This window comes from Carassius auratus, chromosome 38 (genome assembly GCF_003368295.1).
Source record: "Carassius auratus strain Wakin chromosome 38, ASM336829v1, whole genome shotgun sequence".
Classification (NCBI taxonomy): Eukaryota; Metazoa; Chordata; class Actinopteri; order Cypriniformes; family Cyprinidae; genus Carassius; species Carassius auratus.
The window spans coordinates 23,562,807-23,851,164 of NC_039280.1; the positions used below are offsets into that span (position 1 = coordinate 23,562,807).

The 288,358-nt window shown below is 38.1% G+C and overlaps 6 protein-coding genes and 2 long non-coding RNA genes across 21 annotated transcripts; 5 read left to right on the plus strand and 3 right to left on the minus strand.

The window, feature by feature from the left end:
- The first annotated feature begins 673 nt into the window (after positions 1-673).
- On the plus strand, positions 674-21,252 carry LOC113057422 (canalicular multispecific organic anion transporter 1-like). 4 transcript variants are annotated; one of them, XM_026224827.1, is made up of 35 exons: positions 674-761; positions 869-985; positions 1,077-1,139; positions 1,238-1,323; positions 2,320-2,490; positions 2,761-2,904; positions 2,983-3,123; positions 3,912-4,034; positions 4,129-4,184; positions 4,368-4,590; positions 5,470-5,645; positions 5,783-5,960; positions 6,036-6,290; positions 6,402-6,467; positions 8,103-8,240; positions 8,453-8,599; positions 8,739-8,823; positions 9,083-9,149; positions 9,281-9,407; positions 9,523-9,699; positions 10,796-10,963; positions 11,241-11,424; positions 14,176-14,317; positions 14,531-14,630; positions 14,719-14,938; positions 15,244-15,398; positions 17,028-17,183; positions 17,338-17,537; positions 17,616-17,742; positions 17,833-17,934; positions 18,269-18,412; positions 18,501-18,659; positions 19,942-20,108; positions 20,334-20,528; positions 20,939-21,252. In XM_026224827.1, the coding sequence occupies exons 4-35, from the start codon at positions 1,282-1,284 to the stop codon at positions 21,090-21,092; spliced, it is 4,689 nt and encodes a 1,562-aa protein (XP_026080612.1). In that variant the 5' UTR covers positions 674-761; positions 869-985; positions 1,077-1,139; positions 1,238-1,281; the 3' UTR covers positions 21,093-21,252. The 4 variants fall into 4 exon arrangements, with proteins under 4 accessions (XP_026080612.1, XP_026080611.1, XP_026080613.1 ...); XM_026224826.1 differs by having other exon boundaries at positions 1,077-1,323; XM_026224828.1 differs by lacking the exons at positions 674-761; positions 869-985 and having other exon boundaries at positions 1,032-1,139.
- A 3,284-nt stretch (positions 21,253-24,536) lies between these two features.
- Positions 24,537-32,718, plus strand: cox15 (cytochrome c oxidase assembly homolog 15 (yeast)). The gene is made up of 9 exons (XM_026224870.1): positions 24,537-24,756; positions 25,895-26,058; positions 27,523-27,645; positions 27,765-27,951; positions 29,308-29,475; positions 29,568-29,649; positions 29,828-29,982; positions 30,061-30,174; positions 32,156-32,718. The coding sequence occupies exons 1-9, from the start codon at positions 24,691-24,693 to the stop codon at positions 32,285-32,287; spliced, it is 1,191 nt and encodes a 396-aa protein (XP_026080655.1). The 5' UTR covers positions 24,537-24,690; the 3' UTR covers positions 32,288-32,718.
- A 35,598-nt stretch (positions 32,719-68,316) lies between these two features.
- Positions 68,317-198,289, plus strand: LOC113057425 (neurexin-1a-like). 9 transcript variants are annotated; one of them, XM_026224832.1, is made up of 21 exons: positions 68,317-68,493; positions 69,894-70,963; positions 91,293-91,322; positions 102,742-103,043; positions 104,580-104,603; positions 105,788-105,949; positions 106,249-106,690; positions 122,999-123,382; positions 124,011-124,214; positions 126,772-126,798; positions 142,477-142,599; positions 144,766-145,147; positions 145,423-145,613; positions 145,937-146,110; positions 153,691-153,810; positions 170,028-170,209; positions 178,568-178,739; positions 184,672-184,761; positions 187,478-187,800; positions 188,786-188,873; positions 196,760-198,289. In XM_026224832.1, exons 2-21 carry the CDS (start codon positions 70,255-70,257, stop codon positions 197,062-197,064), a joined length of 4,434 nt encoding a protein of 1,477 aa, XP_026080617.1. In that variant the 5' UTR covers positions 68,317-68,493; positions 69,894-70,254; the 3' UTR covers positions 197,065-198,289. The 9 variants fall into 9 exon arrangements, with proteins under 9 accessions (XP_026080617.1, XP_026080621.1, XP_026080620.1 ...); XM_026224834.1 differs by having other exon boundaries at positions 68,318-68,493; positions 188,786-188,864; XM_026224836.1 differs by lacking the exon at positions 126,772-126,798.
- On the minus strand, positions 165,390-167,641 carry LOC113057452 (uncharacterized). The gene is made up of 3 exons (XR_003277820.1): positions 165,902-167,641; positions 165,668-165,815; positions 165,390-165,514 (listed from the first exon to the last, which is right to left on the minus strand). It is a non-coding gene; the product is annotated as an uncharacterized LOC113057452 (long non-coding RNA).
- A 24,406-nt stretch (positions 198,290-222,695) lies between the features above and the next one.
- Positions 222,696-234,249, plus strand: LOC113057433 (gastrula zinc finger protein XlCGF57.1-like). The gene is made up of 3 exons (XM_026224859.1): positions 222,696-222,731; positions 223,187-223,321; positions 232,197-234,249. Exons 2-3 carry the CDS (start codon positions 223,237-223,239, stop codon positions 233,540-233,542), a joined length of 1,431 nt encoding a protein of 476 aa, XP_026080644.1. The 5' UTR covers positions 222,696-222,731; positions 223,187-223,236; the 3' UTR covers positions 233,543-234,249.
- On the minus strand, positions 225,287-227,688 carry LOC113057448 (zinc finger BED domain-containing protein 1-like). The gene is made up of 2 exons (XM_026224878.1): positions 225,915-227,688; positions 225,287-225,727 (listed from the first exon to the last, which is right to left on the minus strand). Exons 1-2 carry the CDS (start codon positions 226,350-226,352, stop codon positions 225,581-225,583), a joined length of 585 nt encoding a protein of 194 aa, XP_026080663.1. The 5' UTR covers positions 226,353-227,688; the 3' UTR covers positions 225,287-225,580.
- A 6,173-nt stretch (positions 234,250-240,422) lies between the features above and the next one.
- LOC113057453 (gastrula zinc finger protein XlCGF26.1-like) lies at positions 240,423-254,748 on the minus strand. Of its 2 annotated transcripts, XM_026224882.1 has the most exons (4): positions 254,692-254,748; positions 253,119-253,216; positions 251,173-251,303; positions 240,423-243,370 (listed from the first exon to the last, which is right to left on the minus strand). In XM_026224882.1, the coding sequence occupies exons 3-4, from the start codon at positions 251,255-251,257 to the stop codon at positions 242,034-242,036; spliced, it is 1,422 nt and encodes a 473-aa protein (XP_026080667.1). In that variant the 5' UTR covers positions 251,258-251,303; positions 253,119-253,216; positions 254,692-254,748; the 3' UTR covers positions 240,423-242,033. The 2 variants fall into 2 exon arrangements, with proteins under 2 accessions (XP_026080667.1, XP_026080668.1); XM_026224883.1 differs by lacking the exon at positions 253,119-253,216.
- An 11,784-nt stretch (positions 254,749-266,532) lies between these two features.
- Positions 266,533-270,188, plus strand: LOC113057454 (uncharacterized). Of its 2 annotated transcripts, XR_003277822.1 has the most exons (4): positions 266,533-266,592; positions 266,955-267,065; positions 268,912-269,320; positions 269,481-270,188. It is a non-coding gene; the product is annotated as an uncharacterized LOC113057454 (long non-coding RNA). The 2 variants fall into 2 exon arrangements; XR_003277821.1 differs by lacking the exon at positions 269,481-270,188 and having other exon boundaries at positions 268,912-269,457.
- The last annotated feature ends 18,170 nt before the right edge of the window (positions 270,189-288,358 follow it).

The following is a 288,358-nucleotide window of genomic DNA, read 5'->3' on the forward strand; positions in this document are numbered from 1 at the left end:
ACACACACACACACACACACACACAGGGTGTGTTTCTGTGAAGGGGGTGGGGTAGGGAGGTTTTCTCTATTACTATGATAATTACAACATAGTTCAATTATTGGCAATGCATAATAACATGGTGGATGAATTAGATCACCATTCAAATTCTTTAGTGTTTACTCAGCAGAAAAATAGCCCTAATATTACCAATATAGCTAATTTGACAGATTGTTTAAAATTAGGTGGAAAAAACATTATCTTGCTAATTCTGTGAGGTCATTTTCATTAGAGAGAACTTCATAAGCAAATATTCTGTGTAATTGTCATTTGTCTGTCATGCTGATGTGTCCTTAAAACTTAAGTGAGTCAATGCACTGTATCTTATCATCTGACGTCTAATGTAATGACTTACTGTACACATTATCAGTGGCCAGAAGATCATAATGTGAAAAATACCTCTCTCATCTTGAGGCATTTGGAAGTAGTTTTTATATTTTTGTTATATTCTTACCCTTGGTTGGTATTAATCTCTTCTCATAAGAACATAGAATGTTTCAAATAAATGTTATATTTGTATAATATAATTGATATTAATCTAATCTAATCTATAAAGCAAGAATTTATGGACAGTTATTCCTCTCGCCCTCTCTCTCTCTCTGTGTGTGTGTGTGTGTGCTTGCTTTACCAATTACTAGGACTCATGTTGTTAACTTGTTGCGATGGTTGTTGAATCCTGAACAGTTATATATGGATATACTGTAGATATGAAATACCTTGAGGTAAGACAGATATAGTCAGTTCTTAAAGAATGACGAGCACAATACACATTTCACCCAAACATAACGCTAACCGCAGGCAGCTCTCCTTTGTTTATCTTTCTTTAAAGCTGTAATGTGAAAGACAGGAAATGGAGGAAACCCTCGCCCCTAACCCCACAGAAGCTCTCTCCCGCTGTGTCCCTCCTCACATGTACAAGCCCATGGTGAATCTGGACTTTAGACGGGTGAGTAAGGAAAACTGAACCGCAATCTCTGGGCTCTTTCTTTTTTGAAGAAGTGGGGAAAGGTTCAACTCATTTTTCTGCATGTATTCAGACAGGACGCTCTGAGAGAACATCGCCACTTACAGGATTATGTAACAGAAGACCAAAGTTAAGGGTAATTAGAAACATATGGATCAAGGTTTATGTGACTTATAACTTTACAGCTTGGAGGATCAGTATAAGTTTATAGCTGGTGTCCGTGTCCTGTGAAAGATCATCTTCTGTGTGTGCTGCTGGTCAGTGGTGATGGAAGAAACATGTCTGCTGCATTAGAGGATTACTGCGGCTCCGTCTTCTGGGTAAGTTCTGTCATTAATCAGACATTCTCTGTGTTTTATGGAGTTTCTAATTTTAATATTTCTAAGTTCTGAATGATAATACAGTGTGATTTCACTATTTACCACAGTACAACATACTAAAGGGATTCATATTCACAAAAAATAAATAAATGATGTTCCTGGGACAAGTAAAGATATGGCCATGCTTCATATTCAAAAGGGTTTAGAGGTTACATTTTTTCAGTTCAGAATCATTTTGTAAGAGAAATTGCTAATGCCCATTACAATCGGTTTTCAAAATAGGGATGTGTTGTAAAATATTTTAAGAAATTGTATGTAAATAGATTACGGCTTATGTGAAATAATTTTAGATGAATAGTGTTTTAATGAATGTGGTTTTATTAAACAATATATTTATATTTAAGAAGTGAATTTGATTACTGGAAGTGGATTAAGCTTAGAAATATAGCTGTAAAAAAAAAAAAAACAACAAAAAAAAACTAACGTAAACCATGATTTAAATAATACATCTCCTAAAAGATATTCTGTGTGAGTCCAACAAATGTCTAGGATTAGTTTTTTTTAAAGAAAGAAAGAAAGAAAGAAAGAAAGAAAGGGTTTTATAACAGTATTACAGATGCAGTTTAGCAAGTTTCTTTAATATTATACTTTATGATGAACAGACAAAGGTCAGATGTGAGTGACACCCAAACATGGGAAGATATCACAAATGACAAAAACACAAAGATGTAAACATCATTAAAACGAGATGCCCACTGGAATGAAAGGTCCTGCACCTAAACTTAAAATAAAACTTCTGAAGAAAAAATCAAGTCTAAGTTGACGGCATTGTATTTTGGTGCAGTAGTAATGAAATGGATCATTGTTTAGCAGGTGTAACGACTGTAATCTGTGTAATCATTGACAGAGTCAGCAAAATCACGCTGACACGCTGAGTCACAGTGAGACTGCAGATGAACTCACTCGTGTGTGTGTGTGTGTGTGTGTGTGTGTCAGAATGCCTCGTACCTGCAGCGTCCGGACCCGGATCTGCCGATCTGTGTGGAGCGAACCGTGCTGGTGTGGCTTCCTCTAGCTTTCCTGTGGCTCTGTGCTCCGTGGCACTTCACCACTCTCTGTAAGAAACCAGCCGAAGCAGCGCTCTCTAAACTCTACATCTGCAAACAGGTGAAGCTAACCATTCAACAACAGCCATTTTAAAAGATTTCATTGGAGATAGTCAACTGAATAACAAGTTCTGAAGCCATGCATGAAACACGTAACACAGCATTTCATAAAATGTTTGAATCAGAAACAGTCCAATCTCATCACTTGTAGTGTGGGCTCTCTCATGGTTTCTGTGCACTTCAGGAGACTGCTCTCAGTTCTGTGTGTTGCAGTAAGCTGTTTCACTCAGATATTTGCCACATTTGATTGTATCTCTGGTGTCTTGTAAAGGTTGTGTCTGGCCTGCTGCTCCTGACAGCGATCGCGGAGCTAGCTCTCACTCTCGGAGAGGATCATGGGCCGTCGACTGATTCCTCCGCTCAGAAACATCCAGCGGTGCTCTACACCAATCCGGCTCTGTTCGCCGTCTCATGGGTAACACTCATTAACACTCATTTAATAAAGCGTGTAATGTGCATGGGGTTAAGATCAGGTGCTGATGTGTGTGTGTAGATGGTGGTGATGCTGTGTCAGGAGTGTGTGCGCCGCAGACCCAGATCTGTGGACTCGGGGAGTCTGTTCGTGTTCTGGCTGCTTCAGGTGTTGTGTGCCGTCTTCCAGCTCCAGACCTTACTGAGAGACGCTCTGAACCAGGTACTCACCGCTGCACATTACTGCTTGCACATGATCCATCTGATTATACTTAGTGAACTTGCTGCACACAATCTACTCCAAGCCTTCTTCATCTGATTGATATAGTTTAGAGTTTTTTTTTTTATCAAATCCGATCCAATCACTTTTAGTGTAATTGTTCAAGTGTCTTCCTTGAGCTCATGCATCACATCACTGGAGATATTGAGCACAGACTCATATTCAGATGGTTTTATGTCAGTATCTGCTCTATTGTATAAAGATCTCATTGATTTATATTACAAGCAGCAAATTTCATCATTTAACTATCAGCACTTCACTGATATATGTGCTCCGCTTGAGTCATTGAATAAAATTGGACTGTATTTTTTATCCATATTCTCACTAGATCAGATTATACGATCCATTAAAGCCTGATGCATCATATAAATGATATGCAACAGAAAACACTTATGAAAGCTTTTAAGAAAAGAAAAAGAAATCACCACAAGACAGCTGACAACAACCTCCTTTTTCTGCATACATAAAGTAAATGAACAATCTGGTTCACTGTTCATATCTTTGTTAAATGTAGATTACAATATTTTTGTTCTGTGTGGACTATAAGCTTTAAAGTAGTGTAAACATTAACATTATGAACTTCTAATGTAGTATAAACAGACAATGAACAAATGTATATTTATAAATTAATATTGTCAAATGATTGTTGATGTGCTTATAATGCATGAAGTGATGTCAGTGTATTGAGTGTTATTGCTGAAACAGTCATATATATGACATGATCTTGTTAGGAAGAGGTCTCTGATCTCCCGCGGTTCTGTCTGTTCTGCATCAGCTACGCACTGCAGCTGATCGCTCTGGTGTTATCAGCCATCGCTGATGTTTCACCTGAAGTTAAAAGAATCTCAAAGACGGTACGGAAAGCGCATGAGAAATCTTACATGTAATATCACTTAAGCATTCAGTGAATGTATATTTCTCAAATTTACTGTCTCTAATTCGTTGCAGAATCCTGAAGCCAAAGCAACGTTTCTCAGCAGAATCACCTTCAACTGGTTCAACAGGTGGATGTGACTTCACTTTAGTGCCTCATTTCTGTCGCCTGTCTTTTCTTCTTTTCTGTTTACTGATTAGACCATGTGCTGATGACCTTCTGCATGTCACCTCTGTGTTGTGTTGTGTATGTCCAGTACTATAAAGTCCTGGTCTCTCATAATCATTATACTCCTGTGAATGGTGTTCCTCAGCATGGTAATCAAAGGCTTTAAGAGGCCTCTGGTTCAGGAGGACATGTGGGATCTGAACGAGAAGGACTGCACTCAGACCATCTGTCAGGAGTTTGAGGACGTTATGGCGAAAGAGCTGAAGAAAGCCCACAGCAGCCTGCAGAAGAAACGAAATAAACCGAAGACTAAAACTGATGACCAGAGCGGCTTGGCCAAGGGAGTCAGTCAGGATGTTCTAGTTATGGTAAAACAATCATCTTCCATAGTTTCTATAGTAGATAGGAAGAGTATAGTGTAGAAGCACCTGTCTGACAGTATGGTGAACTTTTACTACATGCTGAAAATAACTAAACATTTTCTGGATTAACTGGAAAAATACTATTTTTCTAAACACGCCTATTTTTTTTTTACAGTTAAATGTATTTTGGCCTTTTTTTCACATTATGGTTATGATTCGGTTCAAATCTAACATTTCATTTCATACTATTCAAAATGATTTATTTTCACAAAGACAAAACATGCTTACAGAGTAAGATTATTTATTATAAACATATACTGAAAAAGTGTGTTAGATTCGCATGGCTTAATCCTGTACATTAAACATTTAAATAACACAAACATACTTTTTCACATGAATTCAACATCATCGAATTTGGAAATAAAACCGTCTTTCTCCAAGTGATTAATATGATTCCCTGACAGGGTTTAATTCATTCGATTTTCTGTAGACATAAGGCAAAATATTATTAAGTGCATGTCAGTTTAATATTTTGCCCTTTTACAAATTGTTTTGACCTTAAAAAAATGATTAGCTATAATAATAACATTTTCACTTCAAACATTTTGTTAGTCAATGTTTAATTTAATTGAACTTCAAATGCATAATATTTGTTGCACAGTAAATTTAAATCTTTGTGTTATTTGATATCTTAGAAACTTAACGCTTAAGTAGTGTTCATTTCTTTAAGACAAACTAAACAAAACCAATTTAAAACCGTATAATCTTCAACATAAAATTTCCCTTTGAATTTCCCTTTTTGTGTAATATGCAAATGTAATCGTTTTTGTAATCTAAGGACCAAACGCTGTCTGATGCGCTCACAATATTTTAATATCTCATTAGGAAGAGATGGGAAAGAAGAAAGAAAAGAAGCAGAAGAAAAAGGATTCTGAATCCAACTATCCTAATTCCTGGCTGGTTCCCACCATCGCTAAAACCTTCAAGCGTGTGCTTTTAGAGTCGGCCCTCTACAAACTCATACAAGATCTTCTGTCATTCGCAAGCCCACAGCTTCTCAAGTAAGGGCCCTTCTGCGCTCATTCCATTTCCAAATTTCTTCTTCAGGTGTATGGTCTGACAGAAGAGCTCAGTGATTACTCTGTTAGCTGTAGAAACTGCTGGACTGCTTACCAATGTGAGATGTGGTTTGTCCCAGGTTAATGATCTCCTTCACTCAGGACACATCGAGTTACGCATGGACCGGTTACTTGTATGCCGTGCTGCTTTTGGTGGTGGCTTTTTTACAGTCGGTTTTTCTACAACAGTATTTCCAGCGATGTTTTATCTTGGGAATGAAAGTACGCACAGCTCTCATGGCTGCCGTTTATAAGAAGGTACATCCGCTGTAATGTTAACATTTATTAGTATATAAGCCATAGCCAGTGGATGACGATCACCGTTCCTCTCAGGCATTAGTGGTGTCTAACGACTCTAGGAAAGAGTCGACCGCTGGAGAGATAGTCAACCTGATGTCAGCGGACGCCCAGAGATTTAACGACGTCACCAACTTCATCCATCTGCTGTGGTCGTGTCCGCTGCAGATCGTCCTGGCCATCGCCTTCCTGTGGATCGAGCTGGGTCCGTCGGTGCTGGCCGGTCTGCTGGTCATGGTGCTGATGGTGCCCATCAACGGCTGGCTGGCCACCAAATCCAGGGGCTTCCAGGTGATGGGGTTTGCTTCGTAAAGCATTTCTCTTCTAAAAGTGTTATCTGGTTACAAAAGAAATATGTAACACTGCATCAGTATCCACTAAGGGCAACGTGTTTCTTTTCAGGTGGAAAACATGAAATATAAAGACACGCGCATGAAAATTGTGAATGACATATTGAATGGAATAAAAGTAAGTGGTTTCTTGCACATTTTTATACACATTTGTACCTAATTTTACCCTCAAGGGTGCATTTAAATACCTTCATGGGCATTTGTTAGCAGAGCTGGGTAGTACATGTGATCAAAAAAAAGTACTTGTAAATAGATAAAAAAAAAATTAAATACTCACAATCTTTAATACTCTTGCCTTTCAAACACATTAAAATGCACAAATGGTCACATGACATGCAGGTAAACAAATAAAAGATTAAATTTTTGATAGTAAGTGTTTTATTTTGATTGATTTCAAAAGTATTTATTTTAATATAAAATTGGGTAACACTTTAGAATAAGGTTCCATTAGTTAATGTTAGTTAATGTATTAATTAACATGAACAAACAATGAATAATACATTTATTACTGTATTTATTCATATTCGTTAATGTTAGTTAATGAAAATACCGTTATTCATTGTTAGTTCATGGTAATTCACAGTGCATTAACTAATGTTAACAAGCACAACTTTTGATTTAAATAATGCATTAGTAAATGTTGAAATTAACATGAACTAAGACTTTTAAATGCTGTAGAAGGATTGTTCTTGCTTAGTTCATGTTAACGAAAGTAGTTAACTAACATTAACTAATGGAACCTTATTCTAAAGTGTTACCTAAAATTGTTATGATTTAATGAATTAATAGATTTTCGTTAAACTCACAAACCCCTTGCAGTTCCTTTACAAACCCAGTTTGGGAAACCTTGATGTAATGTTATGTTAACGCACTTCATCATGTTGAAAACAACAACTTGAATATATTTTCTAAATATTTGCATTTTTATATCAGTATGGTACAAGATTATCCTATTTAAATCATTGTGAGAAATGAGTTAGGTCAAAAGTAATCTAAAAGTAATCAAAATATAGTCCAGTTATATAACCTAAAAATGTGTAATGTAATGGATTGCGTTACTGATTACAATTTTCGTCATGTATTTTGGAATCAGTAACAGATTACAATTTTGTTAGTAATCTACCCAGCTCTGCATATTAGTAGGGTTCAATGAGGTTAAAGGCGCCTTTGAAATTATTTTCATCTAAACCACTAGATTGCACAAAAATCTGGCATAGCACTTTCCAAAACATACGCTTTTCAAGATGCATGTGTATATCTGTCTGATCCTTGACGCGATCACAGCCAGCAGCGCAGAATTGATTCTGTGCTTAATTCATCAAATTTTTTCAATGTTTTTTTTTTTTTAAATGTTGCAGCTTTAAGTAGCAAATTTGAATCACTAACATTAATGCATATATTTTGAGACAAACGTCTTTATGATTTTCAGTTTTGTCTAAGATAATTAAAGCAACAGTTTTTAAATAACTAAAGTTTATGTAAAAGTATGGCATTTGGGGTAAAAAGCGTCCCTGCTGTTGGGGCTAAAGGCACAGTAATTAGCATAATTATTAATACATGTTTGATTTTCTTTTGCATTTGTTGACATGACATGGTTAGGTTCAGATAGTAAATATAATTTATTACGTACAGCTTTTGTTTTCTGGACAATGTATCATATTTAATTTTTTTCTCAGTCCAGTCAAATGGGAGTAGGAAATCTTGGTTTGTTGGTCTCTGCACATTTTTCTCTCTTCCATCTCTCGTGTGGCAGGTTCTGAAGTATTACGCCTGGGAGTCATCTTTTGAGACTCAGGTTCAGGAAATTCGAGAGAAGGAGCTGAAGGTGATGAGGAAGTTTGCCTACCTCTCCTCGGTCTCCACCTTCATATTTTCATGCGCTCCAGCTATTGTGAGTATAACAATGTTTTTATGTATGAAAGTCTAAAACCCATTTCATGCATCTCATTTCATATTCTTCACTAAAACTAAAGTGTGTTGAATGCTTGGAAAATATTTATCTCCAATGCACATTTCAATAACATGTTTATTCTGGAGTCATTTTATTGACTACTACACTGTCGATCTGGCCACAGATCTCATCTCATGTCTTATTGTCTTCAGGTGTCTCTGGCCACCTTCGCTGTGTTTGTGTCTGTGAGTCCTGATAACATCCTGGACGCAGGGAAAGCTTTCACCTCCATCTCACTCTTTAACATACTGCGCTTCCCCCTCGCCATGCTTCCACAGCTGATTTCCATCATGGTTCAGGTATGATGGAATAGAAATACTTTGTTTCATATTTATATAGTTGTTTATATGGAAGCTTTTCATTGCTACCTTTCAATCAGTCATATTAAAAACTATTACTGAAGTTGTTAGAAATGAGTACTCTCTGTATTTTATTTAGACCACCGTGTCTAAGAAAAGACTTGAGAAATTTCTGAGTGGCGATGATCTGGACACGATGGCGGTAACGCGTGATGACAGACACAGTAAGAACTCATTATGTAATTTCCTAAGAGACTTCAGATAAACTTGAGAACAAGCTTCTATGAGATTTGTGGACGAGACGATTTCAAATAGTTTTAGAAAAGCGAAATTCTTCTGGTCTATTACTGCTTGATGAACTCATCAATGTTTGTCGTTTTTGAAAAGTTCCTAGTCATTTAACATAAAGTAAAGAACGTGCTTCCAGTCCACTTCTGAAATCTGAGAGAGTGGTCAGTGTGTTCTCATTATCTGCTGAATCAGGTGTCGCTGTGAGCATGACCGATGGCACATACTCCTGGGAAAAAGACGCAGAACCAGTTCTGAAAAAGTGAGATTTGTTTCACTACAGCATTACACTTTCATATTTTTACACAAGAGATGCAACTAAAACTATCATTCCATATCACTGCTGTCGTTATCTGTGTGTTTGCATGAGTGTGTGTGCTCTATATTGTTCAGCGTCTCTCTGGACATTAAACCGGGTCGTCTGGTGGCAGTGGTCGGGGCTGTAGGGTCCGGAAAGACGTCGCTGATATCCGCTCTCCTGGGAGAACTGCACAGCCTCAAGGGTCGCATTAACATCAAAGTAATCAAACAGATCTCTTTATTAAAAGAGTGTTTGCCTAGTTTCAGATTCAGTCTTCTATGAGCAGATAATGTCACTTTAGACGGTTAGTCACATGTCTGTTGCTCTCTCTCAGGGGTCTGTGGCGTATGTGCCGCAGCAGGCCTGGATTCAGAACGCTACTCTGAAGGACAACATCTTGTTCGGCTCTGGTCTGGATGAGAAGCGTTACCTGTCTGTGGTGGATGCGTGTGCGCTCGGGCCAGACCTGGATCTTCTGCCCGGAAGAGATCAAACTGAGATCGGAGAGAAGGTGAAGTGTGTGCTAGGGGCGATATACCATTGCTGTGCTAGGTGATCACGAAATCGCATCTTTTGCATGTGTTTTGAAGCATTGCAGTTTAAAAGCAAGTGATTTTAACCCGCTGAAATGCAACCAGCAGCAAAAGGGAACTCATTTGGCTATATGTGCAAGAAAACATGTGTAACAGTATACTGGATCTGGGCAGCTCTTAAAGTGACAGCAGTCTCCTTCTTAAAGTGACAGTATATATCTACTGTCAGTCATGTTAATCAAACAACAAAAGTGAGAAATTCTGTCACTGCCCTCGACCAAACCACTTTTGTAACTTTAATAAGAAATATTTAATTTACACAGGGAACAATATGCAATTTTTATACATGTAATTCTTTGTATGTAGCATGTATTTATTTGTTCTACTGTAGTTTTTCCCCCTCTATTGCTTGTAGTTGCTTTACTTTCCTTACATAATCGCTGACTTTTTACTTGTATTCAGTGAGTCTTTATTCTTCTTATTATTTAAGCTAGTAAAATGTATTGTGATATTGACATGGAGGTGATCACCCTTTTTAAGATGATTTGTCTCTATAGATTATAGGTTTACAGAGTTTGTAACAGTTTGTCCTTGAATCCTTGAATACATGTAAGAAAACCGGAGAACATAAGGTCACAGTTTACATATTAAGTGGCAGATCCAGATATGGGAGATATGGGAGCATATCTTAAAAGGAGCATAGGAATAAAAAACAGAAAAGAAAAAGTAGAGGACTAAATCACATTATAGGTTAAGAACCACTGCACAATTAGGTTCAGAATCTCATATCCTTCTAAACATTAAGCACTTTTAAAATCCTCTTTTAAAATTTTCTAAAGTTTTATGATTTTGATTATATTCATAAAATATACTAAAACATCACGTATTTATTTACCATTAAAGAAACAAATTGTCATCGACGAGCATGTGTCTTATCTAACTCACCATGTTTCAGATCAGAGTTTGGGTTCAATTATTAGATTAGAAATTGTTCAGGAGTATGTAGTGCCTGCAAGAGCAGGGTTGGGAAACACTGCTCATTGATTCTTTCATTTTTCACATGCTGTACCACAGGGCATCAATCTGAGCGGGGGACAGAAACAGCGGGTGAGTCTGGCCAGGGCGGTCTACAGCTCCGCAGACGTGTACCTTCTGGATGACCCACTGTCTGCTGTAGACTCACATGTGGGGAAACATCTGTTTGAGAGGGTGATCGGACCCAAAGGACTGCTCAAAGACAAGGTAGGAGAATAAAGGCATCACTCTTTCTACACTAAAACGCTTAAAATTGTTACCAATGTTAGGCTCAACTCACTTTTCCACATTTTATTTTCGATGGTACCAGAATTTCTTCAGGCTTGCTTCTCAGGTTGATCTCAAATGGAAAATAATCTCTAAAGAAAATCCAATGCTCTGTTGCTAAGCAAAGAGTATTTTCTGCTTCTGCTTTCTATTCTTTAATCGTTTAACACCGACTCCAATGCATAGCTCTGTTTTGTCCCCTTCTCTTTCTCTGTAGACTCGTGTCCTGGTGACTCATGGGATCAGCTTCCTGCCGTATGTAGATGAGATCGTTGTACTGGTAAATGGGGTGGTGTCCGAGGTAGGATCATACGACGGTCTTCGAGCCAGTAAAGGAGCTTTCTCTGAATTCCTGGAAACGTACGGAAAAGAAGAAAGCAACAACGCTGATGCCAGAAAAGGTTTTTCTCCCATCCAACACTTGCACTTTCTTCTGAGTTTCAAAACATTATTGTAAATTTAAACACATTCTGAAAGCTTTATTAAGATGCTTACGATGTGTACAGGCTTCAGCTGTTAAAGTGTTGGCTTCTTCCTTTTTCTCGTGGCTGCTTTATTTCTTGGTGCATGTCGCTTTTTTCACACTGTTCTGGTTGTGAATGCCCAAAACCGTCAACAGACAACCAGAACACAACAGAAAATGCACACTCTCAAAAGTTCCTTCATGGCTTGACTTTTGTTCTGATATGCGGTGTGTGTCTTTCCAAATCTTGTCCAGCCAATTTAACTTAAAGGCTGCAATTCAGTCCGCTACTAAATAGTAGGGATGTAGCGATTAATCGTGGATGTAGCGATTAATCGGTTTAGATGCTAAACAAATCACGGTTGAATTTAGGGGTAGGAGTTTACATGCATGTATGTGTTTTTGTTGTTTTTGTTTGAGGCGAACTTTAGTATAAACATTTATAACTAAATGTTTGAGGGGAACTAACTGTCTTTAGAAAAGTTTAGATGGTATTTTTCCATTTAATCTAGCCTCTGTCTAATTAAAGTTCATAAGTGCAGCGCTGCTTTGTTTACAGCGGTAACCAAGGAAACGCTTTAAGCTCCACCTGCTGGCAGAGAGTGGATCTGCGTCTCGTTCAGATCCACTGCTGTTTCTGTTTCATGCTGATATTTTTATGATTAGTTTCATAAAACTGAAGTCAAACTATTCTGTTTTTGCTTCAAAATGTAGAAATTATACAATCTAATTTAGATTAAAAACTGCCCAAGTTGCATGTATGCAGCATCTTTGTTTGGATCATGATTAAAATGCAGTGGTTGCCTCTAATTTTAAATGGATAGAGCACAGACAAAGACTTATTTTCTTTATATGAAGAGATTTCTTTTATTTGTGCTACTTTTTTATTTAGAGCTAACATTTCAATTTTACCTTTTTTTATTTACATTTACATTATATTTCAATTTTGTTGTTTATCAAACACATTTATCTAAAGTGACTTACAAAATGAGGACGATAGAAGCAATCAAAACCCACAAAATAGCAATAATATGTGCTATATTACTATATTATTATAGTGTTATATTTAACAAAGAAACATGCAGCATTTTGTCCAAACAATAATAAAAATTACACATTTAATTCAGAATTTATCATAAATCTAATTTTGTAAAAAGAAAAAAGAAAAAGTGAATCTAATCGAATCGTGAGTTGAGTGAAAATAGAGAAAATAATTGTTCAATAATATTATAAAAAATAAATAATAGTGGACCCACTTTATATTAAGTGGCCTTAACTACTTTGTACTTACATGTTAATTAATAATTTAGTACAATGTACTTATTGTGTACATACGTTTTTACATGTTTTTTACATGTACTTTTTACATGTTTTACATGTACTTATATTAAAAAAACTACATGTGATTACATCTGTATTTAATTTCTGTAATTACATTTATAATTACACTGTTGACCCATACTTTACACCTTAACCCACCCACAATATGAACACAATAAATTCATTGTACTTTTGTTTTTATGTAAGTACATAGTAGTTAAGGCCACCTAATATAAAGTGGGACCATAATAGTTTATGTTTAAAGAAACAGCTCTTAAATTCACACAAATGCATTCACAGTAAGCTTTTGTGAATATGAAGGTCAACATTTTATCGTAGTTCATCTGTTCTTTTTAGTATTGATCAAAAAAGCATTCAGCACTATGAAAATTCACTGCAACAGTAGACCATTCAGGCACCTTTGGCATACTCTTTTCAATATACCATGACCCATGATCTCTAAAACATTACATAGTAATAACAGTGTTGGGGAAAGTTAATGCATTACAATATTGTGTTACGCCCTAAAAACGTAACTAGTTACATTACAAAGTTACTTTTTTATGGAAAGTAATGAATTATGTTACTTTAACGTTACTTTCACATTACTTTTTAAATATGAGCAGGGCTTAATTGTTTTTAATATAAGAAGTTATATTTATAGCAAATGTAAAAGCCCTTTTACATCAAAAATACACGTCTGTACAGTAAAACACAGAGAAGGAGATTCAACACTTTTCAGTAAAAAAAAAAAAATATGAAGCACAATTGTTAGTTTATCTAAAGTCATTTTTGCTTATTAGTATGGTTGAACTGTATCATCAAAGGTCAGCAGCAAAGACATTATATAAGAAAATGGAATTAGATTCGTTTGTGTTATTTAACATAATTATTGCAGGTTTGCATCAAATTCTGAGTTTGCATTTCACTGTTTTAATTAATTTTGATGAATACTAAGTATGTTTTTTTGCGAGTGGGATGAAATAAATGCACATTCACATTTAGTCTAGAACTACATCATGTTCACACAGTGCACACAACGCCTCTGTACTTCTGATACGGGGACAGGAGACTTGTCAGTCAATAAATGGAAAAACAAAGTAACTGGCATTACTTTTTTGAAAAAGTAACTCAGATATTTTCTTGTAAATTAAAAAGTAATGTGTTACTTTACTAGTTACTTAAAAATGTAATCTGATTACATAACTCACGTTACTTGTAATGCATGACCCCAAACCCTGCTAATAAATAGGCCTATATTTGAAATGTACTGTTTTGAAGTATTGTATTTTTGCATTTCTGCTAATATCAAAATGTGAACTCTACGTTCATGAATTAACTTAACATGTTGTTCTCACTGTCCAACAAGCATCAGCTCAGGAGTCAGACTACGAGCAGATTGACACACTGCCGGAGGGTTTGGAGCCAAAGGCTGATGACTCTCCTCAGGACATTGTCTCAAGTACACTAAAGAGAGAAAACAGCCTGCGCCACAGCAAACGAAATGGAAGGTAAAAACGACACAACAGAGACTCATTTTCAACATATCAGAAGAACATTTCTCTGATAAAACTGAATATTGCCCTAACAGAGCAAGTATTCTCATGATCTTCTCATACCGAAATGCACGTTCTGAATGAAAATCACTTTAAGTGACCTGATTGCGGCCAGGAGTGCATTTTTGTAATCACCAAGACTGTTTCATTTCTACTTCTTGTCCTTAGTGTGAGAGTGAGGAAAAACAGCTCTGTTCAATCCAAAAAAGACTCTGGTGATAGGAAGGGACAGCGACTGATTGAGAAAGAGGCGATGGAGACAGGAAGGGTATGTAGTAGTAACTAAATACAGCTCTGATATTCTTTGTTTTGTGATCACTAATTTTGTGCAAATGATTTTTTGCTCCATAAACCAGGTGAAATTCTCAGTGTATCTTCAGTATCTGAGGTCTATGGGCTGGTGTTTCGTCACCTGGAGTTTCGTGTTCTACTTCATCCAGAATGTGGCCATCATTGGTCAAAACCTGTGGCTCAGTGACTGGACTGAGGATTCTGTCAAATATTTCAACACAACCTACCCAACTCACATTAGAGACATGAGAATAGGTGTCTTCGGAGCCCTGGGATTGGCACAAGGTATGAGCAGAGAGAGGTTTAAGAAAAACTTTCACAAAAAGAATGAAATCAAGGACAACGGCTATTTACAGAACACAATATTTACAGAAGCAGTCAATAAGTTTTATATGAATTTCTTATGATCCTGAACAAGATGAGTAATTTGTTACGAGTTTTATAAAATGTTTTAAGTTATAATTTGCTTACGATAAGCTGAATAAAAAAATAAATAAAGCCTGCAGCCTTCTGTTTCACAGGGAATTTCCGCAGACACAGCACGTGGATGATCCTTTGTCACTAAGTAATTGTACATCTTTCCCCGTCAGGTTTTCTGGTGTTTTTTGGCACTATACTCCTAGCTGATGGATCCATTTCTGCATCCAGGACTCTACACACAAATCTGCTGTCTAATATTCTGAAAGTACCCATGGTGTTCTTTGATACCACACCTTCAGGACGAATAGTCAATCGATTTGCCAAGGTGAGCCTAATTTAACTTGATTTTAAGCAAGACAGTTGCTCTAAAGCCAAAACAGATCTACTAATTGTAGTTGTAAATTTGTAGCCTCTGATTAGTAAAGGTGCATCTTAATAAATTAAAATGTCATTGAAAAGTTAATTTATTTCAGTAATTCAACTCAAATTGTGAAACTAAATTCAATGTACAAAGACTGAAGTAGTTTAAGTCTTTGGTTCCTTTAATTGTGATGATTTGGCTCACATTTAACGAAAACCAACCAATTCCCAACACGATTCTCCAAATCTCAACAAATTAGAACATGGTGACATGCTAATCAGCTAATCACCTCAAAACAACTGCAAAGGTTTCCTGATCCTTCAAAATGGTCTCAGTTTGGTTCACTAGGCTACACAATCACGGGGAAGACTGCTGATTTGACAGTTGTCCAGAAGACAATCATTGACACCCTTCACAAGGAGAGTAAGACACAAACATTCATTGCCAAAGAAGCTGGCTGTTCACAGAGTGCTGTATCAAAGCATTTTAACAGAAAGTTGGGTGGAAGGAAAAAGTGTGGAAGAAAAAGATGCACAACCAACCGAGAGAACCGCAGCCTTATGAGGATTGTCAAACAAAATCAGTTCAAGAATTTGAGTGAACTTCACAAGGAATGGACGGAGGCTGGGGTCAAGGCATCAAGAGCACCACACACAGACGTGTCAAGAGATTTACTGAACCACAAACAACGTCAGAGGTGTCTTACCTGGGCTAAGAAGAAGAAAAACTGGACTGTTGCTCAGTGGTCCAAAGTCCTATTTTCAGATGAGAGCAAGTTTTGTATTTCATTTGGAAACCAAGGTCCTAGAGTCTGGAGGAAGGGTGGAGGTGGAGAAGCTCATAGCTAAGTTGATTGAAGTCCAGTGTTAAGTTTCCACAGTATGTGATGATTTGGGGTTCAATGTCATCTGCTGGTGTTGGTCCATTGTGTTTTTTGAAAACCAAAGTCACTGCACCCGTTTACCAAGGAATTTTGGAGCACTTTATGCTTCCTTCTGCTGACCAGCTTTTTGAAAATGCTGATTTAATTTTCCAGTAGGATTTGGATGAGCTGAAGACCACTGTCAAAGAAACCTGGGCTTCCAGACCACCTCAGCAGTGCCACAAACTGATCACCTCCCTGCTATGCCGAACTGAGGCAGTAATTAAAGCAAAATGAGCCCCTACCAAGTATTGAGTACATGTACAGTAAATTAACTTACTTTCCAGAAGGCCAACAATTCACAAAAAATGTGTTTTTTTTTGTGTGGTTTTTTTGGTCTTATGAAGTATTGTAATTTATTTTCAATAGTGAATTGGTGGATTTTTGTCAAATGTGAGCCAAAATCATCACAATTAAAAAACCAAATACTTAAACTACTTAAGTCTGTGTCCACTGAATTTATTTAATAAACAAGTTTCACAATTTGATTTGAATTACTGAAATAAATGAACTTTTCCACGACCTTCTAATTTATTGAAATGCACTTGTATGTTGTGCAGTATGAATTACGGACCACAATTAAATAAAATTAGATTTTATTTGGACGATTGTTTATATTTGGTTGTTCTTAAACTTACATTTTTTTTCTCCCCAATTTGGCTAATATTTAGGATATATTCACAGTGGATGAGATGATCCCGATGTCCTTCAGATCCTGGATTCTCTGTCTTCTGGGAGTTCTGGGGACCTTGTTCGTAATCTGTCTGGCGACTCCAATCTTCACAGCAGTTGTTGTACCAATGGCTGTTGTCTACTACTTTGTCCAGGTTAAACAGCTACCAATTATGCACTCTGTATAGACAATAGGTTTCTAAATCATATTTCTCTTACAGAATGAGAATCAGCCATTTAAGCAACATAATTTAAATCTATCCTGCTGCTGTCCAGTCATTTTGTATAAACCTTCTTCCTGTGTTTTAGAGGTTTTATGTTGCTACATCCAGGCAACTCAGGCGACTGGACTCTGTATCTCGATCACCCATATACTCACACTTTGGAGAAACCGTATCAGGCCTCTCTGTGATAAGGGCATATGGACACCAGCAACGTTTCCTAAAGCAAAACGAGGACACCATTGATGAGAATCTCAAAAGTGTCTATCCTTGGATTGTTTCTAATAGGTCAGCGTTGGTGCTCTACATTCATCAATACATCTGTTTTTCCATCATAATCACTAAATGTTGCTTGTTGGGTTTCAGGTGGTTGGCCATGCGTTTGGAGTCCCTAGGGAATCTGGTGGTGTTTTTCGCAGCTCTGTTTGCTGTGATCTCTCGTGACTCTTTAAATAGTGGATTGGTTGGACTGTCCATATCATATGCCTTAAACGTACGTTTTTGATTTTGAGGTACTTGTGATAGTCAAATAACCTTAAGTGTGTTCAGTAACACTGTGTGCCACGACTCATGTTCTTATTAGGTGACACAAACTCTGAACTGGCTTGTGAGAATGACATCAGAATTGGAGACCAACATTGTTGCTGTGGAAAGAGTGAGGGAGTATGCAGAGATAAAAAATGAGGTGTGATTTCTGGATTAATCTACTTAAAAACATTTTCTTAATTTGACTTTATTAAAATATTTACTATGAACTCGCCTTAAACTGCAGCAGGCTTGATAGAAACACATTATTAAAGGTTTATCAATCCTGCTGAGTACATATTGCAAACACCTTTTATATGAAAATTTTCCTGTAACTAATTATTGATGGCTTAAATTTTAATACCTCAAGAGTAGCATGAGTAACTTTACAAGAATGATTGTTTGAAATCCAGTGATTTCCCAATGACAAATAGAATTGGAAAAACATTAGTTTATTTAATTCTGTAATTTAAATAGAACATTTATGTCACCAGGCTCCATGGGTCACCAGTAATCGTCCTCCAGATGACTGGCCCACTGCTGGGAATATTAGTTTTGATAACTACAAAGTTCGATACCGGCCTGAACTGGAGCTCATTCTCCATGGAATCACATGTGACATTGCAAGCACTGAGAAGGTGAGGAGACATACCCGATTCTTCATATATATTTTAGAAATATCTAAAAAGCCATTTGAACATTTTTTTTTTTCCTGATTTTACCCAGATTGGCATTGTTGGTCGAACTGGTGCAGGCAAATCCAGTCTGACCAACTGTTTGTTTCGCATTATCGAAGCTAGTGAAGGTCGAATCCTCATCGATGGTATTGACATCTCCACCCTGGGGCTTCATGATCTCAGGAGCAGACTAACCATCATTCCACAGGTGTGTGAAGAACACGACATATGTTCACATTCTGCAAAAGTTGTCAAGTAGCACAGTTTGTTAGCAAGGGTTTGCTGAGAGGTGCATCACTTATACAATTTACCTTTCCTTACTTTACACAGATGAAAGCCTCTGGCAATTATTTGCTTTTTTTTTTTTTAGCCCTAAATGATTTATTGTATTTAAATAACTCTGGGAGAGTTTGAGAATGAGCCTATTTCCCAAAATAGTGGAATGTTTCTTTAAAGGCCTGAGTTGCCCACTATTGCCCTTAGTACATATGAGGTACAAAGATGTCCCTTCAGAGGTACTGTCTGAGTGGCTGTTGTATGCCAAAAGTTTGTTGTTTGTTCCGAGGAGGCAATCTGCTTGAGTGATCGTACTGTGTGGTAGGATAAAGTTGGCAAACACACAATTTAACAATTTGCCCCAGAGAGGTCAGTTTATTGGACACTGCTGGGATTTAGTTTAGTTAAGTTAGTGTGTAAATGTCTCATAAAAAGATCTGCAGTGTTACAAAGCTCAAAGTCGACTCCAGAGGGAGATATTCTCTTCAACAGAAAACACTTTTCAGGAACTGACAAATGGCTTATTCGGACTAGATGAATATTGTGGTATCACAAAGCCACTAATTTAAATAATCTTACTCAACATGATATGGAAAAAAAGAGGGCAAGGCCTGGCTGAGCTGAGCTATAGAAAATGAAGAAGAGTTGCTAAAGTAGCATAGTTTCACCATGTCTCAGTTATGGTTTCTAGAACAAGATCTAAGCAGTTTGCCGAACACAACACTCGTTAACCATCAGAGCAAACAACAATTTCAGAAGGAGGGGCCATCGAAACAGGAACTAAAATTTGTTGAAAATAAACACCTTCTCGATATAATATATGATGAGAAAGGGAGAAGAACGAGTTTGGCAAAAGGTGGATTCGAACTTGGATCGATTGCATCGAGAAGGAATTGTTACACACTTTATAACCAACACTACTAGCGCTTCTGTTAAACTGGTGTCTTTTTTGGGAACAATCATGCATGAAGCCTAATAGTGTACATCCCAAAACCCATATAAAGACTTCAGAAAGGGCATAATAGGACCCCTTTAATGGACTGTATATCTGAGAGGCAGCACCTGATTTTACCAAGTGAGACATGTTCCTGGGACAACATCGTTGTTGACCCTGGAACAACATTGTGATTAACCAGTCAGGACCCCTTTAATGGACTGTATATATGAGAGTGCTCTGCAATGCTGAAAAGGAATAAACAGATGTTTTCTAACAGGACCCAGTCCTCTTCTCTGGAACTCTGCGGATGAACCTGGACCCTTTCGAGACGTCTAGTGACGAGGAGATCTGGAGCGTTCTGGAGCTGGCTCATCTCAAAGATTACGTCAGGGGTTTGCCAGCAGGACTTCAACACGAGGTCTCCGAGGGGGGAGAGAATCTGAGGTTTGTGAGATGTAGAAACCTGAACAAATGCGCTGTGCATCTTGCAGTGCATCAACATTTCACTGATTAACTGTAATATTAATAATTCGCTTTCAGATTGTTCAGATTTTAGAATAATGAGAGTCATCTACAGCTAATGCTTTAATAGTGGATCTAGAATTTAGTGCTAATGTGTTTTTTCCAGATGTGTGTTTGGTATCTGATTTGTTTCTGGTTCTCTGACAGTGTTGGTCAGAGACAGCTGCTGTGTCTCGCCCGGGCCTTGCTCAGGAGATCCCGTATCCTGATCCTGGATGAAGCCACCGCAGCCGTGGATCTGGAGACAGACGATCTCATCCAGAACACCATCCGCAGACAGTTTTCCCACTGCACCGTGCTCACCATCGCACACAGGCTCAACACCATTTTAGACAGTTCACGGTGAGCAGACGTCCTTACAAACAAAGCAGCTTGACAGAGATATGTTGCAGTAATCTTGTATTAAATTTAATACGTTAAATCCACAGTACGCCAGCCAAAAGCAGAGTTGCAAGAAATGAACCCCTCGCCTAGTTAGCATAGACTACTATCATATATTCAGAACTATTCCCAGTGAAAGACACTTCTTCAGCGTTGGCCTACCATTAACATTTTTAGGGAGTTGTATTTAGATCCCTTCAATCTAAAGGACCTAGAAAAGCTTTTTTTATACATATGCATATGTAATAATTAAATTGAATCAGGACTATGCTTATAAAAACTAAACAGAGGACATATTTTCAAACCAGTCACAACAAATTGAAGCCGAGAGCTGGAAGCTGTACTGACGTCTTCTCCTTTTGTTGCTGTAGGGTGATGGTCCTGGACTCTGGCAAGATCGTGGAGTTTGATTCGCCCCGTGTATTGCTTAACAACAAACAGGGACATTTCTATTCAATGGCTAAGGATGCTGGAATCAGAGGAGGGGGAACGAGCACACCTAAAAATATATCTTCTGACTTATGATGTTTTCTCTGTATAATATTTGCTGGAGGACTTTTTATCTTGAAAAATGGAAGTGTTAAGCAGTTATATTATTATTTCTCTATAATCCTGTTCTTTTTCTGTTGATGTGTTGACATGGATTTATATGTTGTGGCAATAAAGTTTATTAAATTTTGCAAAATGTGGATACCATTTTAAATTTCTGATGCACTGAATATTTATGTTGGTGTGAACAGGTGTATATGTTCATCTACACAAAAACAGCACAAAACGGTTCAACAGATTTGTCAGGTGACTATGGTAAAACTCTGGTAAAGCATGAACTAACACACCTTACCATACTTCCCCAGCTCACTGATTACATTTAAACAAGCAGCTGAGAAGAGATCTACTAAATTGTATAATTTGCACACATTTTCAGAATCAAAATTCATGTTCTTGACATGTTGGAATTAAAGCTATTATAAAATGTAACTTAACATTTTGGATTTTTTCTTTTCATCACTCCAAAAATCTGAAAATGCCAGAAATAACTTAAGTTACTTAAAAAGTGTATTTTTGAATTATTTCTTTACACTGGTTTCAAATAACTTTTTATTTAAATAATTTCCTTTTTTTTTTTTTTTTATGCAAAGCCAAATGTCCAAAATCACAAAACTGACTGATAGGCCTACACTGAGAAGAAGAAGAAGAAGAAAACCTTTCTTGTCATCAGTAGTTGTTTGTATTGTGTCAGGAAGGTGTTCTGCAGCTGGTACACTTTGCTTTAGACAAACACAGTGGAAATAAAGTCACCGATGGACATACTGCAACATACATAGAATTATGATTATGATACATATCCTTTCCATGGCATCTTCATTTATTTTTATTTTATAGATGCCTTTTCTGGTCTGGTTGAAGGTTTTAAAGGTCCCGTTCTTTATGATCCCATGTTTTAAACTTTAGTTAGTGTGTAATGTTGTTGTTAGAGTATAAATAATATCTGTATAATGCTAAAGCTCAAAGTTCAATGCCAAGCGAGATATTTTATTTAACAGAATTCGCCTACAAAAAAACGACCCGTTTGGGCTACATTCCTCTAGTTCATGCAATAATGACGTCACTAAAACAGTTTTTTGACTAACCTCCGCCCACATGAATACACAAGAAAGGGGGCGTGGCCTTTTTGCGATCTGACAGAGAAGAGGAAGAGCTGTGTTTGTGTTTGTTGCCAAGTCGTCGAAACGCTGTTATTTTCATCTCGGAGTCCAATCATCTTTGTTTGGGTTTCCCAGGAACGCTGTACTTGGAGATTAATGGTTACAATTTATGTTTAACTCGGTTCCCGAAAATTATAATCCACATGTAAAACTATGAGCAGCACATTTTGCTGAGGACAGCGATCTTCCTCAATCTCAATCAGTTTAATGCCGGATTCGCACAAAGATTATTCTTAAAAGATGGAGCAGTTCCCTCTTTGTCTGGAGAAGGCGTTGTTTATGGACCACAGTAAGTGTATTTTATTATTTAAGTTGGTGCATTTAACAGTTTCTGTAACTTATTACACAAAGGGCAATGCTGTTTAGCTTTGTTAACTAGATGTTAGGGCTGTGCAAAAAAATGTAATGCAATTTTCATGAGCATCTCGTCAGTAAAAACGCTCCTGTGATTATAAGTACATCTCCAGCACATGCTCCTGCTCACTTGCTTCTCAAAACTAGTCCAATCGCACGTTTCCAGGAGGGCAGCCTGCGCTCAGCTGCTGTCGAATCACAACACAGGAACCGCTGGCCCAATCAGAACTAGTTACTTATTTCTGAAGGAGGGGCTTTATAGAACAAGGAAGTCATCAGCCCGTTTTTATGACAGTGAAAACAGCGGTATACAGATAAGTGAATTGCGTGAATACTGTTTTTTTTTTACACGCGAAACATGAACATGTTCTATTGCACACTGTAAACACAATCAAAGCTTCAAAAAAGCACGAAGAACGGGACCTTTAAGGATGAAGGATAGTTTAAAGGGTACATAACATAGACCATTTCACCTAATCTCATGTGAATCTTGAGTACCTATAGAGTAGTACTGCATCCTTCATATCTCCAAAAAGTATTTAGTTTTATCATATTTATAAAAGAAAAATACAGCTATCCGATTCTCTCCGAAAAAAGCCGAGCTCCTGGAGGCGTGCCGTCACAGAAATGATGAGCACACACAAACGCACTTGCTACACTCCGTTGCTGCCCTGGAAAAACAAACTGCATCCACTGTTCATGTAACACTGGGTTCTTGGGGAAGCTGAACACGGTCAACTTTCCCTCACATCCAAAAAGACACTTATTTGGAGACATTCTCAAACAAATCCTATGCATCGCTGCCGACGATTTCCCGAAGCGTTTATGGGCGAGGTCTTTCTCTCCTCCTTTTCCGAAAGAAATGCTCATATAAGGAGTTCACAATCATCTACGCCATTAGATCCACGATCGAAAAAAAAAAAACTGCCAAAACTTGTACCAACCGGAAGTAAGATTTTCAGCACAGAAATTCGTCCAAATTATTCTTTTTTTTTACTTTGGCCATGTTTAGCATGAGAATCCATCTCTTTAACACTGTGAACATCGATGTGTTCACTGATGACGTTGGGAAAGAGCGTAGGCTCATGGGAGTTGTTGTTCATTGGAACAAGCGCTCTGTCGCTCCCTATCATTCCTCACTCATTCTAACTTAGTATTTTGACAATCACGTCTTTTCGAACGGAGAGATATATGAATTATGAGACCCCTATCAAATCAATATTCCATCTGTCTAGTAGTAATATATGTTTAAAAAACACGGTCGCCTTTCGTTAATAATTATAATTACGTTATACTATGATATCGAACAAGTTAGAGAACTGCATTTGAAGCTACTTTATTCAGCTAGATATAGAACAAATGTAGATTTACATGAGAGCTAGTCTGTCCCAAAACCATCTCGGGTCATTTATTTCACCTGTACGTTTGCGCTTCACAGAACATGCAGGCAAAGCATAATCATGATCCATAACTAAGTTATTGATTGAGGTTTAAATACGAATATAAACAATATAAATATAAAATATAATAGTCTCGATCAAGGCTACTACTTTTTCTTCTTCGTCTCGTCTTTGCTTCTGTTCATCTTTGTATTTGGCGGTTCTGCAGGAAGTTAGATAAACTAGAGGGGTCAAAGTTTATATGACGCCATAGACGGGCGACAAAACGGAAATAAAGAAACGTGCCGTGTCTTCTAATTAAACTATAATTTTCTCCGGATTTGAAAGTTCGTGGAAACTGCCGGGAAGATGTAAGTACACAACTAAAAAATATATGTAACATAGATATAGTGATTTCTGCTATTTTTAAAGCAGAAAAATTACATATTGCGCCTTTAAGGAAAGCCTTAGATGACACGTCCAGTACAGCAGGATCATCTCATGTGCTACAGCAGGGGGCGCTGATTCTTAGGAGGAGGAAGCGGCCAACAAAACCAGAAGAAGAAGAAGCAGCAGCAGCAGCCGAAGAAGAGCATGGGTAGTTATGTATGTTGGTTACGTGACTAGTAATTTCATAATAATTTCATAATAAAGAAAGAGAGGGTTATCCGCGAGATTGAGATCATGGTGCTGCCAGTACTCAGACTTGCCTTGTCGTGTAGCTGTCAAACTGCGGGGAGAAATATACAGGTAAGACACGAATATTATTACAGCAGCGGTCAGTGTGTGGATATAATGTCATCTTCCGCTAACACACATGTGCTCTATCAGTGTGCAGCACTCAGTGTAAAGAGCCTATAGCTGCATGGTTTGTACTGCAGAGACCTTCCTGAATCAAATCATGTTACTCAGACTCTCCAGCGGTTATTAACTCTATATTAACATCCGGGAAGATTTTAACGCGTTCATCCACACACACAGTACAGTACAGTACAGTACAGTACAGTATAGACACCCGTTAACATCCCCAGCACCTGCACATCCACTCAGAGGTCGAGCCAGGGTCACAGCGAGATGAACACTTCCCACTACCTCCCATTATATGAATACAGTAACATACGTAATGAATTATTAAAAAACAACAGCTCTACAATTCACTTAAATGTTGTTTTCCAGTTCCACTAGGCTCACAGTTACCACAAAGATTTACCACAGGTGACAATTTGCCAGTGCCTCCCTTTGTATTATTATTATTATTATTATTATTATTATCATTATTATAAAACTAGAATATTTACATTTACACAACAATGGATACAAAAGGCATGATATATTTACTTGTTTTCCGTACAAAAAAAATACATTACAATTTACACCGGTCATATCTTGTTCAGAAGTTCAAACATATTATATATTTTTTTGCATAAATGAAGATTTGTAACCACTATTTAAAATATGAACGCATATACAGTATATTTATGATAAAAACAGTTTTACATGACAGATCTACAGCTGAAGAGTGATACGAGACTCTTCAGCTATGTGTTCAATCACACTGTTGCTGTTTTAGGAAGATACTTACAGAAATATGCTATTTACAACTACTTCACAATGTACAAATCAGAGCTCACATGGTTTTTAAAAAGTTATGATGTATGATACGTTTTTATCCTGTGATCAGGAATATATAATAAGTGCATCTGGTCATTCCTAATAAAATCATTAATATTTAATGATCTGAATGCAGCACTGCAACACTTGAGTGATGAGGTCAGCGGAGCGTTTACTAATAGAGGTCACGTTACTGACCTGTGACCTCTGGCGATCTGATGCCTCTGTGTGTGTCAGCTGATCACTGCAGTCTGTGTTGGTTGTGGATGTGTTCCAGCGAACCCCTCTGAGACAGTGGCTGCTGAGGAGAGGACAGACCACGGTGACGTCAGTCCGGACGGGGGCGATCCCAAACGCCGCGAGCGATCGAGTGCTGGGCCGCTGGCTGCTGGGCTGCAGTGGGCTGGTGCTGGGCGCCGTGGTCCTGGGGGGGGTCACCAGGTGAACACACACGCTCATCATGCCTCAGAAAGTCACCTGTAATGAGTCAGCATGACTAGACAATCTCACAGTGATTGTGTGTAGTCTTTTCTTATATAGTGGTTAAAAAACGGGCAAAAAGCAACCCCTCAGTAAAACCACCATCCACTTTGGATTAATAATGTGTGTTATGCAAAACTTGCATGCAACATGCAAAAACATGCAAACCAAATGTTAAAAATATCAACTTAAGATAATTCACAAATAATGGTGATTGGCCAATCAGAACTCGCTTCTGTAACACGCTGCGCACAAGTGGAGTCAAGTTTTGGTCATTTTTTGTGCAGAATGGTTAAAGCTTTTGGTTAAAATGGTTAAAAACTTTAGAATTTCTTTAAAAAGAAGGCAACAGAAAAGGCACGATTCTTCCTTCATTAGAATGTAAAAACATGTTACTGTGCTGTATGTGTGACTGAGGGATCGAGAGATGATGGGAGAGCTGACATAAGCCCTATTCGGATGGGACTAGTTTTACAGGGGGTCGTTAGAGAAATCTGCGTTTCACAGAAGTACTTGGTGATTTTAATCCCGTCCGAATCTGCCACGTCTGTGTTTTTCTCACACAACCTCTGTGATAATTCCAGAGCAAATTACCTACCGTTTTTCAGCAAACTCAGTGATCCTCTGAGAAAACTAATCCCGTCCGAATGCGAATGTCTGTGATTGCCGGTGATATTTTATTTCACAACGCGGTTCCTTGTGTGTTTTGGCCAACGTGAATTACCGTAGATGCTCTTACCGCGCGGATGTTTGATATATTTGCTTAGCGGCAAATAAATAATAATAAAAAAATAATACAAATAATAAAATCAAGAGCAAGATCGCTTAAACTGTTAATACCGGCTACTGTAATATCAGCATCAGGTAAGATTACTCACGTTCATTTATGTACTCAGTTACATAATGTTTTAATTACATTTAAAAAAAAAAAGAAGGAAAACACGTTAAACTAAAGGAACCACACATTAACATGGTTTTGTTATACTAGCCATTTAGTATTTATTGTGTAATAATACTAAGGCAATCATTCTGAATGAATGCAATGCACGCATACAGAGCGCGTGATCTCTGTGACGCCCAGATGCACAAATCAGACCCTCCCACCTCTGTAATAAACACAGAGATGTTAGTCCCGTCCGAATTGGTACATGAAAATCACAGACGTCAGGTGATATGAATCGAAACTCAAACGTAGTTTAGAAAACTAGTCCCGTCCGAATAGTGCTATAGAGTCACTCATTGACAGAAACCAAAGAAAACCATCTCGAGAGTCCAAAAGCAGGATAAAGCCTATTAGAATATTTATTTCAAACACTGGACTGACGTTATGAGCTCTGTTGCCCCCTGAGTATCTGTCCTGCCAGACCAATGCTTGAAACATGCTCCTGGTCTCCCTGCGGTCTGACTGACGGCTGTGTGTCTTAGACTGACGGAGTCCGGTCTGTCTATGGTTGACTGGCATTTAGTGAAGGAGATGAAGCCGCCGCGGACTCAAGCCGAGTGGGAAAACGAGTTCTCCAAGTACAAACAGTTCCCAGAGTTCAAAATGTGAGTATATTTCTCATCTTCTCATGTGAGCGGAAGTACAGGTATGATGCTACTATACGTCTGGTGTGATTGGTTACGTGGAAATTGCATTCTCAAAGTGACGGTCATTTTATCCGCAGTATGAATCATGACATGACTCTGACAGAGTTTAAGTTCATCTTCTACATGGAGTGGGGTCACCGCATGTGGGGCCGGCTGGTTGGATTAGCTTACATTCTTCCTACAGTGTATTTCTGGAAGCGAGGATACTTCAGCCGCTCCATGAAGCCTCGTGTTTTGGGTCTGTGTGGCTTTGTTGTCTTCCAGGTAATCAGTCATCATGCAGTACCATGAAATCTCATCTCCACACGTCCAACAAAAAACATGTTTAGTGTAGTATTAGCTCTGTAGGGTAAATGATTGTTGCAAGGTGATTTGGAAAGTCTCGAATAATTGAAATTTTAAAAACGTTTAATATTTTATCCTCGCCAAGGCTGAGCCAGTTGAAACAATAATACTCTGAGATAGTATTACCAAATTTTTAATTTTCACAGCTCAAGACTTTATCATTTTTTTATTTCGTGGGAAATATACCAAACATACCAAAAGCGTTTTCGTAAAGCTTGTTAACGAATTTGACGAAATTTATGCAAAAATGTACGAGGCTGTATCTTTGCAACACTTTAGCAAATTTATACCAAACTTGCTACGTTTTATACCAAGAATGACTTAAGGGCACATGAGTAGCCTCGGCACAGCACCACCCACTGGTTAGAAAATATACAAAATGTGACTTAAATATTTTCTAAACAATTTTACCAAAAATCATTAAAATAATCTCATTCGATTCCAATTTTTTTCTATCAGCCATTTTGAATGTGGACCGTTTCGGTTCACAGCAGGTAAAATAAGAATTGAACGCCTCACTATTTTTCTCAGTAAACATATTTCTAAAGCTGCCGTTGACTTGAATTCTTCACCAGATGTCTGTAACAACCCAAGACATCCAAAACAAACAAGTTCAGAAAGTAAGTTCTGTGTTATAACGTGGAGTGACACAGGGAAAAAGTATTGAACGCATGAAGAAAGGAAGATGCAGAAAGGCATGGACAGCCCAGACACCAGCTGAAATCAACAGCACCTTCAGAAATATATTTACTGGGAAAAATGGTGGTGTGTTCAATACTTATTTTACCCACTGTATGTAGTAAAATACAGTATTTTGCAAACGCTTTAACTTTTTTAACTTGCCTAAAGCTTTTTGATATACCAAACCAATTTCATAAAGTTTGTGCAAAAAAGGACATGAAGCTATATCTCCACAATGCTTTAGCAGATTCTGACCAACCTTGGGAAGCGTTACAACAACGATGACCTGAGGGCACAGAAGGAGTTTTGGCACAGCAAAAGATATAAAACATTGCCATTTCTGCTTAAAACTTCTGACCAGTTTGGCCAAAATAGACTGGTTTCGTTAGATTCGGAACAGCATGCTGAATCGAACCGAATCCTATGTCTGCCTTTTTTTTGGTTTTGACCATTTTGAGTTTAGTAGTAAAGATCTGAATGACCAGATGTCTTTAACAGGGCTCTCCGTGTCTGCTCCTGCAGCGCTACCACACTGCAGAGTTAGTTCAGATTGTGCTGTGTAATTAAGATCTGTTAATGGATGCACGTGCTCAGGGGCTCCTGGGATGGTACATGGTGAAGAGTGGTCTGGAGGAGAAACCCGAGTCGTACGACATTCCCCGTGTGAGTCAGTACAGGCTGGCGGCTCATCTGGGCTCCGCTCTGCTGCTGTACTGCTCCAGTCTCTGGATGGGACTCACTCTCATGCTGCCTGCCAACAGGGTACGCTGTGATTTCTGCTCTGCTCGGCCTGCTGCTGTTTCAGGAGCTTTGGATGTGTTACAGGTCAATCTTCTGTCTCTGCTCCACTCTAGATACCTGACAGCAGGAGTTTTCTGCAGTTAAGGAGGTTTGCTAAGGTTACGGGCGGCCTGGTCTTCCTCACGGCTCTCTCTGGTGAGAGCAAACGCATGACATGACTTGTGTGTTCTTGTGTTTATTATAAAGGATTCTTTTAATAACTTAAATTGAACTTGGATCTTTAGTCTGTAACTCAATGTGTCAGGATCAGAGGATGATATTTAAGGCTGTTTGGTCTAGTTTGACAGTCTGTGTAATTCATGGTCTCTTTCAGGCGCCTTTGTTGCTGGACTGGATGCGGGTTTGGTTTATAACTCTTTCCCAAAGATGGGCGAGCGCTGGATCCCTGATGATCTTCTGGCTTTTTCCCCAGCCGTCAAGAACATGTTTGAAAATCCCACCACGGTTCAGTTTGACCATCGCATTCTGGTAAGCACTGCTCCTGTCAGCTGAAACGTGTGTGCTCTAGCAGAAGTGGTTTATCTGAGGTGTTTCCTGTGTGTGCAGGGCATCGGCTCACTGACCGCCATCACAGGACTCTACCTGTTCTCCAGACGGGTCCATCTGCCCAGACGGGCCAAGATCGCGATCGGCTGTCTCACAGCCATGGCCTATACACAAGTAAAAACCCCAAAACTGCACCATAAACAGCACTACACACTCATTAGGAGTCCAGTCCTATTGTATTTGCACCCATTTTCTTCCTCTTCCTCTTCTAAAATTATTATTGACCAAAACGTGCTTTAATGTGCTATTGTGTTTGATCAGATTTTTTGTCTTTATTATTATTATTATGCCTTAATGAAAGCAGTGTCTAAATGCAATCGGACACATTGGAAATGCTTTGAGGAAACAACGAGTGAGAAATCATCATAGCTCTGCTTGCATAAGATCGAATACATTGACAACTGACATGCATCTTCTTTGGTGCAAACGCTAACATATCTTCCAAATATCACAAATAAACAAAAATGGACACCTGTAGCCGATGAGATTTCAGCAGCTAGTTATGTTGTTGACATTGACATAAGTATTCAGACCTTTTGCTATGATACTTAAAAAATTTAGCTTAGGTGCATCCCATTTCTCTGGATCATCTTTGAGATGGTCCTACACTCTGAATGGAGTCCAACCGTGGCAGTTTTTTGAGGTGACTAAACCTGTCAATATAATAAACCAACCAAACAGGGATGAAAGATGTTTGGAACAAGCAGGACTCTTCATAGAGCTGGTCACCCAGCCAAACTGAGCCGTAAGGATGGAGCGAGAGGCGAGGTAAGAACCTGATGATCATGTGTGGAGATAGGAGACTTCACTGATCTGAGGTCTATGTCAGATTGGCCAGACTGAAGCCTGTCCTCAGTACATGCAAGCGTTTCAGAAAAACATCTGTGATGAACTGCATCCAATCATCACGTCTGCTAGGAAACCAGGCACAGCTCATGCACAGTGTGATTCAGATGTTTCATAGTGTCAGGGACTGGAAGGTTAAAAGGAAAGTGGAACAAATCAGAATAAAGAGATATCAGACTGGACCAAAGGGTTTAACTTCCAACAGGACAATCAGCACAACACAAGTGACTTAACAACGATTCCAACCAAACATCTCTGGAGGGATCTAAGAGTGGCTGTTCACCAGCAGTCCCCTGAGGAAAATCCCAAAATCCAGAAGTACAAAGCTTGTGGCATCATCCCCAAAAAGGCTGCAGTCACTGCCAGTGGTGCTTCAGCTGACTGAGTTAAGGGCCTGAATACTTGTGTTGTCTTCAGTACTCTCTGAAATACTCTCTGAACACACTACAGTCAAAGCGAGGCTGTGTACTAACCTTGGTGAGGGCTGACCACAGTGGCGTTGATATTTTTACTAAATACACCGCAGTTGCACAGGCTTTTCTCAAAAATTTTGTCTAAAGCTTCTCGTAATGAATTATATGAATTCACATTTTTTTTATATGAATAATGTCATAATTATTAATGTCGTAATTTTCTCAGTGTAATTAAATCTTAAATTCTTAATAGAATAAATCTATTAAATTATGAACTTTACACAAACATTGTCATATTGTGATAAAACAATAGCATCCTTAAAAAAAAGAATAAATTGGTACACAATATACTATTTTAATTTAAACTACATTCAAAATGCACCAGATTTGGGTATTCTTGCAATAATAATAATTATTATTGTGCATTTTTTATAGTAAATTTTAAAGTACTATTTCAGTAAATGGTGTAGAGAACTATTCCAGCAGACTGTTTCATCTAGATGGTGATTTAACTTAATATTGCAAGTTATTTGTTTATTTATTAATTTTTTACATGGGCTATGCTGTACACAAGTGTTGTAGTGACAGTATCAGTATTTTTTACCTTGCTGTTAAAAAAAAAATAGCTACTCTGCCAGTTTACTTTAACAAACACGATCAGTGCTACAACACATGGATTAATGTGTGTTTACTTTGAAAAATAAAAAGAACTTGGACTGGTATCCTCCCAGTATTAAGTAGAACTATCTGGATTAAAGCGATTACATGTTTATAAGCTGTGCCTTGAAGCTTCAGAAACTGGTGCTAATCAAGTGTTTTTCTGATGTGATTCTCAGGTGGTTTTGGGCATCAGTACGCTGCTGCTCTATGTGCCCACCTCGCTGGCCGCCACACATCAGTCCGGATCAGTGGCGCTGCTCACCTTCGCCATCTGGGTCTTGGCTGAGCTGAGAAAGGTGGTCAAGTAAAGTGTGTTCAGAGTTCATGCTATAATAATGCATCATTTAATAAATCATGCTTTAGGCACGTGAGCGACATCTTTTTTTTTTTATAAGTGTGGGTTTATATGAAGTCCTTATAGACTCAGGTGTATTTGTGAATTATATATTGAAATGTTTAATTTCTTTTTTTTAAACCTGTTTGATTTATGCAAAATTGTGTTTTTACTGGATGACTGCTTATTTAAAATCAATAAAATTAGAATCTGTGTTTTCTGTTGACATTCATCTAGAGCAAGTGCATTTCATATATAATGTATATTATACATGTATATTATGACTTGCTGAAAATAAGCAGCTTGAAACACAAGAATTGCACTTTTGATTTGTTGCCACGAGCAACATTACATTTATAGTGATTTAAATGAATAATTAAATAAAGGGATTTCCCTGAAAAACAATCTCTCTCCCCTAAGTGTTGGATCATGCAGTGTATTTTTGTTGTGACAGCAGTGTTATTGTTGCACGACAGCTAACACACAGTGCAAGCCTGGTTTTGTGAGCTGAGGTTCACACTTGTTTGCAGTGTGTGATTTAGTCCATGTGTGGTACAGAAGCAGCACAGACTGCTCCTGATCGGTGGCTGTTTACTACAAACACAAACATTGATGCTGAAAGTGCCCAGTTCTGGTCCAGATAAAAAAAAATGGATCCGTGCCGGTATTGGACCGTTGTGCCAGATCTGGACCAGAACTTCTGGTGTTCATATTTGCCGTAAACAATGTGGTCAATCTCTAGGAGAGCGTGCGAGTACTGAATGGGTTAAACACTGGCGAGAATAATGCAGTTTAGAGACTTAAGTCATGATGCAACACTGCCTCGATTGTGTCGACTGTTCAGCGTGCAGCTATTCCTGTGCAGAACCAATGTGATCACCCACGCCGAGACGTTGCCGCTGCATGTCATGCCAAATCATCGGCCGATAACAATAAACAGTCATTAGTGTCATCAGTCTCTCAATCCAGCAAAACATTACTGAAGAAGTTCAGGAAGCTGGGATGTATTCAGTACAAATGTATACAACACAAGATTTGACATCTGAGTGTCAATGTAAGATATGTGACAGATGCAATTAATGAGATCATAGCTAATAGCAGTGATTGAGTGTGAGTACTAGGGAAATCTTGTTTAGCTGAAGAGAGTTTTGGAAAGGGTTGGGGATTGAACAGATCGGGCTGCAAACATGCAAGAGTTGTACAAGCAATATTCTGCACTTTTTGCAGAGTCAAGTGAACCACTTTTCTCTCTGTTAAATGACATCACCACATTCATGCGTGGGTCCTACAAATACATGAAGGTGTGGGAAAGGACAGGAGACAGAATTACTGTTCCAACAGGAGAAATACTGTGGTGGTTCATAGACAAACACTATTCAGCCTTAAGTTATTTTGGAAATCCTGATGGGGCATGTTTTCATTGACCTTGTGACCGCTATGATAACGATGGAAAAACACAATGCAGTGTAGCCCACTGTGAGAGTGAAAGCCAGAGGATACACAGAGACATTACTTCATACTAAGCTGATTTTTCTTTGAAAGTTTGCTCAGACAACACCACTGTCAAATCACTTTCAGATAAGTTACTTGGACTTGATTACTGCTCATTGCATCCTTATGGGCAAAGAAGAATACTTAATTATTTTGAAGGTGTTACAAATAAACATTTGCACAGCATTCTACAGGAGCGTGATGATCATAATTTTAAGGTCCAGATTACCCTCCCAAAATTGGCATGAAGAAAAGGGTGATGCCAGGTGAGATGGCAGTGGATGAGCCATCTTCAGGTTGTCTGTTAGAATACAGTCACAACATCATCACATTGACAAGATAACGCTTGAACACTTTTCACGATGATATCTACCAACGGTACACAGCAAGTGCAGCTCTATGTTCAGATCTTGCCTGCATGGATCCAAACTATTTTGCTGAAATACAACATTTATGTGCTCCCAAAATCAGCTCTGGTGAAACTCAGTAAATTATTGATCTTTTATGATGAATGCCACACATGTGCTGTGTGACAGCCATTACAGGCAGAACTGACAAACTTGGCAGCACACTGGAAAAGGCTGAAGAGGTCAATTTTAAGAGCTATATTTTTATGTAGTTTACTGCTATTTACAGTATTGTTCAAAATAATAGCAGTACAATGTGACTAACCAGAATAATCAAGGTTTTTAGTATATTTTTTATTGCTACGTGGCAAACAAGTTACCAGTAGGTTCAGTAGATTGTCAGAAAACAAACAAGACCCAGCATTCATGATATGCACGCTCTTAAGGCTGTGCAATTGGGCAATTAGTTGAAAGGGGTGTGTTCAAAAAAATAGCAGTGTCTACCTTTGACTGTACAAACTCAAAACTATTTTGTACAAACATTTTTTTTTTCTGGGATTTAGCAATCCTGTGAATCACTAAACTAATATTTAGTTGTATGACCACAGTTTTTTAAAACTGCTTGACATCTGTGTGGCATGGAGTCAACCAACTTGTGGCACCTCTCAGCTGTTATTCCACTCCATGATTCTTTAACAACATTCCACAATTCATTCACATTTCTTGGTTTTGCTTCAGAAACAGCATTTTTGATATCACACCACAAGTTCTCAATTGGATTAAGGTCTGGAGATTGGGCTGGCCACTCCATAACATTAATTTTGTTGGTTTGGAACCAAGACTTTGCCCGTTTACTAGGGTGTTTTGGGTCATTGTCTTGTTGAAACAACCATTTCAAGGGCATGTCCTCTTCAGCATAGGGCAACATGACCTCTTCAAGTATTTTAACATATGCAAACTGATCCATGATCCCTGGTATGCGATAAATAGGCCCAACACCATAGTAGGAGAAACATGCCCATATCATGATGCTTGCACCTCCATGCTTCACTGTCTTCACTGTGTACTGTGGCTTGAATTCAGAGTTTGGGGGTCGTCTCACAAACTGCCTGTGGCCCTTGGACCCAAAAAGAACAATTTTACTCTCATCAGTCCACAAAATGTTCCTCCATTTCTCTTTAGGCCAGTTGATGTGTTCTTTGGCAAATTGTAACCTCTTCTGCACATGCCTTTTTTTTAACAGAGGGACTTTGCGGGGGATTCTTGAAAATAGATTAGCTTCACACAGACGTCTTCTAACTGTCACAGTACTTACAGGTAACTCCAGACTGTCTTTGATCATCCTGGAGGTGATCATTGGCTGAGCCTTTGCCATTCTGGTTATTCTTCTATCCATTTTGATGGTTGTCTTCCGTTTTCTTCCACGTCTCTCTGGTTTTGCTCTCCATTTTAAGGCATTGGAGATCATTTTAGCTGAACAGCCTATCATTTTTTGCACCTCTTTATAGGTTTTCCCCTCTCTAATCAACTTTTTAATCAAAGTACGCTGTTCTTCTGAACAATGTCTTGAACGACCCATTTTCCTCAGCTTTCAAATGCATGTTCAACAAGTGTTGGCTTCATCCTTAAATAGGGGCCACCTGATTCACACCTGTTTCTTCACAAAATTGATGACCTCAGTGATTGAATGCCACACTGCTATTTTTTTGAACACACCCCTTTCAACTAATTCAACTAATTGCCCAATTGCACAGCCTTAAGAGCGTGCATATCATGAATGCTGGGTCTCATTTGTTTTCTGAGAATCTACTGAACCTACTGGTAACTTGTTTGCCACGTAGCAATAAAAAAATATACGAAAAACCTTGATTATTCTGGTTAGTCACATTGTACTGCTATTATTTTGAACAATACTGTATGTAGAATTACAGAGGCACTTTTTGATTCGCTACACAATTTGCATACATGTGTATTCAGTAAAGTACAAGAAAGTGAAAATGGGCAGCTTGATCTGTTCCTGTGATTTCTGCTGGGCGTCTCACTGGAGTCCAATCAGAGACTCTTACGGATCTACTGACACACACAGAGAACAGCAAGAAAACTTCACTGTGTATTAAAAACACTATTAAGAACAACAAACATCTGTCCACTGAAAGATCCATCAATCTGTTCCTCTGTCTGCTGGAAGTGAAAGATCAGACTCAGGTTCACTGCTCAACCATCTCCTACATGCTTCAGATGTCAGAGGAGCCGCCGGATGGGCTGGACCTCAAGAAAAACAAAAAAATTCCCAGTACTGCCTATGGCCAGTTTACCCCTGGCTCCTAAAGTTGATATCTGATTGAGTTCATCTCTGAATCGCAATGTGCCTATTTATACTAAACCCTTAAAGTATGTACTCTTTGAGTGTGCAAGCTTTGGGACAGTCTGTCACATCACACAATTGCGTCTTTAAAGGAGCGCTCTGTCGCACCTGTTACACGCACCCTGTCACTGTAAACTGACCTGTCAATCATCGTCACAGTTAACATCCTCCACATTTCATTTCATTTAACTTCCTACCATACTGGAGAGAAAAGATGAAGCTTGTTGATCCGCCAGTCGCGTATCTTTCATGCTGAGACCTCTGCTTATATTTTCTGCATGATGCATTTAAAAGTCAATGACCAAACTTTTTTGTAAACCTCTCAGAAGAAGCACCAAAGCCGATGGATTGTGGGCAGGTTTAGCCATTACAGTGTGCATGGATCCACATTAAATAATTCATTTCAAATGTATTTTGATTATGTTAACTTTCCCTTTATATGATATTCTGTACATGTTAATTCTTTAAACTGTAAGCTACAATCAAATACTTATAGGAAATGTACTTATAACTATAACATTACTTAGATATTTAAAATAAAATCAACTTAATTTAATCACAGAATATCTATATAAAAGTGTGGTAATTTTTAAACCAATCAAAGAACACTTTGATCAACAGAACTGACATTAACCAATGGACCATTATTCTAAAGTGTTACTGAAATTGTTAACATAATAGAAAATGGTGTTAGTCATAGTGTAAAGGTGCCATGTTCAAATTCTAATGGTATGTATTATTATTATTATTATTATTATTATTTTAAATAATTAATTTGAATGCCAGTGATCACACTGATTTTTTTCTTTTATTTTGTACAGCAGAACTGAATTTTTAGGCAATGTTTTATTATTAGGGGTGACATGCTTATATAGGCGGAGCTTGATTCTGTACCAGTCTCACGGTTGTATATTTGCAAAAGTGTTATGATCACGCCATTTTCACTATATGGGGGTGCTCAATGTCTGATTTCACATAAAACTACTGGTTCTGTCCAAATAAGTTAATATACAACCTATTATGATAGTTCTGTAAATAAGAATCTGAAAAGAAAGAAGCTTTTAACAAATATTTTAACAAGCGTGAATAAATCCATCCACCCCATGACAGATTTAAGCTTCACTTTTCATGATCCGTGACCAACAGAGGATCAGCAGGGATTCAAATCTTTAACAAGACACAAATTGACAGTGAAAGACTGATTTATTTATTTATTTCGATCAGGTTGGAAACAAGTGATTTCAAAACATTTCAGCTGGTTCAAATTTGATTTTGCATGCTGTGAACATATGGTTGAGCACCCATGTAAAAACTCAAGATATTATCTATTCAATATCAAACTCTGCATGTATTAACATAGGACACTGTCTAAGACTTGATGGTTGCTCTGTCAATTCTTCGTCATCAGTTAGGAACCTAGGTGTGCTATTTGATCGCAATCTTTCCTTCGAAAGCCACGTTTCTAGCATTTGTAAAACTGCATTTTTCCATCTTAAAAATATATCTAAATTATGGCCTATGCTCTTAATGTCAAATGCAGAAATGTTAATCCATGCATTTATGACTTCAAGGTTAGATTATTGTAATGCTTTATTGGGTGGTTGTTCTGCACGCTTAGTAAACAAACTACAGCTAGTCCAAAATGCAGCAACAAGAGTTCTTACTAGAACCAGGAAGTATAACCATATTAGCCCGGTCCCGGTTTTGATACAAAATGAGCGGGTGCCTGCGGTCACCCGCGGTTGCCCGCGGTTACGAGTTACGAGAAAATATTTTTAATGATGTTCTGGTCGCGGTCGGTCGAGTTGTTTGAAATATAGATGCCAATTAAACCTTTGTAATTAATATAGTACTAGACACAATTTTGAAATACATATGCCTACACTTTATTGGCTGAATAACTGGCGCGAAGATGATGCATGAGCTCAGTCTGCACGTAGAGATGAAATTTTTATCATTTTTTTTATCAATCAATTGCCCGTATTTTATAAATTAGAAGCAAATATATAACAGACAATGTAATGAGGCACCGGCACGATCACTTGCATGTGACCTGGAGGGCGCCGAAACTCAGCGTGTGCCTCACAGATTTGAGAAATATAAGACTATCTATTACTGAAAGCTTGAAATGTCTACTTTTAAACGAAAATATTAAAACCAAAATAAATAGGCTACTCTCTGATTATGTAATCCATAATGTGCATTTCTCTCTGGCGTTCATGGCAAGTCAGCATCGTCAACTTAATCTTTGCAGCGACACAGAAAACACCAGACGCAATGTATTCTGTTTAAAGCGCTATATAAATAAAGGTGACCTAACTTGTCTTGACTTGTTGAGCAGTTTTCATAGCAGCTCATATTTAGGTGATCGCATTAAGTTTTATTTGGCAGTAGGCTATGCTTAAAGTCTGAAAAAATGTGCAGTATATCTGCTAATTTCCTCCATGAATCTCTCAATACAGTTAGAGTAAACATGCACACAGGCTTCATTAAATACTCCCTGCATCTGCTGATTTAATTAATTCTCTGCACTGACTTGTTCGCTAAACTGAACATCCAGTCAGAGCTCTCACTATCACCAATATCCCCGATGCCGTTTCAACATGCTGAATCAGGAAAACTGACGCCGATCTCAGCCTGACGAGAGCCAACTATTGGAACACACCAAACAAACTAGCCCGACCATCGCTCATCATCAGCCAGAAGATGGCAAACAGCCGATCGTCGGCTTGGTGTGTCCCGGGATTAATGGCTAAAGTCTGATAACTGTCAGCACTGTGTATCTGTTTTGTTGTGTTTTGAGAGGAGAACTGGCCCCTGGCTGAACCTGGTTTCTCACAAGGTTTTTTCTCCATTATGTCACCGATGGAGTTTTGGTTCCTTGCTGTCGCCTCTGTCTTGCTTAGTTGGGGACACTTAATATCCAGCGATATTGTCGATTTGATTGCACAGAAACTATTTAAACTGAACTGAACTGGATGACGACATCACTAAATTCAATGATGGACTGCAAACTGAAAATGTAGTGTTTACTGTAATTTTACATTAATGACACACTATTTTCCTTTTTAATACTCTAAAGTGCTTTAACAACCTGTATTGTTAAAAGCACTATATAAATAAGGGTGACGTGACTTGTTTTGCTCCCCATGTGCATTTCTCCCTCACATTGATAGTGTTCATTTATTTCAGATTTGTCTCACTGAGTTCCTCGTTTAGTAGATTATTTAAATTGTTTTTGCCCTATTTTCCCTTGTACAGTGTCATCAAGTCAGGTCAAGTATGCTTTGTCAATTCTTCCACATGTACAGTACATACATACAGAGAATCGAAATTGCGTTACTCTCAGACCCCCGGTGCATACTGATAACATTAGCAGTAGAGCCTAAAATCTAGATCAAATATAAAATGTAGATACAACTATACAATAAGGGAATGTTAAAAAAAGAAATATAATAAAATTACAAATAAAGTTAAATGAAGCAGCGCAAGGCACATGGCAGATAGAGTGCAAATCATTGGAAGTGAACAAACAGTGCAGATAAAAGATTTTTTGTGCAAAAAGAAGCTTATTCAGTCTGTTCAAAGTGACTGTCCGGGGTCAGTGTCATCACCTGGTCGCCGGGAGGAGGTGGTGTCTTCAGTGCATTGAGTGGTGCTGTTTTGTTGCTCAAAACATGCTTTATATGTATATGTGTTGCATGTGTGTTCATGCCTGCCCGGTGTCCCCCCTTATTTGGACCATTAAATACTGTTGTTTGTGTATCTCCTGCGTCTCTGAATGCTTCGCTCCTGCACAACAGACATCTGTGACAATAACACTGTGATTAGCACAGACTGTGCTACTATAATATTTGAGTAGTGTGATTGTATGTTAGTGTTTTTGAGAAAACAATGTTTATTTTACAAAAGCACACTGTTCTGTTGTTATTATGACTTTTAAAAAAGTAGTCCCTTTGCAGTCTAAAACAATACCTTATTCTTATCTGAATGATAAAAAATTGAGTATTTTTAGTTCTTTCCATGGTCATCAAGAAAATATGAGACAGACCGCACTGATGCAGGTTCGACCCCAGTTAAAATCTTATGAGGGAAGACCCACAGGCTCAGTCATAGATCCAAGAGAAATAGTAGTAAAGATAAAATACTAACAAAAAGAGTAGGAGCTTGATCTTTGATTATTGGAACCGTTTAGTTTTCCTTCTAAAATTGTATTTCATTCTCTTTCAGTCTTGCTGACTCTAATCTCACCGGTCAGTGCTGTGAAATTGTAACTTCAGCTCTGCAATCATCAAATTCCCTGTTGAGAGAACCTAAGTAACAATGGCCTGCAGGATTCAGGTGTGAAGCTGATCTCTCATGCACTGAAGACTACAAACTGTCACCTGGAGATACAGAGGTGCTTAGAAAACAATGTTTGAAAACAATTATTCATGCGGACTCAAAAAGCATACTCAAGGCTGAACACCAGTGCCAAGTCTTAAGCAAGTTACAACATCAGGTTTCTGGCAATAAGAGCTCATAACCAGACCATAGGGAACATACTGTTACACAATCCAAAATCCAGTTACTCTCTGTTTGTAGATTATCTGGCTGTATGGTGACAGAGGTTGACTGTTGTTATCTGGCTTCAGCACTGAGATCAGCTACATCACACATGAAAGAGCTAGATCTGAGCTACAATCTCCCAGAGGATTCAAGAGTCAAGCTGCTCTCTGAGAGACTCGATGATCCAAAGTGCACACTGAAAAAAACTTAAGTATGTCAAGCATGATTTGATTTAATTTAAATGTACAGTTTCAGGACTTGGGTGATCATATTAGCCAAATTAATGTTGTAAAACCATACATGTTTGGTTATGATGCATTTTCAATTAATTATTTTTATAGAGTAACTTAAATTGCGCATTAAATTTACTTCAGTCTGCTCTGGCTTTTTCCATACAGTTTTACAAAGTAACAATATCTCTCTGAAGTATTTTTGCATGTGCATTCCACAACAGAAAATCATCATGTTCATGCTATCAGCTGAGGCACTGTATGCGGTAGGGGTTATTTTATATCAGTGGCGTATAAAGGAATCAGCAGAAAAGGAGAGAGTGATGACTGTCTGTTTGGATGCAATGAGAAGTATTGGTGTCTGGACTACTCCTTTAATAGATTCAGTGCCTGGTACAACAGTAAGATTTGCCACAGTGATTGGCCTCATCAGTGACAATGATGAGACTGCCTACAGGGAGGAGGTACAGCATCTGGCCGCATGGTGCACTGACAATAACCTGCTCTTTAAAGAGATAGTTCACCCAAAAATCAAAATTATGTCATTAATAACTCACCCTCATGTCGTTCCATACCCGTGAGACCTCCTTTTATCTTCGGAACATAGTTTAAGATATTTTAGATTTAGTCCGAGAGCTCTCAGTCCCTCCATTGAAAGGGTAAGAAAAACCATGTCCAGAAAGGTAAGAAAAACATCATCAAAGTATTCCATGTGACATTAGAGGGTCAGTTAGAATTTTTTGAAGCATCAAAAATACATTTTGGTCCAAAAATAGCAAAAACTATGACTTTATTCAGCATTGTCTTCACTTTCGTGTCTGTTGTGAGAGAGTTCAAAACAAAGCAGTTTGTGATATCCGGTTTGCAAACGAATCATTCGATGTAACCGGATCTTTTTGAACCAGTTCACCAAATCGAACTGAATCGTTTAAACGGTTTGCGTCTCCAATACGCTTTAATCCACAAATGACCTAAGCTGTTAACTTTTTTAATGTGGCTGACACTCCCTCTGAGGTAAAACAAACCAATATCCCAGAGTAATTCATTTTCTCAAACAGTACATTGAATGAACTGATGTAAAGAGAGAACTGAAGATGAACACCGAGCCAATGGTGCACTTGAACGACATGAGAGTCGGTTATTAATGACATAATTTTGATTTTTGGGAGAACTATCCCTTTAACACCAGCAAGACAAAGGAGCTCATTGTGGACTTCAGGAAGAAGAAAGGAAGCATGCACGACCACATCCACATTAACGGGATGGTTGTTGAATGTGTCTCCAGCTTCAAATTCCTGGGGACCACCATCTCGGAGGACCTGTCCTGGACCACAAATATCTCCAGCCTGGTCAAGAAGGCTCACCAGCGTTTCTTCTTCCTTTGGACACTGAAGAAGAACCAGCTGTCTTCAGCCATCCTTGTGAACTTCTACCGGTGTGCAGTCGAGAGCATCCTGACCAGTTGTATTACAGTCTGATATGGGAACTGCTCAGTGGCTGACTGCAAAGCTCTGCAGAGGGTGGCGAAAACTGCCCAATGCATCACAGGGACAACACTTCCTGCTATTCAGGACATCCAGAGGAAACGCTGTCTACAGCGAGCTCGCAGCATTCTCAAGGACTCCTCTCACCCGAACCACAGACTCTTTACCACACACACAGACTCCTCACCCCTCCTCATCACTACATCTGATTCATTTATTTACAAAAGCAAAAAACTGTAAACTTGTTATTACTTGCACTACTGTCTATTCATCCAGAATACCTAGTAATCCATTTGCACACTGAAATATTTTCTATGCACTTTACTGTCAATTGCACTAGTGTAATTGATGTTCACTTTTACATAATCCATCTGTATAGTATGTTTATAGTACACTTATCTGTATATCATGCTGATTGTATTTAAAATCTGTAAATTATGTCCATAATACTGCCTTATCTGTATATTTATTGTACATATTGTAGACCTTGTATATTCTGTACTTACTGCTTATTGCACTTCTGGTTAGATGCTAACTGCATTTCGTTGCCTTGTACCTTACATGTAAAATAACCATAAAGTTGAATCTAATCTTGAATCTAATCTAATAAGGTCACCCTTACCAAAAAGTGGTATAATTCAAGTTTATTTTATTAATTATACTTAAGTAAAGTTCAAGTATATTTTTAAGTATACTTTATGTAGCAAGTATACAAATATCAGTGTTCTAGTAGTATACTTGTAAGTGTACTGTTTCAATACTTCTTGGGACAAAATTGGCCCACTTTCTAGTATATAAAAGTACTTTAAGTATAACAGTAGCAAATTTTGAGTACACAACTAGTTTACTTCTATGTCTGTAACTTGTACTGCAATTGTACTAAAAGTGAACTTATAGGTATACTGATGGTTTACTAATTAAATACTTTGTACACTTTGAAAGTATAGTCTAAGTAATCTACTAGTTTAGTAGTTTAAAACCTGCAAGCATACTCATAAGTTTTCTTTAAGTGAACTTTACATAATACTTTAAGTATACTACTATGTCCCTACTTAGGTTTTAATTTGTATATATTTTGTTATATGAATATCTGAACATACAACACATCCAATGAAAGAACAGGGTATCTGCTTGTAAACAAAAACACTTTATTTTAGCTTTGTGCATGCTTTTTTAAAACACTTTAATAATGGGTAAGTTTCATAAAAATTAAGAACTAACATTTTGAACAAAAAGCTGAAAAAAGACTATGAATTGGATTCAGAAGGATAATCAAAACGTAGTTGGAGTCGATCAACACGCCAAAGCTTGACTAATTAACTTTTTTGTTGCATATATGAGTGCTGAAATTATAAATCAAAATAGTGGACCAGTATCAGAACATTCTAGTTTGGCTCAAGGAGGAAAAGGTGAAGTTTAATGATACAAAGTCAAGGCTGCAGAGCAATTGTGAATTGTATTACATATAGGACAGCAAGTATTTACAATATTTACACGTAAACATAGGAAGTATTCCGTTCAAAATTATTAATGAACATACATGAACAAATTAAGAATTCTTTAAATCATAAAAAGTTGCATAAAGCCACAGCGGTTCACAATACACAGCCCTTCAAACAGGCAGAGTCCAAGGAGTCCACAATGGAACAGTTCATAAGCTGAGTACTATTGTTACTGAACTGCAATAACCCAAATCAATAACTCCAATGCACATTAAACTTTCCAATTCCTCCTGGCTGGCTCGCCAAAGTTCTGTATAAATGTGTAAAGAATCCCCAAAAGGTGTGTGCAAATGTTTTTGAGGGTGTGTGTAAAGGTGTATCGATTAGCAGCTGCAGTGCCTCCTACCACTCCGGTAGATGCATGCAATACGAAGCATCAGTTTTTGGGCCTAGTGGTTCACCATCCATGCACACAACCTGGCCTGTACAAAATGGGACCAATTAATACATCACTCTGGTTCCAAGCATCTCAACTATTAATCACTGTAACCATAATACAATAAAGTCATCATATTATCATAATCATAATCTCAGTTCATTCTTTTCATCAGGTACATTTTTCAAATTAAATACTGCATATAGGAATATAAATAATTTAACAATCAGCAAGAGTACTCTTATAAATAGACAACATCAATAAATAGCATGAAAATGCATTTCAGAATCAAAGAGTAATTGACAACTTCATAATTCAACAACAATATTAAGCTTAATGTATAACTCATTTAAATAGGCACAAAATATATATATATATAGTCAGACTCAGTATAATTAAAGTACTGCCAGTGCCAGCACCGGCTATTCAATCCATATACACATACAATATACTATTAGCACCGTATAACAAACAATGACAATTTACCAGTTCCCGTATCATTAAGTCACTCAACAAATTGAAAAGGAGTACTTTAATTAATTAATTAAAACCAGGAGTTTAATTAATAAAATATTTTACCGACTAAACGCCCACCTGCAGCAGCTCAACACACCAGCTCCCGCACACACACACCAAACAACAGCGCACGGCCATATTTAAAGGAAAACGACGCAACACTCTGTCTCAAGTCTCGCGAGACTTTGTGAACACAGGGGGGAACCACAAATAAGGAGAATACACCGGGCAAGACACCTGGGTTACATTTTCATCAATCGACATTTTATTCCATAATGTTACAGTTTTGATGGTGTTTCATGTCAGATAATCGTGTCATATGTAACGGAAACAGGTCAATTTAGCTCAAAGGGAATCATTTAAAATTTTAAAGGGAATTTGAACAGAATCACTGTTTCACGGCTGGTCACTGAGACGCCCTGCGATTCAGTGAACGAGCCGTTTAACATCAAATCTGCGCTGGATACTAATATCCAAACTATAGTGAAACACTATCAATTAGCACAGTAACAAGAGCGGCAGTTTAAGACATTAACTTGTAAGCACAAAACACCAGATACTTCTCTTTTCAATATGAATAAGGCTTTATTTGTTAAATCTAAGACATATAAACTAATCTAACACATAAACGCACCCACACACACATTCACACAAGTTGCAGGAAGATCGAAAGTTAGGGAAAGATGAGTTTAGGAGAATGGAAATATGGAATCCCAAGTTTACAGCAAAACGTTAAATTGCATAGACATGAACAACCATCAATCACTTAATTAACGCTCGCATTGAGTTCCTCAATGGGGTTAAAATTATAATAGATACACCAGCACAAATGTCTGAGGATACATTGCCTTGGTTTCCTGTGAAAGGGAGTCTCGGTGAAAGGGCTATCCTGAGGTCGTTGATTGGCTGGAAGTTCAACGGAAAAGAAAAGAAATAAAGTTTGATGAGACTAGGTTGTGTTCCTTCTCATCGTGGCTAAGTAGCAGCAGGCTTGCAGGCTGAAGCACGCTGGAACCGTGCTCAAAGAACAGTGATCACTAAACAGCATGGCTAGAAGCTAAAAGCTAAAGCTAGGTAGCAAAGCTACAAGCTAAAAGCTAGTGTTTCAAACATCGCTTTGATAGACTCTTTAATTTGTCTGGTTCGAGTCATTTCTGTTACACATATAACATGTGTTATGCTGCGTTCCAGCCAAGTTTTTGAGCCCGTAAATCATGACTTCAAACCACGACTTACGACTTTGTAGCGTCCAGGCAAGTCACACCAAACTGTGTTTTAAATCATTGGGAAGATGCATGTGTGTTTTTGTGCTATCCTGGGCAGAGGGCACAGTCGTGGAGGCCTGCTTTAACGGCATTTTTTCGGGGGAGTTTAGGCGCTGCTGATATTGTCTTTGGGGTATGCATGAAAATCGCTGTTTTTTTTTTTTACAGTGCAGTTCCGTTTGTCTCGTATTGATGCACAGTGTTGTAGCCACACTTTTTTTGTATCTAGATTGAATGCTGTAGAACTCGTTCCATTTGTATGGCTAGTTTGGAGGATTTGTTTCATAGCTCTATCTGTGGAGGCTTTGAATAGTTTGACAAAGGATCAGTTGTGTCAAGTTTGTGAACATTATAATTTTAATTGCGAAATTGGCCCAGATAAAAGTTTCAGTTCAGGTGGATTGGTTGTCAGAAATATTCTTTCATCATCTGCATCTCTAATTGTGGAGGAGTTAGAGCTGGGAGAAGCAACGTCGAAACCTCTTTTGACAGAGTTTTCCAAAATATCACTTACGTTTGAGCAACAGGAAGTGTTAATAGAAATGCAACAGAAAGAAAGGGAAGCGCAGCGGGAAGCTGAACGTTGAGAGAGAAGCTCAACGGGAGGCAGAGCAGAAAGAAAGGGAAGCTGTGCGTCAATTAGAAATGGATAGAATAAAAAGTGAATGCGATGTGGCTTTAGAATGGCTGAGACTGGTTACTGAAGATAGGATTTCATTTGATGTTGGTGAGGGAACTGCTCCTAGGGGGTTTGTGCATCCAGAGATCCAGATATTTTATTTTGTTTATTTGAGAGTGTGGCTGATGACCATGGCTTGTCTGACTCTGAGAGATTGTTGTTACTCCAAAGTGTTCTTGTAGGTAGAGCACAAGAAGTGTTTATTGCATTGCCTATGCCAGACAGAAAAAACTTAAAAGTAAAAGAGACAGTGCTTAAAATTTATGAATTATTTCCTGAAGCTTATCATTTGAGGTTCCGCAGCTGGAGAAACTGAGATAAACAGATGTATACCAGAGGTAGTGAGAGAGCTGAATAGCCACTTTAATCGTTGGTGCTCTGCAGTGGGGTTAGCTACTATTGAAGAGTTGTCTAAAATGATTTTTTTAAAACAGTTTAGAAACATCGTTCCTGACCATATCGCTACACATATATCTGAGCATAAGATTAAAACGGCAGCGGAAGCCGGAGTCTTCGTTCATTTGGGTAACCTACTCAGAGTAGAATAGATGCACATGCTAATCAGTCAAACAAGGGCGCTGTGAGTTTTTGCAGATATTATAGGTTTTCTGCTTTTACACCTGCCAGTCAGGTTTAGAAGGATGCTGATGTATGTTGAGACTGCTTGGACAAGGGGCACTGGAAGAAAGACTGTCCTGTTTTAAAAGGGGAAAAGTCAGAGAAACGATACTGATGTTGTTAGGGGGGTAACATTTGCTGTATCTGAGTCAGGTATATCTTATAACATTTTTGTGGCTGGGACTGAGGCTAAACCTGAAGGGGTTGTAACTTCATCTCAGCTATCAGGCATGAGCTTTGCTGGGGCTAGGGAGAGCAACGGTAGGGCTCATTCAGTTGAAACGGGTGGAAGTGGTTACTTTCCTTTTGTTACAGATGGCTTGGTTTCACTGGTGGGAAGTTCAACCCAGGTGCCAGTTAAAATACTTAGGGATACTGGGGCCTCTGAGTATTTTATCTTGGAGTCTGTTTTGCCTTTTTCTACTGACTCAAGCACTGGAACAATGTTTTAGTTCGGGGGGATTGGATTACAGGTTGTCTCTGTTCCATTGCACAGGATTAATCTGCAGTCTGATTTGGTACAGTGGGAAGTAACCAAAGCAGTCAGCCCTTCCTTACCTGTAGAGGGCATCCATCTCCTCTTGGGCAACAACCTGCCTGGAGAGCATGTGTCTGGCGTGATATACAACCCCCTGTAATTAAGAATATTCCTTCTATTCCAGCTGACACTGATGTTAGTCATCAGAACAGTCTCGACAGCTTGTGCAGTGACACGACGTATGAGCCATGCCTTGAATGATGTTTCCCAGACTAGGGAGTTAAAGTCTGTAGTTTTGCCTAAGCTACCTCTTTTTCTCTCCCATAGTGATTTTGTTGCAGCTCAAGAGGAGGATGTGACATTGAAAGATCTGATTGTTGGGGTGTTGCCACCTGAGGAGTTGAGCAATGCAGCAAGGAGATATTTTGTTCAGGAGGGCTTGTTGATCTGGAAGTGGTCTTCTCACACTGATGAAGGGGTTGAGGACCCAGTGTTTCCAATGGTAGTGCCATTTAAGTTTAGAGAATTGGTCCTACAGACAGTTCATGGGGATGTAGCTGGGCACTCGGGGGTAAGAAATATGACCAGCTCATGAAGTACTTGTATTGGCCTCGCCTAAAGAAGGAGGTTGCATGCTTCATTAAAACGTGTTATGTATGCCAGTTAATGGGGAAGCCTAATCAGGTGTTAAAGCCAGCTCCACTTTACCCTATTACAGTTATAGGGAAACCATTTGAACAATTGTTAATTGATTGTGTAGGACCATTGCCTTCATCTAAGTCAGGGTGTGTTTACATGCTGACGGTAATGTTTCAGTCTACCGTTGCCCTGCTGCCTATGCTTTGTGTACAATCTCTAATAGATCTGTGGTAAAAGCCCTTTCAAAGTTTATTTCCATCTTTGGTATCCCTCACACTATACAGAGTGATAGAGGCTCTAATTTTACGACACGTATGTTCAGAGAGGTGCTTGAGCAATTGCCGGTGAAACATCAGCGTAGTAGCGCTTATCACGCCAGGAGCCAAGGTGCATTGGAGCGTTTTCATCAGACATTAAAATCGCTTCTCAGGGGTTATTGTGTTGAGCTTAACAGAGACTGGGAGGAAGGGCTCCCATGACCAATGTTGGCAGCACGAGAGGTAACCCAGGAGAGCACGATATTCTCACCTAATGATTTGGTATTTGGCCATAGAGTTTGTGGGCCTCTAGCAATTGTGCAGGGGGAGCTGAAGTGTCCTGAGTCTCCTGATAACATGTAGGTTTCGTCGTAGGTTGTTTTTAGCCGCTGAGATGGCGACTGACAACCTGACAACTGAAAATGAAGAGTTGGTACCACCGTCGGGCTGAGCCAAGGGTGTTCAGTCCTGGTGATCAGGTTTTGGCATTATTGCCGATAGCAAATTCCCTTTTCCTGGCAAAATACACAGATCCCTATAGGGCTGTTCGGCAGGTGTCAGACCTGAATTAATTACTTTCTACACCAAATCTTAGGTGTTCCACACAGCTCTGTCACATTAATTTTTTGAAGTCCTATTACAGCAGGTCTTCAGATCTTCAGGTCTGATGACCTGGTTATGCCTGTTTCTTTAGCCGCAGCTGTTGAGACTCCTAGGGCCTCTCCCTACATAGTGGCAGCAAGTAGTGGTGAGGATGTGGTAGGTACTGATAACTGTGTGTTGCAAACTCGTTTGAGGAACTCTGAGAAACTGACTGAGTTGAATACTTTGTTTGGGCATTTGCAGATGAACGGGCATCAGAAATGACGTCTTTCTTGTCTACTTTTCCCTCCTTGTTATCAGATATGCCATCATGTACTCATTTAAATGTCGGTGATGTGGAACCAAATAAGACAGTGGTTCTATCGGGTGTCACCAGACAAACAGCAACATCTAGAGGCAGAGGTAAAGTACCTGTTAGATAATAGGTTGGCAAAGCCCACCTATTCAAGTTGGGCTTCACGCTGTATATTGGTCAGTAAACCTGATGGGACATATAGATTCTGTACCGATTACCGTAATCTGAATAAAATCAGATTATTTTCTACTCGCAAGGGTTGAAGATTGTGTTGATTGGGTAGGATTCTCAAGGTTTGTGAGTTAATTTGACTTGCTCAAAGGTTATAACCAAGTCCCTTTGTCATCTCGGGCTCAGGAGATTTCAGCCTTCATTACAACATCTGATTTGTATTTCTACTCTGTTATGAGTTTTGGTTTATGAAATGCACCAGCCACATTTCAACAACTTATTAACCGTGTCATTTCTGGTTTCCAGGGGTGTGCGGTGTACTTCGATGATATGGTTGTGTATAGCGATGAGAGGTCTGAACAACTGGACCATATTCAGGCTCTCTTTACTAGGCTCTTTACTTAGGTTAAAACAATATAAGGGAATCTTTGGAATGTCACAGACACCTCTTCCATATAAACAGATTTGTAAACAGCATAAAGTTTCTCAGTCCATGTGTCATCAGAACAGTTTCCAGGTACCTTGGCATTAATACCACAAGTCTCTGGAACTCTACTGGAGGAATAAAAACTCCATTCTAGCATTTGGCGATTGATGATGGTGGTGGATTGCACTGCCTAACATGCTGCTAATGCATTTGAACCAATTTAATCTTATTTGTGTAGGGAAACATTAGCTCATTTATTTTGAGAAGAATCAAATCTAAAGATTCAAATTGCTTTATTTGAACTGATTCCCAATTTAATTAGTTTATACTTCATCAACGGTTCGTCCAGCGAACGTTAAAATCAGTATATCTTTACAATTCTATTACTCAATGGATAATTAGAATACACAGGATGATAATTTATACGTTACGAGCTAGTTAGCTCAGATCTGGGCAAAGTTTAATCTTAAAATACACCACACAAGACAATACTTCTTTATAAATGAAACAATAATTTATTGAGCTACTCTATTACATGGATCTTAAATCTAATGGACACACACACACACACACACACACATACATACATACACACACAGTTACTGAATGATAACATATTTGAATGTAGTCCCAGAAGTAAGTTATTTGTTAGATCGCACTAAGAAAATCACAAAAGCAGAGATGTGTCTTATCTTTACTGCTTAAGATCAATTTGCACCTATTTCAGCAAGAAATGAAGTTTGTTTGTTTACTTGCATTTGTGCTGAAAAGCGGAGTTGGAGATTCAGTTTTTGCCTCGTCCGAGGGAATCCCCGCGCCTCAGATTGGATGCAGATCAGACGTCTGGATGACGTCTTTTGTACAACCCTCCTGGTGATTGGTTGGTTGCCTGGTTATGTAGAACTCCGGAGAGTTTCGGATGGTTTTGCGGTAACAAAGTTTCAACGTAGTGGTTTTAAGTTCTGAATGTCAAGAATGCTAGCAGCGTTGGAGTTGGTAGTTCAAGCCATGGCGAAGAAGGAAGCGCAGCGCAGCATGCCGCATTTACGCGATATGACGCATCACCACCCGTCAAGACGTGCTGAATTAGTTAAAGCATTGGGGAAGTTATGGCCTAATGGTTAGAGAGTCGGACTCCCAATCGAAAGGTTGTGAGTTCGAGTCCCGGGCCATCAGGAATTGTGGGTGGGGTGAGTACATGTACAGTTCTCTCTCCACCTTCAATACCACAACTTAGGTGCCCTTGAGCAAGGCATCGAACCCCAAACTGCTCCCCGGGTGCCGCAGCATAAATGGCTGCCCACTGCTCCTTGTGTGTGTTCACTGCTCTGTGTGTGCACACTACGGATGGTTTAAATGCAGAGCACAAATTCTGAGAATTTGTCACTTTTATCGAAGCAGATTTGGTCCATCCCACGATTGGTATTAAATTACACACATTTAATGGCACTATCTGTTATAGGTTATAAAAACCATACCTAAAACATTGGTTAAAGTTGCACTGATTACCTTGAGCACAACAAACATATATAAGACATAAACATTATGTGTGAATATAGTTAAACCTTCAGATTTCTTAATGGTTGTCCATTTGAGATAGTTTGTTGAAAAGTTCAGTTCGTAGAAAGATTTTCAAGCAAGCAGATAGCTTTCAAATAAGCGATTCCTGTGGCGTTTCCAATACTTTGTGATCATGTGATTCTTCTGGATACACAGGGTCCTTGTATCTTGAGAAAAGAATTAATGTCATCAACTTGTTTAATTGTAAATCAACATGGCTGACAGGAAACCAAACCAGATATTGATGTCACATGTTTAGCTCAAGATTAGTTTTCTCGATTTCAGTGGTGGACAGTAACGGAGTAGCTTTACTTCGTTACTGTACTTAAGTACATTTTTCAAGTATCTGTACTTTAGTGGAGTAGTTTTATTTTGAGTGACTTTTACTTTTACTTCACTACATTCCAAACCATAAAATCGTACTTTTTACTTCACTACATTTCATAAAACACATCGTTACTCCCTATAATATATCACGTGCTCCGACACTCAGAAGCGGTGTCTGATTCATCATGAACGAACTGAGTCTTTTCAAAATAAACTTTAATTGGAATCGTGAATCGCACCACATGATTCGTTTAGGAATTAGAATGATCCGATTGCAGCAGCTGTTCTGGAGTCGACCACTCACTGATTCAAATGAACCGTTTAGTGCGAGTCTCCAGAAGTAAGAACCGGGAGATCTTGTGAGCGCGCGTGCGTCTGATGTTGCTAAAAGTAAGTTATTAATGTCGAAATTTAGGATTAATTATTGTAACTGAAAATAATATTTAGGTCAAAATTGTCAGTTGTTTGGGAACTAAATCCGTTGTAAAGAGTGATCATTTTAAGCCCACTGAAATGCTCGAGTGCAGACGCATGAATTTTAGGTAAAAAAAAAAAAAAAAAAAACTTCAAATAACACAGATTAAATACAATAACTCATGCACGTTCAAATTCCCCTCTGCCCTAATGTTAAACAGTTTTATTAAAATGTCCTATGTGATGTCTGTTTTTATACTGTTTATCAACAGTAACGTTATACATATGTATATTGTTTGGATTAACTAGAAGAGTAGACAGACATAAATGTTTATTCATAACCGTACTGAAAATAAGTAAATATTGTTAGCTGATGCTAACTGTCTAGCTAAGATTTTTAATTTTTTATAATGTCCAAATATTTTTATTCAACCACCTATATATATATATATATATATATATATATATATATATATATATATATATATATATATATATATATATATATATGTAGATTACACCTGGGTAGAAAAGAAAGGATGTGATGTTCAGAACATGGTAACTACAGTAATTATCAAAGTGGGAAGAGATGCACCCCGTTTGGCCAGGGGTGTTTTTAAACCACAGACAAGGTTTGAGAAAGAAAAAATCATTATGAAAATATAATTATATTTTCCTTAATGTTCTTCCTAACTTCAGGCCTTATTATCATGTCATATATAGAGTTACATAAAGACCAAAAGTTTGGACACACCTTCTCATTCAAAGAGTTTTCTTTATTTTCATGACTATGAAAATTGTAGATTCACACTGAAGGCATCAAAACTATGAATTAACACATGTGGAATTATATACATAACAAAAAATTGTGAAACATCTGAAATTATGTCATATTGTAGGTTCTTCAAAGTATTCACCTTTTGCTTTGATTACTGCTTTGCACACTCTTGGCGTTCTCTTGATGAGCTTCAAGAGGTAGTCACCTGAAATGGTCTTCCAACAGTCTTGAAGGAGTTCCCCGAGAGATGCTTAGCACTTGTTGGTCCTTTTGCATTCTGTCTGTGGTCCAGCTCACCCCTAAACCATCTCGATTGGGTTCAGGTCCGGTGACTGTGGAGGCCAGGTCATCTGGCGCAGCACCCCATCACTCTCCTTCTTGCTCAAATAGCCTTTGATGCCTTCAGTGTGACGCTACAATCTTCATAGTCATGAAAATAAAGAAACCTCTTTGAATGAGAAGGTGTGTCCAAACTTTTGGTCTGTACTGTAACTTTGATGTTCTGTAAAACAACAAACTTTAAAATACTTTGTTCTTACTGGTGAAAATCAGATGGTCATCTCTGTTTTCTCTCAGGTACATCACAGTGTAAGCTTCACAGTTAACATCACTCTCATCAGCGTAGTCCATATCAACAACAAAAATATATCTTGACTCCATATAGTGGTTATTTTGGAAAAACCCCCGGGTATTTTGAGCAGTAGGATTATAAAAAAATATGTGCTAATATAAAATTAAATTAAGTAGCCTATATAAAATTGCAAACATCTATCTTTCAGTACTTTTTTACTTAAGTACATAAAAAATCGAGTACTTTTGTACTTTCACTTGAGTAAGATTGAAATAGGAGTACTTTTACTCTTACTGGAGTAATATTTTATTATATGTATCTGTACTTTTACTCAAGTACTTGACTTGTGTACTTCGTCCACCACTGCTCGATTTTGCACAACAGACTTGTCCTCTGTTTTATGGTCACATTATCACTTCACTTGATGTCGACCTAGATTTTTTTTTAGCAGTTCTCCTTGACAGGAAACGGGTCCAGACAATCTAAGTTATGTTCCTCTTCAGCTAATAATTAACTTAGTTCAGATCGCAGATGGGATGAAGTAGGCTCTTATAATTCTTTTGACGAAGTAGCCAATAATGCATTTATTGGCTTGGCTGTTCTACTCTGCATATATATTGTGATGCATGTCCCGAGCCCTCATTAGCATCGCCCTGGAAACCAAGCCCCAGCTTGTGAGCACATCATGGACACCCAGCACTCAAAAGCACGGAGTACAGACGGCGGAGCACTGAGCACCAGCGCACCTCACCTGGACACACTGACACAAGTGTTACCTGTTACCTTCAATAAATTTACCCTCCGGGGCCTTTATTGAATTCCCCTTTTTGTGTGATTTTTCACCCCGTTACACTGGTGGAGAATGCGGGCATAATTTGGGAAGAATCCCCGACAAGCACACCTCCCCAGCACTGAGTTTGCCCTGGTCTACGACCGTCCCTTACCATTGTTGATTTTTTTTGTTTCTTGCATGCTCCTCCCCAGCCACAAAGAAATTGTTAAAACATCTCACCGAGGTGAGTATCTGCCAACAACAGATCATTGAACATATGGCCGCCGCCAGGGAGAATCACCTCGCTTCGTTCTACTGCTGCCTAACGAGTTCCACTACCAGATCCCGCATTCTGGCTATGCAGCTGCTGCTGAAGATAACCGTACACAATGATGCAGAAAGTTACTTGGAAATGTTCGAGGCCATCACAACCCGGGAAGGCTGGCCGCGGAGGATTGGGTACGCGTGCTAGCACCACTCTTGACAGGGGAAGCGCAACGTGCCTTTTTTTCAATGTCACCGGTTTTGAGTGATTCCTATGATGAGCTGCGGAAAGAGATCCTGGAGATCCTGGCTTTCACCCATTTGCACGGTTCATTTGTTCCATGACTGGGAATATAAGCCCTGGCTGCCAGCCTGTGCCCAGCTGTGCTCTGTAGTCGGGTTGGCATCCCCACTGAGATATTGACCAACCAGGGCACCCCGTTCATGTTCTGTCTAATGGCTGACCTCTGTCATCTCCTGAAGGTAAAACAGCTTATGACCACGGTTTACCACCCCCAGACCGATGAGCTGGTCGAGTGATTCCATCAGACACTGAAACAGATGCTCCGTTCGTGTGGATGCAAATGACAAACGGGACTGGGACCAGATGTTACCTTATGTCCTCTTTGGCATCAGAGAAGTTCCCCAAGCGCCTATTGAGTTCACCCCGTTTGAGCTCTTCAGCCCGGAAGGAGGGGAGAGGACCAGCTATATCATGTCAACCTCCTAAAGCGATGGGTCGGGACTAGGGCCCAACTGTCTGCTCTTGCCACCACCGCACCCGTGGTGGTAGACGTCAATCCCCTCCTGTCGGCTGCCCAGAAAAATGTGGTGTGTCACATTTCAAAATTAATTATTTTTAATATTACTGCACATGGCTGATTTATTTTAGAAACAATTAATTATTTAAATGTACAGTAATATTGAACATAATTTATACTGAAATGTGACCCACCGTGATATTGAGGTGATAATGATAATCGTAATTGAATTGAATTGTGAAACCAGTGAAGATTCACACTCCAGTTTTAAGATGGCAGTACTGACATACAGAGATTCCAACTATAAACAAAAAGCAAATAACTGCAGTTTTGTTTAAAAGGTTAGTTCACCCAATAATCAAAATTATGTAATTAATAACTCACCAGAGTAATTCCGGAGTAATGCATGCACTCAAACAGTACACTGACTGAACTGCTGTGAAGAGAGAACTGAAGATGAACATCGAGCCAAGCCAGATAACGAAAAAAAGACTGACTCGTTCTCGAGTCAAGAACCGTTTCTGTCAGACGCGTCCGATTCGAGAACTGAGGAGCTGATGATACTGCGCATGTGTGATTTAGTGTGAAGCAGACTGACACAAAGAGTGTCTGAACTGAAATGATTCTTTTGGTGATTGATTCTGTACTGAATCTGTGCTAATTGTATGTGCCCAGGTAAACCGAAAGCTTGAATAAAGGGCTATCATCGCCAATGACACCATTATGTTGAGTGCAAAAGAACCGGTGAACCGTTTTCTTCAACCAGTTTATTGAATCGAACTGTCAGAAAGAACTACTGGTGATCCAAAAACCGATGCAACCGGTTCTTGACTCGTGAACGAGTCAGTCTTTTGTTTGTTATCTGGCTCGGCTCGGTGTTCATCCTTAGTTCTCTCTTCACAGCAGTTCAGTCAGATACTGTTTGAGTGCATGCATTACTCCGGGATATTGGTTTGTTTGAACTCAGAGGGAGTGTCAGCCACATTAAAAAACAGTTTCAATGGAGAGACTGAGAGCTCTCTGACTAAATCTAAAATATCTTAATCAGAATCAGAATCAGAATGAGCTTTATTGCCAGGTATGTTTACACATACGAGGAATTTGTTTTCGTGACAGAAGCTCCGCAGTACAACAGAATGACAGCGACAGAACATAAAACACATAATAAAAGAATAAAAAATACAAATACGTAGACAGTGAATGACAATATACAAATGACAATTGTAGGCAGGTATATTACAAAGTGAAGTTATGTATGTACATATATATTGTGTGCAAAATTTAAGTGTATACTAAGTATGTGTGTTCGATAAATAAAGTGTGTGTGTATATAAATATAAAGTGTAGTGTGTTCGCCATTATTGTCAGCTGTTCATAAGATGAATTGCCTGAGGGAAGAAACTGGTCCTGTGTCTGGTCGTTCTAGTGCTCAGTGCTCTGTAACGTCGGCCAGATGGCAACAGTTCAAAGAGGGAGTGTGCTGGATGTGAGGGGTACAGAGTGATTTTGACAGCCCTTTTTCTCACTCTGGATGAGTACAGTTCTTGAATAGAAGGGAGGGTTGTACCGATGATTCGCTCAGCAGTCCGGACTACCCTCTGTAGTCTTCTGAGGTCAGATTTAGAAGCTGAGCTGAACCAGACAGTTACTGAAGTGCAGAGGATGGATTCAATGATGGTGGAGTAGAACTGTTTCAGCAGCTCCTGTGGCAGGTTAAACTTCCTCAGCTGGCGGAGAAAGTTCAACCTCTGCTGGGCCTTTTTTACGATGGAGTCAATGTGAATGTCCCACTTCAGGTCTTGAGAGATAGTGGTGCCCAGGAACCTGAATGACTCCACTGCAGTCACAGTGCTGTTCATGATGGTGAGTGTTGGAAGTGCAGGGTGGTTTCTCCTGAAGTCCACGATCATCTCCACTGTTTTGAGGGTGTTAAGCTCCAGGTTGTTGAGACTGCACCAGACAGCCAGCTCTTTTACCTCCTGTCTGTAAGCAGACTCGACACCGTCCTGAATGAGGCCGATGAGTGTGGTGTCCTCTGCAAACTTCAGGAGCTTGACAGAGGGGTCCTTAGACGTGCAATCATTAGTGTACAGGGAGAAGAGCAGTGGGGAGAGAACGCAGCCCTGGGGAGCTCCGGTGCTGATTGTACGGGTGCTGGATGTGTATTTACCCAGCCTCACTAGCTGCTGCCTGTCTGTCAGGAAGCTGTTGATCCACTGACAGACGGAGGTGGGCACAGAGAGCTGATTTAGTTTGGGCAGGAGGAGGTTTGGGATGATCGTGTTGAAGGCCGAGCTGAAGTCCACAAACAGGATCCTCACATAAGTCCCCGGTCTGTCTAGGTGTTGCAGAACATAATGCAGTCCAATGTTTACTGCATCGTCCACAGACCTGTTTGCTCTGTAGGCAAACTGAAGAGGATCCAGCAAGGGCCCAGTGATGTCCTTCAGGTGGGCCAGCACCAGTTTTTCAAATGACTTCATGACTACAGACGTTAGAGCCACAGGCCTGTAGTCATTTAGTCCTGTAATTTTGGGTTTCTTAGGGATGGGGATGATGGTGGAGCGTTTGAAGCATGAAGGGACTTCGCACAGCTCCAGCGATCTGTTGAAGATCTGTGTGAAGATGGGGGCCAGCTGGTCAGCACAGGATTTCAGACAGGCTGGTGTAACACAATCTGGGCCTGGTGCTTTTTTCCTTTTCTGCTTCCGGAAGACCTGGCGCACCGCATCCTCGCTGATCTGAATTGCAGGTGTGGGGGAGAGGGGGGATGCAGGAGGTGAGAATGGTGAGAGTGCTTGATTGGAGAGGTGTTCAGGATGGGTTGCAGGAGCTGTTAATGGTGTGAACGGTAGTTTGGAGAGGCATTCAGGGCTGGTTGCAGGAGTTGTGAAGGGTGTGAATGGTTTTGTGGGGAGGCGTTCAGGGCAGGTGATGGGTGTTCTTTCAAACCTGCAGATCGTCTGCCAGTCGTTGATTCTCTACGGTGCTGGGGGGTGGTGTCTTGTAATTGATGATCTTCTTTAGACTTTTCCACACTGATGCGGAATCGTTGGAAGTGAACTGAGTCCTTATTTTTTCAGAATAATTCCTCTTTGCCACTTTGATCTCCTTTTCCAATGTGTATTTAGCCTGTTTATACAAGACATTGTCCCCCTTCACGTAAGCATCTTCTTTGGCCTGACGGAGCTGTCTGAGTTTTGCAGTGAACCACGGTTTGTCATCATTGTAAATTAGTTGAGTCTTTGTAGGAATACACATATCCTCACAGAAACTGATATATGATGTTACGGTCTCTGTGAGTTCATCCAGATCGGTGGCAGCAGCTTCAAAAACACTCCAATCAGTGAGGTCAAAACAAGATTGTAAATCCTGCTCTGCTTCATTAGTCCATCTTTTTACAGTCCTTGATACAGGTTTAGCTGATTTTAGTTTCTGCCTGTAGGACGGTATAAGATGAACCAGAAGGTGATCAGAACGTCCCAAAGCTGCTCGTGGAACAGAGTGAAATGCATCCTTTATTGTGGTGTAACAGTGATCCAATATATTACTGTCTCTTGTGGGACATGTAACATGCTGTCTGTATTTTGGCAGTTCACGGGACAGATTGGCTTTATTAAAGTCCCCGAGAATGATTAAAACAGAGTCCGGGTGTTGTTGTTCTGTCTCTGTGATCTGATCAGCGAGTTTCTGTAAAGCTGAGCTCACATGCGCTTGAGGATGGATGTAAACACTGACCAGAATGAACGATTGAAACTCCCGCGGCGAATAGAACGGCTTGCAGTTAATGAAGATTGTTTCGAGATTCTTCTTTAACACAGTTACATCTGTACACCACCGTTCATTGATGTAAAAGCATGTCCCCCCACCACGCGATTTCCCCGTTGATTCTGCGTCACGATCCGCTCTAAACAGCTGAAAGCCCGGCAGATGGAGCGCGCTGTCCGGTATGGTGTCATTCAGCCAGGTTTCCGTGAAACACAGAGCAGCAGAGTGTGTGAAATCCTTATTAGTCCGAGAAAGCAGAAGGAGTTCGTCCGTTTTGTTGGGTAGAGAGCGGAGATTTGCCAGATGGATGCTAGGCAACGGCGTTCGAAATCCGCGCTTCCTGAGTCTGACGAGCGCTCCCGCTCCCGCTCCCGCTCCCGCTCCCTAAACTGTGTTCCGAAGATAAACGGAGGTCTCACTGGTTTGGAACGACATGAGGGTGATTTATTAATAACATAATTTTGATTATTGGGTGAATTAACCCTTTAAGATGTAAAGTTGTAAATATGTATTTGCACAGCAGAATAATTAATTGGGGAAAATTTTTTGAATCATTTTGGAATTGGATCGTCACTCCCAGAATCAGAATTGAATCAGATCATGAAGTGCCTGAAGATTCCCACCCCTAATAGATGTACAGGATGTATGACAACATTGTTATGCATTGTTAATCATTATCGAATCATGGGCCTCTGAATCATAACTGAATCGAATCGTGAGATACCCATAGATTCCCACTCCTAATGATTACATACAGATTTCAATAAACAGATATATAAACAAGAAGTTAATTAAGTGACTTGCATTTTAGACACCATATTACCTGTTTTTGTTCTATTGCGACAACAAAAATAACTCAAAACTCAGACACCATAGCAAAGTTCTGCCTCTCTCCACAATGACAGTGTTTTGTTCCTGAATGAATCACCAGTTTAAATGATTCGGTTTAATTGCAATGACTAATTTATTAATAGTGACTTTCTGACACCTACTGGCTATTTTAATTTCACATTTAAAGTATCTTCTCATTTTATTACTATTTTTATATTTTATTTTAAATGAGTATTTAACATTTTATGTTTTATATATCAAAACATTATTTCTGCATGTGTAACTGAAGGTTAAATGCATTAATGTCCTGCATTAAACAGTGGGTAAATAGATCAAAATCCCACTTCCAATTAAGCTTCTGTGTTTCCTCTGCATTGAAAATTAGAATTTTGTTGATATTGATTTTTTCTTTTTAATTCTAAATAACTGATTCCTTTAAAAACAACTGTTTTGAGATTAGCAGGCCTATCCCAGGGGTGTCAAATTCAGTTCTTGGAGAGCCGCAGCCCTGCAGATTTTAGTTCCAACTCTGCTCCAACACACATAACATGTATTTTTCAAATAACCTGAATGATAAGATAAGCTGGATCAGATATGTTTAATTATCGCTCTTGGCCTATCCCATTTTTGCCTACCTCTCACTGTTTGTAATGGGTTGACAGAGATGTGAGGCAAGCGGATCCATGCTGTGACAGGACAGTCAGAAAATGTACAGGTGGATACTACTGACACCTCTGGATGTTCTGCAGCGGTTGCCACCACCTCTGGAGGTTCTACGGTATTATCATCAGGAAACAGGGAGAGTTCATTACTGGATGCCACCACCATGCAGGAACCTGACGTAAGCGCTGCCGCCTCATAATGTTCTGCAGCATGTGAATGACGAGACTCTGGACGATCAGTGATGACGTGATGTGACTCTGGTTGATCAGCAGTGACTTGGCATGACTCTGGACGATCAGCGGTTACTTGACCTGACTGGATGATCAGCGATGATGTGACGAGACTCTGGAAAGACAGTGGTAGCAAGACACGGCTTTGTTGTTGATGACATTTTGTGAGCAAGCTCTGGTTCTCCCGCCATTACAGGGACAGACACGGTGTTGTGTTCCTCCTCAGTGAAACGCACCGTGAACACAGAGCCAGCAGTCAGCAAAGCATAGTCTATAAAGTCCTTTAAACTACAAATGTAATTAAATTTACCCTCTGGAAACCATGATTTTATGGATTAATTTAGTCCGTAATGAAAAATTTATTTTAATGAGACTTCATCACCCTAAAAGATAACTCACAGAACTGAGTGATGTACTCCTTAATAGGTGAACTCCCCTGTCATAAATCAAGTAGCCAGTTGACAGGGTCCATACTTGGCCAAGGTCCTTTAGGAAAGGTGCTGGATCCTCGTGTGGCCAAGTATTCTGTAAGGGGTTGACATAGACGTGAGGCGAGCGGAACCATGTGCAAGGCTTTATTGAATGACATGGTCAAAACAGGTAAGAATCAGACAATGGAAAACAGAGATTTAGAAGGCAAGACTGAAGAGTAATCCATAACAGACGTGGGTCAAATGACAGCAAACATAATCCAGAGGGCGACGCACACACGTAATCCAACAACAGGTGATTATCCTGGCAACGGTCCAAACGGCAAGATGAGAGTCAAGTCAAGACAAGTCACCTTTATTTATATAGTGCTTTAAACAAAATACATTGCGTCAAAGCAACTGAACAACATTCATTAGGAAAACAGTGTCAATAATGCAAAGTGATAGTTAAAGGCAGTTCATCATTGAATTCAGTGATGTCATCTCTGTTCAGTTTAAATAGTGTCTGTGCATTTATTTGCAATCAAGTCAATGATATCGCTGTAGATGAAGTGACCCCAACTAAGCAAGCCAGAGGCGACAGCGGCAAGGAACCGAATCTCCATCGGTGACAGAATGGAGAAAAAAACCTTGGGAGAAACCAGGCTCAGTTGGGGGCCAGTTCTCCTCTGAATAGACGAAACCAGTAATTCAATTCCAGACTGCAGCAAAGTCAGATTGTGCAGAAGAATCATCTGTTTCCTGTGGTCTTGTCCTGGTGGTCGTCTGAGACAAGGTCTTTACAGGGGATCTGTATCTGGGGCTCTAGTTGTCCTGGTCTCCGATGTCTTTCAGGGCTGTAGAGGTCCTTTCTAGGTGCTGATCCACCATCTGGTCTGGATACGTACTGGATCTGGGTGACTGCAGTGACCCTCTGATCTGGACACAGACTGGATCTGGTGGCAACGGTGACCACCGAACAAGAGAGAAACAGACTAATATTAGCGTAGATGCCATTCTTCTAATGATGTAGCAAGTACATCAGGTGTTATGGGAAGTGTTTCCGGTTCTGGTTTACCTAATTAATGCAGCCTAAAAATCCTTTAACGGATTTGAATATTACATTAGCATTACATTACATTTACATTGATTCATTTAGAAGACGGTTTTATCCAAAGCGACTAACAAATGAGGACAGTGGAAGCAATCAAAAACAACAAAAAGAGCAATAATATATAAGTGATATAACAAGTCTTAGTTAGGTTAAAACAGTACACGTTGCATGGATTTTTAAATAACATAATAAATAAAATGGAAACAGACAGAATAAAAAAGAGTAGAGAAAGCTAGATTACAATAAAATAAAAAATATTAAAAAATATATAAAATAAAATATTTTATAATATTTATAAAAGCATATTAGTATGTTATGTGTAAGCCAGGTTAAAGAGATGGGTCTTTAATCTAGATTTAAACTGCAAGAGTGTGTCTGCCTCCTGAACAATGTTAGGTAGGTTATTCCAGAGTTTAGGCGCCAAATAGGAAAAGGATCTGCTGCCCGCAGTTGATTTTGATATTCTAGGTATTATCAAATTGCCTGAGTTTTGAGAACGTAACGGACGTAGAGGATTATAATGTAAAAGAAGCTCACTCAAATACTGAGGTGCTAAACCATTCAGGGCTTTATAAGTAATAAGCAATATTTTAAAATCAATACAATGTTTGATAGGGAGCCAGTGCAGCGATGACAGGACCGAGTTTTTAAAATTGGTGTGTTTCACCGGGCCGCGAAGAAATGAGTATCATCAGCATAACAATGAAAGCTATTACCATGTTTCCTGATGATATCTCCCAAGGGTAACACATAAAGCATGAAGAGTAGCAGCCCTAGTACTGAGCCTTGAGGTACTCCATACTGCACTTGTGATTGATATGCTACATCTTCATTCACTGCTATGAACTTATGGCGGTCATATAAGTATGATTTAAACCATGCTAATGCACTTCCACTGATGCCAACAAAGTGTTCAAGTCTATGCAAAAGAATGTTTTGGTCAATTGTGTCAAACGCAGCACAAAGATCCAATAAAACTAATAGAGAGATACACCCACGATCAGATGATAAGAGCAGATCATTTGTAACTCTAAGGAGAGGATATCCAGATACACATGCAATGATCAAAACACAAGTAAACAGGCAAGGCAAGATAAGAGAAGACAAGACAAGACAAGACAAGACAAGACAAGAAAGACAAGAAAGACAAGACAAGACAAGAAAAACTAGACAGGCTCCGTAGTGTAGCCATCACTAGGATAGAGATAACTGCTAGACATTACTCAGCGACTCAAGCAGGATTAGAGTGAGAGTTATATAGTGTGTGTTATTGGATGCAGGTGAATGCACAATCAGTGCATTGGAGCATGTGAGATGTAGTCCAGAGTGATGTGTGACAGTCTGTGTGGTGTAAGTTTCAATAGGGTGAGAGAGTGACCTCTTGTGTTCATCGGATGAAAGTCCATGGACCAGATTCGTGACACTGTTAACATTTAACTGAGTACAATTTAAATTAGATACTTTTTACTTTTACTCGAGTAGATTTTTAGACTGGCACTTTTACTTGTACTTAAGTAAAATTAAATTAATGTAATGGTACTTTTACTTGAGTAGAATATTTTTGTACTCTTTCCACCTCTGACCACTAGCCAAAGTGGCTTGTAAGCAAAACATATAATGTCAAGCCCGGGTCCTGACAGAAGAATAATTAATTGTTTATTTGGGGCATTTAGAATTTTTTCTTTCTTCTTCTTCAGCAAATATTGATATGTAATTATTTGTGGATAATTAGATTAAATAATGACCAAATTATGTCATTATTGAGAATAAAAATAATTCATTGACAGTTCTATTTTTTTACTTTTGCTAACTTTGCTACGTTGATATGCTTCCTTAGATTTGATGACAACATTTTTGAATACAGGCATTTCCCTGATGAAAGTTATAATTGAAGCTTGATCCATGAAAACATGCATAATTGGTTCAACAAAAAGCATGCATGTTTGAGCTTCTGTTTACAATATTTTATAAAAATGCAAAAATGGAGTAAGGAGTAAAAAAGTACTTTTTAAAAAAAATAAAAATATATAATTAAAGGTACAGGTTGTAGGACCAGCCACGAGAGGGCGCACTACCAAAACAATAGCAATCGCTTGTTTTACAATCTCTAAGAGGAAGCGTGGAATGATGAGATTTGTTGTCTCTACCCAACCGATGAAGTCCATAAATCAGACAGAAAGATAAATCATGGATTTAACGTGAGGTCAAGAATTTGCTCGAGTAGATTACATACAGTATTGTTCAAAATAATAGCAGTACAATGTGACTAACCAGAATAATCAAGGTTTTTAGTATATTTTTTATTGCTACGTGGCAAACAAGTAACTAGTAGGTTCAGTAGATTGTCAGAAAACAAACAAGACCCAGCATTCATGATATGCATGCTCTTAAGGCTGTGCAATTGGGCAATTAGTTGAAAGGGGTGTGTTCAAAAAAATAGCAGTGTCTACCTTTGACTGTACAAACTCAAAACTATTTTGTACAAACATTTTTTTTTTCTGGGATTTAGCAATCCTGTGAATCACTAAACTAATATTTAGTTGTATGACCACAGTTTTTTAAAACTGCTTGACATCTGTGTGGCATGGAGTCAACCAACTTGTGGCACCTCTCAGCTGTTATTCCACTCCATGATTCTTTAACAACATTCCACAATTCATTCACATTTCTTGGTTTTGCTTCAGAAACAGCATTTTTGATATCACACCACAAGTTCTCAATTGGATTAAGGTCTGGAGATTGGGCTGGCCACTCCATAACATTAATTTTGTTGGTTTGGAACCAAGACTTTGCCCGTTTACTAGTGTGTTTTGGGTCATTGTCTTGTTGAAACAACCATTTCAAGGGCATGTCCTCTTCAGCATAGGGCAACATGACCTCTTCAAGTATTTTAACATATGCAAACTGATCCATGATCCCTGGTATGCGATAAATAGGCCCAACACCATAGTAGGAGAAACATGCCCATATCATGATGCTTGCACCTCCATGCTTCACTGTCTTCACTGTGTACTGTGACTTGAATTCAGAGTTTGGGGGTCGTCTCACAAACTGCCTGTGGCCCTTGGACCCAAAAAGAACAATTTTACTCTCATCAGTCCACAAAATGTTCCTCCATTTCTCTTTAGGCCAGTTGATGTGTTCTTTGGCAAATTGTAACCTCTTCTGCACATGCCTTTTTTTTAACAGAGGGACTTTGCGGGGGATTCTTGAAAATAGATTAGCTTCACACAGACGTCTTCTAACTGTCACAGTACTTACAGGTAACTCCAGACTGTCTTTGATCATCCTGGAGGTGATCATTGGCTGAGCCTTTGCCATTCTGGTTATTCTTCTATCCATTTTGATGGTTGTCTTCCGTTTTCTTCCACGTCTCTCTGGTTTTGCTCTCCATTTTAAGGCATTGGAGATCATTTTAGCTGAACAGCCTATCATTTTTTGCACCTCTTTATAGGTTTTCCCCTCTCTAATCAACTTTTTAATCAAAGTACGCTGTTCTTCTGAACAATGTCTTGAACGACCCATTTTCCTCAGCTTTCAAATGCATGTTCAACAAGTGTTGGCTTCATCCTTAAATAGGGGCCACCTGATTCACACCTGTTTCTTCACAAAATCGATGACCTCAGTGATTGAATGCCAGACTGCTATTTTTTTGAACACACCCCTTTCAACTAATTCAACTAATTGCCCAATTGCACAGCCTTAAGAGCGTGCATATCATGAATGCTGGGTCTCATTTGTTTTCTGAGAATCTACTGAACCTACTGGTAACTTGTTTGCCACGTAGCAATAAAAAAATATACGAATAACCTTGATTATTCTGGTTAGTCACATTGTACTGCTATTATTTTGAACAATACTGTACAAAGTCAATGCACGATCAGACTATGGATTAGACGTGGGTCTAGAGATGCGATGCCCGAGATTGGAGTGTATGGCCCATAATACTAATCTTGTTGGTTGTTATAATAGCATACGTTTTCTGTAAAGATACGAATCAAAACAACTCACCTGTTGAGTAAAACACAAGCGAGATTGGCATCTCTTTCTAGTTGAAGTTTGTCGTGAAGCTACTTCTGCAATTGTCCACGACACTGTTGTCATGTGGTTTCTACTTCAGTAAAGGCGGTAACAAAGGGTAACTAACATCATTGACATGCGACTGCACTGCCCCGTGTCAATGTTTAGAATGGTAATTTTCTAATGATTTACAAGTAGTTGAAAACATTATAGATATTGTTAGTAATCAGCTGGACAAAATATATAACACTAGCCTAGTGGTTTTTGGATATTTTACTTCAAATGTCTACAAATTATACCTTTAAGTAAAAGTACAAACAATCATTTTAACTTTTACTTGAATGAAGTAAAAATTCCCCCAAATAATAGTTAAGTATGAAAGACTGCTAATACAAAGAGCAGAAGTACCACAACTGTGGTAAAATTAAGCCTTATTTTCAGAGTTTGTATAATTAAAAGTACAGACATCACTGAATGCAAAATGGGAAAGTCAGTAAGTGCATCAGGTGAATGCGAAATATGTGAAAAACAACTAATGACCAGTTGGCTGATGAAAGGTGGAAAAATAGGTGTGGGAAATGTTCTGTGTTGTTTTGCGGAGTGAATTCAGGAGAGAGCATCAGCAAGACTGGATTGTCTGGAGGGACAAGGATATCTTTGGTCATGCTAGTAAACACATGGTAGAGCTGAGCTCAACTGCAGGATGTTTAAAAAAATAGATTGTAGTCAGGTGAGTATAACTGGGTGTTGAAGAGGGAGCACAGCACACAACAGCAGATCACAGCAGTAGGATGAATAGCAGAGAGCAAAGATGACAACAGTAGGTCTACAGAGGATGGAGCAAACATCCACAGAGGATGAAAACACTGTGTGAGAGAAGCAGGATCACATAAACTTGTGAATGCAAGACACCAGAATGACAGAGATTGTAACATTCTAAAACATACTTAGGTTATTCTGTAATATTATTGGTGTTTATTTATTAGATTCGTTATAATTCCAGTTATTATTCTTTTTTTTAAAAATATTAATACTAATAAGAAGTACTATTATTATAATATTAATTTTAATTAATAATTATATAGGCTATTTGTTTTTATAATAATAATAATAATTGACAGTTTCCGTTGGGTTCGTTATAATGATGCCAGCATGGCGCTTTTAGGTCAGTGCTGAACATTAGCGATTTAAACGCGATAGCAGGCCTAGTTGACATCATCGCGGGCTTTGCATTGACTGAAGTGCTGAAGATGCTGCAGAGCGCAGCGCCTCCCGACCGGAGCCGCGTCACGTGACCCGGTGTGTGTCAGCGCTACAGCCCTGCCGCACATTTACTCGCATCTCAGCTTTACCTCAATAACTCAAACTACATTTTTCATCAGTGGACGAGAGCCTCGGCGTGCTGGGTAAACAGATTTCTTATCATTTCAAATGGCTCTGTGTATGTGTTGTGTGTAATAGTCTATTCTGCAGAAATGCCATAAAGATGCACATCGAGACATTTATTCACAGAATCAGCGTTCATTAACACTCCAGATGCGCTCGTGCAGTGATAATGAATATAGTTTCGGTTTTGTCCGAATGGATCTGCTCTTTACTCAGGGGAGCTGGATCACTGCTGTTTGATGACATACGTGCTTTAAAAGATGTTTAACATGCAACACGAAGGGTTTTAAAGTCTATGCTCCTCTGTAGAAGATGAGCTCATGTGGAGTTCTCGAGCTGCGTATGGGGCGTCACCTCTGATCACAGCGATTACATCTGGAGCTCCATTCATGACAAACACACAGATATTGTACATCTCTGTTCTATTCTTTGCGTTTTACTGTCGAACACGTCTGAAAATGAGAGGTTGAGCTTGTGGACTTGTGCTTTAATAACTATGTAAGACACGCAAACGCCCTTAACGTGTCATCCAGAACACTGGATTGCTATTGCTGTAAGAAAAAGTCTTTTTAACGGCAGCGATGCTGATGCTCTAGTCGGTGATGTACAGAGGTTATTAAATATATAAAAGAGATGGGGATAGTTGCCACATGTCTTATACTCTAGTAATTGTCAGGTTAGGTAAGCCCCCCCCCTTCCATTAAAGTCTTGTTTACATTACCACCGTTTTCCCCACAAGAGAAAAAAAAGAAAAAGGATTAAGTTAATTAAACACATTGCACCTGTAGTGGGGCATATTGTCACACTTTTGGGGGTACAACAGAAGTATGTTGTAGCCTACTTCTACAACATACCTGTATTTAAAATATACTATGGTATTTAATTATATATATATATATAGAGAGAGAGAGAGAGAGAGAGAGAGAGAGAGAGAGAGAGAGAGAGAGAGAGAGCCAAAAGACATTGTAATTCATGAAATGCCAAAGTAAATATAATAAATGGGAGCTTGCCTTTACCTGTGTATTTTTATGCAAATCCTGGCAAATACTTCAGTTCAGTCACTTAGTTTCAGTAAAAAAAAAAAAAAAAAAAAAAAAAAAAACACCTTGTACTGCAGTGAAGGCCACACATAGTCAGGTATAATAAGTAATAGTAAAGCAGTCATGTTTTATAGTAGGATTTGTGTAAATAAGTGTTTCCTAACCAGGTTTCTGGAGGCATGCCATCACTACACATTTTCAAACTCTTTTTAATTACTAACACTTGATTCAACTCCAAAAGCTGAAAGAGATGAGTCAGATAATGGAGATATCCAAAATGTTTACCACTGGTCCCCCTCCAGGAAAAGGGATGGGAAACACTTCTGTAATGATGTCAGAACCATTGTCAGATGAACTGCTATTATGTTTTTTTTTTCCAGTGTCAATGGCCGTATGCTGATGGATCAGAGATGACGTCTGCTGCCTGCTTCTGCTGAAAGAGGATTTAACCCTTTAAAGCACTTATGGTCAAAACCACAGTTTCAGACTAATAGTAACATGATGGATGACTCTGAACAGTGCGGAAATGGCAAAGTGTGGATGATAACTGAAAAAAAATAAAATGCAGAACACAATTAAGGTGACATGAGGATAAAAGTTGTGAAATGGTCTCTGTAGATGTTTTAAACATCCCGAGAGAGACTGTGAGGTGGTTTATGTGATTTGGAAATTGTGGTCACTATTATATTTTATCCATTCAAAATCTTACTAAAATTATTATAAACTCAGCCTGACTACATTATGATTCTTCAAATGCGACATGGTACCCATCTCCTCTGGATTGGACTGGTTGTATGTGCTGTGGAAGCTGGAGCTAGTCTCTGGTTTACTGGCGCAGAGGGACAGTGGGCCTCGTTCCCCATGTGGAACGCTTGCTGTGAGAGCGAGATGAGCTTCAGCATGAAAACCAAGAATTTAAAAGGACTTCTGGTGTACTTTGATGATGAAGGCTTCTGCGATTTCCTCGAGCTGCACATACAAGAGGGGAAACTCAGACTACGCTTTTCTATTTTCTGTGCTGAACCTGCTTCCATACTTTCAGATGTTGTCATCAGTGACAACCAGTGGCATGAAGTCACAATCAAGAGGAGCTTCAGAAACACTACACTCATCGTTGACAAAGAAATAAAGTGGCAGGAAGTTAAGTCCAAAAGGCGGGATATGACTGTGTTCAGTCACTTGTTCTTTGGAGGGATTCCACCAGAACTAATATTGATGTCTTTACAGCTGACATCGGACACTGTGAAGGATCACACTGCCTTTATGGGCTGGATATCAGACTTGAAAGTCAACAACTCAGAGCCTTTCATCATTAACAGTGAAGGGGTAAGCACTGACCTCTGTGACTCACACAACATGTGCTTAAACGGAGGTGTATGCAGTGTTGTCAATAATGAGCCTACATGTGACTGCTCTGAAACCGGCTATCAGGGAAAGGACTGCGGCGAAGGTAAGATATCTTGATTCTGCAACATTGCACGTGATTGATAAAACGGCAAGTGGTTTGCAAATCAGTTAACAAGCTTAGACTATTTCTGTCTTAAAAGGAAGAGTTCCCTCAAAACTTTAATTTAGCTGAAAATGTGCTCACCTCAGGTCATTCAAGATGAAGAGGAGTTAGTTTTTTCAAGGGAACCAATTTGGAGAAATGTAGAATTCCATCACTTGCTAATAAATTAATCCTCTGCAATGAATTAAAATTACAAAAATTAAAAATTTAAAAATACAAATATGGGTTACCAATGAATTGTTACTCATTTTGGTGGCCGAGGAGCTTTAATTATGCTCTTGATTTAATAAATCGTGATATTCTTAATGAGCGCTTAGAGCCTGTTGTGAGTCTGAGAGGGACTGTTTTAAAACGTTTTTCTTCTTATTTAAGGGAAAAATCATTTTCAGTAAAAGCAGGCATACATGGTGCAATTTGTTCTGTCGTACGAGCTCTCAGGTGATTTTTTTCTCTCGGGAGAAAATTGCAGATGCTTGCATGGGCGCAGCTCTTAACATGTAAGAACAATTAAGAGGCCGATCCGAGAACGTCACAAGCATCTCACGACCTCCTGATAATTTTCAAATATGTCAAAAAAAATCGGATACTGTCAGTTTAAATTTGTGGCATATTTGTGCAGGTGTATGAGACGATTTGGCAATCCATCTAAAGTTGACCAATCAGGAGATGATAAAACCCACATATTATGTATATAAATAGTCTATATAGTAATCTACTTATACAGCTCTGTTTTTTTGTTATTCCGAATTGTGATAAACGACTAGAAATTCAGATAGAAATTAAAATAGCCTTCATACCTCGAGTAGTTTATGAAGAACAGAAAGTCCATGTTTTTCTCTGCTTTTCAGCCATTTTCTTTGCCATGTCTTCGTTTTATTTTTTGGACTTCACAAGCCAAAGCTGCCACTATTTAGTCTTCAGAATCCTTATTTTCATGAATGGCACAAATCGTAATGCTTACGTCAGAGTTTGTAAAATCATAAAAAAATCATGTCGTGTGTGACTGCCTCCGTATGATTTTCGTATAAACTCAGTCGTGACATGTGACGAGGGCTCACAAAGTTCCGACCTTCAAATACACACCATGTACAGTTGCCTTAACAGTTGGGGGAATTCCCATCCTCTGCTGTTTCTATTAAATGTGGAGTTCCTCAAGGCTCCATTTTGGGACTTATTTTGTTTTCTTTATGCTCTTTGCCCTTAGCTCTTGTTTTTTTTTATTTATTTTTTTTAAGCAAGTTGTATCATCTTCATGCTGAAGTAGTAATTAGATTTATTTGCCTATTAAACCTGGAGGACTAATTTCTCATTCATCTTTGTTATTACGTCTTGTGGAGGTGAAGTGATGGTTAGAGCAAAGATCGTCTCCAGCTAAATGCACCTAAATCTAAACTTATGTCATGACAACCCTTGGAGGCATTGGCATGGTAATGTAGATGATAATGTTAATGTGTTTATGGTTGCTAATCTTGAAATCAATTCAGCATACCACACAATATGGACAGTGAAAAAGCATTTACTTAGGTGTTAATTTCAGATGTTTCTGAAGCACGCTCTAACTGCTACAGCAAGCACTAGCCAAGTATTCAAATGTTGAGCAGCAAGGCCACTGGCTGCTGATAAAAAAATAACCAATTAGCTGCTCCGTGTGTAATGGTGTCATTAAGTCAGATCGAGTTTGTTAACCTATCAGACTGTGCCATCTTGAGTTTCGTGCAAGTATAGGTCTCTGCAGGAAAGTAATGGGAGTTACCAGATTAGGGTGTTTTTACACCATGATACCTGATTGGTTGATGTCATAGTGACGTTAGGTCTAGGGGTGGGGTTGGGTAAGGGGGGTCATTTAGATTGCATGATTTAGAAACACCCAGCAGTTTGAAAACACTCACATGGTGATAAACGCCCACTTTTGCTCTGCAGAGACCTGGGGAAGTCGTGGCCTAATGGTTAGAGGGTTGGACTCCCAATCGAAGGGTTGTGAGTTCGAGTCTCGGACTGGCAGGAATTGTGGGTGGGAGTGCATGTACAGTTCTCTCTCCACCTTCAATACCACGACTTAGGTGCACTTGAGCAAGGCATCGAACCCCCAACTGCTCCCCGGGCGCCGCAGCATAAATGATGAACACTGCTCCGGGTGTGTGCTCACAGTGTGTGTGTGTGTGTGTGTTCACTGCTCTGTGTGTGTGCACTTTGGATGGGTTAAATGCAGAGCACAAATTCTGAGTATGGGTCACCATACTTGGCTGAATGTCACTGAATGTCACTTCACTTTAAGTCTCGTTTCATGCCAGAATTTTGGATTTATCAGCAGGTTGACAGCAGGCCCTTTGCGACAAGGCAGGCAAACAAAGCAATTGCTTGGGGCTCCGAGCTGGCCTGGGGCCCAAGACAATGACTGGTTAAGAATAAAATGCAACGACACTGTGTGAGCGCCCCTTTGATCGTCAATGCAGTATCGTGTAATGACACTGTTATCGGGATCCCCTCTCAGTAGTCGCTGACAGCAGCCAGCCAACCACGTGATCTCACGTGATGGACTAATATCTGTAAATATTAAGCCGGAACAGTCTTTTTAAATATGAATCCTGCATGTTCTGCGTGTCTCTGTTAATGAATGGAGCAGAAGCGTGACTTCCTTTATTAACACACACTGAAGCGCACGTGACGCTTGCGGTAATTTCAGCATCTGCTGTCTCGCTAAATAAGATGAGAACACATCTCCAGAACTGCTCTGACTGTCACTTCATGAGCATTTGACCGTTTGATTTGAATAAAACTAGCATCACATCACATTACACAGAACTGTAAAGGTACGTCAACCCGTCAAAATAAAAGTCCTGTTTTGGACAAGTATTTGCCAGAGATGTATTATTAGTATTTTTAAGGTTTAATCACACAAAATTTCTTCCATGTTTTATTTTTAATAGTAAATCCCCATTGTTTACCAAAAAGCTAAGTTTGCTTAATTTTCAATAATTAAAATATAAATTAAATTAATGTTTTGTGTTTAATGTTTTAATGTGCATCTCAGAAAATGCTTTATTTAAAACCCCAACTGAATGGCACTTAAATGCACTTAATTCATCTGTCAACTTTATTGTCATTGTTCACAGTACAAGTACAGACAGAGAAACAATGGATAATAATTAAATGTTTTTTTGGGATGTATGCATTGCATTCTATGCATTTAGAAATAAAAAAAAAAAAAACATTTCTAAAAAAGGAAACTTAGTTGTTCATTTTAAGAGACCCAGGAGTCTTATTTTCTCTTGCATAGTTAATATTAATAAGCAAAAACACATTTTAACTGATTACTCGATTAATCGATGGAATTTTTGGTAGAATACTCAATTACTAACAAATTTGATAGCTACAGCCCTAGATGAAAGTGGCATAGCAAATAGCATGCTATACTGTTCCACCGTGATAATCTATTTACCAAATGGGGGTTAGGAAAACCACACAATAAATTCTGTGCATCAAACATTAGCTTGGGATGTTTTTAAGCATAGGTAGTGAAAGCAGCTGCCTGCATCCCTTCCCTTCTAATATCAAAATATGGAAATGTTAACATATCTTAAATTTTTCAGTAAACTTTATAATAAGTAAAAATACTGTTTGCTAAGAGGTAAATAACAAAGATTAAAGATTAATTAACTATCAATTTACCATCTATTAATGATTGTTATTACAAAGTGTCTACCATCTAACTTATCAACTATGGTTTTGGGAAACGCACCCCTGAGCTGTTAATAGTGACGTCTGTCAATATGCTAACAGTGAAATGGTAACTTCACAGGTAATTTCAGATTTTTTTTTCAATTATTTTCCCAGCTACACCATCAACTTCATCCTCAACATCAACAGATGCATCACTTCTCAGTGCTGATGTTTCCTCTATATAGCCAAGGTACCACAAGCTCTATAATTATAGCTGATATTCTGCACAGCCCAGAGTTTAAACTGATAAGTGTGTGCTGTCATATTATTAGAAAACAAAAACAGTGCAAATCACTATTGAATTCCCACCAAACTATTTTTTCAAGCAGTACTTGCACTGTAAACCTTTTTTATTTATTTAAAGTGTGGGTGAACTTAAACTGTATGGCTATGCTGTGGTTCCTGTAGGCTTTGTGTGCGTGTGGGGGTCGGGGGGGCTTTATGTCCATTTTGCTTGGGGCCCCCAAATTCCTTCAAACGGCCCTGGTTGACAGTAACATAAAAGATGTTTTAGGTCAATGGTCAATAAATGGGCAACCCCAGATATGGAATTTGGATGTAATATTTGACTCTACCCTAAGATTTGATGATCAGATCAAATGTGTGTTGAAAAGTAGCTTTCTTCAATTGAAGACTAATGCAAAAATTAAGCCTTTTTTTGTCTGTTGCTGATCTTGAAATAGTAATTCACGCATTTGTCTCCTCCCGCTCAAATTATTGTAATGCACTTTGTTTGGGAGTAAGCCAGTCTCTTATTTCAAAATTGCAACCGGTCCAGGATGCAGCTGTACGGCTCTTCACTAATTCTCAATGAATGCAGGGAACTCATTTATTGCATGTGCTGTGAGTTTAACGCAAGGGAACACAATGCCCACCAGTTAGGCTTTATTTTCACAGCAAATGATTAAAGCATTTTACTAAATTTGTAGTGAGACATTTTTGTATGCATGTTTTCACTGAAGCTGGAGTTCTCCTTCAAAATAAAAGCTCTACTCCTGTTTCTGTCAAAATATCAGCTTAAAAGTGCGGTAAGAATTGCTGACAGCTAGTGGTTTAAATGCAGTCCAAATTCTAAATAAGAAAACAATCAAGGAAATAAGTATTGTAATTTTCCTACTGTTGTTTAAAGCAAAAATATAATTAAGAAATATAAATTTCGAGGTGGCACTGCTGGACTAATGTCGGCAATGGCACGTACTCTTTCAGCCAGAGCTGGGCCATGTGTGGCAATGACAGCATGGTGGGGATCTGGCAAACAACATGAGGGCCGATTGTTGGTGGGAGGAGTGTGGCCCAGATAAGTCCAGTGATATGTGGCCCCATATCAGGCTAAGATCTGGCAGCATATTATGTGACCCATGATAAACAAGATAAATACAACACTGCATGATAATGGTTAAATGATCACATACATTGCAATGAAGTGTAGTATTGTTAAAATATAGTCTTTGAATTGGCAATTCAAAACAGAATGAAACATTATCATTAAAAAATTAAGCAAATCAGTCAAGTGCATTAAATTGCACTTAATTATAATTTTATTAAATTTTATTTCATTATTCTTAGTACAAATAATCTTTGAATCCTTAAATGAAAAGAAAGAGAAAGATAGAGAGAGTATTTAACCGTTATCATGTAATATTTATTTGGTTTACTATGGGACACACACTGATCTTTAATAGAGAGAACATCATTTTTATTACTATGCTGTCAAGAACAAGCATTAAATAAAATGATCATGAAAGTATTTTAATTTTATTTAAATCCTGTATCCATGTGGTACTGGTGTGAGGAACAGATCCAAATTCAAACTGCATTCATTGGCGATATGTACTGTATCACCTTACTCTGTAGCTATAGTGATTATTTAAAAATGTGCCATTACGAAGTTTACATCAAGTTTTACGGCAGCGATATCAAACGCTCATTGGCTCTCGTAGGTTTCGTCAGAGATTGTGACGTGCCGTGTTTCTGGTGATGTGTGTTTTGAATGAGAAACGCGCATCTTGACAGAATGGATATGAATAGTATTTTGCTCCTCACACTACTATTATATTCAGCCAGAGAGGACTGCAACTGAAATGCATACTGTGGTACTACTCTGTCACATCTGTAATAAATTCTTATGATTAAGTTACATGAGTCTATCTGTTACGTTTCTCTTATAGACTGTATACTTTATACACTCACTCTTTATTGGTTGATTTGTTCTTCATAAAAATAAATAGAAAAACCAATGCAATAAGTTTTTTTATTGCACAGTTACATGATGTCTGGGTTTTAAGTCTGATTTTATATTCAGTTTATTGTACTTTATTGGCATAGTTTGTGTCTACATTAAAGCATGTCACAAAATGAATAATTGTGATCATAGTAATATACAAGGTAATAATATGAAATATTAAAATTCCCAGACAGCAATATAGTGTTGGCCCAGATCTGTGTGAAATTCACTCGGGCCGGTTCTGGGCCAACACTGCTTGCTGCCTGGGTTGGGTCTGGGCTATATAAGGCTCAGGTGTGGCTCAGATTTGGGGATTCTGGTTTACTTAAGGCTCAGAATTGGTACCAATAATAAAACCTGTTTTGGCCCAGATCAGGGCCAGCTAAGGCTGATTAACTGGCTGAGATTCGGGCCAGTTATGGCCCATGTGTTGCCCGAGTCCTTAATCCAGTCCTGCGCCACTTCCGGGCCGTCATTCTTTGTGGTACTTGGGCCGAGGGAAAAGTCATTGTGTGGCCCGGATCTGGGCCAGAAGACATTTGCTTTGTGGGTAGCCTATGTAAATAACATTTATAGGTAGTTTAGCCGACACGATTTTTTCAAGATCTGTTGGCTATTCAGAAAAATGTCTGACCCTGTCAGGAAAAAAATAAATATATTTCTTAAAGCTATTGTGTGTCTGTAAAATTAATAAATCATAATTGGGGGTTTAAATAGCAGGGTTGCCAACTTTTAAGTTCAGCTTGGAGTGAGATTTTTTTCAATATCAATTCATATGTGTTTACTGTACATAAAAGGGGTTAAAAATCTTTTGTTGAATACAGTTGAATGCCTTTTTAGCACCATTTTAAACTTGGGATTAAATTTAGTATTTGCTTGTATTCATTATGTATATTTATATGTACGTATAATTATAATAATAATAAAAATAGCTTTTTACATTTCACATTGCAAAATCTAGTGTTTAATCATGTCTAAATATTTCTTTAAATGAAAAACTTGAAAATAAGTACACAGGTATGACCTGCAATATTCTAGATACAATTTAGTTGAAAAACTATGCAGGTACCTATAGTGGGTCAACCATGGCATTAACAAATTATTATTATTATTATTAATTTCTGACCAAAAAATGACTCTAATTTGCCTCTTTGCATTGAAATTGACATCCCTCTAATGTGCTGTAGTCATGTGTTTATCTATTTATACAGTTGTTGTTTTTTTGTATTTAGGTTGGTCCAGAGGTGGGTAGAGTACCCCAAAACATTACTCAAGTAAAAGTAAAAGTACTTATAGAAATATTTACTAAAGTAAAAGTAAAAGTTCTAGTCTGAATAGTTACTTGAGTAAGAGTAAAAGAGTATCAGATAAAAAATCTACTCAAGTAGTTAGTTACTAGTTACTTTGGGTCATATATACTGAGTCTATTTTTATTTAGATATATAGATAAAATGTATGTAATGTATGTATGTGTGTATAAATGTATATATTTCATCACCCTTTGCTCCAATTTATGTAATTTATTATAAAACCCTGTCTGTTTAATTAAGTCACAGATATAGGTGTCATGCCGTAACATATTTTTAATACGACTGACTTCATATTAAATGTGAATTTAACATTGAAAGTTAATGTGATATAAAAATTGCTACTAATCTTTCATTGTTCAGAAAGAGAGCAAATAACATTTACATTATTAAAGATCATTTTCACTGACAGTCTAGATTTCAATCACTCTCAGAAACTGCCATTAAAATCACTGAAACTGTTAACACTGTGAAATCAATATCTTAATTATAGATTCATTGCACTTTGTTGTTTCTGATGAGAGAATTCGGCAGAAAGAGGTATTCAGTCAGTAAGCGAGTGAAGGAAGCACCGACATTTCAGCGATGACTAATCTGAACACCTCTGATTGGCCAGTGCTTTAATAAACTCAACAGAACCGTGTGTGATTGGTTATAATGCGCAAGGCCCCCCTAAACCTCACTCCCATCCGGGTCACGGCACCAGTCTAACGCCTCTCGTCCTGCAGCACATAAATCACAGGCGGACACGGAGAACTGTGTTTCATGCGTTGTTTACTGTAACAACATGGAGACAAGGAGAAACATATATCCTCTGGCGACAGTGGGCATTTACAATAATGCATCTAAAATAACAAAAATGAGAGATTCAACTGTTTTTGATTCAATAAAGATGCTGTCGGCCATGCAACGCACATGGTGAGCAAATTGCATTTAAACTCTATAAAGCTCATCAAATACAGGCACTGTCACTTAATATCATGTTTCACAATATCGCTGAGCTTCGATTGTAACATTATTTGTGAAATTAACATATATTAAGTTACACAGACATCTCATTTCACAGGGGCACATTTTACCTACCACCTCTCAGCATCGGACACATTTCTTTGCTGGGGGTGGGGCGTGGTTTCACGATTAAGTCAAATGACCAACTAATTACTTAATGTCGCCACAAGGGGTCTCCAAACAATTAATAAATGAACAAATACACAGTAATTTTGGTGAAAGTCATAACATTCACAGTTACATTTTAAACTCTGTTACATAAGGATCTCCATCGCAAGCAAATAATAGCCTTTGCATATTTGTTTTCTATTCAGTACAGTTCCATAGCCACGTTTTCAACGCTGCTGATATTCTTAAACGTTACAACTCTGAGTGAACCGCTTCAGACGCTCAGCGCGTGCGGCAGGGAACTGAACGAATCATTCAAACTGATTCATGAAACAATTGCCAATTGGTTTGATCAAGCCTTTGAACAGAATGTACTGAAAAGAATGAATCATTCGCGAATGAGCATCGCTCATTGCCCAGAGAAAAGTAGACGGCGTGTTTGGAATAAACTGAAGCATTCATAACATTTAGTGCATTAAGATAAAGTAACGAGAGGAGCATCGCCCACAGTAACGAAGTAAAAGTACAGATTTTTCCCAAAAAATTTACTCAAGTAAGAGTAAAAGTACCCATCTTTAAATATACTCTAAAAAGTATTAGTTACCCCAAAAAATTACTCAAGTAAATGTAACGAAGTAAATGTAACTCGTTACTGCCCACCTCTGGGTCGGTCTATTGTATTGTCTATCATGATTGTGATACATGAAACACCTCACATGATTTGTTATTTTTCATGTTAATCTGGTCAATTTTGATTAAGAACAATACACTGTGGCTTTAATTCAGCATAAGCGGCGCAGCAAAAATAGTCTCGGCTCCGAAACGATTGCCACATTGCTGCTTCTGCTCTGCTCCTGCTACGCCGCCTGTGTCTGCGGTGTGAATGATCTAACCTATTAACATTGGCGCTGAAAAAAATATGCTCTGCTTATGCGTGCGGTGTGAAACAGGTGTGAGACAGTATGTCACAAATAAAAAGTGAGTTGAGTTTACAAGTAAATTCACTCACTTTTCTAGTTTTCTTTGGAACATGGGCTGGAGCTCTTAATTTTGAACTCTCCAAGTGCATTAGATAGAATATTTTAACTTTAAAATATACAAATTATAATGATTCTTTTTTTCATTATTAATTTTTTAAATATTTTTTATCTTTTTTTAAATATTGCAAATCATATCATGAGATTCTGATATCGTTACATCCCAGTTATACCATCAATTTATATTTTTAGATCTCTTGTTTGAAAATATACTTTATTTTAATTGTTGAAATCTTATTAATCTTATTAATAATTGTTATTCTTCGTATTATTATTATTATTTTACTGTATAGTCCTTTGGTCTAATTTGTACAGTTTAAAACAGATCTAAACAGATACGCTTAAATTTAAGCCAGAAGCAATTTTTTTTAAATTAAAAACATCTCAAAGGTTTCGTTTCTTTTGGCTTCTCAACATGGTAATTGATGGACTGGAATGGTATGGGACACTTGTGGATTATTGTGATGTTCAAATATATTCTTTCAAACATTTGCAGTCACATTTCTTGTTATGCATAGCTATAGTGCTAAATAATTCAGAGACCTTTTCATTTTTATATTGCACTTTGTCTAAATGTTTATTTTCGTATGAACAAATAAGATGCAAACCAAGCCGAGTTCAATGTGAACATTCATTTTCAACTTTAATAATAGATTATGTGATTCTATACATTCAGTGTCTGTAAGTGAATGTGGAAGATGTTATTCACAGCATTTCACTTTTAAAGCTCAATGAAAAGTTAATATGTAGTACAGTATCTGTATATCAAATACTGTCTCAGTGGTCAGCATATAACTAAGTGTAGATTATTTATATGTTGGCTCAGTTATCAACAGTTATAACTCGACAATAATGTTGGATGCTCATTTCATTACAGCATTAATATTGTCTGCAGCTGGACTCTCTCGTTTTGAGTTCACTGACTAGTATATTTCATTGAATGTGTAATATGTGAACACTAGTGTCATTAAACACTGAGCAGATCATAATGCAGTGGGATAAAAGGTTAGAGGGATCCATTTTTTGTAAGCTGAAAGATCTGTGGTTCTTCTGTAGACATTTATCTCTGCTTATGATGGACACACGTCTGCTCTGCTTTGTTGCATATTGCATACACTGTTTTAATTATGCAGCACTTTACAAATCTATTTTAAAATCAACTATACTTAGATTAAGCAGAATAATAATTTAAAAAAAATCATTTAAAAATCATCACCACATGAAAACATCTCAGGTTAAGCATTTAACTATGGTTTCCTAAAGGGAATAAGACACTGCATTGGAATGCTATGGGAACACCTCATTTCATGAATGCTTTCTGAAGCAGATGTGTAATCAGTCCAATGGAGGAGCAAAACATCATGGGGCAGGGTGATGTAAGCCTCCAGGAAGCATTAGAGCATATCCGAAGCAGCGCTGGTAAGCTCCTGATAACTGAAGTAGTGCTGAAATGGATGTAGGAAGTATGGCAGAGAGACGCAGCATGGTTACATGCTTAACCTGATGAGTTCCCCCACAGATAACTTTGGCCTGCATCAAAACACTATGGGAACGAAAATGGCCATTGCGCCAGAATGACAAATCCCTGTCTAGTGTGTGTGAGGTGAACACTATTCATGTGGATTTGAGAACCTGGGGAGGAAGCCAGGTTTTGAATTGTAAAAGCTGACAATTTTGTGTGGAGAGGACCAGCTTGCCGGATCACAGATGCCTGTCAGGGAAACTCCTAGAGAGAAGTCCTTGGAGGCAGCCATACTTTTTGTCAAGTGTGCTCTGACACCTAGAGTGTTCCTGTGGCTCAGTGGTAGAGCATTACGTTAGCAGGTTCTGGGTTCGATTCTCAGGGAACACTTGTACTGGTAAAAAAAATATATATATATATATATATATATATATATATATATATATATATATATATATATATGCTAAATGTAAATTACCCAGAGAGTGAGAGTAAGGGGCCTCATAGGCAAGTGAGATGGTCTGGACCACCCACCTGCTTGGAGGCCGGGGAACCATTTTTGGGCCCACTAAAGCAGACAAACAGCTAATCTGACTTACGCCACAGGGCAGCTCTGTGGACCTAACATCTAGTCCTTTTAATGAGTGCAGTAAGTTCAGCCTTTCCTGGTCAGGGTGGAGGACAGAAGGCTTGCAGCACTATGGGCCTTGGTATGTTAGTGGGCACTTTAGAGACATACCCAAGTCTAGGATGGAGGAAGGCTCTGACCATGCAAGGGGCAAATTCCAGACATGAAGGTGGGACTGTGAGCGCTTGAAGGAATCCTATTCTCTTAAGCGATTAAATAGAAAGCAGAAAAACTGTTTCTGAGGCCAGGAACTTGACTGGCTGAAATCAATATGTTCATAGGGGGCATTGCACCGGCCCTCCAGAACCACCGGCAGGTAGAGGTCTTCACGGGTCCAAAAATTCTTGCCCGAACCCGACAGAGACCCGTAATGTACTACACCGAACAGATCCGGACCCGTCTATTATTTCAAAAGCTGGACCCGGACCCGTGTAGATCCGAGAAATGCCTACCCGGACCCGACCCGGACCCGTATATTACTTGAAATCTGGACCCGAACCCGCCGGGAAGACACAGACCAGACTGGACCAGACGTTGACATATTCCACCTTAAATTGCTATTACAAGTCAATAAAACTGTTGCGAAGAATACAGCTTTTTGTCTTACCTAATTTAAAGAGCCGTGATCTCTCTTCCTTGTACCTGACTGCCTGTGATGCATTACAATCCTCCGACAAGAAAGTTATTCATGTTATTCCTCTCGTTATTCCAAGTCCAAGCTGAATCCACTCATTATTTCAGCTTCAAAAGTCCACTTGATGTCACGGTGACGGATGACAAATGCTACTGTGCACATGTACATTCTGACTCGAGTTAATTCGCATAATAACTTACACTGTTTGCCTTTTGAACTATAATAACGATCGCTCGTGCAATGCCATGGCCGCGGACGTTATTTATTTACTATAATCTGATCTCTGTCTGTGCTCTCTGCTCAGCATCGAGTCTGAATCTGAACCACTAAAACTTTAAGATTAAACGGTTCATTTATAATATTATAAAAATGGGAGAAAATGTAAAACGCGGTTTGGCGGTCGAAGTGTCCCTCACTGCTTGCCATAGAAACATGACTGCACATGCGTGCTAGCTTTATCAACCTAAAATGCCTTAACGCAATTTGAGCGTAATAGAAAGCATTCATGTGACCGTTCACCTCAGATTGTGTTGCTGATTTGAAATATATTAAATATGAGTGTGTCAAGTCTGCAAGCATTACCGTGTGTGCACTTGTATATTAACTCGAGTCTGTGAGCGAGAGAGAGAGAGAGAGAGATCACTTTTTTTTGGCTCACTCTTTTCTTTTCCTAATTTTACAAGTTGCAAGTTACAAAAAACACAAGCAGTCTTTGATAACGGCCGGATGTTCTACGAGTCCGATGACTCCGATCGCACGGGTATTACACACAATGTTAAACAGACCCGGGACCCGAGGTAATAGATTCGGATCCGACCCGGACCCGGCTGATGATTTAAAATATAGACCCGAACCCGTACGGGTCCCGGGTCGGGTCCGGGGTCGACGGGTCTCGGGTGCACTGTGAAGACCTCTAACGGCAGGTCCCAGATTGGTATTTTATAGTGCTGTGCAAACCACAGCCTCTGGGTACCACAGAGAAAATGAGTTATGAGTGGGTCTCTTCCCAGTGACTGACCACCCAGAGGGGCATAATAAGCAGCTTTGGGCACCACGTGCACCTTCAGCATGGAGGTGGATAACCCTGCGGGGAAACACTCCTGCAGAAACTCCAGAACTGTACCAACTGGGCAGTTGACTGGGTCTTTCGGTCACTGTCTGCCCCAAGAAGTGAAACGTTTCCAATTCAGGAAAAGTTTTGCACTGTTTTCTTGTGTTGGCTAAAAGGTATTGGGCACAGCTGGCATCAGACCTAACAGTCTCTGAAACTGTTTGACAGTGAGTGATTGGCCTTCTTTCACTTTTTATGGCTCTGAGAACCGATTCGATATGAGCAGGAGACAGACATGCCTGCATGATTATTGAATCCCACACCATGCCAAGATAAGTGGTCCTTTGAGCTGGAAAAAGCAAGCAAAAACCTGATTTGAGACACAATCTCTATGATAGTGAGGATCTTGAACCGAATTTGTTAGATAGCAGATCTATTATCAGATACAATCCCTTCTTCAGAATGATTAAGTATTGGCTGTATAACCCAGACTTTCTCTTGAGCAGAGGAACACGTTCTATGGCCTTCTTCTTCAAGAAAGTGTTTATTTCTTGTTCCATTACCAGAGTCTGCTCTGCTCAACCCTGTTGAAATGAGGCAGGTGAGAACCAAACTGGATTCTGTAGCCTTTTTCTACAGTCTGCAGGAACCAGTGTGAGACATTTTCCATGCTACCACTAAGTCTACTAGCCTCTGGTGTGGCTAAGATTATACTTGTTTGGGAGCGGATGCCTCCACTAAATACTCTTGCAGACCACCGGAGGTCCCCAAAAGAGAGAGTGCGTCAACTCTCAATCTTTCTGCAGGGGAGGACGCGAAGAGACACTCTGCTTCTGGGCTAGGTTGTATGAGAAGCTGGATGACAGCTGAGGCTGCTCCCACCTAGCAGCTGGGGGGACCTGGAAACCATGAGGGATGAAGTGTGGGAACGCTGCCATCTGCTTACTCGCCTCCTAAAACCTCATGACGACAGTGTTTTTTGCATTGCTGAAGATGCCAGAAGGTAAAAGCAGAGTGTCCAGGAGGAAGAATCTGTCCTTATCTTGCAACTCTGACAGATTCAATCATATATGTTATATATGGAATATGTCTCCTAGCCCTCATCCAGGTCCTTAAGCACGTCAGATTGGTATGCCTGGGATACAGCTATAGTGTGCAGACATGTTCCAGCCTGACCTGCTACCATATAAGCTTTACCCTCTAGAGCTGATGTAACTTTAAGCAGCTTAGTGGAAAACCTCAGGGCCTTCAGGGATGTTGCATAGTCTAGGGTAGGGATGCACAATATATTGTTTCAGCATCGATATCACGATTTGTGCATCTGCGATTGTCACATCACAGGATGAGCGATGTTTAGTATACTGATTGTTATATTTATACTTATCTATATATTATACTGAGTTTTCATGACAGTTGTCGTGTCACACCACCTAGAGGCTGTTTACACTGGACACGACAAAGTGGCTGTTGTAGATCATTTTAACTTTGTGTCAGTAAAAATGATTATGGATTTACTCTCAGGGATTTGTCGTGCTGCACCACATTCAGTGTGGACCACATCACTGATTATAATGGGTTCTATTGTATTTTGTGGCATAGCGCAGCACCACTCACATTCGGAGTAGACATGGTAAGAGCCTCACAGAAGCATGTGAACACTTAATTCCATTCATCTCCGAGACTATTTGTGCCTGAAATGACATATATGTGTGAAACTGTCCAAATGCCTGTCTCTGCAAGTATCTTTGTAAACACAGTTGCTTATGGCTTAGGTAAAGGTAAACAATTGAGAAAAAAATGGACAGTATATTGGTTCACAGCAGCAGCATTTCACAACAGAATTGTTCCTGAGACTTTGTGTCATGAATGTTAATAAAAAAAAAATAGATTAATAAAAAAAAAAGATCCTACATGCAGCTTTCATCTTATTTGCTTTTCTGAAGAACATTCTGCTTCTTGGCTAGTCATCTTCAGCTTTGCTATAGCACAGGTAACAACCTCCACCGGGGTGAGAGGAAAGCCAGGCAGAAATGGAGCACACACAGCAGGAGCTGCTCACACTGGACACAGCTACCTGCCTTAAGAGCTAGCCGTGCGTGCCCCGCTCTCAAACAAGTGATGCACAGAGTATGTCCCTGTGTGTAATGAAGCGTGGGCATGGAGGAACACACAACCTGAAGTGCCGCTTGCTCACCAAATTTTTATTTTAAACTTAGACATTTGAATATCTCACTAACTACTGTACCTTTAAGGTGAGGTGTTCCCAGAGAATTTTGATGCAGCTTGAATTCCGTGTTGGGGAACTTCTCTGAACATTTTCTCTTTTTTAAATAAATGTAGAATTTCTATATCTCAGTGTGGTGACCCATCATCACTGTTTTGTGTGTTATATATATATATATATATATATATATATATATATATATATATATATATATATATATATATATATATATATAATTTTATACAAAATGAAAAAAAAATATATATATATAAACAATCTTTGGCAAAAAATTTAGGTCACACTTTATTTTAGAGTCTAATTCACACTATTAACTAACCATTAACTATAACTTTTGCCTCAATTAACTTCTTATTTGATGCTTACTTATAGTTTATAGGGTTTATGGATATCATGCATTATATGTACTTTATAAGCACGAATAAACAGCCAATATGTTAATAATAGACATCAGTGTGAATTGGACCCTATACTAAAGTGTTACCAAATGTTATTATAAACTAGGTTAGTGGCTAATTCTGCAGCAGAAGTTATTCTAGACAAATCATGAGTGCACAATAATTTTATAAAATCAAAACATTTGGTGAAATAACATTATTTAGTGGGGAACAAATAAAAGTGAATAAGTTTAAGACTAAATTCGGTCAAATTTTGCACATACCTTTTTGTATTGTCGTAAAATACATTAGTCAAAACCAGTGAATATATTATATATAAATATATGCTATACAATTAAAAGACTTTACTTTTTAATGTATAGGACAGGAATGGAGGCAGCAACATATGATAGACAAGACAGAAAAAGAAAGGCTATTAATAATCTTTCAGTGTGGAAAAGCTTTATAATATGAAAAGGCTCCAATACAAAGCAGCACAAAGCGCTTTTGAGAATCTCGAGAGTAGAATGATGCCCTTGAAGCAGCACAGAGTCTGCATAGAAAAGTTCAAAACATACAGGGAAGAGGTACTGATGCATAGTATGTTAAATCTGTCAGATAGTTATTTGAGACTTTTCTTTTAATATGCCAGTTTTAAATGCCAGTTACTGTGCTCTTGGAGAGCTTCATCGTCTTGACTGTCATAACTGAACGAGACACACAGTTTGTATTCTGAATGGAGGATGACAGACAGCGCAGCATAGAAAAGAGTTTACATGAACTTGAATTTGACAACTTAAATATTCATCTTTACGTCACATTAAACTGTGGAATGGCTTCAGAACACTTGAAATATAGTGCATGAGAACTTTATGGTGTTCATACGTTCATACATTCATGCACATGGCCAATGTGATTATTATATATCCAAATGGAAAGATGCTGGTTTTGGAATGCCCAAGGTCAAGATACCACTTCAGTATTGTTATACACTTTTATTAGCACAGCAATTCTAGGGACAATAGAAGCGTAAATTATGAAAAGAGAATAGGGTCAATAAGAGAATAGGGTCAAGCTGTTTTCTCGTCGTTAAACTAGCAAAAGTGGATTCAGACATGCCGTACACTTTAAACCATGTGCTTAGATCGTTAAAATAGGGCGTCATGTAATTACTGGATACCTAAAAGTAAACTGACTAGTCATCATTTTGAAAACTAGTTAATTATGCTTATAGTTTAGTTAATATTGGTGATTAAGAAGTAAATGCATTATTGTTTTGTTCTGCATTAATCCTAACATATATATCTATGAACATCTGGATTATAGAGGGTTACCAAAGTATTTTACAGTATAGCTGATAATGAGGCAATATCTTTTTTTAAATATATACCTTTCCAGTGAAGGAATTATTAAAATAGTGTTTGACTATGGAGAGCTGACAGATCCATTGGCAGGATTGAGGGGAGAAAATGATTTAAACTGGAAGCTTTAAATGGATGGACCAGTGCTGGACTGCCCCTGGTTAACACAGAACTGATTGTCCATTTCTTGTGAAAACTACATTTATAGAAGGGTTTAGTATACTGTTGTAAGCAATTCATAAAATAATAATAATAATACTGGGATTGTGTGTCCTTTTATCTGTTGTAAAGATCTGAGGTTTTATTTTACTTTTCAAGAAGTACATTGCATTCTGTAATTTGGATCAGTAATTACATAAATAAGATGACAACTTGAACTGCTTGTCGGTTTATCTAGTATGTTTTCAAAAAAATGTAGAATGCTGCTTATTATTTGAAATTTGAACTCTCCAGTAAATAATTTAAAAGCTTTTACATTACTTTGATCAGATATAAGGATTAAAGGATTTGGGAGTCTGTCTCTATCTCACACAAACAAATCTCTGCTAAAATAATTACTTTGATGCTCTGCTCTGTGTTGTAATTCTAGATATCAAAAATCATATAATGTACAACTTTTACTCCACATCTCTCTTTCAGATGATTTTTATGCACACACACACACACACACACACACGCACACGTTTACTTAGCTATGTATCTAAATGGGGACATTCCATAGGCGTTATGGTTTTTATACTGTACAAACTGTATATTCTATCGACCTACATCAACCCTGTCCTAAACCCTACCCCTTACAGGAAACTCTGTGCATTAAAAAAAACTTTGTTTACTTCGTTTTTATACCAGCTTTACCAATGAGGACGTCTCTAAAGGGAGGTTTTTGGGGATTTTGTCAGGTTTAGCTCACTTTTGGGTACAAATTTGTCCCTAAAATATGGTTAAGTAGGAACACACACACACACGTTTGTTTTTGTGTAAAGTGTGTTCATCCCATAGGTGTAATGGTTTTTATTCTGTAGAAACTGTATATTCTATCGCCCTTCACCAACCCTACACCTAACCCTAACCCTCACAGGAAACTTTGTGCATTTTTACTTTCTCAAAAAAACTCATTCTGTATGATTTATAAGTGTTTTGAAAAATGGGGACATGGGTTATGTCCTCATAAGTCTCCTTCTCCTTGTAATACCTGTGTCATACCCATGTCATTATATAGAGTTGTGTCCTGATATGATACAAAAACATGCCCACACCTTATTATCTTAATCATATCTTAATCTTACTTTAGTATCTTAATCTTAAAAGGATCCTACAGGACCCCTGAAGAAGTCTTAAATAAGCAAGTTTGGCCTGACCCTTGCAGCCACAGATTACCAGATTTTGGATTCAAAGACACACCATCAAGATGAGACTTGCCTTCTCCTTTGGGGAGTAAACAATTTATCTAAATAAAGAATGAAATCATTTTTCACAGCAATTTACATGCAGATCCACGCAAAACCTTAAAGGAGCTGACAGATACTGTAAGTCGAAATACATGATTTTCTTCTTTCTAATAAGAGAAAGAAAATGTGAGGGTTCATCCAGAACAGTTTGTGACTGGATAATATAGTTATTCAGTTTCAAGTTCAAGGCCGCTGCTGATAAATACACCAGTGCTGCAGATTCTATGTACATTTTGCATGTTGCTTGGCAACTATAAACAGGTTATAGTTTACAAAAAAAAAAGAGCAATGGTGTCTTTTTGCAATTTCTTCGCATCCACATTTAAAAAGCATCCAGCCAATCAAGGTCATTCCGAGGATAAGGGAGTCCTGCATCGCACCGGGGAGAAGCTCCACATACACAGGCGGTCTGAGAGAATGAGTTCACACATAAACATGACTATTCATAGATCAATTGTCATTTGAGATGTTCCTTAAGGCTTAATAAATTATTGGGAATAAGTACTTAAAATTATTTATTCGACAAACAATGGTAATTTTCTGTATATCTACATTTACGGAAGCTTCCGCTCTATTGCTATGACTCTTCAGGACTGTTGTGTGTTCTCAGTGTTTTGCTGGCATGCAGGTACGCAGTCTGCGAATCTTTAGTGGAGAAATGCACTGTTGCTGCCAGATCTCGATTGCTGAAAAGTACATTGTTTGATGCGAAAATAACTTGACTAAATCAAAAAAAAAGAGAGAAAAAAAGTATCTTTATATTTTCATGCTTTCTAAGGCAAAGCAAATTTGAAAAGTCCACTGAAAACATATCTTACATTTTTCGTCATAGAATATTATGGATATAGACATTATTGTCAACATGCCTAAGTGGTAAAATAAATAAAATTATACAAATGTATATACAGTTTTAAATAACAAATATCAGTAAAAGAAGAGGAAACAAAACCTCATAAAATTTTGAACATTCTGAAGATTTTAATTTTATCTATGTTTTCTGTATGCTTGTCTCATTGCGTCTGGTTTTATTGTTGTTTGTCACATTACTTGGCAATATTTCAAATCTTTTATTTTTGTATTAGTCTCATCTGGGTGGGAGTTTTAACTCCTATTCACTGGGATTTATGGAGCCCCGCACATGGCAAGCAGGAAAAAAAAATAGTAGGCTAAATCGTGTGCACGGTTTACTATGTCATTCCCTCGGTTTATAAATTGTGCGCGTTATTTACTCATTTGTTTCCTCGAATTTGATTTGGAAATCCCCCTTCTCCTCACACTCTGAATGTTACGTATCTTAACGTAATTACGTGTAAATGTTAATTGGTGGTTTTTACTTGGCAAAGCAGCTATGTTTTAATAGCATTCATAACTTTAGCTAAACCTGAAACGATAGTCTAGAAGAAGGATTGGAGATAATTTTCACCGCTAACCATTGACACCTGCTACTTAGGGGACAACACTATAATGCTCAGTCTTGAGTGGATTTTATACAATTTAAGTTTTGTATCTCTGTCAAATTGTGACTACAGTCAGTATATTTAAGACAAAAGGAAACAAATGTTTTTCTTTGTCTATTCGCATTCTCCAGCATTGTTCATTACATGATCCCAGTTTACTCAGGCCCATATTCTTTGCTGACTTGTGCTCTTGTTTTCCTTCAAGGTCTGGCACACCTGATGATGGGCGACCAAGGTATGGCCTCTGTTTCTTTCCCACTCTTTTGTTTTCTTGTGAATTGGTCATTAAGACTGTATATCTGCACCAGTAGCACAGCATGTCCCCTTTTTGATCTAGAGTTGCAGATCTGCTGAATGTGCTATTATAAGATGTAATTCTACTCCAGCAAGTTCCAGGATCTGTGCAATGGTGACCCATTCAGACCCACCCCACCACACTACATCTATCACTTATATATGGGTTTCATTTAAGATGCACAATAATACAACAGCAAATCATTTGCTGAAGAACACAAAAATACTTGTACCTGTAATTCACATAATCACACATTACAAAATTTCCCCTCTGAATGGGCGTTTCTTTTCCATAAAGGGTAAATACTTTAATTTATTGATTGAAAGGGTAACCCACTGAGAAACACAAACATTATATAAGCATACAAATAAAATAATCTTACATAACATAACATAACATACACTGCAAATACACAAACACAAAGAGATGGTTTGTCCTCTCCCTAAAAATAAATTATTTCCCAGAAATACTATATTGTTTGTAATATAAGACAGGTTTTTGTTTTATTTTTTTATTTTTTTTTAGGATATTGAGGGTCCAGACATTACTTTTCAATTATACACCTGAAACAATATGTGGCGCCAAATAGCGACCCACTGCTGTTTATTGCGTTACTGCAATCTAGCCCAGTATTTCTCAACTGATGCAGTCAAAGAAGCAACAACTATGTTTTTATGATGTGGGACTGTGTGAAAGTTGAGAGAAAAGCCAGAGATACATGCACTGTCCTGGTTCTCTCGGGAACACAACTGGACACAGATGCAGGTTACAGTGCGGGACCAATTTATTCAAAAAATTAAAAAAGAAAAACTTCCTCCTATGAACAGAAACAGGCCGGGAAATTAGGAAAAATGTCCAACAGAAAAATAAGAGACTTCAATGTCCTTGCATATACTGTGCTTGTACTAATGCAGCAGTGCACACTGTATATCATTGCGTTATCAAAAAAGCTCAAAAGAAAGTATGAGTGTTCCATGTTTTAATAGCAAACGATGTTCAAATCCAGTGTGACCTGGGCCTTGTTTATAAAACATTCGTCACTGAAATGAAATGAAGAGAACACACAAACGCACTTGATACACTCCGTTGCTGCCCCGGAAAAACAAACTGCATCCACTGTTCATGTAACGCTGGGTTCTTGGGGAAGCTGAACACGGTAAACCTTCCCTTATATTCAAAAATGCACTTATTTGGAGGCATTCTCTAACAAATCCTATGCAGCTGTTGACGATTTTGAACCGCGTTGATGTGCGCGGTCTCGCTCTCTTCTGGTCAATGTGTGTGCGCGGATGCACTTTTCCGGGAGAAATGCTCATATAAGGACTTCCATTCTCGTCTACGTCATTAGATCCATGATCAAAAAAAAAAAACAGGCGAAAATTATACCAAACCGGAAGTAAGATTTTTGGCTCAGAAATGAATTCTCAGTCATTCTTCTAAATAATTTTTTACAACTTTGGCCACGTTGTGTTTCCTTTTATCCATTTGGAGCTCCTCTGTGGGACTCAAGACAGGTGAGTGGCGCAGGTGTCCCTCATTATCGATAACTCCTCCAGCCTTGCTCCATTCCCAAGACTCTCTGCCCCGCCCCATGTGTCACATACCCCCAACACCCCTCGCAGGCCAGGGGTTAGACTGCAAGAGAAAAAGAGACGGAAGGATGAAGAGAGACAGAGGCAAGAGAGGAGAGAGAGGAAAAGAAAATTCTCTGTCCGGTCCCCAGACACCATGCCGCTTGCTCCTCAACCAGCTGAGAGGCTCTCACTCGTGGTGCTATGACGTGGTACTGGACATCTTTTGGTGGACAGCCAACACTCCTCCTTCTCCTGGTGGACAGCGATGGCTTCTCCGGACGAGGGCAGCCAGCAGTGAGTGCCCCGTTTCCTGCTCCTCTCTTAACATGGTGGACGGCAGCAGGCATTATACATTACACCTATGTAAGTATTACAGTATATTCTACATTACATATACAAACCCGATTCCAAAAAAGTTGGGACAGTGTACAAATTGTGAATAAAAACAAAATGCAATGATGTGGAAGTTTCAAATTTCAATATTTTATTGAGAATACAACATAGATTACATATCATATGTTTAAACTGAGTAATTTGTATAATTTTAAGCGAAAAATAAGTTGATTTTAAATTGCATGGCATCAACACATCTAAAAAAGTTAGAAACAAGGCCACGTTTACCACTGTGTGGCATCCCCTCTTCTTTTATAACATTCTGCAAACGTCTGGGGACTGAGGAGACAAGTGTCTCAAGTTTAGGAATAGGAATGTTGTTCCATTCTTGTCTAATACAGGCTTCAAGTTGCTCAGCTGTCTAAGGTCTTCTTTGTCGCATCTTCCTCTTTAAAGATCTGGACTGCAGGCTGGCCATTTCAGTACCTGGATCCTTCTTCTATGAAGCCATGATGTTGTAATTGATGACACAAGTCTAACACAACTGTGGTAATGGGTGGTTTAAATGGAATGCTTGCTGAAATGCCCACTGACTATAGGTGTGGGTGATCAGTCTGGGATGGACTGATGGAGGAAGGAGAGAGGGTTTGAGCCCTAATGTTGGATCTGGGCAGAGCCTGGTGAGAAAACAAATTGAGGTGGCATCAGGAGAGTTTGAGACGAGATGAACACCTCCACATAGTCTTACAGAGGAGAGTAGGCGAATATCAGGGTGACATAGGAAAACCCTGCTGGCTTCATGTTGGGTCAGTTCTTCTGTGATGAACTCATATAATGAACTCAGAAGCTGGGTTTATTGAATGGTAATGGTAAACTGGAATGCAGGTGAGTGAATAGATGACCACAGTGAAACAAAGATTCACTTGACTGAGAGTAACAGTCGCTTCAGATGGAGAAACAACAATACAGACGATCACAGGAAGCAACAAAATGGAGAAACCACAATGAGGATAATCACAGGTAAGAATCCACAGGTAGATAATAGGGTGAGTCTGTATAGCATGTGTGTGAAAACCAGTGATACAGATTATTGTGTTGATGGCAGGGTGTAAAGTGAGTGAAGTGCGATTAGCAACAGGTACGGGTGATCAGGCTGAGGAGTGTGAGCAGACTGAAGACTGTGGCCACATCCACATGAAGCCTGAGGTAGGGTTAACTGTGATACGTCTTCTTTTCCTGGACACATCCTGGCCAGGATTTCTATATTGCCTCAAACAGATTTTTTTCATTTTTAAAATGTATTTATTAATGTAGAGTTGTGAATGAGTAAAGACGGCTATTGTAGTTTACTGACTTGAAACTACTGGTCTTGAGACCACCATGAGCACATGCCATCGGACCATCGGACTTGGGACAACTGGATTTGTGACTAGATGGATGGACCTGACCCTTGATGTTGGATTTAGGATAGATGTGTTCTTGTTTGTTGCAAGCACAAGGGGGAGCTTGTGGTCTGTGGGAGGCATGGCGGTCATGATGCAAGGTTCTGTCATGGGTTCTGGAGTTGATTCTGAAAGTCTCGAGTGGAACTGATCAGAATCTAAGGCCTTGGAAAGACATAAGTAAACTGTGGAGGCCTTGCAGAAACTAGATCGATTTGACCAAGGTCCCACTCCACTTCTCCCATGATAAAGTAAGATCAATTCAGTTTAACAGCTAGTTATAGAAACTGGCAGAGTGTCCCTCGATGACCATTGGCAGGCAGCACTGAGGCATCTTGAAGGGCTTGTTAATGCCAGCATTGAATAGACCAATTTGAATATTTTCATCATTATTTACTACATTTGTCAAATGTAAAAATTCACAAATGTGTAATTAAAGGAAAAGATCATCCTGGTTGTGGCTGATGAGGTTAAATCCCAAAGTGATAAAATCCGTACCTTCTGAGTTCAACATAAAGGAGTGGTCTTCTGTCATGTTACAAATAGGCAGAGGCAACTCAATTTCATGGTTTATTGAAAGGTAGTTGGTGCAGGATATGTGTAGGTAAGTAAATTAAATACTATATGAAATGCACTTAATGGGTGACAACAGTCCTTTCAGTGCAGGTGGTGATTAGTGGCAATAGACCATTTGGAACAAACACAGAGGAACACTGGAAAACAATGATGAAGGAATTCAAAGGGGTTACAACGAGGAGATGAAACGGGTAAGTATTTCCACAGGTAAGAAAAAAGTAATCTGAACAGTCTTGTGGGTAACATCGATAAGACTACAAAATGACAGTGGGTCTCATTCATGAAACATTCGTAAATATACGAGTAAATATCTGAGTGATTTGCGCGTAAAGAGAACTTCCCGAAAACTCTTCTCCTGATTCACAAAAACTCCGTAAACGTCATATGTGATGTGAAATGTGTGTGTGTGTTAATGAATTCCAATCAGTCGTAAATGGGACGCGCGTGCACGCTCTCTCTCAATTACCATAAATCCCGCCTATTAAATCCGACTGACAACTATATATGAGCATCATATTATGACACCAAATGAAGGATTTCAACATGTCTTCTCAAAAGCGACTGAAAAAGAAACATTTCTCAGCTGCAGAAATTGAAGTTTTATTATCAGAAGTTCATTCAAAACGCCACATTTTATTTTCAAGCGTACTAGTGGCGTATCAGGTCCTAAAAAAGGAAGTTTGGCAGCATATTACAGATCCTATTACTGGCCATCATAAAAGTTTAAAGAAAAACCGTATGTAATTAATATATATAATATTTTGTTCAAAATGCTGTGTAAATATGTACCCGATTAAGGTGAATTAAAATGTAGCCGTATTAATGAGCAAAACGTTCAGACGTTAAACGCACTATTTACGCGTGGCTGGGAGCAGGTGTAGATTTCTTTCGTACCAACTGACATTTGGAAAATACGAACGTTTTAATGAATCCGAGAATTTACGCCTAAACCACTTTACACGCGATTTACACAAAAATTCGTTCTGCTCGTGTTTCATGAATGAGACCCAGCGTGTGGAAGCTGGTGTAAGTTGATTATCAACAGATGATTACCTGGCAGGACTGTACTGGAAACTACATAAAGCACAGTGGCAACAGTGACTTCTCTGAATGGTGGATCTCATTTGGAGGTCCAAATTAAATGTCATTTGAAATAAATAAATTAATAAATAAAAACTTGTAGTTCAGTTACCCAGTGTGGGAGGTAAGATAAACACTGTTTTATATTTTCTTAAATATAACTATATATAAATCACCAAATTGTATTTATTTATTTTACCTTTGATTTTCTAGAATAAGTGGAAGTCATGTCTTTTCTTCCATGCACGTCTGTCTGGCAGTCATAGATCCATGCATCTACCGTTGGATTGTTTGGTTAAAATGAAAAGTAAAGCATTTGTTATCAGTGTAGCAGTAGTAGAAACCAGCCTGTACAATAGGTCTAAACAATGTAGTATACTGGATAGTCACTCACCTCCAACACACCTGCCTGTACGTTAAGTGATCTCAAGAAGTGATCTCAAGGATCTTGATTAGCTGGTTCATGTATGTTTAATCAAATGTTTAAATAGAAATCTAGGGTTCTATGGCTGGGTGATATGATGATATTATTGTATATAGATGATGTATCATAAGTATCATGATGTTGATGTCAACAGTCAGGTAACAGATGATTATCGACATTATCAAAAAAAAAACTAAACAAATAATAAACCTAGTAAGTTTCAAAAATATTTTACATGGCACCATAGTCACCACACAGGTCTTTTTGTATGCAAGAATGAAATAATTTAGTAGGAGGGTTGGGAATCGAAAAGCTATTCCAATTTCGGAATTCAGATCATATGCGTAAGGTCAGGAATCACATGCGTTTCTGAATATTTCTGATTATATATTTAAACAGACTGTATAATGATGAAAAACCACAAGCATGACAGGTATAATTAAAATACACAAATTCCTTCAGCGCACATTTCAGTGCAATATTTTTACAGATTTTTTAAACCGTGTATACAATATAATTGTTTTATTAAGCTGAGATATAGCACTATAAATGTTTAATTCATTTGCAACAAAACTATAAAGTATACGCATTCTGAGTTTTGGCAGCCCAACACTGAATATTATATTGTGGGCATTGTGTTTTGATTAATAAAATTCAACTTAAATCAATAAAACAGTTATTTTTATTTAGTTAAAATAAGGCCAAAAGAGACCTCCGGACTAGTTGGCTACCAAAAAAACAACAACAACCTAGCAACACCAAAAAACAGCAAAGCTAATATTTTCTGTCAGTTTAAGCACAAACTAAGAAAAGTAAAACCAAACTTTGTGTCAAATCATGTACATACATGCTATTTACATATTATTGTAGCCCACTTTGTACTGAATACAGTGTTTTCAGAATCAAGCCATGTATATGTTTAGAAGTAACTGAAAAAAGCACAAAAGCATGTCGAAACTTCTCCAGGCCCCCTATAACAGATTTTTCATATCACAGTTATTGTGGCCTTCAAGATATATTGTGATGTCTATAGAAATGTTGAGGGAGGAAAAGATATCAGTCAAATATTTTTTTACTTTGTTTATTGAGTTTTTCTTTTTCACCCAACTCTGGTTTTCTCCGTCTTCTTTAAAGCTCCTATGAAATAACACAGAATGTGAGATAGATGGTCCTTCTGTGTCTTGGCAAATGTTTAAAGACAGTCCTCCTTGGTACCTCATTGGAATCATCTTGAGCTGGATGTCCCTTTTCACAAGCTAATGAGTTAGGGTTCCTCACTCTTTCTCTTAAGCAAAAGTTTATCAGTGATATACAAGTTAAATAATGGTTTCTTTTGATGGCAATCCCTTTTTATAAAGATTGTAGCAAGATGCCACTCCCCAGTAATTTGGGGTTTTGAGATGCTCTAGTTAGGAGCATCTCAGGTCGAGCTGCCTCCAATATATTTACTGTGGTCCAGCTGTAACGTCATCCAAGTTACTAGCTGTCTAAGGAAAGATACCTTTGACAAGCTGCTCTTTGGCCAGGTGAAGCAAGAAGTCCCTCACTAAAGTACAGTAGGGATATTGAAGTAGGATTTCTTGCTCTATTCTCATAATACAAGCTACGTCGGGCAGCCTCCCCAGAAATGATAGCTGTCTGAGCATAGTTTCCCTTGGATGAACTGATCATTGGATTGGGTTGTTTCTCTTGTAATTAGAGGGTTTCATGTAGATGGACCATTATCTTTAGAAATTATAGCTGTTTGACGATAGCTGTGTTCCCAACTTGGTCGAATGGGGTATCCCTTCCTAAATATTATGTATTGGTTGGGTTCCCCATTTGCCCTAAGGTGTTTTAGCTGTCTAGAGCATCATTGGCATACCTCTTTAGAATTGGTGTATGTTTGTCTACTTCTTTTGGTGCTCTCTCACCAGGTGGCCAAGCATGCACTGCAGCAATTGGCTATGTCTACGGCCTGTCTATGGCCTGACTGTTTCACGTCTACATTCACACAATTTTATAATTCCCATAGTGTCCACTTGAGGACATAGTGTCTCACTCTTTTTCCCGGAACCATGGTTACATGTTAAACCTTGAATGTTTGGCTTGATGTTTATATGGTTTTATATTTAGAACAAATGCCGAACCTGAACTTGTTTTATTTTCTAAATACTTTTGTTTTTGGAACTTTGTTGCACCTTCCTTAATTTTTGACATAATCTTTTGTATTTGACATTATTTCTGAATGTCTGTAATTGCAAATTATTATTATTATTGTTATTTTTTTTTTTTTTTTTTTTTTTTTTTGCTATATTGACTAAAATGTGTAACAAGTTTCTTTAAATTACCTTTACTATTTAACTGATTATTAATTAATTATTAACCAACCATTATTTATGGTCATCCCTAAATATTCTGCATTTGAAAATGTATTGCCAAGGGTAAAACATTCTGTTTACAGTGTATCATATTAATAAAGTATTTTTATATAATATATACTAGAATAATTTAATTGTTTGCAACAATTGTGAGGTAAGCGTGATTTTAATGTACGATCGATATATTTTCCTCCTTTATGTGATTAGCCTTCTTCCTCTTCTTGGCTGGGTTATGTTTCTCCATGCTGTAAACTCTATGGGTAAGGTTTCTAAGTCAGGGCATTTTTAGGGGCATGCTTTTTAAATGACAATTATTTTCAGCTGCCACATTTATCAATATCTGATCTTTCATATGATGGGATACACATGTGAACTCTGTCGTAAGTTGTTTTGTGTGCTCATATAAATGAGGGCCAAGGAGAGCAGCTTGCCCTGAGACCACATAAGGATCTGATGTTTGTAAAGTGGATGCAACCACAGACTTCCCTGGTGATTTATGTAAGAGACCACCAATGAGTTGTTTATAAGGACAGGCACATGGCCCCTCAGGTCTGGGAGAAAGTGCTTCGAAGCTTTAATTTCCAGTCAGTTTTTGTGGAATAAAAGATGATGGCCCCTCCCCACAGACCCTGAGCTGAGCACTCACTCATGGTCACTCTGCAACCTGTGAAGTATGTGGCTGTCGTAAGCATTACATGAAGACAAGGAACATCCAGCATAAGACCCTGGGAAAAGAACCGAGGTTTCTTCAACATAAACAAGGTACAAAGTCACCTGCTCGTAACCTTAATCATGCAGAATGCCAAAATGTATCACGTTGGATGCAGCTGCCATCAGACCTAACAGACTCTGCAACTGTGACAATGAGTGACCGGCCTTGCTTTAGCTAGTTTATGGCTGCAAGGATTAAACTGATATGAGCAGGAGACAGACTTGCCTACATCACTGTCGAAACCTTTTCCGAGCTTAAATAAGTAGTCCTCTTTATTTTCTTGGTGTTCAGCCTTAACCCAAATTTAGTTGACACAGATCTCTCTCAGGTGAAGGACCTCCTTTTCTAAGACAGTCTACAGCTCTTGTTCCATTACCAGAGACAGCTCGGCACACACCACTGTGGGCAGGACCCTGTTGAAACAAAGGGGAAGAGAGCCATATCCCATTTCAATCAATCAATCACCTTTATTTATATAGTGCTTTAAACAAAATACATTGCGCCAAAGCACTGAACAACATTCATTTGGAAAACAGTGTCTCAATAATGCAAAATGATAGTTAAAGGCAGTTCATCATTGAATTCAGTGATGTCATCTCTGTTCAGTTGAAATAGTGTCTGTTTTTATTTGCAATCAAGTCAATGATATCGCTGTAGATGAAGTGACCCCAACTAAGCAAGCCAGAGGCGACAGCGGCAAGGAACCGAAACTCCATCGGTGACAGAATGGAGAAAAAAACCTTGGGAGAAACCAGGCTCAGTTGGGGGGCCAGTTCTCCTCTGACCAGACGAAACCAGTAGTTCAATTCCAGGCTGCAGCAAAGTCAGATTGTGCAGAAGAATCATCTGTTTCCTTTGGTCTTGTCCTGGTGCTCCTCTGAGACAAGGTCTTTACAGGGGATCTGTATCTGGGGCTCTAGTTGTCCTGGTCTCCGCTGTCTTTCAGGGCAGTAGAGGTCCTTTCTAGGTGCTGATCCACCATCTGGTCTGCATACGTACTGGATCCGGGCGACTGCAGTGACCCTCTGATCTGGACACAGACTGGATCTGGTGGCCACGGTGACCTCGGAACAAGAGAAAAACAGACAAATATTGGCGTAGATGCCATTCTTCTAATGATGTAGAAAGTACGGTGTTGTGTGAAGTGTTCCGGTTCCAGTTTACCTAATTAATGCAGCCTAAAAATCCTTTAACGGATTTGGATATTAAGAGCATATTAGTATCTTATGTGTATGCCAGGTTAAAGAGATGGGTCTTTAATCTAGATTTAAACTGCAAGAGTGTGTCTGCCTCCTGAACAATGTTAGGTAGGTTATTCCAGAGTTTAGGCGCCAAATAGGAAAAGGATCTGCCGCCCGCAGTTGATTTTGATATTCTAGGTATTATCAAATTGCCTGAGTTTTGAGAACGTAGCGGACGTAGAGGAGTATAATGTAAAAGGAGCTCATTCAAATACTGAGGTGCTAAACCATTCAGGGCTTTATAAGTAATAAGCAATATTTTAAAATCTATACGATGTTTGATAGGGAGCCAGTGCAGTGTGGACAGGACCGGGCTAATATGGTCATACTTCCTGGTTCTAGTAAGAACTCTTGCTGCTGCATTTTGGACTAGCTGTAGTTTGTTTACCAAGCGTGCAGAACAACCACCCAATAAAGCATTACAATAGTCTAACCTTGAAGTCATAAATGCATGGATTAACATTTCTGCATTTGACATTGAGAGCATAAGCCGTAATTTAGATATATTTTTGAGATGGAAAAATGCAGTTTTACAAATGCTAGAAACGTGGCTTTCTAAGGAAAGATTGCGATCAAGTAGCACACCTAGGTTCCTAACTGATGACGAAGAATTGACAGAGCAACCATCAAGTCTTAGACAGTGTTCTAGGTTATTAGAAGTAGAGTTTTTAGGCCCTATGATTAACACCTCTGTTTTTTCTGAATTTAGCAGTAAGAAATTACTCGTCATCCAATTTTTTATATCGACTATGCATTCCATTAGTTTTTCAAATTGGTGTGTTTCACCGGGCTGCGAGGAAATATAGAGCTGCGTATCATCAGCATAACAGTGAAAGCTAACACCATGTTTCCTGATGATATCTCCCAAGGGTAACATATAAAGCGTGAAGAGAAGCGGCCCTAGAACTGAGCCTTGAGGTACTCCATACTGCACTTGTGATCGATATGATTTCCGCTTCATTTTCCATTTCCGCAACATTCCGCTGTGTCCTGAAATATAAGGTAGTGGAGTTGGCCTGCTATCAAAATCCTGAGTCCTGCAGCATCATGACAGAAGCCCTCTTTGAGAGGTTGATGGTCCTCAGACCCTGCATAAAGTTTCCTACCTGCATTATTTGGTTGCATACCCAAAAACATTATACAGTTGCTGCCTTGGCATCAGGAGATCCAAACTTCTTAATTCTATTTTGCTTCTGCTTTGAGAAGAAATATCAACATGGGCAAAACTATATATGCAGAAGCGTTCCCAAAGAAACACTACTTGATGCAGCACGAGCACCCTTGAAAGGGAACCAGGAACTGAAGGAATAAAATGGCTGTGGTGGCCATCATTTAGGAGCAGATATCTGGTATATAAATAAAGAGGCACTGTCTAAAAGACATTGTTTGATACCGATAGATACTGTAAACATACAATTCAGAGATTGATTTTTTCAAGATCACAGGTCACTCTGGCCAACCTCAGTCACCTGTACACGTATCTGTGCTAGCCAATCATTTATATCTTTTGCCGTTGTTGTGTGCTTGTGCAATAGTCAACATCAGTGTGCAAAGTGTGGTTAGAGATGAATCCACCTGCCAGGTTTTTAACCCATCTTTTTTGTTATTTGTTTGCAGAAATGGAAGAATATGTGGCAACATTCAAAGGGTCAGAGTACTTCTGCTATGACCTTTCTCTGAACCCGATCCAAAGCAGCAGTGATGAAATCACGCTGTCATTCAAAACACTCCAGAGAAATGGACTGATGCTTCACACGGGAAAATCTGCTGACTATGTCAACCTGGCGCTGAAAAACGGAGCAGTGTCTCTTGTCATTAATTTGGGTTCCGGGGCATTTGAAGCTCTGGTGGAACCAGTCAATGGGAAATTTAATGACAATGAATGGCATGATATAAAAGTAACAAGAAATCTGCGTCAGGTAATAGAGCTACAGGAATATGGAAAAAATAAAAATCTGAAGTTATTTTTTTCTTGTATGAATAGGCACACTTTTTTATAATAAGACATGGTACTCTGTTTTGAATTAACCACATTCAAAGTCTTACTGAAAAGTGATTATAATAATTCAGACATGATTTAAGGGATTCTGATTAACTAGGAATAAAAATCAGTAGGGATTTCTTTAGCATATTCTTGGTTTCATTTTTCTTCCCAAGACATGGCCTTAGAAATACAAAGTGTGTGCTGGAATCTCATTGTAAATATATATTGAATGTACTATTAATTTGTGAAGTACAAATGTGTTCAAATTGCCTGGCAGTAAGGACAGCACACTAGGTTTTGGAACAGGACAATGTTGTCTATTTTTTATTGTAAAATAAGTATCATCTAAATAGCAAAGATGGGGCCAGATTTATTAAACAGAGCAAATTAGCACAAGACAGCAATCCCATCAAAGTGCTGATGGGAGTGGGAAGTTTTGTGGGTGATTTAATAACCAAATTATAGAGCAGAGATGCAGCCATCTCATATCCATAATGACAAGTACAACCTAGCAAATTAGCAACTATTGCAGCCATGTCAACAGCAAAATGAGTTAAGACATTTGTTTGAGGTGCGTTATATTATGGTGCAAATAACAGTTAACTGACTACTGCAAATCTTAATAAATCACCTTAAATTATTCTTTTAAATACTCTCCTCCCATAAAATGCTGTGCCCGAAAGTGAATATCCTACAAATGCATATGCAATGAGGTCAGCTGCAAAAATAACTTTCCGCACCTCTTCAGCTAATTTTTCACTGCTTGTTTTAAGTAAATCTAGAGAGTAGTTATTAAACGCCAAAAGATGGTTTGTGCTGCCACAAGTTTTTAGTAAATCTGGCTCATGGTAAGTAAAAAAACATAGTAAAGTATGCACATTGAAAATTAATGACATTTCAATTTAGTAAAGCAATAACCCACGAGAGGCCTTGTTTATAATTACCAAGCATCTATTAATCTAGAATCTAGAGTTAAGGCCACTATATTAAGTGGCCCTAACTACTATGTGCTTACATTGAAATAAATCATTTGGTACATGATTTGCTTTTTGCATATGTGTCTTTACATTGTACTTCTATTTAAAAAAAAAATCTATAATTCATTTCTATAACTACATTTATAATTCAATCGTTGAAACATCCCTTATGTCTTAACCCACCCTTTAAACTACTCAAAAGTTTTTGATGTAAGTACATTGTAGTTAAGACCACTAAATATAAAGTCGGACCTTAAAATCAGATACTAACAGATGCTAAGCATATCAATTATTGTTTGTTTTATGCAGTTACTAATATGCTTTGTAAAACTAATGTTACTCATGGAATGTGTCATGCTACTAACCAACTGCTTCTTAATCTTTAACAAACTATGTACTAACCTTGGTAATCATCATAGCTTTGTTTTGTTTGAGTAACAGTCGTTATTCTATTCACACTTTTTACATTTCCTTTCTCCTCCTTTTCCACAAAGCACTCAGGCATTGGACATGCTATGGTAAACAAACTACATTGTTCGGCAGATATTATTCTAATTGATTCTTATTTTGGGTATGCTGTAGGTTATTTTTACCTTTCCTTGATTGTAGACATCAGAAAAAATGAAACTGGTTGGTTACTTTTTTATTTATTTTATTTTTCTGTTTAATCTACTTAATTTAGTTTTCCAGCAGCCATTTGCTCCGATTTCTGTCCAGTTCACTTTGAACCACTTTAGAAGCATCATCCCGAACATTTTACACAACAGTAGTTTGAACATGTCCTAGTTGCCGCAGTCAGTTCTATTCCCTCCCTCTCCGCATGGTCTGCCAAATGCTGTGCTGATAAAATTCATCCATAAAAAAGGTTTTTTTTTTTTTTACTCTAGTCCCACCTTATGCCACTTTTTTAAAATGTTTTAGGCATCATAATTTAATGACACTACTCTATATTCACATAAAATAAACTTAAAAAGTAAAATCAGATTTTATGTGAATGCACAAAAAAGAAAGTGGCATGAGATTTTAATGTATTCACCAAACAGTGTGGCACTGCTTAAAATGGATTTGAACCCTGTTGCATGGTTTCCGTTTAATTTACTTACAAGCAAACATACTAAAAAGACTTTCCTAGTTACTAACACCATTTTTGTGTCTGTCAATTAATTATAGGTTGCTATGGGGCATTACTAACACATTCTTTGGTTTAATAAATCAACACATGATTATATTTAAGTAAATTATGTCTTCAAAGCTATCCCTTCAAATGTATGCAAAATGTCAAAGAAAAAAAGAGACATAAAAATGGGTTTTAATCTAAAAAAATTATATCTAAAAAATAAAGGAATAATGTCAGTTTTACTGAATGTAACCCTGAAGACACTGTCTAATTACTATGGGGAACATGAGAGTGGTCACAAGGTTTGAAGCCCTGTAGAATCACACCAGCTCATTGGTTGATGGCGTTAAAGTGCCGCTCATAAAGAGTGAGCCTATAAATGTGCTGGTATGAAGCTCCTTCAGATTCATTCCAGCACCATCAACCACTTCAGCACCATAAACCATTGAATTGTTGTGATTCTATAGGGCTTCGGATGTTGTGAGCACTTACAGGTTCCCCATTGTTCTTACAAAAGAGGTAGAAAACCAGACAATAGAAAACTGGCATCTGTATATCCTTTTTCCTGTGGTTTTTTTTCTTTAGGTAACAATATCTGTGGATGGAATACTGACCACCACAGGATATACTCAAGAGGACTACACCATGCTTGGATCTGATGACTTTTTCTATGTTGGAGGAAGTCCTAGTACAGCCGACCTGCCGGGATCACCTGTTAGCAACAACTTTATGGGCTGTCTTAGGGAGGTAAAGAACCTGATATAAGATGTACAGAGGAAACTTTATATATCTTTAAAAAGTGTAATAGAACTTTTGTTTGTCCTACATTAATAGATCCATTCATATCAAGAGAGAAATATCTAAATTGCGTTTGCAGTACAAAACAGGTACAAATCACCTGCAATTGAATTAATCATTATTTCAATCAGTCTTTCCTCCCATTGATTTAATGGTTCTGCAAACACAGTTTAGATTTTAAACACAGAAGAGTTTCAAATTACTTCTGTTCAATTGTAATTTTATATTTTGACATATTGTATTTATAGGTAGCGTATAAAAACAATGATGTTCGACTGGAGCTGTCTAGAATGGCCTTTAAAGGCGACCCAAAAATGAAGATTCATGGAGTTGTTGCCTTTAAGTGTGAGAATGTTGCCACATTAGATCCCATAACCTTTGAGACACCAGAATCCTTCATCACACTCCCTAAATGGAACACTAAGAAAACTGGTTCTATTTCCTTTGACTTCCGCACCTCTGAGCCCAATGGACTTCTCCTCTTTAGCCATGGGAAACCTAAGCAACAGACAAAAGAGGCCAAAAGCCCTTTCACACGGAAGGTAGACTTCTTTGCCATTGAGATGCTGGATGGTCTTTTGTATTTGCTTCTGGATATGGGATCAGGCACAACCAAGACACTGGCTGTGAACAAAAAAGTGAACGATGGAGAATGGTATCATGTGGACTTCCAGAGGGATGGAAGATCAGGTAATATTTTGCTGACTTTTGTAGCATTAGTAACACTGGAGTATTTCATTGGCTGACTATGGTCACGTGCTCAATTGTTACAAACATAGTTCAATGATTTGGTCTTTCCTGAAACTACCGTTCAAACAACCATCCACAAACCACATGACAAGAAGAACTACAGCTCTCCACCTGTGCTTGGAAGCATGGTTTGGTAAAAAATTACAGTTGGGATTCTTTAATTGTGAATAGATTGGATGGGCTAAGAAAGCATGCAAATGAACAGCTATGGAAACATTTACCAAATAAATTACTTGTTGCACAACAAATAACTCATGTTACACTGGACAAATAGCACCCACATAAACTGAAACATGAATAATGAACGAAAGAAAGAACAGCTTAAAGTAGCGCAATGACACAGTAACAATAACACAGCTCAAATGCTTCCTACCAAAGGTCCTCCTTCACAAAACTTGACATCTCGGGCAGTTTATCATGGGTAGAGTGCAATTCACACACATACACTGCAACAATTTAAAAGTAGTAATTTTAACCCTGCATACAACACATTCTGCAGGATTCAGATTTCACTGATCATGATTCGAGAGTAAGAATAGATGACTATTAAGACCATGGTGGAGGATTTGCTGCTTAACAGATCCTGAGCTCAGTGACAAATTTGGCCAGAGGGCCAATTGATTCCGGGACCCGGAATACCACTGTTGCTGTTGTGACTACGGACAAAGGAGCCAGAGGGAAGGAGGAGACAGAGGGAAAGAGGAATGAGGCGATTCTGGAGGGGTGGAATCGTTGTCAAACCAAGGTGGATGTCTGAAGAACAAGGTGGCCAGTTAGAAGCAGTGTGATGATGGTCCATGGTGGAGATAAGGGAGCAGGGAGCCAAGGCAGAGCAGATGGGTCAGAGGGCCAAGATTGAGTCTGGGATTTGGGGGGCAGAAGCAGAGATAGAGGGTCCTCACACCAATGCAGAGCTGGTGACCGGAAGGCCCATGGCAAATCCGCATAAGGGGGAAGTTATGGCCTAGTTGCTAGAGAGTTTGACTCTCAGGCTGGCAGTACCACTACTTAGGTGCCCTTGAGCAAGGCACCAAACCCCCAACTGCTCCCCGGGGGCCGCAGCATAAAGGACTGCCCACTGCTCCGGGTGTGTGTTCACAGTGTGTGTATGTTCACTGCTGTATGTGTGCACTTTGGATGGGTTAAATGCAGAGCATGAATTTTGAGTATGAGTCATCATACTTGGCTGAATGTCACGTCACCTTTTTCACTTTCATAAAAGGGTATGGTATTTCTGGAAGAGGAGGTGAGAGAGGGAGGCTGGATGGGAACTCGGGAGACACAGGAGATACTAAGCTGGGCAAAACCAGCTGAGATGCAAGAGTGATATTGCCGGCTTGCACACCTAGTCAGATGTATCTTGAGACTCAGGCTTATTGGCCTGACTTCCTCTTGTGCTAGCCAAGTCAAGTCAACTTTATTTATATAGCGCTTTAAACAAAATACATTGCGTCAAAGCAACTGAACAACATTCATTAGGAAAACTGTGTCAATAATGCAAAATGACAATTAAAGGCAGTTCATCATTGAATTCAGTGATGTCATCTCTGTTCAGTTTAAATAGTGTCTGTGCATTTATTTGCAATCAAGTCAATGATATCGCTGTAGATGAAGTGACCCCAACTAAGCAAGCCAGAGGCGACCGCGACAAGGAACCGAAACTCCATCTGTGACAGAATGGAGAAAAAAACCTTGGGAGAAACCAGGCTCAGTTAGGGGGCCAGTTCTCTTCTGACCAGACGAAACCAGCAGTTTAATTCCAGGCTGCAGCAAAGTCAGATTGTGCAGAATAATCACCTGTTTCCTGTGGTCTTGTCCTGGTGGTCATCTGGACAAGGTCTTTACAGGAGATCTGTATCTGGGGCTCCAGTTGTCCTGGTCTACGCTGTCTTTCAGGGCTGTAGAGGTGTTTTCTAGTTGCCAATCCACCATCTGGTCTGGATACGTACTGGATCTGGTGGCTACAGGGTCTTTGGAATAAGAGAGAAACAGACTAATATTAGCATAGATGTCATTATTCTAATGATGTAGCAATTACATCGGGTGTTATGGGAAGTGTTCCTGGTTCCGGTTTACTTAATTATTGCAGCCTAAAAATCCTTTAACGGATTTGGATATTAAAAGCATATTAGTATGTTATGTATAAGCCAGGTTAAATAGATGGGTTTTTAATCTAGATTTAAACTCCAAGAGTGTGTCTGCCTCTCGAACAATGTTAGGTAGGTTATTCTAGAGTTTAGGCGCCAAATAGGGAAAGGATCTGCCGCCCGTATTTGATTTTGATATTCTAGGTAGAATGAGTTTTGAGAATGTAGCAGACATAGAGGATTATAATGTAACATGAGCTAATTCAAATACTGATGTGCTGAACCATTCAGGGCTTTATAAGTAATAAGAAATAGAGCCAGCAAAGAGCCAGTGCAGTGTTGACAGGACCGGGCTAATATGGTCATACTTCCAGATTCTAGTAAGAAGTCTTGCTGCTGCATTTTGGACTAGCTGTAGTTTGTTTACTAAGCGTGCAGAACAACCACCCAATAAAGCATGACAATAATCTAACCTTCAGGTCATAAATGCATGGATTAACATTTCTGTATTTGACATTGAGAGCATAGGCCGTAATTTATATATATTTTTGAGATGGAAAAATGCAGTTTTACAAATGCTAGAAACATGGCTTTCTAAGGAAAGATTGCTATCAAATAGCACACTTAGGTTCCTAACTGATGACAAATAATTGACAGGACAGCCATCAAATCTTAGACAGTGTTCTATGTTAATACATGCAGTTTTTAGTTCCTATAATTAACACCTCTGTTTTTTCAGGATTTAGCTGTAAGATATTACCCTTCATCCAGTTTTTATATCGACTATGCATTCCATTAGTTTTACAAATTGGTGTGTTTCACAAGGCCGCAAAAAAATATAGAGCTGAGTATCAGAGTAACAGTGAAAGCTAACACCATGTTTCCTGATGATATCTCCCAAGGGTAACATATTAAGCGTGAAGAGTAGCGGCCCTAGTACTGAGCCTTGAGGTACTCCATACTGCACTTGTGATCGATATGATACCTCTTCATTCACTGCTACGAATTGATGGTGGTCATATACGTATGATTTAAACCATGCTAATGCACTTCCATTAATGCCAACAAAGTGTTCAAGTCTATGCAAAAGAATGAGTGGTCAATTGTGTCAAACGCAGCACTAAGATCCAATAGAACTAATAGAGAGATACGACCACGATCAGATGAGCATGAGACTCCGCAGACACCCTCCGTTTGGAGCTGGATACAAGTCGCGTCCGGCTCACGGTTAATCAACCAGGACATTTGTAACTCTAAGGAGAGCAGTCTCAGTACTATGATATGGTCTAAATCCTGACTGGAAATCCTCACAGATACCATTTTTCTCTAAGAAGGAATATAATTGTGAGGATACCACATTTTCCAGTATCTTAGACAGAAAAGGGAGATTTGAGATTGGTCTATAATTAACTAGTTTTTGGGGTTAAGTTGTGTTTTTTTTTTTTTTTTTTTGATGAGAGGCTTAATAACAGCTAGTTTGAAGGTTTTGGGGACATATCCTAATGACATTGAGGAATTAATAATAGTCAGAAGCGGATCTATGACTTCTGGAAGCACCTCTTTTTGGAGCTTAGATGGTATAGGGTCTAACATACATGTTGTTGGTTTAGGTGATTTAACAAGTATACAATTCTTCCTCTCCTATAGTAGAGAATGAGTGGAACTGTTCCTCAGGGGGTCTATAGTGCACTGTCTGATGCGATACTGTAGCTGAAGGCTGAATGGTTACAATATTATCTCTAAGAGTATCGATTTTAGAAGTAAAGTAGTTCATAAAGTCATTACTGCTTGATTTTATTTTTCGTTAATTTAGCCAATGTATTGCTAGCTTGTGTGTTTCAGTGGGCTTGGGCTCTCTGTCTGCGTTGGGCTCAGGCAATCGCTTCATGCATTAGGGTGATGCGTGGCTGGGCTCTGGATCAGGGCAGTTGAATTCCTTATCTGCGAAGCCCAATGGTGAATAGCTAACCGCATTTCACTAGCACCCTCTCCATAAATGTGGCAAAGGTAACTCGAGAACCTTCTCCAAACAGCTTAGCTTTTGTCACATGGCCAGGCAGCTGTCTGGGTAGTGCGTCAGGCATGCAAGATCTAAAAATTCCTTCATATGGTCCTCAAGGCAGAGGAGCCTAACTGCAGGAATTTCATTAATTTGATCATCTGTTACATTTTGGTGGCTGTATCGAGGCAACCCAATGATGAAGAAGAAGAAACAAAACTTTATTCACAATTCAAAATGCTCAAGAGATATCCAGGGAAACACAGGAGAAATAACTATCTCTTCAACTGAAATGTGACTGGACAATAATAGGAAACTATGTAACCATAGTTCCCTGAGTAGGGAACCAGACACTGCATCCTCTACGGGGCGCTTTGGGGAAAACCTCGTCGTGACCTGTGTCTGAAGCATACAATGAAAAAACACCAACTTGTTGGCCGGCGACAGCCTCTGACGTCACTACCGGCGTGACCATAAATCAGCACCAGAAGAGCACGTCATTATCTTCTTCATCTGAAGCTTGCGTTTGAAGCATGGCAGAGAGCTAGAGGGCACAGTGTCTCGTTCCCTACTCAGGGAACTATGGTTACATACGTAACCTGAGACCATTCCCTTTCGAGGGAACTTCGAACTGCGTCCTCTAGGGGGCGCTTTGGGGAACAGTATACTCACACTGCCATGCTGAGGGGAATGCAGGCCAGAATCATGGCGAGCACTAAGTACCAACTCTACCATTTCCATGGGAGTTGCCACTGGGATGTTTAGACGGCTGTCTGTGACAGTACCCCTTATGGCCAAAAGGCCTAAGCTACATACCCAACTTAATTGTTAGGGCCTCGGCCCAGGGTAAAGCTGAAGGCTTGGAATCAGGAAAGATTCCTTTAAAGGGATATGGCTAAGAACCTAGCATTTGTACCAAGTCTTGCCTGTCACACAGGGGCTACCGCTAGCTTACGCATAAGCTTGCTGAAAGAGCTGTCTCAACAGCTCAGTATCCGAGGATACATAGGTGGAGTGGCGCCCAAGATGAACTGGGCTTTTACCAAATCAAGAAAGGGCACGAAGTAACCGCGCGAAGCCCTCACCATATAGGATTTTAGAAAGAACACAGAATACTAGCGTGCGAACTTACCATAGTGTGGATTTCAGAAAGCGTGGATTTTCAAATACTGTTCTAAGGAGGGGCTCTCGTGGCACTCCGATAGAGTAGCTCATAGATGGAATGTTGCATCTCAAAACAGTATGATTGAGAGTCATCAACTCGATCTATGGAAACAATACTGGAGCGCTCTGGAGAAAAAATAGAGAACTCCGTCTCATACAAGAGGAGAACTCCGAGCTCAGAGTAGCGCACTTATAGGCGACCCTTTTTTGGAAAAGGGGAGCACTGCTAAATTACCACGAGAATCACCCAAATAGCCCCTCATGTTGGCAAGTGTATAAACAAATACACACAGTGTATTCACATGGCTGAATGGAGCCCAAGGAACCAAGGTCTAATCAACTCAAGAAAGGGAACGAAGCAGAACCCGTAACCCTTATTGTACATGTTTTCAGAAAGTTTGCAGAGTCTTACCACTTGTGGATTTTTAGAAAGTGCCAAAGTGTTCACGTACACACTGACCACCATGATGTTTTGAGAAAGTACACAAAGCTTAGCTTGTCTTCTTAAAGGTTCCTAAGCATCGCAGAGGTGCTGAATCTCACGGGAGAGGCAAGCTCAATTTTACAAAACTCGGGTGAGGGGAGCATCACCTGAGGCAGCATATACAAGAAGACTTCTGTAACTGCCACCTCCACTTCCTGGTAGATGCGACAGCACCCCTAAGCGGCCAGGCCTTATGATCAAGGAAACTCACAGAGTTTATTAGTAGACACGTAACCACCAGCAATTAAATACACATAAGTATATACAGGGAGGGTTACATTTACTCACCCACCCTCCTACAAAGGAGCCCCGCTCAAGGGGCACCTACTTTTAGTCTGGACCATCAGTCAGGTTGGTTGCTATGGACATGGAACCATAAAAAACATTATAGGTCCATCATAGGAGACTGTTATGCAATCAGGTGGAGAGCTGCTGGTTACAGGGGAATTAGGAAGGGGAGGATAAAAGCAGAAGTTAACCCTCTGAAGTCGATTAACGCATATACGTGTTATGAGGCTATTTTCCCCAGACTCCAGAGGGTTAAAAATCCCCAAAGAGAATGAGTAGGTACCTCTGTATCACTCCAATTCGGACGAGAACGCTGCCTCGTCTAGATCATACCCCTTAGGTTCTGCTTACCTCCTCGTGACCCACGATTCCTCTAACCCTTGCCTGCAGGTGGGGGAGGAGCGTGAGTTATGACACTAGCCTTCTGTGTCCATCTTTGATCCTCAGATTGAGACAGGCTAGGACTCCTATGTTGTTTGGGCTCAGACCTGGACCTTCGTGGAACGAAGGATCTGAAAGCAGCAGAGCACCCCTTCGTCTCCCTGAACTTCTCAAATCGCCGCCTAAACGGAAATACAGAAAAGTTCAGGAGGCGAAACCTGAGCATCGAGCAGAAAGCATTTTCTATCCTCCCAATGTCTGTTCATCCACAGATGTCTCTCCGCTGCCACCATGGCCACCATAGTACTGTCCATGGTAGAGGCGGCCTGCTTGGTAGCATGGAGAGAGATCCGTGGTGCGGCGCAGCTCAGCTACCTGATCAGAAAAAGGCTCCAGCCTCTATCCAGGTCTCTTAGCAGATCATTCTGATATGCTTGAAGCACCAGCATTGTGTGTAATAAAGCCACAGCCTTACCTGTTACTGCGTATGCCTTGCCATTTAAGCGAGATGATTTTCTTAAGGGGCTTAGATGACAAGGAGGGAGATTAAGAGAGGAGGTTTCCCCTGCAGAAAGAAAACATTTTCACAGCTAAACGTTTATAAATTATTTATTACATTTTTTGCTCTTTCTACAGGGGCATACCCTCCTAGCCGCTTTCGCGCATCACCTCGATGTCAGCTTATTACTTTAATGCCGAAACCGATGGATGCTAGAAGAAAACGGCATCTTTCATTTCTTTTTAATCTCTGTATGGAGATCATGCACAAATGAAAGGCTCACCTGAGCTGGAGGGCTATGGTCAAAAGGTAATTTTCGCTCAATAACCTCCAACAGCTATACATACGCAGGGCAGGAGAATTGAGAAGGCTCAGCCTCAGCTTCTTCACCATCCTCAAATATCTCCTGCTTTTCCTGGGTAAAAACCCAGCAGAGCACTAACCTCAGTATGAGAAAGTGTTAAAGATATAACATCATCCTCCCAAGGCTCTCTCTCGTCCGCCGACCCACCCCCCTTTTTTTAAAGTCCTTCTTTAAACCATTCAGACAGATCCACCTGTATTCTCACTAGCTCATTTTCTTTCCCACCTCAGCGTGGACAGATCCTGAACTGCGGGAAGCAGATGGCTTGCCTTTTTTTTTTTTTTTTTTTATCAGAAGAGAGACGAACGAGAGCGGAGCTTTTTCCATTGAAAAAACGCTCACAATGCACACAGATTGCCTCCTCAAAGACGTCGCGTGCGTGCTTTTCACCAAACAATGGATGCACACATCATCTAAATGCTTCCTAGTTGTTGCCATGATAAACAGAGAAAGATCGCCCTTACCGGTTCTTTCAAATGCACGCTTCAAACAAAACAGTCAGTTGAAGATGTAGAAGATAATGACGTGCTCTCCCGTGCTGATTTAAAGTCACACCGGTAGTGACGTCGGAGGCTGTCGCCGGCCAACAAGTTGGTGTTTTTTCTAGGGCGGGACTCGATTAAAAAAATAATCTAATTAATTAGAGGCTTTGTAATTAATTAATCAAAATTAATCGCATTTTAATCGCATATAAATATTTGACCTGATTTTGCACATAGATTTATAGTATACCATTGAATAATGAATGAATACATAAGCTTAAGCAACAAAATATTGTTTATTTTTGTTCAACCAAGTCTAGCAGACCAGTGCAATTTTTGCCATTAAGTGTAGCAATAGCATATTTAGAAACAATTTGGAAATAGTACATTTCAGAAATTCAGGTAGCTTATAGGTACTGGAACCTTCTGTAAAGTGTTTTTTAAGTAAAACACAATACTGTCAATTACATTCAGAACATTGGAAACCCTGACTATTAGAAAACATCTCTCTGTTGCTTCCGAGGCCATAACATACTAAGTCCAACTCTCAATAACCTTGGCCCAAACACTAAAGAGTTTAACATAAACTGCCAGTTGCACCAACAAAATAATACATAGTTCAACATAAAGTGTAAAGTCCACGCTAGCTGCCATATCTTTTGCGTTGAGGTGATACCTTGAGGTTCGATCATGTGCTGCGGTGATATGCGAACGCTAGTTGGTGCTTCAGTATAATCGGTCCGCCGAAACTCAACCAGTGAGAAAAATAATAAAATTATAACTAATTTTAACCGCAGTGCAACAATAAGTTATTAAAAATGCGGGAATTTTTTTTTTCTGTAACTAATTAATCTTAATTAACGCATTATTTTTTGTGTAATTAAGTCCCGGCCCTAGTTTTTTCATTGGATGCTTCAGACACGGGTCACGACGAGGTGTTCCCCAAAGCGCCCCCTAGAGGACGCAGTTCGAAGTTCCGTCGAAAGGGAACTAGTGAACGTAACTCAGACAAAGCAAAACAGAGAACTGTCAGGGTTTGAGTAGAGAGAGGAGATGAGGACTCAGTAGTTCAAGCGATAAGTGATTAAATTTTTAACTATATAAATATGTATAGTATATTTTTCTTTAACCATGCAACAAATGGTCAATATGAGCATCCCAAAGTTGCTTTAATAAACCAGTGGCACATCCACTCAGTGATGCATTACAATAGTCTAGTCACACATAATAAAGTATGTGCGAATTCGATTTTTAGCATGTAAGTGTAAGCTGTAATAAAGTACAGATTTTCTAATGTTTAAATATATATTTCATGTAATTTCAGTCTTTATATGATTTGAAACAATCATTGATGAGGTGGTGATGTGTAACCTGCACCTATTGTGTGTATGTATGTAGTCATTTATTTATTTACACATTAAATCTAATTTTAAAACTAACTTATCAATAGAGTTACATTTACATTTACATTTATTCATTTAGCAGACGCTTTTATCCAAAGCAACTTACAGATGAAGACAGTGGAAGCAATCAAAAACAACAAAAAGAGCAATGATATATAAGTGCTAAAACAAGTCTCAGTTAGGTTAACACAGTACACGTAGCATGGGATTTTAAATAATATAATAAATAAAAAGAAAACAGATAGAATAAAGAATAAAAAATAAAAGAATAGAGCAAGCTAGTTAGAGGTCTTTACACATACACACACACATACATATACAATTGCATAATAAATGAAAAGAGAATAGAATACAAAAAGATTAAAAAGGTAGTTAGATTTTTTAAAGAATAGAATTAGAATAGTGAGTGTTAAAGTTAGAGGGTCAAATAAAGATGGAAGAGATGGGTTTTAAGCCGATTCTTGAAGATGGCTAAGGACTCAGCTGCTCGGATTGAGTTGGGGAGTTCATTCCACCAGAAGGGAACATTTAATTTAAAAGTCCGTAAAAGTGACTTTGTGCTTCTTTGGGATGGCACAATCAAGCGACGTTCACTTGCAGAACGCAAGCTTCTAGAGGGCACATAAGTCTGAAGTAACGAATTTAGGTAAATGGGTGCAGAGCCAGTGGTAGTTTTGTAGGCAAACATCAATGCCTTGAATTTTATGCGAGCAGCTATTGGAAGCCAGTGCAAATTGATAAACAGAGGTGTGACGTGTATTCTTTTTGGCTCATTAAAAATTAATCTTGCTGCTGCGTTCTGAATTAATTGTAAAGGTTTGATAGAATCGGCTGGAAGACCTGCCAAGAGAGCATTGCAATATACCAGCCTGGACAGAACAAGATCTTCTTGATGTTGAATAAAGCAAATCTGCAGGATCTGACAGTTTTAGCAATGTGGTCTGAGAAAGTCAGCTGATCATCAATCATAACTCCAAGGCTTCTAGCTGTTTTTGAAGGAGTTATGGTTGATGTGCCTAACTTTATGGTGAAATTGTGATGGAACGATGGGTTTGCTGGAATCACAAGCAGTTCTGTCTTGGCAAGGTTGAGTTGAAGGTGATAGTCCATGATCCAGGAAGAAATGTCTGTTAGACAAGCTGAGATGCGAATAGCTACCGTCGGATCATCAGGATGGAATGAGAGGTAGAGTTGAGTTGAGTCATCAGCATATCAGTGGTATGAAAAGCCATGTTTCTGAATGACAGAACCTAACGATGCCATGTAGACAGAGAAGATAAGTGGTCCAAAAACTGAGCCCTGAGGCGCCCCAGTAGTTAGATGTTGAGACTTGGACACCTCACCTCTCCAAGATACTTTGAAGGACCTATCTGATAGGTAAGACTCAAACCATTGAAGTGTGGTTCCTGAGATGCCATGCAAGGCCGTCTCAGTTGAATGTTCAACTCGTTCAAGTGTTTTTGCAATAAAAGGAAGAAGGGAAACTGGTCTGTAGTTCTCTAAAAGAGATGGGTTGAGGTTGGGTTTCTTAAGTAGTGGAGTTATAAGTGCCTGTCCAAATGATGAGGGAAAAACACCAGTGTAGAGGGAAGTGTTGATGATGTGAGTGAGTGCAGGTACAACTTCAGGAGAAATGGCTTGAAGGAGATGAGATGGAATAGGATCAAGCGGGCAAGTTGTAGGGTGATTAGAAAGGATGAGTTTTGAGACTTCTGCCTCAGAGAGTGAAGAGAAGGATGTAAATGAGTTTAAGTTTGCTTGTGATATGAGCTTGACTGATTGTGGTGTGGAAAATTGTACACTAATGTGTTTAATTTTATTAATGAAAAACGTTGCAAAGTCGTCAGCTATTAGAGATGAAGCAGGAGGGGGAGGAGGAGGACAAAGAAGTGAGGAAAAATTTTTAAAAAGCATGCAAGAGTTAGATGAATTGTTAATTTTGTTATGGTAGTATGTCATTTTAGCAGAGGAGACATTAGCAGAGAAAGAAGATAGGAGTGATTGATACACATTAAGGTCAGTAGTATTTTTGGACTTGCGCCACACCCTTTCAGAAGCTCTAAGCTTAGAACGGTGTTCGCATAGAACATCAGATAACCAAGGGGCAGAAGGGGTGTTACGGGCTGGCCTGGAAAATAAGGGACGAACAGTGTCTAAACAAGATGTAAGAGTGGAGCAGAAAGCATCAGTAGCACTGTTCGCATCAAAAGATGCAAACAGTTTAGGGAAAGGAAGTGAAGATGAAACCATTGCAGAAAGCCGGGAGGGTGAAAGTGTGCTTAGGTAATGTCAAAAGATGACATGTGGAGGGGTAAGTGATGTGTCAGGGACCATGTTGAGGTTAAGAGTGAGGAGGAAGTGATCCGACATGTGCAATGGAGTAACCAGAACATGATCAGTAGAGCAGTTTCTTGTATAAATAAGGTCCAGTTGGTTGCCTGATTTGTGAGTAGCAGTAGTTGACACTCGGTTGAGATCAAAAGAGGCAAGCAGAGTGTGGAAATCAGCATACAGAGGTTTATCTAGATGAATGTTGAAATCTCCAAGCATAACTAGGGGAGTACCATCCTCAGAAAAGGTTGAGAGCAAAACATCTAATTCATCCAAAAAGTTACCCAGTGGTCCTGGGGGCCGATAGACAACTAAAAAATGTATTTTAAGATGGTAGGTAACAGTAATTGAATGAGATTCAAAGGAGCTGTTGATACCCAAAGATGGTAAAGAATTAAATTTCCAATAATTAGAGATGAGCAGACCAGTACCTCCACCTCTTCCAGTCAAATGGGGGGAGTGGGAAAATGAGAAATTATTGGAGAGTGCTGCAGGTGTAGCAGTGTCCTCTGGTTTGATCCAGGTCTCTGTTAGGGCCATGAGATTAAGCTTTGAATGACTAATAATAGAAGTAATGAAATCGGTTTTGTTTACAGCAGACTGGCAATTCCAGAGACCAATAGGAAAAGAAAGTAGTGTATTAGCAGACATAGGCAAAGTATGCAGGTTGTTAAGATTGCGCTGTCTACATTGTGTGTTGCATGGTTTACGAGTGGTAATGATAGTAGGGATCTGGAAACACATAGTAAGATTTGTTTATAAACAAAAAACAACTGAAACAGAAATGAAACAAGGAAAAGGAAAAAGATTAATCAAAACAATACTTATATGCCCTGCCCGGTGGAGTCGCACGGTAAAGTAGATGGTCTTTACACTCTACGGTCTTCACACGAGGAGGGCTTAACTGGAGGGCTGCCGCTACCACTGCCGCGGTATACTAATCACTTTTAAACCCGACAAAACTGAAATTGAATTCAGCTGAACGTACTTTACTGTTTATCACAACAAAGGTCTAAGCAAGCGCACAACACTGACAACGTATGCGATACGCAGTGGTGGACAGTAACGGAGTAGCTTTACTTCGTTACTGTACTTAAGTACATTTTTCAAGTATCTGTACTTTACTGAAGTAGTTTTATTTTGAGTAACTTTTACTTTTACTTCACTACATTCCAAAGCATAAGATCGTACTTTTAACTTCACTACATTTCATAAAACATATCGTTACTCCCTATAACATATCACGTGCTCCGACACGCAGAAGCGGTGTCTGATTCATCATGAACGAACTGAGTCTTTTCAAAATAAACCTTTAAATTGGATCGCGAATCGCACCAAACGATTCGTTTACGAATTAGAATGATCCGATTGCAGCTGTTCTGGAGTCGACCACTCACTGATTCAAATGAACCGTTTAGTGTGAGTCTACAGAAGTAAGAACCGTGAGATCTTGTGAGCGCGTGCGTCTGATGTTGCTAAAAGTAAGTTATTAATGTTGGAATTTAGGATTAACTATTGTAACTGGAAATCATATTTTTTATTATTTATTTTATATATTTTATTTTGATAATTTAGAATTATTACTGAAATACAACCTTTTTTTGTTTCAAACAGTTCATTGAACAATAATAAATGAAGTACCTGAAGCTGACAATGAAGTAAATGTATAATAATTAGCAAAGATTATTAATTTAGCGCTGTAAACGCGCGTGTGAGGGGCGGAGACGCGCCGCGGAGCGTCAGAGGCGCTTGAGGACCAAACACAGCAGAGCGGTAGGAAACTTCATTCCTCTTATTATTTCTCTTTTACTATAGCGATTTATTTTTAGATACGTGATCTGAGTCTTTTATAGAGTTGTAGAGTTATTAGAGAAATATAATTATTCTTTGGTCGAAGTTTTCAGATCGGCAATTCGGAGCCTGTTCGCGACTCTGTTGATTCAGATCGGGACTTCGGAGCCTGTTCGCGACTCCGTTGATTCAGATCGGCACTTCGGAGCATGTTCGCGACTCGGTTGATTCAGATCGGCACTTCGGAGCATGTTCGCGACTCGGTTGATTCAGATCGGCACTTCGGAGTCTGTTCGCGACTCGGTTGATTCAGATCGGGACTTCGGAGCATGTTCGCGACTCGGTTGATTCAGATCGGCACTTCGGAGCCTGTTCGCGACTCGGTTGATTCAGATCAGGACTTCGGAGCCTGTTCACGACTCGGTTGATTCAGATCGGCACTTCGGAGCATGTTCGCTACTTCGTTGATTCAGATCGGCACTTCGGAGCCTGTTCGCGACTCGGTTGATTCAGATCGGCACTTCGGAGCATGTTCGCGACTCGGTTGGTTCAGATCGGCACTTCGGAGCCTGTTCGCGACTCGGTTGATTCAGATCAGGACTTCGGAGCCTGTTCGCGACTCGGTTGATTAAGATTGGGTCTTCGGAGCATGTTTGATATTTGTTTTTTTTAATTCAGATCTCGAAGCAGGAAGTGTTTGTCAAACAGTTAATTGGTGATAAATGAATATTTGGACTTGAGGCTTTGTTTTTTAGACGAGTAACGTTAGACAGACAGTAAATAAGTAAATATTGTAGCTGATGCTAAATGTCTAGCAGGCTTGCTGGTGCTAACTTGAGGTAATTTTTATAAATAATGTCCAAATATTTTTATTCAACCACCTATATATATATATATATATATATATATATATATATATATATATATATATATATATATATTAGGGGTGTAACGGTTCACAAAATTCACGGTTCGGTTCGATACGATACACTGATGTCACGGTTCGGTTCGGTTCGGTTCGATACGTTTTAGATACAGCAAAATGTAAAAACATCTCAACTTTTCAGAATGCCGCAAGCGCACCGCGGGTCATGTGACAAGAACCAACCAATCAGCTTCATCCTTTCCCGTAACAACGTTGAGAGCTCAGCCAAGATGAAGGAACAGCTGATCATAGTTGTATATGGATTGCAATTTTGAAATAAATTCAGTAGCAGAGCTACTGCAAGCGATTTTTAGAGCTGCAAATCCATTTATCCTTCGCTGAAATTTCCGCGTCTCATGGAGAGAGCACGTCATTGTTGCTTAGCAAAGACAGACGCCTCATGAGCGCTTCTGCCCGAGCGCTTTGGAAAGGAGGAGAAAGACGCGCTTAGCGTTTTCCATGCGTTTTTAGGCACGATATGTGAACGGCCCCTAAGGCGCTCGCTCACTCAGCACGCGCTGAAGGCTCGTTGCAAAATGTCTAATGCATTTAACAGACCAGAAATATAAGATCCTAAAATAACCAACAGGTCTGGTGTTTGGGTTGGATTCCCTGTAAGCTATAGTGTCTAAATGCTGCAGGGATAGTTTGCTGCGTGCATGTTTCTCCTTTTTTTCGTCTTTTCCCAGATAGTACTGACGCATATATCCCAGATATTCCCGCTGTTTTTTTTTTGTTTTTTTTTTTTTGTAATCCCGCTGGTGTACCCTGTCATGTTGCAGATGCGACATACCGTTGTTTTTTTATCCACCACTCTCTTGCCATCACCATTATAGCTTAAAGGGAATCCAAAGTGCACCCAAACACCAGACCTGTTGGTTATTGGAGGATCTTCTCATTTCTAGTCTGTTAAACGCATTGGCTATTTTGCAACGAGCCTTCAGCGCGTACTGAGTGAGCGAGCGCCTGCTGAGTAGCCTAACATAAACATATAAGATGGTGTTTTTTTCTTCTTCGGGAGTGTCAGGGGCGTTGCCTGTTACGTTGTTTGGGTTATTGGGCTACCTTGTTGAACGCATATCATTATATTTCTCTCTCTCTTTTTTTTTTTTTCAAATATAATTAATTACTCCAACGAACCGTTCGGTATACATAATGCGTACCGCGTACCGAACCGAAAGCGTCGTACCGAACGGTTCAATACGAATACGCGTATCGTTACACCCCTAATATATATATATATATATATATATATATATATAGGTGGTTATATATATATATATATATATATATATATATATATATATATATATATATATATATATATATATATATATATATATATAGATAGATAGATAGATAGATAGATAGATATAGATTACATCTGGGGAGAAAAGAAAGGATGTGATGTTCAGAACATGGTAACTACAGTAATTATCAAAGAGGGGAAGAGATGCACCCCGTTTGGCCAGGGGTGTTTTTACACCGCAGACAGATTATCATCTCTGTTTTCTCTCAGGTACATCACAGTGTAAGCTTCACAGTGAACATTACTCTCGTAAGCGTAGTCCATATCAACAACAAAAATATATCTTGACTCCATATAGTGGTTATTTTGGAAAAAGGTATTTTGAGCAGTAGGATTATAAAAAAAAAAAAAAAATGTGCTAATATAAAATTTAATTAGCCTATATAAAATTGCAAACATCTATCTTTCAGTACTTTTTTACTTAAGTACATACAAAATTGAGTACTTTTGTACTTTCACTTGAGTAAAATTGAAAAAGGAGTACTTTTACTTTTACTGGAGTAATATTTTATTATTCGGATCTGTACTTTTACTCAAGTACTTGATTTGTGTACTTCGTCCACCACTGGCGATACGAGACCAGTATGAGAGTTGTGTATTACAATAGTTTACAGCTGTGAATATATTAAATATTTATTAATAGGAAGTGTTATCAGGCATCTTATGTGTATTATTATCTAATACATATCAGGATTTACTTTGCACAGTCTCACATTTTTCTCTGGCATTGTTGAATTCCAGGTACCATCTCCATCAACACAATTCGCACACCATACCAAGCTCCAGGAAACAGCGAGATTCTTGACCTGGATGATAGCCTGTATTTAGGAGGACTGCCAGAAAATAAAGGAGATATGGTGTTTCCTACTGAGGTGTGGACTGCTCTGCTCAACTTTGGTTATGTAGGCTGCATCCGCGACTTCTTCATCAGTGGTCAGAGCAAAGACATCCGCCGCATAGCTGAGGTGCAGAAAGCCGCAGGTGTAAAGCCCTCCTGCAGTAAAGAGGCTCCTAAGCAGTGTCTCAGTAACCCCTGTCAAAACAATGGAATCTGCAGGGAAGGGTGGAACCGTTATGTGTGTGACTGCTCCGGGACAGGCAATCTCGGTCGCTCCTGTGAAAGAGGTGAGGCTGACACTTGTTGCTTATCAATGCTTATCACTTTTATGATAAGAAAAGTATTATATTGCAGTTTCATTAAGATGGAGGTGTCTTGTTTCATTGTTGGAGCTGTTACTTTGGACAGGACATTTTGTGTGTTCCTGTCTAGTTTTTGATTTTCAGTATCAGGATCCTAACATCCATGCTCTGTGCACTTTAATCTCTCTTTTGCCATTGAAGCCACTCTGTCTATGGGATGACCTTAGTCTCAAAATTATTAACATAATTTATAGTATTTACATAATTATCCATGTTCTTGATACAGGTTTCATACCACCAAGGATCAAATGCCTTTCGACTTAAAGTGTGCAGCAGTTTCTACAAATAGAAATAGAATAGATTTTTTTAAAATCATTTTTTGATAAACGTACATGGATCAGCCACAACATTTAAATTTCTTACAGATAAAGTGAATAACATTGATTGTATTGTTACAATGGCACCTGTCAAGGGGGTTGATATATTAGGCAGCAAGTGAACAGTCAGTTTCATGTGTTGAAAGCAGGACAAATCGGCAAGCGCCTACATACAAACAATTTTTTGGTATGATTAATGTCATTGATATAGTATAATCTTTGTCTCTCATCTGCAGATGCCACCATTCTCAGCTACGATGGCAGTAAATTCATGAAGGTCCAGTTATCTGTAGCTATGCACACAGAGGCTGAAGAAGTTTCTCTACGGTTCCGATCCCAGCGGGCGTATGGTGTTCTCATGGCAACCACTTCTCGAGACTCCGCAGACACCCTGCGTTTGGAGCTGGACACAAGTCGCGTCCGGCTCACGGTTAATCTAGGTATCTGTGCTAAACACATTCTATCACACACATGTGACCAAATGTACTCAAACTTGTTCTTGTCTAGCCAGAAATTAACTTTAAACAAGACCTTTTTTTTGCTGTCTGTGCTGTCATGCACTTAAAACCTTGCTTTAAAGCACATCACACAGAAACCCACTCTTGTCTTCAAGGTGGAGATGCTCAGAGCCCTTCAATGCTCAGAGTCTGCAGCTCTCCGCACACACTCAAACACCTCAGCTGTGCTCTGTGTTAAAGGGGAATGCTCTGTGTTGTGTAACAGCCCTCTTTGTTGCCCTTCCCATCTGAAAACTAGCCATTTCTCAGAGTGTAAACACTAAAATAAAGTATTAATTCATTCTAAAGCTGTGAACTTCAGTTATCCACAGGTTTAACATGTCTAAAGGCTGATTTATACTGCTGTGTCTGAGCTAGACTGTAGCCTCTATGGTGTGACCTACATGACTGTTTGCAGGCTGGCTTAAGAGGTACAGGTCAGACTACAGATCAGAACCAGCGAAAATAAACTCTCCAGGAGCTGAATTCTGCAGGAAGGTAAATCTCCAGGCTCCTGTTAACTACAGTGTTGTTCCATAGAGTCAGTGGAATCGTCCAAATATATGTCAAGTTCTAGTCTTTCACATTGCCATGTGTGAACGTAAAAGACAAGAAACAACATTTGTGACAACTGCTTTTAAATATATGTGTGTGAATCAAACCACTCTCACACTCTCTTTATTTATATAAAGAATGTCATATAATTATAAATCTAATAAGATTATAATGAGATATAATAAGATAACACTCCATATAAAGCTTTTGCACAAGCAGAAGTAATTGATTCTTAGAGAATGGAAAGGGGTTCTTAGTACCTGAATGACAGTGTGACTCTGCACAGCTCACACTCCCAAAGTGAATTTCCCTTAACCTGTTAATACACACACAGAATAAAAGAGAAAAACTCAGTGCTCAATGATCTGTCACAGTATTTAAATGCTCCTCTAAAACAGTACCATGGAAGGTGTCCAAATATACGCAAACAATATACCGCCACTCGGGTATTTCAAAGTTCTCATTACCTCTGAGCAAAGAATGAAGAATAACTTCAGGTATTCCAGAGCTTTAGAATTTGCATAGTTCAACTAAACAATCTGTCATAATTTACTCTTTTTTTTTCTTTTGTGGAACACAAAAGAAGATATTTTGAGAAATGTTTCAGTGTTTCTCAACAGAAGTCAATATAATTTCATTTTTATTTTTATTGAATTAATAGCACTGTATCTTAGGTAAGAGCATTCCCTCGCATGATGAGCCAGCTCTGGTCTTTGACTGCGTGCAGCCCCTTCTTTCCTGAGGTTGATGGCACACTAGGCTGAGACCCTGATTCTGGTGAACTTGGATGAAATATCTCAATAAATCAATACCTAAAAACAGGCATAGTGATTTCAGTGGAAACTGATTTTCTTGATATTGTATAACTGATAACTGATATCCTTTTAATCAAGGAATTTACTTTGTTCATTGCGAAAAGTCTGCATCTAATTTATGAACCATGAACAATCCAACTTAATGGAACCAGGTGCTACAGGGTAACACTTTATAATAACGTCCAGTTGTAAGTCATTTATAAGTGATTAGTTAATGATAAACTAATCATTTATAAAACATCCATAAGAGATGAATTATTGATATGCTAACTATGTGTCTATGTTTTGTTAATTCATTTACAAGTAATTTATAAATAAATAGTTAATTATGAACTTATCATTACAAAACATGACTATACGTTCACAAATGATTATAAAGTAATATGCTAAGAATTTACAAATCTGTCATAAGTTATCTTAAAAAAATATCATATCATGAAATAGATCCTTAGCAAATGGTTAATAGTTACAATGATATTACTTAATAATAATTTTTGAACAAAGTCAAGTTTTGTAAATGATTAGTTCATATCTTAGTTCATATTTAACTTAAACTACAAAACACAGATAAGAATATTAACATATCACTTCATCTATGAGCACATAATCATGATTTGTAAAAGATTAGTTAATCATTAACTAATCACTTATGAATAACTTACAACTGAATGTTACCACCAATAACAAAGAAATATGGATTACTAGGCAGTTTACTAGTCATAGTCACAGCCTGACCAATGGTGTGATGCTTTGGCATTTCCATTCTTAGTCAAAAACATTTCCATTAGTAATCAAATCTGTACATATACAGATAAACAGGGTTTTTGAGGGTTAAAACCCTTTCACTGACTATTTGATGAAAGTAAAGGAAAAAGTCTTTCCTTTAGTCCATTTGTGGAAAAATTCCAACTTAAATGCTGACTAATTTTGGCTTAAAACTAGAAGTAATATTTGTACAATATTCCTAGAAAGATAAAATGACATTTTGGTGAATGTGATGGCATGCAAAAGCATCAGGATCATTGGTGTTCTTGTGTGTCTGTCCCCAGAGAAGTGGGTTATGTGCTTCATTATCTGCAGATGTTACTTTGAAGGCTAAATTTACATGTCATTTATTCTTCCCCATCTAGACTGTGACAGGATAAACTGTACCACGAGTAAGTGACACTTTCTCTCCTTTCATACCTTCCATTTACTATTGTTAAATGTTTTCTACCTGTGATTTTTTTTATTAATAATTTAATTTAATGTTTTTGAGGTTCACTTATAATGTAACTAATGTTTTAAGCGCAAAAACATGATAATTTTCCCTTTTGTTGGAAAAGCTTTGTTTTGGTGCAGTGTCTCCAGGACTTGTCAGTAAACAGCAGTGCATCTCTCTGTCACCTCACTGCACACCTCTGCTGAGCAGGTTATGGAGTTATGCTATTCTGAAGGTGTTCTGATACAAATGTCTACCACAACATGGAGAAAGTAAATAAGTCATTATGGCAATGCAATGCTTTTACTGTAAGGAGGAGGAATTTTTTATAATAGCACAACAGCCTCTTATATGTCAAAAGATACAAGAAAATTGGATCGCTAAAGTCATAAAGCCAATTAAACATCTGCAAGTGGCAACTAAAAATTGTGAAGAATGCCAAAGTGCTAAATTAAGGTGGTGGTTCCACAGGAAATTACGTTTTAAATTAATATTTACAGTTCATTCAGGCATTCTTTGCTTTAGTGAAAAAACGAAACAAAAAAAAAGTCCCTCTCCTACTATATTTATTGGAAAAAAAATGTTTTACTTTCACCTACATTTGCTAAATTCTAAACGCATCTCCCTTATGTTAAACACTGTCTTACAAAGATCTCTCTTAACGAGCTGATGATCCTAATCAAGAATCTTAACTAAGGCATACAAATAAGACATACTAAATATGCAGATCAGTGGGTCCCCAGGACCGCGGTTGAGAACTACTGCTATAGAGGCCCGTTTTCACAGGATTTGGGAAATTCTTAGTTGTTAGCACAGTAACAAGACTGGCAGATTTTTAACTCAGAAAATTAATCCAGGAGAGAACAAAACTTGGTAGCATCTAATGATTTGTTTGTTCAGACATTCTAATTGATGAAATCACAACAAGGTTTTAATAGTCAAACATCATCTTAAGTTTGGAAGGTAACCATGTTATCTCACCACATATCAATCAACATACTTACATGCAATTTATTGACCTCTCTGCACCTGACCGCAAAGTCAGCAAATATTAATTTATTCCTATCATCTTTCCTACTTGTAGCCCAGGGTGATGGACTTCACTGGTATCTGTTGGCATTTCTTTCAAACAATTCCACACTTCAAAGAAAACACTGCAAGTGCACAAACTTCTTGATGTAACTATTGGCCTTGCTATCCATCCTTTCCACTACATTTACAGTAATTGCACACATTTTGTGGTGCCTACTCTCTTGCAATAGAAAATACACTGTACACAAGTTTGTTGGATTTTTAATTCTGAAGTCATTGGCTCCTCCAGCTTTTACAAAATCTATGCAGCTGTTTTGCACCAATCAGAATAACCTCAAACAGCTGTGAACAGGATGGGGAAAACTGAACAACCCGTCACATCTTGTTTGCTAGCTGCTGCCAGCCAGTTGTGTAGTCCTAGGTTTTGTGACATATCTTGAGATCAACTACTGTGCTCCTAACACAAGGATAGGAAACTGTGCTGACACATTTTCATTTCAAACCTAATTGTCACACACCTGAATAACAATTATCGTTTTAAGGATTAGTTGAAAATTACAAGCAGGTCTGTTTAGTTAGGGTTGGAAAATCTGCAAGACACTGACCTTGCACAGAAGTCTCCAAAAACAGCTTAAGAACTGTGTGGCATTGGAAGTTGATATTTGCCTGACTCTTTCAACAATTTGCCTAACCTCACTCAACTTAGATGGAGGTACATCATATTCCACTATCAGCTACATTACATTAGGTTCATCCACTTTCTGTCTTTGTAAGTAACTTAAAAAAAAGTGGGCACCTATGAACCATTTAGGTTTCGTATATTTATTTTTAGTAACTCATAATAAATCACTGGAGTCTTCACATTAAGGTAAACTTTCATGCTCATCTTTCATAATTTCATGTTGGTAGCTCATTAATGGTTGCTCATTTTGTCACATTTTTGTTCAACTGTGGTGGAAACAGACTTCCATAGTTCAGAACTGCAAATTCATTAAATAAAAGCAAAATTTACATTTTGTACCCTTTATTTATATAGTGCTTTAAACAAAACAGATTGTGTCAAAGCAACTGAACAACATTAATTACGAAAACAGTATTTCAGTAATGCCAAATAACAGTTAAAAGCAGTTCATCATTGAATTCAGTGATGTCATCATGCAGCTCAGTTCATTTTAAATAGTATATGTGCAATCATTTGCAATCAAGTCAATGATATCACTGTAGATGAAGTGACCCCAACTAAGCAAGCCAGAGGCGACAGCGGCAATGAACCGGAACTCCATCGGTGACAGAATGGAGAAAAAAACCTTGGGAGAAACCAGGCTCAGTTGGGGGTCAGTTCTCCTCTGACCAGACGAAACCAGTAGTTCAATTCCAGACTGCAGCAAAGTCAGATTGTGCAGAAGAATCATCTGTTTCCTGTGGTCGTGTCCTGGTGGTCATCTGGACAAGGTCTTTACAGGGGATCTGTATCTGGGGCTCTAGTTGTCCTGGTCTCCGCTGTCTTTCAGGGCAGTAGAGGTCCTTTCTAGGTGCTGATCCACCATCTGGTCTGGATACGTACTGGATCCGGGTGACTGCAGTGACCCTCTGATCTGGATACAGACTGGATCTGGTGGCCACGGTGACCTCGGAATAAGAGAGAAACAGACAAATATTAGCGTATATGCCATTCTTCTAATGATGTAGAAAGTACATCAGGTGTTATGGGAAGTTCCCGGTTCCGGTTTACCTAATTAATAGAGCCTAAAACTCTTAACGGATTTGGATATTAGAAGCATATTAGTGTGTTGTTATGTGTAAGCCAGGTTAAAGAGATGGGTCTTTAATCTAGATTTAAACTGCAAGAGTGTGTCTGCCTCCTGAACAATGTTAGGTAGGTTTTCCAGAGTTTACGCGCTAAATAGAAAATGTTCTGCCGCCCACAGTTGACTTTGATATTCTAGGTATTATCAAATTATCTTGTGTTATTGTGCAACAAATAATTGGTGTTACAATTTACAATCAATAATTTAAAACAGGGACTGTTCTAGGATTTTATTTGGACAGACCATACCATATAAAATATACCTTCTTATAGCTCAAACAGTAGATCATGGCATTAGCTATCACTAGATCATGTGTTCGATTCACAGGAAAAGCAAAAATTATAAACTGTGTACACTGTGTGCAGTGTAAGTCACTTTGGATAATAATAATTATAATCATAAAAAAATAAAAATAAAGAATAAATGAAGAAATAAATAAAGAAAAGACTGATCAATTATGTGCTGTTAAACATATTTTTTTTTACCAAAAACTATATTTTTTTCATTTAAGTTTCAGTTCAATTCAAGTTTATTTGTATAGCTCTTTTCATGATACAAATCATTGCAAAGCAGCTTTACAGAAAATTAAGTTTCCCTTTCAAGGGAACTTCGAACAGCATCCTCTAGGGGTCGCTACGTGGAATGCTTTGTGGTGACCCGTTTCTGAAGCATACATTGAAAAACACCAACAACACATTGGCTGGTGACAGCACATGACATCACTACCAGTGTGACTATAGTGTAAATAGACGCCAGGAGAACACGTCATTCACTTCTTCGCATTCACTGACTGTTTTGTTTGAATCGTGCATTTTGTATGATAAGAGCGATCTTTATTCTATCATCATGGAAAGCACTAGCAAAACATTTAGAGGATGTGTGCAACTATGTCATCGTTATTTGACACCTAATGAAGAATTTTTTTGTTTGGGTGAAGAGCACGCAAGGGATGTCCTTTAGGGGGCAATTTGCATGCATTGTGAGTGTTTTTCCATGAAAAAGCGCCGCTCTAATTTGTCTCTCTTTTTGAGGAAAGAGGGATGCAAGGGAAACAGGTCAATTAAGCCCAAAGGGAATTTGAAGAGAATCACTGAGATGGCCAGCGATTCATTGAACGAGCCATATAACATCAACTCTGCAATGGATATTAATAACCAAAATATACTGAAAACACTATTAATTAGCACAGTAACAAAATCAACATTAACCTGTAAGTACAAAACACAATATACTTCTCTTTTCAATATGAATAAAGCTTTATTAGATAAATCTAAGACATAAACTAATCTAACACTTAAACACACGCACTCACACATTCACACAAGTTGCAGGAAGAGAGAAAGTTAGGAAAGAACGAGTTTAAGAGAATAAAAATCTGAAATCCTAAGTTTACAGCAATACGTGAAATTGCATAGACATGAACAACTATCAATCACTTAATTAACCCTCGCATTGAGTTCCTCAATGAAGTTAAAATTATATTAGATTTCTACACCAGTTTAGATCAGAGTCTGGAAGTAAGTTACTTGTGTTGCCTGTGTAAAGGGGGTTCCCTTTGTTGCCTTTGAAAAGGGGGTTTCCCAAGGTTGCTGATTGGATGGAAGTTCAGTAGTCGTTGTAGTGATGTTTTGGGAAGCCCGTGATTGGGCGTTGGCTGATGATGGGGAGTTGTGGGCTGGTTGTAGTTTTAGGAAGGTGGTCGAGGTCAGACTCGGAGACACAGCGTTACAAAACTTAACTCAGAAAACTTAACTCACTCTCAGCGGAAAAAGAAAGAAACTAAAGTAAAATAATTAGAAGTAAAGTTTGATGAGACTAGGTGGTGTTTCTTCTCATCGTGGCTAAGTAGCAGCAGACGTGCAGGCTGAAGCATGCTGGAATAGCACTCAAAGAATGCAAATGGTGTTGACTAAAAGCAAAAGCTAAAAAGCAAAAGCTAAAAGCAAAATTTGATGGTGTCCTGAGTATTTTAAACGGGCCTTTTGGCCACACCTCAAATGTTGTCTTGACCAATTAGATATTGGGCCCTATTTTAATGATCTAAACGCAAAGTGTAAAGCGCACAGTGCAGGGGAACTTAGGGCATGTCCAAATCCACTATTTTAACAACAGTAAAACGGTTGGCGCCCAGGCGCATGGTATAAATGGGTTATCCCTATTCTCTTAATGAGTAATGGGTGTTTTTTGGGCGTAACATGCAATAAACCAATCAGAGTCTCATCTTCCATTCCCTTTTAGAGCCAGTTGCACTCGTGCCATGAGGGATTTGCTATTTACACGGCGGAATTTGGCAAGCGCAAAGACAGAACGTGTCTCCGAGATGAAACAGAGCTGCTCGTGTGTGAGCAAATAGCCTAATTCTGATACATGCGATGACTATCCATTATGACATGTAGGCATATATATATATATATATATATATATATATATATATATATATATACATATATATATATTTTTTTTTGCCTACAAAAAAATCATGTGCATTGTAATCCTTTAATTTGTAATATTTGGCATGTTTTTGTGCTGCTGTGCGTCCCTGTGTTTAATAAGCAGCATGTACACTCTTTAAATAACAAAGAAAAAAACATTGCGCAAGACTTTAGACCAAGTTTGAGCTGGTCTATGGCGCAGTCTATTTTCAGGTCCTTAAAATAGCATTGTGCCTGCAATGTGACTGAACACACCTCTTTTTTAGACCAGGACGCCCATGGGTGCAAAAATGAGCTCAAATGCATTTGCTAATTAAAATACGTGGCACTGGATGGGAAAATGCGAACGGAGCCAGACTGAATCTAGCAAACACAATTGGATTGCGCCTTGCATTGCATTGCGCCGGGTGTATGATAGGGCCCTTCGTCTTCGCTCGGTGTGTCATAAATCACGTTATCTTATCATCAAGTGGTTTGAATTTTCCTGCTCTTGCAGGGTATAATTTTGGACATGATTCCTATAACAAGAATATGATACATTTGACGAATAATTGATGCTCAGAAACGTTTCAAGCAAGCAGATTCAAACACACACATACTAAACATGAATATGAATATGAAGCTATTAAATAGTTATAAAAAAAAAAAACTTACACAATAAGTGATTATAGACGTGATAGTCAAATGATAGTCATACCCCTAAACCCAACCCTACCCATAATTTATTCCTAAAATCAGTGGGAAATTATAGCTTATTAATAAGGGTGTAGAAGCACCTAACCATGATTGTATGCCTAAAACAGATATTTCCTGAAAAGTTATATCTCGATTCTGATTGGTTGATTTGAATGTTGTTCCAGGATCAACAAGGATATTGGTCCAGGAACATGTTGTACACGATGAAATCATGCTCGCTGTATGTATATATGTATAAATGCTCTGGTAGTTATGTATATAATCCTTCGGTGAGAATTCTTTGCAGTGTTTTTCGGGGACCTGTGGGATTCTGTCCTTTCTAAGGTAGGTCCTCTGTGAGCACCCCCCCCCCCTAGTTGGATTCAGAAACCAGGTGCTTGACTTGCAGTGTTACTTCACTCTTTGAAATTTTGTCCAGCTGGTATGATAGCCCTGGTTCCAGCTTCACTACCTTCCCAGGTCATAGGCTTCTGCCTTCTCGATCATCAGTCCCAAGGCACAGCACTGCAAAAGCCCTGAGGGGCTTCCTGGTCACCATGATGTCCCCTCTTGCTGAGGCATCGCATGGGAAGTGTAGGTGGCATTTGTACGGTACAGTTTATGTGTATTAGCTTCGTTCCCTTTCACTGAGTTGGTTAGGCCCCGGTACCTTGGGCTCTTCTCAACCAGTGTGTCTCTATTAACACTCTGAAGCATTGCTCACCTCAGCATTGAGGGTTATTGTGAGTATGGTGCTTCTGTTGAGTGCTCGAGTTCTCTCCCCTTCTGAGGTGTTGGATTCCTCGCTCCATGGACTGTTCTCATGGTAGTTAGCAGTGCTTGAGAGCGCACTATTACCTTGTTGAATTCTGAGTTCTCCTCTCACATGAGAGTTGAGTTCTCTGTTTTCCTAGAGCAGTGGTAGGTTGAGCTGCCTTCTCGGTTACAAGCTAAGTGGTTTGCCCCCTCAGCTAGATATTTACTGCTTGCAACTCCAGCATTTATACCTTAGATCGAGTTGGTGACTATCGAACATATTGGTTTTGGGATGCACCATTCCATCAATGAGCTGCTCTTTCAGAGTGCCACGAGAGCCCCTTAGAACAGTATAGTAAAATCCATGTAATGGTAAGTGTGCACATGAATTCTTTACGCACTTTCTAAAATCCACACTATGGTAAGTTTGCACGCTAGTACTCTGTGTTCTTGTCTAAAATCCTATATGGTGAGGGGCTCGCACGGTTGCTTCGTATCCTTTCCTGAGCTGGTAAAACCCCCATTCATCATTGGTGCCACTCCACCTATGTATCCTCAGGATTACCTATTTAAACAGGGTGTTGTTACTATGGATTTGTTGAGATAGTTCTTTCAGCAAGCTTATGCGAGAGCAGGTGGTAGCCCCTGTGTGACAGGCAAAGACTTAGTATGATGCTAGTCTCTTGGTCATATCCTTTTAAAGGAATCTATTTTTTATTCCAAGTCTTGAGCTCTACCCCCTGGCCCAGGAGTCTGGCCTTAACAAGTATGTTTGGGTATGTAGCCTAGGCCTTTGGCCATAAGGGATAATGTCACGGACAGCTGCCTATGGAGATGGTAGAGTTGGTACTTAGTGCATGGTGTCATGGGTATGCCATTCCCCATAGCGACCACTAGAGGATGCAGTACACAGTTGCTATAAAAGGGAATGTCTCAGGTTACTTTTGTAACCATGGTGCCCTGAGTAGGGAATGAGACACTGCATTCTCTAGCTTCCTGCCAGTTTCGGGGACAAGATTCAGACGAGGAAGTGGATGACATGTTCTCCCGGTGCCAGTTTATATTATAGTCTCACCGGTAGTTATGTCATGGGCTGTTTGAGGCCAATGTGTTGTTGGTGTTTTTCAGTGTATGCTTCAGACATGGGTCACAGTGAGGAATTCCCCATAGTGACCCCTAGAGGACGCAGTGTCTCCCTAGTCCCCTGACTATATAGGTCCCTACCTATGGTTACATAAGTAACCTGTGAAGTGCAAAAATATTTAGTAGTAGCTTATCAGTGGTGATTGTCAGTTTATGTAAATATGGCAGAAATGTACGGTAAAATTCAATTAATGATAAAATCAACAGACGATGAACACTATTAACAGCAATGATTATATGTTGCAATCAAACTTGTTGCAAAATTTGGTAGTTTATGTTGTTTCAGGGTTGGCATCATCAGAAGTGTTCTCTCAAGAACATGAATCACTGAATCAGAATTAGGCTAGAATCAGGCTACCTATTTGCTTGCACATGAACAGCTCTACCTCATCACCGAGACGTATTCTGTCTTTGTTAATTCCACCTTGTAGATAGCAAATCCGCCATGACATTCGCACAACTGGGACTTAAAAGGAATGGGAGATAAGGCTCTGATTAGTTTATTGCACGTTATGCCCAAAAAAACACTCATTACCAGTGGAGTATAAAGTACTGAGTCAGACTCAAGTAAAAAAAAAGTCAGACTCAAGTAAAAGTACAGATATCTTACCAGAAAATTACTTTGGTAGAAGTCGAAGTCACCATTTAGAATATTATTTGTGTAAAAGTCTTAAAGTATTTGATATTTATTGTACTTAAGTATGAAAAGTATTTTTTTTTTATAAATTAAAGTAGATTAAATAAAATTACATTTATTGTACTTAAGTACGAAAAGTATTTTTTAAATAAATAAATTAGATTAAATTAAATTAATTTAAAGTTAAAGTAAGTGTAAAATGGAAAAGAAGAAGAAAAATACACACACACACAACACACACACACACACACACACACACACACACACACACACACACACACACATATATATATATATATATATATATATATATGGGTGTTCGGTTTTAACTATTTCTTCCATTTTATATTTTTGGGTAAGAATAAGAAGCACTTCATCCGGTACTTAGTGTCTTTCATTTCAACATAAGAAAATATTTCTAGAATCTGCATCTGAAATTGCATTTAGCCTACAGTTTATATATCTCAGAGGGGACATGGATGAATTTAACCTGTAGTTACATAAATAGGCTTAATGTATGGAAATAACTGGAAACAAGTGGGAAAACAATTGTCAAAATGTGAAATTAAGTAGGTGACAACAAGTGAATGTTAATAAGTAAGTCTTTGAGATTGAACGGATTCATTCAAAAGACTGATTTATTCAGAAACAGAGCATTTGACCGTGTTAATGAGTGAATCACTGAATCATTTATTCAAATGTTGGACAGTTTGTCCAACCTATCAGGGCTAAAATATAAATATAATTGGTAACACTTTATAATAACTGCATGCTATTAATCATTAGTTAAGCATTAGGAAACAGTTAATTAATCATTTATAAAGCATTAATAGACATTTATAAGCAGTTTATAAATACAGATATAAATGCTTTATAGCTGATTTAAAAGCATATCTATAATGTATTTAATAATTGTTTTTTCATACTTTATTAATGATCAATGTATCATTTCTAAATTAAGTATAGCATTATTTGCACACCAGTTATTAAGTTGTCGTCAATGGTTCATAAGATCACTTAGAAATTGTAAGTAAATGATTAATAAACTATTTAAATGTGCATTCATACATCTTTTTATTCAGACATATAGTAATAGTTACTTATAGTGTTAATAAATTGTTTATTAACATGTATTTCTACTGTAATTCAGGGTTAATTCAGGTAGTTATAAAACATATGTAGTTGTTAGTTAACTATTTTTGTGAGCTCATCTAAAGTGAGGACTATTTAAGCTTTTACAAATGAGATTTAAAGGCTGTTAATATTTCTATGTTCTGTATCACTGTGTGGTGTTTGTTTCCGTTTTTTGTTTAGAAGATAACTGAGCCTTTAAATATCCTTTATAAATGCTTTACAAGGCATAACTAGACTCACTTTAGATGAGCTCACATAAATAGTTAACTGACCACTACTAAATGCTTTATAACTACCTGAATTTACTACATTTCTTGTGATCTTATGAATCACTGGCAACTCCTAAATAACTGGTTTGTAAATAATGCTATACTTCATTGAGAAATGATAAATTGATCATGAATAAAGTATGAAAATACAATTATTAAACACATTATAGATATGCTTTTAAATCAAGAATAAAGCATTTATATCTGTATTTATAAACTGCATATTACTGTCTATTAATGCTTTATAAATTATGAATTATCTGTTTACTAATGCTTAATTAATGATTAATTGTGTGCAGTTATTATAAAGTGTTACCATATAATTGAATATCATCAGCATAACAATGTCATGATATTTCTCCAAAACTACCAATAATCTTCCCAAGAGGAAGCATATACAGGCTGAACAGCAGAGGGCCAAGCACAGAACCTTTGGGCACACCACAGGACAAAGGAGCAGAGTCTGACATATATGTTCCTACGGTCACAGAGAAACTCTGGTCTGAAAGATAGGAGGAAAACCAATCCAGAGCTGATCCAGTAATGCCCACAGTTGTTTTCAGTCTATCAATCATAGTGCACAAGCTTCTACATCTTTCGAAATAAGAACCAGGCTTGTATTGAATGCGGCTGAAAATTTCTCAACAGTACGCTGGTTAATCAAACGTGAATAGGACTCTCGTTTAGCAGGGATAAAAGATATAAAAGATAAGAGATAAAAAAGATGCAATTGTGATCACTTATAAAAAACATATTCGATACAGACATTATTAATATTTACACCATAAGAACAGACAAGATCAAGCGTATGTCCCTTGTTGTGCATAGGGCCAAAGACATGCTGAGTGAAGTTAAAAGATTCAGTAATGTTTACAAATTCAGAAGCATTTGTAAAAGTATCATCATCCACATGGATATTAAAATAGCCAACAATAATCACTCTATCAAGCTTAATAATAGATGATAGGAAGTTAGAAAAATCAATGAGAAAAGAGGCTGCTGGCCCAGGTGGCCGGTAAACTAAAATACATTAAAATAAAATGAGTTAGAGTGACCCACCTTAATCATCTGTAATTCAAAAGAAGAGTACATGTCAGCGCTCACTGATTGGCAGATAAAATGTGTTTTAAAAACCACAACAAGACCTCCATCCCGAGTCTTGGGATGCTGATAAAATTAGTCCATAGGACAGAGTTCATTTAAGTGATGGTATTCCATATTCCGTTGCCAAGTCTCCGTAACCAACATGAAGTCTATGTTTTTGGAGTTAAATAAATCGCTGAGTAGAAGAGACTTGTTTGCCATTGAAAGGGCATTAATCAGACCCATCCTGAGCAGTGCAGGAACACCCAAAGCAGTGAAAGAGGCTCGTGGCAGTGACCTCAGATGTACCAAACACACACCACGACCTGAGGTAGAGTTTCTCTGGTACAACGGAACCGGAGCCATGGGGACATCAGGGAAGACAGAATGAAGACATGAAGGTCTGTGGTTGAAGTCCAAGTTTTTTCAGATGAATCTGTCTCCCTGCCCTTTTTCCTCGCTTTCTCCACCGTCTATTTGTAGGTCATATTAGGCCCTCTCCATGCCGCATACGGACAGCATTTTCAGTCGGACGTGCGAACGGTGCTGCAAACTTGTCAATATCACTCCAGATATATCCATCACCGCACTCCACCACGGAAGATTGGATTAACAGCAATGTTTGGCGATGATACACCTATGCAGTAGATGCAAATTTTGTTGACAAACTTAGTAGTAGTATGGCGCAGAAAACAAACAAAATGAATTGGGACGAACAACCAGCTACAGAGGGAAAGCAAAACACAGGCGCCATCTTGTGAGGTGTGCCCGGGCTTGCTGACCGTTTTCCCATCATTAAACTAGAAAAAGTGGATTCGGACATTCCCTGAATCCACCTGCACTGTGAGCTTTAGACCATGCGCTTAGATCATTAAAATAGGGCCCTGGACATTTTCTTAGCTCCCAATTTCTTTAATATATATTTTTTTAATTTTATTTTATATTGTTGCTGTTGGGTGAAGTTATTCATGGACTGAATCTATCAACAGCATATACTTTTTTTTTTTTTTTTTTACTGCGATTGTGATCAAGTCATTATTATTCTTCTCATGTAAATTAATTTACAACATACATATTTTACAAATATATAATTTACAACATCTGTTTACATTTATTTCTGATACTACGTGGATTACATGCTTTACATGAATGTAGATGTTTAAGGAATTACTTAAAACTCCACCATGATATTATATACTTGAGTGGAGAATAAGTGTTAAAGAACCCCTGCCTCGTACATGAATTTTGTTTTGTAAATGGAGATAAATAATGAAATAAAACAAAAATAACTTTATAATATAACATTATAACATCCTAAAAAAACCATTAGAAAATTCAGAATTTTAATTTCAAAATGTGAGATATTTGTATAATATATATATATATATATATATATATATATATATATATATATATATATATATATTGTACACAAAGGCTCTTACTGCATGTTATGGTTATTGAACAGTCATTATGGAAACCATTTATACTACAAAATTTCCTTATGTTGTATTAAGGGGCTTTCATTTCGATCTACATTCTAATAAAAGTTTTTGAACAAAATATTGTTTTACTCCCTAAAGTAACTAATTACATTACTTATTTACTTTTTATGAAAAGTAATGCATTACATTACTTTTGCGTTGCTTTCACATTAATTTTTAAATATGAGCAGGGCTTGATTGTTTTTAATATAATAAGTTATATTTACAGAAAATATTAAAGCCCTTTCACGCCAAAAAGTGTAAAGAATAAACCTCAGGCTAAAGGAAAAGTACATTCATGTCTGTACAGCAGAATACAGGAGATGAAGGTTCAGCACTCTTCAGCAATAACAAAACAACAATAAACAACATGCACAACTGTTAGTCTATCTAAAGTCATTTTTGCTTATTGGTTGAACTGTATCTTCATAGGTCAGCAGCAAAGACATTAGTTAATAAAATGGGATTTGATACATTTGTGTTGATTTTAAATATTAAATATTTTGGGATTGCGTCATATTCTGAGTTTGCATTTCACTGTTTTAATTCATTTTGATGAATACTAAATCAGTTTTTTTAACCCTTTTAACTGCCCCACCAAGAAAAGGGCATTTGCATTTTTTGCATTTCTTGTCTGCTTATGTTGCTAGTTATCACAATCTATGTATTCTTTTTTTTTCATCACATTCCTTCATTTTTTAAATATCGGCCTCTTTCAAATGGTTGATATGTCACTTAATGGTAAAAATACTGGAATTCATACTATAAAGATCAGAAAATATGAACTATAATGCTAATTTATAAAAAAAAACAAATCAAAATAAAATAGTTTTGTATATTGAATCTTCTTTATTTATTGAAGTATGTCATAAAATATTTCAGGTTTTCATTTTAACACAGGAAATTATATGTTTTCTTGTAACAGAAATAACTAAAAGTAACAAAACCAAATGCATTACATTATTTCTGCATTCAAAAAATAAAAAATAAATAAAATAGAAAATAGCAAAAGATAGTAATATAATGACATTTAAGATTTTATGATTCAAGAAACACGTCATCAAGTGTGGTAGGGCAACAGGATTTTATATATTTCTTTTTGTAGATAAATGAACATTTCTGGCCTAAAGAGACGTGTGTCTGCCAAAGAGATAAAAAATGTTTGTTCTTAATGTATGCTGCTTGGAATATTTTCTGTTTTGTGTACAAACAGATACCTTTTTCCAAAGTAGCTCCATGTCAAAAAAAGGACAGGTAATGAATAACAAAGTATGTGCATGTCAGAATGCATGCGGTTTTATTAAAGGATTTTAAAATATTAATAAAAAATATACTTGTTACAAATATAGGCCTAATATGTGAGAATATATAATATAAAATACTTTAACTACAGTGCTTTTCTTTAATTTTCCCCAACTGCAGCAGTCAAATGTTACACATTGGCGAGGCAAAGTTGACGTATATTTGCGAAAATCTGCTTTGATGCATTTGTTTGATAACGTGTGGTTAAAGTGCCACTCAGTGGTCAAAAGCTGCAAATGCACTTTGCAGACGTGGCAGCGGTAAAAAGCACACTCTGGTTGGCCACCTACTGTAGCTTGTTTTATCTGTGTGTCCATGGAACGATTACATGCTCTGTACTGCATTCGCTCCAGCAGTATAAACAAAGATGTGTAAATGCTGCTGCTAATATGCTTAATATTTCACTCAAACTGCTAACATTACACTTATTTTACCTTGTTTATAGTTGCTCATTTTTTTATTCTATTAGACAAACCATGCAATAAACACAGCAATATGGATTAAAAGAGCATTCACAAGAGCAACATCTAAGATGTTGATTTCAGACGATTCCAAAGTGCGCTGTCACTGTTACAGCAAACATTGCCAAATATTTGAATGTTGGTCAGCGAGCTCATTGGCTACAGATACAGGAGAGAACCAATCAGCTGTCATACTTTGTTCGATCTATCGGACTGCGCCATCTAGAGTTTCATGCCAGAACTTTGTATTTGTCTGGTTGACAAATTGGCCAAAATGTCCTTGATTAATCAGTTGTACTGACCATGATCATTAGTTCACTTGGGACAGTATTCCGATTTCCTCCAGCCAGTCCAACTCATTTGTGACTAATTGGTTGAATGGTTTATGGCACTGAATTAGCCTTAAGAATCCATGGAATTATGCCATTTTTAAATACAATCACCCTTTGAGAGATTAAATGGTGCCAATACTGCCCTGAAATATGCAGGTAGTGTTTTTCAAGATCAGTGATCATTCACACTTGGTCCTGTCATTATATAGTACTTTTATTTTATTTACAAAATAAACAATACAATAAAAAAGTTATTTTTTTTTTTTGTTTGTTTTTTTCCAACAAGTGGGATGATTTGTCTCCAGATGTCTTTGAAAAAAAATTTTTTTTTTTTTGGCTTCATAGTTTCATGGACAACATGAACAGTTTACATGTTGGTAATAGTGTTTATTTTTAGCAATAGATCAGTTCCTCAAATCTTCTCCTGGAGGCCCACTGCCCTGAAGAGTTTAACCCCAACCCTAATCAAACACATGTGCAGAAGAAAATTGCAGGCAGGTGTGTTAGAGCAGATTGTAAACTAATAGCAGGATAGTGGGTCTGAGTTCAGGAGCAGGGCTGAAGACGTATACTGTAGAGCAAGTAAATCCATACTTTATGAATTCTTCATGATATTATGACATTTCCTACACTGGTCAGAGAAGGTCATGCTCTGAGGTTCAGTAGAAGTACATGGTTCAGATGACTCAAGCTGGCTGTTCACAATTCCCTCCACAGGTGCAGCTGTGTCGTCATGATGTAACTGCACAGTGATGTCATTACATGAGGCATTTTCACATCACTGCTTTCAACTAAAAGAGGAAAACTTTTTCTATGTAAATATAATATGATAGGACATCCTCACCTCTGCAGCCTCTTGCACTAAATATAAGGTCACCTAACCCCAAAAGTCAGGCAAGATGGCCCATAATGTGTGTTCACCTATTTTACAGTATTCAGTTGATATATATAAATCAGTTACACTAAAAAGTAATTCAATAAAATATATGTCTGTCTTTAGTAATATGTGAATGAATGTATTATTTAGGGCATATGTTGTTTTACTCTTTTTAACTGTGTTTAACTGTGATCTGGGCTGTCCCACAGGTAAAGGACCTGAGACCATATTTGCTGGTCAGAATCTGAATGATAATGAGTGGCACACAGTCCGAGTGAGCAGGAGAGGAAAGAGTCTGAAGCTGTCTGTGGATGACTTGGCCACTGTGGAAGGTATTCTAATGCCTGCAACCTGAATTATATACATTATTATGTGAATTATATAAAACCCCTTATGGAGGTTTATTACACTGTAATACTTTAGGCTAGTCACACTGCCACAACAAACGACAACAAACAAGGACTTCAGGTTTTTGTGTTGACCTGCTTGCTGTTTGATGGACGGAGTCATTTACATCATACCAATGCCAACCAAAATCACCACTGCAATACACAACAAATCTGAACAGATTTAGAAAACTTAACATACACAGGAAAAATGGGACATCATACACTAAATAACTAAAGGCATAAATACACTGCATGACTTTTGCCCAGAATTTCCTCCAATTTACAGTCTGGACGAGTATCTGAGCCAGTCTGCAGTTACTGGGCAGTCCGAGGTGACAGATTTAGCAGACAATCAGAGTTTATGATGTACACAGACACAGGGTTTTTTTTTTTTTAGCTTCAGACTATTATTCCATCCACGCAGAGGATATCAGATATCTTCAAGAAACAACTGAAAAATCTTCTTTTCCATGAGCATCTAACTGCTTCCTCAAAAAAATAAAAAAGTAAATAAATAAATACATCATATCCCTACACTTTTTCTGTTTTCTTACTATCCTTATCCCTTCCTTTCCAAGCTTTTACTACTTTGAACGATGACTGAAACCTAACAAACCTAACAAAATAACAGGCACTTCTTATGTTTATTGCCATCTAATGGTAAATGGCTTGTTGTATTCCTCAATTGTAAGTCGCTTAGGATAAAAGCATCTGCCAAATGAATAAATGTATATATGTTTGAGATTTTGCGCTGATTTTAGTACACGCATTGTTTTCATTTGTATTGTGTCTTATAGCAATGAGTCATGTTCAGCAGTGTAGCATATAATAATGTTCAGGATGACCTGAAAGTTGATAGTGTGAAAGTCATTTCAGTGTACTCCAGCTTTTAAAAGATCTACTGAACTTTCAAATCTTTACAAACACAAGATATGCAGAATCATGTCATTTTGCTATAAAAGATGCATGACAAATGGAAACAGTGTTATAAAATACTCCCCTAAACTGCAAATCTTGGCAAAAGTCAGGTGGTGTGTTCCAGCTTTAGTTGCTATGTTCTAGTACACTGTTCGAGCATCCACAATGGGTGCTACATATTATGACTGTTTATGAAGTTGAACATTTAGATCCTTTTGTGCAGTTGTAATATTATGTTATGTGTTGTATATCTGATTGATGTTATATGAGATTACTTATACTTATATGTAAGTTTATGGAGCATGGGGGTGAATTAGTTAATCATCTACCAATGTGCTTCAGTTCACAGGTGTTCATTCATTCTTCTGCTTCAGCTTATGGAGTTCAAATTGTGTTTTTTTTTTTTTTTTTTTATATTGACAATCCATTATTAATCTTTATTATTTATTGATCATTAATTATCTGGCAGGGCTGTTTTTTCATTGTCATACGTTTGTGAACAATTGAGTGAGAATTGGTCAGATGTACTGAAAATCCTAATTCAACGTTTCCTGTCAACAATGACTGGCAGTTTAATAATTGATTTTAAATCTCTCATTATTCTATATAACCTCAACATCTACCAAATCTTCAATAGTTTTATCAACTTGTTTTCTTTCAATTGGTACAGGTTTTGTAATTCTTTTTGGAGCTGATTGATAGTAGGCTTTATTGATCTGAGCTTATACTCTTCAGTTTTTGGGTAAAAAAAAAAAAAAAAAAAGATTATATGAGGTACACAAGCTCAGATCAGTGAGGCCCACAATCAATCAGCTTCATAAAAGAAATACAATACCTGCAGTAATTAAAGTAGAACTTATATTTTATGGAAAAAGAAAATCCCCTCCGGATCAAAATAACTGGAACACCACAGGATCAACTCTCTCATACGCATGGAATGAAGCCAAATCCATTTGGACCCAGTCTTCCAATCATTCTGTCTGGAAAACACCTATTAAAACATCTCTTAGTGTGGAGTGTAACAGTAACTTCAGCTCTGTGTGTGTGTGTGTGTGTGTGTGTGTGTAGTGGAGCTGCCTGACTCCAACACCGAGAGCAGATGAGAGGACAGATCTAGTTGGAGATTGTTGCGATAATATGATATACATGAAATTAACCTTACATTGTTCTCAACACTATGCCATGAAACAGGAGAGATATCAGGTGACCACACACAGCTGGAGTTCTATAACATCGAGACGGGGATCCTTACAGAGAAACGCCACCTGCCCATCTCGCCCTCCAACTTCATTGGGAATCTCCAGAGCCTGATGTTTAATGGCAAGCCATACATCGACCTCTGCATAAACGGAGACATCGACTACTGCGAAGTGAACGCCATGATCGGATTCAAGAACATCATTGCAGATCCAGTGACCTTCAGGTCCTGCTCAAGCTACCTGTCTCTGAGCACCCTGCAGGCGTACTACTCCATGCACCTGTTCTTCCAGTTCAAGACCACCTCATCAGACGGACTCATCCTGTTCAACAGTGGAGATGGAAATGACTTCCTCGCTGTAGAGCTGGTTAAGGGGTACGTTATGGAGAGACAGACATTGTGATGTTATTTGTCAGAGGTTTTCATTTAGATAACAAAGTCACTGAGAAATTTTGGTTATAGAAAAATACAAATGTAAAAGCTTGAAATATAGTTGATGGCATAGCTATTACTTCAAGAAAGAAAATAATTTATTATTTTTCCTTACAAAAAACTGTTAGTTTATTATAATATATATTTAAGTATAATCTTAATCTTCTGTATTTGTATATGTGATACACTTAATTTAATTTCATGATATCTTTGATTAGCTTCCTGCATTACGTCTCAGACTTGGGAAACGGTGCGTATCTCATCAAGGGAAACTCAAACAAGCCTCTAAATGACAACCAATGGCACAATGTCATCATCTCCAGAGACACAAATAACCTGCACACTGTCAAAATCGACACCAAAATCACCACCCAGACCACCGTTGGGGCCAAAAACCTAGACTTAAAAGGTATGTTACACATTAATACTATTTTAACTTGCCAATAACCCTGCCCTGCTGCCTTTTTTGTGACAAAAGTGATGATATATTTGTTATATGGATAAAAAAGTATTTGTTAACACTAGATTATGGGACACTATTCACTACTAACTAGTTGCTTATTAGCATGCATATTACTAGCATATCGACAATGTATTAGTACTTGTATTGTACACATCAAAGCCTTATGTGCGATGGCTAAATCCTTTAACCAGAAGCAGCACCTAAACATAGCTACTACATCAGCTACCTCACTTCCTGTCAGTTAGCAGCTATCGTTGCTCTGTTTGCAGGCGATCTTTATATTGGTGGTGTTCCTGAGGAGATATACAAAGAGTTGCCCAAGTTAGTTCATGCAAAAGAAGGATTTCAAGGCTGTCTGGCATCTGTGGATCTAAACGGCCGTTTGCCAGACCTGATGTCTGAAGCGCTGCTCTGTGTTGGACAGATTGAGAGAGGATGTGAAGGTGACAACACACTTCTTACTTTTCAATAGAAACACTGAATGCTTGATGATACAAGATCGGATTACTCCTTCAGGTTTTATTTATACAGTTTTTATGCAAGACTTGTTACATATTAATTTAAAGCTGTAAAATATTGAACTATACATATTTTCATATTGTAATATACAACATAAGCTACATACTGTAAATATTTAACATAACATAAATAATGTTTCATAAAGACTGGATTAAAAGAGAATTTAGATTTTGAATTTCCTGATAACATGCCACTGATATCAGCAATATTTAACCTTTTCAAAAGGAGTGTCCATTTCCATTAAGAGCAAATAGCTTTAGGTGTAAATGAATGAAAGAATGCTTCTTTCAGATCATTATTTACATTTACCTTTACTGGCTTACTAAGTTTACAGTTGTAATCATTTCACTCCTAGTATTGTTGCTGTTGTCAAAAGATTTGTTGTGTCTGTCATGTCGTAGATGTTTGTTGTCTCCTGCAAATACAGCAGTTTTCAGCATCTGCTGGAAACACTTTTGAATAGATAGCATAATTTCTGCTGTTGATGCATGAAATCTACTTTTCATACACCGTGTTATGCCCCAAACGACATGAATATTTCATACTGTTTCCATCACACTCCTGCTTTACATAAATGACATGTTGACCTTTGTCTTGGCAGCTGCTTTGTCCTCATACAGTATCTGGTGCTTCTCATTTCATTACTGGCGCATCTCATTTGCTTTCTTTGTGTCCTCTCTTCTCCCTCGTAAGATTCAAGGGCAGAATATAAGGAAAGGAAACAAGGTGGAGGAATCGAAGAGAAATGTTCAGAATAAATCGGAATATCCTTGCTCAAGGGAGCTGTGTTTATGTTGTTAATTAAGAATTTCATAATAAGAATGAATAAAGCAAGTGCTTTATTGGATATAGAGAACCAATCAGAACACTTTTGAGGATGAAATTAAAAGTTTACAAGATCTTCAAATCTTTGATCAAGTTTTGCTTGAGACAGCTGCCCCATTTTGAAATCTGCTAATAATGTATATCTCAGATAACCCCACCTCTAAACAGATCTGAACTGCGGTTGATTGCTTTTAATGGAAATTAGATGCAGAAGAAAGTGTAGTGTAGACAAGGGTGCTTCTCAATTCCCTAATGCAACTGCCTAGTTTCATCACTCCTCCATCTCATCCTGTGACCCAGAAACTGATAAAACTCTGCCTTGATGAATGATGTGCAAGTTGTCTAATTTTACCATAAGAATGAGAGGATATAGGGCAGAGGACTGATCCTGAGCAGCTTCCTTTATGCATCCTTTATGGAGGAAGTCTTTGTAGTGAACATCATATTCTAGGCCATTCAAAAGATAACTTCATGCGTGTCTTCATGCCACTGGATGCTGGACTGGTTTCTTTTGTCATTTTGTCTGATTTAACCAGACAGTGGATGGCTAGATATAATGCTTTGACTGCTACGTTCATTCACTCACTCATTAGCAAAACAATAATCCAGCTCCACGTGCAATGCAGCTCGCAGTCACTGTGTGGGTTGATAAGGTAAAACTCTGGACAATTTTTCTTGCACGCACCCATTTTTAATGCGTCTTGACTGTCATGGAGTCTGACATGAATGACAACTGAGATCCCACAGTGTGACATGATCATCATGTTCATACAGTCCTAAAAAATCGCACGGTGTGAGCCCCGGCTCAAGTCAGTAGCTGCTGGAATGTTAATGTTTAGCCTCCATGGGTTTGCAAATAAAAAATCTAAAGACGTTGATGTCTTCTTAATACACTTGATGAAGGCCAAGAGATGAAATCATACACTGAACCAAATTATAAACACACACTTTTGTTTCTGCCCCAATTTTTCATGAGCTGAACTCAAAGATCTAAGACTTTTGCTATGCACACAAAAGACCTCTTTCTCTCAAATATTGTTCACAAATCTGTCTAAATCTGTGTTCGTGAGCACTTCTCCATCCACCTCACAGGTGTGGTATATTAAGATGCTGATTAGACAGCATGATTACCAGAGGTGGGTAGTAACGATTTACATTTACTTCGTTACATTTACTTGAGTAATTTTTTGGGGTAACTAATACTTTTCGGAGTATATTTAAAGATGGGTACTTTATACTCTTACTTGAGTAAATTTTTTGGGAAAATTCTGTACTTTTACTTCGTTACTGTGGGCGACGCTCCTCTCGTTACTTTATCTTAATGCAATAAATGTTATAAATGCTTCAGTTTATTCCAAACACGCCGTCTACTTTTCTCTGGGCAATGAGCGATGCCCATTCGCGAATGATTCATTCTTTTCAGTCAATTCTGTTCAAAGGCTTGATCAAACCAATTGGCAAACGAGTGAATTGGTTCATGAATCAGTTTGAATGAGTCGTTCAGTTCCCTGCCGCACGCGCTGAGCGTCTGAAGCGGTTCACTCAGAGTTGTAACGTTTAACATCAGCAGCGTTGAAAACGGGGCTATGGAACTGCACTGAATTGAAAGCAAATCTACAAAGGCTATTATTTGCTTGCGATGGAGATCCTTATTAGATGAATGCGTGTGCTGTCTACTGTTTAACAGGTAATAACTTGGGCTACATTCGATTACAGTACACCATACCACTGACATTAGTTTGTTGTATGTGGCTTATAACAGAGGGGAGTCAAGTTGAATGCAGCTTCCAAAAGACAAAAAAGACGATTAAGATTAGATAAGATTATTGATTTTAATACAATCACACCGGTGCGAGTACGTTCAGCAAGTCATAACATCAGCTGCTAAATTCAGATCTGTGGTCGCTTGCTGGCGCTGAGCTAGAGACAGACGCGTTTTTACAGCGCTGCACATTAACCAATCACAGACAGTTCTGTTGAGCTTTTGAATGCAATGGCCAATCAGAGGTGTTCCGATGAGTCATCGCTTAATGCCGGTGCTTCCTTCACTCGCTCACTGACTGAATACCTCTTCCTGGCGAATTCTCTCGTCAGAAACAACAAAGTGCAGATGTGTGTACGAATCTATTATTAAGATAATGATTTCGCAGTGATAACAGTTTCAGTGATTTTAATGGGAGTTTCTGAGAGTGATTGAAATCTAGACTGTCAGTGAAAATGATCTTTAATAATGTAAATGTTATTTGCTCTCTTTCTGAACAATGACAGATTAGTAGCAATATTTATATCACATTAACTTTTTATGTTAAATTCACATTTAATATAAAGTCAGCCGTATTAAAAATATGTTATGGCATGACACCTATATCTGTTACTTAAGTAAACAGACAGGGTTTTATAATAAATTACATACATTGGAGTAAAGGCTGATGAAATATATACATTTATACACAGACACATACATTACATACATTTTATCTATATATCTAAATACAAATAGGCTCAATATATATGACCCAAAGTAACTAGTAACTAACTACTTGAGTAGATTTTTTATCCGATACTCTTTTACTCTTACTCAAGTAACTGTTCAAGACTAGTACTTTTACTTTTACTTGAGTAAATATTTCTAGAAGTACTTTTACTTTTACTTGAGTACAGTTTTTGGGTACTCTACCCACCTCTGATGATTACTGCACAGGTGTGTCTTAGGCTGGCCGCAATAAAACTCTGTAATGCTCAGCCCGGAGGACTGGGTTACTAAAATTGAAATGGGGTCTGACTTTTCTGTGTGAGAGTTAAAACGTGTTAAAAGAATGACATAAAACAGAAATACAGATAATAAAAATAATGTATTTACAGGTTCACGATAAAAGACTTCAAAACAATACTATAAAACCAGGTAAACTCAGATTGTTAAAAGAATACAGGTATTTTGTCCATATCCTAAAAAGCAGTCCAAGTATCCCAGTGTGTCGTTGAATCCCAGTGTGAGTGTCCACCTGTGTATATACAATCCAGGTTGCTGCAAGTGATCCGGAAAGGTACGTCCAATGAAAAAGTAACTCCACTGTCCGTGTGTGAGTGGAAGCTGTGAATGGCCTCATTGTTTGTTTGCCATGCTGCTCTTCTTATAGTGTTCCTGCCAATCATACGGTTCTTAAACACACACACACTAAAATGGTGATAAAGAGGCATAAAATGGACATAAGAAACATGAAAACCAATTCAAACTCTATAATACATAAAATCAATGTAATAAATAGAGTGGTTAAAACATGTCCCTTGTGTGACAGTGTCACAAGCCCACTCTAAAATGTGCAGTTTTATCACACAGCACAATGCCACAGATGTCACAAGTTTTGAGGGAGTGTGCAAGTGGCATGCGGACTGCAGGAATGTCCACCAGAGCTGTTGCCCATGAATTGAATGTTAATTTCTCTACCACAAGCCATCTCCAAAGGTGTTTCAGAGAATTTAGCAGTACATCCAACCTGCCTCACAAGTGCAGACCAAGTGTAACCACACCAGCCCAAGACGTCCACATCCAGCATCTTCACCTCCAAGATCGTCTGAGACCAGCCACCTGGACAGCTGCTGCAACAATCGGTTTGCAGAACCAAAGAATCTCTGCACAAGCTGTCAGAAACCGTCTCAGGGAAGCTCATCTGCTGCTCGTCGTCCTCATCAGGGTCTCAAGCTGACTGCAGTACACATCGTAACTGACTTGTGTGGGCAAATGCTCACATTCAATGGCTTCTGACACTTTGCAGAGGTGTTCTCTTTACAGGGCAGACAGCGTGTATGGCGTTGTGTGGGTGAGCGGTTTGCTGATGTCAATGTTGTGGATCGAGTTGCCCATGGTGGCGGTGGGGTTATGCTTTGGGTAGGCTATGTTATGGACAACGAACACAGGTGCATTTTACTGATGGCATTTTGAATTGCACAGAGACACCGTGATGAGATCATGAGGCCCATTGTTGTGCCATTCACCGGACATGTCACCCATTGAGCATGTTTGGGATGCACAGCCATTGAAGAGGAGTGGACCAACATCCCACAGGCCACAATCAACAACCTGATCAACTCTGTGTGAAGGAGATGTGTTGCACTGCCATGGTCGTAGCCAGCTATGAGGTCACCGAGGTCCGGACCTCTGTACATTTTTCATGTTCGAAAATAAAATTTGTTCTTTGATTGACTAATTTGCTGCTAGACTCCTCATATGAATGTCTGCATGTATAACTCAGGATGTTTATCATCCGTTGTATGAAAATAATCGCTGCGAGATGCTTTTGTAGTACATTATAAAACAGCATGCAATAATAACTTATTGAATGTAAATTTAATGGATGCCACCTTACTGGGACAATAAAGCCCTCCCTACACCTAACCTTAACTTTTTGATAATTTACTTAATTTCATTGAAATTAAATGGTTTTCTGATGTGATCTGAAATTTGAAAAGAGAGAAAAAAAATTCGCCAAAAAGCAGATTTGAACCCGGTTCAATCACATCAAAATATGTGTATAACACATTTCACCTTCTGCACCACTGAAACTGATGATCAAAAATTGTCTTTTGTAATCTTGACTATCCGAAAATAACACATTTGGTGGGCAACATGTATATTTGCATAAATAATAAACAACAAAATATAATTATCCACCCCATAAATACAGCATTAACAAACTTTGATGCAATAAATAGGGTATAATTTAAAAATGAGCATCCCTCCAAAAACATCTACATTTCTGTTTCTTTTCAAGTGTTAGTTTATAAAATTAGTTGTATTTATAGGGGTTATTATAGCACAATTCTATAATAAGGGGGTTATTATAGAACCCCCCTGGACATCACAAATTTTCTAAGCTCTGCATGATGCAAATGGTGGTCACACCAGATACTGACTGGTTTTTGGACCCACTGGATCCCCCAATACAGTAAAACTGCACATTTTAGAGAAGACTTTTATTGTGGCCAGCCTAAGACACAGCTGTGCAGTAATCATGCTGTCTAATCAGCATCTTAATATACCACACCTGTGAGGAGGATGGATTATCCCGGCAAAGGAGAAGTGCTCACGAACACAGATTTAGACAGATTTGAGAACAATATTTGAGAGAAATAGGCCTTTTGTGTACATAGCAAAAGTCTTAGATCTTTGAGTTCAGCTCATGAAAAAATGTAATAATATCTCTGCAGTCAAAGACGTTTGAAAATATAGCCCAAACAAGCGTTTTCCAATCTGCTAGATTAAGGAAGGCAGTGTTATTAAACCCATTGTGATGTTCTGTGTAGAAACTGCTCTCTTATGCACACTCCACATGTTACATATTAAATATTGTTACAGTTATGTCAACAGAGATGACCTGACAGCGCAGAAGCTCTTGCATGAGATTTTAATTCTCAGCTGTAAGATGACCTCATGCATAATAAAGTGCAGTGATTGGATCATAAGAGTTCTTTCTCACGAATAATACTGAAAAAAGCTTGGAAAACTGATGACGTAGACGTGTGCTCTCCAGCCACGACTGCCAATAACCACTCCAGATTAACTTATATACGTCACTTTTTACACTTTTGACACTTCACTGGTGAACCCAAAATGCCTTCAGAGGGCTCAAAAGCTGATTCTGGAATCCAAAAATAACCATTAAATTTATGAACATGAATTATATATATGAAAATCAATTTTACATTAGAAATGGAAACAGTTATTTAACAAAGATATAACAAACATAATTTACATACTAGAGAGTTCTGTGCAACTTTATGACGTGCGTGTGTGTTAGGAGTCTCGAAGCACAATAGAGGTGCACTTAAATGAGCAATCTTAAAATTAAGGAATGAATAAAAACTAAATATTGCAATGAATAACCAAAATATGTTTAATTTTAAAAATAGTGTTCCATTAAGTATTTCATATTATTGTTTATATCATTGACTGTATTGGACACCTTCATTTAGAAGATGCAAAGGGGTCCCTGGGAAAGTTGGTAGTAGTTGTAAAATAATAAAATTAGAGCTTGTCGACCCTGCTACATGTATCAAGCATAGAGCATGCTGATAGAGAAGTCTAATTGAATTGATGATCTATTTCCTTTTTACTGTTGATTTCAGTTGAAGTTAACCTAACTCTAGACTCGGCTCAAGAGGCAGGTTACTGTCAGGTAAAACAAGACTAACAGAGATGGTAGGATCCTGTCAACATAGACGCACATAAAATGAAGAAGCCTGACATTATTGGCAGCTTAATAAAGCATCGGTACACTACAGAGTTCAGCTCTTTTCTAGCACTCTGTGAAAAAATGATGTGCTCCCTAAAAGCTGAAAGCATCATAAAAGACCCACTGTCATAAGTGACTCTGATGGGGCTCTGGCTAGTAAATCACATGTAGCATCTGAGCAGCCATATTCTTTGCAGTCATGACAATCAACACAATCAAACTTTTGAGTGTGTGATACATTGATTGCATTGCCTATATATATAAACATGAGCAAACATACCTTCACGCTGTCATCAGCTCATAAGCGTGTGAGGAACTCTTGTGAGTGACCCTCATGAGTGAGAGCAGTAATAACAGTGTTAAAAGCACGTGACATAGAGAGCAGTGTAGAGATAACTTGGCTCTGGTGCTGTCTCTCTCTGATCCTCATGATGACGGTGTTCCTGCAGGGCCCAGCACTACCTGTCAGGAGGAATCGTGTGCTAACCAGGGGGTTTGTATTCAGCAGTGGGAGGGCTTCACCTGCGACTGCAGCATGACCACATACGGAGGACCTCTGTGCAATGATGGTAAGTCAGAGTTTTTGCATCCTGTTTTAAAAAGTGCATCAGGAAGCCTGGTAACACTGAAATCATCCTTAACAACAGCGGTTCAGCGGGGTCATAATGGTGAGGTGAACATGGCCACGCTGGTGTGTGTTCAATGCTTGTGTGGGTAAAGTGTGCTGAAATTCTCATGATGTTTGTGGAGTTGTGTGTTATGTCTGTGTGCATGTAATCTTTATTTGTAATAGGTGTGTGCTGTAGGATGGTAGGTGATGTGTTTTGGCTTTGAACATTGAGAGTCACATTTGATAGAGCAAATAGACTGCAGATGGCTTTCCTGCCAGTCTCAGTGTGTCACAGCACTGCTGCACGCTCTGTCACCACTTGAGGGCACTCACATGAAGCACTTCCCGATGAACTGACAGCCTGTCTTTCTGCAGCCTTCATGCTGGAGCTGCTCTTGTGTATCTTGTATCTCAGGTCTTCATTAGTTAATGACTTTAACCTCACTCAGTTATGCACTCCAGATTAAACACCTACTTGAAAGGATGGAGTGTTGATGCGTGTTGAGTGTTCATGGGCAGAAGTATTGAATGACTGAATAACCAGGTGTAAGATCAAAGGTAAATAAACGGATTGATTACATGAGTTTCTAAATCCAATAGTGGTGGAAAAGCCATGTGCTGATGGAAATGAAGAAGTACTTTACTCTATTTGCCTTCCTGTGTTCGACAGCCACTTCTGGTTAATGAGGATCGCCTCTCAGTTTTTTATCATATTCTTTGTTACTGAGCACATGCATTTACATAAATATTTGCATTTACGTATATTCAATTCAATTCAATTCAAGTTAATTTGTATAGCGCTTTTTACAAAACAAATCTTTACAAAGCAACTTTACAGAAAATTATGTTTCTACAATATTTAGTAGTAGCTAATAGTTTGTGCACATTTGAGAGGTTTTTAGAAAAAATAAAAATAATAATAATAATAATAATACAAGACGTAGTCAGCTAGACGATGAACTACCAATATTATTAATTAAGTTATTATATGATTCAGTCACACATTTAGCAATAATTGTTAGTTCTGTTTGTTGATTCAGGGTCAGCATCATCTGGGGTCCTCTGAGGGTCAGCATCATCTCTTCTCAGGTGTTCTGGATCCAGACTGGAGCTTGTGTATATCCTAGTTACCACGGGATGAAGATCCAGCAGAAACAGAGAAACACATAGAGACATCATTAGCATAGCTGCTGATCCAACAAAGTAAAATAAGTTTAACCCAAGCTAATGAATAAAAAAGCACCTTTGATCAGATGCAACTACACTCACAATTAAAAAGATACATTATTCGAATGCTTGGTGAAAGAGATGTGTTTTTAATCTAGATTTAAACAGAGAGAGTGTGTCTGAACCCCGAACATTATCAGGAAGGCTATTCCAGAGTTTGGGAGCCAAATGTGAGAAAGCTCTACCTCCTTTAGTGGACTTTGCTATCCTAGGAATGACCAAAAGTCCAGCGTTTTGTGACCTTAGGGTGCGTGATGGGTTGTAACGTGGTAGAAGGCTAGTTAGGTACGCAGGAGCTAAACCATTTAGGGCCTTATAGGTAAGTAATGATAATCTGTAACTGATACTGAACTTAATAGGTAGCCAGTGCAGAGACTGTAAAATTGGGGTAATATGATCATATTTTCTTGACCTGGTAAGGACTCTAGCCGCTGCATTTTGGACGACCTGTAGCTTGTTTATTGATGAAGCAGGACAACCACCTAGAAGTGCATTACAATAGTCCAGTCTAGAGGTCATGAATGCATGAACTAGCTTTTCTGCATCAGAAACAGATAACATGTTTCGTAGCTTGGCAATGTTTCTAAGATGGAAGAATGCAGTTTTTGTAACATTGGAAATATGATTTACAAAAGACAAATTGCTTTTAGTATATATATTTGTTCTTTAAGTTATCTCTGGTATTTTTTTTTTTCAATGAATAGTTTATGTGTATTATAATGAAATATGAAATATTTATATATCACTCGCACCCTTGCTTTTTAACAGGGGAAACGCAGCTGATCAGAGGTAGATCCAGATCTCTTTCAGTGGTTATGAATGTTTCTGGAGGTCAGAGAAGCATTCATCATGCCTCAGAGTAAGGAAGGGTGAGGATTTCCTTGTGAACTTCCTCACACTAGTTATGTTTACGTGCAAATAATACCTCAAAAAATCCATCTGAGCTTGATCCGAATCAAATTTGTATTTGATTAAAGTAGATCTTAAAAATCATAATCAGATTACAAGTACAGTTTTAGTCATGTAAACTGTTGAATTGACTGCTTTCTCAATCACAATACATCTAATGAATGCGTGAGTATAGATGTACAATGTAAACACAACCAAACACGTCTCAATTCCCCCTTGCTGCACAGCGCAATTACATTCAGGGCACCAGTTTATATTATTATTATTATTTTTATTTTTTTGCAAATGTGGGCTTTGCTTTCATCGGCACCGGTCACATCTGCACAGGGAGACACACAAATGCACATTTATCAGCCCTTTCCTTTGTGTGTGCTTCTTTTCCTGGTGGCTGAATGAGCGACTTCATCCCAGAGGATGGCTCTGGAGGCCAAGTCCGCCTGCACAGACGGCTCTTTATGTGCGGTGCAGATGCAGTGTGCTCGCTGCTCCTGACGTCACCTGGTGTTGGGCAGCAGATGGAGCATCTGGAGAGACGTATGGCACAAAGTCTCTTTCAAGTTCTCCAAAGAAACTCCTCGCTCTATTTATAGGAAGAGAGACTCGGGGAGATAAAATAGTTTGGTGCCAGAGGAAAGTGAGATATTTATGATTGTTATATTATTATTATTTTTTACAACAGAGTGATGGGAAAATAGCCTACAGAAAAAAAGCGCACATCCCAGTGTCTCCATCTATGCAGTGTGTTGCTCTGCAGTGTTTGCTGTGTTTTGGCTCAACATTTGCATAGCAGTGCTCTCGCGCCCTGATTCCACCGCTAGCGCTCCCCCTCCCTCTCTTTTCTCCTCTTCCTCCCCCCTTTTTTTCCCTCCGACCGCTTGCTCTCTCTCGCACAGCCTCCGGAGCTGCTCTGTGGATGTCTTGTGGCTGGAAACGCAGCTTGCGCAGGTGTGGAGGGATCTCTCTCTCCATGGAGAACAAGAAACATTGTCCTCGGGAAAGAGTGTAAATGAAGCTCTCGCCATCTGTTGGAGGCTCTCAGCCAGCTGTGGATGGATTTCTTGGGATTTCTCCTCCTAACAGAAAGACTGAAGACAATATTCAGCCCCAAAACAGCAGGAATTCGGATTTCAGAGAATGCCTTCGAATTCAGAAAGCGCCTGATTTCTTGCACGTGCTGATACCACAGGAGATATCTGTCAGTGTTTTTGTGGGATGTTTCAGTCATTGTCAGGATTTCAGGCTACTGGGAGTAATGGTGAAGTAACTGATTTTATGGTTCATAAATTCAAATCCTCTTTCCCGCTTCATCAAACGATGGATTTTATGTTAAACTGCTTGGATTTAAGATTAAGTGCCTGAGGAAAAACAGACAAGTACTGGGTGTACTTTATCTGGGCTTACTGATTTCTGGATTCCGAGTGCTTCTTCTTTAAGAAGGTTTGTGTAAGTGAGAAGTATGGGTGGGCAGGTGTGCTGAAGTGTACGTGTGTCTTGACATTCTCTCATTCTGGGACGATGTTGGGTGGCTGGAGGCTGGTGGACTGGCCGTCCTGCTCTGAGACCCTCTTTCGGGGTCTGGCCTCAGCTGCCTGCCTCACCCTGTACCTCACAGCTCTCTCACTGGGCATCGCATCCAGCTCGGAGACCCCCGCGAGGACACATCAAACACACATCACCCATGCAGGAGAGAACCATCACATCGTGCCTAACACTATTAACAGATCACCTGGGTCTCTGCGAGCAGGACATGGTGGGTAGCAGGCAACACACAATCCATTAAACATGGAAAGTAAACAGTGAAACTCATTTGCAATGCTAGCTTTGTTTCTGGTTCAGCACCTCTGATCCTAGATCTTGTTAAGACTAGCCTCATCTCTCAGTATCTGCATCAGCACATTTCTCTCTGGATCAGATTATAACACATCCATAGAGTCACACATTGCAACCCAGGCTTAGATGGAAGGGAGTTATATGAGCATTTGAACTGTTTTGATATTTTAATCTCTTATCAGAGTGACACAAAAAATAATTTTAACACATTTGTCAGTGCCATTAGATGCAAAAAAGAAAAAAAAAAATAATAATAATAATAAATAAATATATATATATATATATATATATATATATATATATATATATATATATATATATATACGTGGCATCTGCAAACAAATGATGCTAGATCCGTTCTCTAAACTAAATTCTGAGCTATGTTTTCTTTCCAACTGGTGTCAAATTGTTTTTTGGCAGAGGTGTGAAGTCCATTTATACAGTTCACACAGTTTCCCCGAGTGTAGTTTATTACATTAATTATGGCGAACATGGTTCAGTATTTGTTTGAAGTTAGTTTTGAGATGTCTGCTGGGATGATGTTTGCATGCGTTATAAATCGAAGTTATGATATGGCTGTAACTGACAGAATAAGTGCATTTTTGTCTTAAATTTGCCTGTTTGCACAGACTGACACACACACACAAACACACACACACAATCATTGTAAAAACTGCACACATCTCTGAGAAACTTGTTGTGTTGTGGTGTCAGGTGGATTAGACGTGCTGTAATCTGATTGGACAGAAGTGTTTTACAGTCTTGCTGAAAGGGCAAATCAACCAATTAATTCACTCCACTGTGCGTTTCATTTTATGTTTTTTATACCAAGCAAATTATGCTTTCCCTAACCCTAACGCAATCCCTAAACATAACTTTCTACAGTTCTTTGGGGAAAAATAAGAATAATAAGCCATTTAGTTTACAGTGGAAGAAACACATAACACAGTTTTAATTCCAAAAGCATAAACTTGCTAGTAGTATAATCAAAATAACATATATAAAGAAAACACACAAAACAGTAACGAAAAAACATTGTAAAAAAGGATGTATGTTCTGTGATTATACAAAGCAAATACATTTTCTGATTCTAACAGCAGAGAAAACCTCATTCATAAAAAAAAAAAAAAAAAAAAAACTCTAAATATAGTCCCTTTCAAGGAAGTAAACAATAAGAAAAGAATTACAACTCCACTGTGCATGCCTGGTCCTGAAGCACTTCTGATTGTTATATCCCACAACTGTCAAAACAAATTGAGAAGTGCATTCTTTCTTAGTCTAACTACAAAGATATACGTGAACAATAAAGCATACTGGCTCTTTAAATAAGCCAACAAGGTTTCTTCAAGGACATCAAATGTTTGCCTGAAGCCATTTATCCAGATGTGTACCATTATCTTGTAGACGCTGGGTGCCTAATATCTGCTTTGGGTCACTATCGAGTGCATCCTGCTGTTGTTTTGAATAAGCTTGACAATGCAGTGGAAATGTTCCAGGAACAAAGATGCCATTTCCCAAAGCAATAAACATCATTATGTGCATCTGTCTGTGCTGGGGAGTTGTGATATAAGGAAGGCGAACAGTAATATGACTGAAACAGAATAAAATCAGCAGCTGTGCTCTGGTGAGCCATGTAGGATGGGTGAGATAATACTGATTGAGTTTCTTGAGGAGATTAAGCCGGTTATTAGTGTCAGCAATTGTCTTGTGCCTTAGAATTCAACCGGTTGTTTTTGCTGCTGTGCTTTATAAACTTCTCTGTGAATATCCAATGTCATGAATGGCTAATATATTCGACTTTAAAATCACATGATCACATTCTCGTTTTCAGTCTAAGTTTATTTGCTTATACTCCTTCAAGCCTTTTGCATTACATTGAGACATGCATAAAATAAGTGGAGCTGAAATGTGCCACTTAAACGGTGAGAGTCAGATTTAAATACATTGTTAAAAAATGTAATAAAGTTACCACTTGTTTCTAATGTTTGGATCCTTCAGAAGACATGCAGAATGGGAGGTGCTATAACACAGCTAGAAACAGTAGGTTTTACAAGCTATAAATAAGCCGATCTTGGTGAGACAGCATTATCTAATGGCAAAAAGGGGCTCAAAATACCTGTAAGAAGTAGTCAGCAATGTCACTGCTCTTTTTTTCTGCTGATGCAAAATCCAGCACCTTGCAGCGGTGTAGCGGTGCGTGAGGAAGCCGCGCTCTAATCCACACTAATAGGATTGTGGGGGATTCACCCCACCCCCTGTCTCTTCAACACATGTCTGCAAGCTTTCACCACTGCTGGCAAACACTGATAATATATACAAATGTCAAAAACACCCACAAAACTGACTCAAATTTATGACTCTAGTAGCATAAATATCAAATACATCTCTTTCAAATCAACATATTTCCTTTGATGTGTGCTCATTTTTTGTGGAGGTTAGGTAGCTATAATTTAGTTCCCTATCGATACGTCACTCTTAATGTGTCTGCTCAAGACGCTATGGGAAAAGTCATTTTTCTCCTAACCTGAAGCCTTTTTTATCAGTCACACAGTGTATCTGCATGGCCATTGACTCGTGCAGTGAATTAAAAATGAACCAATGGTTCCCCTGCCGCTATCCGGCGACATTCTAAAATAGATTTTCTAAAAGAGCAAATTACCGTTGTCTCCCCTGCACACTGATGACGGCCACAGCTAGTGCGTTTCCTACCAGAACATCAGACAGGGCAGAAGATTCCCTCACTCGGACGTGAGCGAGCTCGCGTCGGCTCAGATCCCATGTGCCTCGCTCTCACAACACAGAGAGGTTTCCCCCATGCTCTTCACTCAGCCTGACCAGTGTCCCTCTGCCAGTGCAGATGATCTGGTCTTGTTTGGGGGAAGTGACAACAAACTGCCCAATGACAGCAGGCCCCTCACCAGCTTTGTTCTCCGTTCTTCCCCAAGGTCCACGACGATCTCACCAGGTTGTGGCGCACCCATACTCTGCTATTCTAACTCGTACTTCCGCTTCATCCACCCTCACTTTGGTCAACGCCGCCAAAGAAAAGGGATACAAGAAGCTGCCTCCCCTGGATGAGTCAATGGCCCTGCATCTTTGCCCACCCCTTCCCATCAGCTGGAAAGCAAAGGCCACCCACCCGTCCAAACTGTGTAGGATCACTTCAGCTCTCGCTGGATGTGAGTACTCCTCGGCTGGACAGGCCGCCTCAGCACTCAATTCTATGGCAATCCTCCAGGTCTTTCAGGCAAAACTCCTTTCCTGTATGTGTAACCCCTCTCATCTGGGTCCTCTCTGACGCTCCGAGCAGGGCTCGAACCAGGGTCTCCGGCATGGGAGGCGGACGCACTAACAAGGAGGCTAAATGGCTACAGCCACTAGCGGCTGTTGCTAGTGCGTCTCTTGAGATCGGGGAGTGGGGTTTACCTGCACAGCACTACTCGCTGGCCTCTGTTACACTCACCCCCCTAAGGGTCACGGCACCAATATAACCCCTCTCACCCGTGTCCTCTCTGACACTCCGAGCAGGGCTCGAACACCGGGTCTCCGGCATGGGAGGCGGACGCACTAACAAGGAGGCTAAATGGCTACAGCCACTAGCGTCTGTCGCTAGTGCATCTCTTGAGCACTACTCGCTGGCCTCCGTTACATATGGACGATGAAGCTCAGGGAGCTGAGGAGTGCAACAGACTTGGCTTTTCTGCGCTACCAAGACCACCACCCAAGTAATCGGGGAGATCCATGGCTAGCCTTGTGGTGCTTGAGTGCCACTTCTGGCTCACCTTGACGGAGATCAAGGATGCCGACAGGGTACCCTTCCTTGACACCCCAATCTCCCCTACTGGCCTCTTCAGACCTGTGGTTGAAGGTTTTGCGGAGTGCTTCACAGAGACACAAAAGTCGTCTGAGGCCATGAGACACTCCTGCCGAAGCACTTCAGCTCATCTACTGCTCCCAGTCGCCCTAAGCCTACATCAACTCAGCAGCCTGCGATACCTGCACCAACCGTTCCCGCCGCTCAGAGGTGATGAATCTATTGGCAAAAGGAGCTGTTTGATGATTCCTCCAACCATCGTCCTCCGGCCCATCCTCAATCTCAGATACCTCAAATGTACCCTCATGGAGAGGTCATTCAGGATGACTATGCTGAGGACTGGCTCTCTTCTCTGGATCTGAAAGATGCATATTTTCACATCCAGATTGCCCCCCATCACAGACAATTCTTGAGATTCGTCTTTGAGTGAGTGGCTTATCAATATACAGCCCTTCCGTTTGGACTGTCTCTGGTTCCCCACACTTTTATGAAGTGCATGGACAAGGCTGAGCTAGATGGGAATACGCATTCTCAACTACCTCAATGACTGGCTCATTTTGGCCCAGTCGGAGGCAGAACTGATATCTCACAGGACCCTCCTTCTCAACCACTTAGAGTGCCTGGGATTCAGGGTCAATTTTGCTAAGAGCACGCTGTTCCCCAGCCAACAAATATTGTTCCTGGGAGCAGATCTCGACTCGGCCCGATTGAGAGCAACAGTCACACCAGAATGTGCTCTGGCCAGCCAGAAATGCAGTCTCCAGCAATAAAATAATCAGGCAAATCAGGGAACAGGGTTGGTTGTCAGAGCATATTGGCTGCTTGTAGCAGCTCCTTTGCCCATTCCACTGAGACGGGATCTCCTTTCTCAAGTGAACAGGACAATATGGCACCCACAGCCCGATCTGTGGGCTCTGCATCTTTGGCTGCTTAACCAGAGTCTGCAAGCCTCCCAGGGTGTCTGTTAAACACTATTTCAGAGGCTAGAGCCCAGTCCACAAGATGCCTCTACACTTACTACAAGCTACATTTACTAATGCACAGATGCAAAAAAAAGAAAGAACTCTTTGGAATTGTCTGGATTTCTACATCATTTACTTGTGAATAAATGTAAATGTGATCCAATATAAGTCAAAGTAAAAATATACACAAACACAATGTAACTAAAAACACAGAAGTAGTTTCACTTTTAAAACTGTCATTGAAGATGTCCAAAAGCTAACTGGAGTCAGATGTTTCAGTGAAGGAGAAAAGATTAGAAGTGTAGGTTGCACAAGTATTCTGCCCTTGCAATAAAGGCACACATAGCATAGATGCTGTTCTATCAAGAAAGTTTGATTAGTGTCAGCAATTCTTGGATTACAAAAAACGTATACATGACCTTAGACAATGCATTTTTAGAGATGTACAAAGCTACTATGATGATACATCAACTTTTTTTTCCAGACGTGTCCTGCTAGGGATTTCTAAATTGCCTAACATGTCCCAGTTTTGGCTTTATTTTCCTATTGATGTGCTCTCTACAGGTCTCATTTATTGTATGTATGATCATTCTCTGTAGATTCTGCTTCCTCGCATGCCATGATTGGTTGATTATGTTCAGTGCCTGCACATTACTGGTCAACCTGTTTAGCAGTTATTACCTTAAGCAGGTATGAAAGCAATAGCAAAGGAATATCAAAACCATTTTAGGTAATTTAGAAATCCCGACCAGGACATGTCTGGGGAAAAGTGGATGTATGGTTACGTGAAATAAGCTGGTGAAGGCATTGCTAAATAATTGGGTGTACCACCAAATTTTAAACAGAATTGTAGAGAGGAAATGGCTCAAAATTCATCAGCTATATAAAACATTTGGCAGCAGCTGTTGCTGCTAAAGGAGGAACTACAAGTAAGTCACATGTCAGGGGAAAGGGATATCTGCTTTTAATCAGCTCCCTAGTTAATGAATCAATATATTGTGTACATGAATTCAGGCACTCGCAAAGACTCTGATTCACTACACTTTGGGATGCTGATGACTCAGTTTCCGCCAACATAATCATTTTCAACATGATTACGTAGGCTATGTCTAACACTAATCCAGATACATTTGAAAACACATCTTTTTCTCTGAGTTTTGGCCTTCTGTCCAGACTGAGAGAGTGATTTGTTTTATTTTTTCTCTCTCTCACCCATCTAGTGTGTGTAACAACATGTTTATGTTGACCAAGGGTGTGTTGAACACTGGGTAGAGTGCAATTTAGTTTGTATATTATGTATAAAGTATATTGTGAGCAGGGCAGTGATGGCCTTTCTTTTTATTATATGTATTTAGCATGTTATTGTGTTAAGCAGCAGCTATACTGTGTGTCTAAAACAAATTTCCTTTGGGACAGTAAAGCTTATCTTATCTTATCTTATCTTATCTTATCTTATCTTATCTTATCTTATCTAATCTTATCTTATCCTGTGAAAGTGTAACTGTTTGAAGATGCTCTACCAAGTGGATAAATTCATCTATGATACATATGTCGATATCTATATTTATACCAATATTGTGCTTGTTATTCACTTTAGCACTGTTGCTGTCATTTTGTACACTCGTCCTGCAAAGATTACAGAAAATGTACTTGAAATTGTTGTTCTGCACTAAAAGGGCAGTTGTGTTTTAGACCACATATATAATGGTCACTAAGTGTGACCTGGGCAAGTGATATTTTGCTAAATAAAATGCCATAAGAATAGCTTGAGAACTTTATAATGTTTCTACCATCTGTATCATCTCAGTGAACTTTAACATCTGCAGTAATGTTAAATTAGCATTTTTTTTCAATAATTTTCCAATTTTCAGTGTGGATGAGAAACTTTTAGAAAAATATTCAAAATGCTAGTATAATTGTTTTATTTCAGCTATAAGAACTGTATGATCTGCCTTCTGCATATCTAATGTTACAAATGATTACGTCTGTGACATAATAGGTTCATTCACTAAGCATATGCGCTTGGATAAATCTGTGTGAGAAAGCTGTATATGAATGGTTTCACAAACAAATTATAGTTCACTTTTCATATTCTAAATTTAAGAAAAATATAGGAACAGCTGAATCACACTCTGGCCTTAATAATAATACTACTACTAATAATACTTATATATATATATATATATATTTATATATATATATATATATATATATATATATATATATATATATATATATATATATATATATATATATATATATATACACACACTTGGAAGATCTGTACTTATTTCAGAAGGTATTGAGTACTTCAGAAAATCAGGTTGTAGTAATAAACTAAGTTGTTGAGGACAAAGGAGGATAGAAGCAATGAGAATAAGAGCAGTGATGAAGAATAGATTGTTGTGGGGGTGTTAGGGATTTGGGTACATTATTGTATGCCAGTTTAAAAGATCTCTACAGCAACAAGAGGTCAAGAAAGATGTCAATATCTATTGTCAACACTATACTGACAGGCAGCGATGCTCCACTGATGAGTGCACTTGTCAACATCTGCTTGCGTGTGGGGAGCACCGAAAAAGAAGAGTCTTGTTGACTTTCACTTGTGCTAAGATAATAGATTTGAAATTCCAAAATGAAATACAATGTTAAAGTTATTTTAATGCTTTTGAATCACTAAGACATGGTTTTCAGACAGTGAAATTGCATCCAACTTAGTGTCAAGTTTTTGATGTTTGACTACCAAATCAAATATAGCATCTATAAATCTACTGCATCATCTCTTGTTTTTATGGAGTCTGCTTCTGGAGTATATGTTTGCCCAAGGAGATCTGCCAATGCACAAGAGTCTCTTTTCTTCTTGGATGGGGGTCCAGAGTCCTCAGCTGGTTCAGCTTGGCCTCTGCATTTATTGGTCCACTCTGTTGAGAAAACAAAGGAATTGTATTGTAAATAGTTATCACTCTTTTCGAAATAGTGTGTATAACAATATAGTTAGTTTTAAATTCATAATTGCAGTGTATCATTAATAATAAAAATACATACTGTTTTAATTCACACTTTACAGTACTTACTGAGCTTTTTTCAGTTGCCAGTGTCTTAGTGTTATAAGTGAGTTGGGTGAAGACTTCCTCACGCTTATCATCAGTTAAGAAAGACAGGACCTTAAAGCGTGGGTCCAGGGCAGAAGCTAAGTAGAGTTGTTCCTTTAAGCCTATGTACCTTAAAATAAATATAATACATTTCTATTACAAACAAAATATATAAAAATTATCATTATGAAACTAGTATAATACAAAATATAATACTTTTTCTGGAGATCCTGATGCACAGCAGGTTTCATCTCCTTCACCATCACAGGATCACTCGGGACCGGATGCATCTCTTCCAGAAGTCTTGCTCTCAGAGGGGTAATGACAGAGAGACTTGGGGTTCCTTCTTGAGATATGACTAAGGTGGCTTTCTTCAGTGGCTTCAGAGCCAGTGCAACAGCCTCTGCTGCTGTTTGTCTGCCTCTGTAAGGGAGCTCAGATCTGTTTCTTTCTTTCTTATCTCAGGGGCAAGTAGTACAGCAGAGATAGCAGCTTGCTGTTCTAAAAATCTTTCCACCATGTCAAATGCGCTGGCTACGGTGCTCTGGTGGAAAAATGCGGAGATCCGCCTAAGTCTGTCTAGAAGACTTGATACTGCATGCAACTTGAGAGCAGCCTGTGATGCCAAGTTTAGGACATGCAAAACAGCCAATGTGCAATGTCTCTGTCAGTCCAACGGCTTGTAGCATGTTAGCTGCGTTACAATTGCTGGCACTTTCATCCCATTCAAGCCCCATTCAATCATTGCCTCAGTGAGCAATTTAGCAATATTGCTCCCTGTGTGGCTTTGAAAGAGCGCTCTGGTCTGCAGGATGTTTGACACAAGGACCCAATCAGTTGAAATAGAATGAGACGTGATGGTTACGTACAGGTCGGTCGCTCTGGAGGTCCAGCCATCGCAGGTAAGTGACACTTTTTCCGCTGAAATTAAGGACTCACAAACCTCCGTCTTAACCTCCATGTAAAAGTTTTGGCATGGCCACTTCTTACGTGTGTGTATGGTGTACCGTGGCTCAAGTGTGTTAACCATGTATTTAAAGCCCATGTTTTCAACAACACTATATGGGCCTAAGTCTTTACAGATGTAGATGGCCACAGATCCTGTTATCTTCTGTGCACGAACGGAGCCTGAAGGAAATTTGCAGTGAAAGGCTTTGTCGAGTTGTGTCTGTTTAGAATCATCCGGCTTAGCCACGCTTGATTGTTTTTGTTGCATTAGATCTGCATGGTGTCGAGCTACGTGGTTGCACAAGTTAGTTGTGTTCTTACAATATTTAAGAATGGTGTGCCAATGCTTACAGACCACTTTGGTTTTATCCACCTCTTCATTTGTTCCTGGCTTACAGTGGAATCCAAAATGAGCCCAAACGTCGGCTTTTAACGTTGGTGATGCAGGCTTGATTGGAGTGCAGATGCAGTCTGCCATCTTGCTGTTTTGGCAAAGTGTGTCTTGTACAACGCTGAACACTCTCACTAGAGTATTGCCCATAGAGCCACCACTGGCCGGTAGGCTGAATCGATTCATAGGATTTAATAAATCGATATTGAATTTAGAAACAAATAATTGCAATGCATTGATGAATCAATATTTTTACCCAGCCCTATATAGAATGAAGTTAGATATTGATGAAAGAGGTGTGTTTTCAGCTGTCGCTTGAAAAATGCCATGGATTCATCATTCCGGATAGGGGTTGGCAGATCATTCCCCCAGCCAGAATCGGTAAAAAAAAAAGAAAAATTCAGGAAAGTGATTTTGTGCCCCTCTGTGATGGTACCACAAGGCATCGCTCACTAGCGGATCTCAGGCTTCTGAAGGGGATGTAGATTTGTAAGAGTGAATCCACGTAGGTGGGTGCTGAGCCTGTTCTATATGCAAGAATCAATGTCTTGAACTTGATGCAAGCAGTAACCGGAAGCCATTGCAGGGAGATAAAGAGAGGTGTGACATGGGATCTTTTGGACTCGTTAAGGACCGCTGCATTCTGAATCATTTGTAAAGGTATGACCATAACAGAAGACCATAGCAGTAGTTCAGCATATAGAAATGACAAGGGCCTGGACAAGAAGCCAGCCTCATATCCGTTCAGCTACCATTGGAACATCTGGTTAAAATGAGAGATAGAGCTCTTTATCATCAGCACAGCAATGGTATGAGAAACCATGTGCCTGTATGATGAGTCCCTGTGATGTAGTGTATGTGGAGAAGAGGAGGGGTCCAAGACCTGATCTCTGAGGAACCCCAGACCAGTTGATGACCCATAGAGGGTTAGAATAATAGTTATATATATTATATAATTATATATAATATTTAATTACTATAAAATGTATATTTAATCTTAAAATGATTTAATCACATAGAATGAAAGAGTAAGAAAAGCAGCGTAACTGATGCTGAAAGGTTTTTCTGAATAACAGAACATGCACTGTTTCCTAATGAAATGTCTGTGGGAGAGAGAGAGAATACTGGCATTCCCTACATTATGGGGACCCCATAATTATAGTAATACTGTGGGGACATATTTGGTCCCCTTGAGGGAATAGACTTATAAATCATACAGAATAATTTTTATTTTGTTTGTTTGTTTGTTTGTATATACTGTTGGTGACATCAGCAACAAGCTCCAGAGGGCAGGAGGGAAGGTATCACAGTCTACTTTTCACAGAAGACTTCATGAACAAAGGTACAGAAGGTACACCAGAAGATGCAAACCACTCATTAGCAAGAAGAATAGGAGACGAGCCTCAAAAATTCTGAACAAAGTTTAATGGACTGATGAGACAAAGACTAACCTTTACCAAAGTGATGGAAAGGCTAAAGTTTTGAGAAAGAAAGAAAAAAAGGATCCACTCATGGTCCTAAAAATACAAGCTCATCCGAAACAATAATGTAATGTCATGGCTTGGGCTTGCGTCACTTCCTCTGGGATGGGCTCATTAATCTTAATTGAAGATGTAAAACTTAACAGTAGGAGCAAAAGGAACTCAGAAGTCTACAGAGAATTGTGTCTGCTAATTTACAGAAAGATGCAACCAGACTGATTGGAAGATTCTTCATCATGCAGCAAAATAATTACCCAAAACATAGTGCTAACGCAATTCATGAGTTCATCAGGGACAAGAAGTGGAAGGTTTTGGCTTGCCCAAGTCAATCTACAGACTTAAACCCTATAAAGAATGCACTTTACCTGCTAAAGAAGAGACTGAAGAGAGTAACCCCCCAAAATTATTACTAAATATGAAGTCTTATTCACTTTAATCCAGTTTAAGTGAATCTGTTCCAATACTTTTGGTCACATGAGCAATGGATGGGTTCAAACAAAAGGCACTATCTTCTAAGTTGTGTTGTCTAGATGTGAATACCTGGAAATAAATGCTGAAATGTTGACTTCTTGTCTCATATTCTTCTTTTCATGTCAAGACTAAATATTTTCATTCTACAGAAAAAATAAGGAATTGGCCTCACTGTTCCAATATTTTTGGAGGGGAGTATATATATATATATATATATATATATATATATATATATATATATATATATATATATATATATATCCGTAAAGACCTCAGCCAGCTGCTCTGCACAGGCTTTAAGCACATGATCAGGTATTCCGTCAGGGCCAGCTGCTTTCCGTCCATTCACCTTAGCAGAGTACGGTAAACATCTGATGTGCAGAGTGTGAGAGGCAGTTCACTGGGTTGATGCTCAGCTTTGAGTGAGATCTCCTTATTATTTTGATCAAAATGAGCATAAAAGTGATTGAGCTCGTCTGGGAAGGATGTAGAGCTGGAGGGGGGCACAGAGTTAGGTGGTTTGTAGTCTGTGATAGTTTGTATGCCTTGCCACATACGCCGGGGTCTGAAGAATTAAAGTGTTCTTCAATCTTCTGTTTATGTGTGAGTTTGGCCTGGCAGATACCCTTCCTCAGGTTGGCTCTGGTTGAGCTGTAAGCCTCCCGGACTCCAGACCTGAAGCCTGCATCTCTTGCTTTGAGCAGGAAGCGAACCTCTCTGTTCATCCAGGGCTTCTGATTGGGGGAAAAAATAATAATAATTTGTGTGTGTGGTCACTCTACCCACACATCTGTTGATATGCTCCAGGACAGAGTTGGTGTAAATGTCAGTGTTAATCTGAGAGTTTGTGGTGGCCTCACTCCAGTCTGTGTGCTGGAATTGATGTTGGAGAGTGGAGTCAGCACCGTCTGAATGTCTGTCATCTTATATATATATATATATATATATATATATATATATATATATATATATATATATATATATGATTTTTTAACTGTTCATAAAGTGACTGAACTCTTTCTGCTTGTTTGCTCATCTGTGTCTCTTGCAGCAGGCACCACATATATATTTGGGAGAGACGGTGGTCTGATCACATACACATGGCCACCGAACGACCGTCCAAGCACACGAGCCGATCGGCTGGCGATGGGGTTCAGTACTCATCTGAAGGAAGCTCTACTGGTGCGAGTGAACAGCTCCTCGGGGTTAGGTGACTATCTCAAACTACACATTGTAAGTGGAACTTTTCTCTATTTTAAATAGTATTTTATGGAAAATACAAAAAGTGCATTCTATTATTATTATAAATGTAAAGATACATGTATTGCTGTACTCATTTACACAAGAGAAAAAGGCACATACAGGGCCTAAAACGAACTTTTTGCCACACCTGCCACTGACCTGGGACGTGGTAAAATGTACTGGCCAAAAGTACATTTTTTTTACCGTCCATGAATTTCCAAGTATATTATTAATTGAAGTATTGTTTCCAATACTGCTACTGGTTTTTCTATTAAATACATTTTCCCTCAATTTTACATATTAATTATAGCCATTCAACTTTACAGTATTATTGAAAGCCATTATTTTTTACATTTATTAGTCTCTGAAATATTAAGTGATTTTGAAACAATCTTCACATAAACAATGTTGTATATGCATAAACCATACAAATTAATCTTTATTCAAGCTACAAAAGTTAACCAGCGACTAGAGCAGTCACGTGATTTCTCTTTTTCTTTTGTTTTTTGATTTGCATCAATGATAGACTTTTACTTTAAAACCTGATGAACACAACGCATATTTTCTCATAACCTTTTACATTCATTTAAGACTTTATAACTCATTTAAAACTATAGTTACAAAGTTACTTGCTAAAACCACACATTTTGACATAATTGTGTGTGTTTCCGTGCATTGAATTGCTACTGCTGCACTGTCTGAAGCGGCTCAGCGTCTGTGTACATTACAGCTGAACGAGCAACCTTTAAACCAAAAAACATCTGCAGCGTAACCCCAGGTATGTGTCGCCAGAAGATAAAGAAGAGAAACAGTAATCTTCAGAAATGAAGCAGCAATATCTTTTCGGGTAAAAGTTATAAGAACCGTGTCTAGGGACAAGCTGGCTATCACACTGCTCTGACCTTATCAGTCCATTTGGATCCAATTTTTGATTCGCTCTTGTCGCTTATGACAGAACGGCTAACCAATCACATGATCTTGTCTTCGGATAAGATTATTTTATCTGCTTCAGAAACAGTGAAACTCTTTAAAAATGGGCTGTTGTTTTCGCTTCATTGCATTATTATATTGTATATGTTATATTTATAGTTTTACCCACCAACTGGCGACTGACACTGTTAAATGGACGATTTTTACTCTCATTTGGTGCTTGGTGAGTGTTAATTTTAGGCCCTTGGCACATACAAACTCTACCATCTACAGATTTAAACAAAAGTTTAAGAACAAGTGAGGCAAGATTTCTGAAACCACTGTAATGCTAAGTTATTTAATATTCTCTGCATAGACTACATGTGAGTGTAAATGTGTGATTTCAGACTTAACTGTAGACAGTGCTGTGCTATGGGCATCATGTTATATTGAATGTGGTGTGTACAGGACACTCTGTATTTACAACTGTCCACATCAGAGACAGATGTTACCAGGTGTAAACTGACACACAAAATAATGTTAATGGAACCACAAACACATGCAAACACTTTTAGGGAAATGCGTAGAAAAAATGTTACAGCAAGTAATCATACATACAACCACACACAACACACACACAGTGACTTGCATGGGCACATGTGGAAGTGTCATTGGTTCTTAGTGATGCAGTGTAGTGCTGTGTCAGGTCAACTCTGGCCTGCGGGTGAATGTGGGTTTGGAGAGTTTCACCTCTGTGATAAATCAGATGGCAGCAGGGGCACCACACATACTGTAACTGTCCTTACACTGCAAGAAAACCAGTTTATTTAGAGAAAACCAGAGACAAAAGAAACAATATTCCAGCTGCTCACCACATTTCCATTTGTTTATTTATTTAAATACTTTTATTCAGAGAGACTTTTAATATATGTAAGTCTGCAATGTTTCCAAGAAGTGCAACAAAAGAGTTGAGGAGGCAAGAGCACTACAAATATCTAACAATAGAAAGAGTTTCAAACCAGATTGTCATGAAGAGTACAGGCTAGAACAGGGACGGCTTTAAGAAATCAAGAAAGCATAGAAGGTTTTTTTTCTTCTCACACAAGAGATGAGTTTTCAGCTGTTTCTTGAATATGGGAGGGATTCATCTGTCCAGCTAGGAATATCATTTTGCCAGCAAGGAACGTGAATATCAGTGAATTTGTTTGGAAAGTGATTGTATCATGGGGGACAGCTTATTCACTAACTTCAGGTTTCTGGGGGGAATCTAGACTCATTAAAGAGAGAGTAAAAGTATTAAGCATCAGTGTCTTGAACTCGATGCAACCTGTAATTGGTGGACGGTAGAGATAAATAAAGAGTCTCTTGGGCTCATTAGAGACCAGTCATGCTGCTACTCTCTGGATCTATTGTAAAGGTCCAGCCAAGAAATGATAATGAAGACATGCTCTGTTAAAAGGGCTTGATCTTACTAATATTATCCAGTGCAAACCTCCATGCTGTCTTTGTAAAATGGTCTTTGAAGTTCAGATGGTCGTTTGTATTTCTGTCTGATCTGCTTGGGACTATTGTAGGTGATGCTACGATGCACATGCTAGTTTGCAGTCGGCTGTCATCTGTGCAGTGTGTACAGCTTTTAGGTCCAGACGCAGCCGATGAGAGGTAACAACACCATTGGCTTTCGTCACTGCTAGTTCTTCTAAGTTGGTTTGGTAAATGATGACAATGTAGAGTTTTATAGGAAATGTGACAGTAAATACTGTACATGAACTCGAAGAATTATTGTTGTACAGAGAAGAGCCAGTTAAATATTTCCAGTTGTTACAAATAAGTTGACCTGTCCCCACACCTCTCCCAGAGAAAGAGAAACTGTCAAAGAGAGAGTAGCAGGGGCTGCTGTGTCCTCTGGTCAATTCAGTCCATTGATACTAGCAAAGGCCTGAATAAAGTCTGCTTTGTTTACTGCTGACTAGCACTAGCACTTGAAGAGGTGCAGACTGGACGCAGGTCAATTAGATTGCAGTGTCAACAACAAGAATGTCTTGACTGTGGTCCAAAAGAGAGTAGAAAATGAAAAGAAGACACTTACCAGCAGACTCTTGTTAAATGTTTTCTGAGTTGGGAATCAAAACCGGTTCTTATTCTGAGTTCATTATTTAGTAAAGAGACATGAGCTCGCATTCATAATGGAATGTAATGAGAGAGAGATACTGAATACTACAACTTAATCAAACAACATATTCCAATATTGTTTTTCGTACAGTGGTTTTGAACAGTTTTGCTACAGGACCCAGATTTTGTGACTTTCTGGAGTTTCAAGTGTGTTCTTCATGTGAGCGGACCTCTATCCCTCCTCGAGAGACCACAGTTTGGGCATGTTCAGTGGTTCAGATGAAGGGAATGATGCCATGTTTTTGCCAGGTGTGACACATCTGGACAGGTGTGGGGAAAGCATGACATCTCAACTGTTTAGAGCTTCTTGCAGTGTCTGGCACTCAAAACATTTCAATTAGAAGAGACCAACATCTCCTTGTTTGTACAGGAACCACGGTCTCATATAAACCATCCGGCCTCAATACAGTTAGAAAGTTGGCTCTTATTGTCATTGCCTATGTAAGCGGGTTACATCATCTCCTAAAGTGGCTCTATTTCTGTAACCTGTGTTTGGTGCAGTGTTTGCACATTGTGATTGCTTAGTGCTTATGAGGTTCACAACGTAGCATGTCTTATTGAAATGTTGTCAAGTTAATTTTTTTCTTGAGTGACACCGGTATATCACTGTCAGTGGTTTAGATTTGACAATATAGAAAATGCCAGAGATGTCATTACTTTCAATGAGGTTAAACCTCTATTTTCAATCAGGTTATAATGTAAACTCTATTCACTGCCACTATCTGATCTGCTTATGCAATTTTAGTGCAGGCAATTGTCACTTCCACAAAAGCTTGTGTAGATTACCACATTGAGGTAGCTTATGCTTATTAATAACTCTGCTCTGCAAGACTGGGTCAGTTCTGCGCTGATAACACACCATGATTTTATACAGTCCCCATAACATAAGCTTTTGACACAATGTCAAGTGAACCAGTATTAGAAGGGAACGAATCCGGTTACTCATGTAATCGCTTCACTTTTATTATTTTAAAAAGAACAGCAAGATATTCTGCAGATAAATTGTAACTCAATAAGAACTTTAATTGTTCAGTTCTTTGCTGTTCCCATCTCTATCATTGAGAATGACAGGGTGTTTTTTTTTCCCCAGTGGAGGGACAGGTTTGGGTTTGCATACCCATGTGGCTCTTCCAGATGTCAGATGAGATGTTATTCTGGAGCAGATAAGCCAGCTGTGAGGATATCATCCTTTAGGGCTTTTGTGAGGCAGAGTGGAATGATGGGAAGAGCCTGAGCAAACAGAGTGGGCATTTCAGATGAAGTCCAATAGAGAATGTTTGATTGCTCAGTAAATGGGATAGCGATAGAAATCATAATCATGTCTATTTCAGGTCAGTGGTTTGCAGGTGTTATGCTGTGAGGAAATAGAGTAAAGATTGACCCACAAGCTATATGACCCTTCAGTCCAGAATGGTGTATACTTATATTGCAGAACTGAACAAAGTTAAGCAGAGTTTACTTTTTCAAATATAATTTGTACAAAATAATTGTGCTTTTGTTTAATAGGTTGCTAGAGGTTCAGGCTATTCATGAAATCAGTGTTTACACCTTTACTTGAATGAATACTACTCATCCCTGAGGAGCACACAAGAGGTTGTTTTTCAGTCTGGATTATGACGGGGTGAATGCATTGAGCTTTCCGGACAGTAATTGCACTTTTTTTAAAGTTGTGTTTGCAGTAGCTCTGATTCTAATAATTTTTTTCAGTTTAAGGTTCTACTGCATCTTGATGCTCAGAGTTTTGTGCTCATCTGTGATTGATAATTCATCTAAAGGCTCTTTCGTGGGCTCTTTGCTCTGTGTTTATTTTTGCCACGGCTCCACTGGGAAGTCTGTCACACGCAATTCCCTGCACACCAATTAAAACACCTGCCCATTGACTTGAACTTACACAGATGAACCCTGCTGCTGCGCATGACACAGACACGCACATAGACCCAAACTCCCATCACAGCTCCGTGACTCTGGCACGCGATCCTGCCTGCTGTCAGTTACTCGGGCCTCAAAGGACAGAGCGACTATGTCATCAGACATGCAGTTATTATCAAGTGTGTGAGATGCAGTTTTGAGGGGCGAGTTTGCTTTTAACTGTGTTAGAGCATCTCCTTCCTCTCATCACTGTCACTGTTGTTTCCATAGTAACAGTGCAGGTCTGTTCTCAAAATTGCTTTTAGATGTTATATCAATGCTTTACACCTGTATGGATTACACGCTCTATACTAAAGAATAAACCTGGTTCATAAAAGCTCATTAGATATTATTCTAACAGTCTAGCCGGATCAAATTGTGTGCTGTACGCTCACATGTTTGATAGGCACAATGTTTGTGTAATCACACAATGATATCACATGCAATTATATTTTAAAATAACCCAATAATGATGTGAAAAGTGATTATTTTACATTTCTAAAGCCAGTCAATTAACTAATCTAAATCAACTGACTTTGAGAAATCATAAACACTTTAATTACGCCTCTTTATTCAAGCTCTTGGTTCACGCATGCACATATCATGCTCATTGGTCTTCAGTCCGAGTCAAACTCAGTTAGGTGACTGTTGGAGGAACTGGAGCGCTGAATCAATTCATTCATCATAGGATCAGATACGCCACTATTTTGCTTATTTCCAGTCGGAGTGACTGTCAGGCATCCGAAAGACACTTCGATTTGATGAACTTTTTCAACTAGTTCATCAAAAAGAAGCAGTTCAAAAGAACGATTTGTTTGCTAACTGTTTGCTCCAGACCGCTTGTCTGAGAGTGTAGATTACAGGCAAGAATGTTTCACGAACCCATAGTTTGGCCTCACCTGAGCACTAGATATGATCAGATGTAATCCTGTAATCAAGTCACTCCACTGCTCCAGATCCACTCCGTGGTTAGTTGCTAGGTTTTTGCTTCTTTTCTGCTAGTTATTGAACTTATTGTCTGTGTAACAGAACGGACAAGCGGGTTAGTGCCACACTATTAATCATATATGTGTTTTCCACACTTGAGTACTCATCTGTGACATTGGTAGGCTCACAAGAAGAAAAAAAAATACTCAAAAAATATTTTGGAGTATATTCTCATTGTGACAAGCTCTTTAATTCTTGTTAACAGCTGTCTTACTCATGCAAGGGTGATTTTTGCAGCGTGATGTACTGCAAGAACATGAAATAGAAATCTATTTTTCTATGTGATCTTTCGGAATAAAGATGTGTTACATTTCTAATATTTTCCTTGTAACAGATTTAAGATCTACTCCCTTTCAAATGTGTTTGAAATCTCAAGCTCAGTTAGTTTGACTGAAGTGTTTACACGAAGGCTTTTCAGGTTGATTGAGGTATCAATCTGAATATCAAGAGATTATGAGGCTGCATGTAAACATATCCAGTAAATAAATGATTGTGAAGTTGCAGGCAGCAGTGTCTCTCGCTGTCAGGCTGGTGTAGGATGGAGTTTGAAGTATAGTCGCTAAGCAACACAAACGGTGGGAGTGGGATACAAGCTGGACCCGAAGCAGAAACTGATGCAACTTCTAGTGATCCACCCCTGTGGGAGCGAGCAAAACAAACGAAATGTTACTGGAGTGATTTTATTTTGTATAGTGCAGAGCAGAACATTGCCATTATGGTTATTCCAATTCAAAAAAGGCTTTTCTAATGTTTATGGATTAAAAAATGTTAGCTATTTTAGATTTTGATATCCTATTAAAATGCCAGGAGTTAATAAGATTAATGACTTGCTTAGTCTTCTCTGCTACGTCTCCACGTCCTTCTGTCTAATGTTGTCCTGGGGCAGTCTGGAGAGTAAGCCCTTTTCTTTCTTTAAGTTCTTTCTCAACTGTTCTTCGCCATGTTTCTTTCGGTTGCCCACCGTTTCTTTTTCCTTGTGGTGTTTATTTCAGGCTGACACGCTGCAGACATGACCAAGCCTCTCCATCTGCTTGACTGGCCTGACTCTTGCACTGACTTTAGTACAGTTCTGTCCCTGTGATGTCATCGATGGAGATGTTGATCTGTCTTAGGCACTTGTTCTGAAAGACCTCAAGCTTTCTCTCGATTGCTGATGTCATTTTCCAGGATTCTGAGCCATAGAGAAGAACAGTCAGGACATTGCTCTTGTAGGTCCTGATCTTGGTCAGGTTTGTGGATCTCCAGACTGATTTTAGCATGGTGAATGGCTGTTTGCCTTACTGTTTCTGACATTCACTTCAACGTCGCAGTCACCATCCAGGTAGATGAACTCCTGCACATCCAAGGTTTTCCATCTATGTTGACAGGAGTTTTGACTGTGGCATTCTTTCCCATGACTTTAGTCGTCTTGCTGTTGAACTTTAGCCTGATGGTACTGGCTATTTTGCTGAGATTTTCTGTCTTTGGCTGAGTGTCCTGGTGCTTGTGGGATTGCAGACCAAGGTGAGAGAGAGTAGGGTGAAGCTTCGCCAATTTTTGCAGTCTCCAAGATCTCCTTTCTCGGGCAGCATGACGATGATACCATTTTTCCAGCTCTCTGGGGCTGACTTTTTCTCCCAAATGTCCTGTAGGAAGCACTGAAGGATCTATGGTGTCTCCTGTACTTCAGCCTTGAGGATTTCACGGCACACTCCATTCAGTCCTGAAACCTTGCCATTCCTCAGCTTGTTAATGGCTGCCCTGACCTCTTCTACTGTAATGTCACAAATGTTGATCTCCAAGTCCTCTACTGCCTCTGGTATGTCAGCAAATGCTGGTGGATCTGGCCTGTTCAGGATGATCTTGAAATGTTCCCTCCACCTCTCCAGCTTGGTGCATTCTTCTGCTAACTTCACTAGGAATGCTAAAGCTTAATGAGCATGATGTATAATGATTTGTTTAGGAGGGGGATCTTCACCCATCATTTAGAAATAACATTATCATTACAGTTTTTAATAACATTTAATAACATAACATTTAAATCGAACGTTCTCGTAACCTATCAAAACATTAGAATAGAATGTTCCCCTAATGTTAACATAACTAAGAAGAGATTTCTGAAAAAAAAAAGCTGGACATTTTGAACTTTTAAAAAAGTTACACACAACTTAATTTATTTAGATAGTGTTTGTTAATAGCTGTGTCTTAGATGAAGACCATGCCACATTTTATGAGCGATCAATGCAAGTAACTGTACAAGTTGATAATATGATATGACTATAATGATTTCATATTGTATAATGAATGCTAATTTCAACCATCCAGACTTTATCATTAGTTACGTACCAGAGGGCATAGATCCAACCTCAAGTTTCTGCCTGTTTCTTCCTCCAGGTAAATGGCTACATTGCGGCTATATTTAATGTGGGCACAGATGACATCAACATCGAGGAGAAAGCAAAGTTTGTAAATGATGGAAAGTACCATATAGTGAAGTTCACAAGGAGTGGTGGCAACGCCACGCTGCAGGTGGACGATCTGCCTGTTATTGAGCGCTACCCCACAGGTGAGAGCATCACTTCACACCCCAACAACAGCTGTCTGGAACATTACTGGATCATTGTTCAGTTGACATTAATTTATTTCTGAATACTGCACATTTGTGTCTATATTGAATTTTTCTACTATGAAACATAAAAATCTGAATTATGCTTAGCTCAGCTGTTAGTTAACTGGGTGAATCACTTACTGTATAGTTTCCACATGTAATTAACATGTTGTTCATAATTTAATGTAAAGATAAGGCTAAAGACTCACACTTAATTGGAAATGTTCCCCTCTGTCTCACACGCAGTTGAGCGTGCAAGTCTTTTGAAATATATTCTTTGTCCATGAATGTAGAAAGATGTGTTCTAGTGGCCCATCTTTTCAAGCAGTCAGATCACTTGTACACGCTCTGTTCTCCTCTCTCAAGAACACATAAATCAGCTGTGCACACGGACATCAGCAGAGGGTTTGTGAGCCGGAGTGTACTTTCAGTGTTAGTCCTTTAACTAGTCAGCCAATCCCCACATTATGAGAGGAGGTTTTTGATTATTATTTTGTTTTTAATGGTATTGTATCAGCAGAATTTGTGTGTCACGTCACAGGTGTAATGAGACATATAATGTATAATGTTTCTATAGCAAGACATATTAAATCAAGTTTTATCTTTCAGTTTCAACAAGTCCACCAAGGGTCACCTTACAAAACTAAATAGGTTAAAGCAGTTTCAGTGTAACAGTGGAAGATCTATACATATAAGTGTCTGCTGATTGTAGCTGGAAGAAGAAAATATTGATGAGAGTCTGGTCTTCCAGGCATGAAGAGATAATGGAAATCCTCTGCGATGCTTGCCTTCTCCATCTGTAGAGGAAGTGCTGCCCAAGATCTGTCAAGGCTTTCATTGTTTTGCTCCTGTCCTGCTCCGTGTGGACACTGTGCACTAGTAACTGGCCCTGTCCTTGGCAGTTGATCAGTCGTTCAGTGTTCACTGGAAATAAAGACGCAGAATGGGCTTGAATTTTTCCAGTTGATCTAGAACTGTTGATCTAGCTAGCCATATGGTACGAAATAGAAAGTCTCTCCAAACACTTCTGTTTTGAATGGATTTACTTTCAAACTTAACTTGGTGTTAGAGTTTATTTGCAGTAAGTGCAAAAAGTGTTAAAAGTAAAACAGCAAACATACTGATAGATGCAATTTATAAATACAATAGCTGTATTTTCTCTGCATTGACTGCAAATAGTTCTTAAATAGACAAATGGGATTGTAAAAAGGCAGATTCAGATGGGTTGGTGAGTCGCTGGTTGGCGATTCTTTCTTCCTGCTGCTGGTACCAGATGGATTTCTTAGTTTGTGTAAATAGCCTCTGCCAACAATATTCAACCTCTGGAAATACTGTACAAAAGTCAGTGCCCTTTCAAAGGGTTTTAATATGTATAATTTGGGTACAAATATTTTCACTTTAGTAGCTAATATGTACCATTACGGTACTAATATGCACCCTTTAGGAGTAAAGATGTTACAGAACAAAATTACCGTTTGAAAGGGCCCCCGCCCCAGTGACCACTTTTGTCCCTTTTCGTTCTGAGAATGTCATTATTCTTAAGCTTAGGTTGTTTCATTTACAAAAATTTGCATTTTGGTCTTTGGCATCTACTGATAGATTCATTTTTCACAAAATGATGTTGTTGGTATCAATTCTAACATGCTCCTAATATTTCTAAGTAACCCTCTTGGATACCAGAGTAGCCAAGTTTAAAAAGCTTTGGATAAGAAAATTGGACAAAGTCTCATAGCCGATGCTATGTGAACACCCACACATGACAGTTATCTGTAGCCCATAGAATCATGGCAATTCATTAGCTGATAATGCTAACATCACCATCTGAGGCATTGAGTCAGGCACCATGTCAGGGCTGCACTCTCTGTATTACTTCTCAGTCGTAGCACAAACTAAGGAGTATGGCAAACTATGCTTCAAAATCTTGTTTCCTACTCAGAGTTATGATTGCGTGGGGGGGGGGGGGACAGGTCTGTTTATTCAAGAAAGATGTTTGCCTCAAGGCTCAGGATTGGGTCCACTTCTTCCTCTTCTTCTTTTTTTTTTTTTTTTTTTTGAACAAATTTCCTTTAATACAATTACACCTTTTTGATTTTAGGTCCAGGGTCAGAAGGAGTAATATTGTGATTGCAATCGATGTTTGTTGAATGGTGGTGGCAAAAACTTGAACGCAACACAAAACTGCCAGAGATTGGTTTGTTTTACAAATTAAAGGGGGAAAAAAGGAAATAACGAAATTAATAACAGACAAATATCATAATAACAGTAGATTTGTTGTATATATATATATATATATATATATATATATATATATATATATATATATATATATATATATATAATATTTATTCTATATATATGTATTATAATACATATCCTTAAAAAGTCTTAAATTCAGATTCAATGGGTCTTAAATATTTTTGGTCACATTACTGCAAAAATATATTTTTCAGTATGACTGTTTACAATCACTGAACAGACTGAAGATATAGTTAAGAAACGCCTTGACAAAGGAGCTAATTTGCTGAATATTTTCACGATCGCAAATGTCACATTGATTTTATTAAATAAAAAAGTAGTCAGGTAGTTATTAAGTTACTTACCGTACATTTTAGACATGATATTTACAGTTTTTGTTCTATTTCCATAAAGGAAATAGTTCAAACAAAGATCACAGCAGAAGTATTAAACATCCTCCAAGCAACACTCAGTGGTGTTTTGTTACTGAATGATTCAGCATTTTGAATGAATCGGTTATCTTACCGCCACCTACTGGTGATTTAGTATGTTTAAAAGTATGCATTTTAAAAGTATCGGCACCTTTTGTTCGCAGCATCATGGATGTGTGAATGAGAGTGTGACTCCTGTGCTCCTGTCATTGCTCAGTAGTGCCTTTTCTAAGGCTTAACAGGCATTCTACCCTTCCGACGCGGTCAGTCCATGTTAAATTTTGAATGGGATTGATAGGGCGAGCAGACGGACCCACGGTGACATCACTGTTGGAACTGATCACGGGCGGCGACATGATGATGGCATACATGATAAATTTATTTTAAATATGTGTGATAAGAACATCTGAATTAGGTACGTCACCTTACAAGATGTCTGATACATATGTTGTCTCCATGAACGTCACCATAAACAAAATTCTATTTATTAAAGTAGATTTATTTGTTATAGGCTATTACTTTTATTTAGTTATTTCCTAAAATAATAAGTAGCACTAGTGCATAATAATTGCTGCATAATAAAGTCTATTTCATGTCTGATAACTTATGTTTAGCTGTTAAGTTGGTGTTGAAGTGAAGTACAGCACATTAATGTTCAGTTTATTAGTCAAGGCCCTTCTTTTTGCTTAGATGCTACAAAACGTACGAAAACCCTAAGAGGCTGTGCATCATTTCTGCATGAATGTTTTTTCTTTCTTGTTTCCTTGTGATCTTGACATAAAAGAGTGTCATTTTAACAGAAATAAAGTTGCATTTATATTAGATATTAATCAGACATTCTTCAACATATAATTACGTTGAGAACGAAGTTGTTCTGAGCAAAGATGCTAGTTTCATGAATTTATAATGTTTGGTACTCCAATCAGCTATTTTAACAGAAAGAAGAAGGCTGTGATATTAATGTTATCCACTAGATGGAACCACAGGATAAGGAATCTTTTAAGTCTAATATTTTTCAATAAGTTTCCCAATCTTGCTTCACACAAGACTTCAGCTGCTCATCAGTCTGTGGTCATTATTGCCTGATTGTCCTTTTCATGATGGGCCATACCTGTTCAATATAGGAGAGAGATCTGGACTGATCTAACACATTCACTCTGTGTCTATGAAACCATGCTGTTGTAGCTCATGCAGAATGAGAGCTGGTGTTATCTTGATCTAATAACCATGGACTTCCCTTCTTGATGGCAGGCTCTGTACAATGTCGATATAATGTCTCCATGTCAATCCTACCCTAACACATGCCAGACATCCATGCCTTTTGCTCTGCTAAACCCCCATGAAATAACAAATGTTTTCTATGCATTTGTTGATGATAAAGGTTTGGATGATCCATTTGGTATTTGGGACTGAGAAGTTTTAGGCACTAAAACAGTCCAGTACATTATAGACAAACACATTTTAATATTGTAATAAAGAAGATTTCTGTGCCACCCCGGACTGGTTGCTGGTTGCTGGCTGCTCCCTGTTCACCCCTATAAAAACATCACTGCATGGAACTGATGATGAGCCAAACCTAAAACCCTCCTCTATTACCATTTTGTCCTGATTATAGACTGTTTCAAAACAGTTTAACCCTTTATGCCCCAAGAGGCATTTTTTTTTTTTTTTTTTTTTTGCCTCACTAAAGGTGTTGTTTCTCTAAGTGACATACACAAAAGTAATGACTTATAACACAAAAACTGTAACTGTAAGGGGAGTCAAAAGATTCATTCGGACATTCTCCTTCTGATAAATAGCTGATAAAAATATAAGAAAAATGTGCGCTCAAGGGAATTTTTTCATATCTGTCTTAGAATAACTGTCTTAATCGTTATTATAATACAATTTTTAAAATAAACATATATGGGTCTCTTCGGGTTCATGTAGACCTCTAGGCGACGCACCCCTTCTCTAATGTTAAAGTATATAACTGTCTCCTTCGGTGGGTTATCTATGGCACAATCCACTCGCCATACGGCAGATGCAGAACAAGAGTGACACAATTCCTCAGAGAGCGATATTATCAGCATCAACCAATGAATTGGAGTGATTCTATATTATATTTTTATTACATATTAATGATATAATTGTTACACTTGGGAGAAAGTCCCATAGCGTCATCTATGGACATCATGTTGATTGAAACTGCTATTCTTGTTGGTATCTTATATTTTACAGTATCATGATTGTTGCATTAGTAGCATAATGTGACTATGTTTGAAAAATTATATCAGGAATATGTTAATTTGTTAAGATACGAATAAAAAAAACTAAAGTAAATATACTTTTTATTGTGTATTAATAATATTAAAAAGATTAACTGAATGAATGTGAAAGAAAGAAGAAGGAAACAAATAGATAGCTTTAATCTGGAGTACATCATTTGATTGTGCTTTGTTTCACAAAGCCTATTTTCACATGCTGGTAATTTATCATATAGGTTAAATATGCTCAGAATACGTGTTAGTGTGCAATAATTGATTACCATTTTAACAATAAAAAGAGATCATAAAAATAGCATTATTTATTTAGGACTGCCCTGACTTTGTTATTTCATATACCATATGTCAACATAACAAATACAAAAAAAAAAATTATCCTGCTCAGTTTACATCCCCTTGGTTTTTGATAGACTGTGTATCTCTTCCTCAGTGATCAGTGACTGTTTATATGTTTTTTGGCATCCCCTGCTTTATCCGGAGTAATGATGCCGCCTACTGTTTTTTATGGAAAATTTTCCAGTCACTGCTCATTCTTTGGATTTTCAACATTATTTGCATATTCAAATTCTTCCAACAGTTACTGCATGATGGTGATATCCAGCTTTTCACTTATGTTTGTGGGTCTAAACTATTACAAAAGGTGTAAACAATTATTGATGATCAAGAAGGCAGTACACTATATTAGGAATTAAGGTAATGTAAACTTTTGCAAACAGGGTGATTGGTGTAAATTGCAATTATATAAGATCTCTTATGTTTGTATAAGTTCTGCACTGGGTTTATAAACAAACGTAAAATTCACTAAACTGAAAATACACGCATAATATAAACTGAAATTGAGTGGAATATATCTAATACAAGATCTAAAATCTTTTCATTTTAACAGCTCGAATAATAAGTTCTAAAGTTCCCCATTGATTTTGGATTGTAACCAATGAAATGTCTTTTTAAACTTTAAAGGAAACATTGATAGTGAACGGCTGGCGATCGCTAGACAGCGAATTCCATATCGACTCGGTCGAGTAGTTGACGATTGGCTACTCGACAAAGGTAAAAACACTGCTAAAACTTAATGCATAAGTTTTAAGTAGTATATATTTAAATGTGAAATAAATCAATAATTTAAGCATTTAGGTAAATTAAAGGATTCAATTTAAATAGATAAATGTAGCTTGTAATAACTGTAATAACTTATTTAGTAATGTACTGATCTGTATTAATTAATTTATGTCATAAATTTTGGTTAAAGGGACTGTAGATGTAAGTTTGAATAAGCTTGTTAAAAGTATTTGAATGTAATTTAATCTTTTAAATCATAAAATCAAAATGTCGAAATTAAAATGATAATTGTGTTAATATAGTAAACTGATAAATTGTAGATTGTGTAAATGTGTACATTTGTGTACCTTTTTGTCATATTAATAAAAAGACAGCCAGAATAACTAGATAATATTTAATAATCATAACAAGCACCGTAACAATTACCAATATAATAAAATATTATATTTAAATAATGTTTAAAAAATATATATTTCCATTTGAGTCCCTTTAAGAAAAATTTACGTGTAGCTTAGAAAATGATAAAACATCTGCTGAAAAAAATATTATAACTTTGAATTGCATGTATAATCCTTTAATCTTTTAAATGAAATGAATAACTGTTTTTCTTGTTTCTTTTAATTGAATTGTTTTTCGGTCTTCCTTTGTTTCATGACCACCCTCTTTACCTTTGCATCCAATCCAACTCATCTTGCTAAAAGGCAGACATCATTGTTACTGTTATATGTATATTACATACTCTGAACATTATACTGCACACCTACATAACATTAATATCTGATTAGTTGTATCCGGTTTTTAAATGTGTAAAGTTATTAAGCTGCCTTCAGATTGACTGTTAGTGATAAACATCTATCATGGAATTGTTTTAAACTCCATGACAACAGAATATATATTGATTTTAAATTGATGGCATCAACACATCTCAAAAAAGTTGGGACAAGGCCATGTTTACCACTGTGTGCATCCCCTCTTCTTTTTATAACAGTCTGCAAATGTCTGGGGACTGAGGAGACGAGCTGCTCAAGTTTAGGAATAGGAATATTGTCCCATTCTTGTCTAATACAGGCTTCTAGTTGCTCAACTGTCTTAAGTCTTCTTTGTCACATCTTCCTCTTAATGATGTGGCAAATGTTTTCTCTGGGTGAAAGATCTGGACTGCAGGCTGGTCATTTCAGTACCTGGATCCTTCTTCTACACAGTCATGATGTTGTAATTGATGCAGTATGTGGTCTGGCATTGTCATGTTAGAAAATGAAAGGTCTTCCCTGAAAGAGACGACGTCTGGATGGGAGCATATGTTGTTCTAGACCTTGGATATATCTTTCAGCATTTATGGAGCTCATCTTTCCAGATGTGTAAGCTGCCCATGCCACACACACCCACGCAACCCCATACCATCAGAGATGCTTCTGAACTGAGCGCTGATAACAACTTGGGTTGTCCTTGACCTCTTTAGTCCGGATGACATGGCATCCCATGTCTGACCACAAAACAGCTTTCCACTTTGCCACAGTCCATTTTAAATGAGCCCTGGCCCAGAGAAAACACCTGCGCTTCTGGATCATGTTTAGATATGGCTTCTTTTTGGACCTATATAGTTTTAGCCAGCAAATGCGAATGCCACGGTGGACTGTGTTCACTGACAATGTTTTCTGGAAGTATTCCTGAGCCCATGTTGAGCCCCTCTCCATTACAGTATTATTCCTGTATGTGATGCAGTGTCGTCTGAGGGCTGAAGATCACGGGTATCCAGTATGGTTTTCCAGCCTTGACACAGAGATTGTTCCAGATTCTCTGAATCTTTGGATGATATTATGCCCTGTAGATGGTGATAACTTCAAACTCTTTGCAGTTTTTCTCTGAGAAGCTCTTTTCTGATATTGCTCCACTATTTTTCACCGCAGCATTGGGGGAATTGGTGATCCTCAACCCATCTTGACTTCTGAGAGACACTGCCACTCTGAGAGACTCTTTTTATACCCAATCATGTTGCCTGTTGACCTAATAAGTTGCAAATTGGTCCTCCAGCTGTTCCTTATATGTACATTTAACTTTTCCGGCCTCTTATTGTTACCTGTCCTAACTTTTTTGGAATGTGTAGCTCTCATGAAATACAAAATGAGCCAATATTTGGCATGACATTTCAAAATGTCTCACTTACAACATTTGATGTTATCTATATTCTATTGTGAATAAAATGTAAGTTTATGAAATTTGTAAATTATTCAATTTTCCTTTTTTATTCACAATTTGTACAGTGTCCCCTCTTTTTCGGAATCGGGTGTTTTTTTTAATATATATATATATATATATATATATATATATATATATATATATATATATATATATATATATATATATATATATATTCTCCCTCTTTTACTTTAATCACTTTAGATTTGTGAAACTTAATTTGGAATTAAACCAGTTGTTGATAACTGGTAGTGTTAAAGAGGTCTTTTAGCAAAGTGCCACAGTTTAAACCTATTACCACTGTTTTGTTTTCTTTTATTTTGCATTATTTGTGTTTCATAAGCATCCCTTCATTACAGCCATGATAAATTGTCGGGCATTAACATTCCCCAGTACCTGAATAATCCGTCTTTTCCTCAGGCGTGATTATTTCCATCTCTCTCCCTCACGTATGTTTCTCTTCAGTCTGCACTACGTTCTTCTGTATCGCAGTAACTTTGTTCTCCTGCAGGCCGTCAGCTCACAATCTTCAACAGCCAGATGACCATCCAGATCGGAGGCTGGGAAAAAGACCACAGCCGTGCCTTCCAGGGCCAAATGTCCGGTTTCTATTACAATGGTCTGAAGGTTTTTAACATGGCTGTGGAAGGAGAACCTAACATCCGCATCGAAGGCAGCGTGAGGTTGGTTGGGGAGGTGCAGTCATCCTCCATATCACCACAGTCCAGCGCTACGGTGTCTCGCTCTGAAACCTCTTCCTCAATGATGGAGATCACTACCACAACCACCTCCAGCCACAAGATCAAACCAAGTACAGCGAGCGAACCTCAGCAGGTCAGAAAACTACACTCGTACCTTTCCATTTCTTTGTTCTACCTGTCCCATCAGTATTTAGCTGGACTTTTTTTCTGGTTTTATGGCCCAAAACTACTGAATGTGCTGCAGAGTTTTTCCAAAAATTGTGGCAATATTTGGAGTCTTTTTTGTATCGTTTGACAGTGAAATTATATTCATACTGTATTTAGTATTAATGCCAGTACGAGATCAACTAACTGTAAATACTTTTGTGCATAATTACTGATATTGTGGTCGTGGTGCATCGTTTGTGATCAGGGTAAAAGTAGAATACTACCCTGAGACAAAATTGCAGTAGTACTAGTATAAGCTACTGTATAAGAATAAGTAATAAAAGACAGAACTGTTCATAGTCAAAGAGCCAATAACTTATAGGCACAAATTATTACATTTAATTATCGAGGCTGTTTACACTAATAGAACAAACATGAACAACAATGACAAGATGAAAAAAAATTAAAGAAAAAAATAAACAGACAACGGAGAGAGGAGGGCGTAGAGTAAGGACAGTGGATTTAGCTTTTGATGTGACAGATATGATATATAGTACATCGCCCTTTCTAATGTCTGCATATGTGATATCACACCTTTTTTTTTTTAAATAAACTTTTAAATTTCAACTTAGTTTGCTAGTAATTTAATAATGGTTATATGTAATCGTTGTTTCAAGAAATGGAAAGTGGATTCAGAAATAAAAATGTTTAATTCTCTCCGAGGAAATGTTGCAGTTATTCACATTGAAAAAACACACAAATTATTATAACAGACCATTCTGACTGTTTGTAATCTATTATAATAATTTGTTTCTTTATTGTTATACTTTTCACAGCTAAAGTTTCTCAAGTGTGATGTATACCCATTCGATTAAGCTCAGTTTTCCATTTCTCTTTTTTTCCATGTTTTTCTTTCTGTGTGCAGTTCTTCTTGAATTCATCCGCTCTTTCCCGTATCATCTGTTTTCCAGACTACTGATGACTTGTTGGTGGCATCTGCCGAGTGTCCCAGCGACGATGAGGACATCGATCCGTGCGAGCCAAGCTCAGGTAAGTTAGGTTAGTCTTCTCTTTACTACCACTTTTCTTCCTGACTGTTTGTCCTCACTTTCACCTCAACAGTTCTGTTGTTCTTCTACAACAATGTGCAGTGTTGGGGGTAATACATTACAAGTAACGTAAATTACGTAATCAGATTACTTTTTTCAGGTAACTAGTAAAATAATGCATTACTTTTTAATTTACAAGAAAATATCTGAGTTACTGAGTTGTTTTTCGTTTTATTGACTGACAAGTCTCCTGTCCCGGTATTGGAGAAATCAGAAGAGATACAGAGTACAGAGATCAGTACAGAGGCGCTGTGTGAACATGATGTAGTTCTAGACTACATATGAATGTGCATTCATTCATCCCACTCACAAAAAAACAGATTTAGTATTCATCAAAATTAATTAAAACAGTGAAATGCAAACTCAGAATATGATGCAAACCTGCAATAATTAAATATGTTAAATAATACTAATGTATCTAATCCCTAAAACTAATGTCTTTGTTGCTGACCTTTGATGTAGAGGTCTTCACAGTGCACCCGAGACCCGTCGACCCGAATCTATTACCTCGGGTCCCGGGTCTGTTTAACATTGTGTGTAATACCCGTGCGATCGCCGATCGGACTCGTAGAACATCCGGCCGTTATCAAAGACTGCTTGTGTTTTTTGTAACTTGCAACTTGTAAAATTAGGAAAAGAAAAGAGTGAGCCAAAAAAAGTGATCTCTCTCTCTCTCTCTCTCTCTCTCTCTCTCGCTCGCAGACTCAAGAGTTAATATAAGTGCACACACGGTAATGCTTGCAGACTTGACACACTCATATTTAATATATTTCAAATCAGCAACACAATCTGAGATGAACTGTCACATGAATGTTTTCTATTACGCTCAAATTGCGTTAAGGCATTTTAGGTTGATAAAGCTAGCACGCATGTGCAGTCATGTTTCCATGGCAAGCAGTGAGGGACACTTCGACCGCCAAACCGCGTTTTACATTTTCTCCCATTTTTATAATATTATAAATGAACCGTTTAATCTTAAAGTTTTAGTGGTTCAGATTCAGACTCGATGCAGAGCAGAGAGCACAGACAGAGATCAGATGATAGTAAATAAATAATGTCAGCGGCCATGGCATTGCACGAGCGATCGTTATTATAGTTCAAAAGGCAAACAGTGTAAGTTATTAAGCGAATTAACTCGAGTCAGAATGTACATGTGCACAGTAGCATTTGTCATCCGTCACCGTGACATCAAGTGGACTTCTGAAGCTGAAATAATGAGTGGATTCAGCTTGGACTTGGAATAACGAGAGGAATAACATGAATAACTTTCTTGACGGAGGATTGTAATGCATCACAGGCAGTCAGGTACAAGGAAGAGAGACCACGGCTCTTTAAATTAGGTAAGACAAAAAGCTGTATTCTTCGCAACAGGTTTATTGACTTGTAATAGCAATTTAAGGTGGAATATGTCAAAGTCGGGTCCAGTCGGGTCTGTGTCTTCCCGGCGGGTTCGTGTCCAGATTTCAAGTAATATACGGGTCCGGGTCGGGTCCGGGTAGGCATTTCTCGGATCTACACGGGTCCGGGTCCACCTTTTGAAATAATAGACGGGTCCGGGTCGGTTCGGTGTAGTACATTACGGGTCTCTGTCGGGTTCGGGCAAGAATTTTTGGACCCGTGAAGACCTCTACTTTGATGATCCAGTTCAACCATACTAATAAGCAAAAATGACTTTAGATAAACTAACAGTTGTGCTTCATTGTTGTTTTTTTTTATATTATTATTGCTAAAGAGTGCTGAACCTTCTTCTCCTGTGTTCTGCTGTACAGATGTGAATTTATTTTTTCTTCAGCCTGAGGTTTATTTATGAAACTTTTTGTTGTGAAAGGGCTTATACATTTGCTATAAATAGAACTTATATTAAAAACAATTAAGCCCTGCTCATTTTTAAAATGTAACACAGAAGTACCGTAACACATTAATTTCCATAAAAAGTAACTAAGTAACATAATTAGTTCTTTTTTTACGGAGTAATGCAATATTGTAATGCATTACTTTTAAAATTAACTTTCCCCAACACTGACTGAATGTGTCTGTACCTATTATTTTAAAAGTTAAAGCTGCTGTTAATGTAGGTTGATTGAGCTTGTCATTGTAGATTAATTGCACATTGATGTTTGTGTGTAGAAAAACAACAACAACAGTGAATATGGACAGAAGAAAAGTGAAGTAAAGAGAAAAGAATACTTAAACTATTATTAATGGTCTTTGACAATTTAAAAAAAAAATCTATCAGAAAGGATTTTCATTTATTGTAAGAAAGACAGTAGATAATGGTCACTGATTAGAATTTATTTATAAATGCTTATGAATGGTAGTTCAAAGGGGGAACAGTTGAAAAATCATCCGAAGGGAAAAACTAAGAGAACGAGGAAGATTCCCTTCAATCCCCTGCCCTGGAAATGTGACGACCACTTGTTATAGCAAAAATAAAATAAAGAAATGCTTATTTGTTTTAAAGAGGGTAGAAGCAATTAATTGTTAAATTAGGTTCTTAGCCAAAACAACAAACAAAAAAGGTTACTGGCTTCTGGGAGGAGAGCTGAATGACATATACAGGTAAAAGAAAAGAAAAAATCAACAGAAGCTTCCCTCTACTTCCTTACTAACCAAAAACAGAGATGAACATTCTTCAAAAGAAAAGTTTTAGAAGGATACAATAGTTTTAATATGGACACAAGTTGAGGAAAGAAAGAAAATGATAATTACCTGATAGCAAAAGGGCTACAACACAATTGATGCAGAGGCTCTGACAGTTTTCAAAGCAGTTTTCATAATTGGAATAATTTACTTTGGGCCGTTGAAGCATTAGAAAAATAATGCACACATGAGGTGTAATGGTCAATCAGCACCTTGGTTGTGCATTATTTTTCTTATAATTTAACCTTGCCTTACCAATGTGCTAGATAGTGCCAATGGGTACCAGGGGACTTGAAACAGACTGGGAGTCAGAAAACATGCAGGAGGTCAAGACAAGGGTTGGGCAGATGAGTGTAGGTTCTGACCAGAGAAACTTCAAACCTGGCAGAGTTGAACAGAGCAGGACAGAGAGTCACTGAGGACTGGGAATTATGCAGGAAAAGACACAGTTCAACAAGACTAAAGCAATCACTATAAGAAAAAAATAAACTTAAGGCAAACCACACGAAATACAGAACAATCTGGCAAGAACATGATTGTAGAGGGTAAAGTAAATATGGAGGATAACACATGAGGAACATTTGAGCACAATGAGGACTAGGCAAAGACTTAACAACATGTGGTACAATCCAATTAAATTTTCTGACACACTTGTGAAATTCCCTAAGCACTTCCCCACGGTGGAATCCCCCGCCACTGTTTTAAAGTGCATTCAAGAAGTGGGCGAGGGAAGTTTACACGGAGAGACCCTCAAGCCCTCGATTTTTACATTTTACATTACATTCACACACACACGGCAGTGTCTGCCATACAAGGCACCATCCAGCTCGTCGGTAGCAGCTGGGGTTAGGTGTCTTGCTCAAGGACACCTCGACACTTGGTCAGGTGGAGCCGGGGATCGAACCACCAACCTTCCGGTTTGTAGACAACCTACATGAACCACTGAGCCACTGCCGCCCCAGTAGCAAGATCATTGGTGTCTTCTTCATCAGAACTTCCAGAGCCATTGTGCACCGGCGTGTGCAGGAAATGGGCTACAGAGAAGAAGCACTGGACTGTTGCTCAGTGGTCCAAAGTACTTTTTTCGGATGAAAGCAAATTGTGCATGTCATTCGGAAATCAAGGTGCCAGAGTCTGGAGGAAGACTGGGGAGAAGGAAATGCCAAAATGCCTGAAGTCCAGTGTCAAGTACCCACAGTCAGTGATGGTCTGGGGTGCCATGTCAGCTGCTGGTGTTGGTCCACTGTGTTTTATCAAGGGCAGCGTCAATGCAGCTAGTTATCAGGAGATTTTGGAGCACTTCATGCTTCCATCTGCTGAAAAGCTTTATGGAGATGAAGATTTTGTTTTTCAGCACGACCTGGCACGCAAGACCCAACACTCTGGATGAGCTTAAGGCCGCTATCGAAGCATCCTGGGCCTCCATAACACCTCAGCAGTGCCACAGGCTGATTGCCTCCATGCCACGCCGCATTGAAGCAGTCATTTCTGCAAAAGGATTCCCGACTGAGTGCATTAAGTGCATAACTGAACATAATTATTTGAAGGTTGACTTTTTTTGTTTTAAAAACACTTTTCTTTTAATTTTTCCGAGATAGGAATTTTGGGTTTTCATGAGCTGTATGCCAAAATCATCAGTATTAAAACAATAAAAGACCTGAAATATTTCAGTTGGTGTGCAATGAATCTAAAATATATGAAAGTTAAATTGTTATCATTACATTATGGAAAATAATTAACTTTATCACAATATGCTAATTTTTAAGAAGGACCTGTACAATAAGGGCATGCAAAAAAGACATATAATAAAATTAAAAGTAAAGTTAAATAAAGCAGTGCAAGGCAAATGGCAGATAGAGTGCAAATCTGTGAAGTGAACAAACAATGCAGATAAAAGGTTTTTAGACTTATTCAGTCTGATTAAAGTGACAAAGTGCTCAAAAGCAGTTATTTTGTTTAACTGACTGAAGAGGTAGTAGAATGATGTCAGTTCTATGCTGAATGAGGTATTGAGCAGACCAATGCTGCACAAAGTGACTGGTGCATGCCATCGTATATTAGTGGGGGTGGGGGGTGGGTGAAAGGACATGAGGACGTGGGATCTGGGGGGGGGGGGGGGGGGGGGGTTCATAGTTCGGTGGTGACTAGGGCAGAAGAGGGATGGGCAAGTTCGGGAGCGAGTTCAGCTTCCTGACAGCCTGGTGGATAAAGCTGTCCTTCAGTCTGCTGGTCCTGGCCTGGAGACTCCGCAGTCTCCTCCCTGATGGCAGCAGGCTGAAGAAGCTGTGTGATGGGTGGGTGGGATCACCTGTAATGCAGAGGGCTTTGCGAGTGAGACGTGTTCCATAGATGTCCTGGAGGGAGGGGAGAGAGACACCAATGATCTTCTCAGCTGCTCTCACTATGCGTGGCAGAGTCTTTCAGCAGGAAGCATTGCAGATGCCATACCACATAGTGATGCAGCTCGTCAGGATGCTCTTGATTGTGCCCCTGTAGAAGGTGTACATGATGGGGGGCGGGGCTCTGGCTTTTCTCAGTTTGCGGAGGAAATAGAGATGCTGCTGTGATTTGGCCAGTGTGATTCTTGGCCAGTGCTGCTATGGTTTCAGTCCAGGAGAGGTCCTCTGTGATGTGCACACCCAGGTCTCTCCACAGTCACACCGTTGATGGTCAGAGGAACGTGCTGAGTGTGTGCTCTCCCAAAGTCAACAACAATCTACTTCATCTTCTCCACGTTCAGAGAGAGATTGTTGTCACTGCACCACCCGGCCAGGCGGCTCACCTCACTCCTGTAGTTTGTCTCATCTTTGTTGCTAATGAGACCCACCACAGTCGTGTCATCCGCAAACTTAATGAAGAGGTTGGAGATGTGTGACGGTGTGCAGTCTTGGGTCAGCAGAGTGAAGAGGAGGGGGCTCAGCACACATCCTTGGGGGGCCCCAGTGTTCAGTGTGATGGTGCTGGATGTGTTGCAGCCGACCCGTACTGCCTGAGGTCTTCCAGTCAGAAAGTCCAACAGCCAGTTGCACAGTGAAGTGTTGAGCCCCAGCTGGACCAGTTTGTGAATGAGCTGTTGAGGGATGATTGTGTTGAATGTTGAACTGAAGTCTATGAACAGCATTCTGACGTATGAGTCCTTTTTGTACAGATGTGCTAGTGTTGAGTGGACGGCAGTGGAGATGGCATCATCGGTCGACTGCTTGGACCTATATGCAAACAAGGAGTTGAAAAAGGGGTTGAATTTACAGCTTTAGCTATATGGAATATACATATGACTAGATAATGATCTGTGATATTTTAGTTCTACTGGAGAATTTCAACACCATCAACATCAATTCCATGTGACAGTATTAAGTTGAGAGTATGATTTTGACAGTGAGTAGGATCTGACACGTGTTGTCTAACCCCAATACAGTTGCATATTGCTGTAAACTGTAGCAACATCTCCCCTTTAACCTTTCAGATCCAGCATATGTTGTTAAATGTTTGTTTGTTTGTTTTGTTTTTTTTGGGGGGGGAGGGGGGGTACACTCGTTTAAAGTAATGTAATCATCTTGCTTTAGCCAGGTTTCTGTCAAACTAACCACATGTAGTTTATGAACAGTGATCATATCATTGATACGATTGGTTTGATGTTTTTGGTTGGAACGAAAGAGAGTCGTTTTGACCCGTGACTATGCTGCCTCACAGTGACCCAATCTCCCTGCTGCACAGGCTCTTAGGACCGAACTTGTGAATAAATGGAACAAATGAGAAAAGAAACAGAGCGAGACATAGAGAAAAATAAGCAGTAGGAAACACAAATGTAGATGCGATTGACAAGCTTATAGGCTAACGGAATGCTAACGTGTAGCGCTCACAGTTCAGATTTAAAATTACAGGCGGATGATGTCAAACTAGTTTGTGATCAAATCAGAAATATGGTGAGAATTAAATTATATTTTAGCAATTAAACAACAGAGAGTGATAGTAAAAGAGATTTCAACAGAAACAAAGTCACACTAAGCTACTTAAGTTATCAAGCAGTTATCAAGTTTTATAACCATTAACTCATCTAAATACATGCAGTTTTGGGTTGCACTTTATTTTACAGTACGTGTACTAACATGTACTTATAGTGTACTAACAGTGTATTTATCTAAGAAAGTTCTGGTAATACAAGGTAACTACATGGGGTAGGGTTAGGTTTAGGGGTAGGTTCAGGGTTAGTACCTAGTTACTACATAGTTATTGTAATTACTATAATAAGTAAATAGTATGTACATGAGGAACAGGACTGTAAAATAAAGTGCTACCCAGTTTTGTCTTGGTTGTAATTTACTTTATAACTGAAAGTTACAATATTCACCATATTCACGTAATTGTTATATTGAAGCAGCATATACTTGATGTTAAATAATTTGCACACAATGTTTGTGGATAGTATTTTTCCTTTATGAACTTTAAGTAGCCTGTTTTATCATCAAAATCATCATATAACTGCATGAATACCTATAAAATAATCATATGTTGTTTTTCAAAGTACTAACTTGAAAAAGCAGTAACTATAATTTGTCCATGATGTTGATATGACCTCTCTACTGTTCACTAAGATAAGCATTGTCTCACACATAAAGATTCAGTGTCAACAAAGGATGTTTACAGCTTTATATTGTACTGAAAATAGCTCTTGCATTTTGAAGTCATGTCGGAGATGTGGCCTGTTGGGTAGTGCATGTATACTCAGTTTTACCATTTCTTATTAAAAGTCAGAAGCAGCAGCACTTGTAGCAGGACCAGACTGCGGTCTCCACAAGGGGGAATTTTATATATCTATATATATATATATATATATATATATATATATATATATATATATATATATATATATATTTACAATAGTAAATTATGTTTATCTGAAAATGTAAAAAATGCAAACAGGTTTTCTGTAAGGGGTAGGTTTAGGGTTAGGTTAGGGGAGAGAAAATACAGTATAAAAGTAATAGAAGACCATAGAAAGACCACAGAATTCACAGAAATTAAAATCTGTGTATGTCAATATGATAAAGTGTGGGAAACTTGGGATAAAGTGTATTGTGTGGGAAAGCTGGAAGTGTCTCATGTATACTTAGAAAACAATATTCCAAATTGTCCAAGTTGGTGAATTTTAGTGAAACATGTTTGATGGACTGACCTTTGATGTTTTTGTTTCTTCAGCTAACCCTACCGGCCCCGGGGTGAAGAGCTATCCTGGTCAGTCAGAGGTTTTCCGTGAGTCCAGCAGTACCACAGGCATGGTGGTTGGCATCGTTGTTGCTGCCGCACTTTGCATCCTCATTCTTCTCTATGCCATGTACAAATACCGCAACCGTGACGAAGGATCGTACCACGTGGATGAGAGCCGCAACTACATTTGCAATTCAGCCCAATCAAATGGAACAGTTGTAAAGGAGAAACCAGTGGATGCCACAAGTAGTGTCAGCAAGAGCAAGAAAAACAAAAACAAGGAGTATTATGTGTGATACTATTATTCCTGCTCCTTACAGGACCATCATTCTCATCCACAGTTCTCATAAAAGTCAAATATAAGAACTACTCATGTAAGATAACAAAGACTGAGGGATTATGGGAAAACATTTAGTCATTATAAATTAAACAGCGTACAGTGGAAATCTTTGATATTTAATTTGTGCACATTGAAATGGATGATAGAACTGGTGGACAGACACTTGCAGATGTTCAGGAGATGTCCAACAGCCTGGTCAAGATAAGACAAGCTGATTAAATACCCAACAATTACCCATAAGTGATGGAAAGATTACCTAATCTACCCGGATTCTGGCACTTTCTTGTATAACAAATGCAAGAAGAAGGGAATGAAGAGTAAGTAATGGACTATTACAAAATGTTTTTATGTTTTTTGTTTTGTTTTCTTGAACCATCACTGAAGAATGAGAGAATAAGAAAGGACAGAACAAGTTTCTCAGACTTGATAAGTATTATACAGGTAGAGCTTATATAAATTTGACAGCTGATGGTAAAAGGGAAAAGAATATTATGGCATTATTTTTGGCAAACAAATGGCTGCAAAGCAATTGTGGATATCTCAGTGATAATGGATTCAATGTCATATTTAATATGTTTCTATACAGTAAAACTACAACTGTGTGTTTTTGGACTGTCACAAACATGTGTTTTATGACCTGTTGCATTAAGGATGCAAACTTTATCTACTCCTTGTCAGAAAAGACCACAAAAGAATCTTAACGCATATTAGAGAACCTATAGATATCAAATTTTTTTTTTTTTTTACAATGGGTTTTTTCATCATGTTACCTGCAAACTGTTTTCTGCAAATGAATGTTCAAACATATTTTGTAATATATGTGTTCACATACACATTTAGAGTCCATGGTTTAGAAGGTACTCTGAAAGACACAGAAAACAATGAAGCCAGAGCCTTCCAAAGACATATCACTACTAATAAACTCACAAAACTTCCATGAGATGTATCAGCCTGCAGTAAGAGATGAATCCATGTTTATTTGTGTTTGCACTCCCTCAAAATGTAATCATAAATCAGATTCATTTATTCATTTCTGTCTGGAGAGAGTATGTGTCTGTGTGTCTCCCTTCTTTTCTACTTTTAGAACAAGAAACCGGAGAATTGAGCTAAACAACAGAATTGATCAAATTAATTTAACTTATTTTTTAGATCTGTATAAAAAATTTTATACAGTATTTTGTTTCAGAGACTTCCAAATTGTATGTTTAAAAAAACAATAATAATCAAGCAAATAAAATATTACCCAGAATAAATTATTTTCTCTAAATTATTTTATGAATATGTGCTGTCTTGGATAAATGCTAAATCTTTATTTATGCATTTATGTATGTAGTTGATTATTTAGTAAGTATGTAACGTATATTTTATATTTACACAATATTTTATATAATACCATTATGATTATATAAAATGTGCAAATCTAGTGAAATGAAGTGTGGTTTAGGATCAAGCAGAGGGTTGTACTCTGTGCTCAGTGCTTTCAGGATTGTTGAGTGTCGTCTGGGTGGTGCTGGTGTCAGCTGTTTCTGGGTGTGTTGTCTCCACAGTTTCACAGTAAATTGGCAGCATCCTCTCAGCTGCTTCAGGTGGCTGATTTACTGGTGGCTGTATATATAGCTTTCCATCAGACAAGGCACGTGGCAGGTACAGTGCAAATCAGTGAAGTAAACAAACAGTGCAGACAAAAAGATTGTGGTGCAAAAGAGCTTATTCAGACTGATTTTAAAGTGACAAAAAGCTCAGAGAGCAGTTCTTTATTTAAACTGACTAAAGTGGTACAGTGGTTGTTAGATGTAGTGTGCAGACACAGTTTGTTAGTGGGAGGGGGAGTGGAAGGACCTGGAGATGTGGGAGCTTGGGGGGGATGGGGGGGTCAAAAGAGTAGATGGGGGTTCAGAGTTCAGTGGTGCCTGGGGCAAAAGATGGGGGGGGGGGGGTTAGGGGGGCAAGGTTGGGAGGGAGTTCAGCTTCCTGACAGCTTGATGAATGAAACTGTCCTTAAGACTGCTGGTCCGGGCTTGGAGACTCCGAGGTCTCCTCATTGATGGCAGCAGATTGAAGAAGCTTTGTGACGGGTTTGTGGAATCACCTGCGATGCAGAGGGCTTTGGGTGAGATGGGTTCCATAAATGTCCCGGAGGGAGGGGAGGGGAAAGAGACACCAATGATCTTCTCAGCTGCTCTCACTATGCGTTGAAGGGTCTTCCGACAGAACGCGTTGAAGGCCCTATACCACACCGTAATGCAGCTAGTCAGAATGCTCTCGATGGTGCCTCTGTAGAAGGTGCACATGATTGGGGCCGGGGCTCTGGCTCTTCTTAGTTAGTGGAGGAAGTAGAGACGCTGCTGTGATTTCTTGGCCAGTGCTATGGTGTTGTCAGTCCAGGAGAAGTCCTCTGTGATGTCCACACCCTGGAACGTGGTGCTGCTCAGTCTCTCCACAGGTGCACTATTGATGGTCAGAGGAACATGTTGAGTGTGCATCCTCCTAAAGTCAACAACTGCACCACCCAGCCAGGCAGCTCACCTCGTTCCTGTAGTTTGTCTCATCTCTGTTAATAATGAGACCCGATACAGTTGTGTCCTCCGCAAACTTGAAGAAGAGGTTGCAGTTGTGTGGCGGTGTGCAGTCGTGTGTTAGCAGAGTGAAGAGGAGGGGGCTCAGCACATATGCTTGGGGGGCCCCAGTGTTCAGTGTGATGGTGCTGGATGTGTTACTGCCGAACCGTACAACCTGAGGTCAGAAAGTCAGAAAGTCCAACAGCCAGTTGTACAGTAAAGTGTTGAGCCCCAGCTGGACCAGTTTGTGAATGAGCTGTTGAGGGATGATTGTGTTGAATGCTGGACTGACGTCTATGAACACCATTCTGACGTATGAGTCCTTTTTGTCTAGATGGATGAGTGCTGAGTGGACGGGAGTGGCGAAAGCATCATCGTTCGAGTGGTTGGACCGATGTGCAAACTGGAAGGGGCCCCCCTCCCTGGACCCCTTCCAGTTTGCATTTAGGTCCAACTGCTTGACCGATGACACCTTCGCCACTGACTTAATATGGTGCATGACTAGCCGTTCAAAGCACTTCATGAGAATAGGGGTAAGTGCAACTGGATGATAGTCACTGAAGCAGGACAAAGATGGATCCTTTGTGACTGGAATGATGGTGGTAGATTTGAAGCATTTGGGGACAACAGCCTGATTTAGTGAGATGTTGAAAATGTCTGTGAATACATCAGTGAGTTCTACTGCACAGTCACTCAGTACATGCCCAGAAATGTTGTCAGGACCCGGAGCTTTGCGTGCGTTGATCCTTCTGAGGGATCTCCTCATGCTGTCCGGGGACAGCGTCAACACCTGGTAACTGGGAGGAGGTGGAGTGTTATGTCCCCTATTGTCAGGATGGACTTGGCAAGCGTTTTGTTGATGGTAACAGGAAGCCAGCCCCAGCTGACAGATCACCAACAACACAAAACTAAGTTCTACAAAAGAATAATTTATTTAAAGTGGAAAGAATAATTAAATTAAGGAGCAACGACTTCAGGGTGCCTCAAGGCCAAAATAATAAACAAAATAAACTTATAATCAAACATATATAAATTCCCTAATCAGGGAATAAACAAAATTACAAAGTAACTTCCCTAACTCACTATAAATAAACAAATCACAAACAAGATCAAAGTAAATAGCAGGACACCCCTACGCTCCTAAAACAGAAACAAATTAAATCATCATAAACAAACGAACACAGTAAACTGAGGGTTTTGTGATCTGCCGACAGGAGGAGGAATCCGGAGCTCTTCACGCCAACAAGCCAATGGCAGAATGAGCTCCATCTCTTCGACAAGTGCCACCTTTTTAAAAGCGGCCAATCAGTAGATCCACCAATCAGACTCCACCGGCAACAGCCAATCCCTGCACACATATACAAAACAACACCCACACAAAACAAATACCTAGGATCGTAACATGGAGTCTTCTGTGCAGTGGTGCTGTTTTGTTCCTCAAAGTGAGCGAAGAAGGTGTTCAATTCATTCAGCAGGGAGATAGTGCTGTCACAGGTCCACGGTGGGGACTTGTAGTCCATAATGATCTGTATCCCCTGCCACAGGCTCCAAGTGTCTCTGCTGTCGCAGAATTGATGGGCTATCCTCCTGGAGTACTGTCTCTTAGCCCCTTTGATGCCGCGGGATAGGTTGGCCTTAGCTGTCTTCAGGCCCACCTCATCTCCAGCTCTAAAGGCAGCATTCCAAGCCTTCAGGTGTCTGTAGATCTCCCTTGTCATCCACAGCTTCTGGTTGGCCCAGACAGTGATGGTCTTTGTGACTTTTACATCATCAATACACTTGGTGATGTAGCCAGTGACAGTTTCGGAGTACTCTTGGAGGTCTATGGTGTTATTGTTTGTGGTAGCCTGCTTAAACATATTCCAGTCAGTGGTGTCAAAACAGCCTTGAAGGGCCTCTGGGGACCCTTCTGGCCACACTCCACCGGTTTGATGACTTTAACTAGCAGTCTATATGCGGACATTAGCGTGACAGTGATGTGGTCTGAGGCACCAAGGGGGGAGGAGGGCCTTGTAAGCTCCTCTCTGGTTGGTGTAAACTAAGTCCCGAGTGTTGTTACCCCGTGTTGGAAAGTCTATATGTCGGTGTGCTTTTGGGAACACACTCTTTAAGTCTGCATGGTTGAAATCACCAGCTTAGATGAGAAAAGCATCTGGGTGGGCTGTCTGCTGTTCACTGATGTGCTGGTACAGTTCATTTAGTGCCTCACCCCTGTAGCTGTTGTCGGAGCTGGGAGGGATGTATACAGCAATGAGCAGTATGGCTTTGTATTCCCTCGGTAGATAGAACAGCTGGCACTTAATAATAATAAACTCCACCAGAGGTGAGCAGTGTTTGCATATCACAACAGCATTACCGCACTACACATCATTGATGTAAAACAAAGCCCGCTGCCATGGGACTTACCTCCTGCGATGAAAACTTTGTCTGCTCTGTAGCATTTCAGCGGATCATGCTGAATATTGCAGTCTGGAACACTGTTGCTGAGACATGTTTCCATGAACAGAAAAACACAACATTCTCTTACAGTCCTAGCGTAATAGTCTGATGTAATCCAGTTTATTGTCCAAAGAGCATACGTTAACCAGTAAGATGTTGGGGATAGCTGGTGTGTGTAGATTAGCTTTTAGCCTAGCCTGGATACCTCAGTGCTTACCCCTCTTCTGCTTCCTCTCACGCCGCTTGTGGCACCTCCACTGTGGGCGAGATGCAGTAGTGGGGGTCGGTGATGGTTTAGGCCTTCCGCGTGCCACACCAGCATTTGGTATTCCAAGTGACCCTCAAGGGCTTAATAAATAATGCACATTTATAAGTCAGGTAAGAGAAACAACATTACTGGTAAAACTCCCCATGGTGGGAGGTATCTAGGATTGCAAGTGTTTTATAATGAACAACATTATTAGGTATTTGTTTATATTAAAACAGAACATGAGCAAAGTGGGGGTGGGGAGTAATAAAGTTAATGAGTCCAGGATAAAGTGTCTCCAGTATTTCTCTTCAACTTAATTATCATTTTTATTCTTCAAAACGTCTCTTGCAAGACTATTCCTGAATTCTCTTCCCCCTACAGACTAGTCCTGACTTCAGCAGTGGTTCATTAACTTTCCCCACCAGTATTTTAGAAAAAAAGTTGCCAGCCACCGATTTTCACTCAAATTTGATAGCTTCCTGTATATTTTGCTGTATGAATATTTGAATATGCAATACACCAAAATAAAGATCAGGGTTAGGTATGTAGCGTGGCCACATAAAGGGAAGGTTTTAATTAGGGCTGTGCAATATGGACAAAAAAAACCCCTAATTTTTTATCAATTTTGCGATTTCGATTTTAATCACGATTTTGACAAACATAGACATGCTTTACAGTCATAAATGCTTTCAGTATAATTTTTTTTACATATTTCCAAAGGAAAACCAATGAGAGCTTTATCAAATGTGTCTAGAACGGACATAAGTCAAAATAATCACTAAGTAAAGATTGAAGACAAAATGTCTAGACATATGGAAAAAAATAAAAAATAAAATAAAATAAAACCGTGTTCAGGGATCTTTTTTTTTTTCTTTTTTCCTTTTTTTCCCTCCATGCATTGGTCATAGAGCTCACTGTAGTGGTACCTCAGTTGTTATATGTTTTGCCCAAAATATTTATTGCCCAAGGGTCACGTAGGGGAGAACCGGGGCGAAAGTAACACGGGACGAAAGTAACAAAGCGATTTTCTCCGAGCCTCTTTCTGCATTTGCATTCCCAGCCATGACAGCATGTTCAGCATGCAAACCTTGATGGAGCTGAGAAATATCATGTGATTTCCTCATCGTTTCCCGAAGTTAGGTCCGTAAAACTGTTTTCGAGTACAAAAAGTAAATTATTGAAGCGGTAATGTTTTTTTATTAGTCGTGTTGTTTTTCTTGTTTCATGTGTCAAAGTAATGATCAATCTACAGGTTATTTAGTGCTTTAACACATCCTAAAGTTTGCATTTTCAATTTTTTTTATATAAAATTAAATCAAGTTTAAATGTCAGGAGTTCCTGTCGGGACGAAAGTAACAGTTGTTACTTTTGTCCCGCTACAGTCACAAAAAGTACTTATTTTGTTCCAGTGTAAGCTATATTGTGAATTTCTGTGTCTTGCATCATTTCTTACAAATGTTAATGTCATATTATACCAAAAGAATATGTCTTAGTGAGGGTCAGAAAGGTCTGGTTTTATCCAGATGTTTTTGAGAGGGTGTTTCTGGACATAGAGGGACATCTCTCTCTGGGCAGCTGCTACGTAACATTTATATTTAGGTTTTAGCCATATCTTAGCCTTTACACCTCCACCTGTGAATTTGCGGTGTTTCCAGATGTTTTAATGCACATTTTTAATTCATGCATAAAAACAACTGGATGGAAACATAAATAGTCCTACTGTTACATTATGTTTATTATCCACAAGTGGCAGATTTTACTGGAGGTCCATTCGTAAACAGAAGTAATCCTACAGGGGAAATCACATATATGCTCAGTTCAATGTATATTTCTGAGGATGAAGGAAAATCAGATGATGATGATGAAAGCTGTGGGTTGAATGTAAATGTTGTTCAAACAATGCAAACTAAAATTGACAAACTCAAAGCGGATTTATTGGCCCTTAGTGCTAAAGCACAGAACAATTAACATGATTTTAAACAGTCGTAAGACAAGTTTCCGTGAGGCAGTGGATGCTAGTTTGGCAGATTTAGAAGATAATTTCCACCGGTCAATATAACAGTTGGAGAGAGTGGTTGCTGATTGTTTCCTGTGACGAGATGCGAGATGGGAGACTCAAATGAAAAAGCTCTTTCTAGATTACAGGCCTACAGTCCAACTGCCTCAGTAACCTCTGTTCATGATTATAGAACTTCCATGTCTGCATCTAGAGACAGAGTTCCTTCTTCTAAGACAAGCAATGCTACGTATGACCTAACTCCTGTAAGGTCTGTTCCAACTATTGTGCCTACCCCTCTAGTTGCTCCTAATATCTCATTCTTCTGTAGTCAGCCTCCGATTCGGTTGGAATTCCCTTGTTTTGGAGAGTCCTGTGAGTCTGCGGATGTGCTCAACTTTATCGAACAGTGGAAGAACTATCTCAACATCAGACCCCTTCCCAGTGTGGAACTGGTCGGCACCCTGAGAGCATGGTTCTGAAAGGACCTGCTCTGAGTTGGTGGAAAGAAGAGAGGAATAAGGTGACAGACTGGCTCTCTTTTAAAGGGGCATTAAGGATGCCTTTTTACCCGATGATTATCTGGCCTAAGTGGAAGATAAGCTAAGGTCTCTGGTGCAGCAGCCATGTCAACGCCTAAGAGATTTTGCTTATGACTACCGAGACCTATGTCTTAAGTGGAAGCCTGATATGTCTGAGGAAGAGATGGTGAATCGTATCCTTAACAACACCAACCCCAGCGTTGCAGGCTGTTTGAGGGGAACAGTGAAAACAGTGGAAAACTGGTTAAAGTGGGTTCAATGGTGGAAAAAGACTGCATAGAAGTTAACCCCTTTACGTGCAAACATCGCCGATGGCCCCAGTTTATTATTGTCTCACTTTCACAGCACGTTAAACATCACTCTCTTACTTGATCAGGGCAAACTGTGCATCAGTTGAAAGATTAAAGACTCTAGCTTCGATATTTGACCAATATTTTGATACAACATTGTTGCAGTGACAGATATTAAGTGATTTAGGTCAGGAGTGCAAAATAATAAATCCGTATTATGCCACATTTTGAATAGATATTCACCACTCACTCATATTCAGTCAAGTCTGCAGCGGTTTATTTGTGTTCACATAGACTCACTGAACAGCGTCAATAAGGATTTATAGACCAAAGATGCATATCTGCGGAGATATATGGATATATTTACTGATGTTTACTTCATATTTCTTCAAACAGAATCATCATTTCTATTCATTTTCCACTGATTTACGCGATCTGATGATAAACAGCCTCTCCCAGCGATCTGTGTGCATTTGCACTGCTGTAAGCTTGTGCTGTGTGTCACTCAGACTCCGATTGGTCCTTCCCAATGTCAATCTTAGAGTGTCATAACCGGACACCGCCACATCGTGTCACAAGCTTCCTGTGCACTTCCTGGTTTATATCTTATCACAAAAACACTGAAACAGTTCTGTACACACAAAATATCCGAATAATAAACCCGTAATTACGATAGTAAAGCTTGATATGAGATTTTCTTGAGATCTGGGGCGTTTTTATAAAAAAAATCGAAAATGTACATCTGACATGCTAACTTGTGCAGCGATGTAAAAGGCTATAAATAGCATATTTACATAGCATATAACAGTAAACAACCAAATTCCACCCCTGATCGCTAAAGGAAGTTATTATAAACACTCGATCGGGGTTTAAAGTGAGTTTTGAGTAAAAGTGTACTAATAATTTCATAAATTGTCTGATGTAGCTTGATGCTAACGTTAGCTCCAATGCTACTAATAGCAGGTGTATTTCTTCTTCATAATGCATTTTTGTCACAATAATCCACGTAAGGTTGTAAGAAAATGTTTTGTTGTATTTTTATAGTAAGACTTTTGATAAATAAGGGCTAAATGCAAAGAGAGACTGAAGTGAGATCGCTGCTTTGTGTCTTTGTAAAGCCTGAAAAACCACAACAAAGGCTAATAAAGGTGGAATAAAAACAAAAGAATAATGATAAAAGAATAATGCGGGTAATGTGTCATACCTGGCGGAGGTGTGAAAGACTCGTTTGGTGAGAACAATACAACAATGAATTGGGGAGTTTTGCAAAGCCAACACAAAATACACAGGAGAGTTTAAATGCAAGATCTTACAGAGATGACAAGTGCCATAAATCAATCTGATTAGCCTTCTCTAAAAACACACATGACATGGCCTTAGAAAATATTTAATAAAATTCACAGTTTTACAGATTCGATTATGAAATTTTTCAAACTAATTTAATACCTCTAAAAATCTGGCTGGCTTGTCGATTGCACAACTGCAGCCTATAACTTCCCTTCTGATAGTGCTGGTAATGATAAGGGGCCAAGAGGTGAAGGCTGTACTGGATACAGGAAGCACGTACCCCCTTATGCAGCAAAATCTGTGGAGACAGTTAGAGGGTGAAACGAATGCTGACCATCTAGTCCCCCTTCAACGGTTCATTATGGCGGACGGGAAAGTACATCAAGCTTTCAATAAGAAAACCATTTGCTACAACTGGCATGAGAAAGTATGTGGGGTGGAGACATATATTATGAAGGATGCTCATCTGGCATTTCCCTTGATCGCAGGCTTGCATTTCCTTAGAGCCATGGAAGCTATCGTGGATGTAGGCCAAGGGAGATACTGTATGGGCTGAAAGTGGGCAAAGGTTATGTGTATCACTCGTTTACAGTGTTTGGAATAACACGGTTTAAAAGAATGGCGTTAGGTAACGACATTATTTTTTCAGTAACGGGGTAATCTAACTAATTACTTTTCCCGTCACTATAACGCCGTTAACATTACTGGACTTTAAATGCGGTGCGTTACTATACATTGATTTAATAAACTATGTAATCCAAACGCACCCCTGGCTCACACGGCGAGTGAGGAGGTGGGTTAATAACGAGATAAGCGATTATGATTGGCTAAGGCAGAGTCATGTGTTTCATGGTAGCCAATCAGAGCCAGTGTTTTTACGCCAGCGACGTCAAACACAAACGCATGCACGCACGTGAGATTCGCAGCAGCAGCAGAGATGGCGAGTCAGGAGAAATGCGATGAGAAATTGGCATTTTCAAGGTGGAGATATAAGCACTAATTCAAATTCACTGTGGTCAAAGGCAAGAACGTGCATGTAATGTGTACATGTAATATTTGACAAACGCATCTACAAAGCTAGTGGCCAAAAACACTTTTCTTACAAAGATAATACTTGGAAGTGCAGGATAAAACTCTTGCTGTCTGTTGACGTGCAATAAATATTGCAAGTTATGTACAAACACCTGTCTGTTCAACTCATTTGAACTGACTTATGAAAACTTCTCCAAAAAAAAAAAAAAATCTTTGACATATAGCAACTTTTTTTTCTTTTTTTTAATTACAGTAACGCAAATAATTACTTTCCCTGGTAACGAGTTACTTTTATTATAGAGTAATTCAGTTACTAACTCAGTTACTTTTTGGAACAAGTAGTGAGTAACTATAACTGATTACTTTTTAAAAGTAATGTTCCCAACAGTGCTCGTTTATAATGGCTACTATATACCCAGGAGTGTTTACAATTCCGGTCGGGGAAACAGGACCCAGTTCCGCTACAATGAGTCTTTATTATGCCTTACCTTTGACTTGGCAGCCATCTCTCACTTTTGCCGGTCGCTGAAGTTACTTCCAACTGGGACTCTGACAGAACAACACAAGATCTTCTTGTGTAATGAAATGCCCATGAAATCTAGGGCTTACAGAGTTTCTCCATTTAAGAAAAAAATTATAGACAAGCATGTCGAACAAATGCTAAGTGATAACATCATTGAACTCTCTTTCTCTCCATGGGCATCACCCGTAGTCCTGGTCCCCAAAGCGGATGGGACCTACAGGCTCTGCGTTGACTATAGAAAGCTTAATAGTAAAACCTTACCTGACGCATAGCCTATGCCACTCATTCATGAAATACTGGAATCTATGGAAGGCGCCTCCTGGTTCAGTACTTTGGACTTGCGTTCAGGATATTGGTAAGTGGAAATGGAGGAGACAAGTAATAGTAAAACTGCCTTTATCACTACCCAAGGGCTCTACCAATTTCACCTCTATGCCTTATGGTCTCAGGAATGCTGCAGCCACTTTCTTGAGGCTGAGGGGGGAGATTTGCTTTGTATATATTGATGACATTATAATTTATTCAAGGACATTAAAAGAACATGTACAACATCTGAAAAACATTATACATAGACTCAACCAAGCTTCACTGACTCTCAACATGAAGAAATGTCGCTGCTTTAAACGTCAACTAAAATTCCTGGGATACATGGTGTCGGAAAGAGGAGTAGAAGTGGATCCGGAGAAGACCCAGGCGGTGGCGGATTATCCTCCTCCTAAAGATCTTAAAGCACTCCAATGCTTTTTTGGGATTGGCAGGTTGGTACCACAAGTTCATACCTCGCTTTGCAGACATTACTGCTCCTTTAAACCATTTAAAGAAGAAAGGGGTAAAATGGGAATGGACTCCGGAGTGCCAATTCAGTCGAGAAAATATCAAGCAGAGATTGCAAGATCCACCCATCTTAATGCAACTGGACATCAGTCTACCCTTTCAGGTACACACCGATGCCAGTGGGGTTGGACTAGGGGCCATTATTTCCCAACTTACACCTGAGGGGGAAAGGGTAAAAGCATATTCGTCCAGAACATTGTGAGGACTAGAGTTATTCTACATCTATAAAAGAGTGTTTAGCTGTGGTTTGGGCAGTGGAAAAATGGAGACGTTATCTGTAAGGAAGGTCTTTTGATATTTATGCTGATCATTCTGCTTTAACGTGGGCTTTCAATTGCCCCAAGACCTCGTCACAGTTAACCAGGTGGACGCTGAGACTGCAACAGTTCACTTTCCAGATACATCATGGTAAAGGATGTCTCAATTTAGGTCCAGATGTCTAGAGCTTACGACTAGAGCTTACGGCCCTTTGTCTAGAGCTTACGAGCTATTGGAGAGTGATAGCAGGGCTCTGAACCGGTTCAAGGAATGAAAACGAAAACCGGAAACGAATGAAATTTTGACAGGATCAGAACCAGAAACAGAAACAAAAAAGTTTTATAGTTCTGAACAGAATCTGAAGAAAATTTGAAATGGCCATTAACCGGTTAATAACGTAATCATATTGTTTCATTTAATATTTGAAATTTGCTGTCAACCAATCACAAATTCCAGCAGCACCTCCTATGCAAATGTGACGCTGAAGCCATCCAATGAAATGTCCACTCAGCTGTGAACTCATCATAGGCAAGTCGCAATGCCACCCCCCTTTTCTGAGGATAGTGTGAGATGAATTCAACAGATCACACGCACATGCAGTAGTAGTATATAACAGTGAAAACACAAAAAGCCATAAAAATTATTTGTCGGGAAGCGTTGTCTTCTAAATGACGAGATAACTCTTCAATGGTGGGGTAAGTGTTAATTGCCCTTTTCAGGAATTGATTGGCTTATTTTGTGTAATATTTTGAATATGTTTATGTAAATTGAATATGTAAATTTTGAATATGCAGTTGGCTAAACTGCTACATCGAGAGATCGACCACTGGAAGAAGGTCTATCGTATGCAGACAGGCTGAGGGGACATACAGGGAAAGCATGCATTTTGTAAATATGATTTTCTATCAAGTGAAGGTTTGCTCACCAGAGCTTCAACTTGTTGCACGATGGACGTGTGGGTGAATTGGCGGGTCGTGTGTCTGGCGGCTATTTCCGTGGAGGACATTGAAGACATCTACCTATTCGGAACCATGATAACAGGTCTTCTGCTGATTGGATTTGCCCTGGGTTAACAATTAAGAAGACGGGAACAGCTGTACAAAGCCTCGTAAGGCTGCCCGTCATGATTGAAGCAGTGGGCAGAGCGGTCAGCATTGAGACTGAGACTTTTAACCGCAATATGGATAACATCACGGTGAAGCTCACGGCTTTGGAAAGTAAATTGGATGATTTGGAGACAATCATAGTGACCGTTAAATTGGAATGTGGCTATTAGACCAAAACAACTGGTATCTTATCTTCTTTCGGCTTAACCAGCACTGGCCTTGGCTAGCTTGGAACAACAAATTTCTCCCTGGGAGCACTGCAGCCAGAACTTTCTCGCGTTCCTTGCCCCCTTCACAGACACCTGTTGATTGTTGACTCTGTCTAGGACCTAACCAAGGCTGTATCCATGGCAGCTTGCTGTGACACTGTATAATTTGCGGACTGAGGCATCTAGAGAGAATCGCAACTCTCCTGGCCTACAAATACACAAACTCTTACAGATATACAGATATGCACTCACCCCCCCACTCCCATACCTCGCCTTCGCCGCTTTGTTACGCCAGTCTGGCAAGCGGGTCTGTGACCAGTGCTGTAATAGCTGCAGGACCAGATGGCTGTATGCCTGCGCTGGATTACATCGACTCCCCCAATTTCCGTCCCCAGTTGCAAGTGGTGTGTTTTTGGTGTTTTGATTGATTATGTGCTTTTGTGCTGAGGTGTTTTTTTCAGGTTCTCACACTGTGCTCCTATAGGGGTTGTTTTTTTTCTCCTCTCTTTTCTAATGTTTTGCTGTTATCTCTTCCCCTGTCTACTGCATTTCGTTGCCTTGTGTGCAATGACAATAAAACCTAATCTAATCTAATCTAATCAGCTTTGATCGTGAAATGGCATTGGCTGTCCTGTGTCTTGTGACTGATAGCAACATTACTTCAGTTTAGAAATTCTAAAATGGCACATTTGTGTGTCTCGAGACCGATTGCATCATGTGTATTTTTTGAACGAGATGTGACTGCATGCCTTTATGGAGCAAGATTATTTCAGCAATAAAACCTTAAATTTTACTCAATCTGTTCATAGAACTACAGTACATCACATGGCTTTCCGAAGACTTGGAATGCAACACAAGATTATTGTAATACTATTTTACTGTTTGTGGCCAATTTGTGCAATAAATACATGTGCCAGTACTTACATTTGCTTGTGTTTTATATCAGTAAGAAGTGGGAAGGTTTAGGATAAGTAGTGATGTTAGGTGCTCCAAAATAATAAATATAAAATAATTTTCAGTCAAGTCAAATGACCTTTATTTATATAGCGCTTTTACATTTACATTACATTACATTTACATTTATTCATTTAGCAGACACTTTTATCCAAAGCGACTTACAGATGAGAACAGTGGAAGCAATCAAAAACAACAAAAAGAGCAATGATATATAAGTGCTATAACAAGTCTCAGGTTAACACAGTACACGTAGCATGGGATTTTAAATAATATAAATAAAAATAAAACATATAGAATAAAAAAAGAATAGACCAAGCTAGTCAGAGGTCTTTACACATACACATATATATATATATATATAATTGCATAATAAATGAAAAGAAAAATAGAATACAAAAAGATTAGAAAGGTAGTTAGATTTTTTAAGAATAGAATTAGAATATTGAGTGATAAAGTTAAAGGGTCCAATAAAGATAGAAGAGATGTGTTTTAAGACGATCCTTGAAGATGGCTAAGGACACCGCTGCTCTGATTGAGTTGGGAAGGTCATTCCACCAGGAGGGAACATTTAATTTAAAAGTCCGTAAAAGTGACTTTGTGCTTCTTTGGGATGGCACAATCAAGCGACGTTCACTTGCAGAACGCAAGCTTCTAGAGGGCACATAAGTCTGAAGTAACAAATTTAGGTAAATGGGTGCAGAGCCAGTGGTAGTTTTGTAGGCAAACATCAGTGCTTGAACTTTATGCGAAGCCAGTGCAAATTGATAAACAGAGGTGTGACGTGTATTCTTTTTGCCTCATTAATTGTAAAGGTTTGATAGAATTGGCTGGAAGGCCTGCCAAGAGGGCACTGCAATAGTCCAGCCTGGACAGAACAAGAGCTTGAACAAGGAGTTGTGCAGCATATTCCAAAAGAAAGGGCTTGATCTTGATGTTGAATAAAGCACGCAGGAATCGCACTCAAAGAACAGTGATAACAAACAGCAAAACTAAAAGCTAAAGCTAAGAAGCAAAGCTAAAAGCTGGCATGACTGATAGCAAAAGCAAGGTTAGAACTAAAAGCAGGCATGACTAGTAGGAGAAGCAAAGCTAACAACTAATAGCAGGCATGACTAGTAGCAGAAGCAAAGCTAACAACTAAAAGCAAAGATTTTATGGTGTCCTAAGTATTTACACTGGCCTGTTGGCCACACCTCAAATGTTTTCTTGACCAATCAGATATTGTCTTGGCTCGGGGGTATCATAAATCATATGTTTATCTTACCAAGCATGTGGTCCGAATTTTCCCACTCTTGCAGGGTCTAATTTTGGACATGATTCCTATAACCGGAATATGATACATGTGACGAATAAATTATTGTCTGGACTAATTCAAGCAAAGCAAATTCAATTACATAGATACTAGACATGACTATGTATCCTTAAGCTATCCCATAGTTATTAAAAGACATACACAATAAGTGATTATAACACGATAGTCAAATGTGTGGGTTACACATAAATGAATATGGAGTGAAGCGATGGACTGATTCATATATAAGTCTTTTTGAGTTAATTCTGGTCCATATGTACAAAAGACAGTTTCTTTGCCATTCTCTTGACAAAAACTTCTGTGGAGACCAGAGGTTCAAAGCCCTTCCCCCTTAGGAATTTCAGTCTGGTTCTGCTGGGTGGGGGAAGTCAATGGAACTTGTGCAGTACTCTCATGGGTTTTCATGTGATGTCCAGCGTTGCATTTCAATTATGAACAACAAATTTGACAATCTCTTCTGTGAATTAAAATTGTCAATAATTGTTCTAGTGGTGTTAATGTTGAAAGCTGTTTTGTGAAAAAGTTGGTTGGTCATCTTGCTTGGTTCTTGTGGCACTAGAACTGATTTATGACTTCCTGAGGAATTCGGCTCATGTTTCAACACAGCCCTGATCGACTATTTAATTTGTCTGGTTCGAGTCATTTCTGTTACATAGACAAGCTGAGATGCAAATAGCTACCGTCGATCATCAGGATGGAACGAGAGGTAGAGTTGAGTGTCATCAGCATAGCAGTGGTATGAAAAGCCATGTTTCTGAATGACAGAACTTGATGCCATGTAGACAGAGAAGAGAAGAGGTCCAAGAACTGAGCCCTGAGGCACCCCAGTAGTTAGATGTTGTGACTTGGACACCTCACCTCTCCAAGATACTTTGAAGGACCTATCTGATAGGTAAGACTCAAACCATTGAAGTGTGGTCCCTGAGATGCCATTTGCCAGGTGGGTTGATAGGAGGATCTGGTGATTAACCGTGTCAAAAGCAGCGGACAGATCAAGCAGGATAAGTATTGAAGATTTGGATTCTGCTCTTGCCAGTCTTAGAGTTTCAACAACTGAGAGCAAGGCCGTCTCAGTTGAATGTCCACTTCTGAAGCCAGATTGGTTGCTGTCAAGGAGATTGTTGTGTGTGAAAAATGTAGAGACTTGTTTGAACACAGCTCTTTCAAGTGTTTTTGCAATGAAATGAAGAAGAGAAACTGGTCTGTAGTTCTCTAAAAGAGATGGGTTGAGGTTGGGTTTCTTAAGTAGTGGAGTTATACATGCCTGTCTAAATGATGAGGGGAAAACACCAGTGTGGAGGGAAGTGTTGATGATGTGAGTGAGTGAGTGAGAAATGGCTTGAAGAAGATGAAATGGAATAGGATCAAGCGGGCAAGTAGTACGGTGATAAGAAAGGATGAGTTTTGAGACTTTTGCCTCAGAGAGTGAAGAGAAGGATGTAAATGAGTGTAAGTTTGCTGGTGATATGAGCTTGAATGATTGTGGTGTGACAGCGGCAAGGAACCTCCTATGGAGGAAGCTCCTATGGCCCAATGACGCTATGATGAGCATTTACTGCTTTTAAAAAATGCGGGTCGGGTACAATATTTAATTGCTATTTTTTTTGCGGTCCGAGTTGCGGGCAGGTGAGTTGAAAACGTCGGTCGGGTGCAGGTTATTAATACATTGACCCGCGCATCACTGGTGCGAGTGGATAGATTCGTGCTTGTGCATTATTTTAATGTGCTTTTGCGTTACAATAATGCAATCTCGTTGCTGCTTCTGAACCGCTTACACATAACTTACTGTATGCGCAATGCAGATGCGTACAGTGACCATTGGGCAATAAATATATTGGGCAAAGCATATAACACCTGAGGCACCGCTACAGTGAGCTAGAGATAAAGCTCTCATTGGTTTTCTTTTGGAAATATGTTTAAAATTTATACTGAATGCATTTATGACTGTAAAGCATGTCTGTGTGTGTCAAAATCGTGATTAAAATTGAAATAGCAAAATTGATCAAAAAATCGTGATAAGTTTTTTTTGTCCATATCGCACAGCCCAACTTTTGGGGCTGCAGAGGTGCTCTCTAGGTGCTGATCCACCATCTGGATACAGACTGGATCTGGTGGCTACGGTGACCTCAGAATAAGTGAGGATCATACTTATATTAGCGTAGATGCCATTCTTCTAACGATGTAGCAAGTACATCAGGTGTTATGGGAAGTATTCCCGGTTCCAGTTTACCTAATTAATGCAGCCTAAAAATTCTTTAACAGATTTGAATCAGTGTTAATTTCGTTAACAAAAAAAAAAACAAAAAATATTTGTTAACAAAAAAAAATGTCTGTGACGAAGACGAGATGTTGACAAGCTAAAACTAATATCTGAGGATAAAAACTATGACAAAAATATATGCCGCGTCTTCATTAACAAGACGAGATGGGACTATAATGTTCAGGCATGAAAACAGGTCAGGGGTGAAAAAGGTGAGAAGGATTACCCCTCTAGGGGGGTCCGGGGGCATGGTCCCCTGTAAGAAATTTTTTTATATTCCATATTTTAAATCATCAATCTGATGCAGTTTGAGATTTGAGTTTTTTTTTTTTTTGTCAACCTGGGGAGAGCTGGAGAAACTTAACTTCAGACATGAGTCAAAAATGATTAGTAATTATTTTTATGATTACTGTAGCCTACTGTTCATCAGTCAAACGGCAGTAGTGGAAGGGGATTGAGCAGGAATCTTTTTTGGTGTCAATTTTCAGTCTCTTTTTAATGATAGGCTTTACGCATCTGTCAATCATCCCCACTTATTATTTGGGGGAAGAACCTAGCGTTATGATTGGTCAAACTCTTCTTTTGCTGTTGCTTTATTTGAGGACTGCGCGTGCACAGAGGCGTCACCAGGTTTTTGTGTAGTTTAGAGTGACAAATCATACGAGCGTACTTTGAAGTTAAAATGCGTATCTGCTACGCAAATTGCGAACAGATTGGCAGGTCTGCTTATTGATAGAACGGTAGACCACTTTACCTTCTACTGTCAGTCCCCTCACCCCAAAATCTACCTCCTCAAAAACGTTAGCGTTAGCTAATAATTTTCCACCGGAGCTTTAGCTAGCTGGCTAACGTTGCGTTCTCTCCTGTTGTGTTCAGTGTCTCAATTTATCAAGCTGTAGCTAACATTAGCAACGTCTATGTCAACAGAGCTCCTGGGTAACTTAACTTAGATATACCAGAAAATATTACAATTATTGAAACAATCACTCACCAAATTCAGTCAGGTAAATCGCAGAGGCCATGCGTGCTTTCAGCTTCTGATGGTGGTCTGCACTGGTGATGCAAGGCCCTTCGTGTTAATATTTCCATGCACTCGCGCTCCCTTCTGGCACCCACACCTGTTCGCAGTTCACTGAATCGCAGTTCACTGAATCTCGCGCTCCCTTCTGGCGCGCACACCTGTTTGCAGTTCACTGAATATGATATTTTAGATTTTAGATAGAGCTCTCAGTCCCTCCAATGAAACTGTGTGTACAGTATACTGTCCATGTCCAGAAAGGTAAGAAAAACATCATCAAAGTAGTCCATATGACATCAGAGGGTCAGTTAGAATATTTTGAAGCATCGAAAATACATTTTGGTCCAAAAATAGCAAAAACTACAACTTTATTCAGCATTGTCTTCTCTACCAGGTCTGTTGTGTGCACTTTCACTGCCGTATATGATATCCGGTTCGCGAGCTAATCTCTTGATATAACAGGATCTTTTTGAACCAGTTGACCAAATCGAACTGAATCATTTTGAACAGTTCACATCTAAAATACGCATTAATCCACAAATGACTTAAGCTGTTAACTTTTTTAATGTGTCTGACACTCCCTCTGAGTTCAAACAAACCAATATCCCGGAGTAATTCATGCACTCAAACAGTACACTGACTGAACTGCTGTGAAGATGAACACCGAGCCGAGCCAGATAACGAACAATAGACTGACTCGCTCTCGAAAAAAACAAAAGTGAATATTAAGTGATTTACATGTATTATGTGTATTGTATTATGTATTTGGAAGAGACATAAAATGCATCTGCTGCCAAAAAGAGGTAAGCAATATCAATGTATTGCTTAATGAGAAGAACAAAACAAACTAAACTAATGCTTTACAAAACCTCAAAAGCTTATGATGATTTCAGTCATAACTAGAGAATTATTATGTTATTCACTTCAGAATACTGATCTAAATAATTAGTAATTCCTTTTGAAGAAGATGTCAATGCTTGTGTCATTACTAGTGGGATACCTTCACCTTCACTTTAGAATTTATTATGCATCATGCATTAATCACATTAATTATGAACATGTATACAGTACTTCTTAGTAGTTCTTGGGTGTGTATGAAAAAATAGTAGTTAATGATTTGCTAATAGTGAACTATCATATTCGCATAAGCACTATTACTTACTAATTAATTAATCATAGTTTCTTTTTGGATACTAGTAGTTACTAGAGTGCTAATATTGGGTCACTCATGTGTTTATATGTAGTTATTTATGAAAGATGGAACTGTATTCTAAAGTGTTACCAAATGTTACTCAGTTCCTACTCAGTCTGCTTACAACCCTGAAGGAGCTTCTCCCCTCATCACCAAACTCATAAGACAGCTTGCTGAATTTCTAACTGTTGAGGCTGTGAGTGCTTAATTTAATCTTAATTAAAGCATTTAATTATATATTTTTTATGTAAACGAAACAAAAGGAAGTTGACAGCCACTTCCTTACCTTGCAAGACTTAGGGTTAAGTACACTCACAGACTTAAATGTTATACTGCAGCATACTTCACTCACTGCCCATCCTCTGTTATGACATCTGCTATGATTGATGTGTCGTTGGAGGATGGAGATGTTTTAATTAGGGCCGGGACTTTAACGCGTTAATTGAGATTAATTAATTACACAAAAAATAACGCGTTAACTAAGATTAATTAATTACAGAAAAAAAATTCCCGCATTTTTAATAACTTATTTTTGCACCGCGGAACGTTTCTCACTGGATGAGTTTCGGCGGACCGATTATACTGGAGCACCAACTAGCGTTCGCACATCACCGCAGCAGCACATCGAGCCTCAAGGATCACCTCAACGCAAAACATATAGCAGCTAGCGTGGACTTTACACTTTATGTTGAACTATGTATTATTTTGTTGGTGCAACAGTTTATGTTGAACTCTTTATTGTTTTGGCCAAGGTAATTGAGAGTTGGACTTAGTATGTTATGGCCTCTGAAGCAACAGAGAGATGTTTTCTAATAGTCAGTGTTTCCAATGTTCTGAATGTAATTGACAGTATTGTGTTTTACTTAAAAAAAAAAAAAACACTTATAAGCTTCCTGAATTTATTAAATGTACTATTTCTAAATTGTTTCTAAATATGCTATTGCTACACTTCATGGCAAAAATTGCACTGGTCTGCTAGACTTGGTTGAACAAAAATAAACAATATTTTGTTGCTTAAGCTTATGTATTCAGTCATTATTCAAAAAATACTTCTCACTGTTCTCAAGTCAAATATTTATATGCAATTAAAATGCGATTAATTTCGATTAATTAATTACAAAGCCTCTAATTAATTAGATTATTTTTTTTAATCGAGTTCCGGCCCTAGTTTTAATGTGGCATTTTTTTTATGACTGCTTACATCACTGAAGGACAGACATGATATGCTGTTTCCTCTTTCCCAAAGATAGTAGTCTCTGGTCATCTGTAAGTTTATTTACAAGCTTTAAGGAAAACAGAGCTTCTCTAAGAGCTCATGTCTCACACTGTACAGTGTGCACACCATCTCTTGGGGCAGACTAGGACACACAGAACAGGGAAGAGCCCAATGAAGAAGTGCACCACAGCTCGAGGGCCAATCCTGCAATGAAGGGTGAGCGTGATTTCACCAAGCACAACACGTTCCTGGATCAACATCTTTGTTGATCCTGGAACAACATTCCAATCAACCAATCAGAATTGAGATATAACTTTTCAGGAAAGATCTGTTTTTTGGCTTAAAATCAGGGTTAAGTGCTTCTACGCCCTTGTTAATCAACTATCATTTCCAACTGATTTAAGGAATAAATTATGGGTAGGGTTAGGTTTAGGGGTAGGGATTGGGTTGAGTCTATATTTTTGGACAATAATGTTGATCCATGATCATCAAAAGATGTTGATCCAGGAACATGTCTTACTTTGCAAAATCACAGTGACCGCAGTGAGGAATGTTGTGTCTTAGATTGAATGAACGGCACCTTTATACAAATATGACACATGCACTGATTTTCGTGACTGCTCTCTTTACTGGTTTTCATGTGTATATCCTTTTACAACAACACTTTAGGCAGTGGTGTCAAAAGTATTGGCATTCATTACTCAAGTAGAAGTATAGATACTAGGGTTTAAAAAGACTTTTGTAGAAGTTGAAGTATCAACTCAAGCTTTTTACTCAAGTAAAAGTGTAAAAGTACTGGTTTAAAAAACTACTTAAAGTATAAAAGTAAAAGTAATGTAAGAAAAAATGCCATTAAGAACAAAAGCTTGGGCCGTGCCAGAGGGGCCTATTGTGCACTACCCCACCTCTCAAAAAAAAAAATTCTAAAGGCCATAATGACTATAATGTTATATTAAAATGTTCATGTTGAAAAATTTGTGATGCACTAGGGCTAGGCTACCTTTTTTCAGCCGCATATATGCCCACTGAAAATGAACGCATTTTAGTACAATGCAAATACATTAAAGAGCTAGAGATATGATGACTAGTTGCCAATAACTATTGTTATGGTGCAAAAAGTCAAACTTCAGAGGCATGTCATCAATAAGCTTTAATGGAATGTACATCCAAGCTTAGCTGCAGGAATCTGCGAGGGCAATGGACAAGAACATTGGTGCAGGCTTAGTAACAATTACCCTTGTATGGTTGTCTATATACAATAAATATTATAGTGCTGTCAAAATTAATGATTAATCCACATTGTTAATCAAAAACTAAAAATAACTCATAATCCTGATACCTTCTTAATCGATAGCTTCCTGTATTCGGTACATATGTCTGCTATGTCCAGTGTTCGGGGTTACAAAGTTGGTAAAGCCTAGTTATCACAAAATTGTCAATCGCGTCGTCATTCGCAAACGATAATTTATTAAAATGTCTGGCTACCGAACTAGCTACAGCTTAATTTGTGGAGGATGAAGAGAAAGCCCCCATTTGGTAAATGAGCCAGTGAGAAATAATAACTTTTAAGTAGGGTCCAGTGCCTTTTTTGATACTTTTAAAACGGTACCGGCGCCTAAACGGTGCCTTAAACGATACTTTAAAAAAAATAACCTAAAAAAACTATGGATAACATTAGAGAATATTATAAATATTTAAAATAAATCCATAGCTTTCACCTTGGATGCTCTCATTTCCCAAGTTGTGCTTCCCTTAATAAGGCTAATAAATGTATTTCACAATCTGGGTCATTATTTAATACAAACGCACACATAATGTTTCTACTGTATCTCTGTCACTCACTCTGATATTTAGTTAAGATGAGTGCTGTCTGTCACTGTCTTTAATCAGTTCTGTGAATTACTGTATGGTCATTCTTTATTAAGTAGCAACAATGTCGTTTTTAAAATACAGTACTGTGCAAAAGTTTTATGGAAAAGAAAATATAGTATTTTCACCCCAAAAAGAGTGTTTTAAGTCAGTTATTTATATATTTTGCTGTAGTGTGTCCTTAGGAAAAATCAGTTTGCCATTAATTTTAATAATAATCTAGTGCGATTTTGAATGCACAAGCAGTTTGACGACGGCAAAATGGATGTTTGGAAATATAAACTGATATTTTATACTGACACACCATCATGACGAACATCATTCTTTTAAGTGAAAATACTAACGTGCCTAAGACTTTTGCACAGTAGTGTATTAAGTATATTTAAATAAGAGTAATTAAAGTATGCGTTCGTTCATATGTGTTAAGGGCTAGATTTTCGCTGGAGGAAACGGCTGTGATGAGCGCGCGGTGACAAGCGAAAACTTTATACTAGATGAGAAACCGACTGCTCACTCGTGACCTTTTGTAAACTGTATTTATGACAAAGAACTGCACGGATACAGATATTCTAACAATCTATCGAGAAACACACACCTTGTGTCCTCTGTCTCTGTTTGAGCTCGCATTGAATCACTGTTTCACGGCTGATCACTGAGCTCGGATTGCAGAGCGCGCTGAAAGACAGAGAGGAGACCGCGGTCTGACGCCGGTTTCATATGAAATTTAAGGGGACTGACTCTGAGGCGATCGGAAGCCAGTTCCACCCTACTTTTAAGAAATATAATTTTTGATAAACGAACCCAAAACCGGCTATGTCCTTGCTGGAGTGTGATGTGATTTGTGTCATGTGCAGGTGCGATGGATGGATCGCCTACAGACCAATAGGGTGGGTGTCGGAATGGTATATGTTTATACTTCTCATCCAACCACAATCAAATTCACTCCATCCGGATGGCGCGATTTATCTGGATATTTTTTTTTTCTCAATTATGACAAGCCAGAATGAAAACAAGCCGAAATAAAATAGCAGTAACGAAGCTATTTTTAAAATGTAAGGAGTAGAAAGTACAGATACTTGCGTGAAAATGTAAGGAGTAGAAGTAAAAAGTCGGCTGAAAAATAATTACTCAAGTAAAGTATAGATACCCCAAATTTCTACTTAAGTACAGTAACGAAGTATTTGTACTTCGTTACTTGACACCTCTGACTTCAGGATAACGTAACACTGCATTCTGGGGAATGTAGTTAAATAAACAACGTTAACAAATACCCAGCAAAGGCTTCCTCACAGGTTTCCTCTCTCAGTAGTCTATCTTCACCTCACTGAGGCTATAAGTTAACAGAATCGACTGTAATGAAGTCTTGGGTCAAGCTTGGATTAGACTGATTTCTGATTGTGAACTAATTTAGGATCAGGTCAGTGTGTCTGTCCATCTCTTCCTTACTCTCACTTCCACCATCCCTGATGTTCTTAGCATCCACATTTCTCCTTCAACGAACAGAGAAGTATATGTTTCCAGATGCTGTAATCACAAACACTGCTGAGAGTCATGGATTCATCACAGCTGCTATAATGATGTTGTGCTGGATAGGTGTAATGGAGTTTCTCTTAAAGTTTAGTTTGACCATCCATCTGTTTTGGTGTTTTATCTGTGTCAAATAAGTACTGAAATCAAAACCAGTTCCCTGCCATTCCCAGCCTCACTATAAAATATCATTCCACTAGCACAATTTCATTAGCTTTTTCTGCTGTCACCTCCATCCTGCAGCACAAGTGTTGCAGGAGACTTAAGAGGTTTGGTGCTTGCAACAACAAAGGAGTGATACAATTAATACAATTTCAAATGCTGATTTCAGAATGGGATGAAATTATGATAAATCATCTGTCCACCAAGTTGGACACTGTGCATTGTTAGCTATATTTCTTGTATGTATGTAGAATTCAAAAGCAAAGCATGACAAAAAGGCCTACAGGATGGTGGAGGAAATAATATCTGTGAGGATGGTGCTAATGTTGGTGATAACGAATGGCTGCCTGAAAAAGAAGGATTAGCTGCCTTTTGAATCTACAGGAGAGCGAAATACATGTATTCATCAAAAGTGTTTTCAATATTTGAAGCTGTATTACTTTCCACATGACTTATCATTTTATTCCTTTTTTTCATACAAACAGTATTACTGTGTTATTATTATGATTTAAACAGCATCTCTTAATTTACATTTATGCATGTAGCAGCGACTTACAGTGCATTCAGGCTATAAAATATATATATATATATATATATATATATATATATATATATATATATATATATATATATATATATATATATATAATATATATATATATAAACCATTGTGTGTGTTCTCTTGGAATCAAACTCAGAAGTAGAAGAGGAGGACTTTTATCTTGACGATATGACGTCATAAGACCTCGACACGCACCTGACATTGTTGTGATTCGGCTGAAGAAGGTTTGAGTTTAAACCTTTAAACAGTGTTTAAATAAGTGCTACTCTTTCAGATGACTTTATAGTTTTACAAGAACTGTAGAACGAATTATGTATTATTAAATATAACATTGAAAATGCTTTATCTAACATCGATGAACGTTATGTAAATTGCACCCGTACGAGTAGCAAAAAGAGCGTCTTATTTCGATCCTTATATCGTAAATCAGTTGACCGTAAACACGAATTCATTCTCTTACAATTAGAAATGAGAGACATTGAGCTTTTAGAAACTCAGAACCAGTTACTTTACAAACGGATTCAGTGATTTTTAGCGCTCGTATCACCGCAAGCTTTTCAAAACCATGTAAACACAATGAGAACACTAACATACTATGACAACTTCTCAAATTTGCAAATGTTTTCATTAAAGTTTTTTCTCTCGGTTGTTTATTGTCTTTCCAAACATGACAAAAGAGGCAGAAGAAAGCCAGGCGAAGCAACAGATCTCCACGGTGATGTTATAAAGATGGAGTTTATTAAAGAGGAGAGTGAAGACGTGGAGATTGAAGAAGCGTTCAGAGTCAAACAAGAAGATCCTGAGGAACAGACAGGTTCGTTTTCATTCTCACAGCTGAACTCAGTCATCTGATCCTTTTCAAATGTTGACATTCACAGAAATGAATGATATTTTTGAAGATTGTCACACAAGTGGGCAAAAAAAAAAAATTCAGAACATAAGCAATAATGTACAGTATGTGAAGAATTAAGTTTTTTTTTTTTTTTTCTAAACCTTAAACCACATAAACACATTGAATTACACCAAGTACACAACATGATGTTCTTTTTAGTAACATCATATGCAGCGGTGCACATAATGTTTTCAGCCTGGTTCTCGTAAGAGGAGATTTGGTTTGGTCCTCACACTGCATATAGCGTGACCCATTAAATATAACTATAAAAAAATAATTAATAATAGTTATAATATTATTGCACTTTATTTATTTAGTTTTTTTTAAAATAAAATAATAGTAAATAAACTAAATAACAGTGTGATAATATTATAAAAAAAAATAAAAGGCAGTCCTAGTATTAAATACAAATACATTTATTTTATAGTAAACTTAAAAATAAAATGCTAATATTTAGTACTACTTTCTTTGTTTGCCTCTTTAAGAAGAATCGCTTTGGATAAAAGCATCTAAAAATAAATAAATAAAAGCGTTTTCAACATATTCAAACTTAAGATCAGCAGGCTTTTATTTTGGCAGGTTGCCAGCAAGATTTAGCGCTGCTGCTGATTAAAGAGCGTCAATGGATGAATGTCACAGTTTTGTATTGTGCTTTGAAACGGTAGGCATAGCCTAGATTTATGCTTTCAGGTTGAAAATAAAACTTATATAGTACAGATCTAAAATGGTAATTGTGTATTAACAGCGGTCAACCATGTCGGTACGCAAATGGGCTGTCAGAACATATAGAACACATTTTTTATTTTGGTCGCGCATGCGGACCTGCGGACCACTTACGTGCACCCCTGATCATATGACCCCTCTAAGTATATATATATATATTAGGGCTGAACGATATGGAAAAAAATTCATATCTCGATTTTCATGCCAGATATCCATACAATACGATATGACTACGTGTTCGGAGAAAACCAAGCATTTCTCAGAAAAATAAAAAGATTATAATCAGTGTTTGGAATAATGGCGTTTAAAAGAACAGCGTGAGGTAACGACGTTATTTTTTCAGTAATGCGGTAATCTAACTAATTACTTTTCCCGTGGGTTAATGACGAGATAAGCGGTTGTGATTGGCTAAGGCAGAGTCATGTGTTTCATGGTAGCCAATCAGAGCCAGTGTTTTTACACACATGCCGGCACACGCTGCAGCGCCTGCTGCGCCAAAAACACACACACACACACAACTGCTACACAGAGATTCGCAGCAGAGATGGCGAGTCAGGAGCAATCTGATGAAAAGTTGGCATTTTCAAGATGGAGATGTAAGCACTGCTTCAAATTCACTGTGGTCAAAGGCAAGAACGTGCATGTAATGTGTGACAAACGCATCTACAAAGCTAGTGGCCAAAAACACTTTTCTTACAAAGATAATACTTGAAGTGCAGGACAAAACTCTTGCTGTCTGTTGAAGTGCAGTAAATATTGAAAGTTATGTACGAACACCTGTCTGTTCAACTCATTTCAACTGACTTGTGAAAACTGAGAAAAAAAAAAGTACAAATTCTCTGACATATAGCAACTTTTTTTTTTTTTACAGTAACCCAAATAGTTACTTTCCCTGGTAACGAGTTACTTTTGTTATAGAGTAATTCAGTTAATAACTCGGTTACTTTTTGGAACAAGTAGTGAGTAACTATAACTGATTACTTTTTTAAAGTAACGTTCCCAACAGTGATCATAATACAAAAAATGTGGAAAGTATAATTTTATTTTTAAGAACAAGTCATCAACATTAACATAAATTACCAAAAAATAAAATACAAATCAAACCTTTTACTGCAGCTCTGCTTTAACAATAAATAACAAATGCGGCAGCTGGTGGAACATTGAAATGCAACAACATTTATATTCTTCAAAATATCACATAACTGTATGCAGAAAATGCATTTGCTACTAACAGAACAGAGGTAGTTACAGGCAGCACAACTTTTACAGATTCTTTGCCAGAAACACAATGTTGCCTGATGCACTAAAAATTCTCTCTGAAGAGAGCTGGTGGCCTGCATGCACAAGTATTTTCTTGCCATGTTGCTGAGCCGGGGAAAGTTGACTTTGTGAGTTAATCTCCACCACAGAAGTGGGTCCTCGTCGTCAATTGTGGGGGACTGCATGTAGGCGCTCAGCTCAGCTTCTATGGCAGCAGTGGGATCGATTTGGTACTGTTACACTTGCGGTGGATCTTTTGAAGAAACTTCCCAACATTTTTTTAGCCTTTTTGGTGGGTGGGGGTGAAACTTCTTCCACTCTGGTCTCTCTGCACTCAACAGAATGCTAGAAAATAGTAAAATAAAATAAAAAGGAAAAAAACAATTTAATTAGTTTTATATATGAATGATCATTACTGTATGAACAACACAACTCAGCTAAATTTAAACTTAAATATTTACTAAAATGTAAGATAATGCATTTAAATGGAAGGAACTTTTCTCATTTACTCCATTCTAACCATTATTTTTACCTTGTGTTCCATCATCTTCATCTCTGACACCAGTCTGGCTTTGATGATGGGGACGTCGTTGACACTGATGTTTTGTGTCTTGTATCTTGGATCTAAGAAGGATGCCACATCCAGGAGCTCTTGTGTAACTCTCTCTTCATACTTGCTGTTCAAGTACTCCAAAATTTTCTTTTTTAAGGACTTGGTCATGTCCGTATCACCCTCCTCTGGTGCCAAGATGGTTGTGTTAAACAGGCTGAGTACTGGTTTGATGTGTGAAACACTAACGTAATCCTCCCCTGACAGAGCATCCGTGAATTCAAGCAGTGGTCCCAATGCCTTGCTGACTGACTCCAGCACATCCAGATCTTGATATCCAAAAATTAGGTGCCGGGTGTTTCTGTCCTCTGAGAGGACCTCATGGACTGCTTTCTGCTGCTCCAGAATCCTGTTAATCATGAGCACCCTAGACCCCCATCTAGTTTGACACTCAGTGATGAGTCCGTGGACTGGAAGGTTGAGGCGCTTCTGGGCTTGCTCGAGTGCCACTCGCTTTTTCCAGCTGTGTGAGAAGTGGCACACCAACTTTTTGCAGACACCTGTTGCACGGCTGATCCGGCTGTCACCTTTCACTGTGTTTTCTTGGAAAAATAGATGTACAAAAATAATTAATGATTATTTTACAACAGCTAAATAACCACATAATAATGCAGATTGTTCTCTCTCTCCCTCACACACACACATACACACACACACTTACACACACACTCACACACACACTTCTCTCTGTCTCAAAGTTATTAAAGATAAACATAGCAAAATGTACCTATTTCCAGGTGTAGCCTGTGTCCGAAGCACTGAAGGCGCGTCTAGCCATTCACCTCCAAAGCCTTTATCATGTTCGGTGCATTATCTGTCGTCACGCAAACTTGTTGGTCCTCCTTCAAGTTCTGCTAACGCTAACGCACCTCTCATCTCCTCCGCTATATATGCTCCCCGGGGAAGAATGATGTCTGCAGACAGCGGGTCTTGAGTTCGAAATTTCTTGTAATAAAATGGACCGTTAAACTTATGTATTGCTCGGTTGTCCGGCTCGACCACAGGTCCGTGGTGGTGGCGAAATGATCGATTTCACGGAGCTCGGATTCAACACTCATTTTACACTCATTATAAAGTTTTGGAATGGCCACTTGATTAAAATGTGTTCGGGATGGTATTTTATAACGCTTGTCCAGCGTCCGAACCATTTTTTTAAAGCCTTCTTTTGAGACAGTGTTCACAGGTACCATGTTTTTTGCAATGTGGTATGTTATAGCGTCTGTAATTTCTTTATGTCTGGTGGACGTCAACTCATACGGCGAAACGCTACTAAATGCATCAGCAATCAAACTTTGCTTTGGTTTATTTTGGGATGACTGAGAAGTCCCCGTTGTTTCTCTCATTGTCATGCACTCTTCATGCAGCACGCGATGCTGTTGGTGAAACATGTTTGTTGTGCTACCTTGCTTAGTCGCAATTTTTTCTAAGCACGACCTGCACAACACGTCACTCTGGTTTACATCCTCTTTTCTGAATCCGAAATACTTCCAAATTATGGAAGATGATTTGTGTTTTGGCACCAAGTCAGATTCTGCACTGCCACCGGCCACATTTTCTCCCGCACTCATTTTCTTTCTTTTCTAATTTATCTGCTGTCTCTGTACAGTGTGCATAGACGTTGGAACAGGGCCGCCCCCCTCCCCATTTCCCCACCCCTCTCGGGGTCAGGCAGCTGGGGGGTGGGGGGAATGGTACCGTTGCACTGTTCCATAATTTAGAAAAGAAAGAAAATGAGTGCAGGAGATAATGCGGCCAGTGCAGAATCTGACTTGGTGCCAAAACACAAATCATCTTCCATAATTTGGAAGTATTTCGGATTCAGAAAAGGCAATGTAAACCAGAGTGACGTGTTGTGCTGGTCGTGCTTAGCAAAAATTGGTTTTGTTCGTTGTTTTTGTTTTCCGTGGTCATATATATATATATATATATACACACACACACTGATGTCTATGGAAGAGGTAATAATAATCCTTTCCATTATAATTCGACATGTTTTTTTCATATCAGATACACATTGTGTAAGTAACGTCAATGTTTACTCTATTCTATTCCCAGTTCACCAGCCACTTAATTTTAAGTATTTCGGGAGAAGTGGATGAATTCACGTGTTGTAAACATAGAGGTTGTAAATCCAACAGATCCGATTCTCTGAACTGCGTCTGCGGCACAAACTAACACGGCGGCGCCCATCGCGCAATACAGATCAACTAACGCGATCTTATAAAGTTGCTTAAACAACAATATCCTTCCACTTGCATGTATTTGACAATCGGAATATCAGATATTTCATGCCATAGCTACCACATTTGTGAATATTCTGAATAAAAAAGGAAAAATGACATAAAAGCAGATCATCATTCATTCAGCGCTGTTGCTGCTTCGGTGTGTCACGTGACAAGCAATGGCGCGTCACCATGGAAACGCCCCCCCCACAATATAGTTCCCACGTCCCTGGTAGTGTGCGCGCGCTGGCTTTAGCGGTGCAGTCAAGGGCACTCGTAAAAATGTTTGTTGTGACTGCCAGAGTTGTATACAGGAGGGGCGAGATGTTTATCAGTAGGCTAGGCTGGCTGCTTGGGATGAGCTACAGCGCAAAACAGAAAATCATGTCCAGAGTCGAATTCCATCTGGTTGGAATGTCTTGTATAAGCGACTCCTTTTGTCTGAGTTCAATTTGTTTTGTTCTAACACTCGCTGCACTGTGCTTAAAATGGCCCACAACCTTTCTTTAATTGGACAGGACGTTGTCAAACGCGTTGTTGTGCAGAGATACTATGACAGAACGCTGGAGACTGTGCGCGTCGCAGAGGACGTGTTCAAAAGGCAGATGTCTCGCAGTAGCGATAAAAATTTCTTGCGCTATATGTGCTAAGTGTGCTGACTTTATTTGAAATGTCCCACTGCTGTGCAACAGGAATAAAATGTTTAGCGCACTTTTCAGCAAAATGTCTCTTTTTATCATCTCAATACAAATCTATTTATTTTTATTTTTTGTATTTTTTATTCTTTTATTATGTGTTTTGGGTTCTGTCGCTGTCATTCTGTTGTACTGCGGAGCTTCTGTCACGAAAACAAATTCCTCGTATGTCTAAACATACCTGGCAATAAAGCTCATTCTGATTCTGATCTGAAAATGTGAATGACCTTGTGTGTCTTAGCAACTGGCTAGGTGCAGATGAGTAAGTAAATGTAAAGTTGGAAGAATGGATAAATTAAGTTAATTTTGTCCACTCAACCTGCATCACTGAGAGATTTTTTTTTTTTTTTTTTTTTGGACGGAGATTCTCAGTCTCTAATGTTATGATTGAGGTTCTGGACATAATTTATTTATATATATATATATATTTTTACAAACTAAACAAAACTTTAATGTTTTATTTAATAAAACATTAATGTTTTATTTAATAAAACATTAATGTTTTATTTATACGTTAATGTTATATTTAATTTGATTACATTAATGTTTAAAGATTTACAAGAAATGTTAACTGCTACTAACTTTTAACTGTTGTAAAATAGCACTTTATTTGTTTAAAGTTTTGACAAACAAAATTTTATTGCACTTTTGTTCATACAGCAGAACTTTGAAAGAATAAAATTACACTAAAATTTTACAATAAAATACACTACTTTTGATTTCATTATTGAATTTTGCGCATGCTGCGATTAATCGTGATTAATCGCAGAAAATCATGTGATTAATCGCGATTAAAATATTTAATCGTTGCCCAGCACTAATATATATATATATATATATATATATACATTATATACACATTAATACGGAAGTAGTTTAACCCTTATGCATTGTTCACTACCCTTTCATTATGTTCGTGGATGAAAACATCCACTCAATTAAACTGCAGTAAAAATGTATCAGATTTTTATTTTTTTACATAAATCTGTTAATCAACTTCAGTCTTGATCAAAACTACCAAATGTTTAAAAAAATTCCAAAAATGTAACTCTTTAATTGCCAAGTTCATAAATTGTGTCACTGATTTGGGGGAATTGTGGCTGGATTTAGTATTTTATTTTTTATAACGGTCTTGGGCATTTCAAAGATTAGTAGCAACATTGGCTTTGATGCATTTTTAGTTTTTGTGCAGCATTAGATTTAATTTTTTTCTCTCTAATTTGTTGTTGGTGGCTGTTTTTGCCCCATTGACTTCCATTATAACGTCATTTTTTGATTGCAAAGCCATGACACAATATCATCATGCATTCTTGATTGTTTGTGGTTTTCCCTTTTGGTAAGAGGTAAAATTTGTTATTTTTACAGTTGATCAATAGGTGGGACCATTAACCTTTAGATAGGCCTGTTCAAAAAAAGCATATGTATATGAAGCTATATGGAGTATAACAGCAAATTATATTGTGTGTGTGTGTGAGAGAGAGAGAGAGAGAGTGTGTGAGAGAGACCTTTGCGCACTTACCTTGATGTATTTGAGAAAATCAAAATGTACACCTCTGCAATGTTTTTGTGTTCCGTCTGCTGCAATGAAAGCTCTTTCAGTAAAGATTTAAACTTAACGCAGGCTATCAGGATGGGCCTTATCTATAATAATCGATTTTATCGATAAGTTGTTGCAGCTTTAATAAACACATTTTAATAAATAACACTTTTAAAAATTATCAATTTATGTGTAAACATTTGTTGAGGAAACACTATTTTTCTAATGTTTTGGATGATAGCTCTGAGATCAGTCTATAGAGTATTCACAAAAAAGATCTCAAGGCTAAATGCTCCTAATGCAAAAATTCAAAAGCAACTTATCATAATAAGATAAAATACAATAATTGGAGAATACAGCCTGTACTTTATTTTTTATAATGGCTGTGGTAATTGTTAGCTCAATATGGAGAAATTTTTCTGGGCGTGGCTTAGGGGCTGTTTACACAGCAATGTTTTCACCCAAAAACGGGAAACGGCGCAGGTTGTTTTTCATTCCTATGGGTTTAAGGGACCCGATAACGTGATATTTAGCCCATAAATTCTAATTTTACCAGGAGAATCCCACCAAAAATGAATATTTTACCCAGCCCGAATGCAATTTTTTTACCGGGGATCCCCCTCGAAATATAATTGGGCTAGTTTTTAGTAACAGTTGGGTGGGTTTTGTTGCGAAAAACTGGCAACCCGGACGTGTACGGTATGTAGACATTCGCAGTGTTAAAGTGCGGACAAACATACACAACAATGGCGGAGTACACTGTTGTTGCTGTTCAAGAGTTTGCTAGCGCTTCTTCAGCAAAGTGTGGATTTACTTCACCAACATTACAACCTACAGCGGAGCGAATCATATACACCATATAATCGTCACTTCCCTACAGGTACTGTTTGCTAACAAGGTGACAGCACCAACTACTGGCCTGGCATATGTAATACAGCATTTTTTGATGTTTTCACTGATATGTGTAAACGTGAAACTTTTTAAAAACAGAAGTAGGGCTGCACGATATTGGGAAAAAAATTACATTGCGATATTTTATTTTTCTGTGATATATATTGCGATATGAAATCTAATCTTTTTTTCTTAAAAACAAAAATGGGGTGAGCACACTTCCATTATCATTTTAAATGATTTAAACATCGACACCATCGTGTCAATTGATTAATATGCGCGAGGGAGAGAGAGCAAGCTCTCTCACGCTCTTTTGCTTTGTCTCGCTCGCTCGCGCTCTCTCTCTCTCTCTCTCTCTCTCTCTCTGGCGCGCTCTTTCGCTCTCTTTCTCGCGGGCGCGCTCTTTCGCTCTCTTTCTCTCGCGCGCTCTCTCTTTCACTCTCTTTCAAGCACACGCTCTCTCTCTCTCTCACGCCCGCACACTCTCTCTCTCTCTCTCACGCGCTCTCTCACGCGTGCTCTCCCTCTCTCTCTCTCTCTCTCGTGCTCTCTCTCTCTCGCGCTCTCTCTCTCTCTGGCGCGCTCTTTCTCTCATGCTCACTCTCTCTCTGACAGGACATCCTGCGATGTGCCTATGGTGGATTCGTACATCGCGATATCGATGCTTAAACGACACATTGTGCAGCCCTAAACGGAAGGGAAAAACGTTTCTGTTTTTGACTACATCACTGACTAGTCTTAGTGTGAATAGGATCTAGCAAACATTTTGTTGCTTTTAAAGCTTTACATGTCAAATAGTTTTGTTGTATGTTGGTTTGTGCCATTAAACAGGTTAATTGAAGTTTTTTTTTTCTCTTAGGCCTGATGGCGCTGAAAGAAGAGAATCAAGAGCTGAAAGAAAAAGAAGATAAAGCTGAGAAAAATGATTTTATGACTGAAGAAAACTTTTTTAATTGCCCAGAGACTGAAAATACTTTGTCAAGGAAAAAAGCTAAAAAGACTGCAACTAAAGGCAATTACACCTGCCAACAGTGTGGAAAGATTTTTAATCAAAGTAGAAACCTTACGGTCCACATGAGAGTTCACACTGGAGAGAAGCCGTATACATGCCAGCAGTGTGGAAAGAGTTTCAGTCAAAAAGCAAGTGTTAAAGTCCATATGAGAGTTCACACTGGAGAGAACCCTTATACCTGCCAACAGTGTGGAAAGTGTTTCAATAGAAAAGGAAATCTGTCAGTCCACATGAGAGTTCACACAAGAGAAACCCCATTCTCCTGCCAACAGTGTGAAAAAAGCTTCACTCAGAAAGGAAGCCTTAAAGTCCACATGAGAATTCACACGGGGGAAAACCCTTTCACCTGCCAAGAGTGTGGAAAACATTTCATTCGAAAAGCAAGTCTTAAAAGCCATATGAGAGTTCACACCGGAGAGAAGCCTTTCACATGCTCTCACTGTGGAACAAGTTTTAAACATAAAGCAACCCTTAATGCCCACATTAGAATTCACACTGGAGAGAAGCCGTTTGTGTGCGGTCAGTGTGGAAAGTGTTTCAGATTTACAGTGACCCTTAGTCACCACATGAGAATTCACACGAGAGAGAACCGTTCTGTATGCCATCAGTGTGGAAGGAATTACACAGACAAGAAGCATCTCATGAATCATGTAAAGATTCATTTGGGAGAGAAGCCTTTCATGTGCCATCACTGTGGAAAGACCTGCAAAAACAAAACAAACCTTGAGGTTCACATAAGAGTTCACACAGGAGAGAAGCCCTTCACCTGCCCTCAGTGTGGAAAGCGTTTCGCTCTCAAAGGAAACCGTGAGGTTCACATGAGGCTTCACACTGGAGAGAAACCTTACCAGTGTCTAAAATGTAAGAAGAGTTTCATGTATCTTAGAGAACTGAAATGTCATTTAGAAACTCATTCTGAAAAGAAACTACACCATTCAGTGTGTGACAACATGGTTACTAAGAGGAGCAATTTCAGAAATCATCTCCGTGTTCACTCTGGAGTGAGGCGGATTAATTGTGATAAAAAATGTATTTTGCTATCACACTTCCAGATACACCTGAAAAGTCGATCAGATGTGAGACCCTATTCTTGTTCTTTCTGTAGAAAGAGTTTTAAATGGCTCAGAAGTTTAAAATGGCATCAGAAAACATGTCTGTATGCGAAATCAAAGCTACTTTCACACCGCAAGTGAATGTGGGTCAAATGGATTTTCCAGGGGAGTTGATGTTCATAAGATATGGATTCGAGGTTTCCTCCCTCAGTTTCTGATATTTAATTTTATAAGTGTTCAACTGTCTCATCCGTTATACCATGAGGCAGCATATGAAAAGTGAACTATCTATTCCAGTGTTGCAAATAATTGCATAGTTCATTTCTTCAAAGAATGGATCCGCTTGTATATTTGAAATTTAATTTCATGATAGGATTGGAAATGTATGTATAGAATCTGCAGATTCTATGTCCTGGCATAACATATGAAAGATTTAGGTTGAGTACATTGTATTTAGCCTTTAAGGTAAAGATAATAACATCAGATGAATGATTGTGTTAAAGTTTGTAGCAAGACGTTTCTGAAAGTTCCTGTTTTCTTTATTGTAAGTCAAATGAACTTATATTACTGACTCTTACCTTTAGTCTCTAATGACTCTTGGTGCCCGTGTCCCATTCTTTGAATAATTATGCTGATTAGATTTGGACAGGTCAAATTCTTATACCTGCAAAGTTCATTTTCACACTTTAACATCATATGCCAGTTTCCATGTCTCTATCTCTAAGCACTGTCCATTAAATGTATATAAAACTACAATGTCCAGATCCCTGGTTAGACTTGATGACTGCAGCAAACAACAGCACTTTCTTAATAAAGCATTCTGCTACTTAATAAAGAAAGCCTGATACACAGAGTCTACTGATCTTTGCTTGAGTTTCTGACAGTAACAGTTATGTCATATATTATTTGAATGAAAATAATTTGTGATGTCATATTTATATATATATATATATATATATATATATATATATATATATATATACACACACACACACACGCACACATAAAAATGAAATAATTATTACAATAATTAAACCAAGTATAAATGTTTTCAATAATACAAAATGCATTTCATTGCAGAAGAGATTGTTTGACCACCAGCTGTTCTTTGGCAGAAGTGAGATGTCATTTGGTCCTTGCTTATACTTTGTATCAGGGTTTCCCAAATGAATGTTACATAATAGTAGAAATGAAATCACATGTAAAATTAAAAATAGTTTGAGGCTGCAAAAGTAATCAAATTGAGATTAGATTCATTAAAGAAATGAAATTAAGTGAGTGCTACTTCTCTGATTATGGCATTGCCTTAAAGATTTTCACCCTGCATTGAGTGTGAATTAATTTTTAACAAGGTCCACTCATAAGTATAATTTAAACTTTAACAGATCAGTATAATAGACAATGCGATTCTGCAGTCTATAATTAAAAGTCATGGGGAAGTGGATAATTAAATGCAAAATGTGCCCCCAAACCCACAGAGCACCACAAGACATGGACAGCAGATGGAGCTAAGAGAGGCTGCTGATAAAAATTCTAGTAATCGCGAATGCATTTAAACCACTGTAAAAGCGAACTAGTGTTAAGATTAATGAGGTTCACTCTGGGGTCACAGAGGTTACAAAAATAATTAAAACTGAGGAATGCATCTTTAAATCATTCAATTGAGAACTAGAGCGGACGCCCCAGAAATAAGGTGTTGAATAAGGTGGATGATTGGAAGGCAAAGACTGGAGGTATAGAGGCCTACTTTAGTCAACAGTAGAGACGGACGTTAGCACGTGAGTGTTTTGCTTAATACTTTCTGTTGTTTAAATTATTACTTACTGCTAGGAAGGAATATTTCATTTTCTATCTATTTCTACTTTGTATTTTCATTGTAATTAGTATTTTTGATTGCACTTACTGGTAATTATAATAATTGCCGTCAGCTAAAGGAGCCTGTGTTATTTGCATTGCTCTTTTCCCACACATGTGAGCAATTACCTTGCTATAGGCTATTGGCTGTGCTGATAAGGCACAGCTGGTTTCACTTTAGTCTCTTAGAATGTGTGATTATTTGATGTCTGTGAAGACTGACAAGTCTAAAGACCTGTGACTTAGATTAATAAATCACAGGTCTTTATAGATTATAATAGATTAATAATAGATTAATATTTTGGAAACACTAAGACATTAAACATACAAGTGCGACAATATGTTTTTTCAAGTCATCTCCAGCAGATGATAAAGTATATGAACAATGCAGTGCTAATTGACATAGCATTTATTACAGTATAGAAACTATTTTGCCTTATGTGATAATTTTTTGTAGTATATAAACAATTCATTATTATTTGTTTTTGTCCAGCAGTTATAGATTTCTAAGCCAATTAAGCTAGAAATTAGAGAAAAATTTAAATTGCCTATAGTATCCACTACTAGTCAACAGTCTTTCAACAGTAAGCTCCTTAATGTTTTTAAAGAAGTCTCTTCTGTTCACCAAGCCTGCATTTATTTGATCCAAAGAACAGCAAAACAGTAACATTTAGAAATATGTTTACTAGCCCATTTAAAATAACTGTTTCTATTTGAACAATTTTCAAAACATAATTTGAGATTTCAAATAATTCTGATTTGCTTTCAAAAAAAATTTGTATTATTATTATTTTTTTTTTATGATATTATATTATGATAATGTTGTAAAAAGCTTTTTATTTCAAATAAATGCTAATCTTTGGATCTTTCTATTCATCAAATAATACTGAAAAAAAGTACTTATCGGTTTTAAATATTGATAATCAGCAAATCAGCATATTAGAATGATTTTTGAAGTATGTGACACTGAAGACTGGAGTAATGATGCTGAAAATACAGCTGCACATCACAGACATAAATTACATTTTAAAATATATTCAAACAGAAAAGTTATTTTAAATAGTAAATATATTTCACAATATTGCTACTTTTGCTGTACTTTGGATCAAATAAATGCAGGCTTGGTGAGCAGAAGAGACTTCTTTAAAAATGTTATATATATACTTGAAGTCCAAGTCTAGCCATTTTCTTTAGTCAGGCAGGTCACAAGTCCTTAAATTTGCGAATGGAGTCAGACTCGAGTCCGTCCACCTCTGCCATACAGGCCTGAATGATGGAATGCTGCAGAGATGGTTGTTCTTCCGGAAGGTTTTCCTCTCTCCAAAGAGAAATGCTGGAACGCTGTTAGAGTGACCATCCCCCGATCGCTCAGTTTGGTCGGGTGGCATGCTCTAGGAAGAGTCCTGGTGGTTCCAATCTTCCATTTACAGGTGATGGAGGCCACTGAGCTCATTGGGACCTTCGATGCTTCACCCTTCCTCAGATCTGTGCCTCAATACAATCCTGTCTCAGAGGTCAACAGACAATTCATTGGACTTCATGGTTTGGTTTGTGCTCTGATATGCACGGTTAACTGTGTGACCTTATATATAGACAGGTGTGTGTCTTACCAAATCATGATGCAGAAACATCTCAAGGATGATCAGTGGAAACAGGATGCAACTGAGCTAAATTTTGAGTTTGAGTGGTGTTGTTTTATTTGTGTGCAAAATTTGACATTTGCAAAGTTTAAAAAACAAAAACATCAACAACAAAACCTTCTTTCATGTTTTCATTGTGGGGTATTGTTTGTAGAATTGTGAAGAAAATTATGAATTTAATCAATTTTGGAATAAGGCTGTAACATGCCAAAATGTGGAAAAAGTGTAGCGCTGTGAATACTTTCAACATGCACAGTACAATTTAATCTGTGAAACATGGTGGAAACATTTTATCCTACCCGTCAGATTTTCCTACCAGGGTTAACTGCACATGTGCACATCAATATCGCGTCCTTTTTCTCATGCTAAACAACGATATTTAATCTATTTGCATTAAGGTTAGAGTTAGGGTAGGTGTATTTATTGTTGGTTTTCTGTAACTGAAACCTTTCTAGCTTTAACCGCGAATATAACACATTATTACTGTATTTGCATTACCGTAAGGTATGTTTAGGGTTGTGGTAGGTGTAAAAATAAATAAACCATAATTTTAGAGGTAGAATTTTTCATTGTCGAATTGTTCTACCAACTGTTTTAATGGTAGGTAGCAAAATCTGGCAGGATAGGACAAATCGACAGAACACCAGGACACACCAAACCAAGAGTCGCCCAATGTCAGGCCATTGGTGAGTGTCTGCCAAGCTACTTTTGGTGGTGTGATCAATCTCATTAGGCTCATGTCGGCAGTGTATTGAATTGGCATCGTGAGATTGAGAACTCTGATCGGATGTTAAGTTTAGCAAGCAAGTCTCTGCACAAGAATTAAAGTGAAACTGATGTAAATGATATAGAGAGTAATCGGCTGTAATCTCTGCAGTTGTTTCAAGCTCAGTTTTATTGGTGCAGATACAGCCAACATGAGGTGACAACACCATCGGCTTTCATCGCCACTATTTCTTTGGAACAAGGCTTGATCCGCCCTTTAGGAAGTAAGCCCCGTTCACACCAAGTATCATAACTATAAAGATAACGATAAAGACATAGTTTTAAAAATCTTTCTCAATATTAAAGAATGGCAGAGTCCACACCAAAGTTTTTTTTTATTTTTCAGCTGATGAACAATACAAACACTGATATCCAATCAGAAACAATCCTGCAATAACGAGCTTGAGAATTTAAAGTGGCAGACTAGCGTGTGCTAAACTGACGATATCATTCACTTATGTGGAAGCTAATATCATTATCTTATAGTTATTGTTTCTGACACTAGAGAGCAATGAGATTTCATTACAAAAGGTAATTTAAGGAATTAGATTTACTTAATTATTTAGTAAATCAATGTTATTGCTAATATTAATGTACTTGTTCATTATTGTGTCAGTGTTTTATTTCGCAAGAACAACAAAGTGAAGAAACGTGCTCTGTAGAGCAGTTTGTCCATTTAGGGCTACCATAGAAACATGGTGGTGACTTCCATGTAAGGGGACCTGTGGTGTATGTAGATGGAAATAGCTCAATCTAAGGTAATAAAAACATAACGGTTCATTAAGAAACCTCTGAAAACATATATACATATATTATATTGCATTTCTGTCAATAGATCATTCTAATCATTACATATTGCACCTTTAATGATTAATCATTTATGCTTTTGTAATCCTGTTATGTAATTCTAACTCAAGACATTAAAAACATTTACCTGGGTATTGTTCAACTTAAAAATGAAAAAAATAATGCAATTATTTTTTATATAGTGTTCTTTTATTCATAACTTTTCATTTACAATGAGGAATTTAACAGGAAATGGAAATGTATTCATCTAATACAGGGTTGGGCAATTTCGGTCCTGAAGGGCCACTGTCAAGCAGAGTTTACCCCAAACCTGATGAAACACACCTGCCTGTAGCTTTCTAGTGATCTCGAAGTCAATCGAGTCAGGTCACCTTTATTTATAGTGCTTTTAGTAGAAACTTTACAGTATTAAGTAATGCAAAATGACAATATTAAACACTCAATTTAAGCAGTTAATTATTGAATTCAATGATGTCATCATCCAACTCGTTGTTTAAATAGTATCTGTGCAATCAAGACGACGATATCACTGGAAATAAAGTGTCAAGCCAGCCTCGACAGCGGCAAGGAACCAAAAATCCAACAGTGACAGAATGGAGAAAAAAAGACTTGTTCAGGTGTGTTTGATTAGGGCTGGAGCTAAACTCTGCAGGACAGTGACCTTTATAAGGAAACAGCCAAGTGAACAAAAGTGCATAAGTGTTATAATACATTAATAACAATGAAATGTGCAGTTTATATTATATATATATATATATTATATATATAATTTTTTTTTTTTTATACATGATTTCCTATTATTTTTATTCACAATTTCTAGTATTTGTACAGGCTTTATTTTGTTTAATTTCAATGCAGTAATAATTAAAGGGTTAGTTCTGCCAAAAATGAAAATTAAGCCACAGACTACTCACCCTAGGGGTGTGCGATAAGTATTGTCTGATAATTAATGTGCATCTTGTCAGTAAAGCCGGTTCTCTAATCAGAGGTAAATTCCATCAGGTGCGTGATTTCACATAGAGCAGCTGTTACTACACAGAGCCGTTGTTAACTGAGAAGATGTGCAAATAAACGCTGATAATGAATGTGGATTTACGCAGCTTCTCAGTTTTTATCGCGCACCCTTAACTCACCCTGAAGTCATCCCAGGTGTACTTTCTTCTTTCAGACAAATTCAGTTGGAGTTCAGTTGGAGTGCGGGTGTTGCACTCCATCGGTTCATGAGAAGTTTAATAAAAACCTCATCCATTAAGAAAAAAAGTGTCTCGCTCCGGGGGGTGAACAAAGGCCCCCTGTAGCAAATCGATGCATTTTTGTAAGAAAAATATCCATATTCAAAACATAATAATCACTTTAATCTAGCTTGCACTCACAGTGGTAAACGAAGCAGTTTCGGGGGAATGAGGTCGGCTTTGTGCATGCGCCGCTCAGAAGTAAACGCAGCGGAGAGATCAATACAAAACAAAGGTCACTAATTAGTATTTGTAAAGAATGTCAGAGGATTTTGATATAAGCCAAGAGGAGACTGGTTTTTCTTTGCTAAAGTAAAGAAACTTTGCTCCTGTTCACAAATGTTGGTTTTCGCGAGACTCGGCGCATGCACAGCACTGACCTCCATATGTCACTCACCCGGAACTGCCTTGTTTACAACAGTGAGTGTAAAGTGATTATTATGTTTTGAATATGGATATTTTTCTTACAAAAATGCATCTATTTGCTACAGAAGGCTTTTGTTCACCCCCCGGAGCCGTGTAAGACTTTTTTTTTTTAATGGATGTGCTTTCTATAGCCCCTTTCACACTGCCATTCCGGCAAATACACGGGTAAAGTGTTCTGGCAACTTTGACGTGTAATGTACGAGTTGGAAACGCTAGGCACGTTACACTTTCACTGAAGCAAGCTTACGATCTCGGCGTCAGTGTGGAAAGTGAGGAACTAACTGATCTCTGCTTCATTACAGTTTGCACATATTTTTTTGTCGCGAACGTTGATCTTTCTTCAAAACAGCCGGTAAAAGAGTCGCGCGATGACACTTCGACATGGCATTAGATCTGGCTTTTGTTAACACAGAGCTTGTCCCATGTTGAACCCGGCAATGTTACTAGGTCCCCGACCCGGGTTCAATGCCGGAATCAATCCCAGGACATGGTTGCTTTCACACAGAAGGCGACCCCGCAATGTTCCGGCAATATGCTGGGTCGGACGTGCAGTGTGAAAGGGGCTTATTAAACTTCTCATGGACCGATGAAGTGCAACACCCTCTGAATTGCATCTAACAGCTTGAAATATCAAAGACAATTTTTCATACAGGATTTTTTATATACACCTAGGGTGACTTCAAGGTCATTTATTTAAATTAATTTATTGGGTAATTTTCATTTTTGGGTGAACTAACCATTTAACAATTCTTTGATTTGTTACATGATAGAAATAAAGTTTCTTAAGGGTCAAGATCAAGTTATCTGCATCTCTGTGCTCCATCAAGCCACTCCCATAATAGCGGTCTTCACTCAAATTAATGCACGGCTCAGATTAGCTGTATATCATGTGTGTAAGACTCCAATACAATTTTAGAGTAATTGTTTCATCACTTATAAATATTTAAATCTTAGTATTACTAGAGTCTAGAGTACTAGAGTCTATAGTATTATTGACTAGACAACATTAAATAATATTATTTATTTACTCAGTAGGGCACTCTTGTAATAAAGTAGCAGTGGCTGGAACATATTTTAAGTATCAATTATGCTTAAAAGGATGCAATCTAATCCTGTTTATATGAAATAAGCAGGATTAATTGTACAAATGTATTGCTATGACAGCAACTCTGGGTTGACCTTCAAAGAACAAAATAATCCAAGATCAAGTGAAAATAATCGACAATAAAATCCAGCTAAATCCAAGACACTGAACGATTTTAGCAATCCTATAAGATCATTGCATGTTACACTGTGTGACATGGATCTAATAAACTTGGCTATGATGTGTGTAGACTGTACGATAATGACACCTGTTGACCACAATACGATACGACGCATGTTAATATAGAAAACAAAACAATCAGCTTGATCACAGAAATCACCACGATTGTTTCACATTGCTGTTCTTTTGTCTGGGACAGCTGTTTCAGGCTATAGCAATGTAGGAAGAAGAGCCTCAGGACCAAACTTGCCCATCCCTGATCTACAATTTTTTTGAGGTGTTAAACGGAATCAAAAATAAACCAAACCACATTCCTGTATCCCCCAACACAACACATTTTGCATGTCTTTGAAGGTAATGAGTTGAATCAGGAGTTTGATTAAGAGAGGCATGCAAATGTGCTCTAGGAATGTAGTTGGGAACCAATACTCTTTACAATAAAAATGTATTGTGTACATATACATATTTTCTGGTAACAATTTAAATTGATTAAATATTTAAAAACTCTTTTGCAAAAGAACAAAAATAAAGTCTCAGAATATCTGTATGATTTTTTTTTTTTTAACACTACTCCTAATTCAATTCTCCGGAAGGAATGAGCAGGCGATTTCTGACAATGTTCCACTTTGAAAACCTTTCTATATTCAGAACACAGCAGTTTTATTTTCACATTTAATTTGCATATGACGTTTCAGGTCTTTTGGATACGTGAAACTCTTCTCACACTGAAGACACTTGTATGGCTTCTCTCCGGTGTGAACCCTCATGTGAATGTGAAGGTTTCCTTTAACTGTAAAACCTTTTCCACACTCTTGGCAGGTGAAAGGCTTCTCTCCTGTGTGAACCTTTATGTGATTCTCAAGGTTTGATTTGCTTTTACAAGTCTTTCCACAGAAATAGCACATGAAAGGCTTATCCCCGATGTGAATGACTACATGCTTCTTAAGGAGATTACAATCTGTGAAACTCTTTCCACACTCGTGACATGTTAAACTGTTCTCTCTTAAATGAATCCTGATGTGGTAATTAAGCGTTTCTTTACGTCCAAAACTCTTTCCACACTGGTCACAAATGAATGGCTTCTCACCAGTGTGAATCTTCATGTGAGTATTAAGATTGCCCTTTCGTGAGAAGCCATTCCCACACACTTTGCAGCTGTAAGGGCTCTCTCCAGTGTGAACTCTCACGTGGGAATCGAGAGTTTCTTTACGTCTGAAACTCTTTCCACACTGTTCACACGTGAACGGCTGCTCTCCGGTGTGAATTCTCATGTGAGTCTTAAGATTTCCTTTATGTGAGAAGCTCTTCCCACACAGTTTGCAGGTGAACGGAGTTTCTCCAGTGTGATCTCTCATGTGGGCATTAAGGGTTGCTTTATATTTGAAACATGTTCCACACTGAGCACACATGAATGGCTTCTCTTCATTGTGAATCTTCATGTGATTCTTGTGGCTAACTTTATGAACGAAACGCTTTCCGCAGTGATGGCATGAGTAAGGCTTCTCTCCAGAGTGAACTCTCATGTGAGTATTGAGGTTTTTTTTGAAACGGAAAATCCTTCCACACTGATGACATCTAAAATGGGTCTCTTCCGAGTGGACCCTCTTGTGGGAATTAAGGATTTCCTTACATCTGAATCGCTTTCCACACTGACCACATACAAATGGCTTCTCTCCAGTGTGAATTGTCATGTGAATCTTAAGACTTTCTTTTCGTGAGAAGCTCCTCCCACACAGTTTGCAGGCGAATGGCTTCTCTCCAGTATGACTTCTAATGTGGACTTTAAGGTTTGCTTTTTGAGTGAAACGTTTTCCACATTGTGGGCAGATGAAAGAACATTTCGATTTGGTTATCTTAGTCTTTTTTTGTGAGGAAATATTTTTAGTCTGTATTGATTGTTCTTCGGTCATGAAATTATGTGTCTGGTCTTTCTCTTCCGTTTCATTCAGTTCTTCACTTTCCTCTTTAGGGATCATCAGGTCTAAAATGAAACAAGGCGAACACATTTTTTAGAAATTACATAGACCAAGTTTTCATAACATGAAAACATCAAAACCAACATGAATGCTCAATCCTAAGAACCTCGTCTCAATATTGTTAACAACTCACTTTCTTGACCCAGGAGTCCTTGTTTATTATATGCCAATTCCAAATGTATGTCTAAAATATTAGAAAAACAATGTTGTCTCAACTATGCACAGTTTTGCATAGTTCTGAACAATGTCATTCAGGATTAAGCCCCATCATTTCTCATAAACTGTGTTTATACAAGTTGTTTCTTTTCTAGTGCTATTAGACCTTTTGACAGCAAAGATCACAACACCTGTCATCTATAGCAATTTGTGTGAATTTAGGAGTATGGAGTGCATCAGGGCTCTGTATTAGGCCCACTTATTAAGATTAATTTTTTTAATGACATGGCAATGATTTGGAGTCTTACATTATCTCACAATCTGAGAAAAAAAAAAAAATCATAAAACTTTAAGCAGTAATCAGCAATTAATTTTATATTTATTGCTAAAGATAAGAGGATGTAAGCAGAGTGGAGTGGCAACAATTTTTCCCCGCACTTCAATCATTCAATAATCACTCCGCTCTGGGTTTACCATTTCCCCCTCCTAACTGAATTGATCACAAACACTGCTCTGCCTTCGCTCCATGGCGATATTTGCTAAAGTATTTAAGCATGTTTTTAAATGTCACAAAGTTCTGTTCAGAACTGACTTAAATTAAATGAAAAATAAATACAAAATACTGTAGTTATAGTTTTAACTTGGTTTATTTCAACACTACATTTTTTAAAACACTACACACTATTTTTTGTAATTTAATTTTAAATAAAGCTAACTTTATTCTAGATTCACTGCACACAAACTGAAATATTTCAAGAGTTTTTCTTTTTTTATTCTGATGGTTACAACTTACAGCTTAGTAAAATTAAACAATTAGTATTTTAAAAAAATAGAATATTAGATTTTGAGCTTGATTAGTTTGATTAATATTGAGCATAAATACTTGGTACCTCTTGGGCTAGTTCAGAACATGCAACCACAATTATGGGAAAGACTACTGACTTGAAAGTTGTCCAGAAGAGAATCATCAACACCCGCCAAAAGGAGGGTAAGACACAGAATGTCATTGCTGAAAGGGCTGGCTGTTCACAGAGTGCTGTATCAAAATATATTCATAGACAGCTGAATGGAAGGAAAAAGTGTGGTAGGAAAAGGTGCACAAGCAACAGCCTTAGGAAGATTGTCAGAACTTGGGAGTCAGAAAAAGGGCTACAGCTGTCACATTCATAGAACCAAGCCAGAAGTATTTCACCTGGGGTAAGGAAAAGAAAGTAACTGGACTGTTGCTCTGTGGTCCACAGTCCTCTTTCAGATGAAAGTAAATTTATCATTTCATTTGGAAATCATTTTGGAGCACTTCATGCTTCCATCTGCTGACAAGCTTAATGGAGATGCTGATTTAATTTTGCAGCAGGACATTAGCACCTGCCCACAGACCAAAACCACTTCCAAGTGGTTTGATGACCATGATATTACTGTGCTTGATTGGCCAGCCTAGACTCCATAAAGTTGGTCAGCAGTATACGGCTGCGTTGACCTTGAACGACAGAAAATTGAAACAGGTAAATTTAGCTCAAAGGGAATCATATAAGATTTTAAAGGGAATTTGAACAGAAATACTGCATCACGGCTGATCACTGAGACAGCCAGCGATTCATTGAACAGGCCGTATTACATCAACTCATTAATATCCAAATTAAAGTGAAAACACTTAATTAGCACAGTAACACACAAAACACAAGATACTTCTCTTTTCGATATAAGGCTTTATTAGATAAATCTAAGACATATAAACTACTCTAACTCACTCACACATTCACACAAGTTGCGGGAAGACAGAAAGTTAGGAAAGAATGAGTTTAAGAGACTGAAATTAGTTCAAGAGAATGACAATGTGAAATCCCAAGTTTACAGCAAAACGTGAAATTGCATAGACACGAACAGCCATCAATCACTTAATTAACCCTCGCATTGAGTTCCTCAATGAGGTTAAAATTATATTAGATACATCAGTATAGATTTGAGACTGGAGATAAGTAACTTGGGTAGCCTGTGTAATGGGGTTCCCTTTGTTGTCATTGAAAGGGGGTTTCCCGAGGTTGCTGATTGGCTGGAAGTTCAGTAGTCGTTGAAGTGACGTCTTGAGAAGCCCGTGGTTTCGCGTTGGCTGTAGATGCGGAGTTGTGGGCTGATTGAAGTTGAACGGGCAGACTCAGAGACAGCATTACAAAACAACTCAGAACACGAAACTCTCAAATGGAAAAGAAAAGAAACTAAAGTAAAAGAATAGAAGTGACGTTTGATGAGACTAGGTGGTGTTTCTTCTCATCGTGACGAAATAGCTGCAGACGTGCAGGCCAAATCATGCTGGAACAGCGCTCAAAGAATGCTAAAAGTGATGACTAAAAGCATGACTAATAGCAAAAGGTAAGAAGCAAAAGCTAAAAGCAACATTTGATGGTGTCCTGAGTATATAAACTGGCCTTTTGGCCACACCTCAAATGTTGTCTTGGACAATTAGATATTGTATTTGCTCGGGGTGTCATATATCATATTTCATCTTATCAGCACGTGGTCGGAATTTTCTCGCTCTTGCAGTGTATAATTTTGGAAATGATTCCTAAAACAAGAATATGATACATTATAACAAATATCTGATGGTCAGAAACGTTTCAAGCAAGCAGATTGAAACATACATGCTAAACATGAATATCAATCCTTAAAGGTCCCGTTCTTCATGATCCCATATTTTAAACTTTAGTTAGTGTGTAATGTTGTTGTTAGAGTATAAATAATATCTGTAAAATTGTAAAGCTCAAAGTTCAATGCCAAGCGAGATATTTTATTTAACAGAATTCGCCTACAAAAAAACGACCCGTTTGGACTACACCCCTCTAGTTCCTGCAGTAATGACATCACTAAAACAGTTTTTTGACTAACTTCCGCCCACATGAATACACAAAAAAGGGGGTGTGGCCTTGTTGCGCTCTGACGGAGAAGAGGAAGAGTTGCTTTTGTGTTTGTTGCCAAGTCGTCGAAACGCTGTTATTTTCATCTCTGAGTCCAATCACCTTTGTTTGGGCTTCCCAGGGACGCTGTACTTGTAGATTAATGGTTACAATTTATGTTTAACTCGGTTCCCGAAAATTATAATCCACATGTAAAACTATGAGCAGCACATTTTGCTGAGGACAGCCTCCTCAATCTCAATCAGTTTAATGCCGGATTCGCACAAAGATTATTCTTGAAAGATGGAGAAGTTCCCTCTTTGTCTGGAGAAGGCGTTGTTTATGGACCACAACCGGTAAGTGTATTTTATTATTTAAGTTGGTGAGTTTAACAGTTTCTGTAACTTATTACACAAAGGGTTAATGCTGTTGTGTTGTGCTTTGTTAACTAGATGTTAGGGCTGTGCAAAAAAATTTAATGCGATTTTCATGCGCATCTCTTCTATCACTGTCTATGGTTCAGATTTGCCAGGTTTTCAAAACAAATCCTGCCCCCTTGCTTCTCAAACTAGTCCAATCACGTTTCCAGGAGGGCAGCGTGCACTCAACTGGTGTCGAATCACAACACAGGAACCGCTGGCACAATCAGAACTCGTTACCTATTTCTGAAGGAGGGACTTTATAGAACAAGGAAGTCATCAGCCCGTTTTTATGACAGTGAAAACAGCGGTATACAGATAGGTGAATTGTGTGAAAAATACTGTTTTTTAAACTCGAAACATGAACACGTTATATTGCACACTGTAAACACAATCAAAGCTTCAAAAAGCATGAAAAATGGGACCTTTAAGTTATTTAATAGTTATTAAAAAGGCACACACAATAAGTGATTAGAAAAATTATAGTCAAATGTGTGGGTTACATATTAATGAATATGGAGTTAAACAAACTGATATTCATTCAGAGGTCTTTTTGAGTTCAGTTTGGTGCATCTATAAAAGACAGTTTTTGTGCCATTCTTTCACATAAAGGATATTCTGTGGAGACCAGAGGTTAAAAGGTCCCCTTAGGAATTTCAGTCTTCTAGTCTCCTAGGTGGGGGAATTCTTGTCATCACGATTACTATCATGGGTTTGCATGTGATGGTCAGGCTGTGCATCTCTTTGACTATCAATCTGGATCACTTGCTCCAGATTTGACAATCTCTTCTCCGAATTGAAATTGTCAATAATTGTTCTAGTGGTATTAATGTTGAAAGCTGTTATGTGAAAGAGTTGGTTGGTTAGTGGACTTACTTCTGACTTGTGGCACTAGGAATTGATTTACAACATCCTGTTGCCTTTCTGAGGAATTCGGCTCCTCGTGTTTCAACCATGGTCCTGATCAAATCTTTAATTTGTTTGGTTCGGGTATGATATGCTACAGTGGACCAACACTAGCAGATGACATGGCACCCCAAACCATCACTGATTGTGGAAACTTTACACTGGACCTCATGCAACATGGATTGTGTGCCCCTCCTCTCTTCCTCCAGACTCTGGGTCCCTGATTTCCAAAAGAAATGCAAAATTTCAGAGAACATAACTTTGGACCACTCAGCAGCAGTCCAGTCATTTTTGTCTTTAGCCCAGACGAGACGCTTCTGATGTTGTCTGTTGTTCAAGAGTGTCTTGACACAAGGAATGCGAAGCTGAAACCATGTCTTGCATACGTCTGTGTGTAGTGGTTCTTGAAGCACTGACTCCAGCTGCAGTCCACTCTTTGTGAATCTCCCCCACATTTTTTAATGGGTTTTGTTTCACAGTCCTCTCCAGGGTGCGGTTATCGCTACTGCTTGTACACTTTTCCTTCCCTTTGCCTCTCTATTAATGTGCTTGGACACAGAGCTCTGTGAACAGCAAGCCTATTTTGCAATGACCTTTTGTGTCTTGCCCTCCTTGTGCAAGGTGTCAATGGTCGTCTTTTACACTGTCAAGTCAGCAGTCTTCCCCATGATTGAGTAGCCCACAGAACGAAGGTGTTTCTCAATGTCAAGGAAGGATCCTCAGAAAGCCAGTATTTCGAGGATGCCACGTCATCGACATTCGTCGCGCAGCTTTGCTATCTAAAGTTAGTTCAAAAACTCAAAAATGTCGAACGTTAACGTAGTCAGAGCGTTAATGGTTTTTATTTACGTTACCAAACATTTGTTATAACTGTAGTAAATATAAGTAAAGTTTGACGTTTAAATGCCAGTACAAATTACTACCGTATTGATATTGTAAATAATACAAATACAAATGGTTAACTGAACTGGACCTGTCATTTAACAATTGGTTGCGTCATCGGCATTTCTTTTATAAATAACTAGTTAAGTTGTCCAAAGTAATTTAATGATACCATTCACAGCATTATTCAAACGGACCTTTTCACTGACGTAATGACGCAATTACGTGCACTTGCTAGCCTGTTCCATTCACGTGTTCTCCGAATGCTAAAGAGGAGTCTCACCTAGCCTCTGAAGGAAGTGACTTGGAAGGATCAGTACTACCAAGGAAGTATCCTTGACATTGAGAAACGCTGCTAGACTGAGAGACCATTTAAAGGTATTTGCAGGTGTTTTGAGTTAATTAGCTGATTAGTGTGGCACCAGGTGTCTTCAATATTGAACCTTTTCACAATATTCACATTTTCTGAGATCCTTAATTTGCGATTTTCCATAGTTGTCATTTATTATCATCAAAATTAAAAGAAATAAACATTTGAAATATATCAGTCTCTGTGTAATGAATGAATATAATATACAAGTTTAACTTTTTAATGGAATTAGTGAAATAAATTAACTTTTTGATGATGCGCTAAATTATATGACCAACACACACACACACACACACACACATATATATATATATATATATATATATATATATATATATATATATATATATATATATATATATATATATATATATTAGTGCTGTCAATCGATTAAAAAAAAAAAACTAATTAATCGCACAATTTTTTTAAATTAATCGCGATTAATCGCAATTAAAAGACTGAAACTTTTTGGATATGTAAATGTAAAATGTAAATAATTAATGTAAACTCAAGACAAAGAAACTATTTAAATTCAAAATATGATTGTTTATTGGAATTTTTGTTTAACTTGTAACACAGATTTTCTCATGTAAACAACATACCTGCAATAAACCATCAATATCCTCCAAATTAACTGTTGGCTTGAAAGCCATATTTATTACAGAAATAAAAACACAGGCATGTAAGTACCATTTGAATTTCAAAACAATCAATGCCAATAAAAAACAAAAATGATTTCCATGTTGAATTCTAAGTGGACTGCAAAAAAATTCCAAAGTATAGTCATTGCCAGTGCTTTAAGTGGGCCAGTATGCACCAGTACTCAGTACCACCACTTCCAAACATAGCTCTTGAGCGTACCGCCACCTCTCCGTGCGCACAGAACGTGCTTGTAGCGTACTGGTACGCTCATTTGGACATCTGTTTTAATAGAGGTTTTAATCTTTTACCTGCACTGCCGATTTTCAGAGCGCCCTTCACAATGCAAGCTTCCTAATTCATCCCACCCAGAGCAGAAACTACATTACCCATTCACCCTTAAGTTATACAAGTGAATAGCACATGTGTCGCCTTTCCCACTGTTAAGTGTCAACAACTCAACGTGGCCGGAGAAGGTGTGTGAAACTCGTTGTGAGTTATACTAAAGCAAAATCTTGAGTATTTATTGTCTGATAAACATTAAAAACTGTCTGGGGAGGTTGAGTCGTCCTGCAGCCCCCGCTGGCTGTTCATTGGCTGCAGCATCTTTTTTCTAAGTTCTAAAAAAATACCGTAGACGGCAAGGCACAAATTTAGATATTCATTTATCTAATTAATCTATAGCCTATGCACAAAGACAATATGATCTTTTTGTCCCCTTTTTGTTTTAAAGCTTGATGAAGAGAGAGAGCGCAAGTTGCTGCAGCTGCGAGGAGGACAGTGATGCACGCGCACAGGAGTGATTGACAGTTCGCGGCACTGTGTACAAAAAATACTCCGCTACACAATTATTTCTTTATTTTCGTTTAAGCTTATTAACGTTAGCGTTACAGAAAGTTCTGATTTACGCACTGTTACAGTCATACAGTCATAATGTTTCTTGTGGCAGACTGAAGAGTAATCCGGCAGAGTTTTATACTGAAACTTTCCGTCTAAAAGTCCTTCCTTGGTCTTATCCATATTTCTTTGCACGTTGAACACACATAGGCCACAACTGGAAATAAAAAAAACTGCAACCGCGTTAATTGCGTTATTTTATTTTAACGCGTTAAATATTTCAAATTAATCGAATGCGTTAACGCGCTAATTTTGACAGCACTAATATATATATATGTAAATTTTTTGTAAAAAAATTTTTTTGGGGGGGGGGGGGCAGACGTTATATTAGATTAAGCTTTCTAGAGCACATGTCGATTGCCTGCGTTCGCACATGCTATCAAATGGGGTATACTTTGAATGGCTGCGTGTTTGACTGTACACATATGCTAGCATATGCAAAAAAAAAAAAAAAAAAAAAAAAAAAAAAGGAAATTTTGGCCTTGAGGGCCACTCCATGTTAGCTTAAACTGCTTTAATTAGCCCACTAATTTATATTATATTTATATTCATTAATTCTTGCGACATTCTTCAAAATCATTAATTTCTGTAGAGGTCGACATTTAAGAAGGATAACGTGACTAAGTTCAGTTAAGAGAATGGAAACCAACCTGATTGTGTGTCAGTATCTTCTTGCTTCACACTTAATGCTCCTTCAATGTTCATGTCTTCATTCTCCTCCTTAATAAGTGCCATCTTTATAATATTCACTTGGCTCTCAGTCACTTCACCAGGAATTTTTCTGTTTGAAAACAGTGTCATATTTAAGTTGAGAAATACATAGTCACATACTAACTATTCATGTAAAAGTAAATCTGTTTATTATGGATTCACCGATGTATCAGCCATCAATATTTATTACCCAATTTCTGATTATTTTAAAGATATAAAATAATCAGCATATCAGAAATAGCATGAAAAGGGCCAATACCAATGGTTTATTAATTAACTGCATGGAGACAATGAGTTGCATGTCTGTTGCATAATCCATTTTTTTTTTTTTTCCTCTGGGCAAAATAATAAAATGTTTGCCATTACAAAATAAAAGCTTTTTATGAGTTTGAAACCAGCAAAAACTGTCTTGGCACAGTCTGTGTTCAATGTTACCTCCTCTTCTCAGTGTGATGTTATAGCCTATGTAAAGAATGATGATTTATGTTGAAAATGCAAGTGAAGAAAGCCTAATGTTTACAAAACAAATAATATTTTAGCATCCAGATACATCTTGAATATGTAAACATTTGGATTCACGCAGAATGAGAGAGGTACTGAGGTAGGCTTCAGATTATTATTATTAATAATGATATTTTAATAATAAAATATGACATACAGCCTACTGATTTCGGCGGTTTCTCCTCTCAAAACGCTTATAGTAATAGCGTTTTTTTTTTTAATCATGCCACAAACTTTTTCAAATATCTTGAAATAAATAGGCAGAATTTACAACAATACAATTTCACAATTAATAATCACAATTAATCGCATTATTGTCTGTGATTAATAGCGATTAATTGCATCGTTATGCACAAAACTAATAATGCATTCATTATTATGGCCTACTGCTATATGAACAAAAGTTTAAAAACATTTGGTTTGCTAACACTTTATACAAATAAAGTTCTTTTTACAGCAGTGTTCAATTTACATCGTACAAGTTAAAATATTTATTGTAGCCTAAATCTCAACTGATAACATTAATGTAATTAAATTAAATATAAAACAAGCCAGTTGTCACCGCCAGGACATTAACGTTTTCATTGAATATATTGTATAGTTTGTTATAGAAAAACAAGTTATGCTCATAACATTATAACAGGCACCTTCCTATTAGAGGCCTGCACGATCGCAGGACCCATCACAGCAGAGTTCGGCACGGGACAACACTTGATGGGCGGGTAAAGACTTGTGTGTAAGGGATGCCGCAGAATAACTAGGGTGTGCTCACACTACGCAATCTTAACTTCACGTGCTATCGGAAACTTCCTATTTACAACTTATAAAGTCATGATTACAAGCTAGTTGCATTCATTTCTGTTAAAAATAACAGTGGACAGTGGTATGTGAATGTTAATGCCGGTGAACGTCTTAAGGCTGATTTATACTTCTGCGTCGAGACCTACGCTGTGGCTAAGTGTTCGTTTATTTATACTTCTATGTCATTGTCCGCGTCGATGTCCAGCACACACTCAAAGCATTAGTCTGCAGTGTCCACGGACATGTTTCTGGTGTAACCTGCAGTACCACGACGAAAGCTGAGGAAGAAGCGGCTCGTCAGAGAAGCATTAAAGCTGTGACAGCAGCAAATATATATTAAATCATTAAATCATACAAAAAGGACACAACAACGGAACAGGAGAAGATGGCATTCTTTCCGTCTCCACAAGACTTGTATCACGGCAGATCAACACTGTCACAGACAACAAGTGATGAATAATGCTGTTTAGTATAATAAATGATAAAACACTTGTTCTTTGCTTTTCTTTTCTTATATATAAGCAGGTGTAACATTAAAATATATTAAAGTGCACATAAACACACACAGAAGTCAAGTACATACAGAAGGAGGGGTTCTTGCAGACCAATCACAGCGCTTGCTGTCTGCGTAGAACTGAGGCGCTGTTACATTCCTGGAGAGGTGCTACGCCGTCGCATGTACTGCACACAAACTACAGCATAGTTTTGATGCCGAAGTATAAATCAACCTTTAAACTCAATCAATTCACTAAACAGAAGTTAAAGTAAAAACAGAATGATGGAGCTTTTGGCATCTGCAGTAATGATGCTTCTGCATGCATGTTTCACGTGGATTACATAATCTGAGAATATCTGTTTTCTATCTGAATTGGTTCATTTGAAAGAAACATTTCTCTGTAGATTTTTAATGTCTTTAAGGCAAAGGTATACAAAGAGTTTCACGTTAATCAAAAATGTATCAAAATCATGTTTAATTAATTAAAATCATGAAACAAACTGTTTAACATCAATTTATTAAATGTTTAACAAAAATTACGTTTAGGGCCCTAATAAATGTTATGTTTTATTGTTACCAAATTTTGTTTTAGCATGTGTAATTATTTGAAAGCTTAAAAAGTTTCATTTATTCTTACAATAGCTTATTATATTGTAAGAAATATTGTATGATTATAAATTAAAAATATGGTTTTAATGATTTCAGTAGTAGTAGTATCAGTCACATTCTACTGAACAATAGCAATGTATTTCAGCCCGCAATGCCTTCAAATTAAACTGAACCTTTCATCAAAGAAGTCCTAAAACTAAAACAGTACCAGTTCTTGTCTTAGGACAACTCTAATTTAACTTTTTTGATCCACTTGAAATGTTGATACATATGTATATATATATAATAAACAGATTGTTAAAGTGGAACTATTAAATCTATTCTTATATTAATAAATACAGATGCCAAAAATAGTTGTTAAACACAGCTTTGTTTATGTTCCATACTCAAACCAGAATTACAATTTATTTCAGAATTGTTATAATGTGGTTTTATAAGCAGCTATTGTTTTTAATTATCATAATAATTAGCCAATTAATATAATAATATTATACTGAACCCTCTATAATAATAATGATAATAGAAGCACAGTGTGCCCATATCTCTATTTATAGCTAATAACGAGTGAGATCACACATATTTTGACACCTGAATTGGGTTTATTGTTAACATCAGTATAAAGACAACTAGTATGTGTAGGATCTGACAGCTGGTTTGTAATAGTTGTCATACACGTGTTTTGTTTTTGTGACATGCACATTGACCAGAGGGTGTCGTCAGCGTACAGTGATGGGAACGCTTCGAAACAGTGAATTAAGGGATTTAATAATAAAAGAAAATATTAATTCTATTGAGTCGAGTGTTTTTCGTTTCTCCCGTCAGAGGCCGAGTTCGTGTTTACGACAAACTGAAATGAAACGAAACGCAATGTTTCTGCTAAGTTACTCGCGGATGCTCACAAAATACCATCATAAATATTAAATAAAGCATTGCGATGATACATTTGAACATCCGATAATGAATAACTACTTTTCTTTTTTGCAATGTTACAACTCCTTAACGATTTAAATTAATTTAAACACTTTAAATGCATTATGAGCTTAAAACAAACCTTTCTTCAGTCCAAACACAGACGCATCACACGGCGCATCCTTATGACGCAACGTCGCCAAACCAAATTAAAAGTCTTGTTCACACGCTAAAATCTAAAATTGCAGAAGTGCAAATATATATATGTGTGTGTGTGTGTGTGTGTGTGTGTGTGTGTGTGTACTTGTCTACCTATCCAACAGGGGACCATGGTGTCGTTACACACTCACCAACAGGGGACCTCAGACATGCGCGTAATTTGCAGGGGGGTTACGGGGGTCATGACCCCCCCAAAAATCAGATCCAACTAATATAACCCCCTTAATATCATAACATCATTCAGATTAAAATAATATGAAACATTCAGAATGAATACTTTTGTAATTTTGTTCGTTTTCTTTATTAATTTCATTTGCCAGCAAGAAAGATAGTATCATATTTTAAATAATCTGTAGTGTAAATTAGCATGTTACCTTTTACACAAGAAAATTATTCATATGCCGCGAGTTTAACCCCCCCAATGGTAGACCCAAAGTTACGCCCTTGACCTCAGAGCTAAGAGGGGACATTTTTCAGGTCCCCTGTTAGACATGCCTTAAATCATGCTAAAATCAACTGAAAAAGCCCCTGGTGAAGTTTTTTTAATTTTGACCAAGTGGGGACCTGGACGTGTGTGTGTGTTTAAACTCATTCTCAGCAGCGCCCCTGTAGGCCGGGGCAGGAACTGTAAGGGCAAATTCACACACGTCGTTCACACTCCTCTATTGTCTGAATGCCTGCTGTTCCAGAGAGAGTCTGAGGCTCTGAGAGGAGATTGAACACAAACCATTCTTTTAAACTCCTAAACTCTTCTAAACTCTTAAAACATTCATATTCTCAAACATCCAGGAGGACCACATTACAGTGAGGCAAAATAGTGTCTGAATTATTACCATTATTATTTCACTCTAATGCTAAAAAAAAGTTTAATTTTATATTTTTTACCCCAAAATGTTTTAACAGTGTATGTTGAATGTCAAGAACTGGTATTTTATTGTTATCATCAACATTGCCATTGCATGCACAGATATTGAGAATGTGAAATATTGTTAAATGTAAGGTCAGCCAATCAGGCGTCACACTTCACCATCTAACAGGGGACCAGTGTGCTTTTTTTTAATGCAACAATCAATATATAATTTTGAAAAACTGACATATTATAACCAAAAATTCCTCATAAAGTAGACTACCAGTAAATTTGATAAAAATTATTCTGACAATAGACCTGACCATTTTTTGCTTAAGTGCTATCTGATATTATCAAGATGAATTTGTTCTGACAGGTTAAATCTGAGTTCTTGTCATCTTTTATTACCATTATCTAAACTATAGCAAATAAACTGTGATAGTGTGTGAAATGTTCAAGGTGTCTGAATAAATGTAGTTTTTACTGTATACATACACAATATACGTATATGTACTTATAATACTGACACATTGAGAAGTGTCAGTATAGTTAGTTTGTTAGTACAGGGGACCAGTGTGCTTTAGTCTAGAGAAAACACTATTATATGCACAGACCTGTTGCTGTGTACGTTTAGCATGTACAGTTTAGCCTGTGTGGAATTGTTTTTATTATTTGACTTTTTTTTTTGTTCAACACAAACAAAAATGACCCTCATTGTCCGATAAGAAACATCAAAAGAGGATTCGTTGTAGAGTGTCTGACAAAATTAATGTCTTGTAATCTATAATGTATGTTCAGAGCACAGCCGAGTGATCCCGCGATCATTAAATCGAAACATGTACGCGTATTTAAAAGGGATTTTAATACCCCGCATTTTGAGAGTGTCTCCCTGATGCTCGCAAGTTAGGCTTGATAACATATCTAGACTGTTATTAGTATGTAGGCTATAACAGGTTTTGTAGTTGTCTATAGATCTGTTATCTTTCTCTATTTGAACTTTGAATATATAGAGAGCACTTACTGTTTCTACTTAATACGACTAGTATGTTATTTGTTATGTGTTTATTTGTCTGTTCAGTTTGTGAAAAGGATTTCACTTTCAGTCGGTCACTCTCAGCGTCACATCGGTGATGACTGACACATTGTGATCCTACTTCTAGAAGCTCATAATTCATGTACGTTTCCAGTGTCTAAAGAGACTCAGATAAAATCATGCAGGAGAGAATCCAGGCAGTTGAACAAAACCTTTTACACAGCTTGAGTGTTGTTGTTTTTACTGCATATGATAATTCATACTCAGAAAGTAGAACTGAAATTATATTTATTACAAGATGATTTTTCCAGTCAAATATTTTTAGACCAGAAGTTGGTCACTGAGATTCCTTTTTGTATCTGTAAAAATCTTGTCTTGTGGCTTGAGTTAAGTGTTGGCATTAATGCTAATCAAACAATAAAAGGCGAGGAGAAAATAATTACATTAATTTCTCCAGTAAAGCATTATTAGTTTGTTTAATTTACATCAACAAAACAAATTTATGGGTTAAAAAGAGCAGAAAGAGCTCTTTAAGGTAACAATTGCATGTCAATACTTCTGAAAGTAAAGAGTGCATGTGTTAGATAAAATGAGTTTGGTCCCCAGTTAGATGGTGACATGTGACGCCTGTTAGACTGAATCACCTCTTCTTACATCACAGACACATTGTAAACATTATATGTTAAGTTAAAAAACAACATTATATGTTAACTTAAGAAACAATATTATATGTTAACTTAAGAAACAATATTATATGTTAACTTAAGAAACAATATTATATGTTAACTTAAGAAACAATATTATATGTTAACTTAAGAAACAATATTATATGTTAACTTAAGAAACAATATTATATGTTAACTTAAGAAACAATATTATATGTTAACTTAAGAAACAATATTATATGTTAACTTAAGAAACAATAGTATATGTTAGCTTGCTGCATTGAAAATTTTCAGTTGAGTTCAGTAAAATATCTTTTAACTATGCCACTTTAGCTGTTTAACACTGACATTTTTCAGAGGCTCCATTTTTTTGTAGGGTATTATCAGCATTGCCATTATATTCAGAAATAAATAAATAAATAAATAAATGTAATTTGTTAAATGTAAAGGCAACCAAACAGATCATGTCATACTTCACCATCTAACTGGGGACCGGTTTGATCTTGGAGGCCAATTTGTGCATTTTTTTAATAGATAGATAGATGGATGGATGGATGGATGGATGGATGGATGGATGGATGGATAGATAGATAGATAGATAGATAGATAGATAGATAGATAGATAGATAGATAGATAGATAGATAGATAGATAGATAGATAGATAGATAGATAGATAGATAGTGCTAATGTTGATCTGAACACTTAGGTCCCCTGTTAAATGGTAAACTGCGACATCTCTTTGGTTGCTTTGACATTTCTTCAGAATTTCATGTTAACTTTGAAAATATTCAATTGGCTAAATTTCTAAATCAATGTTACAATCAACATATATTGTAACATTATATTATCATCCTTGCCATAGCATTCAGAGATGGTGAGAATGTGAAATATTGTTAAATGTAAGGTCAGCCAATCAGGCGTCACACTTCACCATCTAACAGGGGACCAGTGTGCTTTTTTTTTTTAATGCAACAATCAATATATAATTTTGAAAAACTGACATATTATAACCAAAAATTCCTCATAAAGTAGACTACCAGTAAATTTTATAAAAATTATTCTGCCAATAGACCTGACCATTTTTTGCTTAAGTGCTATCTGATATTATCAAGATGAATTTGTTCTGACAGGTTAAATCTGAGTTCTTGTCATCTTTTATTACCATTATCTAAACTATAGCAAATAAACTGTGATAGTGTGTGAAATGTTCAAGGTGTCTGAATAAATGTAGTTTTTACTGTATACATACACAATATACGTATATGTACTTATAATACTGACACATTGAGAAGTGTCAGTATAGTTAGTTTGTTAGTACTTAGTTTCTTTATTTTTCAAATAATAATACTAGTAATAAAAATAGTAATATAATTAGAGTCAGCCAGCTGTCAACAGTTCAAGGGCAGAGGTAATGCCTCTTATAATTAACTATATATATATATATATATATATATATATATATATATAAATATATATATATATATATATATATATATATATATATATATATATATATATATATATATATATATATATATATAAATAAAAATTTTATTATTATTTTTACATTTATTTGACATTTTCTTGGCTTAACCCCAATACACTTCTCAACGTATGAATGCAATCAAAACCCATTCTTGAGAAGGTCCTATCAGTGATGATAATTTGATCAGACAGATAGATAGATAGATAGATAGATAGATAGATAGATAGATAGATAGATAGATAGATAGATAGATAGATAGATAGATAGATAGATAGATAGATAGATAGATAGATAGATAGATAGATAGTGCTAATGTTGATCTGAACACTTAGGTCCCCTGTTAAATGGTAAACTGCGACATCTCTTTGGTTGCTTTGACATTTCTTGAAGATTTCATGTTAACTTTGAAAATATTCACTTGGCTAAATTTCTAAATCAATGTTACAATCAACATATATTGTAACATTATATTATCATCCTTGCCATTGCATTCAGAGATGGTGAGAATGTGAAATATTGTTAAATGTAAGGTCAGCTGATCAGGCGTCACACTTCACCATCTAACAGGGGACCAGTGTGCTTTAGTCTAGTGAAATCACCACTACATGCACAGACCTGTTGCTGTGTATGTTTAGCATGTACAGTTTAGTCTGTGTAGAAATGACCATGCAGTAGTGAACAAAATGGTGACCTAAACATGGAAACATTGAAATGAACTGATTTTGTTCAAGTGAAAAAAATTATTGAACATCATTGAACCAAATTTACACTTCAGTTTTCACCAACAAATCTTTTGACATTGTATGGGTAAAACCAGCAGAAAGAGCTCTTTAAGGTAACAATTGCAGGTCAGTACGTTTAATAGTAAAGAGTGCATTTGTTAGATAAAATGAGTTTGGTCCCCAGTTAGATGGTGATGTGCGACACATGTCTGGTTGATTTGCCCTTTCTCGAATAACAAACGCACTTTAAAGATTCTGGGGGCCCTATTTTAACGATCTGAAACGCAAGTGTCAAAGCGCGAAGCGCAAGTAACTTTGTGGGCGGGTCTCGGCGCTGTTGCTATTTTCCCGGCGGGATAAATGGCTCTTGCGCCCGGCGCAAATCTAAAGTGGGTTGGTCTGAAGTAGCTTCATTATTCATAGGTGTGGTTTGGGCGTAACGTGAAATAAACCAATCAGAGCGTCATCCAACATTCCCTTTAAAAGCAGGTGCGCAAGTTCCATTATGGATTGCTATTATTATGGCGTATTTACCAGGCGCACGCCAGGAGCGGTTCACAGCCGAGGAGACTGATGTTCTTGTAAGAGCAGTGAAAGACAGAGAAGTTGTGTTGTATGGGGATGGGAGAAACCCACCCAAAATACACCACAATGATTTCCGTCACCTCATGTGTTAATATTTTTTTTAGTGTAACAATTTATGATTTGCAAAAATAACTGTTGCATCTGTGTAGATTACATGAGCAAAGTGTATGCGCGTTGTGCACGCTATACATTATGGTCAAGCATGCACCCTTAAAATAGCATAATGAACTACGCGCAACGCGCCACTGACTTTAGACTAAGTTTTTTCTGGTCAGTGGCGCAATTGTTTAATGGAACAGCAAAATAGCACCAGGGATTGTTTGCGCCGGAACACGCCTCCTTTTTTGCGCTGAACCGTCCAGGGAGCGCAAGTTCATTCACTAGTTTAGCGACGTGCTTCTGTGGAGGGAAAAGCGCGCTTTGCGCAGGTGCAAAATAGGAATGACACATGCGTCGGTGTACAAAGTCAATTGCGCTGGGTGCAAGATAGGGCCCTGGAGCTTAAAACTCAACAATTCTATTACTGACGAATACTGTTAAATTTAAAGGGTTTATCGTGGACTACGGTGTTTATAGTTTTTATTCGTTTAATACGCAAATTTTACATTATTTTGAGTTTAATGAAACAACTTTTTTTCTGTCAAAAACAATTGTGTTTGACATGAGTAGCATATTTTACTAACTATTCAGCAGATGTTGTAAAAAATGCTTGAAAAAAATCTTACATTTCATCTTAAAATCTTAAATTTAATTTTAACAACAGTTTGTAAGTAAAAGTTCTTAATGTCAGTTTACAGTGAACCCTTGGCGTCAATTTTTAGTTTGCTCATTTAGTGCAGTTTGTCCATGTGCAGGGTATTTCACTGCTTTCATTGAGATACCTTTGCATCAACAGACAAACGCTGTGGACAGGGACATTTATTACGTCAGTTTTGATGTCTTTTATCTCAAACACAAATTCAGCTGTATTTTATGATGACTGTGTTTATGGAGTGGAATTATTTTCAGCAGTTAATACCTCAATGTTGAAACTTTTCACAGAAACTTATTGTATGACTTCAGAAGACTTTGAATACAACACAAATAGTTTTTAATACTTTTATAATCTTTCTTGCACTAAATGTCCATGAGTAAGTATACCCCAATATATTATTTCATCAGGAAATAACATTTGCCCATAGATTCTGCATTTTGATGCTAAAGGTTTCTCATTCAAAGCCATGGAGCACCTGCATGTGGAGAAACAGTGTTTTCTGTCAGTATGTGACCGGTTGAGATCGCTTGAGAGTTTAAGCAGTGTGGAAATACACACAGAAGAGATTTTGTTAGAATGACTTGGTCCCCAGTTAGATGGTGAAATGTGACGTCTATTTGGCTGATTTTGCCATGAGAAGCCTACTAAGTTTAATTCTATTTAGCCATTTTTTACATTATTTCTGAATGTAATAATGACATATGAGTTACACATATTATCTGTCTTTATACACAATTTTGACTATGATGTATATTAGTATATTACTTATATTACTAAAAATTACTTAAATTACTTTTGATTGTTCACTAGCAGTATTAATATGGTTTTATTTTTTTACCCTAAAATCTTTTTACAGTGTTTGTTGAACGGGTATTTTAGTGTTATGATCAACATTGGCGTTGCATGCACAGATAGTGAAGATGCTAAATGTAAGGTCAACCAGCATCACACTTGACCATCTAACAGGGGACCAGTGTGCTTTAGTTTAGTCACATCACTTCTACACTCTAAAAACCCATAAGTTCTAAATACTCAATTTTTTGTGGACACCAATTATCTATGTAAAGATTGATAGCCTGAAAAGTCCTGTAAGTCGCTTTGGATAAAAGCGTCTGCTAAATGCATAAATTTAATTTTTTATTTAATTTTAATTTAAATAAGAAAGTTTTAGGCTGTGAGTGTGTGCAGTTTACACTGTAGAAAATAAATAGAAGCATCGTCAAGTTATGTTTACCACAGGCACTATTTTATTCATAAATTGAAAAACTCTCAAAGCAACCCGCAGCTCTAACATCATAATTCCACCACTCTTATTTCAGATCTATTATGGCACTTAATTCTTACATTTCATGTCCTAAAGAACATTTATTCTCACACATGTACACTGGGAAAGCATGAAGGGCTCCTTTCATGTTGACATCATGTAAAAAAAAAAACTATAATTATAAAAAAACGGTGATAGAGGCAGTTAAGTGTTTGTGATTTTCCCTCACATGAAGATCAGACGTTTAGAATCTCATGAATGTCTGTGAAATCCTGCAGGTCTCTGATATGGTGAAACCTAGAAAACCACAAAAACGTAAAGTGTTTAACCGACATTGGAAAAGAGAAAGCCAAGTCTGTGTCCTGTTATGTTCGGACACTTCACACAACTTGAAGTTACAGTACCTGAAGTGTTACGGCTCACTCTGTTATATTCAGCATCCAGCTCAGCCTGCAGTTTAAGAAAGATTTGTAAAGGTTTACTACAAGTTTGTACATTTCTTTTGTAATTTTAATATATTACAATATTCATGTCTGTGTATAAGCTTAAACCTAATTTTGGATTAGTACTCTTAGAAGCTAGTTGTTTAAAAACAGACCAAAAAACAAACAAACACTCGTTTACCAGGGCATTTCCCCAAAAAAGCACTGTATGGCTAAGATGAGCATAGAAACATTTGATACCAAATGGTCTCAACAATCGACTTGCTCATAATGCTTTTGAGAAACGCAGTCCTGAACATCACAGTTAACACCAGTGACATTCAAATCGTTTAGTGACGAAATGCCAGCTAAAGTTAAGATTAGTGTCCTTCTTAGACGTTAACATCATACTGTGAGCAGTGATGCTAAAATAGAATCCAAATCAATGCACATTCAAAAGCACTTGAGCGCTGTGTAAAAACATCATTTCCCAAAAATAAAAACATCCCTTTATCGTGATATTCAATAAGACATTTTCACAATTGTCTTGATGTACTTACAAGTTGTTCCATAAGTTTGCTCCGCCGTGTTGAATGGATTCTTCTGAACGTCGATTAGAACAACAACGTGACGTCACGGAGTAAACTTAAAATTAATAATTTAAATAGAAAAGTCTACTCAAAACCCGTCTTTAAGCCACACAAAAAAAAATAAAACAATTCCTCATTCAGAAAATGTAATTTTTATAAGTTGCATCAATGATTTAAAAGACTTTAAATGCGGTGTTCTTAATCTTTTTACGTTAGTAGTACAGTTCAGGTTCAGACCTGTTGCTGTGTAAGTTTAGTATGTTCAGTTTAGTCTGTGTAGAAATGACCGTTCAATAGTGAACAAAATGGAGACCTAAACATTGAATCATACATATATATATATATATATATATATATATCTACAATGTGTATGATGGTCTTTCCTGGCTAGTGCATTATAAAAAAGTAAAATGAAATCTGATTATTTTTCAAGCTACATAATCTTAAAGCAGATCAATCTGAATCAAAGTGACTTGTTTTAAAGAATCCCCACATCCCCCAGTTCCCCCAGCAGTGTCTGGTAAACTGATGGTCTCCTCTCTTCATATGCTAATAACACTAATGCCTCCACATTATCACCTGGCCTCTCACAGCGAGCAGGTATTTGGACATACAAGCAAAGCCCAGAAAAGAAAGCAGGTCTATTTAAGTGTATTTTATAAATGAAATGATACAAATAGTATTTAATTATACCAGATATTAATTTATTATTATTAAATTTAGGTTGAAACTCAACATTTTTGCAAAGAAGCTGTTTATATTTTAGGCATTGTATATTATTTTATTTTTAAACGCTAGATAAATAAAATAAGATCATAGCAGTAAGTCAGGGGAATACTTTTATTAAGTCAGGCATTTGTTGAACACACTGCTGGGTACTTTTACAGGTACTTAAAAAAAAAATACAGGAGACCTTCTTTCCCATAACATGCACCAATCCGGCATCAGGGTCTGTGGTCTGTGGTCTCTAAAACACTGGATAATATCAGTAAAATATATATATATATATATCATTTCCCTTAGGGCTTAAATGAACCTGATCATTTAAATATAGCCCAGGCTTGTCAAACACTATGTGTGGATGATGGACAATGCTCCATTAACACAGAGAACAAACTTGGTCATCACATCGTTCACAAACTTCCTGACTCTGTCCACCTTTCCTCCAGTGGTGCCTCGGGTCGATTGAAGAAAGCATAATCTTCATTTGTTCAGTTCTTTCTTTAAGACACTGTTGGAAGAAAGGAAGGAGGTCACCCCAAACACTGGACCTGGGAGGACACACTGAGATTGGTGCCCATGCTTTCCCTTGCTTGCTTTCCACCACGACCAATGTAGCAGTCCCAACAATCCAGATTCTGCATGCAGCTGATAGAAAATATACAATACAAATGATTAATTATGGCTCAAATCTATGGAGGTTCCATAATTGCTGAAAAATGTGTTTATAGGATGTTTATTTTATTGTTACATTTCCAGTCTTTAACATGGACAGCCAAAACTCACAGGTTTAAACGTTAAAGCTGGTCCCTGAAACTGAAAGATATTCAGATGAATATACACTAACACTAAGAGGTTTACTTGTCTTGAAATGAGATTGACATCTATTATTCTTGTTGATTGTGGCAATTCCATTTTTGGGAGTATATATTTTTGTATTCAGAACATTTTATATTCAAAATATATTGAGTAGCAACACACCTTTTCTTGAGGACTGAACTTTCTGATGAAGTGAAATTCTTGTTTAGAGTGAACAATGTGAACTGTTGACTTGACTTTTCTTAAAAGAAAAAAGGAAAAACAGTTTTGTTAAACATGTTTAAACATAGTTGCAACATTTGTAGAATAAGTGATTAGAAAATGTAGAACTTACTCATGTTGTAGGATATGTTCTCCTTTCTAGCAGCCAGAATCATTTTAATAGTGAGTGAATGTTCTGTGATTATAAAGCAGCACTTCCTCCAGCTGGAGAGCGATGGGTTACATCAGGATGTGATCACTGTCTGTATGATGCGGTCTGTATGGACGGTCATCTGTATGATCAGCTTCTGTATGACCATTCATCAGCATGCTGGCCATTCTCTTATGCATCTCGACCTGACGAGTCACTCTATGTCTTATGTTTTTACTTAAGTTTAACTATTTCTGATGGCAAGATTGGCTGTTTTAGTGTTATTATCAACATTGTTGTTTCATAGATAAACAGAATATGAAATATTGATAAATGTAAAGGCAACCAAACAGGCGTCACAATTCACAGTCTCATTGGGGACCGTCTTTTACACTTTCTCAATCCTTGACTCTTGGTCAGGAGCCCTTGGCGTCAATTTTTAGTTTGTCCATTTAGTGCAGTTTTTCCATGTGCAGGGTATTTCACTGGCTTCATTAAGATACCTTTGCATCAACAGACAAACGCTGTGGACAGGGACATTTATTACGTCAGTTTTGATGTCTTTTATCTCAAACACAAATTCAGCTGTATTTTATGATGACTGTGTTTATAGAGTGGAATTATTTTCAGCGATGAATACCTCAATGTTGAAACTTTTCACATAAACTTATTGTATGACTTCAGAAGACTTTGAATACAACACAAATAGTTTTTAATACTTTTATAATCTTTCTAGCACTAAATGCCCTTGAGTGTAAAAAAAAAATAAAAATTCCCTGATTATTTTTCAAGCTACATAATCTAAAAGCAAACCAATCCCAGTCAAAGTGACTTGTTTTAAAGAATCCCCACACCCCCAGTTCCCCCAGCAGTGTCTGGTAAACTGATTGTGCTCTCTTCTCATATGCTAATAACACTAATGCCTCCACATTATCACCTGCCCTTCACAGCAACAGTACCAACAGTATCCGGGCTAACTGAGTCTCATCCAATCACGGTCCAGATATCTGGGTTGGGTTGTATATATACTGTTTTCCTGACAGAATCTACATTTAATTTTTTAGTTTTTTGTGAAATAAAATTCCAAAACCTTGAAGGACAAACTGCTTTTTGAGATTCCTACATTGCCTACAAGGGACCACATACAACAAAGCCTACTAAGGCCATTTCTCATCTCTTTTTTCCATTCAAGACTGAAAAGGTAAGTTATATATTCTGAATTTAGATTCTGATAATATGTAAATGGTAGCCTTAAAAAATAAATGTCTGCCAAAAATGCAAAAATGCACGCAGACTGTTAAAATTTGCATGTAGTCTCTTAGTAAATGTTAGTGCTGTTTAATCTCTATTTACTGTATATATTTGTTCATTTGTTGATAGATTTTTTTTGTGGTTGTTTCTAAATATTGTTTTTCATTTTGGCAAATGCAGTGTACCCTAAAAAGATCTTGAATATTTCACAGGAAAATGAGACCCAGAAGAGTCTGTCCTGAAAAAGGAAGCTTTGAAATTCATCGCATCTGGGAAAGATAAAGACATATTTCAGTCAAGAGTCAAGAGAAAGGTAAGTTATCATTCAAGACTCTGTCTCCAATACTATATGACTGCAAATATTAATTAAATACTTGGCATAGTAGCTTATGAATTTCAAGAAGTGTACTGTGCAATGTTATTACTTGTTCATAGTGTGCAGTGTGAAAAAATACAGAAACAGAAATTATAGATAATCAGTGGCTTCAATATTTAGTGTATTTTAATTTTGATGCACTGTTATAAATATTGTACTGATAATCATACTTGATAAAATGTTTAATATTGATAATCATTGGAACTCGAAAACAACTGGGACACATATTAAACTTGTATCATAAATGTATGTACTCTCTAAAGCTAATATGTGCGTGTGTATGTGTTTGTGACCAACAGATTGTTGATGAACAGAAAAGAGCAGATTTGTGTGCATTTGTGACCACAAACATCACTACAGGAGAAGAAATGATGTTGGACTGCGGAGATCCTGACAGCTCATGGAGACAGGTACATTTCTATTTCAATTAGCTCATATTTCAGAGTTATTTCATGAATTGTTATTTATTTGTAGTAAATCAAATTTACTTTGAGTTTTAATGTAAAATAATGGAATTATCCTGGCAAACTTGTTACAAACAATGTTAAATCAGTTTGGTTTGGGATCAGTACGATTTTTAAATATCTTTAAAAGAATATTCTGCTCACCAAGTCTGCATTTATTTAATAATAAAAAGTACAGTGAAAACTATAAAATAGTTAAATATTATCACAGTTTAAAGTAACAGTTCTCTCTCTCTCTCTCTCTATATATATATATGTATATATATATATATATAGGCAAGATATCTATAGATATCTCGATATAGGTCTATTAAGTTTATTTTAAATAAATGCTGTAATTTTGACCTTTATTTTCATTGAATATCCTAAAAAGTACTATATATCACAGTTTCCACAAAACTATGAAGCAGGAAAATATGCTTTCAACACTGATAATATAAGAATCATTATTAATGACTGAGAACCAATAATAATTGATCATAAAAGAACATAAATTCTGCTAATTTAAATGATTTCTGAAGATCATTTGACACTGAAGAGTGGAGTAATGATGCTGACATATTTCACAATTTTAAATTCATTTTACAATATTTCTGATCAGGTAAATGCAGCCTTGATTAGCAGAAAAGTCTTCTTAAAAACATTAAACCAGTCTTCCTGATCCCAGACTCACTGGTCAGGTGTGTTGATCCTGTGAGAGGTGTGAATGTTTGTGGGGGAGAGAGAGAGCATGAATAGGGCAGATAGCACTACAACACAATAGAGATTATTGATCAAAGTGAAGAAAAAAACATCCGCATTGGTATGGTCTTTACTATATTTCATAAAATAGTACCACTTTCCCATAAGATGTCATTGGTTAACACTAGTTAACATGAAAATCACTTTTAAAGTGTTTATTAATGTTAGTAAACATTACTTTTATCATTAACAAATACAATGTTTGATATTAATAATGTATTAATAAATATTATTTAATGGAGCTGAACTAACATTAACAAAAAATAAACAGTTGTATTTTTTTTAATGTTAACAAAGCTTAAATATTTAAACAAATGTATTTCTCATTGTTAGTTAATGTGTCCTGTCCATCGCTCAGTGTTTTTAAATCAAACTTAAAGACTCATTTTTACACCCTTGCATTTGAGTGATGTGGTGTACGGTTCTTTTGATGTATGTTTTTATTTTTTTTAAATGTGTATATATACATATTTTTTATTTTAATTTTTGATCTCTGTCGCTTTTAAAGTAACCTTTTCTTGTTAATGTTGTGCTCTATAAATAGAAATTGACTTGACCTGACTTATTGTAAAGTGAAACTTTACACTTCAACACTTTATTTTAAGGAAATAATGCATTGGTAATCCAGAATAATGCATTAATTAATCAATAATTATTGGCTTATTCTGGTCAATAAACTTGAATATCACTTAGTAAGAGCCACTCAATAATTGTGAAAAAGTTAATAATTAATTACTGGTTTGTTTATTCTTAACTAATACACAATTCTGGATCCTTAAAATGTTAGGTTAATCACTAATTACTAGTGTGTTATTACATGAATTACATCTTTTAATTTGGGTCTGGGTTTGAGTATTAAAGGGGATGCAAGTCAACAAGTTTAATGTATGCAATGATAAAATCAGTTTTACAAAAAAGAGCACTTGTTGAATTGTTCTGCATGTCACTTTCAGCGTTCATAACAATATCATTATTAATTGTATTAATTCTGTACAGCTTAGTCAGGTGGCCATTACTAGAGATTGTTATAAATGAATCTACTATATTACAGGTAGCAGGATGCTTGGTCCATTACATCCTGACGGATGGACAACACCCTCATCAGACAACTACACCCTACACCCAGGATCCACTTGGTCTGTCTCTACATGTCAGAATGAGTAACTTCAGTCTTCAATGTGATGAAAGACTAAACATATCTTAAGCAGAATGCTGAGCAAATCAGTGGAAGAGCATCCTACTATTGAGGAAAGCCTTCAGGAAGTCAAAACTATGTGCAAAGACTTATTGTAGAGTTTACAATAAGCAATCAAATGATTAGATATAAATACTGGTGTGAATTTACAGGTTTGATCACCAGTCTTATCAAATATCAACCACAAACAGCTACAGCTCAGGAAAGACTTCAGTCTTCAGTCTTGGACACATCAGTAAATCACTAGTGCCATTAAATCAAAACGGTATGTTCCATTCACCATAAACAATACACAAGATCTAAAGATCATTGTCTTTTCATGTTTTCAACTTTGTGAAGTATGTATTACTGACATTACATTTTTTTAATTCATTCATATATTTATTCACTATATATATTTTTTATCTTTTAATTTTGTTAAATAGCAAAACCCAGAAAGCCCTGGTCAGAAACAGAGAGGAAAGTCATAGAACACTGTTTCAAGATCTACTTGGAGGAAATGAAGGCTTCTGGAAAAGTGGACTGTGAAAGATGCATGAATGCAAACAGGATTCTAAAGGACAATGGAAGAGAGCAGAAAACAGTTAAATACTTTGTGCTCAACAGAATAATTTCAGTTAAGAGAAGTTTGGGTGAACAGTACTGAGCCCATAAACCCTGAGAGCGTGTGATGTGGAGTATCAGTGTTGAGTCCTAACTGTGCCGTGACACTGAAGGTCCATGTACATGCAGCATCAGTGCATCATAGCATTGAAATGACTGACTACAGCTGTTTTCAGCTGCTGTTTGGGACTCTGTTTTAGACCTGTTATAACTTTGATGTAAGCCACTGTAATTTTGAACTATTTAATTTTTTTTAAAATAAACATATTTTATTATTTTCATTTTGATTTGTTGTTTTACTTTTCTTGGCAATGTTGATAATAAAAATGGAGCCCCTAGATCAAGTGCTGCTCTGAAAAATGTCAGTGTGTTAAACGACTAAAGTGCCAATGCTTAAAGTATTTTATTGTGGCTCTCCATACAACACCTGACACTAACACACACATAGAGGTCAAAACTCAAAATTATATATTGATTGTTGCATTGAGAATTTTCAGTTGGTTCTACAAATGTGCAAATGTTAAAAGACATTCAGTTCATCTAATTTACTGGAGCCAACTGAAGATTTTAATGCAGTAAATAAAAAAATAAAATAAAAACACTGGTCCCCTGTTAGATGGTGAAGTGTGACGCCTGATCAGCTGACCTTACATTTAACAATATTTCACATTCTCACCATCTCTGAATGATATGGTAAGGATGATAATATAATGTTACAATATATGTTGATTGTAACATTGATTTAGAAATTTAGCCAAGTGAATATTTTCAAAGTTAACATGAAATCTTCAAGAAATGTCAAAGCAACCAAAGAGATGTCGCAGTTTACCATTTAACAGGGGACCTAAGTGTTCAGATCAACATTAGCACTATCTATCTATCTATCTATCTATCTATCTATCTATCTATCTATCTATCTATCTATCTATCTATCTATCTATCTATCTATCTATCTATACATCTATACATCTATCCATCTATCTATTAAAAAAAAAAAATCCCATTTAGCCTCCAAGATCAAACCGGTCCCCAGTTAGATGGTGAAGTATGACGTGATCTGTTTGGTTGCCTTTACATTTAACAAATTACTTTTATTTATTTATTTCTGAATATAATGGCAATGCTGATAATACACTAAAAATGGAGCCTCTGAAAAATGTCAGTGTTAAACAGCTAAAGTAGCCTGGTTAAAAGATATTTTACTGAACTCAACTGAAATTTTTCAATGCAGCAAGCTAACATATAATATTGTTTCTTAAGTTAACATATAATATTGTTTCTTAAGTTAACATATAATGTTGTTTCTTAAGTTAACATATAATATTGTTTCTTAAGTTAACATATAATGTTGTTTCTTAAGTTAACATATAATATTGTTTCTTAAGTTAACATAATGTTGTTTCTTAAGTTAACATATAATATTGTTTCTTAAGTTAACATATAATATTGTTTCTTAAGTTAACATATAATATTGTTTCTTAAGTTAACATATAATATTGTTTCTTAAGTTAACATATAATATTGTTTATTAAGTTAACATATAATATTGTTTCTTAAGTTAACATATAATATTGTTTCTTAAGTTAACATATAATGTTGTTTCTTAACTTAACATATGATGTTGTTTCTTAACATATAATGTTTACAATGTGTCTGTGATGTAAGAAGAGGTGATTCAGTCTAACAGGCGTCACATGTCACCATCTAACTGGGGACCAAACTCATTTTATCTAACACATGCACTCTTTACTGTCAGAAGTATTGACATGCAATTGTTACCTTAAAGAGCTCTTTCTGCTCTTTTTAACCCATAAATTTGTTTTGTTGATGTAAATTAAACAAACTAATAATGCTTTACTGGAGAAATTAATGTAATTATTTTCTCCTCGCCTTTTATTGTTTGATTAGCATTAATGCCAACACTTAACTCAAGCCACAAGACAAGATTTTTACAGATACAAAAAGGAATCTCAGTGACCAACTTCTGGTCTAAAAATATTTGACTGGAAAAATCATCTTGTAATAAATATAATTTCAGTTCTACTTTCTGAGTATGAATTATCATATGCAGTAAAAACAACAACACTCAAGCTGTGTAAAAGGTTTTGTTCAACTGCCTGGATTCTCTCCTGCATGATTTTATCTGAGTCTCTTTAGACATTGGAACCGTACATGAATTATGAGCTTCTAGAAGTAGGATCACAATGTGTCAGTCATCACCGATGTGACGCTGAGAGTGACCGACTGAAAGTGAAATCCTTTTCACAAACTGAACAGACAAATAAACACATAACAAATAACATACTAGTCGTATTAAGTAGAAACAGTAAGTGCTCTCTATATATTCAAAGTTCAAATAGAGAAAGATAACAGATCTATAGACAACTACAAAACCTGTTATAGCCTACATACTAATAACAGTCTAGATATGTTATCAAGCCTAACTTGCGAGCATCAGGGAGACACTCTCAAAATGCGGGGTATTAAAATCCCTTTTAAATACGCGTACATGTTTCGATTTAATGATCGCGGGATCACTCGGCTGTGCTCTGAACATACATTATAGATTACAAGACATTAATTTTGTCAGACACTCTACAACGAATCCTCTTTTGATGTTTCTTATCGGCCAATGAGGGTCATTTTTGTTTGTGTTGAACAAAAAAAAAAGTCAAATAATAAAAACAATTCCACACAGGCTAAACTGTACATGCTAAACGTACACAGCAACAGGTCTGTGCATATAATAGTGTTTTCTCTAGACTAAAGCACACTGGTCCCCTGTTAGATGGTGAAGTGTGACGCCTGATCGGCTGACCTTACATTTAACAATATTTCACATTCTCACCATCTCTGAATGCAATGGCAAGGATGATAATATAATGTTACAATATATGTTGATTGTAACATTGATTTAGAAATTTAGCCAAGTGAATATTTTCAAAGTTAACATGAAATCTTCAAGAAATGTCAAAACAACCAAAGAGATGTCGCAGTTTACCATTTAACAGGGGACCTAAGTGTTCAGATCAACATTAGCACTATCTATCTATCTATCTATCTATCTATCTATCTATCTATCTATCTATCTATCTATCTATCTATCTATCTATCTATAAAAAAAATAAATAATTAGCCTCCAAGATCAAACCGGTCCCCAGTTAGATGGTGAAGTATGACATGATCTGTTTGGTTGCCTTTAAATTTAACAAATTACATTTATTTATTTATTTATTTATTTCTGAATATAATGGCAATGCTGATAATACCCTACAAAAAAATGGAGCCTCTGAAAAATGTCAGTGTTAAACAGCTAAAGTGGCATAGTTAAAAGATATTTTACTGAACTCAACTGAAATTTTTCAATGCAGCAAGCTAACATATACTATTGTTTCTTAAGTTAACATATAATATTGTTTCTTAAGTTAACATATAATATTGTTTCTTAAGTTAACATATAATATTGTTTCTTAAGTTAACATATAATATTGTTTATTAAGTTAACATATAATATTGTTTCTTAAGTTAACATATAATATTGTTTCTTAAGTTAACATATAATATTGTTTCTTAAGTTAACATATAATGTTGTTTCTTAAGTTAACATATAATATTGTTTCTTAAGTTAACATATAATATTGTTTCTTAAGTTAACATATAATATTGTTTATTAAGTTAACATATAATATTGTTTCTTAAGTTAACATATAATGTTGTTTCTTAACTTAACATATGATGTTGTTTCTTAACATATAATGTTTACAATGTGTCTGTGATGTAAGAAGAGGTGATTCAGTCTAACAGGCGTCACATGTCACCATCTAACTGGGGACCAAACTCATTTTATCTAACACATGCACTCTTTACTTTCAGAAGTATTGACATGCAATTGTTACCTTAAAGAGCTCTTCATTTTACTTTATTTTTGCTATCCTCAAATTAACTATAGTATCTTGTTTGTTTTGTCTTAATATTTTTTGGTTTGACTGAAACAAAAATATATATATATATATATATCTGTGTGATTGCATTCATATATTGAGAAGTGTATTTGTATTAGTGTCAAGCCCAGAAAATATCTGCACGTCATACTAATTTATTAAACATTTTGGATTTCTATCAGAATATTTCTTCAATGGTGATATAGTGTGAATGTTTCAAAGTTTAGAGTTGCATTTAAATACAGTTAGATTGTAAAGAAACACTTGGTACAATTGCCCTAATGTTTGCACACACAGTTGCATTGCAGTCTATGGAGGTCCTCTGTTGGATAGGTAGACGTCACTCAGGTCCCCACTTGGCATGTTTTAAAAAAAAATTAAAAATGCATTTTTTCAGTTATATTATGAAAAAAGACCTCAAATGAAAATTTTGTATGTAATTTTTGTTTCTTAAAAATGACCAGAAACACTGGTCCCCTCTTGGTCAGTGTAGAGCGATAGTCCCCTCTTAGTAACATAGACGTGTATGTGTGTGTGTGTGTGTGTGTGTGTGTGTGTGTGCAAAATACGTTATGTAATATTTGAATTAATTAAATATTCTGTTTAAGAAAATACCATAGACTGTATGGAAAAAACACGTGAACGTGTTCTGCATTTTCTCATGTAAATCCATTGAACGTAAAAGTTTGATTGGCTGATGAGTCTGTCACTAATGAAAGTAAAGATAGACTGCTTCATTCAATTCAATCACTGGTAGGAAGGGTAAGGAGCTCGAGTAGGAAAAGGAAAGAGGATTGCATTATATCAAGATTGAGATAAGGGCATACAGGTCTTAACTCAACAATGCATTTAATAGGAAAACATCCTAATGGTATGTGTGACAAGTGTGGAATAAGATAAACAGTGGAACATGTAATTAGTAAATATGGAGAAGAAAGAAAGACATTAATGGGAGAAATGCAGAAGGAAGGTGATCAACTGGTAGCATTAGAGGATATTCTGAATCTGGTAGGAGGATATAGTATATTAATACAATTTCTGAAGGCAACCAAGTTAATTAATAAAATATAGGAAGAATTGTTTTTTTTTATTATTATTATTTTTTTTTTATTATTAATATTATTATTATTTTAATTATTATTATTATAATTAGCGTGGGTGGAAGGGAATTGGTCTTTTCATGGAGGAGCTGAAACACGCAGCAACATGAAGGGCACCACTCCCAACTAGCCACTATAGTGAGGATTTAAAGGGTTAGTTCGCCCAAAAATTATGTCATTAATAACTCACCCTTATGCTGTTCCAAACATGTAAGACCTCCGTTTATCTTCGGAACACAGTTTAAGATATTTTAGATTTATTCCGAGAGCTCTCAGTCCCTCCATTGAAGCTGTGTGTACGGTACACTGTCCATGTCCAGAAAGGTAAGAAAAACATCATCAAAGTAGTCCATGTGACATCAGAGGGTCAGTTAGAATATTTTGAAGCATCGAAAATACATTTTAGACATTTTAGAAAAAAAAAGTACCAGGTACTGTACCCAGTGGAAAAAACCCCAAGAGTGAACCATGCTGAACCATGCCGTGTCATAGCATGCAGTGGAAAAGTGTCAAAGTAGAACATCCCAATTGAGTGAAGGGAATTCTGGAAACTGTGGTTCCTAATTATTGTGATCCAACATTTGCCTCGATGAAAAGACATCCATTTCAGATTGTCCACTTCTTATCTCCGAGACTGTGCTATGATCTATATGACCTTATTATTTTTATTGTGAGTATTAGGCTTTTCATTATTTTTGATCACTGTTGTTGTGCTATTATATTGTATTTACCATTATATATAATCATATATATAATCAGACGGGTATAGACAAGTGTCACTCCATAATACAATTGCAAAATATATAAATATGTATTGTATTTTTATATTACATTAATCAGTATTTATCACACCTTCCTAAGGAAATGATATGGACCAAAAGACATTGCAATTACTAAATGATATTTAGATAGGCTTAAAGAAGTTCCAGATCTGTATTTGTGTTCGTATTATTTCAGTTATGTTGCCTTTAATGTAAATCTAGATGTATGGGGGGCACAGTTGTAAATTCCTAGAGGCCTAGTTACTCAAAGAGTGTATAAATCATTGAATAAATGGGTCGTATTGCATACAGAATACAGAAAATATTCTCTCAATCTATTGTGACTGACATTTTACTAAGTCAGACAATCAGGATTATGGATGACACTGTCACTTGACTTGAAATGTATGTGCTGCTCAGGGAGGACATCTAACTCTGCAGAGAGACTGGAGAAAATAGAGAGAATGGAGGGACTGTTTTCTCTTTTTGAGAAAATTCAATTCAAGTTTATTTGTATAGCGCTTTTTACAATACAAATCGTTACAAAGCAACTTTACAGAAAATTAAGTTTCTACAATATTTAGTAGTAGCTTATAAGTGGTGACTGTCAGTTTGTGCACGTATGACAGGATTTTTCGAAAAATGAATACAAGACATAGTCAGCCAGACGATGAACATTATTCATATTTTTTATAATTAATATACTATGCAGTCACACTTGTAGCAATATTTGTTAGTTCTGTTTGTTGATTCAGGGTCAGCATCATCTGAGGTCCTCTGAGGGTCAGCATCATCTCTTCTCAGGTGTTCTGGATCCAGACTGGAGCTTGTGTAAATCCTAGTTACATAGAAACAAATAGAGACATCATTAGCATAGCCGCTGATCCAACAAAGTAAAATTAATTAGTTTAACCCAAGCTAAAGAATAAGAATGTGCATTTGATCAGATGCAACTACACTCACAATTTATGAGATGCTGTATTCAAATGCTTGGCGAAAGAGATGTGTTTTTAATCTAGATTTAAACAGAGAGAGTGTGTCTGAACCCCGAACATTATCAGGAAGGCTATTCCAGAGTTTGGGAGCCAAATGTGAAAAAGCTCTACCTCCTTTAGTGGACTTTGCTATCCTAGGAACTACCAAAAGTCCAGCGTTTTGTGACCTTAGGGTGCGTGATGGGTTGTAACGTGGTACAAGGCTAGTTAGGTACGCAGGAGCTAAACCATTTAGGGCCTTATAGGTAAGTAATGATAATTTGTAACTGATACTGAACTTAATAGGTAGCCATTGCAGAGACTGTAAAATTGTGGTAATATGATCATATTTTCTTGACCTGGTAAGGACTCTAGCTGCTGCATTTTGGACGACCTGTAGCTTGTTTATTGAAGAAGCAGGACAACCACCTAGAAGTGTGTTAAAATAGTCCTGTCTAGAGGTCATGAATGCATGAACTAGCTTTTCTGCATCAGAAACAGATAACATGTTTCATAGCTTGGCAATGTTTCTAAGTTGGAAGAATGCATTTTTTTTTAACATGGGAAATATGATTTTCAAAAGACAAGTTGCTACGGTCAGTCACAAAAGCCCTGTGGATTGCAATCGCTGATTCCAAATCATCAGTTATTTTTCTGCTGGATCTATTTGCTGATTTGGACACTGTCAATTATCAGATCCTCCTGTCTGCCCCTCATCACAGGGATTCAAATTTGCTGGTTTGAATCCTATCTCATTGGTAAGTCTTAAAAGGCTGTCCTGGGGAGGGGAGATATTCAAATCACATCAACTGGCCACTGGGGTTCCTCAGGGATCAGTTCTTGGACCCCTCCTCTTCTCCAGATACACAACATCACTGGGTCCCATCGTACAGGCACATGGCTTCTCCTTCCATTGCTATGCTGAAGACACACAGCTCTTATCATTTTCAACCAGATGATCCAATGGTAGCTGCATGAATCTCAGGCTGCCTGGCAGTCATCTTGGCATTGATGAAAGAATATCAACACCGCAGCACTGGCCAGGAAAGCACAGCAGCATCTCTGCTTCCTCTGCAAACTGAGAAGAGTCAGAGCCCCAGCCCCCATCATGTGTACTTTCTACAGAGGCACCATCGAGAGCATCCTAACTAGCTGCATCACTGGGTGGTATGGCGCCTACAACACGTCCTGCCAGAAGACTCTTCAATGCATAGTGAGAGCAGCTGAGAAGATTGTTTAAAATGAAAATGGATGCGGTTCTCGTCCGGACTGCGGGTCCAGCAGCTCACGTCTCTGGTTGCGGGGGAATCCCTCAACGCACCCTTCCTGGACCCACGAAGACACCAGTGTGCATGCACAGGGAAAAGACTCGTCTCACGAGGAGAGGCGCGTTGGACTTTTAAACAGCGGCGGTGATGAGGCACCATTTCCTTCAGGTGTGCCTCATCACATGCCGCCAGCCCTGACTCATCCAGCACCCCTCCTCTCTCTCACACACCCACTTCTGCTGGGAGCCTGGTGAAGGGCGGTGATTTAGGACGGGGTGCTGATGATAATTAGGGGGGAGGCAGCTGACTCGTCACAGTATGTACTCTACATGTGGAAAGACTGACAATAAAGCAGACTTGACTAGACTTGGATTGATGACCAGCTGACCTTCAAAGACCACATTGCAAAGACTGCTCGATCTTGCAGGTTTTCGTTGCACCACATCAGAAAAATCAGGCCCTCTCTAACGGAGCATGCTGCACAACTTCTCGTCCAGGCCCTTGTCATCACTAGGCTAGACTGCTGCAATGCTTTTCTGGCTGGACTTTTATCAGGCACAATCGACTGGTCTTCAACGAGCACAAAAGAGCCAATTTTACACCTTTTAAACCTTGCACTAGCTTCCGATTTTGACTTGCATCGAGTTCAAGACATTGATACTCACATTTAGAACAGCCACAGGCTCAGCACCTGCCTACTTTCACTCATTACTATGAATCTTCATCCCCTCCAGAAGTCTGAGATCAGCCTCACTGTACCATCACAGAGAGGCTAAAAATCACTTTCCAAAATATTCTCGTTCACCATTCCTGGCCGGTGGAATGATCTTCCCACCCCTATCCGTAATGCTGAATCCCTGCCAATTTTCAAGTGACAGCTTAAAAACTCTTTTGAAGCTGCATGACTTCATTGTAAAATAATAATAATAAATCTCTCTATTTATTCCCTCTTTCTAGCTTATACTTATTAGATTTTTTTTACACCTTGGTATTACAAGCACTTCATTTGTCTGTTTGCCTTTTTAAGAAGAATAGCTTTTTGTATCCACCAATTGTAAGTCGATCTGGATAAAAGTGTCTGCAAAATGTATAAATGTAAATGTAATTAGTGAGATGTTTTTGTTCTTCTTTTAGTTCAGTTGGTTCAACTCAGTCCACCTGGGAGTTACTGTTCACTGTAACCCTGACAACTTTTAGCACGAGAGAGTATAATGGCATGCATGCAATTTGTCCACCTCATCATTGCACGAACATTAATTAAAAGCTATTACGCTGTATGCTGTATGTAAAATTTTGTTCAGGTGGGTGTTGGGTGTCTAATCTATTGGATTGTAATGTATATAAATGTATTAATTACATTACACATAGTGCACACCTAATTAAAGTTAGGCCACAGTTGCCCTAGATTTTGAGCATGCAAAAATCCCTTGCAACTGTCGTGATATGATGTCATGTTCTTCTTAAAAACTTAAAGGGTTAGTTCGCCCCAAAAATGAAAATTATGTCATTAATAACTCACCCTTATGCTGTTCCAAACATGTAAGGCCTCCTTTTATCTTCGGAACACAGTTTAAGATATTTTAGAATTAGTCCGAGAGCTCTCAGTCCCTCCATTGAAGCTGTGTGTACGGTATACTGTCCATGTCCAGAAAGGTAAGAAAAACATCATCAAAGTAGTCCATGTGACATCAGAGGGTCAGTTGGAATTTTTTGAAGCATCGAAAATACATTTTGGTCCAAAAATAGCAAAAACGACGACTTTATTCAACATTGTCTTCTCTTCAGTGTCTTTGTGAGAGAGAGTTCAAATCAAAGCAGCTGGATTTCCGGTTCGCGAACGAATCATTCAGTTCACCAAATCGAACTGAATCGTTTTAAACTGTTCGCATCTCTAATACGCATTAATCCACAAATGACTTAAGGGGCCGGTTTCACAAAGATAGACTTTGACTATGACTTAGATATAGTTGATAGTCAGACTTCAGATAGACATCTAATTCAGACCATTGCACAAAGCACTTAAGACTCTGACTATCTCAAGTAGGACTACACTGCAGTGCTTTCTGGGTAAAATAAGACACTTTTCAAAACAAAAAACATGGCGGATCGAGTAAGCGCATTTAACCGGTCAGTTTAGTTTACCCCAGCAGAAAATATGTGTTTGTTGGAGGAGTATAATAGTTACAAGGACATTTTACTAGGGAAATTTAGCGGAGGAGAATGTAGTAACAAGAAGAAATGTTTAATTTGGAAAAAGATTGCCGCGACAGTAAACAGCATTAATCTGACCGTTGAGCGGAGCGTTAAAGACGTACAGAAAAGATACAAAAACATGGTGCAAGATGCCAAAAAGGAAATATTTAAGAGGAAATATCCAAAAACGGGAGGAGGACCCCAAGAGAAACTTAAAGACGCCATATATTTGGTGGACAGTCGCCGATGTTCTGGGGGATAAGCGGAGGACGGGAAAGTGGAGTGTGTGGCGCCGTCAACACTGACGTAACCGGCGGAGTTCCCTCAGCCACTGACAGCAGCACCCCGCCGCCACATCAAGAGGAAGAGCCAGACAGTCAAGATGAGAATACAGGTAACAGCGGGTGATTGTTATAAATAAATCAGTTTGGTTTTTCCTTTTGTTTTATTGCCTTCGATTTGATGCTTATAAAGTTGATGATGAATGCTAATATGAACCGGTAATAATGTATGCTAATGTGAACGGGTAAGCTTGCTATCCAGCAAATCAACGTGAACAACGTAATGACTCAGCCTATAATAGAAGGAACCTACAAGTAATAAAATGTTATGTACTTATTTTTTTTAGTGACCCTGTCTTTGAATTGGGACCGAAGCGAGGCAGTGGTGGAGGAGCCGTCTGAGAGACGTGAGGGGACAGTAGATGAAGAGTCTGAGTCAGCGTCAGCATCAGCTACAGCTGCTGGTCCCATGGTTTGCACATCGGTGTCGAGAGGAACAACCATGTCAATGATGCTAGACAAACAATACAGGAATCTTCAACTGGAAGAGAGGAAATTGCTGCAAGAGATTGAAGTTTTACAGCTTCAGAGAGATAAATTAAAATTAGAGCTTTACAAACAGTCGCTGGAGTCCTGAATATCTTGAGTAGCCTACTAATTTATTGAATAATTTATTGAACGAACAGTATGTCACTTGTTTTGTGAGATAATAGTTTTCCGGTTTGTATAGTAAGTTGTACTTTTAATAACCTTGAGGATTTTGATATGAATGAAATGAGACTCGAATGTAATTTATAGAATAATTTAATGAATGAACAGTATATCACTTGTTTTGTGAGTTAATAGTTTTCCAGTTTGTATAGTAAGTTGTACTTTTAATAACCTTTTGTAACCTTTTAATAAGATTTTGATGTGAATGAAATGAGACTTGAATGTAGTGTAATTTATTGAATGAATAGTATGTCACTTGAGAAACCTTAAAAAATAAATTTTTATATTTATTAAGTTGTTTGCTACTCATTTAAGCCTAATAGGTAAAGACAGGCAACATGATTTTTGTTGTTGTTTCAGACATTGAAAATCCTGTCAATGTACATCTGACGCACATATCGACCAGTTCCATTCTGCTCCTCTAAATCTTCTCTATCCTCCAGTTCATTGAGATTGTCATCTCTGATATCCTCACCTTCAGGCTCAGGTAGCCGGAGATCCCTAATGATTAATGAAATAAATAATTTTGATTATAGTTGAAGCATGTGGTAAATAGTAATTCAATTAGGCCTATTGAAAATGGATGGCAATGTGGATTTTGTTTTCAGGTAGGCCTACCTCGCTATGTTATGCAGCACTACAGTCGCACAGATGATGTTACACACTCTGTCAGGTGCCATTCGCAATTCCCCATGTAGGCAATGAAGACGCCTCTTCAGTACACCAAATGCCCGCTCTACAGTGTTACGAGTTGAACAGTGTGCTGTGTTGTAGTTTCTCTGTGCAAGTGTAGTAGGATTCAGGAAGGGAGTAAAGAGCCAAGGTTTTAGAGGGTAGCCCGAGTCCCCCAACAGGAATGCTAGACAGAGTTGAGAATTTTGCAGAATTCGAGAGTCATGAAGGGATCCAGGCCAGCGGGCCACACAGTTGAGGAACCGGAGATCATAATCACAAACAGCCTGAATGTTTAGGCTGTGATATCCTTTTCTATTGACAAACAAATGTTCATGAGCAGGTGGAGCCTGGATTCTGACATGTGTCCCATCAATTGCTCCAACAACATTGGGAAATCTTGCTATGCTGAAGAACCCTCTTTTAAGTTTGTTCAGCTCAGCCATTTGGTTTGGGAACTGAGGGAGCTTATTTGAAAGTGCCCTTGATACCCTGTATACCACCCGTGACACAGAAGCTTTGCTGAGACCCACTGTGTCACCAACAGTATTCAGAAAACTTCCTGTAGCATAAAATCTCAAAACAGTGCAAACCTGTAGCACTGCTGGGATACTGTGGCTCCTTGAAGTGGCGGGGCTCAGTACTTCAGCTAATTCATCTGTCAGACTCAGTATAACTTCTTTGGGCAAACGAAACCGACTGATGAAGTCCTCATTATTATACATTTCCAGTAGGTTACTGCGGTCCCTAAAAACCCTTTCCCTTCTCATAGCTCTCTCCATAACGTCGTCAGCAAACCACAAATTATGAGCCATTTTCCCCTTTTCTTTTGGCTGTTTGTTTCTGCTGGTTGCCAAGGTAACAGAGTCTTAGACCTAAGTTAGCCTGGGGGTAAGGTGTCTAATTTTTTTGGTCTAAATTAAGTCAGTCTTTATCTTTGTGAAACAGTCTAACTTGCATTAGACTAGTCTATGAGTAAATTTTTGACTTATCTAACACTATAGACCGGTCTGAATAGCTTTGTAAAACCGGCCCAAGATGTTAACTTTTTTAATGTGGCTGACACTCCCTCTGAGTTCAAACAAACCAATATCCCGGAGTAATTCATGTACTCAAACAGTACATTGACTGAACTGCTGTGATGAACACCGGTGTTCATCTTCACAGCAGTTCAGTCAATGTACTGTTTGAGTACATGAATTACTCCGGGATATTGGTTTGTTTGAACTCAGAGGGAGTGTCAGCCACATTAAAAAAAAGTTAACATCTTAAGTCATTTGTGGATTAATGCGTATTAGAGATGCGAACCATTTAAAACGATTCAGTTCGATTTGGTGAACTGAATGATTCGTTCGCGAACCGGAAATCCAGCTGCTTTCATTTGAACTCTCGCTCACACAGACACAGAAGAGAAGACAATGCTGAATAAAGTCGTCGTTTTTGCTATTTTTGGACCAAAATGTATTTTCAATGCTTCAAAAAAATCCAACGGACCCTCTGATGTCACATGGACTACTTTGATGATGTTTTTCTTACCTTTCTGGACATGGACAGTATACCGTACACACAGCTTCAATGGAGGGACTGAGAGCTCTCGGACTAATTCTAAAATATCTTAAACTGTGTTCCGAAGATAAAAGGAGGCCTTACATGTTTGGAACAGCATAAGGGTGAGTTATTAATGACATAATTTTCATTTTTTGGTGAACTAACCCTTTAAATTCAACACATATCAAATAATATTGTATCTACTCCACTTTCCTGCAGCTCTGCAGTTTATATGTTCTTTCAATTCAGCTACAAGGTCATACTTTGATCTGCTGTTGGTCACATGGTTTCACATGATCCAAATTCACAGGTCAGAGTTTGAACGCTTTGGACTTTGGGATGCAGTTAAATGTGTAACTTTTTGCACGGGCTTGCGTTTCCGGTCTGATGCATCGCAATGCTTATAAAATCAATGGAATGAAAAGTGCATTGTGACGGCCCGCATTTAAGATGTTTGACATGGTACACCAGCCACACAGCCCATAGTCCACTAAAGTTAAGCCCCTTGGCATGGTAGCCCAGTATGGGGCGCCGTTTGTAAAGTGGCTCATGCTGAAAATAACAGCAACATTTTGTCACTTTTAACTTGAAACAATGTTTAAAAAAACTGGAATGAATTTTTGACGGTCACTTTTTAGCACATTTACAACAATATTTGTCAGATATTTTAAATAGTTAAATATAAATATTAAATGTTACACCTAAATGTTAAATGTTAAATCTAACTGCTAAATCTAAATCTAACGGTTAAATCTAAATCTAAACATTAAATCTACATGTTAAATATAAATATAAAATATAAATGTCAAATATAAATGTTAAATTTAAATCTAAATGTTAAATCTAAATGTTAAAAACTATAAAACTATTCAGCCGTCAGCTACAGTATCGCATCAGACAGTGCACTATAGACCCCCTGAAGAACAGTTCCATTCATTCTCTACTATAGGAGAGGAAGAATTGTATAAACTTGTTAAATCATCTAAACCAACAACATGTATGTTAGACCCTATACCATCTAAGCTCCTAAAACAGGTGCTTCCAGAAGTCATAGGTCCTCTCCTGACTATTATTAATTCCTCATTGTCATTAGGATATGTCCCCAAAACCTTCAAACTGGCTGTTATTAAGCCTCTCATCAAAAAAACACAACTTGACCCCAAAGAACTAGTTAATTATAGACCAATCTCGAATCTCCCTTTTCTGTCCAAGATACTAGAAAAGGTGGTATCCTCACAATTATATTCCTTCTTAGAGAAAAATGGTATATGTGAGGATTTCCAGTCAGGATTTAGATCGTATCATAGTATTGAGCCTGCTCTCCTTAGAGTTACAAATGATCTGCTCTTATCATCTGATCGTTGGTGTATCTCTCTATTAGTTTTATTGGATCTTAGTGCTGCGTTTGACACAATTGACCACAACAATCTTTTGCATAGACTTGAACACTTTGTTGGCATTAATGGAAGTGCATTAGCATGGTTTAAATCGTACTTACATGACCGCCATCAGTTCGTAGAAGTGAATGAAGAGGTATCATATTGATCACAAGTACAGTAAGAAGTACCTCAAGGCTCAGGACTAGGGCCGCTACTCTTCACACTTTATATGTGAGCAATCATGGAAAGTAGGGACACAAGTCAGTTCTGGGACATTTTGAGTTATTCACAGATTCTGAAAGTGTAGTCTCCAAGCTTTCCAACGATGTGTAACACATGGAAAATGTTATTATTTCAATGTTTATGTAAACAAAAAGTACATATTGATGCTAATTTTATTTGTTATTTGCTGGTTTTCTACATAAAACTTGGTGAATTGATTTCATTGTGTAGCATTAGGACTTTTTTAACAGGATTCTGTGATAACCAATGAGCTAGCTAATAACAATAGGTAGATATGGGAAGGTCTAAACATGGACTAAACATGAGATAACATGTACGTGTTCTTAGAATGAACACAAAACGACAAACTTTGATGTTTATGGAAACTCACCCCATGAGAAACAAAAGTATTCTTGCAGATCTCGATGCCTCCAATGAAATAAGTCGTTCGGGCACACTTTCTCTTTGTCGGGGTCTTCTTTGTGGATGTAACCATCTCTGAAGTTTGCACTGTGCGTCTGTTTGCCTCTAAATGTTACGGATTTTCCCCATTTCTCTGTCTTTATCCCCATCAAATGTTACTATCGATATAGCCTCTGATATCTTACGGTCCAACTCGTCTGATGCCAGTCCAATACATTCTTCCTCGTCATCATCTTAGCTCAGTTGTAGATTATGGATATTACAGTCTTATTATGCCGCTTTCATCGTCGCTCAGATCGTCTTCAGAATCAGTGAGCACTTGTTTATAACCATCCGGCTTGTCTTCAAGTACTTCAAAACATTTTCGGTGTAACGGCCACGGTTCAGCTCATCTGCGTTCATCTTTGCGGCGTCCATCTTCATTGAATTTTGATATCAGCTACAGCCGGCCAGAGCACTGCGTACTAGGTAGCCACGCTTCCCTCGGAGGGCGGGGGCAATAACAAAAGAAACAAAAGCCGGCTTATCCAGTACGGAAATACAGACAGACAATGAAATGCCCCTACTGCGTGCTAGAATCTCCGACAAACAACCCCGATTTCATCCTCAAAATGTACGCTTTTAAATATACCAATACTGCTATCTCAAACACGGAGAGGCTTCTTTGTGATCTCAACTAACAGATTCTGCAAAAAAACGAAAATCACAAATTTTGAAAAAAAAAGCTTCTTTCTCATTTTGCTCGAAAGTTTTGCTGCCGACTTGTGTCACTGATTTCCGTGACGGGTCACATATGTTATCCTTGAGAGATATCATCAGGAAACATGGTGTTAGCTTACACTGTTATGCCGATTATACTCAGCTCTATATTTATTTGTGGCCCGGTGAAACACACCAATTTGAAAAACGAATGGAATGCACAGTCGAGATAAAAAACTGGATGATGAGTAATTTCTTATTGCTAAATTCTGAAAAAAAAAAACAGATGTGTTAATTATAGGACCTAAAAAGCATGTAATAACCTAGAACACTGTCTAAGACTTGATGGCTGCTCTGTCAATTCTTCGTCATCAGTTAGGAACCTAGGTGTGCTATTTGATCGCAATCTTTCCTTAGAAAGCCATGTTTCTAGCATTTGTAAAACTTCATTTTCCATCCCAAAAATATCTTAATTATGGCCTATGCTCTCAATGTCAAATGCAGAAATGTTAATCCATGCATTTATGACCTCAATGTTAGATTATTGTAATGCTTTATTGGGTAGGGTTTGTGAACATTTAGTAAACAAAATACAGCTAGTCCAAAATGCAGCAGCAAGAGTTCTTACTAGAGCCAGGAAGTATGACCATATTAGCCCGGTCCTGTCACCGCTGCACTGGCTCCCTATCAAACATCGTATAGATTTTAAAATATTGCTTATTACTTATAAAGCCCTGAATGGTTTAGCACCTCAGTATTTGAATGAGTTCCTTTTCCATTTTAATCCTCCATGTCCGCTACGTTCTCAAAACTCTGGCAATTTGATAATACCTAGAATATCAAAATCAACTGCGGGCGGCAGATCTATTTTCTATTTGGCGCCTAAACTCTGGAATAACTTCCCTAACATTGTTCGGGAGGCAGACACACTCCTGCAGTTTAAATCTAGATTAAAGACCCATCTCTTTAACCTGGCTTACACATAACATCCAAATCTGCATTTTAACATCCAAGGCTGCATCAAGTAAACCGGAACTGGGAACACTTTGCATAACACCCGATGTACTTGCTACATTATTAGAAGAATGGCATCTATGCTAATATTTGTCTGTTTCCCTCTTATTCCGAGGTCATCGTAGCCAGCAGATCCAGTCTGCATCCAGATCAGAGAGTCACTGCAGTCATCTGGATCCAGTACGTATCCAGACCAGACGGTGGATCAGCACCTAGAAAGGACCTCTACAGCCCTGAAAGACAGTAAAGATGCTCCTGTAATTAGAAGTATATCTCCAGCACGTGCGTTCAGATCCGGGTTGCCAGGTTTTCACAAATCCTGCCCAGTTGCTTCTTAAAACTAGTCCAAAACTAGAACAATCGCGTTTCCGGGAGGTTCCCCTGGTAAAAATTGCTTCCCGGGGTTAAAATAGAATTTTTTTGGAAGTGTTGCCCTGGTAAAAGTCGCATTTTAGGGGCTCAATATCACGTTATTGGTATTGGGGTTGCTTCAAACCGCGGACATGAAAAACAACCGCAGACTTGGCAACACTGGTTCAGGTGGAGCGGCAGTTACTACACAGAGCTAAGTCTACCGATAACGAACACAAAATAGTTTTCAAAAATCGACAAAGAATCGCCTGCGATTTTAACATCAATTTTGTGTAGATTGTCAGTGAATTATGGCTCGGTGTAGTAAATGCCAACCGGTGTTGCCAAGTCTGTGGTAGTCCGCAGGTCAAAGCGAACCGAATACAAATAACGAGATATTTAGCTCCTGAAATGATAATTTTACCAAGGCAACCCTGCTTAAAAAAAAAAAAAAAAAAAAAAAAAACCCAACAACGTATAATTTTAACCCGGGAAGCAATGTGTTTTGTTTTTGTCGGGGAACCTTCTGGAGGCACGATTGTTCTAGTTTTGAGAAGCAACTTGGCAGGATTTGTTGTGAAAACCTGGCAACCCTGATCTGAACCCACGTGCTGGAGATTTACTTCTAATTACAGGAGCGTCTTTACTGATGAGATGTGCATGAAAATCGCATTCGATTTTTTACACAGCCCTAGTCCCATATACAGATCCCCTGTAAAGACCTTGTCTCAGACGACCATCTGGACAAGACCACAAAAAAACATATGATTTTTCTGCACAAACTGAGTTTGCTGCTGCCTGGAATTGGACTGCTGGTTTAGTCTGATCAGAGGAGAACTGGCCCCCCAATTGAGCCTGGTTTCTCCCAAGGTTTTTTTCTCCATTCTGTCACTGGATTTTTGGTTCCTTGCCGCTGTCGCCTCTGGCTTGCTTAGTTGGGGTCTGTTACGCCCTTATTAGGGAGCAACAATGAAGGTGGATGAAACGTTTACGGCGGTATCAATATTTTTTATTTTCACATTCTTCATAGCAAAGACGGTCTCTCAAGTTCTCGCAATACTGCAACGCCGATCAACATCTCTGTCCTGGCCAGGGATCAATGTGACCGAATGGAACAGGAAGCTTTTAATGACAGGCACACCTGGCACTGGTGCACCCAATCC

What these genes read in the sequence shown, in the direction of transcription:
- LOC113057453 (XM_026224883.1), bottom strand. Translation starts at nt 251,257, where the DNA reads ATGGCACTTATTAAGGAGGAGAATGAAGACATGAACATTGAAGGAGCA. An exon ending in AGATACTGACACACAATCAG is followed by an intron (nt 243,371 to 251,172) that starts GTTGGTTTCCAT and finishes GTTTCATTTTAG; the next exon opens with ACCTGATGATCCCTAAAGAG.
- LOC113057425 (XM_026224832.1), top strand. Translation starts at nt 70,255, where the DNA reads ATGATTCTTCAAATGCGACATGGTACCCATCTCCTCTGGATTGGACTG. An exon ending in GGGAAAGGACTGCGGCGAAG is followed by an intron (nt 70,964 to 91,292) that starts GTAAGATATCTT and finishes TTTTCCTTCAAG; the next exon opens with GTCTGGCACACCTGATGATG. An exon ending in AGGACCTCTGTGCAATGATG is followed by an intron (nt 153,811 to 170,027) that starts GTAAGTCAGAGT and finishes TGTCTCTTGCAG; the next exon opens with CAGGCACCACATATATATTT.
- LOC113057433 (XM_026224859.1), top strand. Translation starts at nt 223,237, where the DNA reads ATGGAGTTTATTAAAGAGGAGAGTGAAGACGTGGAGATTGAAGAAGCG. An exon ending in AGATCCTGAGGAACAGACAG is followed by an intron (nt 223,322 to 232,196) that starts GTTCGTTTTCAT and finishes TTTTTCTCTTAG; the next exon opens with GCCTGATGGCGCTGAAAGAA.
- cox15 (XM_026224870.1), top strand. Translation starts at nt 24,691, where the DNA reads ATGGTGCTGCCAGTACTCAGACTTGCCTTGTCGTGTAGCTGTCAAACT. An exon ending in CAGTTCCCAGAGTTCAAAAT is followed by an intron (nt 27,646 to 27,764) that starts GTGAGTATATTT and finishes TTTTATCCGCAG; the next exon opens with TATGAATCATGACATGACTC. An exon ending in AGTTTGACCATCGCATTCTG is followed by an intron (nt 29,983 to 30,060) that starts GTAAGCACTGCT and finishes CTGTGTGTGCAG; the next exon opens with GGCATCGGCTCACTGACCGC.
- LOC113057422 (XM_026224826.1), top strand. Translation starts at nt 1,282, where the DNA reads ATGTCTGCTGCATTAGAGGATTACTGCGGCTCCGTCTTCTGG. An exon ending in GCAAGCCCACAGCTTCTCAA is followed by an intron (nt 5,646 to 5,782) that starts GTAAGGGCCCTT and finishes GGTTTGTCCCAG; the next exon opens with GTTAATGATCTCCTTCACTC. An exon ending in GAGGGGGGAGAGAATCTGAG is followed by an intron (nt 20,109 to 20,333) that starts GTTTGTGAGATG and finishes GTTCTCTGACAG; the next exon opens with TGTTGGTCAGAGACAGCTGC.
- LOC113057448 (XM_026224878.1), bottom strand. Translation starts at nt 226,352, where the DNA reads ATGATTAACAGGATTCTGGAGCAGCAGAAAGCAGTCCATGAGGTCCTC. An exon ending in TGAAGATGATGGAACACAAG is followed by an intron (nt 225,728 to 225,914) that starts GTAAAAATAATG and finishes ACTATTTTCTAG; the next exon opens with CATTCTGTTGAGTGCAGAGA.